Raw genomic sequence first — 288,358 nt, 5'->3', positions numbered from 1 at the left:
TCCCTATCATTTGTCCAGACAGTATGTGTTTCACTCAGACTTCTCCCCATCACTGTAGCCGTGTCTACATGTCCGCGTCTATCATGCCCACGTTGTTATTTTTTAATTGTGGAATAGGCTCTTGAGCTCTGTATTCTCCACTTCTGTTTAATTATGAAACAATCAGAAGCAGAAATCATGACAACTGAGACCAAAACTGTCCAAGTTTTCACTGGATAACCACGCAGTCTGTTGCCCTGTCCTGCTGGATGGGAAGCCCTCCCAATGATATGAGGTTTTCGGAGTCTGACTGCGCTGTGCACACAGGCTGAAAGGATGGGATGCACTGTGCTCACTCCAACGCCATTACCTGGGGCAACCACACCAGTAGGCCTCAACTATCTCTGTCGGGAAGGCTGAAATTTCTTCTTTTCCACTCAGTTCTGTTCTCTTTTCTTCTCTAAATTTCATAGCCCACTTTTTAATGCATCCAGCAATGACTAAATCAGAGTTCTTCCTACAGACCCTCAGAGGGCCAGCCTGGAAGCTAACCTTCTTTTCATCCCACTCAAAACCATTTCTCTCAGATGAGCCAAACCCCGTACAGAATCGCCTGCTCCCACTTTACCCTCTGACACACCAAAGCCCATCTCTCATGCATTTACAGCAGAGCACCACAGCATCTTTCCTATGCCATGATCTCCCACGGCATGCAAAGTCCTCGTCCTACCAACCAGCCACACAAGGGCTCACAGAGCAGGACTGGGGTGGCAGCACTGCTCTTGACACCAGTGGAAGACCATTAGCAGGACCTCATGTGGAGCCTGCTTCCACCTGCAGCCTATAGCACTACCCACAATACATTACTGTCTAAATTAGCTTAATGCCACCTTCCATGCTGAAATGAAGGAGAATCTTCTCTGCCAAAACCATGATATTTTGCTCCTGATTCCTTTAAAACCTGGTGTTACCGTGAGACATTTACAATAATTCATTGCTACAGATTGTATTGATAGAGGTGGTAGAATAACCGTGTTCTGTTTAGATTATATTTCACTGTGGATTTTGCACTGAAACCAGTGGCCAAATTTCTACACATTCTTTCATCATTCGTACTTTTCCATACCAACAGAGGGAAGGGCTGTGGAAAAGGAATGGAGAAGAGCCCGAAAGGCAGGTATCTTCTGGTGATGGCATTCCATCTTCGCAAAATATTCTACTACTTAGACAGGTTCTTGCAAGTCAAGTGGTGGAAAAGATCAGACATCAAGAACATTCAGCTCTTGTAAATCTTTCAGTTTTACAGTCTGGCTACATTCATACGAAATTCTCCTCAAGACAGTGCTGAAAGTGTGTTACACTCAGCCAGAATCCCCTGACTCTGCACCAACATTTATAAGGTCTGAAGACTTTCCTGGACTGATGAATTTGCTCGGGAAGAGTTGTATTTTAAAGCTGAAGAATATACGCTAAATTTGCCAGTTTGAAAAACAAACTGCGTTTTAACAGAACTAAATAAGACCAATGCCTGGCACGCCAATTTTACTGCTACCTTCTTCTCAGAGCAACTTTGCCTTAAATTGAAATTAGCAAATCCAGATACTAAATTCATTTTAATGATTAAGTTAAAAGGAATCACTCAGTTATATAACAGTTAGTCATCATTTCTAATCTCTTGACCACACTTCAAGAGATAAAAATGCCCTTTTCCTACCGTACCATCATGGATGAACTCTACTATTTGGTTTGAATGGGACTAGTTTAAAGCACCAAAATTAACTGGTTTGTAAGTTGTCTTCAAGACTCCTTTAGGACAACCTACTTTGTTTTTACAAAGGGGAAAGATGAAGATAGGCTTTCCAGCTAGGATAGCAGACTCCAGATCCAAGGAGTTGCATTACTCTGAGCACCAGCTCGGTCACGTCACTTTTATTAGAGCACACGAGATCATGTTATCATTGGAAAAAATGATAACATCCCTTTGGAGGACTGATAGCCACAAAAAAAACGAAGCCTCATAAAAAGTTCAGTTTCTTTTTCTGAAACTTCTTAACGAGCAAAAAAAAAAAAATCTGAGTTTCCAGAACATAGATTTTATATCTTTTTTCACCTAGGGGTTTTTTTTGGTTGTTTTTATTTCCTTTGGTTTGGTTTTTTTTGTTTTTTTGTTGTCATTTTGGGGTTTTTTTAAGACCATGATAGTTCACTTATTTTGTTTTGGACTCTTGCCAACTGACTCTTTCCAGTTTTTCCACCATTTGCTCTGCTAATTCAACAATACCCAGTAGGTGGCCTCAGTGTATAATGTATTTCTTTACTCTTTTTTTAGTAATTCTGCTTTGCTTTTTTCAGTGCAACAATTCTATTTGACTTGGAGTCTCCTGCTTTTGATCACTTATTTTCAATATTTCAGCATCAGCTATTTTTTAAGTACTAATTCTTTTAAATATTACTCTCTTGGTGAATAAAAAATCATGCAATTGCTAAAGTGCAACTAATGATTTGGAAAAAGAACAAACAAAATCCACACAGTTCTGCTCTGGTTTAGAGACATCACCCATATACTTCATGATTCTCCCTTTACCTGTCATTTTACTTTCCTCAGAGCTTAGAGAAACATTTTCTTTAGAGAATGTGACATATTATCCAGGTCCAGACAGATATACTCATATGGGCTGACAAACACAGATCCTTGGAGTCTTCAGCTCTGGATCTTTCAAAGAACTATTGCTAACGCTTGTGGTTCTCCCACATCTCCATCTTCAGAACTCAATTAACTTTTGGGATACAGCCAGTCCCTGCTTATAAACAAGGGTGTTACCTACATTCGTCATCCTGTGTGAATACCCTTTCAGATAGGGAGGTTCCTTTGATATGAAAAGTGTGAAATGCACTCTTGACTGATTGAAGATGTTAATTATCCTATTTCTTGTTCTTGTGGGAAACATTTCTTAGTTTCTGGGCAAGCAAGACTACCTATAGCTGGGATCACTGACACAACATATTGGCAGCTTTTTGTATTTTCAAAGACCAGAATGAATTAAATGCAAGCATCTGAGACATATTCAAAGTCATGTATCTACCCGTTATCACAAAATAGGGAATTCTGAGCTCTGCCAGTTAGTGGAGTCATTTCTATAATATTTTGCCTTGATAAGACTCCATATTCATTCTACCTTGTCAAACATCATGCAATAAATCCTGCAACGCAAGATCAGTTGTCATTTTCACTGTGACCTTCCACACTGAAAGAAGTGCCTGTGTATTTGTGAAACTTATTTGCCAATGAAGTATATTTATCTACCACGGATTTCCCCAAACTTCCTGGCCCTATTTTTTGTAGATAATTGATATGTAAACTCAGTCTTTGGCTATTACCAGTAAGCTAATAAGACAGACAGTCTTATAGTTTCCCTACCATAATGAGGCCTGAAACCAATTTGGCTGGGATCAAGGAAATATGAAGCCTCCAAATATTTCTGGAATTGCCTCACTATAAACTTTTTCAAAAAGGCAGATTGAAACGTTCTATAATAGATGTGACTGTTTGCATCAAGAAGCAGATATTTTTAGATTTGTGTTAACAAGGGCTTCCTAAAGAGAAGTCGGTGTCTGGTCCTATCGTACCCTAACACCACTCTCAGCTAAGCTTGGGATCTTCATTGCCCAACAGTGTGGCCCCAGTACTGTCTTCACTTCAGGCTTCGTTTTCATGTGGATGCTAAGGAAAATGTCTAGTCAAGACAAGTTAACTAGTCAATGTATATAAGTGAGGCTTTATTACATTTTTATTCAGAAGAAAGGCTGTTTTATTTCACAGTAGGCTAAGATATGGTGACCTAAGTTACAACAAATGAGAGCATCTGCATAGAGGTTTAGTGCAACTTAGCATATATGCATCAGTTTATTTCATTTCAACATTCCTGAGTGTCCCAGTGCAGGCAGGTCCTAAGAAAACAGCATTAGTCGAAATGAAAACTTGGGTTTGCATTTGTCCCCTCCATAGCCTGCTCTGCTACCATGGAGACAGACAGCTCTGTCAGAATCTAGTAATCTCATCTTCAAAGAAACAAAAACATTCTTGGTGAAAGAGCCAGCAAAGCTATATTTGCCTTAAATGTGATCTTGTGCCCTTCATTGAAATCCCACTTCATCACAAAAGGAAACAGAACTATTCTCTGTCACCCTTGTTTTCTTCTCACCTCTTTCTCTGAATGGTAATTAGAACTCCTAAATTATAAATTGCTCCGTGGACAGCACAAGTAATCAGCCCTGCACAATGCCCTACATCTCCCCAGCAGCAGCATCACAGCACCCCCATTCCCTCTCCTGCATCCCTTCTGCTCCTCAGTGCAACTCTTCCAGCTCTTGCCCACCAAGGGAGGACCCCACAATACCTTCAGTCCAGCCTTGCATGCCCAGCTCAGGCTACTTAGCTCACACCCTTGTTGTCTCCTCTCCATAGCTCCTGCCGGTTTGACAGCACCCTCTCCAGATAGCACGGGAGGACTGGCCAAGTGTTGGCTGCCTCTCGGAGCCGGCAGTGACTCAATTCTTCCTGCATTTCCCTCAGTTTGACTCTCTTGTCTCCTTCAACTCTTCCCCAAAAGTATGGAAAAGTAACTTCTATGTCTTTCTGCCAAATATTCCTGATTGGAATACCAGCAGGGCAGCCAAAAGACATCCTGGTTAGTAATGTGTCGTCATGATCAGAAGCCAGGCCTGTGAGATGAGCGCCCTGGGGTCCTAACCCAAACTGACAACCAGCTTTCCCTGTGCTCCCCACAAAGGGACTTCACCTCACTCCTTGTTTCTTCATCTACATAATAGAAACATGAAATAACATCAAAACTAATGCTCAGAAAGGTGTTGGGAGTTTAAGACACTGGTTGAATATTGGAAGACTGCTGTTCTTTAGCACTGAAGACAGAACAGAGTAGCTCTTCTAACCCAGAAGAAGATATCGAAATGAAAAAATTTAAACTATATGCAAGTACTTGGGGATATTTTTAAAGAGAAAAGAAGTGACACATGGAAGTTATTTTCATGTTAGCTGGAGAGACATCGAAGGAAATGCAGATTTAACCCTCAGACTGGGAAGAACAGAACTCCAGCACATTCCAGTTTCATGAGATTTAAATAAGCCTCCTCTTCACCACAGAGTAGACGGAGCTTTCACAAGCCATCACAGATCTCAGCTCTGTTTCTTCCAGAAGCTGCTGCCAGAAAATCTTGAGCTCTTATTTCTTTCCTGGAGCACTTTATACCCATATGGTTATACATGATTTGGGTGACTATAGTGATCACAAGCTCTTTGTTAACATACCTGTGCTGTGCATAAATTACTGAGGACTCACTGGCCTGCACTCATCTTCCAACCAACCCACTGATCTACTCCAATCAATGTAGTGATTTAACTACTGCAATTCATTCTCTGTTTTGATCAGATCTTGGTACAAATTCACTAGGCTGAACCCTTTCCTTTCCAAAGAAAAACAGTCAAGCTAATCACCCCATTATAAGAGGCTTCTCCAGATGAAGCACATCAGGTACCCCAGGTAACCCAGAACTACCGAATCCCAAATTAAACTGATGTCTATGGTATGTCCAGTAACAGAAAATGCGAGATGGAAAGCACCAGCTTTTTACACACTTACAACTTTGCCACTTGCAACAGTTCAATGGGAATTAAAGAGGGTGAGCTGGGAATGCTGCCAGGTGTAAGGATGAGGTATCTGGGGGAAAGGTGAGCAACTAAGTGGAAAGGACAGTGATGTCCCCAATACGCTGTCAGGATTTGGCAGAATTAGACCAAATATTTTGCTTCTCTCACTGGTCCTAACATATTTTAGCTACTTTAAAGTATGACCATTAGCCCCGTTCCACTACAGAGAGGTGTACAAGGAGAGGAAGGATCAGACTAGGATCACATACCAACCATGCACTGAGTTCAGTGTCACTCAGACTTCTGAATTTAGGCAATAACTAGTTAAGATACACACCAAAACCACCTAAGTTCTGCTCTCTTTGAGCAACTGTAGTTTATTTCACATAAATATATTTTTGCCTGTAAAGATTATAGATATTGTTCTAGAATTGAGGCTCTGACACTGTTTCTACCTCATTGATAAATCTAACCGTATGTTTACATAAAACATACTAAACCAAAACGTCCCACAAAACTGTGCACTCAAACTTTTAGTCCCGTACCCACAATTAACCCTGTTAAATTTTAAAACTGTTTTATTTTATTCTCAGCAACATAACTCTTACACAAAGTTATACTTTCACAGGTCCACACTGTGGACCCCCACAACCTCCTCTTCCCTGTTCATCAGCAGCCCTTACAAGACCATGGGAGTCCACCACTGACACATGGTATAAAACTTGGCTGTGGCCATTCTGGATTCCTTAGGGAATCTTTCTTGTCTTCTTTTGATCATATAAATGGGGTGAATCATCTCATGTCCCAATAACAGCTCTCTCAAAATGCTCCAGATAATCCCCTAATCCCTCAATTCAGCATCATCTAAAGATGAGGACACCAGCAGACAACAAGTGATTATTGTTCGTTCCGGGAGGCAGAGCTAAGGTTGCATTAGCATGTACCTTGATTCCTCGCTCTGGTTTTCAGAGAACAGAGTGTTATTGAACTGCACATCCTGAAAGAGCGTGAGACATTACAGAGCAATTTTGACAATGTGTTAACACATTTTTCTGCAGTGAAACCAGCAGGATTATTGAGCTAATGACCAAGCTTTTTAAATCACAAGTTCACTCACTTCCCCCTCACCCTTCTGCATGAAATCCTCTCTTCCCTTGTGCGACCATCCCATTCAGAAAAATTGAGACACTATCTCTCATGAGTCTATAACGCACTGCTGTCCCTGTGTTTTCTGGTTTAAGAGCTTATGCATGGTGTTCTTGTTTGCTGTAAATTTAGTCATAAGCCAAACAAGCTTGTATTTTACCTATGCAAACTATTCTGTAGAGTACAAAATATGTACTTTTTTTCCGTAAAGAGAAATATGATGGCATTTGAAACTGATGTGGAATATTGGAAAATAACATCCTGCAAAGACTGTAGCCACTTTGAGTTTTGACCTGCAACTGTGCTTCTAAGTGTTGGAAAATAGACAAAGTGAAACCTGAACAGACCGTAGAGAAATGGGAGAAGTTTTAATGGGAGAAGTTTTAATGGACACCTTTTTTATTCAGCTGGTGAAACTCTAATGTGCTGGTGTGCTTGTGCGCAGGACTTGCAAAAGAGTATCTAATTTTCACAAGAAACACCTAGTACTGTGCTCTTATTGGAAAAAGGAAAGCTCCTAAAAGTTGCATTTTCACATCAGTAAACAAAGAACAGGACTGTACAGAAAAGACATAAGAAGTTCAAGTATTACAATAATATGGAGTGTAGGACATGTAGAACCATGCGGATAACAAAGAAGGAAAATAAATGTAAAAGAAAAGAAACGTGTTTAAATTAAAAATAAACTTTTTACTTCAAGCACCAACAGAAAAATAACCCACGAGGGAAGAAAATCTTCCCTTCCTAGCACACCTAAGTCTCAGAGAAGGTGTGCAAAAAGGTGAACACAAGCTTAGGGCTAGAGGAACATTGCCTTGGAAAAGAACCCTTCTTTTCTCCCTTTGGCAATAGTATAAAGTTATTTTACAGGTGTATCTGTACAAGGTGATGGTATATATTTTATGACTAAACTATATTGACCTATATGAGGTAAATAAATCTAGCTACTGCTGATACAAAGTTATCTTAGCCTGTATGAGTCAACAAATATATATCGTTTCAAATCTAAGGCGGCATTTTGACTTCTGCCCGTGGTGAGCTCAGGTTCATATTATACTTCTGAGCCTTCTCATCTCTGATGTCTTCCATTCATCTCCAGTTCTGTCAGGCCTTGAGAGACAGTCACCAGGAACTGGAACGGTAGTGAGGTTAGGTAAGGCTGAACGCAGCATGATGACAACCTTGCCTGCTCCATTTCGCACACGTTTAATTACACAAATACGAAAGCCCGGAACTTCCTCGTTACATTTGTCCCGTTTGTCTTGGTAATAAATCAAATTAAGGTGTGATTTTATTATATGTTAAATATCTTGGTGTGTCTTTTACTGTGGTTGCTACAGGTCCTAAATAAATGAAGGAACGCATCCTTACATCTATGCAGGAGGTGTCAGAACACACAAAATGAAGTTCACAGGATTCATTCATAAAGAAGAAACAGGAGAAACCAAATGAAAGTAGAAATTTGGCACAGGGACTTTCTACAAAGGGACACCAGAGACAAGATGACGAAAACACGTAGACAAGTAAGAGCTCCACTGTAAGGACTGATTAGTCTGGGCATTAGATCTGAAAACCAGACAGCACTGGCTCAGCTGTTCAGGATAGACAACTGCTGGCTCAACTCCTCAAGGAATCACATGCCTGTCACTGTGTAGGTTTTTCACTTAAGATTTCAGTCATAGGAGATTTAGCCATAATAATAAAATTACACACTGAGGAAATTCCTCTATACTAGTACAAATGTGTCTTCTTTAAAATTACATTATTTTGTGAATCATATCAACCCATCAAATATGAAACCTGCATACTGCACTGATCTTCAAATATTCAACAGTGCCTAGATTTAGACATTTCATGCACAGTTAATGTAATGAGAATATGTCTAAATACATAAGAACGAGATGAAAACTACACTTTCCAACATAATTCTTCATTCGCTGACTAGACTAGACTAGACTAGAACAGAATAGATCAGTTGGAAAGGACCTACAATGATCATCTAGTCCAACTGCCTGACCAATTTGGGACTGAACAAAAGTTAAAGAAAATCATTAAGGACATTGTCCAAATGCCTCTTAAACAGTGACAGGCTTGGGGCATTGACCGCCTCTCTAGTTCCAGTGTTTGACCACCCTCTTGGTGCTGAAACGCTGCAATGTTGTTCTTTTGGATTAAAAGTGATTCATTTGTGGCTTTCTGTGGCTCCACCAAGTATATGCTGTTAAAGGATAGACATAGGTAATTTCCAGCAACACCTAATGACCATCACCTCATAAAGCAGCCACTGTATCTGAGTTATGGCACTCAGAAAGCTTTTAATTATTATTTTTTTTAATTATAGGACCATCAGGAAATAATGTTCAGTATTATAAACTTTGCTAGGGAATATGTTAAACGCTTCAGAGGAGAAGTTAAAAAGACATCCTAGTTTCAAAGTGGTTACAGATCAATTTTCCACATGGCAAAGGGAGTTTGCCAAACATGAAAGAGGTTTACAGGGAAGTACATGAAATAAAACCCAGTGGGTTTCCCTTCCTATTACACCTGAACACAGTGATAGCAGGATAAATATTTGGCAGATGAAGAAACACAGATCTTTTTCTCAAAAAAAACCCCAACCAAACAAAAAAAAAAACCAAAACCACACAACAAACAAAGCAAGCAAGCCAGCCTCTGGGCAAATTGTTCTTGAGTGCTTTGCCTCCTACACAAATTTCATTCACGTTTCATTACATGCAGAAACAGCCATATGGTAGTGAGATACAACAGAAACAGAACTGATGAAAAGGTGGACAACAAACATTAGCAAATTGTGGAGACAGACCTAAATATTCGAATGTTCAGCAAGATGTGGGAAGAGTAGATAAGTCAGACATTATCTGTATAGGTTTTGAAAGAATTCTGCCTGTCACCAAGGTATTCCAATAATTTCTTGTTCGAGGAGCTCCGCGCTTTACTGTAACCTTTTAGTATGTTATGGTAGGTAACTTAATGGCTGGCATAATTCAGGCCAGCAGCCTTCCAGTGCCAAGGAAAAGCAGTCAAGGAGGAATGGTGCCAGTAAAATGTTGCTGCTGCCCCTCTTCTCCTCCTCACTAGCTCCTGTTCAGGCCCATGCAGCAGAAGGCTCTCTCATACTGCAGTCCTAACCTGTGTAAGTCAGGCTGGCAAACCGCGATCCTATGTGCTTTATTATCCCAGCTTTGACTACTGTTGTTCCCCCTCCTCACACAGCCTCCTCTGAAGGGGCAGCAGGCATGTGTATCAGAGGTCCTCCTGTCCCTGTTTTCCAGACCTCAGAGAAGGAATGAAGAAAGAAGCAGATCCTGTGGGTCACTAACAATGCATTCTCCATGCTCATACCCCTCATGCTTAAGAGGTTCTCTGGCTTTGCTGTATGGGAACTGATCTGACACCAGCCTCTCATAATCTCCTATACATTTCATTGTCCTGGTACTCAAGCGTCTGGCCAACCTCCTCTGTGGAAAGTCTTTCCTTAGATTTCTGAGGTGAATGGGGAATGACTGAGACACGGATAACCATTTTAGTAATGGGACTGGCAAGTGAAGGATTGATGTCCTGGTTTGAGGTAAAACAAAACCAATTTTCTGATTTGTAATTTTACTTTTTAGCTGGGACTCTTCTAACTGACTAAAGTCTGAAATTAACAGCATATTGTTCAGAAACTGATCACTCTCGGAGTGATAAGACCTGATTATACCAAGGAATAGTATGCACAGAGGCTCTTGCTTATACTTATTGCTATAACAAACAAGGTCATCTAACTTCGTTATTTGCCCCATTGGAGGGTCGGAAGCGGAGAAGCATAGAGGGGTCCCACCTACAGGGAGGAGCGGACGGGACAGGTGACCCAAAACTGACCAACGGGGTATTCCACCCCATCTGCATCACGCTCAGTATAAAAGCTGAGGGATCAAAGGGGCAAGGCTGCTCTTGCTCGCTCTTTCTTCAATGGCTGACGTCTGAGGAGGACCCTGTCTGTTCGTCTGCCTTTGATCCCGATCTGAGCATTCCTGACTCTAGTTCCGGAATTCAGCTCCTGTCCATCGCTGACTCCAGTCTGGGACTTTCCCTGTGTCTGCTGGTGACGCGATCGTCATTTTGGGAGCTGGATACGGTTTTGTATATATTGTACACTTTTTTCTTTAATTTTTATTATTCTATTATTATTTACTATTTTCTAATTTATTATTATTTTCATTAAAGTAGTTTAGTTCTTTTTCTAAACTTGTAAATCTCCTTATCTCTTCCTCTCCTCTCTGGGAGGGGAGAGGGCATCTGTCGTTCTGATTGGCCAATCCGACCAAAACCACAACAATTGATTTATAAGATTTAAAGAGGTGAAATAAAATAAGTTGAAGAGGACAGTAAGGGGGGAAAGAATAAAACAGTGGTCAGCTTGCTGAACAGGAAGGACTGTTGAGTTTTGGGAGCGCTGAGGATAGTAATGCACAAAAAGGGAATGGTGAGAAGAGCTGAGAATCTGTCCTTAAAAAGGTGTGTAGGAGATAACAGCCAAATGACGAATACGTGATGCTTATGAGAATGCTAGAATTACAACATGTAGTAAATACGGATTAGCTAAGGATCTCCAAACTGTTTCACTGGAAGTAGAAAGGACTCCCCTAAAGGAGGAGGGACTGTGATCTGTTTCTCATACCAAGAGCTGAGGAAAGCATGACACCACCAAAGGCAAGGCCGCAGGGAACACAAGGCAAGCCAGGAATTGTGGATGATTTAAGCCTTAAACGTCACAGATGTGGAACGAGACATACCAGCCCTGGCAACATGGAGAAGCAGGTCTGGTTGTAATGTGGCCTGTAACACTGAACCCCGGCAGCGTGAAACATGTAGGGTGTAAACCTGCTTACATGTAAGCGCCCAGGTGCTCTTCCCACTCATGGAAATGCCACCACAGGGGCACACCTAAGCTCTAGGCTCAGGGAAAACATTTCGGGACCTGCGATACTCTATCAGATGCCAACTGCTTTTTCAGAGCCTGTTGCCCAACTGCCATCATTGACACATGGAGGCTCGTCCGCCCTCAGGGATGTGACTGAGCTTCGCGCCGGGACCGAACGCCCGGCACCTGAGCCTGCCCGCCTGCTCCGCCGCAGCCACCGGGTGCCATTTTGTGCCACAAGCGGCCCCAACACCTCACGCAGCCTCTGCAGCGGCGCCCCCGCCGCTGCCCAGCCTCCCGCCGCCCAGGCCGGCCGCCCCAGGCGGGGCTCCGGGCCGGGGGACGGCAGCGGCCGCCATGCCGATGCCCGCGCCCGCCCTCGGCCCAGAGACCCAACGGAACCAGCGGCGCCTCGTCCCCCTCCCGGGCCGTGCCCCCCTCCCCGCGGCCCCGCGTCGGCACTACATTTCCCAGCAGCCCCCGGGAGGGGGACGGGGCCGAACGGCGCCGTGTCTGCCGCGGGGGCTGCTGGGAGGAGCCGTTAGCGGGGCGTGGCCCACCGGCCGCCCCTGAGGGGAGCGGGGGGGGTGGCGCTGGCTGTCGTTAACTGGTACCGGTGGGCACCTGCAGCCGCCGGTAAAGCTCGGTGGTTGGCATATAACGTCATTGCTTATTGCGTAAGGGATGACGGCGGGGGCGTTGAGAGGGGCCGGCGGGGTTCGGCCCCCTTCCTCCGCCTCCTGTTTTTCCGGGGGCTCAGCGGCTTGGTGCACCGTAGGAAGGAAAGGTTGGGTTCGGTTTGGTTTGGGGCTTTTTTTTTTGTAGGTGCAAAGCTAAAAGGGAAGGTCCAACAGCCTAGGGAAAAACAAAAAAAGGGAACTCCGCTGACTCAGTCGCCATCGCTACTGGGACCAGTAACGGTAGTGCCAGTCGGTAGGAAGGAGGCGTTCAGCTGTCTCCCAGGTGGTTGTACACATGGGGGAAGCCGCTCCTTCCTCTTGAGGGCTGTGGCGCTTCAGGGACCACTTCTAAAAACCATTTATTAAATTTACAATCTCTATAATCGCTTCACAGGCATCCTGGGGAGGAACAGCTGTTCAAGAGCTGCCGTGCCTATGGGCTGGGACTTCATGTACGGGCTTTTTTTCCAGATACAAAGATTGGGCCCTGGGAGGCACACTTCTTACGTGACCTGAGATTAGCAGATACATCACACATCTTTTTGTTTCTTGTGGCTTTTTGGTCTTTTCTAGGAAAGACCAGGAACGTGAAGTTGGTGGCTGAGCGATCTCTTTGGCAATACCTTCCTGAACACTGTTTTCTCACCCAATGTTACAAATAGGCAATCTATCAAATAACCATAAACAAGTGAAACAACACTGTACCCTCAGGTATTTGGGAGTGCAAATTAAAAAATGCAGACAATGTGAAAATGAGAACAGAATCTTTAAAGCTAAGGTTTGGGTTTAGTTGCTTCTAACTGAAAACCTTCGGGACAATACTGCACAATCTGGCCTGTGGATTTTCTTTGCTCAGAAAGTTAGTAGATGACTGTTTTTCTCAAGAAGTTTTGCGTGGCCTGTCGTCTAAAAAAAAAAAAGACAAAAAAAGGATGGAGGTCTCTGTTGAACATGATGGGAAGCTGTTTTCCACCTTCCTTGCTGATCTTCCCTTCATATATTTTTCCATCTCATTTTGCAGATGCCTAGAATTTTTCTAATGGAGCTACAGGTGCACATATGGCAAATTTAAGCCCAGTGAGAAGAGGTTTACTTTTTTAGTTACTGTTGTTATTATGATCCGCAGATGACACAATCCATGAATCACAGTTTAAAATGCAGCAGATAGATAGGCTAATATACATTGTTTTCCAATTCAGTGGTGCCTTCAATAATTAATTGGTTCCCCTAATTGCACAGTATAAATATTATGCGCCTGTACTCTAATGCCTACAAAGGCAGATGATTAGATAAAACCCTGTGACTTTAATTGTACGTGGGTGACATACTAATATGGACAAACTGAAAACATGGACTTTACATACAAAAGGTCTTTCTTAGGGGAAATTCACACAGATTATCCAGAGATCAAAAGGCAGAAAAGTAACATTTCCATAGTTACTCAGAAGCTGTTGTAACGGGTAAGCACGTCAACTGCATTTGCTCCATTTATCCATCGGGACCATTAAACACAAAACTATTTTCTGTGGCTTCAGTCATCCCTGAACTGAATGTGTCTGTAGGCACTGAGGAAATACCACTTGTATGCTTTCCCTGTTCACTCTTTTCCTAAGTACGTGCTGCTGGTTACCCGAGAAGTAAAACACTAGATTAAATAGGTGTTTTGTCTAACACAGCACGGCTGTTCTTCTGTAGAGAACTATGTCACAGCCAGTACTGTATATAGGTACATGACTCAGTCATGCCGGATCAGCTATGTAATTTAGCTTTCTGAAATGAAATGCTTTTTTCTTCAAATTGCTGCTCTGATCAATAAGAACATTCTCCACAATCACTTTATATGAAGTATCTAATACATAACTTAGCTGACTGCTAATCACTGAAAAGGGGCTTCTGGTATACAATTACTAGAAACGCTGGTTAATAAGTACACTTTTATGGGTATGCATTTGTTTTATAAATAACCTGCATAAAAGGGTTAAAATTTGCAGCAGGCAAATCAGTCTGATTTCCAGTGCAAGGGCAATTACTTCTATTTATAACTTCAGGATGGTGTTGACTCGTTATCACCTACTTATTTATTGTCAGAAACTGAACAATCATTCACTTCACCCATGCCATTAGGAATTTTATATTCCTCTATCACACCCCTCCCCTTTCAACTCTCTTCCAAGCTGTTGAAACGTCTCTTTAAGCAAAAGCTATTGCATACTGTAACGAGCCTTATCACTCTTCTGCGTACCTTTCAAGTTCTACTAGATCCTACATGGGGGGAAGATGCAGGAGAATTAGTCTTCACTCAGGGTTGAAGATGCGAGTGTGCTATGGATTAAATCATGGCATGATCATTGCTTTCTATTTTATTACTCATTTCTTCCCTGAAAAACTATAACTTCATTTCACATGTTAACTCTCACATTCTTCCCAATGCTCCCACAGCTCTTTCCCTAATTCAGAGACAATTGTTTTGGATTTAGAAAGCAAGTGATTGCCAGTCTGACAGATTTTGAAACAAAGTCCACTCTAAAACCAGGTTCAGTAATCGTGTTTTGTCCAAGCGTAATTTTCAGGGAATGGGAAGGAGGCTGAGGAAATTAACGTTAGTGGAACTACCTTTCAGCTACAGGAAGTTCAATGGGCAACAGTGAAGCTTTTTAAAAATGGTTTTGTTTGGCTTTGAGCTATGGAATTAACACATTATAGATTTTGAGTCTAGAACAGAAAAATATTTCAGAAATTAAATGAGCACTGTGAAATACAGACATTTTAGAAAATATTAGGAACCTACTTCAGATAAATGAGAAATGCCACAGTGAGTGTTAAGATCATATCCTGCATTCAAAAGTAACCAAAAGAAAAAGGGAAAATAATTCTGCCTCTGTAATATTGAGCTGATTTCATAGGATTCTCTGTGGGTGAAGTTTCACACTTAGCTAGGTGATATCTGAAAAAAAAATACATCACAGAAGTCAAAATCTCCTGTAGCTATTCAAAGTCAGTTCTGAAAAAAAGTTTTAATTGAGCACTGTTTTTCTAGGTTTTCTAGTATAAAATACAATGAAAGATAAAGGGCTACCAAAGCAGCGATAAGCTTTTTCCTTAGAGTTAGCTGAGAGTAAAGATCTCCCGGACAGGTTTCCTTTCTTCACAAAATTCATTGGTGTTGATGTATTTTAGAAAGTGAGACTTTTTTTATCATACCACTTTGTGTTGCTGTGGTATCAAGTGCATCAGCCCTTTGTCACCTAACAACATGATGCTCAGTTTCACACCTCAAAGGCCAGGTATAGGAATTAAAATCAGAGCTGGAGTATGACAACAGTGACTTTTTAAAATACAAATACACAAAGATACAACAGTTTATTGTAGGAAAAATGTATTAAAAAATGCAGTGTATGCATTTCAAATAAATGTAGGCAAATTTATGTAAAAAATTAACAAAGTGTAAATATAGTAATTAATATACACCAAAATGTTGTACAACTTACAAAAGGGTTGGGAAATGTGTCTGAAAGAGGTAGACAGGATTTTTTTCCCCCGCTTTTATATTCAAAATGTCTTTTTCCTTATACTCTCTAACTCTCTAACCAATAGCCTCGTTAGTACTCAAGACCTCAAAGTCCTGAATACAAATAATCTCCCTGATTTAGATCAGAATTTTACATCATGAAAACAGTGGCTTGCACTGCGCATAGTATCATATGTACCATGCAGCATAAGCGCGTACCACCGAGGCACATCCAGAACCATCTGGTGGAAATCAGGCCTTATCTTCTTTTGGGCAGCTGTTCAACTCAAATAACTATTAAGTGGACCATAGAAATCCAAATCTGTTAATGGGGGAGAGTGATGTTTAAGTTTGAACCAAACCTGGCAAAGCAAAGGTGATTTAATCCCTGGTTCCTCAGATACCGGCTGGATTACTCAGAAAGTAGCAGGTTTGGGGCTCTTCTGAAGTAACCAGGACAAGGTAGTGAAACCTAGTACAAGCCAGTGCACTCCTGTAAATACTTCATGATCAACGTTCATGAACTTACATGTTGTCTGACAAAATGGTTTCACCAAGGTTTTTATCTGTGGATTTTCTGTGCAGCTGAAGACCCTAATAATTTAGAAATGATAGAGAAAAAGGCAAGTTAAAATCCAAAAGCACCAGCACTGGAATTCTGCAAATAGCAGAGACTCAAGGGTCAATGTCATTGCAGCTGGTAACTAAGTATGAGATCATGGACATAAAAGTTAATATAAAAGTATCAGCAGTTTTTCCCTTCATAGCATTTTTCTTCAATTTACAGATCAACAATAAATGCAGAGAAATGTTGCAGCCTTTACTGCTCTCACAGCCATTTGCAGCATTATCTCAACTTCTGAGAAATATACAAGCCAAAACTGACTATCACAAGACATGCAAGTACACTCTGGATTTCTTCAGAATAGCCAAAAAAACCCCTGATGCTTAATTATCACATCAGCAGATATCCAAGAGACCACAGTGCACAGAGCTAGAAACTCTCATCTCCTGTAAGACACCCAGTAATGAAAGATGGGGGGGAAAAGCATAAGTTTACTTTTTTATGGTAGTTTACAGTGATACAAGTATGGAACGAGGCTGAACACTCAAGAGAATTTGTGACCACGTGTTACAGAGTGCATTAGAGTACACTGAAAGTTTTGTACCTCACTGCCTCCAGACTATTTACCATCTAAAACAAGACAAAAAGCAACAGAGTTCAAAAAGAAGGAAAAGCAGAGAAACTAAGATTAGGTCTGGCACAGAATCATTATCTGTTTTCTTCTCCCCCTATCATTTATCTCCACATGCAGCCCCTGCCTACCTGCAAGGCTGCCCCAACTTTCCATCCAGGCACAGATCTGCAAGCCCAGATGAGGTATTCATCACGGCCTCACCTGGAGTCTTCCCTCCAGCACACAGAGGTTTAAATTAGTTCTCTGGTTTGTTATACCCTGCTGTTTCCATCCTGTTTTCCTCCAGTCCCTGCTTATTCCTGTATTAGAACACACTCTCCCACCCACTGCTTTCATGCACAATTAATTAAAACCTTGCTAACTTTTCTTTCTGTTAGCTGGCTATCAGCCTTGCTGCCTCATTTCCCAAACATCACTACAGACCTTGGATCTCTTTTGCTAGTTTTGCTTCCCTGCTGTGTCTCTAATTTTTCCATGTCAGAAACCTTGAATTACTCTTTATTAGGATGAAATTTTTCCAAGTCCCAAATGGTAGGAAGCTGCCTCACTCTGTTTACTATTTAGTGAGGACTATATTATTGTTTACTATTGTATAGCGTTTACTATTTATAGTCTGTTTACTATTTAGTGAGGATTATATTATTGTAAATGATGTTTTAGCCCAATCTCCCCAAGTAACCACTCACAAATACATTTTTTTTCATGGAGAAAGGACGTAACTCTCTTATTGGCCACTTCCTCCTGCAGTACAGGCAGGTTCTCTGAAAAGTAGAGATACTATGAGGTATACATACCACAGGCGCATAGGGGAGCATGCAAAAACAGTGAGCAGAGCTACACAGCAGCAATCTCTTTGCAGCCAACAATGGCAGGCTACTGATTATCTGTATTCATTGCGCCTCAGTTATACCTTGTGCATTTGCAAATAAAATCCTAGTGGAGGGATCAGAGAACATGACGCTGCTAGATGAGGTCCTGACTTGAGTACGTATCCAAGGCCACTTGTACACATACTCAATATTTGAGCATACGCTCTTAACGCTTCTGTATCACACTAGAATTACTTGCACGTTTTCTTTCTGAATTAAATGGGTCAGCTCTGGGGGCAGATGCCAGTTCAGCCAATGCTGCCTGCTTACGTGAGTGAGCCCTCAGCTGCCGCTCCCAGCCGGTTCATGCCAAAGCATGTTGGGATCCACAGCCTGAACACTTCTGCACCAGAGGGGATCAGAGTGTGCCAATTCCATCCCCATAGCAGGGAGTTCAATAAAGTTCAGCGCCGTTAGCAAATACAGCTTCAAAGTGGTGATGCTGCTGCTGCCATCCACTTTTACACTGCAGGTTGAGGGTAGTTATCAACAAGGCCAGATACCTATGTTTGTCCACCATGACGCAAAGCTCTGCAGATCTGATGAAGAAATTATAAACAGCTATTTTATTTAAATCCTTCACACCATCATCGTCATAACCCTACCATAACAGAGACTGGCGTAGGTTTCCATGACTGAGGGGCATACACTGCTTTTACCATCAGCAAACACCGGTTAATCCTAAGAGCTGATGTAGCCACCTACAAGGAATAATTGGACTTGAGCATTAGAGGACTAATGTAACAAGCGCTCCTGTCTGTGTAAAGAACGTAATATGAGACACACCCCTGTCTATAATGCTACCTATTGCCAAGGTTAGTGGCTTCTGCCTATGCCACACTTTCACGTCGCATGGGAACTCCAGGTTAGTCTTGTTTTGCACGCTCTTCCCACGCAATCCTCTGTGCTGTCTGGGCACATAGGAATTTGATCACAGAGCTGGCCCAGATGAAAAAGCAAACCCCAAATATTTTCTTGGCAGGGTTTTACTCACCAGTTCTGTTGAGGTTCACCATGCTGCAGTAAAATGCCCAGGGAACGAAAGACAAAGCGTCAGGTCCTGACACCAACCATCACACTGTAAACATAGTTGCTTAACAGGCTGTGAACTCTGGGATCTGGGCATCCAATGGATACATCATGATGGTAACTTAGTGCTGGCACGTTCCTCTTCCCATGAGGATTTGTTCCCTTCTTAATTTGATTTGCAAGGGGTAGAAGCACGCTATTCCATGCACTAAGCTGCTGGTTATATTTGCTGTGTATGTAGTAAATACCTTGAGCAGAAGATGTTAGTGCAGCACATCTCACCCCCTCACTCTCACTAAACTGGACTTGGCACTCTTCCCACATGTAGTGAATGGGGCACCAGTGGGTAATAGTTTGTCACTTCTACAATTCCTGTATTTTCAATCTGCTGATAGAAGGAACTAGAGTTCAATAAACTCCCGTTAGAGGATAAATATAAGGAAACTCATACGGTAAATGAAAATTCAGAATGTAACTCAGTATTCTGTGTTCAGGGTGATGATCCTTCCTTTTGACTGGAGTCTCCTTTGCCTCAGCTGTTTTTCTTCTGCTGGAATAAGTAGAAAAAAGTCAGTTTTGAAGAATTCTGGCTTAGTGGTGTTTGCCCTACTTCCTTCATAGGCAACATGGGAGACATTTGACTTCTATTAGCAAAGCACTAGTTTTCAAAGTAAGACCCACTCCTCTCTGGCCAGTTGCAAAAGGTGACTAAGGACAAGCTTGTGTAGGCTGCAATTGCAATAAGGTACCTCCAATTGCTAAAGCAGCTGACACTGCCATGGGAAAATTATTAGGATTTTACAAGTTTCACAGTAGACATACGGAATAAATCACAGTATATAGGCACCAGTGGTATCACCTGTACTGCCTTTCCTACTTCTTGCCACTTAAAAGAAAGCAGGAAGATCCTAGTAATTTTCCTAGCAGCTGGTACAGTGCTGTGTTTAGTCTTTTAGTATGGAAAAGATGTTGATGTCACAGTGTTTTGGTAGCATTTTTCCCAAGTCTGGGACTCTTCAGTTCCCCATGTTCTGCCAGAGAACGCAGGTGCACAAGGAGTGTAAACCACAAGATGAGGAAGCTTCAACCCTCAGCTGAAACTGCAAATCACCAAGGTAAAGAGCCTGCCTGCCTGGACACAGAAAAAGAATCCAATAAGATGTCAGAAGACCCCAGACAAAAAATCACCATTGGACTAAAAGACGCGTGGGCAGCGCATGGAGGGTGTGTGAGGGGCGGGTGTGTGGCTCACGAGGGTATAATTGCCCAGGGATTTCTTTGTCCAAGGTCCCTCTCTTTGGAGGTACCCAGCCTGGGCTGTCCTTGCTGCTGTACCTTTCAATTCAAGTAATTGTTTTATAAAATCTGTCTCCTGAGACTCTGCTGCAGGAAACCTAGGGTTGAGCCTGAAGAAGGAGGAAGCACCTGAGCGTAAGCGTGTGTGTGTACAACACCATGAATGGTGTGTGAATGCTTGGGCAGCGGCTTCTCCTTTAACATATTACGCTGTTCCGCTTCAGCGGCTGGGGTAGGTGAGGGGTAATTAATGCTTTAAACTATTTATCATATTTTGAGTGCTCTGCTAAAAAGAAAAAAAAAAAAGATGAGAGCGCTTTTAGGAGAATATAGCTCCAACAAGAAGCCAGGCTGTTGTTGTTTTTTATAGTTTTAAAGCACAGATGAGTATCCTAGTAACCATTGAGTTGCATATATCCAGCTTAGACCAACCCTTACTCTATTTGCTTTATCCTCATTTGTTGTGACACAACCATAATGAAGATTAAATGGAGATGAAGTCAGGTGAGTGTAATAAAGATACTACCACAGATTCACATGAAGCATAAATAGCAATTTAGCGTGCTCCTGGTTACACTGTTCCACTAGAGGTGCCAATATCTATCCAACAACAAGTGCCAAGAGCTCTCTGGAAATTAATGTAGGCCAAAATACAGTGCAGCCCTCGGTAAAAAACGTCTACAGCCCAGCAGCACACTTAGGTAGCACAAGTACTACAGGCAAGCAAAAGTGAGAGCACTTACAAAGCTCCTCAAACTTGTTCGTATGACTTGAACGTCCTTGGGTTCCTTTGAAAACATCCAACACGATGTTACACCAAAACGCACAAACGATGCCAGTCTCGGTTCTGCACTCCTGGGATTTTGCCAACACTCACAAATTGGTCCAAAAATAATGTGTGGCAAGAGGGAGACATCTTCATCTAATACAAAATAGGTAGTTCCATTTCTAGATTTGAATCGAGAGTAATGATTCCACTTGGGTCTTCTCTGACCCCAGATTCTGGAAGACCCTAACTTGGCAATCTTTAAAAGGATTTCTTTACCTTAAGGCTGATTTTAGCCTTTCGTCATATGGACTAGTAAACTCAAGGTATTTGATGAGTTCTATTTTGACAAGTATTGTTCAGTGAGTTTATTATTTGCAGGAAATCTTTCTACAAGCTGGGGAAAGGAGCCAGGTCTCCCACCATCTAGCCTCCAACTCTGATCACAAGGTCAGTCTGAATGTTAAACATTATTAATTTCCAAGTATTACTACAAAGCACATATTTTGTTCAAACTTTTTTGAAAATTAAATGAATGTGGGTTTTTTTTTTACACTTCCTTGTTTTAAGCAAGCCACTGTAAATAATACAATCCACAAAAAGAAAGCAGCAGCCAATCTCCAATTTCATCAGAAAGGTCTTCCTGTGCCTTTTTGATATTTCTTCCATTTCTTACTGGTGTTACTGCCTTTCATCTGTGCCAGAACCTCTGCACATATTTTGTCCCATTTCAAACATTCACCCTATGACTCCTTCAGAAAGAAGAACTTGTTTCCCTACCCACTATGTTTTTGACAAATGTTTTTCTGTTATCAGAATAGCTTTACCGTGTCCTAATGTTTCTCCCAGAAGACTTTCTGAAATAACTTGCTCTGTTCCAGCAGTGGCCTGTCCCTTTTCAGGACTGGCCGTGTCACCCGAGTACAAAACCTGAGACTCATGATAACACGTGTATGTCCACATGCGGAATTTCATGAACTTTGCTCAGAGTAGTAGAGATCTAAGTAACTTACCTCTCAGCAATTGTCAAACACAATTACCTATACACATAGATAGCAATGTTAACTAAGAGATGTGATCCAACTGGGCATGTAGTGCTAAAGGTTGACGTGTAAGCGCCAGCGTGCTCCACCTTTAGCTGAGAAGGAAGATATTAATCCTTCATATTGTAGTTAGTCAAAGATTAAAATCGTCTTTGACCAAGGGTGCATTTGTTGCATAGCATTTGTGTCCTGGGAATTAATTGCCGTTCTTTCAAGGACTTAAATGCCTGCTTGGTGTCAGCATTACTGTGGCGAGTACAGCAAGAGAAGTATTTATTTAAACAGCACAGGACCTTTCAAACCCCTGTTCTTCTCATGGGGAGCCTTTTGCTCAAAGACAAGCAAGCAAATAAAGCAACCTGCTCCCTCACCAGTATGTATCGCCAAGCGTGCTCTCCATCCTTTCTCCTGGAAAATGTTTGTGCACAAGGGGTTTTCAAAATTTCTTTGGAGATTACTGGATCAAACGGCAGATTTTTAAAGCTGCCTAAAGAAGATCAGATTATGAATTGCTGTTCCATATTCTTTATTGTGCAGTATATTAGAATCATAGAATCATGTAGGTTGGAAGGGACCTTTCAGATCATCTGGTCCAACTGTCAACCTAACTCTTGACAAAAATCATCACTAAACCATATCTCTAAGCACTATGTCTGCCCGTCTTTTAAATACCTCCAGGGATGGGGACTCAACCACTTCCCTGGGCAGCCTGTTCCAAAGCTTAATAACACTTTCAGTGTAAAAATTGTTCCTAATAACCAGGCTAAACCTCCCCTGGCGCAACTTGAGGCCGTTTCCTCTTGTCCGATTGCCTGTTACTTGGGAGAAGAGACCGATCCCAACCTCTCTACAACCTCCTTTCAGGTAGTTGTAGAGACCGATAAGGTCTCCCCTCAGCGTCCTTTTCAGTTAAATTAAATCTAGTCTTTCATGAGGAAGCATTTGTTTAATTGATCAGGTGAAAATAACATTCAGAAAGCTGTGTTCTTGAACTTCTACAGAAGTGTAACAGCAACACAAACATGCCAAGCTGGAAAGGAGGAATATTAATGATCTCAGTGCCACGAAAATACCTTCAGTCATATTTTTTTCTGGTGGTACTAAGCATCCTCTCCTCATACAACCTTTCCTTGAAGTTGTGAATACTCAGCACAACTGTATGCTGAATAAGCAGCATACAGTTCTGCTGCTTAAGGATGAGCAAGTTAAAAAAACCTTCCAAAACAATGCTGCTCTAAGAGATGAAGGTATCTATAGCAGTAAATATAGAGCACTTCACCAAATTAGCAAGCTCGTGACTCTGATTGCAGCTAGAACACGTTTTGCAAGCTTAAATGTGTTCTCCGGGGAATGAGAATTCCCTTAGTTCCCTTGAGAGGAAGGCCCCAGGAAGGGCCACATTTGCCAAGTTAAACCTTTTCCATGGAGCATGGCTTCATGCAGGGCTTGGCCTTACAGATCTCCTCACACCCAAGCGTACCCTCCAGTGCAGGTCTCTCTGCGTGGAGCCACAACCACCCCAAGCTCAGTGACTTCTTCACATGGGCTACCCTAAGTCCTGCACCTCCCGGAGCTCAACAGGTTTCTCCAAACTTCCTCCCAGGACAAAATGCGCACCCTCCTCTCCCTCAGCACCACCCCTCCTCCAGCTCCCCCTGAAGCCCACCTGCACCAGCCCCACGAAATCCACCTTCTCCCACCCCACCGCCTCTCCAACAGACGTTACTTCTCCCCTCACAAAAATCAAAAGGACGTGATAAATACTGCTATTTTTTAAAAGCAAAGTAGGCGGCAGGGGGTAAGGGGAGCTGCCCCGAGAGCCCCCGCCCCACAAGCTGCTCTGTCCTTAGGGCTCTTCTCCCTACTCCGGCCCCAGCGAGGCGCTGAGGCGGCCGAGCGCCTTCACCGGCCCCGGGCCTCGGCTCCCCGTCGCCTGCCCGGGCCGGGCGCGGAGGCTGACAACCCCCCTCCTCCACCGGGCCGGAGCTCATCCAGCTGCCGTCCCTGGCCCGGCCTCCCGCCCCCGCGGAGCCCTCCCGCTCCGCCCCCGGGCATCCGGTCGTCCCTGCGGCGGGGGCGGACTGCCGGCATAAAGGCCGGGCCGCCGCACCTCGCTGCGCTGTTTGCTTCCTTCGGCCTGCTCTCTCCTCCCGGTTGCCCCGGAGTCACCGGGCTACACTACGCCGGGCAGGCAGAGGTACCCACGGCCGCGGGGGTCCCTGGGCTGGGGGTCGGGGCAGGTTGCGCCCGGCGGGGGGAGCCGCGTTCCCGGCCTCCTGTCGCCCTTGCGAGGGCAGGTCCCGCTGGCGGGGCCGGGGCGGGCAGCGGCGCGTGTCCGGGAGGCGGCCCCGAGGGAGGGCGAGGAGCCGGTCGCCACAGCTGAAAACCGCCTCTAGGGTTGTTTTGGGCTTGTGTTTTTTTTTAATGACACTAATTGGGGTGGCAGATGAGGTGTACCAAGCGAGAGTAAGGCAGTCCAGCGTCTTCCAGGTGGCGAGGAGGGCACTGCTGCACCTCAGCCCTTGGACGCCCGTGGCTACAGGACTGCTGTAGGGTATTTTTGGGGGCGTCACACACTGTAGATGCAGTGAGCAGATTCATGCTGGCCAGCCTTCGCTCGGGTGGCTGCGTGATCAGCCGTTCATCCCCTTGGCTAGCTGGCATTTGGATGCTGGCCTCAGATCTGCCCTTGTGCCCGGGGAGTGTGGGCAGCCTGCGAGAGCTCACAGGGCTACCACCGTTGGCATGTTTGGCAGCCCCTCCATGCTGGCAAAGTCGTCTGCTCTCGGAAAGAAATCTGTCTGCTAAGCTGTTGTAACACCTCTGGTGCTTCACTGCAGTGTAGAAGCCCTCCACATTTATGTCTGTGCGGGTGTAGGCATGTTAAAAAAAAAAAATACGTGGTGTGAGAAGGGATCTGAGATCTTATGTGTGGCAAGGGTACCCCTGGCTAATTCACCTGTAAGTAGATCCCCGCTCGCTTTAGTTGAGGAGCCGAAATCAGACAAGTGTGTTGGCTGATTTTAATTATCTGTATGGATATGTTTGGTAAGAGTAGCTGGTGTAATTAGCAGCACTAATGCAGTGAACCAGTGAGAATGGTTCCAGTCAAAGCTGGGTTAGGTGAGAGATGTGTCAGTGGAAATTAAGGGTCTCACTAAAGGATGTGGGGTTGGTGTTATAACACAAAGTCTCCTGTGGTCTGTATGCCTAAACAGCTCTACTTCTCTAAAAGAAAGTCAGTACTTCTCTAAAATCTAATGTGCCTCTGTCCTAGATAAGCCTAATACATGATTATTTTACTTAATATATTACTGATGTAAGTTCTAAACTGGGTTTAGGTCAAACTGTGTACTATACTTTGAAGGCCATTGCCTCCCTTGTTTTTCCATAGGGACTAACTCTAACATCCTTATCTGTTCCGGAGGTACCCATCTCCTTCACATGGAGGATATTAAGTGCATTAAGTTAGTTTAATCAAGTTAAATTTAACAACTGCATTTATTTTAAAGATTTGTTACTTCTGGTTTAGACCCACCAAAGAACTTGTCTTGCAAAAAACTTGCTGGGTTTTTGATGTACATGAAATTTAATAACACTTTTCCTGTGTAACCCTAGTTCTGCTTATATATATAGTAGCTTTATAGCTATGAGAGCCTATTACAGGAGATGTCAATGTTGGCCCTAGAAAGATGTTCCCGTGCCTTTTTGATATTTCTTCCATTTCTTACTGGTGTTACTGCCTTTCATCTGTGCCAGAACCTCTGCACACATTTAGTCCCATTTCAAAGAGAATGAAGAACAGAAAACGTTACCCTGTGACTCCTCTTCTTCAGAAAGAAGAACTTATTTCCCTACCCACTATGTTTTTGACAAATATTTTTCTGTTATCAGAATAGCTTTACTGTGTCCTAATGTTTCTCCCAGAAAACTTTCTGAAATAACTTGCTCTGTTCCAGCAGTGGCCTGTCCCTTTTTTAGGACTGGCCTTGTCACCCGAGTACAAAACCTGAGACTCATGATAACACGTGTATGTCCACATGCGGAATTTCATGAACTTTGCTCAGAGTAGTAGAGACCTAAGTAACTTACCTCTCAGCAATTGTCAAACACAATTACCTATACACTATACACATAGATAGCAATGTTAACTAAGAGATGTGATCCAACTGAGCATGTAGTGCTAAATGCTGAAGTGTAAGCGCCAGTGTGCTCCACCTTTAGCTGAGAAGGAAGATATTAATCTTTCATATTGTAGTTAGTCAAAGATTAAAATCGTCTTTGACCAAGGGTGCATTTGTTGCATAGCATTTGTGTCCTGGGAATTAATTGCTGTTCTTTCAAGGACTTAAATGCCTGCTTGGTGTCAGCATTACTGTGGTGAGTACAGATGGTGAAGTTAAACGCATACCTGAGATGGCATGATTCAAGCCCATGACATTTGCTTAATGCAGGGAGGTGAAGGGAAGAAAGTCAACAGCTTTGCAATGCATCCCTAAACAAAACACTGCTCAAATGCAAAAGCAGGCTCTCACCAGTAATGGTACCCCTGGTAGTTGAAAAGCTAGTAGTAATATACAGTAACTTAACTGGTGTGTTTTGGAGATTTATAAGCATATTGTATTCTGAAGCTCCCTATGCTGGCAGTTCTCCAGCAGGGTGGAGACTATGAGTTGGTTTGCATATGATTTCTGAATGACAGGGAGTCCCTACAAAGCAAAAAAAGTCATGGTCCTAAAAGGAGAATTCTTCCTGACCTAAAATAGTAGCTTGTGAGTACTGAAGTTGTTTGATCAAGCCATAAGCTCTGATTTGTAATTGCCATGCATTTCTGCTTAAGATGCTCAAGAGACAACTATCACTCTTTTGATTCTAGTTTTTGAGTCCACATTCTGTCAGAGCAGAGATGGAAACCCATGACATGAGAGGTGGGGAATTTCTAAAGCAGATGAGGGGAGGTGTTTCCTGCCTCTGCCCAATGGTAAATCAGTTGTGTGTTGTGTTCTGGAGGGGATTAGGAGCAACCTGGAGATGATACAGAAACAGGACAAATGGGTCAGATGTGCAGATGTAAGCCTATGTATTTTTCTTGAAACAATACTCAGAAGCAGGTTAGAGGAAATATTTAGAATGGATCTGAAAGTGCTCTTCACTTTTGAAATACGCATGTTGGCATTTAATCTCTTTATGGTTTATTCTGTTTAGTAAACATTTTTATTTTATCAGGTATCTGAAGAAATAGCCTCAAGATGAATTTCTTCCTGGAAACACTCAAAGTCATCGGACTTTCTGTTTATTACATTCTGGAGTCACTAGTGTTCCTTATTGTGCCTAAACGGAAGAAGAGTGTTAGTGGTGAAATAGTATTAATAACAGGAGCGGGAAGTGGCATTGGAAGACTCTTATCTTTAAAGTTTGCCAGCCTTGGAGCCACGGTAGTTCTCTGGGACATTAATCAAGAGGGGCTCAAGGAGACAAGTAGACTGGTCAGAGAAAACGGAGCGGTGAGAGTACACAGTTACATCTGTGACTGTAGCAAAAGGCAGGACATCTACACAGTAGCTGATCAGGTAAAGTATCTTATTTGCATCTTTGACACTAATCTGAGTGCATGCATGTGTGTATGGTAAGTTTTAGTGACCTCAAGGTGAGATTAAAGTTAATTTATTCAGAATGTATTGTGCATGCTACCTATTTTAAGAAGACTGTTTTTTAGAGTTGAATTGTACCTCTGTTCCTTTTAAAAAAAAAAAAAAGCTGGTTCTCTTTTTCAGTAGCTAATTTCAACTGGATAGCTTCTCATTCATTCAATTACTGAGCAAGCACTTACTGGTAAAGTGCAGAAAATCAATTTATTGAAGCTAAAGCAGTATTTCAAGTTCTGGCATCCTTTTACCAAAAGTAAACCCTAAAGAGCATATGCTGTAAAAAGGATTAACTGCTTAGGCAATTTTCAAATAATTCCGTGGCTGTGAATAGACTCTTGCAGACTTGCTTTATCAGAATTAATAAATGTATCTTGAAGTCTTAAGTGTTTCTTACTTTCCTTTCCGAAGAGCATTGTGAATGTAGCATGTGGTTAGATATTTTGGGCAGAGTGGTAGAATTGCCAAAAGCTAAAATTGCTTAACGGTTTCCATTATAAAAACCTGTTCTCATTTGCTTAAAATGTTGCTAAACTTAACTGTTGGACTAGAAAGTTTCCACAGTGAGTGTTTGCCTGAGGATGAATTCTTAATAACAATAAAGTTCAGCTGTCTTCAGTAACATCTTTTGACTGAAATAATGTTGCTCTTTTGGTGCTTTTTAAGAAGCTCTAGCTTTCTGCCTTTTTTTTTTCTATCTGTGCAAAAACGACTAGAACAAACTTTCTGGTAAGTGAAGCTTGTGTATGACTTGCAGCTTGTGAGATGCTGGTACTATTGGGTTTGTATTCTGGTAATGCTGATCACCCTTGGTCCCCCTTGCAGCTCTGTTACACCAGCTGAGTTGCACATCTGCTGTACACGCAGAGCAGTTGCCTGTGTCTCGTTGCAGGCCTGTAACTGTGCTTCCCACTGAACTGGGAGGAGCGGAGGAGAAGGAAGATGAGGAGGGAGTATTGCAGTGTGAAGGACACTGGAATGAAGAAGATGGAAACTAACTGTCAGTTTTGAGGACTCAAGGGCTAGCACTTCAGTCCCATGGGGGAAAAGCAGTAGCAAAGCCTTTATGGCCAAACACAAAATGGAGAAGAGGGTGTAGATACATGTGTGATGCAGGTTAGGGATGTTAAAAACAAAGGTAGACAGGAGTAAAGAAATAAGAGGGTCTTGGTGCATGAGTCCTCACTTATAATCTTCTGTCAGCAGTTCACTAACAGCTGCTCTGCTGACAATCCTCCTGCTGATCCACACAGAAGAAAATACTCTACTACTGTTATTTCAGAAGTGTCATGTCCCGCTGACAACTGATGTAGGACCACGCTGACAACTTTCCCATCTTATTAGTGACAAGAAGGCTGGTATTAGTTAGTGCTTGGTGCCACTGTTTACTTAATGTGCTGTGGTAGACTTTGCAAGATGAGGCAGCGCGGTTCCAGGTTTTGGGTTTTTTTTCCCTGGTGATTCAGCTTCACACAGTGACTTGGAGTTTTGCAAGACTATAGCGAACTAAATTCATGCAGGCAGGGCAGGATATGGTTGAAAACTTTTGCCCAGTAAAACAATCTCAAAGCCAAAATAAAATGTATGTGAACCTTAAATACCTGCTTCTGGTACTTCATCAGCCACACAGAGAGACTGGGGAAAAGTCACTTCAGTAGGAAGAAAACCAAAAAGCCCTGCACATGTGGTGTCCTTGTTCCTTTCCTGTACTAACAGGATGAAGGACAGCTTTTTGCTATCAAGAGCCATAGCTTAAAATTTATTTCTAATGTTCCAGAAGTACCCAACCCCTAAAGGAATGTGGCCTTCTCTGATCTACCCCTCCCTCGAGTTCAGCTAAACTTTAAGAATCTGGGGCTTTGAAAGAGGGAAGTAACTCTCTGTTCTTTGATCCTCCTACTTGTGAGGAAACAGAAGCTTTTTTCTCATTGTGTTGGGGTTCACATGTACTTCCAGTATCTCTCTTGCACAGTACTTCTTGCCATATACACTGTTTCTTCTTGCTTGGTAGTCAAGATGACAATTTGCAGTCAGTTCTTCACTGAGAATAGCCTTTCCTGTGCAGAGGAGCAACAGTAGAAGCACACTTCCTGGTGGCATTTCATGCTGCCTATAAAACATACGAAATGCTTTCTTCTACCTCCTGTAGGCTGTTATGGAGGGATTTCTGGTTCTTAGAACGCAGATGCTTTGGGATGCTTTTTGTGAATCATGGGAATTACTTACTATTAAACTTCAATATAAAAACATAAATATAAATGCAGAAACAAAGAGGAAATAGTTTTTATACCTGAAAAAGATGTTTAACCAGATTAGCTGTCTGCATAATGCTTGCCCTACCTAGGCCTGAAATAAACACCTGGAACATGCTTTCCTGTACTGCACCCATGGAGACCTCTAGAGCTCTGGAAAGTTGACATTACACCCCACACATGCACGCACACACCCCCTTAATAGCTAGGGAAAAGGCTTGATAAAGGTCTTCTGTACTTGGCCTCAAAACAAAGTGTGGGAGCCTGGGCTGAGTGTCTTGGCTCTGTCATGCACAGGGGAGGGCTGAGAGGAGAAGGGAATTAAAACAGCCAACTTGCTGAAGAAAAGAGCTGTCGCAGCTAGTTAGTGGGGAAGCAGCATCAACAGAGGTGTTGTAAAGCTGGAATTATTTGTCCAGGTTGCAAGAAGGCCCTCAAATCTGGTTTGAATTCCATCCAAAGCGTGAATATATCTTGGAAGACTGAGTAGAGACAGATGGCAAAGGAAGAGATTGTTTAGGTTTTCACCACTAGTTAGAAATGGAATGATCAAGGTTCTGGTTTTATTTCCCTTCTCCCATCTAATCTGAATGCCCCAATCACCAAGTTATTAACTGCATGTACCACATCACCCCCACCTCTGTCCATCTTTTGTTCACACAAAAGAAGTGTGACCACCTATTAAGGTCTTTGTTATTTGCCTCAAAGGGTAGATTTGGGGTACTGGTCCAGTCTTCCAGAATTGCTAGATCATCTGGCATGAGGCAGTATTAAAGCAGCATTTGCTAATGATTGCATTTATATCTCTGAATGCATGCTATTCTTAATTTGTGATGAGGGGTACATACTCAGGTTGGTGACTAGAACAACTTGTCTAAGGCTACCTATGGAGATCATGTAGTGCTGCTTCAGAAATATTTAAATTGTTACATGACAACTTTTTGAGAGGTGAGCAGACAGACAAGAATGTGTGAGTAATGACTGAGGTGGAGAGGGGCTCTGGCTGATGAATTTATTATAAAAGCTGTTCTGTATAATCCTACAAAGGCTCCTTTCTGGTTTTTAAACCCTTACTTAATAAAAGTAGGTGAAATTGGAGCAAGTTTAAGGAAGATGAGTAAGTTAAGCAGGAATAGAGGATATGTAGTAAATTATCCTCTAATTCTTTACTAGCTATACGGGCTAGTCTATCTCGTCTGCCTGTTGATTCTTCAGTTGCTGTAAGCACCTTACAAAGGAAATGCCATTAAGAAATGAGGTTCTGTAATCTGCAACCACATGGCAAGACTGCATAAAACCAACATGGTTTCCCAAAGCTACTGATCAGCACATGTTTACCACTTGATCTGAAAATCATGAATTAAACAACATAAGGAGCACTGATTTCCTTTTTGCCAGATATCTCAGGTTAATAAACTGTACTTCAAATACTGCATTAAATATTTTCATTCTCCTTTTGAGAGCTGGCCCCAATATCTTGATATCAGATGGCCTACGGTTGTTCTCTCAAGTGAGTCTGTTCATGGAAGTCCTCAGTCTGGAGCTAAAATGAGAACTATACTTAGAATCATTGAATAGTTTGGGTTGGAAGGGACCTTTAAAGGTCATCTAGTCCACACACACCCCCCCGGCAATGAGCAGGGACATCTTCAACTAGATAGGTTGCTCAGAGCCCCCTCCAACCTGACCTTGAATGTTTCCAGGGGTGAGGCATCCACAACTTCTCTGGGTAACCTGTTCCAGTGTCTCACCACCCTCACCGTAAAGAATTTCTTCCTAATATCTAGTCTAAATCTGCCCTCTTCTAGTTTAAAACCATGACCCCTTGTTCTATCACTACATGCCTTTGTAAAAAGTCCCTCTCCAGCTTTCTTCTAGGTCCCCTTTAGGTACTGGAAGGCAGCAGTAAGGTGTCCCTGGAGCCTTCTCTTCTCCAGGCTGAACGACCGCAACTCTCTCAGCCTGTCCTCGCAGGAGAGGTGCTCTAGCCCTCAGATCATTTTTGTGGCCCTCCACTGGACCCGCTCCAACAGGTCCATGTCTTTCCTGTGCTGAGGGCTCCAGCGCTGGACACAGTACGTCAGGTGGGGTCTCACCAGAGTGAGGTTAGAATCCCCTCCCTTGACCTGCTGGCCATGCTTCTTTTGTTGCAGCCCAGGATATGGTTGGCTTTCTGGGCTGTGAGTGCACATTGCTGGCTCATGTCCAGCTTTTCATCCACCAGTACCTTCCAAGTCCTTCTTGGCAGGGCTGCTCTCAATCCCTTCATCCCTCAGCTTGTATTGATACTGGGGCTTGCCCCGACCCAAGTGCAGGACCTTGCACTTGGCCTTGTTGAACGTCATGAGGTCTGCACAGGCACGCTTCCTGAGCTTGCCCATGTCCCTCTGGATGGCATCCCGTCCCTCAGGCATGTTAGCTGCACCACTCATCTCAGTGTCATCCGCAAACTTGCTGAGGATGCACTCAATCCTGCTGTCTGTGTTATTGATGAAGATTAAACGGTACAAGTCCCAGTACAGACCCCTGAGAGACACCACTTGCCACCAGTCTCCATCTGGACATTGAGCCATTGACCACTGCCCTCTGGATGCCACTGTCCAACCAATTTTCATCCACTGAACAGTCTACCCATCAAATCCATACCTCTCCAATTTAGAGAAAAGGATGTTTTGGGGGACCATGTCTTCCTCTTACTGAACTAAATGTGTTGATATTATTCTTTAGCCAACTTACTTTCTGGGAACCATCTTACAAGGCTTCTTGAAGCAAATACGCTAGAAACAAGCTTCTGCACCGTGAGCCCCAGAAGCTTATAAGGCTTTTGCCTTCTGTGAATGGACGTGTTCTAAAATCTTCCTTTATTCAGAACCTTGCAGCTTTTGTTTAATTTTCATAACAAACTACTACTCTTCCCACAGGTTTTTTATTTCTTGTGCTGTCGTGAGGGCTAGCGTCAATGGAGACATGGTGTCCTTTCAGGCTGTCTTCATCAGAAATAAACTTGTAAAAAAACCTTTTTCGTTTAGTAAGATAAGCTCTTAAGTTTCTGTAAAGTTGCTTGAAGTAGTCAAGATACTTGAATAAATAAAAAGGTTGTAAGGAGGAAATTAATTTTGCAGGTGGTTTTTCTCACTGCCTGTGCAGAATACTGCTGATCGAATGTGACTGCCCATTCTAATTCCAACAGACTGAGGGCAGAAAACTCCACCTCCTCCCCCAGAAAGTCTGGTTTAACATGCGTGCTGCGTAACACAAGTTACTGCTGGTGAAAAACTACCACGTAATGCATGCCAGTGTTTAACAGTCACAATCAGAAGTGGAAAACAGCATGGACAATCTTGAAATAGCTGAAATATTAAGATTCTATTAAGTAGCTGCTGCTCTGTCCAATGGGAGAGATGAATCTGTGGACTGTTTGGACGCAGGCAATTAACAGTGCCAACAGGGAATCCAGTTTTCCCTCTGCTCGTCAAAAGACTCAAGTACTGTGCAAGCTGGCTTCAGCCTTCAAGTCATATGGCAGCACGGCTTCTGTGCTCAAGCTGCTCTGTGGAAAACGCAAGAGGATTTGAGTACAATGCAAGGAACGTCGCAAGTGAAAGTTTAGGTATTACAGCCCTCACGCAGATTTGATGTACCTCCTTCTGGTAAACACAAAAAGAATTGCTCATTGGTTTTTAGATGGGTTTACTGTAGGAAAATCCTTGTTGAATGAGTTAAGCTCTCTGCAATAGAGACTTAGCTGGAACAATTGCAGCAAGAACCAGAGGTGCTGAAAGCAGAAGCCTGCGTGGAGCTGTTGGGCTCCACACTTCCAAAGAAAGTCCAGCTGTAAGCTCAGCTCTAAAAAGGCATCAGGTGAGAATGTGCAAGAACCTGGATCTGTAACAAGCATAATAAGTTCAACTTAGTTGAAATGTGCGATATTTCTATTTCTCATGTTTTCATATATAAAATTTGGAAAGCGTGTATTTATTGCATAATATCTTGAGCCTTTTTGTTTTAGGTTAAAAAAGAAGTTGGTGACGTTACCATCCTAGTCAACAATGCTGGTATTGTAACTGGGAAGACGTTTATTGATTCTCCAGAATCACTTGTGGAAAAAAGCATGGAAGTGAACATAATGGCACACTTCTGGGTAATACCTGTACTTTGCATATACATACAGCATCATCATAAAACATCCTTTTAGCATGTTTTCATTGTTAATTTTGTCTTTTGGAATTGAGGAAAATATGCAAGGATATGTAAGGATGCTCCTTGTAAGTTCAGACAGAAATGATGCAAGAAATTACTTTCTATGCCTGGGAGCCTGTAAAATAAAAAAAAGGTGGAAGAATGGATCCTTTGGGAACTTCTGGGGTAGGTAGGTGGAAGCAAAATTGCTTCATATTTAGAAATGCTCTTAAGAGCTGAAATTTACCATCTGAAAATTCTGAAGCTAGTCATATGTTATAATCCCTCAATATTAATTGCCATGAAGCAGGTCCAGCCTAAAAGCTGCTGCTCTAGTAACAGAGAAGTGTTCAGTTCTGTTAGTGTTCTAATTGCTTTGTGGTTATGACAGTTTCAGTGAGAAAAAACACGCGTTCAGACAATGCTCTTAATAAGTGGGGCGTTTGTCCAAAATGAGTAACTTAATTTGCCTTTTCTTCCTTCCAGGGAAGGCAGGTCATCTATATGATATTCCTATCATAAAGAATTGGAAAGGGGATATTAAAACATGCTCCAGGTTTTTCGTAAATAAATTTAATCACAAAGATTAAACGAATTTAGTAGAAGGAAGACATGAAATTCAAATTTTTGCCATTTTACAAAATTTGCAGTGAACGCTTAGTTCTCATTTGAAACACTGCAGTGCTGAGCTTTAGGCTGTAAGAAACTTAACAACTAGCTGAAGCTGTATCTTCAGCTTTCAGCAAGTTACCATCTGTCTTTGGTGTTGAGGAGAAAGTGGTACTGGTGGGGCCTGGAACATCCCACCTTAGTAGTTAAAGATTACAGTTCAAACAACAAACTCCTGTTGCCCCTCCTCCCCCCTTTCCATAATGGAAGGGAGGGAAGCTGTAGGGATACTTTAAAAACAAGACTTTCAAAATATTATAGTATATAGTTTACTTAGTAAAATATTTCATTGCAACTCTCGTGTACATTGCAGACTTACAAAGCCTTCCTCCCAGCAATGGTGGCCGCTAACCATGGACACTTGGTTAGTATTGCAAGCGCAGCGGGAATTATTGGAGTCAATGGTCTTTCAGGTAGTGTATTAAATCTTACATTCATTTAAACAATTAATTTGATTTAAGCTGCAATCAATACTCATGAAAAAAGAAATCCTAATTTTGAGTTTCTGGGTCTTTGTGTATAGGTAAAGCAAATGGACATACTTTCAAACCAGCTGACCTTAAATAGACCATTTCTTTCAAAAGAGTTTTCCAGATGCTCAGTAGTGCTGTGAAACAGGTTTTTCTGTCAAGGCAGTTAGAGGATCTAGGAGCCATACAGAATTTTGGAATCTGAGAACTTCAATGTTGTTAAATTTAACCTGAAGATATTTGGTGGGGAATAGGCCCCTTTCTTTTTTCTTCTTTTCCCCCAAGGATGTTCTCAAGTGAAGCAGAGTCCTGCACAGGTTTCCCTAACTCAAAGAACTACTAAAATACAGATGTGATACAGAGGTAGAGGTGCGATACCTCTTTTTGCATTCTCTGTCTCTCAGCAATTCATTCAAGAGGACCCATACAGTTATTGAAAGAAAGTGTTGAGATTAGGGCAAACTCAGAAGGCATTTCTGGAAAACACATGCAAAGGGGGAGGAAAATGAAATAAAGCGACATAGCAGTAAAAGAAATCTAGCTTCAAGGCAGTGATAATGAAGACTAATTGAGTTTCAAGTTGAAACCACATTAGAGAGTCTTGAAAGCTTGAGTTTGATGCATGAGAAGCTAGTGCATGGATTCAAAGATAAGGTGTGGTATGAAAAGATAATTTCATTTGCTATTGTTCAGTAGAGGGTGGAAAGATGATAGCAGGGATGCAATGAGAAACCCTCTGGCTGCCAGTCTGGAACAACAGTTAAATTAGGAAAGGGAAATTAAAAGGAGTAAATTGCATCAAAGGCAAATTTTATTAGTAACCTCATGCTGAAAACAGTTCCTACTCTGTTGTAAAGTATTGTATTATCAGACAGTAATTTCCTGCAGATACTGCATATGTATCATACTATATCTATCTCATTTCTCTACTATTTCTATAGTACAGTGCTGCTGTTGTATACTGTAAAAAAGACCTGTGGCTACTTAGCTTATTTAGTAGAGCGTAGCTTTGTACCTGTTCCCTCTCAAAAGCTGTTACTGCTCCTGGGTACATGTTCAGTGGTAGGACTCACTGAACCTGTTTGGTAAAGTTTATTTGGTAAATTAAAATGTTTAACTGCAATTAATGTTCTATTTATTTTACAGATTACTGTGCAAGTAAATTTGCAGCAGTTGGTTTTGCAGAGTCAGTTGATTTCGAGATGAGAGTTCTGGAAAAGTCTGGTATTAAAACCACAATTGTGTGTCCTTACTTCATAAACACAGGAATGTTTGATGGCTGTAGAAGCAAGTGAGTAAACTCTTGTGAGGTTTTTATGCAAGGTGCATGTTTAGCATGTTACATACTCCTGTTTCCTTTATGAAAATCATGAGCTAGGCTTTTCTCTGCTTGTGTTATTTTTAGGGCCTCAGATGGGCGTTAACAAGTGCTGTGCAGTGACTGGGCAACCCAAATGGCAAAGCCCTCAGTACTTTACTATTCATTTAAGCTCAAATGTGAAACGTTAATTGGTGTCCTTTCCTCTGCAGAAGCCAAATGCTCTTGCTGTCCTCTTTGGCTTCTAAACCCCCATTCATCTCCTGAAATCAGTGGCATAGCTTTGCTCAGTATGCTTGTATAATGACAAATTTAGGAGCCGAATAAAAGCCTAGTGTGTCATAATGTGAGGACTATGTGGATTTGTCTTATGAGAGGTCATAGGGATCATAGAGATCAAGGGAAAATAACAATGGCCACTCACTCTCTAGCATAATGAAGCTTCTGTTGTTCATGGGATTTGTGGTATTTATTTCTTCTTTCAGTTGAATAACTGCAAAATGGAGACTTGAGTAAAATGTGAATCCAAAGCAATTTGTATTACAGTAAGAAATGTCTTCTCTTCCAGGTGGCCAAGGCTGCTTCCTGGTCTGGAGCCAGAGTTTGTGGCTGAGAAGATAATGACTGCTATTCGGCGGGACCAAGAAATATTGCTGCTACCACGCATTCTTTATTTTTTACTCGTTTTGAAACAGTAAGTATTTCCTTCTTTTCCTCTCTTCCTTTTCTGTCCAGAGATGTTTCAGTTATGTTTTTGACCAAAAGTGCAAACCAGGCTTCTACTTGGTGGTGATAATTTTCATTAAGTTCTGCACATTTCTGGAGTTTTCTTTTTTTTGTTTCTAGGGGTTCAGTCTACCCTTGGATCATAGAACAAAGACAGAAATGTCTGTCTGTGACTTGCTGACTCCGTTGGGGTGCAGTTTTACTGTGGGCTGTAGAGAAGGGGCCTGCTCCTCAGTAGCTGCGTACCTGGTGTCGTGCCCCAGCATTAGGGCAATTCTGACTCTGTTGCGAGCCAGGTTGGGAAACTGATCTGTCTAATAACTCAGGCTACCAAATGAGTGTAATGGATATTTTGAGAGGAGCGGTGGTCCTATATTGTAGAGAGTACACTGTCTTTGCCAATATTAGCCAGGTAAAACTAATTCTGTGGTAAAACTGCACAACTCTTCTGATGTCTGTTTTGTTTTGTTTTTTCCTCTTCTCCTTCAACTCCCCTACCTTACAGTGTCCTGCCAGTGAAACTGACTGTTCTCTTTTTGGACTATTTTGGAAACCTCCGTATCATGGATACCTTCAAAGGTCGAGCGAAGAAGGACTGAAAAAGCATAAAATTCAGAGACCAGCAACTCTAAAGTGGACCTTGTTAAAGGTGGTGGTGGGAGAGGCCTGCTTCTCTAGCAGCTGTGAACTTAAGGTGCCTCACTTCTCATTAGTAACAATTTTTAAGGAAATTGCTTTTTATTTTGCTCTTAATCACCAGCTTTCACTTAAACTATTTTTTTAATCCAGTGAACTGATTTCTTTTCACCTCATTATGGAAATGCATTAATTGAAGTTAGTTCCTTTGGTCATGTCTGTTATAATGCCTTAAATGATCCTGCATCACAAACTAATAATGGGCAACTTTGGGGAGAGGAGGGACCAAGAAACCACATGTATTTGGCAGGGAGACAGGAAAACCTCTACTGGACCTGACTTCTTACTGCTCTTCACTGGACCGTGAGGAGGGGCTGTGCTGCCAGTACCGTTACCACTCTCTGGGAAGCTGAGGAATTCAGGAGTTTCCTGAAACAACAGATTCGAATGTATACAAATGGAAGTTTTGTGAAATGAAAATATGTGCCGTGTTGGTGCAAAACCAATGAAACGTATTAATTTCTGGAGGTGGTGATCTTGGGACTCACAGATGGCTATGGATGTCAGGATGGGGAGGGGAAAGGATGTAAATTATGTATTTGTGTTGCTAATCTACTTTTTGTCTCATTTATTTTAAAAGCTAGAACTATGACTGCAACTTTGTAGCGAAAGATTTTCTATCTTCTAAGTGCAATACTTTAAGAACAATTTTAAATTTTCATCTCCTAAGCAGAATAAACTTGTAGTTATAAAGCGTAAGACTGCCAGTCTAAGTGGGCCGTCAGACGTCTTGCTAAGTAAGACACTGAGCTACTAAAAGCAAAGATAATACATTGCATAATCAGGGCTTCTCTTGGGTTTATTTCAGAAAGGAATGATGCTGATGGAACTGGAGTGAATGGGATTGTTACACCCATAGCCTGAGTAACAGCATTATGTTTTGCTTCTCTGAATTGGGTGGCAGGTTGCCTTGTGTCTACAGAGACATGTTTTACTTTGTCTTTACTCTTAGGACTATCCATTTATTTTGGACATAGGCTGAGAAGGTCTTGCCCTTTTTGACAATGGCTGCTTAGAAAACTGAAAGCCCCTTTGACTTTTGGTAAATCAAAAATGAGAAAAAGAAAGATTATGCTTTAAATGTATGCCATTTATGCACATGCTGGCTAAGCCCACCTCATGTCACGGTCCTCTTCTGGCAGTTGGTAACACCTGCAAACTAAGGCTAAAATGCATTAGCATGCAATTAATTGAAGGACAGTATGGAGAAAAGGGTGATTTCTTTAATGGGTTGGGGTTTTTTTCCACAGTGGCCTACAAACTACCTTTATTTCCCTTGTCTATACAATTAGTGAGGTTTACCAGCAAAGTTTACATCGACCTACTTTACTACTGATGAGCAAGAAACAGAGTAAAACAAATGTGTTAAAAATGGCCTTACCTTTATATGATGGATTAATGAGAGTCAGAATTCAGACTGAAGAAGAAAAGATTTGTCTTACTATCCTTTCAGATTTGCAGATTTTCTGCCGCAGAAATTCTGCTGATTTTACACTATACTTCAGGAAATGTAACTTACAAATTAGAAAACAGATCTTACCTAAATATGCTGTCCTTATCTACATTGCACTGTTCGCTGGTAATAAAGTCAATCGCTAATAACTGTGTGGTCTATCTGTGTCTTGCAGACTCTTCACCTTTTTATGCTAACAGAGCATATTTTTCCTCCTAACTATGAAACACTAGGTGTGCAGGGCTCTGGAGCAAAGGAGAAGAGAAATGGATTTTCCATATGAACAGTATGGATCAAACTCCAGCTCTTGTCAGAGCAAGTAGCTTTTCATTCTTAGCGTCTCCACGAATATGTTCTGCTGAGGGAAACTGAAAGCAGTGAGCCTGGCTGTGGGATTTGTGGATTCTCAGCAGTTCCAGGTTTGTGACACCACTAGAAGGATCTTACCTGATAATCTGTGCCAGAGAAGTACATGCCCAGAGGGATTTTGTACTTCACAGAATCATTGAGCTTGGACAGGACCTCTACTCAGAGCAAGGTCAATTAGAGCATGTTGCTTAATACTGTGTTGAGTCAAGTTTTGAATATTTCTAAGGCTGGAGGCAACTTGTTCCAGTGTTTGTTCACACTCAGTTTAAAAACAAGTAAATGAAAATCATGTTTAAATTGAATGTAGTTTTTTCTAATTTGTGCCTGTTGCCTCTTGTCCTTTCAGCGGATACCACTAAGAGTCTGGCTCTGTGTTTTACACCTTCCCATCAGGTACCTGTGCACATCGGGCCTGAGCCTTTTCTTCTCTAGACTGAGCAGTCCCAGCTCTCAACTACTCCTTGTGCAACAGGTGCTCCAGTACGTTAATTGTCTTTGCAGCCCTTCACTGGACTCACTCCAGTATGTTCATATCTGTAGAAGAGTAGGTGTGACTTTTAGAGACCGAGTTCTGTAATAGGTTGAGCATGAGGTTGAGGTTTTCAGTGGTGCCCAGGGACAGGAAAAGAGGTAATGGGCACAAACTTGAACATAGGAAGTTCCACCTAAACATGAGGAGGAACTTTACTTTGAGGGTGGCAGAGCACTGGAACAGGCTGCCCAGAGAGGTGGGCATTTTGTCTCGATTTCTGGAGACATTTAAAACCCGCCTGGATGCGTTCCTGTGCCACCTGCTGTAGGTGACCCTGCTCTGGCAGGGCGGTTGGACTGGACTAGATGATCTCCAGAGGTCCCTTCCAACTGCTATCATTCTGTGATTCTGTGCAAAATCTGTCATGCAGAGCTCCACTAGAAAATCTCTGTTAGCTAGATGTCCTGGTAGGAGTACACAAATACTGCTTTCGTGCAAGTGTGCTGCTACCACTTTGAATGTTATGGTCACCGTCAAATTACTTTGTGTGACCGGAGAACAATAGCCTATCCTCTTGGTGGTTTTGATCTCCCATATCTCCTGAGATGGCATGGCAGATAATGTAGAATTGTATCCTGGAGGTCAAGTAGCACAAATCCTTTTCCTGTGTTCAGGGGGTTGTATGGGTTGAGTGTTTGGGTCTTCAAGTGACATATGAACTTCTTGAGATAAAAGATGGCACGCTTCCAGCATAGCAGTGATCTTGATTGATTGCTTTCCTGCTGCCAAGAAGGACTCTTTCCTCCTGCTCTCTGCAAGAAAACTCCTCACAGAGGGATTGCTGTGAGAACCAAACAAGAATATAAACGTGAAATGGAAGGGCATCTCATTTGTTGACAGCAGCATGGCTGACAACAGCAGGGAACTGCTTTCTGAAGTACCTCAGGCAGCTCCCACAAAGGAATTCCTGGTTTCTTGACCATTACTTGAAATTCTAAATAGTCTCTAACAAAATGACTGGGTCCTAAATTTGACTGGGGTGGCTGTATTGGCTTGGTAATCTCTGATACAGTGATTCAAAGACAGGCCAGAACATGGTATTTTGTTGCCTGTTGTGTTTCTTTTCCATGTGAGTTCATATTCCTGTGGTAGCAGAAATCTTACTATCCTCTAGTGCTTCAAAGCACAGAGAATATGATTTTTTTTTGACACTAACTTGATCCTCTGAACAAGACCAAGGAAGAAAACAACAGCAGCGACAACAACTAAAAGCAGCTGAGGTACAGGCTCTATTATTATTTACAGGGTAGCACCCTGGCTGCTAAGAACCCACACTCAGGAGACAATGGCATGTTCACATCTTTTTTTTGTTCACCCAGCCACAAGGCTAGCCTTTTTGCCATGATTTTTTTAGAACATGACATGGAAATAATGGATTTTTCACATCCGAAGGAAGAGGTGTTGCATTATTTCCACTGCGGAGGCCTGTCTTGTGTTCTCTCGTATACATATCCTTTTTTTCTTAGCGTATTAAAGCCACAAAGATGTACCATGAACATCTATCCATGTTCTCCACCTGAATTATAGGTTAGTTTGTTGGGTTTTTGCTTTTTAATAGTGTTCTCTTCATATCCAAAAAGGAGCACTAAAAGTGCACATAGATCGAGGGAACAAGCTAGGAGAGATGTCTGGGGATCACACCATTCCTTGGCTGAAGATTTTGGAGGAGGTATAATAGAACTATCCTCCTTCTTCTTCTTCTTTCCCCACTGTATAAGCAAGCAAGAAGCTTTGACTTTTGTTGGGATGCACTGATAATAGCTGCTAATCAGGGGCAGAATGATCCTGCATCTAACTTTCATCAACCAAATATTCATGGCACTGCGTCAGTAACGACTTACTAGCACTTCAAAATCTCTGGAAATTCCTTGGCTCTCATACTATTACCACTCCCAATTTGAACTGTAAGGAGACTCGGATGGAAAATATTAAGAACCTTTGTATTTTGTCTGCGTAGAGAAAGGACTGCTATAAATTGACTGCTGTTATCTTAGAGCTTTTTAACGAAGACTAGCAAAACGGATTGATTGTAAATGGTGGATAATCCCTTAAGAAATAAGATCCCTCTTAACAAAAGCAATTCTCTTATGAGAAAAAAATAATACCTGTAAACTTACATACACATAAATTGTGCTTAACTTTAGAATAAAGTTAATAGAAGGGTAAACAGCTTCGCTAATCTGGAGACTTCCAACATTAAAATGGCTGATGGTTTGAAAATGAATTGAGGTAGAAAGACAAAAAAAGGCAAATCACGGTCAGTACGATGCAAACAGTACTTGTTTGGCTCCAAGATTTGTGTTTGCTGTCATGCGACTAAGCACACAGCTTAGCAGTGGCTTTCCACTGAGGTTGGAAGGGTATTGGAGTGCACAGCATCGCACGCCACTTAGAGATGTCTGTGTACCCTTACATTTGTTTTTCTGCAGATACTTGGATATCTGCATTCTACATGTGGTGAAGTTTTGGAACATTACGTCTCAACATTACGTCTCCATGTAAGAACGTCAAATAGCATCAAGTCCAATGTCTGCTACCCCAGACAATGGAATATTGTTTGATACTAAAGATGTGGGGTGTTCGTGGAAAAATATGTGAAAGAATGCCTTTGAGTAGATCTCATATCTGTTTCTCAAACAACATGCTTATCATAAGACTAATTTGAAGGTTTATTGAGAGACAATAAGCACGATTATATGAGCAAACCTGGCTCATATCGGGATTCTGCCACATCCTTGGACCTTCCTCCACAAAAATGTTAACAACAATCAGACTTGTTCCAAAAGTAAGAATTGATAGAATTACACTTGTTCATTTAGCTTGGTCCTGCCAGGTGATAAACCCTCTGGCTTTGCTACAGTGAGGAGTTACACAGATACATAACTTTGAATAATCCTTTTTGGCACTGTTTTCTCTACCCTACACGACGGAGAATTTAACCACCATTGTGCAACCATTGGTTTGCAGGAGGATTTTGGCTCAGAGGACCCTGACAAAGATGATAGGAAATATCTGTTGGGAAAGGGTGATCTGGCTAACCAGCTCCACAGGGGCCATGATACTGCTGCTCTCCATGGGGAGGGAGGGAGGGAGAGCTGAAGAAGTGCTTCTCTTGAGGATGGAGCCAATCCCCAAAATATATTAAGCCGTATAACAGAGAGTCCAAAGTAAACAACATCCAGCAAAATAATTGCCATTGTAGGTAAAGCTCTGGTTTTTCCTTTGCACTTACTGAATTCTATCCTCTTGATGGTGGGCAGCCAAAGTAACCAGCTGTGGCTCTACTTTCTTCAAACTTCAGCTGCTCAAGGAACTGTTGCTGGTTAGATTAAGCAGTACAACTCTGTACCACAGCAGGTAGAGAACAAAATGCATCCTGTTTCTTGCCAAGGTTCACAGCAAAGACTCGGAGATGATCTTCTCACAATATCTGCTTGCTTGTCAGCAGGGGTGGTTGGTGCTACTGTCGCTGACAACAGGCAGCCGGCTTGTACACTTCTTTGACTGTTAAGGGAAAGAACGTACCGACACTGAAATAGTCCAAAAGGCCCATTGACTGCATTAGTTAAAAATTATCGTAGTAAACTATGGTTTTGTATCTCTCAGAGCTTCTGTTTCTAAAGGACACTTAGACTGACCACATAGTGACAGGAGGTTCCCCATGTTTTTCTCCCTGGCAGCTGGTTGGACACATGCAGTCCCGTGGGCACGTAGAGCCTGGCAAGTTTTCTATATGTTTTTTAGTTTTTCTCCTGTCTTCCTCCACCATCACCAATCCAGAAAACAGTAATTTGAAACAGCAGGATTTCTGATGGCTTTTCTAGATCTTGTCTCTTTTGGGGAACAATCTCTCCGGTTAGAAATACTCCATTACTTTCCATGTCGCCAACTGGAAAACAGTGAGACATTCCCTGACCAGTATTTCTCCGGTTACATTGTACATGAGCTATTCACCGACTGGTTTTCTGCTAAAGGAAGCTTTAGCAATGCCTGTGAAAAGCCCTATCATGCACGAGCACTTGCACAAGGAAGCTTTTATTAAACAAGATCTCAACAGGGACTGTTGAAGGCACAGTAAAATCTGTGCAACGGCTTCTAATTGCAGCGAATCTAGAGGTACAAGCAGGAAAATCCTCCCAGCTGCAGAAGACAATTTTCTTGCTCGTCTGCCTTGACAGCTCACTCTTGCTTGAGGAAATGGAGCCAAGCCACCACTTTTAGCACTTCAGCAGGTGATTCACCAGCAGCTGAGTCATCCCCGTCCAAGGCTAGCACATCCAAAACCCAGGGAGGGGTGGATGGCTGGGAGAAGGTACATAACAAACCGTCCTCCACTAATTCGTGCCATCTGGGAGTGACAGTCCATAGGCCTGCAACTTAATTTGCAAAATATTGTTTACAAGTTTTATTACAAAGTCCATAGGGAAAAAGACTTAATTTTATTTAACAATTCATCATCATTACACAAACTGTTGTTCTGGATTCGGCTTCAGAAAACAGGAAGCGGTACTCATAAGACTGGTTTGTCAAACTTTTTTTTTTTTGCAGACTTTTGTTGTTAAGAAGTCAAACAATTAGATGGGAAAACTGGAATTGAACCCACTGTCATGTAGTTGGAGTCTTTTGGTGTTAGAAGTCTCTCTGGTGAGCCACAGAGGACATAAGCTGTTGCAGAGTCTTGACTCATCACTTTGGTTGGTGGTAACCCAGGCTTACACGGGAGGTCTCCTCACCTAAATGTTCATAACTGAACAGAAGGGCAGAGATCACGAATGGTTATCTGTGAGCAGATGCTGGGCGATGCTCACGTGTCCCAGTACTTGCACAATCCCTTTGCTTAAGTGTGAAATTACGTAAAACCAGTCATTAACCCCACAGAAGCTGTTCCCTTTAGCCTGCTGGGTTAGCAAGTTTGATCAGTGCAGTGAAGGATCCAGCAAGGAACTGGCAGAAGGTTGAAGACGAGACTGTCCCTAGGCAAGGGGATGGGGTAAAAGCAGCAGGGTGTCCCCATTTGAAAATGGTGAGCTGGTAGATAGCTCAGCCCTACAATTTAACTTACAACATTTTGTTTATTGATCTCAGATACCACTTTAAAAAAAAAACCCGAAGCAAATCAGTAATATTTAGTTGCTTTCTATCTGCTGCAACCAACAATTAAACACCAAACTTTGCAAGATAAGGCTAGACAGAGGATTATTCATTAACCCAGAGTGCAGAAAAAGCAAATTCACAGACTGTGTAATGCTTTAGAACACTTGGCTACAGTCAAAATACATCTCAAAAATCACTTTGATCTGTAGTTTCCACTAAAAAGGAGCATCCACCCCACTTCCACTCTGACCGTGCAGCCTGGGTTGTAAACAGTTTCTACCATCAAGGATGGGCATTAATGGAGTGGACACGCTTGCCTTCTCAAAGAAAAGGCAAACTTTGGCTTCACCTCAAGACAAGAAAATTGGACTAGAACTTAGGCTCCAGGTTCCCGAATCAGCTCAGTTTCTGTAAGGGAGCATAAGCGGAGGCAAAATTTTCCCTTGTCCTCTCTCCCTTTTTGCCCCCACTTCACCAGACACAAGGAAGAGACAGGAATTTAGCATGTGGTGCAGGTTCCTGAGGAACTTAAATGAAGGTTTAAAAACATCAGGAGTGTGATATGAGAAGTTAAAGGTCAGGATTTGAGACGTATCGAGTGGTTGGGCATTTCTGTACTACGAGTAGAGCCTGAGGCATACCCAGAGGGCCAACACTCATAGGGAAGAAGCACTGCCTAAAATCACAGCTTTCCATTGTGAAAACCTCATCGGAAACTCATAATGTTTGGGCCCGGGTCTGTGGATACAAGAGTCCTGTGAGGATGCCACAGGTCTACAACGAATAGGACACAGACCGCAGTGTTCCCCATCCATGTGCTCTAATGGAATCTATCAACCGTGATTGAGGCTCCAGACTTTGCCATTTACTGATGTGGGAACTTTGATACTACAGGAGCATATGAATTTCTAAAAGTTATTTGAAAAAGTGAAGTATCTGTGGCCTAGGTCTGCTTTATTTTTTTTTTTTAAATCCAGATTTTACGTTAGCATTAAAACCCCTATTCTAGAGGATTTTTTTTTAGATAAAAACATAGCTCTGTTAATAAATACCAAGACAAGTCTGCAAATACTCTCAAATATTTTTTTTTTCCATTCTGTTTCCTCTTGCTTGTATTATCCTCACAAATGATACTTCACTTAGTAACATCCAAATAGTTTAAACAGATCTCAAAGAAGGAAGGGGGGGGGAACACACTTACTTCTAGTTTTGAGAGCTAAAATGTGATCACTTCACCAGAGAGAAAACATGCACATGATCATACACGTGCAGTGAACACCGACATGTAAATGCCTACTTAGATGTGTGGTGGTTTCCCCTCTGGTTTTGCTCTGGTTTTTTTTGTTTGGTGTTTTGTTTTGGGTTTTTTTTTAGGGGAATGAAGCCTAGAGGTTTGAACAATGAATCCACTGGTACAGGTTTACCTGGGAAACTACCTGTCTTCTTAATAGGGTTAGAGATGGCCTCTGCAGAGGTGCCATTAGCTGCTGTTCCTTGCATCAATTTTTTTCAGCACAGCTGGTAGAACATGGTCTGTGTGAGGAATATGGAAGTCATTTTTCTGCTCTTGGTTAATAAAATCTTAGCTGTCCTTGATGGTGGGGCAAAATTCAGGGCAAACATAAGGAGCACAGAGCTACTGCCAGATGTCTTTTTTTTTTTTTTTTTTCCCCTCTCTCAAGAATTAGGTTTTCATAGTGCCCGAGGAAGAAAAGTACCAGTTACATGATCCGGCTTCTTAGGAATAGAAAAAATACTTTGGTTTCCTACTGTCTACTGAATCAAAATACAGTTTAACTCTGCTGGGTGGCCAGAGGTTGTGGATACTTTCTTTTCAATGTCTATAGGTGAAGTTCACGTTCAGTGATGCTGTTTGCTACAGCCCCAGATAAGTTGTTCGGAGCAGATGACGCACCTGCTAATAAGCAGGATGTCACACTTGCATCTCTCTCAAACGGCTTGGATTCTGTTTAGCAGAGAGAGAACATTTCAAAAGGCTCTTATCCTCATTTACGGAAACTTGTGACATTCTGAGGTTCATTTGGAGGAAGAATAACGTCTAAACTCCCTGACAAAAGCAATGCATTTTCTTACACGTAACTAGCATTTGATATTTAAGTGTTTCTCATCCATCTCACAGAAATGAACTTTAGGTCAGATATTGTGGATGTTTCTCAATAAATTAATACCATTTTATGGACCCAGTGACAGACATCTTGTTATTGGGTTATATTAGTGGATAATACTCTTAATAGAAGAGAAATTAAAATAAAATTAAAATAAAATAAAATGAGGTTATTAAATGAAACAACAACAACCAGTTGTCCTTCATTTTGAAGTGTCCAGATTTAAGAAATTGCTTTTAGAAGCTTTTTTCTGTTGTCAGAGTTGCTAAACTTTAAGAATAACCAAATTGAATCAAAATATGCTCCTAATTTTAAAAGAACCAAATCTAAACTCCTTTTTAACAAAAACAGGTGACTAGGAAGAAAACCAATATTGTTTCAGCTTCAGAAACCAGGAAATTATGGTACATTCTAAGGAATATGTATATTAAGAAACATAAAATTAACTCGGCAAACAGACACCCTCACAACCAAATGCTAATATTTCAAAACAACATTAATTTCTATCTCACTTTGCTAACAAACTCTTATTCCAGGGGCTGAAGTAGTGACATCTAACATGGGTTTGCCCGATTATTTCGCATAACATCAAGAAAGACTTATTAAGCCCTAACAAAACAGAGCAGCCAGCATATGCTGGGAGACGAAGGTGTAGAAGTGGTAGGTTAAAGTGGGATCATGGGCAGTGAAACAAAGGGCTTGTGGATGCCTTACTCTAAGAAAAGCCCGTGCTAAGGACCTGCCTGCACGATACAGTGTGACACTGTCATTCCGGCAGTCTAATCAGCTGTGTTGCACACCGGGAGAGTGCTACCTACCCAGAAACACCAGGACATATTAAACAATTGCTGTAAAGTAAATAAGGGGAATATAAACAGAGTCTTCTTCCTATATCTCTGAAAGAAATCTGATCTTTATGCAGCTCTTCGGGGGTTTGAGGTAAGGAAGGAAAGGCTGTAACCTTTTTTATTTTTTTTTTTTTTCTTTGACTGCATCATTTTAAGGTCATTTGGATAAATACCGCAGGAGTCAACATTATCTGTGAGCTGCCTGACAGGCTCTGTGTGTGTGTGTGACAAAATCCAAAGCACATGATCTGTAATGTCTCATCCAAGACCCAGTGTGACAATATGGCATATCCCGCATCCCACACGCATCTTTCAGTAGAGAAAGGGATATAGGGAGGCAGTTTCTGGAAAAAAAAATACAATTAAAAATATTCCTTTCTTACGGTACAATCATCTCTCTTTGGAGAAATCACACTTAATTATAAAAAGCACCCAACTTTTGTGGTTCTCAGCCTTTGGGGATACAGAGATGACTTGCTGTCTGTAAACGTTGAAAACTGTATTGAATATGGGCTTTTGAAAGAAGAACTCCGCGTACGCCAGAGCATTCACTCCCCACGGAAGGGTTTCTGCATGTGAATTTAACACGGTGAATGGTTCCCCGCGTTAGAAACCCCAGAAATTACTGTGAGATTGGAAGCAAGAGTCCTAGGACACTTTCTGGTGCGGTGACAACTTCCTACTCCAGCCCGCCTCGGGTTTTTATCCCCAGTGAGATGGAAAGCAGGGAGCTGGGCATATGAAATAGTTCACCTTTCTTTGGCTTTATTTCAAATTATGATATTATTATTTTTTAAGTTTCAGGGATGGGTTGTGTAGCACAGTATGGATCCCTGCTTTAAAACCCTGGAGAAGGAGCAGTTCTGCAGTAATTGCTGCCGCCGCGCTCCCATCGGAGCCGCCCTCTTTCGGCAGGAAACCTCCCAACGCCACTGGCTCCGCTCCTTCCCCTCCAAAAGACTGCGTGAACCGGAGAGCTCAGTAAGCACCAAATTATACTGCCCTAATAAAAATAAGTTTCTTGGCAAACTACTGGATTTGGCTCCATGCAGTTTGATGAAAAGCAGTTTATTAAATTAAGTCAATTTGCTTACCTAAGATTTGCTGATTATGTTCTTGCAACGCCACATGTCGAATGTCCTTTTAAAGGCTTGTGCAAGAACATCTGCGAGCCTCCTGTGTCAGAAACATCTCAAAAATACTAATCCCTCACTGAGCAGAAAACGTTGCTTCTCTTGGGTTAGCGCAGAATCCAGCAATGTGAAAGCTGAACTGAAATAAATCACGAGGAGAACCTTGCGCATAAAATCATTCTCTACAAGTCAGCAGCAATTCTAGACCCGATAGAGGATGCAAAGAAAAACATAAATTAATCTGCTAACATTTTAAATTAGCAAATTACTCAAATTTTAGAAACAGGGTCAGCCTCTTGCTGCTTTACAGAGCCCAATTGGTACCAATAATCAGCAATAAATGACCTCACCAGCACTTTCAAAAATGACCAGTCTGCATTTCCAGACCCGTACAAAGTCTGTACCTGTTTGGGTCCAACTGAGATTTCCCTGACACAGGGAGAGGCTGTTCGCAAACATCCAGCTTGACAGCAGCTTCTCCGGCAGGCCCATCTCCTGCAGCTGCCAACTGGAGACCGGGAGAGATACGGATGCTCTCTGCCAGCTCCCGACTGGCAATTTTTCTACACCGCAGAAAACCAAAGCGTTTCGTGAACTCTTCTTGTGTCCCACAGCAACCCTAAAAGAGCTGAGGTGTTAAAAGTATTTATTAACGTAATTGATTCTCAGGGTTTTGAACATTAAAATTTAAAGGGCAGAAACCTGAAAATTGCTTTTAATGCACATCCTTCCATCCTGTAAAACCTACCAGCGAGCCTTTTCAGTGCTTTTCTGCTCCTCATACACATGTTCTTGCAGCACTCAATTGCAATGTGCACCCAGGACTAAGACTGGTATGCCGTCAAGGAGCCTATTTAAACTGCCCAACTGGAGATGTGAGGAAATTGTGGCTCCTTCTGGGTTTTATCTGCTTTTAGCTGCCTGCCACCTGGAGAATGACAGCCCTCATGTAGTCACAGCTTTGAATACCTAAGCCCCTTTTTCAGGCACAGAAAGCCTTTGCTCCCCGTCTTTTGTTGCTCACGCAGACACCCTGGCATTGTCCCTTCCAGCCCAGGAGCACAAGTGGGGCTGCAGCTGCACAGCGAGGTGCCCAGGGGTCCAGCTGGGCTGAAAAGCAATGGTCCTCCCTTTCCCCCTCCATTTTCCCTTTGCTATTTTGCGGCTGGATACATTCCCCAGGCTGGAGCCCTGCACCACCACTGATGGTGGGGATCACAGAGAGGCACGAGTCGGAGGGCAGGAACAAGGGACTTGCAACGGCAGTTGCTGGAGGGAATCACTGAAAGCGTGACCAGCAAGTAACACCCTGCAGAAAAAATACACGTCTGCCTGCTCACCCACACCCTAGCAGAGTTCACAACTGCTCCCCAGGGCTGATGGAGTGAAATGTTTATTCCGTAAATCGCAGCAATGCCGAGGTGGGGACAGACACCCAGCACTGCCAGCACCAAAGGGCAAAGCAGAACACGAAGCACCAGGGACTTCTGATAGCCAAGTGTTTGGCACCCACAGGCTCTAGACGTCTGAGCACAGAGACAGCCAACGGGGACAGGCCTTCACAGGGCCTACAGGGACAGGCCTTCACAGGGATCTACATTTTAAATCTGAGAGTCAAAGTGGTTCTTCCATCCTGTATAGGACCAGACCAGGATATCTTAAACTGTCGTCTTTAACTTATTTAAGGAATTGCTTTTGATTATCTGTCAAGCAGAATACTAAAACACAGCATTTCTCAGACCATCGGTAACATCTGTTCAAATTCATTCACCACGAAGAAACCTAGAGCCAAAGGCGACTGATACTGGAAGATACAGCAAATTGATAGCGCACCACCCTACTTTAGGATCTGTCCCTTTATCTTCATTCCATCCTTTTGTTACCTACGCATTGAAGCAAGCGCTGTATGGCTAACATATTCCAGTGCAGCAACTTCCCCCAATTCCACTATTTAACAAAAATCAGGAGAAAATACCACAAAACTCCTGTCATCCTACTTCTCACGTGCAACCACATTCACTGACCACTTCAACAGTCGCACTCAACTTGAGAGCCACGGACTGCTCTGGAGTCCGCACATTTCAAGGTAGGAAAAGTTTTGAGACATGTGGCACAAGAATAATAATAAAAACCAATAATATTACCAGCAGGCTTTTTCTGTGAAAACACTGCAAAATCCTTTTTTGTCAAAACAGTTGCGATCTTTTATCATCAATGAAAAAGGTTTAGATTCTTCATAGGTTTTTGAGTGTTTGCAAGCTCGAGCTGATGCCCCCTATTTCTGCTGTTAGCCTAACTTTGTCTTACAGCTGTGAATTGCTTTTACTATGTTCAGTGAGTACCTCTTTTCTGTCTTGAGCATAATCTTTTTTTGTAGTACAGAGAAAAAGCTAAACCAGAAATCAATATCTGTGGTTATGTTTACCATAAAAGGGTAAAAACATTTTCCAGGTAAAATAAGAGTTTGGCAATAACAGAAAACATTTGTTACATAGCAGCTTCAAAAGGTGGCTCATAGCTTGTATCTACTGATGTGACCCAGAAGAAATATGAAATAGAAAGAGGCAGCAAGATGTTTTTGAAACTGCTTGAAAATGAAAACAATGTTAGAGAAAACAGCAAGGATTGAGCAACTTTCATTTTTGTTTCAGTCTGCGTTCTGCCAAAGTCGCTTAAATATCAGGAAGTGTTTGCAGCGCACAGCTGTTTATCAAAGTAAAATAGGTAAAGAGGTAGCCCAAGGGCTGTGGGACATTTAAGAGAGAGCAATGATTGGAAGAACAGTGCAACGCAAAACCTAATTCGCCAACAATTAATGTTTGGGTTTGAAATAAAAACAAAACCAACAACAATAGCAGGTTCTGGAATAGCTCCAGATAGATTTCTATAGGGTTGGGGCTCCAGACAGAATCTACTCAAACTGAATGTTGAAAAAAAAAAAAAAACACAACAAAAAAAACCCCCAAACAAACAAAAAAAACCCACCCTAAAACCAAACCATGCAGCCCCTGAAAGAGGGAGGCTGTGAATATAAGCAATCTTTTGGCATATAAAGGACCCAGACATTAATGCAAATATCACAATTTACTTAGCGACAGGGCAATAAGCCTACATGTAGAAAACAATTCTTAAAGTTTATTTTAAAATAACGTTCTTGGAGAAAAACAGATGTATGCCTAGCTTCATTGACAATGAAGACTTTATTAGCTGTAAAAAAAATACCACCAAAAGAAACTTCTTTTCTATTGATGGAAGAGCCCTGTCACCCAATGTGTCTGATTTTATTAGCTATTATGCAATAAATTAAGGAATTACTCCCACAGACAGCATTGGGAGAAAGCATTTCATATTAAACAGCCCTCACATCTCTCCTCAGAAGGGATTTTTTTAGGGAAGGAACAGCTAATAATAATTAGGCCATCTGCCACATTACTTCAGTAACAGAAAGACATGAAAATCTCCGTCTAAGCAACTTCAGTATTACTTTTACGGCTTCTCCGGTGCCACAGCTGTGTACAGCACTCTACAAACTAATAAGAAATGGCAGGTTGCTGCTCAAGGAGCTGACAGCCCAAATTAAACATGATGCACCACCATACAATAAACGAGACTAGAAAGCTTTTTTGAAAAAGGGCTACCAGAACTTTAAAAAAAAAAATATAAGGGGCTACCTAATTATCTTCTTATATAGATACACATGTAGTCTTAAGAGTTTGCTGCTAGAGAAGCCTTGGTTTTTTTTTTAAATAACAGGGAATTAGCTACAGGAGTGCATTTTTGGGTAGAAGGGGAAGATAGTGTTGTAGAAAACAGATATTTAGGAAAAAAATAATCTGTTATATAATGCATATATGAGCTGGGAAGATATTCCAGCCAGAGCTAATAGAAATTAGCTTGTGACAGAGATGACTAGGCAAAAGGCAATTAGAGAAGATAATGCCGTAGAATGGAACCTCCAAGATGAACTTTGAATCTCAGGCATGGATGGTGATCACAGCATAACAAGACAGGATGGGAAGCAGTGTAATTAATAAAAGAAAGAAGGTAATATAGAAATCAGGAGATGAAACAGTACTGCGCCCAAGGGGGAAAAAAAAAATAATAAAAATAACATAATAGGAGAACGGTGTCCACAGGGCAGAACGTAGCATCAGTGTGAGGAAGACAAGAGGTTCGACTTATTGAAAGGGACGCTGAAGGGAGAGACAGGCAAGTTGCAAAGGAATTTCAAATTAGCTGCCTTCAGTTTGGCAGCTCAATTGTCAAAAGGGAAGTAATCATGTGTGATTTGAGAATCATTATGTCAAAGGCTTTAAAACCTACTACAGTTTTATTTCAATGACTCACTGCATTTAATCAGTATAAATACAGTACTTCCCCTCTTACCTTTTTTTAATCAAATAGGCCGCAAAAATTAGAAGAAATCTGTAGTATGCTTGTTTTACTTTTTAGTACTTTAATACTTAACGGAAGTATTTCCTCCAGTTGCAGGCTTTCATTCTCTTGCAAACATTTGAGGCAATAGTGTACTATTTTTACAAACTTTTTTCCACACTCCGATTACTTTTTTTCATAGCTATTTTGGAAGACAGACTTTAAAGATGCAGATACTTTTAGCATGAGTTAAGGGCTGCCTCCAAAGGCATTAGAGTAGAGTAACATTGTATACTCCGAATTCCTCTTACCTGTTGTACAGAAGTTTTAAGGAAACCTCCCCTATATGTACGTCCTCAGTCACACAGGAGCGTGTACGTTTTATTAGGAGAAGACCATGAAAAAGACTCGGAGCTGCAGCACATGCGACTCCCTGCCTTTCAAAGCTTCGGCTATTAAACCCAAAGGAGTTTTCAGGACACTAGAGCTAGACGACTTTGTCCTAATGCCTTCAAGAGCACAGACTCATCCCAATTGTGGCAGCAGAAAACTTTCAGAGCCCAGCACACGAAGGCCTTACGCTGTAGAGTAACAGGAAGGTAAGATGGTAAATGTAGAGATGGGAGCCTGGACATTCACCTGGGCCTGGCAGAGAGCCTGTAGCTGCTGCTCAGTTGCGATCAAGTGACCACAGTGAAAAATACTCTTTCAAGGATCATATTCCAAAGCTCCTCAGGCTGCACAGAAACCTATTTTCCAGCAGTGATTTAGACTCGTCCTCCTCCTCTTTTTATAGCGTAGAGACAACACCAATCTTCCCTTTCTCCTTCATGGATTCTGCTATCTCTGTGGGAAGAGGCTAAAAAAAACTCAAAAGAGCCAGTAGTGGGTGGAGTGATTCTGTTTTCATACAGTCTGTTGTGCAACAGCACCATCCAGCTGTCAAGCAAAAAATAATGAAACAATAATGCCACTATCCAGATTTGATGCTTATACCACAAGCAAAAATGAAGAATTACAACTATTAAATGAAAGAAAACCCACGGGTCTTTTCCCTGCTTCTGAATTAATTACATTGTGTCCACTGTGTTATGTTTTCTGGGTTAGCACACAAGCAAAACTAAGAATTCAACCCAGTTTATTCCTGCCCAGTAAGACTGGCAAGCTATGGCTTACCTCTGTGTTTCAGTGAAGTGTGGAATATAAGCTCTCAGGTATGAGGAAGAGACCATTTTCTTTGGCTCACAACCAACAGTTAATCACACTACAAAAATTAATGGAAAAACCTCAACCATTTCATACATAAGAGCCTATGTTTTAGCTATCAACTAACCACTCTTAAGCTTCAGTGGTGAAAGGAAGAACAGCAGTGTCCAGTAAGGGAGGAAAAATGATGAGAACTCAGACTTAACTAATGGATTACTCGAGAGGCATTATAACATAAGGAAGAAAACTTGTGCTTTCCAAGATTTTCATAAGTTGTGTTCTTTAACAGTAACTATAAGGCATATGGAATTGAAACAAATGGCATTCCCCACAATAGATGACTGATTACCTGAATTAAATCCACGAGGTCACTGTTTAAATTGCCCTCAATTCTTCACTAAACCCATTTTTGTTGTAACACTCACAGGGAGCCTATCATGTGTGTCCACTGATGATGAGGAAGTCTAATATTAGAATATTGTTCTTGCATTACATGTGCCTTAGCCTGTCCTGTGACCCACGTTCTTTGACACTTGAAAGCAGGGAATGCATCTCCTTTTCTGACTTTCTGAAGTCCAGTCCTGGTTCTTTACAAACACTTTACAAAGCAGTACAAGGTATCTTGAAGTCTAAAGATACATCATTCATCCTTTAAAAGGAAACAAAAACAATAGCAACTTTCGAAGTAAATATTGGCAGGGAAAAAAATTGTGATTAATTAATTAACCTAGGAGAAAGGGCATTTCTACACTCAAAGAAAACTTGGAAGGAAAACCTAGGATAAGTGAGATGACTTTGAGGAACTTAAGCTTATGCAAGGAAGAATCAGCATAATCATATCAAGAGGAGATGCCGCTTTTCTTGCGTGGAACTAAAACATACAGTAGACTTTAATATAAGCCCAGAATATAAGCGCACAACAACAGGAAAACAACAAGCACTAGAATAGTAGCCAAAGCCATAGGAGCAAAGAACATGCCCAAAGATACAGCAGAGGTGCCAAATGACAAACCTGTGCCAAGTGGGAGAGAAGGTGCCCTTAGACAAGCAAGACAGCAAAACCAGAAGAGTCCAGAGAGAGACACAGCCCTAAGGAGAAGGGGACAATCAGCTCCCCAAAAACTGCAGATGAGCAAGATCAAACAGAGGCATGGACAATGAGGAAGTAGTTTGGCTAAGTTTGACTAGCAACAGCAAGTTCTCCTCTCACTAAGACAGGGAGAGCAGAGAACACAAGACCTTCAAGGGGAGCTGTATTAGAAAGTTATTGCAGGAGTTCATTAGATCAGACACAGAATAGAGTTATTAGGAAAAAAAAAAGCTAGAATGAGAATGGAAAAAATGCTCACATCAGTAAAAAAGAATTGGTGCCAAATGTGAAAAGAAAAAAAAGAGACTGGTATGTAGGAAGGTATTGGAAGAAGGTGGCAAGGAGGTGGTGGTCAAGAGAGAACCTTTGACTCTATAATGAAAATTTATTCTCTGTTCCACAAGAAAAAAAAAAGTCAGCAAAGTTTGAATTTTAAGCGCAGAGAAAGTAATTCAAAATAAAGAATGTGATGATCTTCATTGAAGAAAGCTTATTTCCCTTGCCAGGAACTGAGCAGAGAACTTGTGTCACGGCTTGGAGGCTGCACAGCTACGCTCAGAGAACTGCATACTCAAAAGGCAGAAAGTTACACACTCATTCCAATAACAGAAAGGGTAGAATCAATCCATTTCAAAATGCAGATGTATAAGCAGAACAGATAGAAAAAAGCAGAGGAGGAAAAGCAGATCTCCATTAGTTACCAGTCAGGTCAAATAACAAGGGGAAAGGTGGAAACAGCATAAAAATCCCACTCAGCATAGAAATAGGCCTCCAGTGGAAAGAAAGAAGACAAGCCAGACAGAAGGAGAAACAGGAAGCCATGAAGTCTTTCCAAAACAGTCTAAATAGAGACAACACTTTTACACCATCCTCCATGAGGTCAGCCAGAGTTCTGCCAACTTGATCGCAGTAAGTCCTAAAGGATTTCACATGGAACTTGAGCTCATGACAGTGTTTTTTCTGTTTCACCACAGGGTGCAAGCTTTTAAGCCAGGACATCTGAAGGTACTAAAGGTAAGAAAACGGTGTTTCCATCAGACAGCAACCTGTTCACGCTTACTAGTTTTTCAGTTTAGTTAAGGAATCTAACTTAAGGTTAGAGTACCAGTTTGACTGAGCTTTGTAGTCTTGTATGAGTAAGCATTTCCAAACCCAGGGCTTCAGCTGTCCCGAGAGCTAGATAGATGTACTATAGTTAAACCTGCCATGTCACTCAGAGTATATGTTTACATGTCTACAAGTCCCTCTGCCTCCCCGCCAGCAAAGTATCTATTTACTATCCACAGAAAGTACTATTCAGTTCAGACCTGAGGAGTTCAGTTCTATCTTCATCAACCTCTCTAACCTTGTAACAAGCAAAGCTTGCAGATCTGATTTATTGCAAGCTTCTGCTGTCACTGATGAGTGCAGCAGCAGACCTACTGACATAACTTGTTGGATTCGGGATTTTAGTTCATGATGTGTCTTATTTAAACCAGGGACACAAAATACAACTCATGTGAAAATAGTGATAGGATCACACCTGATAAACCCAGAATATTAGGCATAATAGCTGGATACAAGAAACATGTTGCACATATCAGCCTCTCAACCTGCTCCATCCTTAGATCAACACTGCAACACGCACCAACACTCCTCTTTTCAAACAGACTTTCTGAGAGTCCCATTAATTTTATATTTAGCATTTCACAGCAAATTAGTTTCTACTTCCAAAGTGTCTAGACATAAGCTGTGTTGATACCCATGTCTTCCAGTGACGGGCCAAGTTCCCATGACATGGAATATGAATAAAACAAAGAAGTTCTATTCTAGAAAGCTCACACATTTCAAAATTTAAGAGCTTATTTTAATCCAAGATATGGCAACTGTAAAGTCCAGTTCACAAAAAGGCCGTTAAGTCTTCATATGTACAGTGAAAACAGTCAATCAGTGCAAGTTTCTGGTCAGTAGGGCTTCCCCATTGATTCCAATATTTTCTTTCTCTCTTCTGCTGTGGGCATCTCCGGTTTCACACCATTTCTTTTCCTCTGCATCATAATGTCATGCTGAAAACAGAAGAAAGTGACCATGAGAACACAGATTTCTCAAAATTCTCTGCCTCTGAGCTCCAAATGAATAAGATTCTTTAACAGTAGTACTCTTTATATACCAGGAGCCAGATACTCTAAGTCTGATTAGCAGATAACTAAATGTACTAGTATTCAATTGATGACATCTGATAGTTTACCTTGCCGCTTCAGAAGATAGTGAAATTACAGTATTTCCATTACACCATATAAGACTGATGTGCAATTGTCTGTAAGCAGTTTTTTGGTAGTTTGCACAATTATTTAAAGATTTAGCTTAAAGTCTCTTCACTACTATGGCATAAAGCAAGAAAATAGCAGAGGACAGCTTAACTGCACATAGTTCCTCATGATACTTTTCTACCATAAGAGAGGAAATACGGACACCACCAAATAAGAATGAACTCTTCCTAATTTTTATCTTAGGTTAAAGTAAACATGACCCAAACCAATGGAAAAACAGATGAACTTAACTCAGTACTTTTTCATTATATCCACTGAAAACAGGACTTATTACTAGAAACATCTGACTCAAATTCAGAGGGAAACAACTCAGGTACTGCAAGAACAAAGAACACTGACTTGCAATTTAAGAAGGTAAACTCCAGGGAACCAAGTACTTTGATGTGCATCTGCTTAAGTCTTCCAGCAACACATATCGGGACTACCTAGGCCTGTAAGTCACCATAAAAACAGCTACAGTCAGCACTCGCTAGGTCTGAAGAGTTCAGAAATCGGTGTGTCAGAAATAATGTACTTAAAGCAAAGCATGGAGTAAAATTTAGAAAAATCTACTGCGCTTACCCAGAATTTCCTGCAGCTTTTGTACTTCAAAAAATAAGCAGTACACATATCCTTCTTATAGTTGTTGTCATCCATGCATTTTCTAGAGGCATCTGTTTCCTTTAATAGGGAAAACATACTTCAGAGCTGAGGGAAGTTACTGTGCTCAGTGTCTAAAAATTCTAACAAGTCCCAGAATATCTATGAAGATAGGAGGCAGCTTCTCAGATGAAAGAATGCTATCAAAGAGAGCAGAGGAACATCTATCACAAAGGATAATCTGTAATACCAAGCAATGACTTCATTTAGAGATAACAGACATGAGTACTCTTCAAATAGTAAGGATAGGGTCCACAGAATACTTGTTTACAAAGATGCTTGGTATAACCCACAAAAGACACTTAAAAATCAACAAAGCTTGTCTAACCAGGATTTCAGGCTCTGGTTTTACAGGCAGAAAAATGAAGAGATTCCTATCAGTTGTACTAGTCCTATTTATGAGGAATTACTGGTTGTTATTTCACATGTAGTGTAACAGATGTTTTTCAGCTTTTCCCACCTTCAGACTCTTCAAGAAACTTTTCATGCAAAATGCCAATACAAGAGTGCTATCCACAAAGAAATCCTCTAGAAATTGTATTATTTAACTTTGAAACATACAAAGAGAAATCCCAATTTGATCATCTTACCGCTACACATGGATTTATATCATGGTCTCTAAGCTGTTGTGCGTGCCTGGACATTCTAGACAGACACTCGTACCTCGGCTAGAAACAGAAAAGAAACAGGTTAAGTATCTACTTTTAACAGTAAATCAGGATTAAGTCTGAACTACAGCATGTAATAAAGGCCTTACAATAACGTACACAGTTTGGTTGCCTGTAAAAAAAAGAAAAACACACCATCACAAAACTTCTTTTACAAAATGTTATTTCAAAAGCACTAACAGCACGACAACTCAGGCAAATTCAGCCTGTCACCAAGACTGCTCACTCCCTGATAAATTCCTGGAGAGAATGGAGCCACTGTGGTGACTCTCATACCAGCCTGTCATAGCATTAAGGAAGTGAACGTGTCCAGGAGAAGCAGTTCTACAGAAGCTGTTCACAGCCAACACACTGTAGACACTTCAATTAGTAGCGTGGGGGAGCAACATGCAAGTAAACTTTTCCGGATTTGTGCCTACTCCTTAGCTGGATCACATCTCTATCTTCACTGAGCTTTCCCAGGTGTAACAAGTGCCCTACCACCTCCTGTGTTGCTGTACATTAACAGAAAAAGAAATGGCTTCACCACAAGGAGGGACCAGATCCACTTGCACTGTGTATGACAGCTTGAATCACATTTTTCACCAGTTTATTAGTTTGACACTGACTCTAGGAACTTTAAGCTTGAGAGACAGAGTTCAGCGCCAAGAACCTACACTGATCCAAGATGATGACATCAAGATGAACAGCAGACCCTCATTCCCTTTACTACTTCCCATACATTGCCTCTGGCACACATATGGCCATGCAGGTATTTTTCCAAACAAATACTAAATCTAACCAAAAATAAATTAATGTTGACCAGATGATTGTTTGAGCCAATGCAGGCAGAAACACAGGACTGAGGAAGAGTGCGCTCTTTCCAGCAAATTAAAGTACAGCTGATGAAGGAAACTGTGAAAGAACATCCTTGCTTGATCTTGTTGGGTGTTTTTTTCCTAAAGACATTGCTACTAATCGTAAACTTAAACCTCTTTCTGTTCATGTTAGAGATTGATAACTGCAAGTTTGCAGTAAATTGCCAGTTTTGCTTGATATCAGCCAAAAAAAAAAAAAAAATCAAATCCTGTTCTTAGTGGCTCACAGACAGAAAATATTTTAGAGGAAGGTTCTTCTTTGAGTAAGCTATTCCAGGTGAATGAGCCCTACATTTTACATCCCGTGCAAGTATACTCTCCTGGTGCTTGGAGTATTTTTTTGCATGCCACATGACCGCTTTCTGCAAATGGGCCTTTTGAAGAACAGCACCAGGAAACCCTTCCACTTACCTTTGAGAACTATCCAGTGTTTAAGTTAACTTTACAAGCTAGGCAAATGTTTGCTTTTTTGGGGGTGCAAGAGGATTTCTGATCAGGCACTTCCAACTCAAATGGAAACAAAAGCATGTAGAACAATAGCATCACTCAGACTTCAAGGAGGAGGGGGAAGAAGTAGAAGAAAACAAAAGCAGCATATCACTATGCCTCATCTAAGTCAGTACCACAGACACAACATTTTCAGAGGTTTGTTTGTGTCCGTGTTACAGCTCTGTTTCATTGACATTAGAGGCATAAGTATCACTTAAGCAGACATGCCTCAAGGTGTACGGTATCAGACTGACTTCAGCCTTACTCTCGAAAAGAGTATTCAGCCTTACTCTCTAAAAGAGTCCTAGGATGTGTCATCGATGTCCATTATACAAGCTACAATTAACATTTTCAGTTTGATTACACTAGAGACCGCAACCGTGCCCAGCTTAAAGGAACAATGCACACAATGCATTAAACACCTACTTAATGAACAGGCAGTTCGGGTTCTCCCGAACCTCCTTAGTTTAGAGTAGGCAAACGCTTAAACATACTTAGCACTACCAAAAAGGTCCGACAGCTCCTGCGGGCGTTTCCTCTCTCTCCCTCTCTCCGAAGCACTTCAGGATTTGAAACATTAGCGGCGCGAAGGGCAGGCAGGTCACACCGAAGCGCTGCTGCCCGCCTGAATGAGCAGTTGAGCAGGAAGGGAGCTTCCCCCCCTCCAGTTTCGCCCATGCACGGGCTGCCTGCCCTTCCTGCTTTCAAGATTACAGGTCTGAGCCCGACCACAACCCAAGGCTTGTCTATTCCACAGTCCTTAATTACGCTTTGACACATTAACAGTTGTAAACTGTACCACAGAGAAATACATTTGTTGCGCGCGCTCTTTAACCCTAGGGCTTTTCCAGTTCATAAACTATCAGGATATTTTTCTACAGGCTCCCTCCCATTGAAAAGCGCTTGTGCTTTTTTTTAAACGCGCATATACATACAGCATTACTAATTACGCTGCAATACAGACCAGCTTGTCAAACCTTAAACCCTGGAGCAAAGGCCGTATAGAAATCCGACTTTTTTTTTTTATCGCTATGACAGCGGGACGAGCGGGGGGCGGCAGCCGGCGGGTCGGGACGCTCGGCAGGGCCGAGCCGCCTCAGCCTCCGTAAGCGGGCTGGGGGGCAGGTCAGGTGCGGCGAGGCCGGGCGGGCGGGCCGCCACCGGGCCGGACAGCGCCGGGGCCACGCCGGCGCCCTCCCGTCACCCGGCCCCCACCTTCCCCCCACCGGCGGGGGAGCCCCGGCGTCCCTTTCTTCCCCCTTCCCCGCCTCACGCGGGTAACGGCCGCCGCCCCAACAGCCGCCGGTGCCCAGCAGCCGGCGCCCGCAGCCGCCTCCCCTCAGCACTACCTGCCGCCGGAGCGCGGTGCCCGGGTCCCGCCGGGGCCCCCGCGCCCTCCCGCCGGGCCAGGCAGGGCTCCCCCAGCCAGCCGGCGGATGAAGGGCGAGCGGAGTCTTCCCGCCCCCGGCGAGGAAAGGCGAAGCGGCGGCCGGCCGCAGGCAAGGCGGACGAGGGCAGCGCGGGTCGCCGGCGGCAGCACTCACCTCCGTCGCCGGCCGCGTCCGCGGGAGCCCAGAGCAGGAGGGGGGCAGCCCGTCTCCAATTCGAAAGACGTCAGCGGCTCGGGCAGCCCGCTTAAGTACGGGCGCAGCCTACCCCGCTCCCGGCCTCGCGGCTCCCCCCGGCCCAGCGCCGCCACCGCCCACGCCCCGGCGGCGCTGAGTGGCAAGGCCGGGCCGCCAATGGCGGCGGCGGCGGGCCCGCCCCGGCCTTGAGCGGCGCTGCCTTCCACCAACGGGGCGGGCGGCGCGGGCGGCAGGCGCCGGCGGCGGGGCGCGGCCGCGGCCCTGACTGACGGGGGGAGGCGTCCAACCCGCGGTGCGTGTGGGCGGCGGGCGGTGTGGGCGCGGCGTGTGCGGCAGGCTGGGCTGCACCGCAGCGCATACACTACAATGGCTGCTGGAAAGACGGGAAAGCAAACAATTTCCAGGCCCGCCGCGTCCAGCCCGAAATATGGGGAAAAAATTACAGAAAAATCGGAGAACACTGTAAAGGGTGGAAACGGGGCGCAGAGGGGATGCTGAGGCTCCCGCGGTGAGTCTGCTGCGGGTTTGGGGGGCAGGCGCCGGGGTTTAGCAGGGAAATATCAGGGTTATTTAAATTATGAAGGGGGAGGAGGAGAAGGAGGGGGGAGAGCAGAGAGGAGCAGCGAGCAGTGAGGAAAAGTTTGTGTTAACCATCCCTGCTTTCCATCCCTCTCCCCCCCATCTCCCGCAGCCCCCCGCCACCCCGCGTCGGACCCCCCCACCGGAGGCGAAAAAGCAGGGGAGGGGAGGCGAGCGGTGCCCCCCCCCCCCCCTCCACCCCCCACCCCTTCCCCTCCCTCGGAGGGAGAAAGAGATGATTTTCAGGAGGAAAAAAAAAAGAAAAAAAAAACCCTCTCTCAGGAGTTTTCTCCACTCCTCCCCTCCCTCCCCGCGGCGCTATGTTGGTTCGCGAGCGAGCGGGCGAGGCAGCGGTCTGCCCGGGGGACGGCAGGAGGGCGCGGGGTGCCCGCCGCCGACCCCCGCGGCGGGCCGAGGCCGGGGCCGCGGCGGCGGCGCGGGGCAGGGGCAAGGAGCCGGGAGCGGGAGCTGCGCGGCCGCCCCCTCCCCTCCTCGCCTCTCCGGAGCCTGTGCTGTGAATGCAGTGACAGCGGCGAGAGCGGGCGAGAGGGAGCGGAAGACATTAGAGACCGCGGTGCCGAAAAATGAGGGAAAAAATTAATATAAATTCGCCCCTCGCCTCAAACCGGCCGAATTTCGCACAGAAATTTCCCCCGTGGACCCGGCTACCCGTGGGGTGTCCCCTGGACCTGGCGGCTGCGTCTTTGGGGGGATCCGGAGTGACTTTGGGGCACTCGACCCCCCTTTTCCGTCGTTTTTTGGACAAAAGTTTTTTTTTTCGTAATAAAGAAACGAATTTGCCTGCTCTCCCACTCCGAGTGGCCCAGAAGCTTTTCCCTTCCCCATCGGTGTGTGTTTAGAGAAAAGTGTGAACCCAAGTAAGTGCCGAGTCGTGTTGCATTGGGGAGGGGGGTTTGCTAACTGAAAGCAGGAGAGATCCGGAGAGAGAGAGAGAGAGAGCAGGGACAGCTTGTTGTCAGTATCATAAACAACCAAAATGGAGGGAGAACTGAGGCATATAACAAAATAAAAATCAGAAAAAAATGCCAAAAAATACCTAAAAATCGGGGCTGCTCCCCCTTTTCTTCCTCAAGGTAATAGAATAAAACCCGTGTCTTCCCGAGACCGTTTTAAGGTTTCAGGGAGCAAGGAGTTAATATTTATTATTTTTTTTTTTGTTGATGAATTCTTTGGAAAGGCAAAAGCCTCTTATAACTCGCCACCGACAATGAGAAAACGTGAAAATCGCTTTCAGGAGAGAGAGAGGTAGGGGGAGATGATAGTGCAGAAAGTGCATAACTTGGGGGTAATGTGGAGTGATCCTAGATAAGATAAATGCTGTATGTGCTGCTTTATAACTTCCTTTTTTAATGCTTTTTTGTACGTTTGGGGGGGGGGGTTGGAGATGGGGGCTCCTTTCTTTTCCTCTTTTTTTTTTTTTTTCCTTTCCCTTTTTTTTTTTTTTTTTCGGACCGGAATGTAATGCCTTTGTAGTGTCACTTTCCTGATCTAATTAGGATGTGTGAGGCAAAGAGTAAACCTTTCCGGTTTATAAAGTGCGTTTTCGTTGCCTTTGAATTTCAAGTTTTCCTGGTGGCTCCCTCCTCTATTTAAACTGGATTCTTAAGAGTAGTATGGGGTTGAGGTAGTGCTCCATAGAGAAAGCAGAGAGGGCTCAGGGGCAGGGCACCTCTTCTGCGGGTGGTTGCTGATTTCCCTGGCACGTTCAGTTCACCTGTTTGTCTCCTACAAAGAATGTATTCTGCAGTCTCCTCGTTTTATTTATATAAAATAATGATGCCTCATCTCGCCTCACGTTGAAGTTAATGCGAAAGTGCTGCTGATGTTGGTTCCACGTGGGATCACGGACATAGCAGGGCATTTTAAAGAGACAGCTTCTCTTTTCCTAGGGTTATCATCACCTCTGCAGCACCTCTGCCTCTGGCAGAGGGATGGTTCGTTGTTGGTTTTTTTTAATGGAGAGGTATCAAATCGGCCCTGGGCTGATAAATAAAGGCAGAATAATGGGGGGAAACGTGCAGATTCGTTTGGATCAAAGCAATTCTTTTGTGTGTAGCAGGTCTTCAGGGGAGTTTTCTTGGTGTGTTAATGAGAATGCTGTGTTTTGGAGAGCGTTTTTTGGAATGGGTGTTGCAGAAATGAAATAGTCTCAGGTTGTTTAATATTAAAAACTAGTGCTGTTTGCTAGCTGTGAATTCCCTGGGAGGAGACCTATGTGCATAGGGCAGTTTCACAGACATTTTGTAAAAGTTGTGGAGTGTGTTATTTTTGCTTTTGTTGGGGACACCTCAGTTTGTTGACAAGTACTGTAGAGCTTCTTCTATACTTCTATCTTCTGAACAGTCCCAAAAGGTTTTGAAAGTAGTGAAAATAACTGTAGGTTTTAATTGGCCAAACCAGGGGCTTTTTACAAGTACACCTTAGCTGTGTAATTATAACATCACTTGGAAGAATTGCCTCTGGCTTTGTTTAAAAAAAGAAAAAACATCCTAACTGCGGTCTAGTTTCATGTATATGTGTGCATGTGTGTGTGCATGCATGCTTTTAGCATGGGTTCTGGCTGATACAGTTTTTTGCTTAATTTTTAGCTTGTAAATGTTTAACTGTAATGATGTGAAATGCTCTGCTTGTCCCTATTATCTCTTGTGTATTTTAATTTTCAGTGAAATATCCCATTAAAAAAAAACAACATTGCCTCTTAACATGGCAATTTGATATTTTTATGAGGAGTTAGGATGTTTCCTTTACACGTGCCTTGTTTTTGTAGTCTTTGTATTTAATTCTAGATTAAAAATTGCATACAGGTATATGGTTCTCAAGCGGGAATATGGAGTACTGAACTTGTAGGGAGGCTATTTCAGCAAATGTTTTCTTTGAACTTGTGGAAGTTGAGTATCAGTTGTGATAGCCCTCTGTGTTGAATAGCATGTGTTCACAAATGATCTGTACCTTTTCTGCAAGTGTGACCAAAGAAGCTGTTGCACAGTAGTTGTTGACTAGGCTGTTCTTGTGGTTAGAGATTTTGGAAGAAAGCTTGGAGTTTTTCAGCAACTCACAGTTGTGAAAATTAAATCACGTTAACTACTCTTAGGCTAGGCAAAAATGCTCATTAAGGAAGAAAGATTAATCAGTTTGTATAAAGGAATGAAATTGAACATTTTTCCAACACTGTCTTTTATGGTTTAGAGATATCTTTTATAGTTAGCAAGAATTCATACTTCAAAGCTCCTTTCCAAATATTTCTTACACTGATCTCTTCTTTTTATTGACTGAAATAACATTATCCTGAAATGCTTAGAAATTTGATAAATTAATAGCAGTACACCACGTGTTGGTGTTCTCAGTGTACCAGGGTAGACAGATAGTAGTAGATATACAGAACTAACTTTAATAAACTAGTTAATGGTACTGAGAACAGTATTTAAGAATTCTTCAAATACTGTGTCTGTGACCATCAGTATGAAGTGTTTAATGTGTTACTGCATTTTAACCTAATTAAGAGCTTCTAAATCATTAATATTGTAATGCTGAAAATAGGTATAGGCACTGACAATAACAACATGAAAGAAGCACATGTTGTGGAGTATATTTCTTTACTTACAGTTATGTATTACAAAGTAAATTCAGTGTATCCAACCATAGTACAAAATTCAGGACATAGGCAGGAGGAAGAGGAAAGGGTGTTCTCACAGAATTTGATACCCCTCTAAACTGGGTTTAGTTTTGAGGTATAATCCAGATGGGGGTAATAATAGCAGAAGATAAATGTTGTTTAGGATTGGTTTTTACAAACTTACTTACTCTCTTTTTGTAGAAAATTGAATTCTTCTTACAGGGATGATGTGGTGTTTAATAAAAATAGAAATAACTTTCAAAGCTTCCTTACTTCTAAGAGTTAAGATAATCTTCTCTATTATATGTTGTTCCCGTTCTGTACATGATTCAGTATGATTTTTTCAAGATTTTCTAAAATTAAAACACCTGAGGAAACAAATAGTATGGGCTGTTGTTGGTAAAGTTATCCTGCTTTTTGTAGGTAAACTGGGGAGCTGTAAATGTATTAAAATCCTTCTTAGATACTTATCAATCCTATTCAATAATGTTTAAAAGTTAATAACTACAGTATGCTACAACAGTACAGCAAATAACAGGAATATAAATTGACATGCATTCAGCTTCTTTTGAATGCTTAGTTCAAATGTGTCTGTTGGTGTGTACTTTTCATTTAGTAATCATCCTGAAAAATGAGTTTCCCAATGTAGAACTTTGAGATTTAAATTAAGAAACTTTTTAAAAGTTTGTGTAATTCCAAAAGGCGCTGCATACAAAGTGCAGCCACTTCTAATGGTCGTCCATCTCTGCAGCTAGTCAGTCAAAATGGTGCCCTTAAGTCTCCTCCTTTCAGGGTAGTGCATGTGTTTTAAAATTAATGGGTTAAAGAGGGCACTGCTGATATTCTAAATAAACCACTGTTTGTAACTGTTCAAGGTTGTTTTATTAAAAGTGATGTTTTATTTCAGAGTCTAAACCATAATTTTAAAAATTTTTTTATCTATAACTTCTTATATCTTTAAAACCAGTTTTTGTCAGCAGATGCCTTTTGGGAGGGTTCTTGAACAAGTTTGTCTGTTTACTAAGGGGAGATATTTTGGAAAATGTGAAATATGTTAGAGCAATTAGACCATTCTCAAATCAGTGTAGAGTTAAAAGGAGCTAGCAGCCACCACCACCAACGTGACAGAGCACTTGCTTTCAAGGAGATATTCTCCAAATATCTGCTACTAGTGAGGTTTTAGCTTGCATTGCTTCTGAAAGAAATGTACAGTATCTGTCCACTGAACTGTTAAAGCATCTTTAACCAATTACCAAATGTTTAGGTAGCCTTAAAAAAACTATTTAAAAATAATTCAAATATTAGAACAAAGTAACATTTTGTATTGAACAAATGTAAAATGTTTAAATTTCTGAAGTGTAGGGTTTTTTTTTTCATTTATCTGACCATTTTGGTAATATAGAGTTGTATATTTTTCCTGCTAATCGAAAAATCACATCTAGAATTTAATTAAATTTATATTGATTTTTAAACTGTGCGAACTTGTAGCTTGAATGTAAAACATTGATTAACTCTCAATATAATCACTTATACAGCTGCCTATATTTTATTTTTAATTTTTCAAGGCATATAGTGACCCTTTATCTCAAATTTAATAGATTGCAGTTACTAATGCATTTTAAATGAACAGTTGTACACCAAACATCAAATGCAAAAAATTCTAATTGTACGCAAGTTATGAAAACCTAATACTGAACAGAACTGGTCACCATTACTGCAAGTTCAGTTTTACTTTTATTTAGATTGGCTTGTTAAAGTATTTTTTGTCTCCTTCAGTGTCAGTGTTCACCTGTTATTGTCTCATCTTAGAAGGACAAATTATCAGAAATGAATAGAATTGGAGGGGTTTTAAAATTTTTGACAAGATATAACATGCTTTTAAAAATAGTTATGTGATAACCATTATAAAGGATGGGGCCTTCTCATAGGATATATTAAAAATGTTAATATTTAAATGGACCCTGCCTGTCTTGTAAACAGTTGCTCTAGGATCATGGCATTAAAATTAAACACCTTACACAGGGTTTTGAGATGACTGCATAAGTACATATTTGACACTGAAGAGTGAAAAAGCTTATATAGTTATTCTCAAGTCGAAGGGATAAATCAGTTTGTATTATAGCCTTCTTTGGAATAACTTCTGTCCCTGTCCTACTTCAGTGTCTGTCCAGAGTGTAGAGATACCTTGTCAAATACATTAAAATACATGGCCAGAATGATGGGCTATTTTACATGTAGCCAACCCTGGCGGTTTTGATAGACTTACAAGGGGGCATGAAGAGAGTAGAATGTGGCCCAATGTCCATAATTCTATTTTATTTGTTTAAAGGAAAGGAAAAAGAAAAAAAAACACAGGGCTGAACCTAGTATAAAACCAAAAAATGAGACAGATAAAACAAATCATTGTAGATAAGTGTGGCTATAATACACAGAACAGTAACTCAGAACTCCAAAGTAGAACAGCTCAAATCAGCTTTGAGAAGTCAAGTGGGAATCAGGAAAATAAAACCTAGAATTGCCATCAGATGCTATTAAGAAATAACTACGTAAAGGAACTTGGAAAAATGCAAAAAGTGTCTGTTACAGTAAACTGAATTGCTATAATCTTCTTTTGCACTTAATGTGCTAAATTCCTCTCTCAAAGGAGAATATCCCTAGAAATCAGATTAGAAAGTGTTTAAAGGGAATTATTTGTCAAAGTTGTTTTTTTTTACTGAAGGTAGGATAACTAATAATCTCTTCCATATTGCTGAAATAATAGTTTATTTGATATCATTTAACCATGCAGATTGCACAAAGACTTACATATTGTACAGGTAGTTTACCTGGTAGCCTGACACTGTATCACTAACTTCCATGCTAAAAGCTTTTCTTTATGGTTTTGGGTCACATTACACTTTGGAGACTGCCGAATCTGAAGTATTTCTCATGAAATAAGATGTAGATGGTTGATTTTGTCTTATGCACATTTACTGTCAATTGCCAAGTAATCAAAAAGCAAGGAGAATGTCAGAGAGCTGGTCTTCCCTCTTCATGTACTGAGTATGTATTTGTATGCCACAGGGTATCAGATTTACTAGTGCATGAGTTCTCTAAAAAGCCCTGCAAATCATCTGGTTCTGAATTAATGGTATCCCATTACACTAAATGTTTGAACAGCAGAAAGACCCTGTGTATGCAAATCAGATTTTCATGTCCCCAGTGCATGTCCCTTCTAATAAAACTGTTTATTGTGTGGTATATGTATTTATCATGAATGTTACATTTATATGTAATATAGATACACACACACGCACGCACATGTTAAGGAAACATCTGTCTGTTTAGGTAGAATGTCTTGTCTTTTGAATCAGTTGTGATATAGGATTTTTTTTTTTAGGAGACCTTTTTGAAGAAAAGGCAGGAAGAGAGATTCTGGTAGCTTACTATTAAATTTTAATCAAGCCTGTATAGTTAGTAATAAAACATTTACAAGTTTGTAAATGTTAAGTTTCTTCAAACTCTTACTGTCACGTGTGGAATTTTCATTTATACTAATTGTGCATTTACTACAGATGCCTACATGCAAGGCTTAATAATAATACTGTATTTATCACATGGAAGTATAGATACAATATAAATATGTAAAAGTAGAAATTGCCTACAGCTGGTTTTATGTTTTCGTAAGATGATGCACTACAAAGGCATAAATTTATGGTGTTAGCTACCTGTTATCAGTTACTGGTGCTCATCCCCTCACAAGTACTTTAGGAAGAGTGAGCATTAAACTACAATAAAACAAATGTAAAATCCTGTCAGGGGTTTGTGCGCTGTTTAAAAGCTAAAGATAGACATTGTTCAATCTTACTTTGTTCACTGGAAGTTATTGTGGTCAATGCGTGCATAATTTGTTTCATCTAAAACACTAGGAAACTGTGAAACCACGTAGCTTAGAGAAGAGCTTAGCCATAGCTGATCACAATAAATGCCAATTAGTTTGAATCTGTAGGCTTTTTTTGCTTTGGACTTGACAGTTTTCTTTAATTCTTGTGAATACTGGGATTGTGTTTAGTCTAAACCACTTCTAATTATGCTCCAGCACAAACATATAGCTTATGGCTATATTTTAATCAGTTTCAGAAAAAGTAATAAAAATATTATTGCATCTGTCAAAGGATGGTGTTGCTACATGCTATTTTAAATGGTGTTTAAGTACAGTTATAAGCATACCAGTACAATGAAATCAGCTGTATTCCTAAACAACAAAGTTACATTATTTGTTACTTAAAAAGTTAGCGAGAATCATAATATGTTAATTATCCTAATTATTCAGGCTGGGTTTAATATGTGCTTAAGTTGCTTTAAAAAGCATATATGAAATATTTATATCAAATTCATTTAATTTCTCAGTACTTGTAAAATATAATGTTTTCCCAGTTGTAATTTTAAAGGGTTTTTGTCTTAGCTGTACAAGCATACCCTTTTCTTTTGTATACAATCTTTTCTGAACCCAGCAGTTCTTTCACTTTTTTAAAACTCTTTAGTTCTCTCAAAATGAATTTGTGTCCCATTAAGTGTTGATATTGATCTTTTTTGTACTAGAGAAATTGTGCTGAGGAGTACTGTGGAATTAACTTGTGCTGATGATGCTACAAGTGTAAACATTTGGTGCAGAGTAACAAGGGAAACTTAATCATAGTGGTATTTGGATGGTGGGAATAGTCCCAAACTATGTTAAACTAGCCTACGAGGAAAAGATGTCAGCTTTTGCAGCCTTGTAGCCTTAATCAAGTATGTGGTATCGCTCTTTTTCCTAAGAAATACTCAAACACACTCCTAGCATCAATTGCTGTAGAAGGCAAACAGAAATCTAGATTACACTTTCAGAAATGATAAACTATTAAATAAGTTTATTGGAAAAAAAAATCTGGGTTTAGAGGTTTACGGTGTAGTATAATAGTATTTTACCTTTGAAAAGTTGACCACTTCAGAATATTTGAGAACAAGTTAAGTAAAGTCCATCTTGAGTAATACATTTTGGTTTCTAGTACATTTTTTATCTATGCATCATGTAAAACAAACTTCTTACTTTTCATTATACTTAAATATTTGTACTGAAAGGAGAGTGCATTTAAGCAGTTTTAAACTGTGTTGATTACTTGTGCAATTGATTGAAGTAGAAAAGTGCTTTAGTTTGGGGAAGGTTGAGCGTGTATTATTAATTTTTATTTTTCTGTAGTTTGCCTAATAAAAATACCGAACATCAAAGGAGACTGGATCTTTCTTCAAGCCTTGAGTGAAAAGGGAGGTGTGGTCAGGAAGGGGTTCTGATGACTTAAATCACTGCCCCTCAGTCTCTCAAAAATATTTAAATCCTATGAATTTGTGGTTTCAGTCACACAGTAATGTTGCAAACTCGAAACTGATAATATATTCAGTTATCTTGAGATGAACTCCACAATTCTTCGTTAGGCAGACTGAATTCCCTAAAGGTTTTGTCTGAATAAGTACTTGAGTATTGTACTGTTTGTTCCAGTTTTCATCAGGAATCAAGCCATAGGAAGTCTCTCAAATCTGAGCAAACCCTCAAAGACTTCACGGATGCCCTGAACCTCCCTTATTCCTGTCATAGTTTTAGTTGTTAAACTGTGGTTGAAGGTCAAATAAGCCTTTCTGCGAAGCGTCCGACTTTTATCATAAAGGAGGTGGTTTGATATTTGGTGGTAGCTTTAACATGAAAGTTTTATGTAGGAAGCTTAACAAAAAAGCTTAAAGGCAGGCAGAAATTTGCTGTCAGGTTGCAAGTGCTCTGTAACTGTTATGTGAAGTAGTGCTTAAATCGCATTTGTTTCCTTGAGATAGTAAGGTTCATAGTTTGAAGAAGACAGAGCTTAACTGATTTGTTAATTCTTCCTTCCCGAACAAACATAAAAATTTACCACCACTTTTGCTGCCAGCAATGTTCTGAAGATTATTCATCCATATCTATCTATATGGATGAATATATATAGATATTTATCTTCAGTATTTTTGTAACTTAGGCCGAGATCATGATGTATTTGTATCCCGCTTATGAATGAACTGTTACTTAGCAACTTTGTAAATTCATGATGTCATTTTTTGTTTGGGGATACATCTGAGAGAGTATGTAGTCACAAATACCTATATTCCCCTGCCTTGTGCATGGCAGAGCTCAGGCCTGAAGAGCAAGTATTCTACCTTGTTGGTTTGGGTATTTTTAGATGGGTTATGTGGAGATAAAAATTTATTCTTTTTTCTCCCCTCCACTTGTTGCATTCATCAATTGTTTAGCAAGTCTGTTTCTTGATATTTGTTGAGTATTTTGCAGTGGCTGGCAAAGTTATTAAATGACCTGAACTACAGAATTTGTAGATGGAACAGGGAGACTTTTTTCCTGTCTGATCTTGACCAGATTATTTGGAAGTTTCCTTGGCCTCTTCAACAGTGCTTTGCTATAAATCAAAACAAATTAAATTGAACAAACAGTCAATAAAAATGCATCTCCCAGGTTCCTCTGGCAAAGCTTACTAAAATCCAGTTGGATGCTGACAATTCTTTTCACTGTGACCTTCAAGATATTCAGCCTCTACTTCATGCTTTCCTAATATCATCATTTCCATCTATCAAATTCTAGGTAGTTCATTAGTAAACTACAGTGCTAACTGTAGAGTCTGTAATGCTGACATTTTAAGTCTGTCTCAGAATGAGAGATCTATGTTAAAGTTGAAATGCTTCTCAGGGAGCAAGGGGTATTTCCCCATCTGTTTTTTTTATTGCAAGATGCATTTGAGATTGTTTCAGGTGGCACTCATGAAAAGGGGTGATCTTTCAGGTTGTCAAGAATCAAGCTGTTCAGGGTTTTGGGGTTTTTTTGGGGTTTTTTGTTTTTTTTTTCTTATGGGTTAAAACCAGTATTTTTTTTTAGCATCATTCAGAAACTGGTGGTCATTGAGGGTGCATCATGGAACAGTAGAGTCATGTGCTTCTCAGCAGGGGATGCTGCTTAATGATGGAACTGCAATGTCCTGAATGTGGAAGGAGCAGAATTGCAGTGAAGGATTGGTGTCTTTCTACAGTGTGAAGAGGGAACCGCTTTACTCTGGCTTTTACAAATAAATTAATTAATTGTTTGAAATAAGATCCTTCCTTCACTCACTGAAATTTTTATTTTTTCCTGCAGTATCAAAAATGGACACTTCAGGACGATTTTTACAAGTCTGTCAACTTGAAAGGGCAATTAATGTAGTCACATATGAAGTTAGAGTGTTTGAAAAGGACAAAAATCCTTTTACTAAAGATCTTTAAAAAATATCATCAGATTAGTATAGTATTTTTCTTTGCTTTAAAGACAATTAAATTTTTTTTCATCGAGTAAATAATACTTAGATGTTGTAGGAGACGGATTTAACAATAACTTGGATCTCTCAGTAAGGAAATGTGTGTTATATATTTTTGAAAATAATGCATAATCTAAATTTAGAAGAATGTAGTTTTCTTTGACAAAACCATCTGAATTTGATGAAAGCAAAAAAAAAAAAAATATGTTGTGTCCGTGGACATCCATAACTTCTTTTTTTTTTTTGAGGTAAAAAGGTTAGGTACCTAGACATGCACAGCTAATGAGAACCCTGCCATGATTATTTCTGGGAGCTGTACAAACACAAAACTCTTCCACTGCATTCAGATAGTGCATGATAAAGTGCTTTCTAAGGTTAGTGAGTTTGTTGGTTTTGTGGGTTTGAATTCAGAATCAAAAGCAATACATAGAAAAGTGATACGGTACTGACTTGGTAGCACACAGTATTTTAGTCCAGTGTTGGAAGTGTATGTTATAAAACCTGAATGTAGATGTTACATGGCTGTGGAGTTGACTTTCTAGTAATATGGATTATACCTAGGAAAACAAGTGTTTTGTTTTGTCAGAATTACCATTTCCCTCTGGTGTATTTACTTTTAATTGAATTCTGCTCTGTGATTATTTTTTTTTTTGTTATTTGCACAAAATTGTGCTCATGCTTTTTCCTCCAAACAAATACAAATAGCATTATACTCCTGCTGTGATTATTATGCCTAACACCTCTGACTCAGCAGATCAAAAGTTATGTTTATTGGAAAACAGGATTAATGTTTTATACTTTTTTTTAGACTACGTAAAAATAGCTGTGTCAAAAAAAGATTATTGCTTTTAACATGCTAATCCACTAAACCATTATACATCATTCTGTAGGCAGTGTTTTTATTCCAGGCAGTGTCTTCTTACTAGAGTCCATCTGAAAGGTTTCAGGTTATCACAGAAATATATCCGTAAACTTAAATTCTTAAGGAGAGAGGCTTCTTTAATAGAATGCATAATATGTGCATTATCAAATTGCAGCCTTTTTTCCAAGATTTTTTTTATATGTCAGCATGGTTTGGCCTGCTTTAAGGCATTGTGGTTATTTGAGACAAATTGCTGATTAAAAATGGCATATGCAAAAATAGTTTCTCAGTGTGGAGGGGTACCAATTCGTAATTTTAATATAGAGTATTATATTGTAGTAGCCAAATACCTGAATGGAGTGCCCTACTGATTATGGGAAAGGTAGGGTAAAGGAGGATGAGAATTTATGCCATCTGGATTGGAGACTCTGAGATTCATCTGGATTAGTAGTTTCAATTGCTAATTTTGTCCCATGTTCCTCTGCCACTTTGTTTTCTGAAGTTGAATTTTCCTCATTCAATTTTTGCAATTGTATACTGTTGCTGTGTAAAGAGTCACGCAAACGTGGGGAGCGGCTATTCTGACTTGGCAGAAAATTCTGTAAAGTGCAAAAAATACAACCGAAAAATATAGTTCTGCCTTATCTCTTGACTTCAGAAATCTTAGATGTTACTCATAAGAGCAGTAGATATGTATGAGTCTGAAATTTGACTATAGGTTGACTGCCTCTGTGTACATCAGCGACTAGAATTTTTTAGACATTAAATACCAATACAAGGAACTTGCTTGTACTTAGTTGAATTACAGTGCAAAGTTGTCTGAAACAACTTAACAATAACCATTTTCATTTAGTTTTACAAATGCTAATTCAGAATGGTACAACATGAGTGTAAAGTTTAGATAGTTGTTACTACTCGATACCCTATTCTGTCTAGTTACGGAGCTCTATTTAATGTTATCTGACAGATTAGAGTATTTAACTTGAAAATGTGCTGCTGCTCAACTGGTGAGCGGCGACGTTGCCTACTGTGATTTCTTACTGGCAAGAAGTCTATAAAGACCATTTTAAGGCAAGCTTGGCTGTACTTGAAACTAATAAGGGTTAGGTAAGGTGTGACACGCTGCTTTCTTCCTCAGGCACACTAAAACCTTTTGCAATTCGGGCCAAGCTATTTTTGAACTGGAGAAGTACGTTTCATATAATCTAAAAGACTCCTTGGTTTTGGTGGCATTGGCCTTACACCTTGAAGTATGATTCTGTGGGGTTTTTGTTATGCTGGTAGTCTATAAACACGCATGACTAGAGCATCATACACTGTGTTGTCGGTCACTTCCATATACAACCATCTGCAAAGAACAGTGCCATCATGAGACACAGGGAGAATACGAGGAAGAATATGTGAGATAAAGTAAAATGAGACATCATAGGGCCTACATTGAGGATGCAGTGAGTCTAAAGATTATCCTCATAGTGTTTTGCTGTAAGGCTGTATACTGTTTGTATGTGATATTACTTCCTACGTAGTGCCTGTAGATTCTGTTAATAAATAAAATATTTTCAACAAGGAATTTTATCTGTCAGTAGAGAGAAGTGCTGTATGGAAGTAACTGTGCCAGTCTTTATGTAAATTGTTTTTAAATAGACTGTTGAATAAGGTGGTGTTCCAAACAGTCACAGTTTAAAATCCTGATAAGGAAGGAATTGTTGTAAAGTGTTTTGCTCCAAAGCTGTATACTGAATCGTCCTGGCAGATAAGAGTTCTTAGTTCTTCCAGGGCTGGATTTTCACTGAACTATTAGATAAAGTTACCTACATTTGAAGCGATTCCTGAAGTTAGCCTAACTGGAGTGAAAACAATAATCCTGAAAACCGGTACATAAATCACTTTATGGAGTTGGGTTGTTAACTGCATTAGTAAAAAATATGTTCTTTGGCTTACTGGTTTAAATTAAAAAAAAAAAAATTCAAGAAAAAATCAAACCAACAAACACCTAGAGTTTTGTGTGTGATTAGTATAGGGTATTACTCAAGTTATATGTATGGGCAGTGCAGAAACAGAGAATGTCTCTAAATTCAGCAAGTGGTGTGTGTTGCTCTAAAGGCAGCAAGTGACTCATGTGACTGTCTTAGCAGCTGGGCAGCAAGATTAGAGAGCTACTACGTACACATTCCCTTACTGAGGGGTCCAAGCTATTGCTAAATGAAGTTGTATCACTGCCAACTACTGAATAACGGGCATATGAAAATATAGTAAATAAGTGTGTCATCAGGTTAGTGCAGTAGTTATTTCAGACAGTTGTTAAAGTGAAGGAAAAACCCCAGCTTTTCCAAGATTCTTATTGAAAATATTTTTGTCGTTTTTCAAAGACTCTAACTTCGTATGAGATTACACGTTAATTGTCCCTTTCAATTTGCAGATTTGCAAAAGTCATCTTGAAATGGCTGTTTCTGACACTGCAGGAACAAAAATGAGAATGTTAGTGAGTGAAGAATCTTATTCCAAAGAACTCATTTATTTGTAAAAGTACTAAAAATATGCTTGTATCATGAAGTATTTTGATTTGAACTGAAATTGGCAAAGCGTATACTTCTTGGTCACTTGCTAATTTGAAGACTTATTCATGATGTTATTCCTCATGTATTTCCTAATTGTAAGAATTTGTGAAGTTTGTTCCAAATTGTCTTTAAGTTTTCCTGGCATGCCAGTATGGATTAGTGGAATATGTATTCTTTTTTTTTTTTTTTATGTTTCCCTAATCTAATTTTTTTTCTTCTACTCAGATACTTGCTGTTCTTAAGAGTTGCTAAACATTTGTGAATGCTTTGTCCTTTATATATATATATATATATATATAAAATTTACAATTACACATTGATATTTCAACTATTATTTATGGATTTAAACTCAAAAGTGTCACCCTGTCAAAGATCTCTTTAGGACTAACCTTCATAAGAACTCCTTTTGGTCTTGAGGACCAGAGGACATACGCTTTACTGTTGCAATCAAGTAAATTGATACAGAAATCAAGAAGACAGGGATATGAAGCTCCTTAGTCCTATTTTTAGTGTCAACTTTCAGACCATAATTATGTTTTAAAGATGAGAACATATTTACTGAAGAGGAGCTTTTATATTTAAAAAGCCAAGACATGTGAGATGTCAAGCCCATGATAAATTCCTTATAGCAGAAGAGGACCTGAAGAAAGTGTGTTCCTAGCCATCACTGTGTCCCACTGCCCTCAAAAAGATTAAACTGGTTGCTATTCTTCTTCAGGTTTTCTGGATTTCTGCTTTCTCTCTTCTCCTGTCTAGTAGTGACTTGTTTCCCATCTTGTTAGTCTCGCATGTTTATTCCAAGTTTGTGCAGTTTTCCTCAACAATGGTTTTCATTTATATCTCTTAAGAAAAAATGGAGAGCAGAAAATAAGGTTGTCCAGTCGCAAGTTGTCAGTGCATCTGAAAACTATCTTCTCAAGGTAGACTATTATTTTGATAATACTTCAAAACACCTTGTTGATCTGGCTGTTTTATTTTTGCATGTGTTTAGATTTCTTCATATCAAGCCTGTTATTGTTTAGTATTTTGAAATCTTTGATTTATAGGAAATGTTCAGTTTGTTTTTAGTTTTGATTCATCCTCCCCTGCATGTTTCATTACTACTATTTTTTTTTCAATGTACTATTTCCCCGTACGAGATTGCTTTTCTACTCTGCTTTCATTATTTTTCAGTCCCATATTACTCATCAGTTGCAAAAGAGAAATGTTTGTGTCTTTATTTCTACACCGCTTAGTCTGATGGTGCTCTGTGACATAGTAGCACTAGGAAATAGAAGGATACTTGTGTTATTGGTAAGTAGTTTATAGATAAAGCACTAGCAGCTTGTGGCTGAGGATATACCTGCAAAATACGTCAATCCTCTGACCACTTGAATGCTTCAGTGGATTCTTGTGTGCTGTTCTTAACACATTCCTTGAGATGAACCATCAGAAATGTCCCATCTGCCAACAGAGTTTCAGGTCCTGGGTCTTGCTGCCCTGTGTCGTGCCACAGCAGCTACTGGGGCTTGGGCTTCTCGCCCACCGGGGAAGAACTCTGCCGTACTGCAGGTTGTGTTGAGCTACTTCCCTTTCTTCTGTGGCATGCTCTGTTTGTTTAGAGCACCTTTTGCACAGCTGGAAGAATTATATAAATAAACAGCTGTCCTGAGAGGTTATTTGCGTGAACTTGGACTTTGGCTTGTTTGTTTGTTCCTTTCAGAATTACACCCAGAATTTCTTAGCCGCAAATTTGTGCTGCTTGACTGAACTGAAGAGGGAAGTGTCTTCTCATAGATTCTAAGAAGGAAAGCTCTTAAACTACCTCTATCCAAAAATACAATATCTTCTTTAATAAATTTCATTTCCAAATGGACAAGGAGAAAGATCAGCCAAAAAAAATCTCGTTTTTGTGCAGGATTGCCTCTTGTAAGCAGGCTTGGTTCAAGAAAGGAATAGGAAAGAGTCTTGCTTGATATAATTGTCCTCCTCCTGCTCCCTCATGACATTCTCTTCCTAGGATGGGGGATTATTGTGGTGTTTGCTTCTTAGGGCTGTTAGAAAATCATGGATATTTTGGAGGAAGTTGAGATGCTGTTTCTGATGCTATTTCTGTCCTTCTGTTGAGAGTTTTGCAGTGTTACTGTGGTGGTGTGTGCCACCTGCCCAATATCCTTTCCTTTGACAGGAAGACCGACGACTAAGAAGAAAAAATGTTTTGGGGGAAGTTGGTAGCTCTTTTATAAAAACGCTCCGCCTGTGCTCTCTGACAGCGTTTCTTACGGCTAGAGTTGCATACCTTTCACTGCTTTCCTTGCGCTGGCCAGTTGGCTCAAAGTTTTAAGTTGATCAGAAGTGACTCTTCAGCTCGTCAGTATCAGATGTGATCTCGGTATTTGGTTCTTTTAAGGAGTGACAAGCTTCCCGGTGTGATGAGAGAGAATTTCAGTAGCTGCCGTTGGAAAGAGAGAAATCTTGTTTCTGGTATCCTCTGAAAAGGAAGCCTTCTGGGGTAAGCTGAAAAGTAAAGCATGGGAAGGATCGGAGCCTAGATAACTGAAGCACTCTTCTCCAGTAACTATAGATACTGTGGTCTTTCACAGGAGAGCAGTGGACAGGAAGAATGTTTGTTTCTAAGCACTGATGACCGGGTAAGAATAAATAGAACTAAAGGAGGCTTTCGGAGTTGTATTGCTTTGTTCATGTCTAAAAAAAAAAAAAGAAAAAAAAGTAGCATCCATTTTTAGGATTCAGTGTACTAGAGGCTGAAAAGGAAAACACAGCAGGCATCTGTCCTTCCCCTGACAAGTTTACAGCGTTACTCGAAGTAGGAGAACTGAGACATGTGGAAAGGGAGGGGGAAAAAGCAGCTAAATTACTTGCGGTTGCAAATATGCACCCTGTTTAATTTTGTGTGTTAATTTAACAACAGTGTCTGACACTACTGTTTTTTAATAAAGTAGTTAATTCATCTGTCCCTCATGTACACATAGCCGAATTATGTTCCTCTCAGTCATTGCCATGGGCACTCCTGTGCTGTCCTTTTCAGGCCGTGGATCACTGAAGGCAAATACCTGGTGGGATGCTAGTTCACAGAGCTGTATGTATCCCGCAGATGGGAGTTCACAAGCCAGTTTGCTGGCTGGAAAAATTATACATGGATCTTGACAATGGAACATATTTATGCAGAGTTCTGGTATGCTCCCTAGCACGTTTGATGTTTTGCCTCAGGCTCTGGATACTTTGAGAAATCCTGCCCTACAGCCACAGTCCATACCCTCGTGAAATACCTTGCTGCATGTATGTTGTTTCTCACTCTTGTGATGGAGAGACACTACGTGTCCAACCTGCATCATGAAACTTGTACTCCAAGCACCTTGAAACCAAAGCAGGAGAGCCTGCAGTGCATGCACAGGATAAAATGCAGAGTGAGAATGAAGTAAATGGCTCCTGTGTTTTTTCTGAGGGTTGTTTTTTTTTAAGAATCAAGTTCCTGTGCTATTTTTTGGGAGAACTTGTTTTGAGATTACTAGGCCGAGTTTTTCAAAACCATTGTCTTCATAATCTGTTTAGAATGCAGGTTTCACTACCTTCCACTGCAGCTGCAGGCACTAAGTATTTCTGCAAATCACTCCTTATAGACCCATGCCAAGGACCTGGAAAGTTAATGACATCTCTGTAGCATTCAGTTTAAATGACACAGAGATCTCTAGTAGAATCTGAGTTCTCTAGGTCAGCGTTCAATTATCTGACTCAAAAGATTGGGTTCTGAATGACTAAAGGGCTTGTGGAATAAGTAATCAAGAATTTGGGTAGAGTTCACAGGAATGACAGCTCTACCTCTATCCCTGCTTTCACGTCTCCGTCCCAAAGGACAGGGGTTCAAAACTCTAAGAGAAGGAAAAGTAGAAAAGTCTGCCACGATCTTTTGACCCAGACAGAACTTTTTTTACATAAACCTTTATTTTTTTTTGAAATGACTGTACTGTTTTGAATGAATAAAACGTGAAGAAACAAAACACTGAAGCAGACACTAACTTGTGAAATTTCAGCCCAAACAATGGCACTTTGGCAAAGCTGTAAGTTGTCTTATGTAGAGGAGTTTGTCTTGTAATGGCAAATGTTTGGCAGCACAGTGAAATGTGATCCTCCTCATTCTGCCAATAGTAAAATATGCTGGATTTGAGTTAGCGTTTGTACCTACTGACAGCAGCGTCGGTTCTTGTGTAAATTAACAGAGGAATTGTCCTGCTTTCAAATCAAGAGTTGTTAGGGAACTGTTATCACGGGTTTTACCACTGACATGACAAATACCACTTTTAATCAACCTGATAAATGCTGATCAAATTCTATGTTTGTGTTTTATTTAGTAAGAATAATTACACTTGTATGCATATCAAAACCAGTTGTTCTGTTTCTGACGGTGGCAAAACGAAAGGTGTGGTGAAAGGCACAGGAGCAGGGCTAGCGTGTAGGGATGGCTTTCCCAGAGTATTCTCTGATCTTCAATAATTTGCTTGTCAAAGGCTTCCTGAGCCAGACACGGTATGTTTGTATTTACTAACACTTAACTGGACTCTTTCCATGAACTTTTTCCTGTGACCTTGTGAGCCTCTGTAAACTCTTAAGTGTCTAAACACCCTGTGGCAAGGCATTCCACAGCAGAAACGTGTGAAGAGCAGGTACATTTCCTTCTTGAGCCCGTGTCCTCGTCGTGTGATTTCACATCTTCAGCTTGGAAGAGGCAGGAACCACCAGTCTGTTCAGCTTTGTCTGTCAGTCTCTAGCTACTTGATATACCTGGTATACTTGGTATACCTGCATGCTGTTCGATTCTATCTCCCTTATCTACATGTTTGTTGATTCCTTCAGAGAACTCCACTTGCTTCATAGAGCTTGATTTCCTTTTCCAAAAGTTGTGTTCCCTCTTCAACAATGTGTTTGTTGATGAGTCCCTGACTGAGTCAAATGTGTCTGTCTCTGTGAAACTATATAGATACACTTGTGAACTAGTTACATTTTTTCCCTCTATTCGCATCCCTGTCTTCTGACATGTAAACTTAAAGCCAGTGTTTTGTTGTCTAGGAACCCTTTTATTTTCTGGCCTAAACTCAATTATGGTGAGCTTATACTTACTGTTTATGCCAGCCTTGCTGTTTGTCTCATTGGTGTACTTACTAAGACCTTTTGGGTTTGTTGTTTTTTTCTTTTGTCAGATGTTTTGTTTCGCTATCCCAAATAAATCTTTTGTGAATGTATAGTACCAGACTTATACATAGCGTTCCCAGCAAGATCTTGGTTGTCCACTATAATGGTATGTGTATGTCCCTTTCTGCACTGGAAATACAGCTGATTTTTGAAATCATTATGTTTTCTTTCTTCTGAACCAGGTCTCTTTAGTGACTTTTACCAGCTGCTTATAGGATGATTATACACAAACCTTTTGCTGCTACTTCCAACTAGTGATTTGTCACTTTTCAGCAGAAACCTCTAGTCTCTAAGTGCGGTGCTCTGTCCTTTGTTGATACTTTTCATTCCCTTTATGTCGTGGCTGTCCTTAAGATTTGTTACAGTGTTTCTTGTGCGTTGTTTCAGTATGCGCTGTACTTCTGGTACCTCCTACTTCTGTATTTTCTACACATTTTTCTAGTGCCCACTTAAAGGCACGAAGAAATTCTAAATGAAAATGTTCACTCAAAAAAGACAGAAGACCAATCTTGGCAGAAATCCATAAATAACATCCTTCAACCTTTCAGAAAGAAATCTGTTGTCATCTCCTCTTGATCTGCAGCTTTTCCTGCCATACTATTCTTGAACTAACCCCGCTCTTCTCAGCCTGCTCAGGTGGTAGTGTATCAGATTTCTTACTGAGTGAGACGAGAACTGTTGTGCTTCCTTTGTATAAAGGCTATTTTGTCATGTTGCAGAAAAGTTGGATGTTTGACATGGTTCAACTTTTAAAAATCATGTTACATTTTATTCGATTTTCTCTTTGCGTTCCTGTTTTCATTCTTTCTTTGAAAACATGCTCCAAGCAGGAGGCCGTGCTATCATCACGAATTGTATGTCCAGATAATTTTTCTCTACCTTTCCTCAATACTGAAATGTTGCAAAAAGTATTTATTTGGATTTGATGCTGTTCTGAGACTCTTCCAGCTTGTTACATGGCAGCCTTGCTTTCTGTTAAATCAGAAGATAGTATTTCAATATGAAAAGTAATGTTATATAAATATAGTAGATACTTTTTTTTTTTTTTTTTAAATTCACACTTCAGAAGCCCCTGTGTTGGTCTCTGTGGTTGGTAGCCATCTGTGGTGCAGAAGACTGTAAACTTCTACCTTATTTTCACTGTAGTGGGAATAGTGAGTTGAAGCAATTGCCCAGGGCTTCTCTCTGTTGTGAGTGTAGATGTTTGGCAGACTTAGTTCTGACCAAGTTTATTCAAGGAGATATATGCACTGCCAGTAATATGAACTTAGTCATTTAGTACCTCTCATCACCCTTGCTAAGGTGAGACCATCTTGTAGTGCTGTGATGCTCCGTTCATGCTCAATGCTCAATCTGTTCTGCCAGGTTGTTCCTCTCACCGCACTGTTGGACGCTGTGTCCGTGAGACAGAGGTGATGCTAAATCCCCTTGTTTATCAGGGTGCTGAAATTTCTGCTGCTTCTGACTCTGAACTGCTTCTCAATCGGGTTAGTGCCAATTGGTGATTTGCAGTTTGGGTTAGAGCTGCAGGAATTCTAACCAGTTCATCCCCGTACTTCAGATGGCTCATCCTGCCTCCTTCTGTGCTGACACTAAGCCACGACAAAGACTTAGACTGCAGAGAAACAGTCTGCATTTTTTCTGTAGGGTTAATTTGGCCATTTTAACTTTCTAGGGTTAATCTGACTATTTTAGCTCTCTGACCTGGGACGCTGTGTGACCAGACAAGCACCAGTGCAAGAAGGAAGGGGAGGAAGCCACATAACTGTAATTGTTTCAGTGTGGAGGAACCTTTAAAATAACTAAGCTCTGGACAGGCTGACAGAATGCTGTCCTGTGCTCTGTTCAACATGTCAGCTGGACAAATGTGTCCATCTCCAATCCTGAAACCTTGGCCAAAGTGCTGTGCCAGAGCTGTTAGCCCTCTGCCTCCAAGTTGCTCATGGTCACTTGAGCCTGGCACTGCTTTTGCCGCGCAGCCTGGCCTCCAGCAAGGAGGTGGCTTGTGTCCGGCCACCTTTGGTTGTTGGCTGGTCATGGTTGCCTCAGCCTATGGTCGACCCAGTAAACAAGGTGCTTGCTTAGGTGGAGTAACCTAATTCTGGAGATGGCTGCTTTGCTTTTGGGATTGGGTCCAGAGATGAGAAGGTAACTGCTGAAGCTACTTGCCAAGGCAGCTATCAAATCTGATGAGGGATCAGGCCTTGAGGTTAACTGGCAGCAATTATCTGTACCATAGCTATATCCACGCTGAGTGATTCCTCAGTGTTTTCTTTTGTGTTGTTCTTGGTTTGGGTTTGGGTTTTTTTGTGTTTTTTTTTTTTTTAAACAAAACAAAAAGGTGATGTCTCACAGTGCTGGTTTCTGTGGCCCTATAATTCAAGGGAAGTATCAGCCCTCTCCTTTGCACGTACAGCCTTTTGGGTACAAACCCTAGAGTTCTGGTGACAGCTGTGATAACAATGAGACTGAAATACAGATGTCTGAAAAGTTCTCACATTCTCCCCTGCTTTGGTAAAGAAACAATTGATTTCAGAAAGGGTCATACTGAAATCATCAGGCCGTTGTACCTGTTTTGGTAGTGTTGTGTCATTTTTCTTAGCCGTTCCTTTGCATAACCGTAACTCTTTTTGACCATTTTGTACCCGGCCCTTCAGCAGATGTTTCCCCCCAGTGCTAGTCGTGGTGGCAGCTTGTGCTAACTGGCAGGGCTGGGAGACAGCAGTGTGTTTGGCAGGGGTGGGGGGGGGAGGGATGTGGAAGACCATCATCACCAGGGGTCAGAAATAAGTGTATTGTGTGTGGTCGACAATATGTAACAAGTGTGGTTTAGCAAGATGAGCTTCCAGCTCTCACCGCAGGAGAAGGAGATGCATACCTGTCTTTACTCTAGCAGATTTTTGCGATATGATAGGAGGCAGGAAAGAAAGGTAATTTCTACAGCCAAGTTTTTATGTGTTACTTTCTCATGTGTTCTTAATGATGGAAAGCTTGGGTGGGTGCCGTGCTGTCAGACTGCATTACCCAGCGTTAGCTGGTCCTGAATCCACGCTTCGTGTTCACAAGTATTTATTTTTTCTTAAAGACTGCTCGTTTGTGCAGTTACGAACACTGATGGCACGGGCACAAGTCTCCACATCTCCCTTGAGTACCCTCTGGTACTCAGGTTTGGGTAAGCAGGGCAGTTGCAGTTCAAAATTTGTAGTTGTAACATTATCTGTTAGAAGTGGAAAAAAAAATCCTGCTAAAACAAGTAGCGTAGACCACACTAGATCTGCTTCAGATAAGTCTGCCCATTATTGTGTGCAATTAGACCAAGTGTTTTAAAAGATTAGTAGATATTATATTTTAAGAGATTGATTAGTGGTAGGAAGTAAGGCTACCAGTGAAATTTTTCTTCTAGAGTCCGCATGCAAAGATCTCTTATTAAAATTTATCCAGTTGTTTAGCTTTTCCTAACAGAAAGTTCAGAGGTCATGGAAACAAGTGCAGTATGAAATTTCAAACCCAATAGTCACCTGCTTTTACAGAAAAATAGTTGTGTTCCCTCATTTTGGAAGGCAACACAGTTATTTAAGTAATACTTTGTGCTGTCAAGATATGCCCGTTTGTTTGCATTCGTGTGTATTCCAAACTGTTTTGATTTTTGTTTTAGTAATTGTATTTCTAGCTGTAGAAGCCTGTACAGGCTCCCAAGGATTTCATTGACTTTCTTTCTGACGACTTTTTCCTAAGAAAAGGTGACCATACCAAGTCTGTGAATAATCCTCTCTGTATTCCAATCTGTTGGACAGTGAGCGTTGCCTTGCAGAACTGCTGCCTTGCCTCTAGTTTGCTTCACTTAGCTTTTTAGGCCCCCTTCTCCTCTTCACGGGATTCTCCATTTTGGGGATTTTTTCACCAACTTGTCACCTTTCAGCTAAAGGGAAGGCGAGGGGAGGCAATTGCTTTCTTATACCTGTTTCATGAAGAGAGCCTTGTTGTTCCTAATCCACCTATAATTTGTTTCTGTTTCCTCTTTCTTACTTTCCTTTTGCCTCCTTTCTCTGAACCTCCTCACCTTCATTCCCATCACTCCTCCATCCCCGATCTTTGGGTTTGGAAGAAGCCAGGAGGTGTGGTTAGATGGCAGAAGAGCTCAGTTATTACTTACACAGGGAAACTTCATCCTGTCCAACAAGTATGCTATTTGTAGCCTTGAGGGATATATCTAAAGGGCACAGAGTTTCCACTCAAAATGTAAGTAGATTAGATTATGTATACATATTTGTTGTGAGTTGGCAGGTATCCTAGTGCCCGAGGTCTTAAAACATACACTTTGCTATACTCAAGGCAAGCTCAACTGCATGTTTCCATAGATGCTCTGGAGAGATGGGAGGGTGCTGTTTGGAGTTCACAAAAGTGTTATCCTCTCTAGATCTGATACAACACAGGAATTCTGACTACTGTTCTGTCTAGTCCTGTATTTTGTCTTGATATTAGCTACTATCAGATGCTTCAAGGGGTGGTATAACCCTAAGATACAGAGGAGAAGATCGTCTCTTACTTAACTCTCTGCTGGTTTGGATTTTGTTCTGAAAAAAGAGGGTTGGTATTATTTTTTCTGAAGCCCTCTTGAAATCGTATTATAATTCTGGATGATCCAGTTATCTATATGAATCTTGTCTGTGTAACTGTATGCTACCTTCTCACAGTAAATCTCACAGGCTAATACTTTGCTGTTTAATAAACACCAGTACTTTAATTTTTGTTTAAAATCTGCTGTGCTGTGGTTTTATTGAATGTCTCTCGCTGTCATAAGAACAGATGAAACCATCTGAGCAAGTTACTCTACTGCTCATAATTTTAATAGTTTTATCTTGTTGTCTTGTTTAAAGAAAATACCAAAACAAAACATAAAAATGCAGGCCCAAAATGCAGGTGCTGCAGATATGCTGGAGGGAGCTGTGAATTTAAACCAGCTGTATTTTATGAAATTCTGTTTGGTATGGCACTTTTCCTTATAAGGTCCAATGACCAATTGTTTTGATTATTTAGAAGGAAAAAATTCCATGAGAACTGTTACTGAAAATGACTAACTTGGCATTAGTGATCTGTCGCTCTCTTACAGCATTTGATGCAATACTGAAGTTAATTAAGATAGCTGAAATATCCAGTTAGCCGCTCAGTGCTTCAGCTGTTCATATGTGACCTGTTTATTACATTTTCTTGTAAATTGCTAATGATATCTGTAAATAAATACTCCTTCTATTTGTAGTGGTCTCTTCTTAACATCCAGGCCTTTGTAAATAAAGAACAGCCTGTGTATCTAATAGAAAGCTCGAACACTTGATTCACGGCGCACAGTGACCGATGGGCTTTTGCAGTGCGGAGCTGAAGTGATTCTGCCAGTTTTGCCATACAAGCGGTGAAACCTTTGAAGGAGGAGCGCAGCGCTGCAATTGCTAATGCTCGGTGGAGGATCTGCAGGGGTGAAGCGGCTAGGGCTGCACGTTAGAAACCAGGGGTGGTCAGGTCAGGTTGCAAGAGAAGGGCATATTTGACAGAGAGGTAGGCTGGATTTATTTGAGTGGGCTTGTTTCTTTATTTAAGCAAGGATTGGAGAGTGATAAAAATGCAGCAGCTGATGCGCAGTAGTTACAAGCTGCTTTTGCTCAAAATTGCAGAGGGGCATGCGAGAGAGATGGGATCGGGACTTAGCAGATCTGAAATGTACGTCCACATGACCCATTCTTTTGGCATCTCAGTGACTTAGAGAAGATGTGCTTGAAAACAGTTACTACGGTCACTCAGACCCGTTTGTGTTATCTATTAGTCTCTTAAAGGCAGAGGATGAAGAATAACCTGTTGTGGGGATTTTTTTTACCTTCTGCATGATATTCTTCCTGTATGTTGAAAAAAAAGATTTACCCTAACTGTTTGTTTCCGTTTGAAACTGCATGCAAAATTTACTGCATTTTCTTTTTTTTACTTCTATTTTCCTTTTCTAAGTATGGAAACATAGGATTCACTCAAGCAGATAATAGGTAGAATTGTCCCTTTGTGAACCTTAAAATGGAGGTAGTGAGAAAGAATGTCTAGGCTGTTGAGCACTGGGAAATAATTAACAAAAACAATTTACTATGGCTTAGTCCACAGTAGGATGTTACCTTGAACACGCTTCAGTTCGTCTTACAGCATCATGTGTCCATGCTGAACTTAATTCTCAAAGTTATATCAAAAAGGACTGCTTGCTGTAGTAAATGCAGTAAATGCTTGTTGCGGTGAATTGGTGTCCGCTCTAAGGTTTCTTTGGGTTAATTGACTATGATGTGCTGGAGTTTGTGTTTCTTCCCACCTGGCTCACCACCCGTGTCCTCCTTTACTCCAGGATCATCCTGACTGGAGGTAAATGCTCCATACACGCTGGCAGGTAGCCAAGAGTGCTGCTCTTTGTGGTGGGGGTTGTGAGCAAGTTGCTTGTAACGATTGATTAGTTTTGAAGAGTCTGCCAAGGTTCTGGTGGCCTCCGGTTTGTGTATGTCTGACCCTGCTCGGATACGGATCATTACGGGATGGACAGGTACAGGTCACTGCCTGCATAAATGAAAGTGAGAGAGCACACCTGGACCTGGCCTCGGGGATGAATCAACTCAAAGGACCACAAAGGATGTAGCAGAAGACTAAGAAACGCAACGGATGCTTGATCAGTGCCCTCATATGTGCTCTGGGCTGTGGCTTTGCAAGTGACATTGCCACTGCATCCAGGAGTGATTTCCCCCCCCCCACACTCCCTCGTCCCCCCAAATGGTGCTGCACAGTGCCACAGCAGAGGCCTGAGGTAACCGGGTAAAAACCCAGCAAATAAAGGTCAGTAGCCTCACCTATACCATAGTGTCCAGCTGGGACTGGGCCTGCTGCAAGCACTGTGACTCATCAGACGTGAACAATACCCAAGAAACGGCTACAGGATCCTGCAGAGGCTGGAGGAGGAAACCGATCCAGTAAGTATTGCATGCCCAATTGCACAATAACTTCACAGGAGGGTTTGAACTACGTTTTCTGGAGCAGAGCTCTCTGGCTCAGGTAGCAGCCTTCCCCTTGCTGTTTAACTAAGCCGTTCTCAGAAGATCAGACTCTTGTTTTATTTATTTCTTGTGGGCTCCTCATCCACATAGATGCACTGTCACTCACTGACCACTGCAAACTTCTGCACTCTTGCTACTGTCCCTGCATCCCTTCATTTCTCTTACCTTCTTACCCAGAGTAACAACCTTTAATGTTGATATCCCCTACCCCAAATTTTTTGCATGTCAAATACAGCAAATTCTCTTCCATCTTCACTCAGCTACCCTTGCCTCGTTATCAGTCCTGCTGTACTGAAGGACTTTTCAGAAACTTTACTGTATCACTTCCATTGTACCTCCGTGTCTTCTCCTTCCTCTAAATCTCTGCACTTTCTATCCACTCTGTAAAAGATCCATCCCATGAGGAGCAGCATCAAGTTATCTTCACTCGCAAGTCTTTGCAACTCTGTCCCGTAGCTACCTTGCCCTATTTGGGAAACCTCGAGATCTCTAGAAAGAGAGGTGTCCCTGCTCTTGGTGTCATCTCAGAGCACACTGCCTACTCCCTGCCTGCCTTGGGCAGCCCTGGGGCTCTGAGGAAGGCAGGGAGCGGGCAGCTGAGATAGGCACAGCAAGGAACACCCCCATCCCAGCTGAGCCAGAGCCAGGCAGGGCTCACCTCCACGCTCCACGAAGCTCCGATCCTCATATGAGTGCAAGGGGAGAGAGTTTGAAGGCTGGAGTGAACCGCGTGTTCAGGGGGATGCACAGCCATAGAGAATGGGTGGCATTACATGGGACTCTGTGTTTCCTCCTGCTGCTGCCGACACCCCTGCCCATGCGACGTCCTTCAGTTTAACCAGTGTTGGTTTGCCTTCCTCCCAGTCAGGGTCATCTGTCACATCTGTGCTGCTGAATCAGGGCTTAGTTGTTTCTCCAGTACCTGACTCCACAAATACAAGAGCTCTTGATCGCTCTCTTTGATGCTTTTGCATTTTTCATATTGTGCTTTTTGTTGTTTGGTTTTTGTGGGTTTTGGGTTTTGTTTTGGTTTTTTTAACTCTTGCTCCCATCCCCCAAATGGCATCCTCTCATGAGTCTCACTTTAAAGCTTTAACGGTATATTTCTTTGCTGTGCCAAGTCCCAAACACGAGTTGCACTTTTCTGCCTCCTTTCTCAGCTGATTTGATCTCCTCTCATTTCCTCCTCACTAATGACAGCCTTCCCCAGCTTTGGTTATGCTGCCCCCCTGCTCCAGACTTTAGTCATGCTCAGAGTGTTTATAAATCTTAATGCAGTCTCAAATATAAAGCTGTGCTGTCACGGAGTTTCATTAGCGTGCTCAATCTTTGCTGAGGGTGAAGTACACAAGGAATTTTGAACTGCTTTGCTGTTCTGAAACTTATTTATTAGAGTGAGTTTGTGGATATATAACAACTGCTACAGAATTTTCTTGATTTTGCAGTGTACAGTAATGTGTAGGAGCCATAAAAAGATGTGTGGGAGGGAGGGTTTGACACAAACATTGCAGGTAAAGGATGCACTGGGGTTTTTCATTCTTTTTCTTTATTTTTTTCTTCTTTTTTTTCCCTTTTCTTTTCTTTTCTTTCCTTTGAGGCAAGGCTTCTCTTGCACTCCTGAATGAAGTTTGTTGATAGGTAGCCTTCCAGTGTATTATCACAGTTTGCCTGTTGCCTTTATAAATGAGGCCCTGAAAGTCTCCCAGGAATTTGCTAGGGAGTAATATTCCTCAGCATAAGGACAGCTAGTCGCACATGTGTGCAGTTACAAATGTAATGCCTACTGTTTTTTTTTTCTTTAAAAAAAAAAAACGACACAAAGGCAGAGCCCTTTATACTGAAATGCCTATCCAACAGTGTCTGACCATTTCAAGTTTTGAAACAATAGCAACCAACTTACCCCATTACGTATGTCCCAGAAAAACCTACAACAGCATATGTAGTATGTGGAAGTAATTTGGAAGGCATCTTGCAGTTTTGAAGGGAACACGGTGAAAAGAAAAGTTGGGGGAAAAGAATTTGGATGTGGTCATGAGGGAAGAAACTAGTTAGCAGTATTAAAATAGAGTTTGTAATGAGTGGGGTGACTAGTAACATCTTTTATTTTTTCTGATTTCTCTTAGCACATAAAAAAGCTGCAGCCCATATGAAGAGGGGAATTATTAGCTAAAAGATAGACATCAGATTTCAGAAGATAAATGAAAGGTGGATCTGAACCTTGACATTGTCAGCTCAGCTCAGCGGGAGGTTGCAAAGGCAAAGTGGTGAGAGGAGGGTTTCCTGGAGAACTCCCGGAAGACTGAAATGGATTATGCGATTCTGGAAGGGGACAAGAAACAGGCAATACAAAGGTGCTAAACATAAAACAGTTGTAATAAAATGCTGGTCAAGCACTTCACTTCCAACACTCTGCAACACATAGGAGATGTTCCATATTGAGACCACTATGTCAGTTGCGCTAATTAGAAATGTTGCCTGACAGTATTCGGCTCTTGTGTACATCATCTAGAGGAGCACTTCTTGCACGACCTACTTTGCTCTTAAGGTTGTTGTCTTTTCATTGAAAAAGCACCATCAGCTACATCAGTAAATAAATCCATTTTCTAAACACCTGTCTGAAAAATAATTGAACACATGACTATTGTAAAACTCATCTCTTCACAACTTTTTAAAAATAAAATTGAACTAAAACATACCTTTTGATTATAAATTTTTTTCTAGCCTACAGTTACTTTCCCACAGTGTGAAAGGAGCTGAGGTGTCTTATTGGAGAGCACTTAGAGGAATATGTTCTCCGGGACTCACAAAAGCATCTCCATTTCATGTTTCCATCTGCCCTCCAGGATTTTTTCCCATATCGTGCATGAAACATTGATGCATACCATACAGTCATAAGACTATTTTTATTCCATTTTTTTTGTCACCATCTTCCTTCCACCTTTCTGGAAGCCTGCCCCACTGGCAGTCTGCAGCTGTTCAAGGCAAAGTCTTGCATGTGCTTTTTCTCCCATTATTTCATGTAGGCTTGGAAATAAGGGAAGCAGAGTCTGCTAAATTGCTTTTATTTAAAAAAAAAAAAAAAAAAAAAAAAAAAAAGAGCTCTTAAATGCCCTGATGTCTTGGACTGTGGAGAACAAAAATTACCTTGCAGGACATAGTTCTTTCATTGTAGACCACCCGTTATTAGTATTGGTGAATGCTTACTGTGGTGATCTGTGTCCGGCAGGACTGTGAAGGAATATGCCAGTGTGTTGATAAAGTCTGAAGCCTGTGTGTTTGGGAGGTGGAGCCGGGGTAGAGTAGGGCAACAAGTACGTGTCTCACCACCTGCTTCTGTGCCAGTTGGGAACCCTATCCCTTCAAAGCTATCCGTGACCTCCTGTGAAATGACAGACATGGAGAAACCTCCTTGTGCTACTGTCAGCCTTCCTGACTTGGTTGCCCTGCCAATAACAAGCTGATTACCTTGTGATTTAATGGTAAAGTTGTTTGGTGACTGCATCGTTATGACATTTCATCAGGCTGGCAGGAGCTCCCAGGTTGGTTTTCTGTTGGTGCGGCTCCAGGGCATAATCTGTGTGGACTTCTGGCAAGTTCTGCTTCTGCTGCCTGAAACTAGTAGTTGCTGCCAGTCACCTGAATCCAAAAATTGTACTCCAGGTAACTGTTCTGGATACTAACTGCCTGGCTTCATCTCCCTCTGCTGTGTTCAATCATGTAGCTCTAAATTATGCATGAATGCTTTTAATTGTTCATTAACCTGGCATAAAATCTCAGAATTCTTAAGATGTGCATCTCAAAATGCATTGCATGACAAACTGAAGCAGAGCACTGTAAGTGCTCAACATGCCGAATGGGAGGTGGGAACAAATGCAGAGCTATGTACTTACCTCGTTAACAAGGATGTTCTCATAGCAAAATGGCACGCAAACACTCTGTGAAGTCACAGTAATCAGAGTAAGCTGATGAGGTGTATGCTAATGTCATTGCGTAGACAAAGCTGGTACGTATTGTCTGCACTGTGCAGGTTCTGGAAGGCTCACTCATGACAGCTTTGAAGAGGGATTTGCTTTGGTGTTACCCTAAGTATTCTGCATCTTTAGTTATCCTTTCTGAAGGCTTTTGTGGTTTTAATACAGTCATCCAGCATCACAGCTGTAGCAGTAGTAGCAAAGACCATAGTGACTAAATGTGACGCTTCTTATTTAATGTAATGTTACAATAATCTATGAAGTACTTTCAGGTAGAACAGCAGTTCCTTGACTGTAGGGTGTATTGGAAGATCAGTGGCTGCTTGGAAATTGGGCACTCTTTCTTATTTGTAGGTTTTCTCTGGGGGCTGGGATAAGAGGCAGAGGAGATGGGGCAACTGAGATCAGCATTTTAATTGGAATAGCTCCAATAAATCATATGAAAATCCAAGGTTACGAAAAAAAGCAACGCTAAACCCTGTCACAGTTTTTGCCCCCGGGCAATGTTGTTCAGGCAGTGTGATTCAGGGCAGGATTGGGCGTCCGCTATGTTCTTTGGAAGACTGTGTGGTTACCAGCTACACACAGGATTCGGTGTGTGTACTGGGGACTTTATTTCAGTCCTTCACGAGTTGTCATTTTGTCCCAGATGTGAGCTTCCCAACCATCTAACCCAACCTCATGAGGGAAACGTCAGTTCTGTGAAGGGTCTTGTCCTAGTACAGTCCTTGCAGCTTCTATGTGGTAGTACAATTTTTTTTTTCCAAAGAACACCACCTTCCCCATCTTAGTTAAGCTTAAGTTGGCCAGGTGGGTAAGTATTATCCTTTTCCTTTTCCTTTTCCTTTTCCTTTTCCTTTTCCTTTTCCTTTTCCTTTTCCTTTTCCTTTTCCTTTTCCTTTTCCTTTTCCTTTTCCTTGACAAAAAATGAGGTATGGTAGAGGATTTTTCCAAGCCCAAACAATGAATCACTGGTTGGATTACTGTAGTCCCATGTTTTCTGACTTCTAGTCCATCCTTATTTTACAGACTTTGCTATTTAAAACCTGTCCCTGCCTTCTGGCATCCTGTTAATTTCTCCAGCACAGCCAGTTCCTTTGTGCTGTCTGCCTAGCAGACCTTTAAGTGAAATTACTGAGCTCTTTGGTGAGGTTTACTTTTTCTTCTTCACTGAGGAGCACAGCACAAAGTGGAGTGACTGGTGGCTGCTTTTTTCTGTGTTGTTCCAGTTCAGACCGTCTTTCTCTGACCGATCACTACCTGCACAGGATTGTGTTGTGTGGTGATGTATGCAAGTGGAGTTCATCTTGAATTCCACCGATGTCATTGCGATTTCCACCTGGCAGACTGGAGCTCCAGAAACCCTTTTACTTGACCCATTACTGAAACTGTTAAAAACATCTTGCATTACGATTCAGGTTAGATGACTGTCTCAAAAAAGAAAAACTTGTAACTTCCTATCCTGTCTAGTTGTGCTCTGCAACCTGATTTTCTTGTTTAAATGGTACATCCTAAAGTATTCAGGTGTAGAAAAAATCATCTGAAATGTAAGTATGTAAAATCATGGTTTCAGGGGTGGTCTGGACCAGGCAGGCCTGCACCAGGCAAATCTGAAATCTGTCTGCGGCAATTTTGGTAGATGCTATAATAAAGCACAGACTTGGGCTCCAGCAGGGTAGGTATGAATGTTTGGGAAGAGTCAAAGCAGCATTTGTAAGAGTCCTGTCTTAGGGAGTTGGAGTTTTTTAGAGGCATCAGCAAGAACTGAAGATGTTTTGGTTCAAAAATCAAAGTGAACTTTATCAGGAGGGCGTTTTTAAGGAAACTAAGGAGCCATAATGTAAGAGGGAAGGTCTTTGCACAAGTAAATGACAGATTAAAAGGTAGGATCAAAGGGTAGAAGTAGAAGGTCAATTCTCAGTTTTGGGAGGGTCCCGGTTACGTTCCCCAGAGATCTGAGCTGTTCAACACAGTCAGAAATGGTATCAGTAAGGGGATGAGCAATTGTGTGAGCAAGTTTGCTATGAAGAAGAGAGCCAGGTGTGGAGAACAGTAGAAGGACATTAAAGTGCTGAGGACTGTGCAACAAAATGGGTCATGAAATTCAGTGTAGATAAATGAGGATAACAAAGGATTCTGGGTTTGAACTGAGTAAGAGTAATCTTACTCCATTGAGGAGTAAGATTTGGGGATTGTGACTGGTGATTCTGTGAGATCATGAGCTCATTGGTCACCAAACACAACCCAAATGTCAGAGGAAATAAATATAGAATAAAATTGAGAATGTCATTACAGGAGTGTATGGTTCGGTTGCCTCCTGAGTGCTGTGTGCACTTCTGGAGCCTTCATCTCAGAAAGGATTTATTAGAAGTGGAAGAGGCTTAGAAAAGGTCAGCAAGGATGATGAGCTACGTGGGGTGCCTTCCACGTTCTTCCTAGAACACTTCTATAACCTGGGACTGTGGTCTGGGAAAGGAATTAATTGAAGGCAATGTTACGGACATCTGCAGAGGAAGGAAGAGGCAGACTAACCACTGCCTTTCAAAACAAGAATATACACAGTTAGGAAGGAAGGCAGATTCAGAGCCCTCAAAAGGAAGAGGTTCTTCATAAAATCAGTAGTGGAAAGACCTGTGGGATGACTTTTTGAAGGTGTGCTGTAGATATTAGAAATTGATAAGGTTTTCAGGGGGAGTGTGGACTATTGCTTGGAAGGGTGATGTGCTGAAAGTTGCTAAAATAACAGAAACCACATATGGCTCAGGAAGTCCCTGACATCAATGAAGTTGGAGGTCAGAAGAGCATCAGTGAGAAATATCACATGTTCGTGACCTGTTCTGTACTTTTGGCTATTACTGGAGGCAGAATACTGGCCTAGATGTACCATTAATCTAGCCTGCCCACCTAGTCTCATTTTAAGATGTCTTGGGACAAAGGAAAACAAAGTTCCTTACAAACATCAATTACTTCTTGATCATATTGGTGTATGATCTTATGAGCACCTTTAGGATGTGTGTTTGTGTTTACTTGTACATATACAGGATTTGCTTTTGATTTTATTAAAAAAATGACATGGTCTTATATGCAGATTAAATAGTAACCAAAGTTTGCTTTCACAGAAGCATCATCACTTTAAAAATGGATGCAGATTATTCTTGGCAAGGGTGTGGTGGCGGTGGTGTGATTCCAAAATACATGAAAGCACTTTTGCAGGTTTTGAACGTTCTAACAGTAATTATAGTATCAACGTTATTTGTATCACAGCCTCTCCAAAGTTTTTAGAAAAACATCTATGCAGTGCCATAGAGATTCCTAAAAAGCCCATAAAACCACAATCATCAGATGGGTTAACTCTGGGCAGCTCTTGTTTCCTTTAATTTAGTATATAATCAGGAACCCTTTGGAACATTTAGTAACCAAAAGTGAGCCCTCAAGATTTGAAGTGGACCTAAGTAATTTGAAATAATAAGAGCCCACAAAGAGATGCTGGATAGTATTGTGATTTTTTTTTTCCTTTAAATTACAGACTATTAGGTCATGATAAAATAAATGTTGGTAAGCTCGTGTTCTACTTTTCCAGAACTTAAAAAGAAAAAAAAAGACTGGCATGATAGAGTTTTTCTTCTATATTCTGAAAAAGGTTATGTAATACTCTTTCTAGTGTAGCATATTATAAGAATGACTTATTTTCTAAAATTAAAAATCTGGTTGTCCAAATTTCAACACTGTAGTACAGCTTTCAAGAATTGCAAATAGTCTTATGATCATGAAAAAAAACCAACATGCTGTATTTAATAGTCAAATCTATATAGATGGCTACTGTCCCACAGCAACCTAGTTGTTTTTTCCTCCAAATGCTTGCTTTATTAATTTCTAAAAGGTATGTATATTTAATAGATGTTCACTAGTGGAATCTGTATATTTACTGCCCAGAAGAAAAGAAATGGGTTTAATAATTTTAGTGCATTTGTTCCCCTTGCTACCCATATTCACACTAGTTTGAAAGGACCAGGGGTTTTTCCTGCTCGACTCTATGCACTTTCAGTAAGTTTCTCTGTTTTGTGGATGTTTAAAAAAAAAAAAACCAAACAAACCACCAACCAAAAAAGCACAGAGACTTTGTTAAAATTTTGAATTGATGAAATATCTTAACTCTTATATTTTTCTACCTTCTGTATAATATTCTTTGCAGCATAATCATTATTCTGCGTACAGTAGATACTAGTAATGTGCTGTCACTAACTGTAGACTACAGTGGGTGCCTGGTTTTAGTTTTCAGTGCTTATGTTATTTCATTATGTTCTAGATGTTAGGCTGTTTCCCTGAGGGGTAAAATCTTATGTGTTATTATCTCTAAGTCATTCTTATGTTTATACCTCAGATCGCTGGATAGATATGTTCACTGTTTTGCCCACATCATTCTGTTTTCCTGCAGCAGCTTTCCCTGGCAGTTCTCCTGCTGCATGCTTGGATTTGGTTGTATCTTCCTCCAGCCTGTGGGTGCTCTCGCTGCTCTCCTACTGCATTCCCTTGGCCACCCCTCTGTACTTCTAGGCTAGAGCTTGAATCCGTGGAGAAGGATTTCTCTGAACTTAGCTGCCTGCTATAAGGAGAAGTCCTGAAGTTCAAGATAAATACAGCCTTGTATATATTAAAACAAAAACAAAAACAAAACCACAACCCAACCAAAAAACCAAAGTATCTGTTCTTTTGTGATTAGTTTGCATATGTGTGTGTGCTCCCCTTACGTGGAACACTACAGTAGGGCCAGTGCCTACATCTTTGAATGGTTGTTTACAATAACTGGTGTCCAAAACCGCGAAAGGCCAAGTGGCTTCACCTGCCTCTCAATGCCATCTCGTCTCCTCTGGGCCCTCGGTGTGGACCCCTTTGTCTTTTCACATCTCTCCATCAGCTTGTGAGAGAGCAGGAGCTGTAAAACCCCAGTCGATTCCCGGCTGTTGTCAGGTAAGTGTACCTGTTGGCTGTCATCTTCTCGCTGCCTGCCATAGGAAAGGCCACAGTGGCTGGAGGCAGAGCTCCAGGGGATTGAGATCTGTCCCTCCTGCCATTTGGCAGTGCCGTGTTTATAGACAGTCGTGCCAGGTGTCTTCTTTGCTTAGGGGAGAAACATGTGCATACATGTTTCTTGCTGATCAAATCTCTTTCAAATTACACAATAAAACAGGCAGAAAATTAAATGAAGGATCACTTCATGAAAGTGCAGGCACGAGCCGCTCCTGGCCTAGGCAGGCTCCCTGGTCAAACCCCCACCTTCTGGTTAACAGCCTCACCCCAGCAATGCCCATTCTTCCCCCTTCTTGTCCTCCAGCATCAAAGCTTCAGCCTGAGCTTCCAGATGTAGGAGAACTCAGGCCACAGAGAGACACCTTCCTTTGTTGTCCCCTTCCCCCTCCAGCCCTGTCCAGCCAAGAACAAATGTGAGAGAATCGGCATCTTCCTATCAAAGGCAGGATTTTCCTTCTAAACACAGGCATCAAAGGTGAACAGTCATCAATACTTCAACATCTTTGCCAGTTAAGCATGGATTTTTCTTACCTGCTTGATTATTTCCATTGGTGGGATCAATTTCTCCAGCCGAGATGCTCCCTTTCTGAAGGTTAATTCTCCATGAGAGGGTTGGCAGCTGGACCTTCTGCTACCTGCAGCTACTCTGAGGTGAGTCTTCTGCTGCAAAACGTCTGGCATTTTTCTACAAAGTCAGTCAGATGTACCGCTCACTCCGAGGTCAGTGCAAGTGTGCAGCTGGCACGTTGATCCTTAATGATCCAGGAAGGATGTCTGAGCCTTGCAGGGCTGCAGGTCCCAGTGTGCTGTCCTGGAGCAGTGCAGGCACTTTGCCACTTGCACCCTCAGGCCCTTCCAACAACCATCCCAGCAGAGGTGTCTGAGGGAAGGAGGGTTAAATCTACACCTCCACAAACTGAACTGCTGAGCGAGAGGCTGCTGCATAAGCCCACAGCACAAGGAAAGCAGGAGGAGGCGAAGTGATGCTCTTTCTTTGGTTGCCTTAGCCCAGGGATCTTCAGGAGCTCTGGCAACATCTGTGGAATTTTAACAGCCCCGGCTGAGCAGGCCAGGTGTGGTGAGATTTGTAGTTCGTTTCTCTGTAGTGGAGGTGCTGGCTGACTGTCACTTTGGCTCTTTGAGCCACAGTTAAGTGCCCGCGTTGACTGTCTCTTCCTGATGCTTCCTGCAGCGCAGCTCCCCCTGCTATCCCTGACTGCTCGGACACAGCAGGTTTCCTCTGTCAGTAGTTTTTTAGTCAGGTGACTAAAAAAGATACAGGAAAGAAGAAAAATGGTGACTTCATACTATAGTAATTGTGGCTCTTCCAGGCACCTTCTCCATCGAGGGACCACAAGAGATCTCTTGTCCTTCGCTCTGAAGGAGTCTTTACTGGTGACAGCCTGAGAGAGGTTAGACAGGGGCATCCTGAGCTTAGTTTGCTCCATTACCACCCTGAGCAGCAGCAGCGACTCCTGGCTTCCTTGGGCTGCACGTGTTCATCCTCCTCCCCAAACCAGGGTGCCAGCCTGTGTTTCACCTTTCCCATCCTCAGACTGCGCTCCCAGCTAGGACATCAGCTCTTGCCCACATATTTCTCTCCCATGGCCCTGCTCCCTTTCACCAGCCACAGCAAACCGTGCCAGCTCCTCCACATCAGCATCTCGAACCCCGAGACGGGAGCATGGGTTTGGGGGCGGCGGGGCTGCAGCGGCCACCGAAGAGGGAGGTTGCCGCTTCCCAAGGCAGCACGTTGATGGCAGTGGCACACGTAATGGCTTTTGCCCCACAGGGCGAGTGAGGAGCAGAGCTGGGAGCTGCCATTGCTGCAGGTGGCATTGGGTGGTGCGATGGTGTGTGTGGCACAGTTCGGGAGACCTCTGCCTTACACCGCTGCCGGTAGAGGTTAGGAGGGGTCACAGGCACAGCCAGGATGGACATTACTCTCTTCAGAGAACTTGATCCTGTTCATGTGAGTGCGTGCTCACCTGGAATCTGCTGTGTGGACAGCACTTCTTAAAGAATTGCACTTTCCATAAGGTAAGTAACCGCTTCTCATTTTGTTTCCTTAAACAAATATTTAAAACCCAGGGTGACTCTGTAATACTATTAAATCCTTAATTAATTCCTCTGTTACTATGATTCTAATGTTTCTAGTACCCTTCCTCTGGTTTAAACTGATCAATTTCAGGAACTGGAGTTAGATTCACTGTGCTGTATACAAGCTGCAATGACAGATACTGTGTTCTCAATGCTGTATTCTCATTACTGCTCTCTTGTTTTAAAAGAAAATAACCATGAAACTGGTGTTTTCCTTTACTGTGCTTGGACACTCTTAAGAAAAGTAAGAAATGCAAGTCAGGAGGAGGATTATTGGTTGTATTCGTGTAATGTCTTCATTATCCTTTTAGTTTAGATATCAAATAACGTTTTAAAACATTTTCAAGTGCAGCTATTTTTTCAGATTTTTAAAGATGAACTGTGAGTTTTGAAAAAAAGTATGTTACTCTTTTTTAATGGTAAAACCAGGAATAAATGATTTAACTTAGGGTCTGGGGGCTCTTTTTTTTTCTTTTTTTTTCCTTTGACTCCTTAGATGGTAGAAATTCAGATATTGTGTAACCTGGAATTATCAGGGTGTTTGGAGAGTTAGCAAAATTAGTGCCTCACAAATACTGGAAGATCTGAAAAATTCTAACAATCATAATCTGACAAATTACAGAAGTCGTATTTTGTTACTAGTTCCCAAGTGGGTTTGGGGCATGTGCATGTGACAATGCTTTTTGCAGTGTGATGCTTCTCAACTTCGTATGGAGAATAATTTGAGCTTTGTTGCTCATTAAAAATTGTTTCTAACTCATCTAGTTGAGAAGAAAACTTAACGACATTGTAACTATAAGCTGTTACGAGAAGAATGGTACATCTTTGTCCAGTATTCTGCCTCAGAGATTTTCTAGCACCAAAAACTCCTGAGAAAGGTCATCTAAAGATCAGCATTATCATGGACAACTTTTGTATTGTGTGCATAAGGAAAAGTCTTTTATCTAGTAGGTAACTTATTGTTGCAAAGCATAGAAATTTTTTTATTTTCTGTTTCACTTAATCCTGTCAAATGTAGCAGATGTTTTCATTATTCATACAGAGTTATCCCCTTTTGTGTGTATGTTGTTAAGCTCTTTGCTTAATAATGGTCTTGTAGAAATTAAGATCCCAGCTAAGTGTAGGTACAGCATTGCCCTCATCTGGATCCACTGCATTGTGATATTGCAATATTCATAAGGTAATGAATAAGAGTACCTGACCTTCCTCCTTCATTCCCTTCAGCATTTTAAGTACATCTGGTGTTTATCTTGCTTATTTACTTGTTGCAGTTGCTTCAGTTTCCCCTGATAAAATAGTCTTTCCATGCCTCTAATGACCCATCTCTGAAGGCACGTGCTTTTTGCTAGAGTGACTTTAGATGTGTAGTGAGAATTGAGTACCATAAGCATTTAAGAGAAAAAGTTGAATACTGTTGAGAGGGCATTATAATATTTTTGGGGTAGAATTTGGGGTTTTTTTTATTGGAACAGGAAATAGTCTGTAAATAGCAATGGTGGAGGGATGAAGTGCATGAGGACTTAGTCTGTTACCTTTATGTGGCTGGCTTAAATATTGTCTGCTTATTGTGAGCTACGTTAGTAGAAACATCTGGATAATGAAGCTCTTCCTTTCTGCTACAATAGCGGAAGATGCTGAGCTAAGCATTGCAGGATAGCTAATTTATAAGGGTCTTGCTGGGAGAGGGAGAGAAGAGTCGTCAGCATTTTATCCCCGAAACAAGGTGATTTGGGGACCTCCAAAAGAGGTGGTGAGGGTTGTGTCCCCTCTTTCCCTCATTAGTTGAAAGCAAAGCTTTCACTTTTTCTTTGGGTACCGGAGCTGTTTCTACCTCCTGCCTGTATGTACGAAACCACAAACAAATGTTTCTCAGCTGTCGGAGAGCTTCTGTCGGTTGCTCTGAAGCACTTTTGCCTTTAATAGGTGTTCAAGGACGCCGGTTTGCTAACGTTCGTGCTTACCAGCAGAGGAGGCTGGGGCTGTGCGAAGCTGAACTTGGTACCGAAAGGAAGAATATTTTACTGGAGTGAATGGGAAGTGAGAAGGGAAAATGGTTTGTGTGGGGGGAAATATTACATTACTCTGGGGCTTCCTGCCAAATATCTTCAGTCTGTTCTGCCACGTGGGGTATGTGCAATGTATAGGGCTTCGCCCTTACACATCCGGAAGAGTTGGAGGGGATAAACCTCCCCGTTACAATGAGGCATTGAACATGTTTTCCGTGTATACCTGTGTCATCCAGGAGGCCTTCTAGCAAGAAAAGGAAGACGTGCTGCAAATTTACAAAAGGATGGTGGCAAGGGAAAAGGGAGATAGAAGGGAAATTCCAGAAGGGCCCTCTGGATTTGCTCAGGCACACCTAGACTTGCCCTCTATTGGGACTTACCTGTAGCATGTACATCGTTAAGAGGTGCTATTATTTTTTTTAAATTAATTTTATTTTCCTTTGCAGGTGACCTTTTAAGCTGCTATTTCCTGTATAATTAAGCTGAATGAAGGCATTAGGTTCTAGTAAAGTTGGGCCTAATCCAGAAATCTTCTCTTATTCAGTCCTTTCTGAGTAAGAAACCCAAGTCTGGGCCCAGAATTTTACATGTTCGCTGTTATTTCTAAATTATTTGTGGTCTGTGGATTTTTTTGTTTTGTTTTTAACTTTATTGAAAACTCCTTTGCTTTTGTCTAATTTTATCTCTTTATATGTTACTGTCCAGCGTAGCGTTAGGTGAAACGATGTAAGTATACTGCAAATTGAAGTGTATAATTGCTACTGATAATGCAGGAACGATTGATTCCTACAGTTTATAATTAACAGTACATAATGTTCTGTGCATGGGTTGGATCTATCCCTTTTAACTTTGCCTTTCCGATTCTTTCCAACCCCTGGTCTTGCCGCATCCCAGCCTTTCTGAATATACTACTTTCGCTGGAGTCTAGTCCGTTCTTCCTTTTGTTTTTCAGACCAGTAAAAATGGGAAGTACTGGATTCTGGTTTCCTCCAAGAAGAGTCAGCGGAACTGGTTAAGACCAAAATCTGAGGACTTTAGTGGGCAAACATCAGGTGTGCATTGAACAGAGGCTGCTTTAATCCTACTTTAAGTATATGCTTCTTTTAAAATAGTAGTATATATGAGCTTTTGTGTAATGTGTTTGTTATGTTTGATACATATAATCATTCATCCTGCAGTTGTGAAAGCACCAGTAAGAATGAGGATTTTAAGTGATAATATGTTGAGACACAAACAGGCAGTATTACTCATAAAATTCTTTCAGCTGGTCTTTGGAAAGTGTAATATTTGAGGATCAGTGTTTTTTTAAGTTTTATCTCCATTGCTCAGTCTATATATCCACAAGAAAAAAAGAAAGTGGTTATATCTATTGAGATCAATACTGAAGTTCTTAATTGCCTCATCTGTTGAGAAATGGTACTGAGATAATAGTGCGTACATGTTTTTTAATAAAACTCTGTCATTGTCAAAGATTGGATCCACACTATATTTGTTCTGATGATGCATTTTTGAGGACACTTAAACACAGTTCAAAGTCAGCTTAATTAGTTTCATAGAAGAACAAAACCTGAATTCTTCATCCATGTGAATGTTCTGAGTCACTCTGGTACAGCAAGTAGGTTACCTGAAGTTTTGGAGAAGGTAACGGTGTTATATTGACCTGAATATAGGATGGCCTTCAGCCTGTTGCGTGATCTTTGCATCAAGAAAAGGAGTGAGAAGTTGTCAGAGTTGTTAATTTAACAGTTAAGCCTCATATGCTGTTCCATAACAAACACTGCTTTTGGCCTCACATCAGACCTTGCATATTACCCTTCTGCATGGCCTAATATCCTGCATCTCCCCAGCTTGATGCATGTTCAGTTCCTCCCCCCACCTGCCCCCAGAATTACCAGCTCACCCCTATCCTTGTGTCCTTAGATATTCCCAACCCCTATGCTGCGTTCCCTGGCCCCACAGCCCTATCCTGGTTCTGCCTGTTGTCCCTCCCTGCAGCAGCTCATCCTCTCTCCCTGTATCCTGCCAGCTGTGCCCGCTTCCCTTGTCACCGGCTGGCCACAGAGGCCACTTGCTGCTGAGCCCTGGACCCAGCATGACCAAATTAACCACACTCCCCTGCAGCGGACTGTGGAGGCAGTTCCCTTGCTCTTCACCACTAATGCTGCCTGCCCTGTCTCAGGCTAGGCGTGGATTTGGCAGGGAGGCAAAACGGGTCGTAGCCCTTTCTTACCCCATTGAGCCTGTAGGTGCAGTAGCCACGCAGCGAGGGCCACCACTGCTGCACTGTGGGCTCTGTGTGGCGGGTCTCATATAGGTGCCTGTGGGGTATAGATAATACCCTGTGTAAGTGTAGATCAGGTTGGATTATTCTTTCTCTCCCTCCAAACTTCATTTGTCAGGAGAGATTAAGCTAAAATGATATTTCATTCTATATTCAGGCCAATATGCATAGAAGACCAGTGTGTTAATTTACAGGAAAGGAAAATTAATTTTATTACCGGATTCTGATTAAGGCATATATTGAAAAAAATCTTTCAATCCACAAATATATCACAACTTTGATGTGAATCAGACCCACCTTTTGATTACATTGGTGGCTTCATTGAAGTCTTTGGAACTGGTCTTCATTTACTTTTATTGCAGAAAATTATTGCTCCCAAGTCTCCAAACAACTCTTTCATTTTTTTCACTTATGAAATAGATAGTTGATTATGAGAAAGAAGATAAAATTAAGCTGATACTTTGAAGACCTGTGCATGTTCACACTCATGGAACTGATGTCTCCAAGCTTCGTCCCATGAGTGGGAATGAGTCCAAGACAAATCTGAAATCATAAGAGTCCTTAGAGAAACACCTTTTCTGTCACTGGGTATCTTTAAGGAGGTTAGTGGTTCCATATAAAATTTGGGGGAGTAAAGGTGGTCTTACAAAACTTCTTGCTTAAAGAAAGTAGTCTAGTTTAACTTGCCATTCGAGAACTTTAGGGTTGAAAGGCAGCAGATTTCCATCTTGGTGTTCCAGTGCTTCTCTCCTTTTGTAAAGACAAGAGAAAAGTTATGGGGAGGAGGGAAGAAGAGGCATAGGAAAAGACATACTCTGTGTACACGTTTCAGTCTGAAGATTTCATAAAATGCAGATGTTAAAGAGGGGCATCCCCTTTTCCCCCTCCCTGCCGCTCCTGTCCTGCCATGCATTGAGAAAAAACACAAGCTCTCCTTTCTCCTCACTTTCTCCTGAGGCCACGCTGGGGCTCTTGCAAGGACCGTTGAGTTTTGCCGCCATCACACCTGAGCGCTGCTCTCTGCTCCCCTCTGGAGTGGTTGGCCCCCTCCCTCTCCGCTGAGCCTCGGTGGGGGATGAGGACAGCTGAGACCGGGCCCAGGCCACCTCCAAGCCATCCCGCCTCCCCTGAGCCAGTCCGTTTTGTTTATCAGGGAGGCGGCGTTAGGCTGGAGCAGCTGCGGCCTGGTGCTCCCTGCCCGGCTCCACCTGTTCCAGCAGCTGCTGCCTTCCCCTTGCCCTGCTGCTGGGGGCTGTGGGGGCGGCCGGCCGCCGAGCCCCCAGCCCGGCCGCTGCCTCCGTGACGCCTGGCCCAGCCGCCCCTCGTGCAGCTGCCCCAGACGAGGCCGTGGTGGACAGCAGCTGGCAGCCGTGACACCGGGGCCGGGGCGGAGGATCGCTGCTTTTGAGAGAAAAGCCAAATTCGGGGGCTTTCTGGCCCTGCCAAACGCTGGTGTTGAGTGCCGTCCTCCTGCCATCCTCCTCCTCGCCCCCGCTGCCGCAGACCTCCCGCTCGGCCCTTCCCATAACAGGCAGCACTGAATTTTGGTATCTGTACTAGCAATTGTGCACCAATGATGGGGGGGGGAAAAAAAAAAAAAAAAAAAAAAAAAGGCTGTCGGCTACTCCTTACAAAGGAGGGCTGTTGAGTGCCCCATAATGGCAGGCGCCCAGTTGCTACTATATGTTACCAGATGATGAATTCAAAGCTGTTCGCCCACGGGTCAGACACAAGCGTCACGCACCTCCTGTAGCTGAAAGCCTCCAGTTTAGTTCACGGTTTGCAATACTGAGAGCCTCCATCCTCAGCCAGCCTAAATCCGGACGCTTACAGCCCCCACGTCTTGGCAGGGTAGTGTGAGGAGGGGTGGGGGTCTCCAGGGCCAGGCGGATAAAAACCCTGATCTACCTGATCTGTCCCTAATTCGTGGGATTTCTGTTGTTAACATGTCAAGTCTCGGTTAGCAGAGGGTAAGTTTACAGGAGAATTTCACCTGGTGTTAGCAATCATCGGCAGGGCGTACATTTTACTAGAGCAGAGGCAGTAATGACGGTGAGGAGGTACACCCCAGAACATGAGCTTTGCCCCCTCAGACTGTCACTGTGAGTACCGCTCCTTTTCGCGCAGGTTTTCAAACATTTCAAGGCTTACAGATTTTCGCTTTGATGCCCGTGTGCCTGCCTGCCTGCGTGCGTGCGTGCGTGCGGATGTCTGTGCGAACACCACAGGCGCAGCTGTAATTCCTTCGAAATCGGAAGCTGCCAAAAGCTGCCGGGGTAGGTAGGCTCTTTGCCTGATGCCTCCCGTAACCCGACAGAAACTTTGCTGTTCTCCATACGGTGCCTGAGGGGAAGGTTGCGAGGTGTGATTTCAGGGCATATGTGGATCTGTTCATCCTGAGCAATGCATTTTAAGAGTTGCAGCAAATAGTGTAAAGAAACCTGCAGGTATTACATTAGACCAGCTGAACCTAATTTTATTTTTAAGTTTTATTCAGAAGCATCACATAGCAAGTAAACTTCAAAATCTAAGTTTAGTTACAAACTAGTTGTTTCTTATTTTTTTTTTCCAGTCCCCTTTTGCTTTCTTTTACGACCACATGAAACTTGAGAAGCCATCTAAAGCTAAATCATTTAGTGGAGTTGGGCAATTCCCAAGTGTCCAACAAGAAGGCCTGGTTTAGGCTGCGATGGCCACTGTCATTCCTGGTGATTTGTCAGAAGTAAGAGATACCCAGAAAGTCCCTTCAGGGAAACGTAAGCGTGGTGAAACCAAACCAAGAAAAAACTTTCCTTGCCAACTGTGTGACAAGGCCTTTAACAGTGTTGAGAAATTAAAGGTTCACTCATACTCTCACACAGGAGAGAGGCCCTACAAGTGCACACAACAAGACTGCACCAAGGCCTTTGTTTCTAAGTACAAATTACTAAGGTATTAAACTCTATTTATCTTTCAGATTATATTATCTATTTTATGTTGGCCGTGTTAAGCCGTGTAAAAGTATATATTTGTGTACGCCTTCAGCTGATTGCAGAGAGGATGTGTTAATTAAAGTAGCCATTGGATTGTTTCTAGAATTCTAAATTACCTAAGTTTGCAAGCTAATGTCTTTGATTTTGTTTCTTAATTTGTTTTCTGCTTTTGTTTTCTGTTTGTTTGTTTGTTGTTTTGTTTTGTTTTTTTAAATGAGCATAGAATTTTCATTTGTATAAGGAATTGTCACAAGAAAAAGAGTATGGACTGAAAATTTTTTGGCTATGGACTTTTACACAAGTACTTTCATACTTGCCCATATACCCCTGTTACAGTAGCTAAAACCCACCAAAACTAAAGTGTCGATTTAAGAGAAATGCCTCGCGTTTTGCTATATTTAAATTTGTCAAACTGTCTTTGTAGTGTCATGCTTTCAGTTAAAAGGTTCTGTTGCAAAGCAGCCCTTAGTGTAGTATTTAGCTGCCATTAAAAAATGAGCACATGTGTTTTTTGATCAAAATAATTACTTACAGAATATATCTGTGTTTAAAGGCATATGGCTACTCATTCTCCTGAGAAAACCCACAAGTGTAATTATTGTGAGAAAATGTTTCACCGAAAAGATCACCTAAAGAATCACCTACATACACACAATCCCAACAAAGAGGCCTTTAAGTGTGAAGAATGTGGAAAGAACTACAATACCAAGCTTGGGTTCAAACGTCACCTGGCTTTGCATGCTGCAACAAGCGGTGACCTCACCTGTAAGGTATGTTTGCAGACTTTTGAAAGCACAGGAGTGCTGCTGGAGCACCTAAAAACTCATGCAGGCAAGTCATCGGGTGGAGTGAAGGAGAAAAAACACCAGTGTGAACACTGTGATCGTCGGTTCTACACCCGAAAGGATGTCCGTAGACACATGGTAGTGCACACTGGAAGAAAGGACTTCCTCTGTCAGTACTGTGCACAGAGATTTGGGCGGAAGGATCACCTCACGCGCCACATGAAGAAAAGTCACAACCAAGAACTTTTGAAGGTCAAAACAGAGCCAATGGACCTTCTAGATCCCTTTACCTGCAATGTTTCTGTGCCTATTAAGGATGAGCTGCTTCCAGTGATGTCTTTACCTTCCAGTGAACTGACATCAAAGCCATTTACAAACACTTTGCAATTAAATCTCTACAACACTCAGATTCAGTCCATGCAGAGTTCTGCATCTGCACACCAAATGGTTGCCACATCGTTGCCATTGGGAATGCCTTGTCCAATAGATATGGAGTCTGTCCACCCTTCTCACCAGCTATCGTTGAAATATCCGCTCGGTACTACCTCATACGCAATTTCTATGCCTGAGAAAGAACAGCCATTGAAAGGGGAAATCGAAAGTTACTTAATGGAGTTGCAAAGTGGTATGCCTTCTTCATCCCAGGATTCTCAAGCATCTTCATCAAAACTAGGGCTGGATCCACAAGTAGGGACACTAGATGATGGGTCTGGGGAGGTTTCCCTTTCCAAGGGCTCCGTTCCTATTAGCGAACCTCTAAACACCCCGTCGTTGGACTTTTCTCAGCTGTTCAACTTCATACCTGTAAACGGCCCTCCTTACAATCCTTCTGTTTCAGTGGGAAACCTCGGAATGAGTTATACGCAAGAGGAGGCACATTCTTCTATGACTCAACTTCCACCGCACACCCAGGATCCACAAGATCCTAGCAATAGTATAGGTCTTGGGTCTCTGCACTCGTTGTCTGCAGCTTTCACAAGCAGTCTAAGCACAACCACCACCCTACCGCGATTTCATCAAGCTTTCCAATAGGATGTACAAAGCTGGCTTGTTACTGTCTATTTGTAGAAATGCCTTAGGTGACCATTTTTAACTTAGTGCCTACTATAAGACATTATAAATTCTCTGCTTTTGTACAGTACCAATCTCATGAAGCCAGTAAGAAATTTAAATTAACTTTTTAAAAATGTTTTGAAAGTGTTTATTCTCAGCTGTGTTTACTTCGTTGTTTTGTTGGTTTTTTTTTAAAAAAAACAGTCTCATTGTATTGTTTTCAGTTTCACTGCCAATTGACACATTTAAAATGTTCAGTAGAAAGTCATCCCAAGCAAACTCTCAACACTCATACCTTTTTAAAAACTTTTTCAGCCATACCAGCTATTCCGTTTTACTGATGTCAGTGGTAGAACTACCACTTTTACCTTTTAATATATTTTACTATTTGCAAAGAATCCAGTTTAAATATGTATCACAAAGATTTGGGAAAAAAATTATCCAGTCCATTTCCAAACAAAACCTCTTCCCAAATGGTGACACATCTGATCTGTTCTACAATGACAAATCTAAATTTTTTAAGTAAATATAGAATTCAGACTTTTCTGAAAACTCGTGTGTGTATATATAAAAGTCCATATATACACACGTACTTATATATAGCATTTTGACTTGTATTGAAGTCATTATAAAAGGTGTTAAGAATTTTGCCATTTTCTGGCTTAAAATTTTGTGGCCTGTTATGAATAATGGAAGAAAAATAATTTAGTTTAATTCTCTAAAATCATGGCTGAACAGAATTTCAACAGAGAATCTCTGCTTGCCTAAATGACAAATGTTTCAAGTTGAATTTGGAACTGTGTTGTTGTGCTTTCATGACTCTGGTAGAGGGGAAACAGGCGAATGGCTGATCTTGAAATATAAAAGTGTTGTAATGTAGTAATGCAGAATATTTTGTCGCAGTTTTTGTTTTAATTCTTAACTTGCTGTTTTTTCTCTTTAGTAGCATAGAAAGAGTACTGCATAGGAATCTTCCAATAGTGTATTCACATTTGTAGGCATCAGTCTTCTCCCAGCTGCCACCGCCAAAGGGTGGATCAAGTCCAGCCAGAAAGTGTGTATCTATTTTCAGTTCAAAACTAGTGTGCAGTCAGAGAGTGAATGTAAATTTGCAAATACCAGGTTTTTTTGGTTTTGTTTTTTTTTTTATTGGAATGATCTTTTCAGTTGTGTTACATGGTGTGTTATGTCCTCCTAAGCAACAAGTTAGATGTTAATCACATTTTCTACACCTGGGTACTTGGTTAGGGACTTTTTGCCCATTGCCAAGATTTAAAGACAGGACTCTTAGGAGTGAAGTAAAAGCATATTGCTTACACCACTTTTACCTAATGCAATATATTCTATTCCCCAATCCCTAATAACCAAAAGAGGAAAAAGAAAACAACAAAACTCAACCCTGCGATGCATGAAAGCAAACTAGATTTGTTGTATTTCAACAATAACATTCTTTTCCTTGTCATTTTTGTACAAGGAATTAAAAAATAGAAATCAAGTACAGTAGTATCTTTCAAACAATAATGAGGATTCATACAAGGTTTTAAGTGGTTAAACTAAATATACTTCACAGAAACAAAAGTTGCTCCCATTTAAGGAGCTCATGCTCCGGATGTTTTATCAGTAGCTCCTACGTTGTTTTTTTTTTAATTCTAGGAGCAATATGCAGGTGTAGTTTTACTATTTTATACATATGTGTATTTAAATTTTATTACTGAAAGATAACATTTTTATAAATGTGTTTGTGTTCCAAAGGCATTAAAATAAGGATGTATTAATAAGGAAAATACCTTTTGAAATTCTGCAAACTACTCCTACATTTTGGGTTTAGGAGCACGTTATCTCAAAGTGGGCTTTTAGCTCTGCTTCATGACTGCTTCCTCTGGTTTCTGTGAAACAGATTGCTCGCTTACTTACATCTTTAGTTGAATGATTTGTTCAATATTGCTTTTTTTCTCTTCACCTTTCTAAAGGAAAGAAAAACACAGATGAACAGAGCACAAGGTGAATGCAACCGAATGTAACTCTAGTTTAAATCAGCAACCGTAACGTATCTAGGAAGAACTCGGGTTTATTCTCAATCCTTTAACTCAATCTGAGATGAAGATAAATGGACTTAGTTCCTCCAGTGGGTTATGCCCCTCGTGGAGCCGAGCATCTGCAACTCCCCCTGCAGCAGAGGAAAATTGCGAGCGCTCGGCATCCCACAGCGTGGCCAGGCAGCGCTGCCCGTCCTGGGCAGCCTCCGGCACACGAATTCCCAATCCGTAGCGACTGTTTATCAGTCTCAGTTTCCGATTAGACTTCATTAAAAAAAAAAAAAAGGCAAAACAAAACCCAGCAGACGCTTTGCCAACACCCGTTTCTTAGTGCGTAGCCAGAATCCTTACTACTTTGTTCGTGCCTTAGCTTCCTGAAAAGGGATTGACATTTCACTTTGGAGTTAGATGTACATTTCACGTGAGAAATAGGGACCTCAGACAAGATATTGAACCTCATTCAAGTCAGGGTTTCGGCGGGTGGCTGCACCGAGCGTGTTTGCCACTGAACTAGGATGTGCGGTAAGGCGGAAGCAGCCCGACGCTGTAAGCAATACTACCACCACCAGCGTGCTTTTGGATATCACTTAGGCAGAGTCGATATTGGCCACTACTAAACCGTCAGTTTTTAAACCCTGGTTTCTCGATTTCAGGCGGATTCTTGGCGGGAGGGGGGAGGGCTGGCTGATCGTGCACCACACTTTGTGCAACTTCTAAATTTCTAGTAAGGTTTGTTTTTTTAAAAATATATATATTTTTGTGTACTTGTTGCTTGTGCTTTATTTAGTAGTAAATTGTGGAATAGAGTGATTTATTGTTAATTTGGCAGTAGCGGTTTTTAAAAACCATATACTGACTGAAACATGAGCCAGAGCTGATTGCTTTATTAAGCTAATAATGAATGTTAAGAGTACATATTTTCAGGATCATTTGCCTAGTGAGCTAAACATGTATTATAGGCCAATATTTTTTAAAATAAAGCTTGGTCAACCTCTATGTTACACATATTACAAGATATAGCACTTTCAAAAAGAAAACCTAAACCTTTTAAGAAAATTTCTTACAGGTTATGCTTTTTATTATAAAACCTTTTATTATAATTTGTTTCAAGTGCCATTAGATTACATATATGTAGGCCTTTGGTATAATGCTTTGTGTACAAAATGGTAGACATTGTAATTTTAAACAGGTACATTTTTACAGTGTTTTCTTATCAATTTGCTATATTGCACAGAACCAGTGTGTCTTTCTTAAGGGTTTTACAATGGTTTTTACTAGGTTTACATGTTTCAAACTACACTGTCTTCTACTGCCATTTTGAATACCAGTCAAAAAAAAAAATTAGGAGTTTGTCCTCGCCAATTGCAAACTGTGTCCTCTGGAGTTCTGGATGGTAAACTATGGCAAAAATGTTTAACATGCAGTATTTGATACAGATTATTTTTTTTTTATCATATCCTATCATCGCTATGCTGCTGTCTTAGTTAACTTAGGGCCTGATCCTGCATCCGTAAAGGTCGAGGGGAGCAGGATTGCATCCTTCGTTATGTCTGTCTCATACACTGGTTTAGCAGCTCATCCTGTATTCTTCTCAGTCTATAGACAAGCCTCTGAAGTAAGTGTACTTATCTGGTATGTAGTGAAGCGTATAGGCTTAGCTGCCCGTCCTGCATCCTCCCAGTGTGCAATTAAAACCACAGCCTCCTTAGCATCACGCGCAACGTACAGAGAACGCCACAGTAGTTCAAAATGTGTTTGGATAGTCCCAAAGCTTTTATGCAATAAGGGTGTCTTACTTTTGTTGGAAGGCAGTGTCTTTTGATAACAGTTATCTAGCCCTGGAAGTGACACAGAACTATTGCTAATCATATGTAAACACTTTTCAGTATAAGCTTCAGTGGTACAGTTGAACCAGAGTGAATGTTTATCTCCTCAGAAACACTCCTGCAATATTGTTATATTGGATCATGCTGCTAATGTAACTTGGGATACAACTCCTCTCATGGTGCTACAAACCTCCCTGTCTCATTCAGATGTATTTTTACCCATAGAAAAAAGGACTATACTAGACCTATAGTTGTATGATATATTTTTATACTGTGACTTAATTTGTCATTAATGAACTTTGTGCAACACCACAATGTATTCATATGCACTTGCAAAAGTAAAATTGTGGACATGCAAATTTAAAACGCTGACAAGCCCAGCTCTTGTTCATAAAAATAGGTGACTGCTAGTTAAAATTAAATGTGGGCTTTTTATATGGTGTGGAGTGAAGAACATACTATATGTTACTAAAAGCCTTTGAATTTAGACAAAAACTGGGAAAAGTTTATTGGGGAATGATGACACACCCAAACCTGACTTGGATTGCTGAAATTATATTTTTAGCTAGTGGAAAAATTGTTTGGACTTGTATGCTAAAATGTTTTTATGATAAAAGTTTTGAGTCAAAAATAGAGGAAAAAAAAAAAAACCAGAACACAGAAAACCCTGCATTCCAGACTGAATTTGTATATGTTTCTTGCATTTAAAATTTGCTATCCTGTGATATGGGAAATTGAGTTGCTTATCATGTATATGTACTTTAAAATGTATTCACAAACTACTGTTGTATTTGTATAAAATATAGACAAAAAGATTGCATATATATTTTTGTGTATAAGCTCTGTAAAATAGCAATCACATTATGAAGCTGCAGCAGAACTTCATTTTAAACATTCACATCCAAAGAAACAGACTATTTATTGTCCACATACCCTGATTATAAAATATACCTTGCTGCTATTAAACAATAGTGCTGCAGCTTCTTGTGGCCTACAGTGTTATGTTTGCTGTACAAAAATATGTGAACTCCACAAAATATATCAATAAAATTACAGAATGGTTTTAGTTAATGAATAACTTATGCCTGGCATTTCAATAGATAATCTCGATCTGCATGTTTGGGATTACAATAAGTAATTACAGAATACATCCAGTTTTACTGGGTGTACCTGTTCCGAGTTTGCGAAGGTACAACTGTCTAATTTATGACTGGTAAAATGTCAGTTTTTCAGAAAATCTTAAAGCATAAGTGTCTGTGTTTCATGATTTCACCGAGGAACAAATTGGATGATGCTACTGCAACTGTGTCTGTGACGAGACAGATCTGAGTTGAAGAAGCAATTGAGTTTGCCATCAAATTGCACTTTGAAATGCTGTGAGACACTGGAAGGTGAGTTTGGGGTTTCCGTAGTGGCACCGCTCATTTGGGAGAAGTAGGTGAGTGAACCTCCATCATTTCAGGTAAATGCAAGTAATTTACATCAATTGTTACGGTTTGCAGGGTTGCGGTGTGTGTTAGCCACAGGGTATGGATTGTCTCTGGAATATTTCCAGGAGGAATTCTGTTGCTTTGATCCCATAGACCTGCCGTCTGCCCGTGACACTGCGGAGGAAGTCTGACTGTAATGCGGGGGGGGAAGGTGCAGCACAGCCAGACAAGCAGCCTCTCTGCTCCTTCCACACCGTTGTTCCCTAGCGTAGGCTGTTTGCCAGCAAAGAAAAAGACTAGCATTTCACATTTCGTTGGTTTTTGGAGTATACTGTCTTAACATCCTCAGCATTGTCTGGGTTTTCCTCCTTTGGGGTTCCTCTCTTTTCCAAGTCTTGACTTTTCAGATTTCTTGCTGTAACCCAGCCTGAGATAAATGATTGTTACAGAGAGTTGTTGGCTTTCGCCTTCTCCGTACATGGACATTTTTCCTTTCTTGCAATCCCTACCCCTTTCCCCTGCACTGACATCACTTCTGTGTCACAGGTTTCTGACTGGCTTCAGAGGGTTGGCCTTGTTATATTGACAGTCAGAAGCTCTACAGATGCTCTACAACAAGAAATACTCTGCAAAACCATTTATTCCCTGCCCCGGGAGAAAACCACCCCATTGTGTCTCTATTACAGCTGATCTCATTGTTACTGAATTAACATGTCCTCCTTCCAAACGGACACTTTCTAGAAACTCTGTCAGCCTCTGGAATAAGTGGAATGTGATTGCATGGATGATGTCTGTGTTATATCCAGAGATCTCTTGAGAGGTGCAGTCCCTCCAGTGCTTTCGTTGTTAAATTCAGAGCCACAGGCATCGTCCCTTCTCTCTCTCCTGTAACCACCTCTTTCCAAAACTTGCATAAGAAAGTACAGAAACATGATCCTTCAGTACCCTCTATACCTGATCTCGCTGTCCTCCAGGAGTGCAAGAGGAAGACTATTCCATTTTTTCCCCTTTCACTCTCCTTTTCCTTCCCACGTATAAGCATGTCCTAGGATAAAGGATGGTTTTTTGACAGGGAAGTCCAGAACTGATCCAGAGCTGCTGCTGGACTAGCAAGAACTGAGCAGCTATGTGCTCTTGGCTTCCCCACTTTGCAAATCAAAACATTGTATTAAATCAGATAGAAATTAAGTTTCCCAGAGGAGCAGTTGCCGTAGTTGGCACAGCAAGGGTTTGCCATCACAAGCAGGCAGCAAGTAGGACAGCAAGATAAGCTGTATTACAAAATTTTGTCTGTGCTTAAAAGTTTGAGAAGTGTATTGGAGGATTAACTGCTGCTTATCATCATGAGCCGGGGCCTTTCGCAAATAAACAGCAACGCTGTATTGCTCTGTTTTGAACAACAGTGGAGATAGTGGTGATGGAAATGACAGACCCCAGCAGTAGCGTGGAGTTTCAAGTTCCTGCTCATGTGCTGTATCCCAGGTAATTCAGTATAAACTTCCTCTACTCCTAATAAAGGTGTAACGTCTTGCCCAGTGTTTTTATTTTTATATAATTGTATTTATTTGTTTTAATGGTCTGTGTGTCCTCAAGAAATGAACACTTTCAGAGAAATAAGTATTTAATTATATTTTTTTTAACAGTTGTGTTCTTCATTGTCGTCATCATCCCACAACCTTGTCTCCTTCAGGGATATTTGTGTCATAAAATCACCAGCTACAAAGCTAGTTTGCCTCAGAGGGGCCTGAAGAGACATCAGGTATCAGCTGAGCACTCTGAAAACAGGACTGTAGTAAAATGTGGCTGGGCTGGAAATCATTGGAACTTATCGTTGATAGTTTGCCCGTGGCGCTGATTTTCACTGTTGCGCTGAACTGCAACGTGCAAAGAAGAATGGTTTAGTCATTTCATATAAATCGGTCAGATCTCTGCGTGATGCGTGTAAAATAATGCAGAGACCTGCAATAGTCACAGTTTCTGAAAATCAGTACATTGCTTAAACCTTTGTGTATGCATGTGTGTGTGTGTATAGATGTACGTGTCTGCCTATGTGTACGTGTATGTATGCCATGGGAGGGCAGCAGTCAAACCTGGGAAGGCTGAGAACTTAGTTTTATTTGGTTTTGGTTTACTTCAGCAAGTTTTAAGTCTAAAGTGTTTATGTTTTACAAGTCCAAAATGAATCATGCAATTTGTAAAGGTTACCTCCTAGTTAACACAGTGTGTGGTTTACCAGGCAAGTGGGAAGTTTCTTCCAAATGCTCGATTAATCTATGAGAGACAGCAATTTATCTATGGGGTGCACAGACTGCTGCGAGGAAGGTGTTTGTCAGCTCTCCTTGTGTAGAATTAGATACAATTTCAGCAGAAGAGTTCTGTAGGCTGTGTCTCGTTAAGCTCAATTCTGGCTTACTGCCTTTGTGTTAAATTATTTCACGCATGGTCATAGATAAATCCTTAAATTTGCTCACAAGTACTTACCATTGACGATGAAAATACAGACTCTGTATGGCTAAGGGGGCATGCTGTAAATGAGCAACATCAGAGCTCTGACATAGAAATATCAACTATCAAACATTAATGACAAATAAACACAGACTAACCCCCCAAACTCACTGAAGTGTGTCCTCACCTAAAAATTGTCCCCTCTTAATTTGTCAGTGTCTGACTCCTTAACCAATAAAGCACAGAATTGCCCAATAGTTTACGCGCGCTCTTCAGCTTAGGCGTATTTTTCTTCAGCAGTATTTTTACAAGAATCTTCTTCTTACTCACTAATGCAATCCATGTAACAATGTATTTACACTGTATGACCCATTTTAATCAGGCGGGTTTCATACGCTATAACTTAGGGCAACTTCTGATAATTTGCAGTGGCCCACCAGAATCATAGAATCACAGAACGGTTCAAGTTGGAAGGGACCTTAAAGATCACCTAGTTCCAACCCCCGGCCATGGACAGGGACACCTCCCACTAGACCAGGCTGCTCAAAGCCCCATCCAGCCTGGCCTTGAACACTTCCAGGGATGGGGCATCCACAACTTCTCTGGGCAACCAGTTCCAGCATCTCAACACCCTCTGAGTGAAGAATTTCTTCCTGATGTCTAATCTAAATCTACCCTCTTCTAGTTTGAAGCCATTACCCCTTGTCCTATCACTACATGCCCTTATAAAAAGTCTCTCTCCAGCTTTCCTGTAGGCCCCCTGCAGATACTGGAAAACCACTTCTAAGGCCTCCTCAGAGCCTTCTTTTCTCCAGGCTGAACAACCCCAGCTCTCTCAGTCTGTCCTCATAGGAGAGGTGCTCCGGCCCTCTGATCATCTTTGTGGCCCTCCTCCATGGCCCTCCTCCACCGCTCCAACAGGTCCATGTCCTTCTTATTTTGGGGGCCCCAGAGCTGGACACAGTTTTATGTCCAGAAAGTATTGCTACGGGCATCTCACAATGTATTATCTTTATCCCTAAGTGTAGGGATGTTATTCTATAGCAGCAGGTCACAGATTGTTATCCCTGGTCCGTTTGTGGTCACTGAGGCCCCAGTAAATTAGCTGTGAAACCTCCCCTGCCTTGCCAGTGCCTCCAGTTAGAGCCTCAGTGCTTTCAGGTAAGGAGAGCCCTCGCTTCGTTCTCTTGGACACACGGAGTAACCTTACTGGGAAGGAAAAAATCATCAAGCAGCTGTTTGGCAAAGTGTGTTTGAAATTTGATCTTATTATTTATAAACTAGCGTTTAACCTTTTTAAATGTTTACTGTTATTATGTCTTAGTTCCAAAGATCAGCAGTAAAATGGCATCACAATTCTTGCAACGCAATTTATTCTTCGCATTTGGGTTTACCTCTGACTGCTTGAATGAAAAGCTGCTTGCATTTACTATTCCAAGGTGTCATTTGCCTCACCAAAACAACCAAACTCTGAAACATGAACTTGATTCTTTTCTGGCTTGTGCTTGTTGTTAAAAAAAATAAAATGGTTAATCAGTGCCTTGTCTTCAGAGCAAGCCTGTGTATGGACTGGCTTCAAATAATGGTATCGCTTACACCTGTGCGATTGATCATCTCAGAACTGCTTTCAGGCACCTCTGAATATCATTTGAGGTCTATGAGGTGTGACTGGAGGCAGCATTTGGACCATGAAACACTATATGCGTAAGGAAGAATGTACGTTCATCATCAAATCCTAACCTGAGATCACAGGGACTGACAGTAAATGGAGAAAAGAGAAAATTTTGATTTGAAACTGGGAAGAAAACGTCTCAGAAGTCACTAAGGCACAGGCTAAGGAACTGTGTTGTTTTGAGAGTAGGACTGTAATTTAAGTACTTAAGAGAGAAATTTGTCAAGAGATAAATCTTTAGCAAGATTATAAAATAATTTAGTAGAAATAAAATGCTACCTCCATATTGCAAAGCAGTTCTCAGAAGCCACTGGACAGCCAGGCCTTCAAGGGTTTGTTACATGGTGCACCAGCCAAATGTACAAAGAAATAAAGTAATGATTGTGAAGAGGAATATAACTACACTCTTCAGCTCTCTGAAATCAGTTCCAGTCCCCAGTTCTGTCCTTCTCCTGTTCTAGACAAAGCTTTGGCTGTTGAGAACCACAATTAATGATGCATCTTGATCAAAATGAAACTCTGATGTTTGGTTTGTGTCCTCTGTTGTGGTGGGTTACATCCATATCAGTCCTCTAAGGCCCTCGATATCAGGGCTGACTTCTTCTGACCAGCAACTCAAAGACCAGCAGTAGTAACTAACAGTAACAGCAAACAACGAGTTTCTATATTCCTGATATGTAAGTGAAATATAAACGGGTGAACTGAGCGAGACTGGTTCTGTGTTCCTGCTCAGCTGGAAGCACAGATTAGGCTGGGCAGCTGTTGCAGCATCAGACGCGTGGGCATGTTTCGTTTGTGGAAATACGACATACAAACTTGGAATAAAACCATCGCTGCCGCAGGTTACGGTAGCTGTGACGTATTGCATAGCTGTGACATATTGCAGCCCTGGGGATGCAGGCGCTGTGTTTCCCTCTTGTCACTTGTAGAAGTTCCTGTTGCATTCTCTGCTGATGACTTCTGGTTCATGCAGCTTCCATTTCGCTTGAGGAAATAGCAGGGAAATGGCAACAGTGTGGTTGGAGGCTGCCGTGGGTGCTGGTGCGATGCTGTGGGTTCCCCTGGGGAAGGGGCAGCTTGTCCCCAGCAGACCTGTTCCCCTCTGAAATGGGGGACACCCCGTGGCTTCCTCCTCCAGCAGTGCTGGAGCTAAGCGGGGCTGTGAAGTGTCGCAAGGACATCCCAGAGCAGTTGTGTCTCTGGGCCGAGTCATCAATGGATTACAGGAAAATAACATTTATTAAGATCAAACGACTGCTTGCTTTTACATCTGCTTTAGTTACATTCACATTGCAAGACACTGGATGTCCCCCTGCTCTGGTCCTCAGCACTCAGCTTGAGACAGGACAGTAAGTTACATTAAGACTGTTTAGATCCCAAAATACGCCCATCTTCCTGTTCAAAAACTCAGTGTATTCCCCAAGAACAATACAACATCCCTGCCATGACAGGGGCAAAATAGAAATTTTTTTAGCAGAAAAGGGTAACAGGAAAATTACTAAAACAGGGACAACTGGAACGGGACAGGAGGGGGGAGGCGGAGCAAGGAGTTTCAAAAAATTAGTATGGGAGGTCTGGTATATCCTTCGGGATGAGATTTCAACCAAATACATTTGGGAACAGTCCTAACTCTCTGTTTTACAAACATAGATCTCTGATTTACAAACAGAGATACAAACTATCTCCATAGAATCATAGAATAGTTTGGGTTGGAAGGGACCTTTAAATGTCATCTAGTCCAGCCCCCCCTGCAATGAGCAGGGACATCTTCAACTAGATCAGGTTGCTCAGAGCCGCCTCCAACCTGACCTTGAATGTTTCCAGGGATGTGGCATCTACTGCCTCTCTGGGCAACTTGTTCCAGTGTTTCACCACCCTTATTGTGAAATATTTCTTCTTTATATCTAGTCTAAATCTACCCTCTTTTAGCTTAAATCCATTACACACAGGCCCTGTCCTATCACAACAGGCCCTGCTAAAAACTTTATCCCCATCTTTCCTGTAGGCAGCCTTTACTACTGAAAGGCCGCAGTGTCTGCCCAGAGCCTTCTCTTCTCCAGGCTGAACAACCCCAGCTCTCTCAGCCTGTCCTCATAGGAGAGGTGCTCCAGCCCTCTGGTCATCTTCACGGCCCTCCTCTGGACCTGCTCCAAAAGGTCCATGTCGTTCTTATGTTGGGGGGCCCCAGAGCTGGACACAGTACTCCAGGTGGGGTCTCACCAGAGCGGAGTAGAGGGGCAGAATCCCCTCCATCGCCCTGCTGGCCATGCTTCTTTTGATGCAGCCGAGGATAAGGTTAGCTCTCTGGGCTGAGTACACATTGCCGGCTTGTGTTGAGCTTCTCACCCACCAGTACCCCCAACTCCTTCTGGGCAGGGCTGCTCTCAATCCCTTCAGCCCCCAGCCTGTATTGATATTGGGAGTTGCCCCAATCCACATGCAGGACCTTGCACTTGGCCTTGTTGAACCTCATGAGGTTCACACGGGCCCACTTTTTGAGACTGTCCAGGTCCCTCTGGATGTCCCATCCCTCAGGAATGTCAACCACACCACTCAGCTTGGGGTCATCTGCAATCTTGCTGAGGCACTTGATCCTGCTGTCTACATCATTGATGAAGACATTAAGCAGTACTGGTACCAATACAGACCACTGAGGGAGACCACTTGTCACCAGTCTCCATCTGGACATTGAGCTGTTGACCATTACCCTCTGGATGCAACCCTCCAACCAATTCCTCATCCACCAAACAGTCCACCCACCAAATCTGTATCTCCCCAATTTAGAGAGAAGGATGTTGTGGGAGATCATGTCAAAGGCCTTACAGAAGTCCAGATAGACAATGTCCGTAGCTTTTCCCTTATCTACTGATGTAGTCACTCCATCATAGAAGGCCACTAGGTTGGTCAGGCAGGACTTCACCATATCCAGACTTGTCCAGATATGTTCCTATAATTGTCAGCTTAACAGGTCCATTCTCAGGCCCTTCACCCACACATCCTTCTACCTACTCCCTCAACTAGCTTTCCCTTTGAACCTTCTCTGCCACCTTCACCCGGTGAGAACAGGTTGTAACAAGTGCACTTCTCCCATGAGAAGCCTGAAGTTCTCAGAGAATTCATAGCAGACATTGCTTCCCTGCTTTTGTATACTATATGGCACAGAAGTCCATGCAAGAACTGGAGCCCTAATAGTGCTCAGAAAATAGGCATAAAAAAATCCTTTCTCTCTCCAGTATAGCTTCATCTGCTTACTGCAGCTTTTCATTTCCATCACAACTCACCTGCCCAGGAAAAATTCTCTGCAATGATCAGAAAAGTGAAGACTTTTGCATACAAGCATATTACAGTGCTGCTCAAAAAAAGGAGTGTAAAATACCTGTTGCCTCCATGGCTTACTTTACTGCATATTTAAAACTACACTAAAACTCTTTTTGTCTCCCCCGCCAGCCCCAAAGCATCCCTGCATAACTGATGTTGAATCAGTGCCTCGGGCCAGAGAGCTGCCCCTAGGAGAGGACAGCAGCAGGGTATTACCTGTCTGGCTTGTGCTTTACAACAGAAAGCTTGTAGGGTGTGATAGCACCAGAGGAGTCCAGGCGTCTCCTGTACCATTAAGAGTCCACCCTGGGAGGGCAAGGAAAGAGGAACCTTGTGTTGTAAGGCAGTCCCATCTGCAGGGACCCTCCCACACAGGGCCACTGAGTGTCTAACTCCTGGCACTCTCACTTGTTAACAACTCCTGTAATGGGTATTAATGCCTATTTATCTAGTTCTTCCCCAGACTATCTGTTTCACACTGGCAGGTGATGACCCAAATTCCCCATTCTCATTCATCTCTGGTCTAGGTTTACTTCCCTGTGAATTGCAATGACAAATTTCTCCTGATAGTCCTAAGTCTCAGTACCGGGGAAGATCTCCATCGCTGATTTGCTACACTGATGCCTTTGAAACCCTCTGACTGAGCTGATACAGAGTTCCAGTAGGGTCAAAAGATGTCTTTGGGACATTAGGTTTGGCTGTTGAGGTGAACAACCGAACCCATCTCAGGGTGGAGAACACTCCAGTTCTGCTTGCACATGTTCTGAGCACTCTTGAAACCTCCCTCAGCATGTCTGTGCGGCACCTTCCTCATCCAGAGAAACAAAAAGTGAACAGAAAACACCAGGAAAACTGCAGGAACTGCCTGCGGAGCCAGTGCTGCCCAGAGGTAAACTCTGGAGAAACAGGCACCGCCAATCTTTGAAGTCCCTTGGCAGCATCTGTATTGGCAAAGCCAACATCCAGAGGGAAGTTCTGCAGGGCAAGGAGATGGGAAATGGCAAGCAAGCTTTCTAAGATATTTGTCAGCGCGTACATAAACATACTTACTGGAATATTCAAAAGCACTTAGCTGTATAGTTCTCATGAGTGTGCTCTGATGCACGGGCAGTACAGCAGGTACCAAACACTGAGGCAGTTAGCCTGAGCACTGTGAATATGTGAAAGCAGGGTCAAAAGAGCAAAAGCCCCTCTGAAAAGACACTGGGACCAGCAAGGCAAAATTGTGCTTGTTTGATTTCTGCCAGAACAGCTCTGTAAATTTAGCAACAAGTTTACTAAGGAAGATCCAATAAAATACACACCTGTAATAACTGTGGGGGGGTGTGTGATGGGATGATGACCAAATATTTATGTATAATTCTAGTTACTGTATCCAATGGGTGATACAGAGCAATCATTTGACTTTATGGTGCTATTGAGGCTGCTGTCCTGCATGGGCAGAGTTGAGCAGCCAAACCAGTCCCCTTGTCCCAGTCATGTTTAACCGGTAAGTTTCTACAAACACACTTTTGTATTTGGTTATGCCTGCCATAGCCTCCTCAAATGCTAGCACTCGCCATTTCAGCTGCTTCCTCTGACAATGACTTTGAGCTGTTTAGTGCATCTGACGATGATCGCTCCTACCTGGAGCCATGGTGAAAGGCATTCACCAATCACTGCTTCATTTACTCCCAGGGCATTTTGCTAGAGGTATTCAATGGTCAGAATGCCTGTCTTTTCTCTTGAGATTAGAAATCGTGTGAAATACATATGACTTAATATCTTTTTAGCTTTAAATCCATTTGCCTTGAGTTTCTAGAGATTTACTTCAGGGTTGGAGAAGAATGTTTCCAGGTGAGCCTGATTGGGTTCAGCGAGTTGTGACAGATGCAGTTCATTTTGGGGTGGGAGGGAGAATGGCAAGAGAGGATAAAAGGCTTTGGAAGCTGCTGTAGAGCCCTTTCTGTCAGGGAAACTTTCCAGTCTTCTGTCTTAGTAACTGAGTAACTAACTGCCTGTTGTTTTCTCTATCTTATTATGCCATCACCTATTCCTCTTAACTGTTTTCTTCCTTTGGAGTTTTCCCCATCTGTGGATTTGCGACCCTGCAGCAGCCCCTTAGTTATCCCTGGCAAAGACAGCAAAAACTTCCTGGGGGGAATTCCTGCAGCCAGGACTCGCCGCTTGCCTCCCCGCCTGGCCTGGTGCTCCATCGACTGGGATCAGCTCTGCCTCCTGCAGCCCTTAGGCTCTGGAGGCTTCGGTTCTGTCTACAAAGCCACCTACCACGGTGCAACTGTGGCTGTGAAGCAGGTGAAGAAGAGCAGCAAAAACCGGCTGGCATCACGACAGAGCTTTTGGGCTGAGCTGAACGTAGCCCGGCTGCAGCACAATAATGTGGTACGTGTGGTGGCTGCCAGCACGTGTGCCCCGGCCAGCCAGAACAGCCTGGGCACCATCATTATGGAGTATGTGGGCAACATCACCCTGCACCATGTAATTTATGGCACCGGTGACGTGTGGAGACGGGGTGAGGACGACGAAGGAGGATGTGGAAGGAAGGCCCTGAGCATGGAAGAGGCTGTGTGCTATGCTTGTGACATTATGACCGGCTTAGCCTTTCTTCACTCGCTGGGCATCGTGCACTTGGACCTGAAGCCTGCGAACATCTTCATCACTGAGCAGGGAGTGTGCAAGATTGGAGACTTCGGGTGCTCCCAGAAACTGGAGGAGGGCTTGTCCCAGAGCCCCCATGTTTGCCAGCAAGGGGGCACGTACACGCACCGTGCCCCCGAGCTCCTCAAGGGGGAGAGGGTCACTGCCAAAGCAGACATCTACTCATTTGCTATCACCCTCTGGCAAATTGTCATGCGAGAGCAGCCCTACCAGGGTGAGCGGCAGTACGTGCTCTACGCTGTGGTAGCTTATAACTTACGCCCTTCGCTGGCTGCTGCTGTTTTCCACGAGTCACCCGTGGGCCAGAGACTCCGGGGCATCATTAGCTGCTGCTGGAATGCTAAGGTCGAGGAACGCCTGAGCGCAGCCCAGCTTCTCCCCAGCCTCAGGGCCCTCAAGGCCAGCCTCTAGGAAAACTCAGAACTCTTAACGTTTCTTTTATTGTCGACTTTTCTTTCCTTCCGCCTTTCCTCCAAGTGTTTAGACCCTGCGTGATCTAAAGGCTTTATTGCTGGTTTTTATACTTAAAAAAAAAAAGAAACTGCTTTGTTCTAAGAAGATTATAAATAAAGAGATTTAACAAAACTGTGGGGTTTTTACCGTGGGGGGGGGCAAGGAGCAAGGATCAAGATGTTGGCAAATAGGACTTTTTCTGGTTGATCTGTTGTGTGCTGCCTTGCTCAGGGAGAAAGTGGGGAATGTGATGTGCAGAAAGTAAGTTGTTTTCAAATAAGTGAAGTACAAAAAAGGGCTGCTTTTAGAAGGTTCTTTGTACATAATACCTTTCGGTATTTCCAAAATGTCAGATAGGAGTAGCTCTTTACACTAGCTAGGTTTGTGCATTGGAGCTTTTCCTCTTCATTTACCAAGGAATGAGTACGCATCACAAATCAACGAATGCAGAAAAAATAAGTGGAGTGTCAGTGGCTTTCTTTTCTTGTTCTTAAATGTACTAAATTTCAATAACTATGCTGTTTTCTGAAACACGAAGTGTGAACTACCCAATCTCCCCATTGAAGTAAGGAACCTTTCTCACAGTCTAAGGCTGTTAAGAGTAAGAAGATACATTAACAATCTGTGCTTTTATAAGGCCTCCATGCTACCAGGCGTGTTAGATGCGAGTTGCTAGTTGGTGTATTGTAAATTTTGGTATCTGAAGTACTGTAAGAGCATCTTGTGTGGAATAGAAACTTCCCAGGTTTTGGAGGTACAGAGGGAGTTTAAAAAAAAAAAAATAAATTGGAAAAACATGAAGGGAGATGTATAGGTACAAAACCCTCATATATCGGGGGAAGGGGAGGATTACTTGCCCTTCATGATGCATGGGTCGGTATTAGACAAGATACTGGACGTACTGAAAAGGAAGATTGCTTAAAGCAGTAATAATGATACTCCACAGGTGCTCAAAGCATACACTATTGAACTATCCTCTGTGCTGCTTATGCCTGATCTACTATCTTTCCTAATCTGGTTGTAACATGTCTGGGAAAGGAAGTGCTGTAGGCAATGCTGAAGAAAAAGAGCTCTGATCCCTGATTTATCAGAACTGATAATTATCGATCCGAGATCTCAGCCCTTATCTGGAGCTATGAAGATCCAACTGCTGTAGCTAATACTGCCGTCCTGCTCAAAGACTTGCTTCTTTTTAAGACAGGACAAAGAGTGATGTTTCAGTCAAATTGTTTTTCTTCTTTCCCTTTCCTCCCCCTTGCTTCCATTCTGGAAAAAAATCCCAAAGGAATTGAGCCAGTTTCCTGATTTCTGACACACATCTGTTCTTAGCCCCGTGAAATCCTGGAAATGAGCAACTATGTGAATTTGAGAGGATTCTGTAGGTCTTTATGGTATTTGGGTTGGTCATTAAAATTAATGGTTTATAAAGCATATCTAAGCTTAACTATTTCCTGCTCTTCTGTCCCCCTTAAGTAGAACTGTAAAATGCCGGGTGGAATCAAAAACCCTAAGGTAAATTCTGGAATAAGTTTCCTGTGTTTTCTCTGTCAAAATAATTACGCTGTAGAGCCAGAACTTATGGGGTTTTTGTGTTATGTAACTTTTTTTAATAAACTATAAATAGCTTATAAAAGTTATCATAATAAGACACTTACCTCTTAAAATTATTAGCTGAGGGCATGTAAGATAAAATTTTGGATAAAGCCACTGGCATGCCTTACCTTAACATGTTTCCCCACTCTTCAAAAGAATATAATAAAAAATTGCAATTAAAGTTTTTTTAGTAGTTCCTAGGTGCCTATGTGTTGTATTTATTTTGCCAACCTAGGTAGCTTGTTGCTTAAACTGTTAGAAACTTAATGGTACTTTGGAACCAGTAAGTGCTACTCGAGTCTCTGTGAAAAATCAAGCACCCTTCAAATTCGCTGTCATACTTCACAGAAGAATACTGAATGGCCAAGCCCTAGTCTTGAAGCATAATCAGCTCTGCAGATGTCTCCGTCGATTTTACTGGATTCTCTCTTTTGAGAGCTAGTAAGAACTTTGCACAGCCCTCAAGATGTAGGCACATCATTATCTGCTGTCATCATGATGTGTTTTATTTTTTAGTAGCTTCTAAGATTTGATTTGCTTCTTTTTGATTGCTAATGAGCTTTGAGCTAATACTAATCAAGAAACATCTCAGGCCTGGTAGCTCAGAATCCATGGTTCTATGTGATGAGGATTATTTTGCCTGTGTGCCTCACTTTACATCAACCTACCTTGGATCTCCTTCTGCCAGTTTGTAGCTGGCCCTCGCACTCACTGCCCTAACTAACTCCAGCATCAGCAAATTTGTTTATCTTACGGGTCACTTTCTTGCACTTCATTTATGGGTGTGCTGAGCAGTACAGGACCCCGTGAAACACCCGTGGACGCTTTCTCTAGTTGAGAAAACTGACACTTTACCCTCCGCTCCTATCTTTTGACTTATCCAGCCCAGGATTTTCTCTCCTAAACATGTCTACTTAGTACCTTTAAAATGTTTGCGGTGAAGGGTTTTTCAAATACCTTTGGGAACCCAAAGGGAATGTATTAACCATCTCCTGCTCTGCACACTGTTGGTGCTCCTCAAGAATTCTAATATAATTCAACACAGTTGTGAAGCACAACTCCTTCCAACCAAAGCAATATTGGTTCCTCCTAAACAAATAATATCTATGTGTCTGTTAATTCCTTTAATATAGTATATGCTAATGTATCTTGTACAGATGTCAGTCATGTAATTAGAAAAGTTATTTCTTAAAGACTTCCATGGGATATGGTCCTGGAGAGAAGAGAGGGCACCTAGTTGATTTTCAAGGATTGTCTTCTCCAAGCTCAAGACTGGTCCATCCCAATGAGCAGGAAATCAAGCAAAGGTGGCAGGATGCCTCTGGGGATAAACAAGGAGTTCCTGATTAAACTCAAAAATAAAAAAAAAACCAAACATGCAAGAGCTGAGAGACCAATGGGAAATTGGGAGCAAAGAAGACTTACTGTTGGCAAAGAAGGATGCACTCACAAATGCTGATGGAACTCACTGATATCACTGTGAGGGCACTCATGATTATCTTTGGAAGGTTGTGGTGGTCAGGAGAGATTCCTGAGGACTGGAAGAAAGCAAATCTCACTCCTACCTGCAAGATGACCAAAACAGAGGATCTGGAAAACTACAAGCCAGTCAACCTCACCTAAATCCCTGGAGAAAGCGGTGGAACAAAAAATTCTGGAAACCATTGCCAAAAGTATGAAGGACAGCAAGTGATTGGGAGTAGTTGTCATGGATTTATGAAGACCAACCTGGTAGCCTTCTGCAATGAGATTACTGGCTGCTGGATGAGGGGAGAGCAGTGGCTGTTGCTTATCTTGACCTTAGTCTGGGTTTTGGCATTGTTTCCCATTACATCCTTATAGAGAAACTGATGAAGTACAGGCTAGGTAGTGAAAACTGAAAACTATCTGAGCTGGTGGGCTCAAAGGGTTGTGATCAGTGGCATGAAGTCCAGCAGGAGACCAGTCACTAGCCACATATCCCAGAGATCGATACTGGGCCCAGTACAGGTTAATATCTCCATTCATGGCCTGGATGATGGGACAGAGTGCACCCTCAGCAAGTTTGCAAGATGATCATAACAACACGTGTATTGCTGAGACACCCTATGTAGGGGAAAACACTTGTGAAGTTTGCTTTCAGCCTCCCGAGAGGGAAACAAACAAGTTCGCTCACTGTTCTGTTTAGCTTTTCCAGCACACAAAGTTTCTATAGTCTTAAGACTGCACTGCTGTGCATCTCCTATGGTATATGTATGTCTGTTTTCTCTGGTACTGAATTCTGCCACCGGTCACAAGATTTGCTGAGGTTTCATCAGGGAAAGCTCGGAGAAAGGTTTCCCTGTACATGCGTTCAAAGCAAGGAGTAATAAAAGTGCACCTGACATGCAGAGGAACAGAGAGGCAGAATTGAACCGTGTTTCATGGCCAAAGAGATGTATTCAGGTGTCTCCAGAGCAGTGAGATGCTTTCCAAGAACACAGACTTCCATCTTTCTCTCTCACATAGTGTTGGTAAGGCCTTTTATGAAGCTTTAATCTGAAAAGTAGAAGACTCAAGCTCACAGCCTTATTCTATCTGATGGGAAAAGAAAAATCCATATTAATTAAAAATTATGCAGGTTCTCAGAAGACCAGCTGGATCAAGTCACATAAGTTCTAGGTGAGTCCAATGTGGAGATCTGGTCAGAAACAGAAGAATTAGTCGATGAGACATACTCTCCAGTAGCACATGGCTGATCCTACATTAAGATTTGAGATGCCCTGAACATGTCAAATAAATTCACATCTATGCCTTTGTGTTCTCACTAGCGATGAATGAGAGCAAACAGAATATCTGTTACCCACACACTCAGCATCGCTCAGGGAGGCCTTATCGCTCTCTACAACTACCTGAAAGGAGGTTGTAGCGAGGTGGGGGTTGGTCTCTTCTCCTGAGTAACAGGCGATAGGACAAGAGCAAATGGCATCAAGTTGCACCAGGGGAGGTTTAAATTGGATATTAGGAAAAAATTCTACACCGAAAGGATTATTAAGCATTCGAAGAGGCTGCCCAGGGAAGTGGTTGAGTCCCCATCCCTGGAGGTATTTAAAAGACGGGCAGACATAGCGCTTAGAGGTATGGTTTAGTGATAGTTTTTGTCAGAGTTAGGTTGATGATTGGACTCGATGATCTGAAAGGTCCCTTCCAACCTAGGCAATTCTATGATTCTATTCTATGATACAGAATTGGATGGAGTGGTCAACACCTCAGATGGTTGTGCTGGTATTCAGAGGGATCTTACCAAGCTGGATGGGAATAAATGCAGCAAACTGCAAAGTCGGGCACCTGGTGGAGGATAACCCCATGCAGGAGTACAGGCTGGGGGCCGACTGGCTGGCTGGAAAGCAGCTTTGCCGGAATGGACCTGGAGCTCCTGGAGAACCAAGCTGAACATGAGCCAGTGATGCACCCTTGTGGCAAAGGCGACCAACAGCGTCTGGGGGTGCTCTACCAAGGGTGCTGCCAGCTCTCCCAGAGCATTGCCAGAAGAGATTATGCACCTCTGCTCACTCAGCCCTGGCAAGACACATCTGCAGCTCTGTGACCAACTCTGCCAGAAAAAGAAAGTCATGGATGTACTGGACCAGGAGTGCAGCAAAGGGCCATTAAGCCGATTAGGGGATTGGAATCTTTGCATGTGAGGAGAGGCTGAGGGATGGGACCGTTCAGCGTGGGAAGAGAAGGCTCAGGGGAATCTTACCAATTTGTATAAATACTGATGGGAGGCAGCAAAGATGGAGCCAGTCTCAGTGGTATCCAGTGACGGGACAAGATGCAATGGACAGAAACTGAAGCACAGGAAACTCCATTTAAATGCAGGAGGAAAAATTTTTACTGTGGGGGTGGTCAAACACTGAAACAGGTTGCCCAGAGAGGCTGGGGAGTCTTCATCCTTGGAAATGTTCAGAACCCAACTGGACGCGGTACTGAGCAAGCTGTTCTAGTTGACCCTGCTCTGAACAGGGGGCTGGACTAGAAAATCTCCAGAGGTCCCTTCCAACCACAAAAGTTCTGCAATTATAATAACATTTATAGATGCTTGAATTTCAGACAGCTCCTGAGTTCTCCTACAAAAATGTTTCTACTATGAGCCTATTTTGTGTTTCCTCCAGGGACAACACACATGCAAGGAACACACCTTGATTCTTTGCAATAGCTTTGTTGTCTTGGTGGGGATCAAGTTTCAATGATGAGGGGATTTTTGGTTTGGTTTGTTTTTTCTTTTAAAAACCTAACTTCAGTAGATCTATCAGAAAGGCTTGACAAATTTCTTGTTCTTGATATTCCGAAAATTAAAAATTATGGGGTTATGTTAGTTCCTTGAAGTTTTTTTTCCATCTATTTTTATATTTAGTTCACCACAGTTTCAGCCTTTCCATTTTCTTCATCTGGACATGGCTTCAGGTTTTTAAAAGATGCCTTCTTGCTTCTAGAGCTGGCATAAAAGCTAATGAGTGTAACTGCAGATTGCTCTTTAACTTTGTCACACTTGCACGCCTCCATACAAAATTTTAGCAGAAGCCACATGATGCTAGCAGAGCAGTTGCAGACAATTGTGTTACAACTGTTATGGGCTTCTGTTCATCCGAATTTTCCCCCAAGTCTTTCTAGAAGCTGGTTTTTTTCTTTATCTCTCCTTCCCCATACACATGTACGCAGCCCAGTTCCAGATGGTTAGCAAGACATGGTTATAAGTCAAGATAAACCTTAAGGGCTATTCGTACCTACTTAATTTATTCTCCTCTTTCCTGAAACTGATCACCAGCAGCTTGATCAGCCTAAACAGAAGATTTATTGACGGCCTGGAGAAAGTGCTGCAACCAGGTAACTGCAGTTTATCAACATCTTGCTGTGCTTTCTGACCATGAAACACTTGTGAAGCCAGTGGTGAAGCCAATGATCCCATTTCTGGGACGCTGGGATGCCCTGACACAGTGGCCATTTTCCCAAGGTGAGCTGTTCTTTTGGTTTTGTTTTATGTTCTCTGTTCATAAGTAGCACACGCTGCCTTTCAGACTTCCAGCCCTGCAGCACTGAGAGCTAACTATTCGAAACCAGGTGCATTAGCTCCTGCCTCATAGCAGTCTGGGGTAACCACAGCCTGCACGGAAACTTCAGCTAGTTCTCATCAATCTCCCAGTACCGAACTACCAAATCTGGCTGCATTTACTGATTTCAGAAAGTACATATGAAGAAGATACTGTAGAGTGCTTCCACTCTCATGTCTAATCACCAACGGCAGTAGCTCTGGACATCTTAACCATATGAGAGTGTTACATTTTGTGCTTTCTTGGTTATACAGATATCACCATCTACTAAGGGAAAGCATGAACTAAAAATCCTAATTCTGTCCTTTTTTCTTTTTTTTTTATAACCCATGTCATCCACCACCCCCAACCTCCCCCACGTGTCTCCTCTTTTCCCTCAAATCGGCACATGTGCAAAACTTGACAGGATGCAGTTAAGAAAGAGATTTTATGTCATTTTATCTAATTCAAACTGAATCCCCAGGTAAGAGCCAATACCAGTTAGTGCTGAAATGGTTTAGGTCAAAATTAAGCTTTTTCATGCTTTTCTTCACAATGAAAAGCAATTTCCACGTGCTCTCTTGAATTCTGTGAAATGCAACAATTACTTTAGCAGTCAAGTGATTATAAGACAAGAAATGACAGCTAGAAGCATGGGAAGTATGCCATTGTAATAAACAGTTTCTAGGAAGAGTGAGAAAGGAGGAAGAGGAAAAGCATGGAAGTGTAATTTCATCGTTCTGCATTACTCTTCACTTACTATAGCTATTACTGAAGGTTTAGGGTCTTTGGTTGCCAAATAGAAATGTCGACAGATATTTCATCAACAGGTTTTTTTTAAAAAAAGTAAGCGTAAGCTACAATTCTGGTGCTATTCTCTTTATTTGGGTGTGGGGTGGGTGGGAGTATTACAGTTAAGCATATTTGATAATTAAGTGGGGAACAGTTATCTGTTTCTCTTTGATGTAGCCTCTGGCTTCCCATCAACGAGGAGCCTCTGTAACCCTGCTCCTGGCTTGTTCTGATGTTTGCTTCACTTTCCTTGGAGGCTTCCTCAGTGCTCACTTACTTCATATTCTTTTTTTTTTTTCCTTTTTTTTTTTTTTGGTGTCATGCTTTATCTCAACCCAGAAAGAAAGAGATAGCAACACTATCTTCAAATGATAAAAATACTGTATCACTTGGAGGTGGGCACATCCTTAATACAGCAGGTGGAATGGGAAGCATGAAGATGTAAGTGTGAAGATGTGTGAGTTGTGTCTGTATTCTGTGGTAAGATATGTCTGCAGCAAAGAAAACAAAACAAAACAAAACAATGTTTTATAGAATATACTACAAATATTTGTAAATTCAATGCGACTTAAGTGGATGCTTAGTATTTGACTTGTATATCAAATTTTGCAGCATTAGCATCTGTGTTTATAAATTCATCCACTAGAACAAAGATGAAAATAGGGGTAGAAAACGAACAGTTATTTTTAAAATTAACTGTACTTTGAACATGTTGCTTATACTTTATTTTAGCCTTTTATCTGCTGCAAATACCTTAATGCAGTGCTCAAAGAGCCTCTTTCTATGCTTCAGTTAACCCAGCTGCCAAATATTTGTCTGCCTGTCAAACGAAAAGCCTTAAAAACCAGTTAAAGAAGGAAAATGGAACAACAAAAAAAGTCTACTGGCATCTATCCCAGTCTGCCATCAGCTAAGGATGCCATGGGACGATCTGATAGTAGAGGCACCATCTGCCCCTGGACTTCTCGGAGCACGAGGCTGAGTTTCTCTCTTTACCCAGCCTGAAGTTCAATAGCCTGAGTGTTCGGCAGAGCAGGGAGGTGATCGCATTTGCCTTTGCAGGGCACCTGGGATAATAGGGTAATTCATAACTTAATAAATATTCTACTGCACATGTGCCAGGCTACAAAGAGTAAAGTAGGCTGCAAATTGGAAAGGTAAATGTCCAACTCTTTTTAAGTTACTCCCCCCAAAAAGGGCGGAAGGAAAACCAGTTTTATTTTCAAGCCATGTCTTTTTCTCCACCACTTGCTTAAAAAATGGTGAAAGGGTTTTGACTCAGATATGGCCCAAGTGAAGCTGGCCCCAGAGACAAGTACAGAAAGTTGCACCTGAACAGAGCTAGTAAAAAAGCTGAGTGTAAATACGGGAACTGATAGGCTGGAGAGGCTGGATTTTTTCTTTAATAGTAGTTACTAGCATAGATTATGTAATACAGTAAGTTTAGAGAGGTATCATATACTTCGTCCACATCCTTGTTACTCTCGTATCTAACAGTTCCATTCAAATGGTTTGCAGATAATGCAAAAGCCACACACAAAGCTTTTGAAGGAACATATTGTTGGACTGGCATGACAGTAGACGAATGTCAACCAGATTTCTCTTTGTAGTGACAAAGTGAAGTGACAGAACTTCTCCAGACCTCTCCTAAAGTTGTCAATCCTTATATAGCTTTTGGGAGTGAAATTATTGCTATTATATGTTTTCTAATTTAAAGGGGAGAAAAAGGATATTCTTAAAATTTAATTAATCATTCCTGTCAACAGCTGACTTTCAGAGGAAATAAATTTCTTTAAATTTTTTAAAATGTTTTTACGCTTGCATAGTTCATTTAAAAAGTTGTGTATTGAATTGCAAATAGCATTTGAAAAAGCACCCTAACCACAAAAATTAGCACTACCCGACCAGTCATAGCAAGGGTGGTACGAAAGAGCCATTCGCACAGGGAGACACGGGAGGTGGCTGCGGGAGGCAGGGAGACAAGCCAGAAACAGGCAGAGGGGAGACGCCCCCCAAAATGAACCTATTTTCTACAAGCCGTTAAATCAGTGAAGCTCTCATTGAAAAATAAGTTTATGGTGGCACGTGAACTCCCGCTAGAGCTACTTGCCCACTGGTCCACTGTCAGGACCCCGAGTGACTTAAACTAAGGGTCTTGAACTAGTGCTTAAAATGAGACAAAGCCACTGACCCAGTTCAGAGCCATCACCCATTACCACCAGGTCGTAGCAGTCTCTTGTTTAGTAAAAAGAAGCGTAGCCTTCCCCCTCGCTCCCAGCCCCCCCCCAAACCCAACTGTCCTGGCCCATCAAAATGAAAAACTGGCTCATTTTAAATGCTCTGTAAACCATCACCAGCCCCCAAACTGCCTGCGAGTTTTTTTCTTTCTTTTCTTGATGATTGCACTGTGTGCTAATTATGATGATGATTAGTTAGATTAGTTAGAAATCATTTAGCAATGTATGCTAGTACACAAGTAATGGGGGATTCATCGTTGGAATAGCGATTTCTTTCACATAGAGAAGATTTTAAGAGCAAAAAGCTCAGTTTTCTATATCAAAGATGTGTTGGGGGTTTTTTTCAGGAGGGAGGAGAATCAATCTCTAGGTATTAGCATAAGCATTTGTGCCTGCCAGAACAAAGTGGTTGGCTCCACCTCCCACCAGGAACATTTCAGAGGAGCGTATGAGAAGCATTTCTTCCTCTGAACATGTAAGGGAGGACAAAAAGGAAATATACCTGCTGCAAGGGTGCGGGAAGGGGGCCGTTGATAGAACAAAGTACCTGCTGGGTGCTCTCAGAAACATCTTCTAGCAGTCATAATTATTGAAAAATTATTTTGTAATATACATATTGTGTACTTAAAATAAAAACATGAGATCATAATGCTGAAAAAATTAAAAGTATTAATATTTCTTGTCATTTTTTTCAGGGGACGTGGCTACCATACTCAAAACCACCTTCTGTGTATACCACAATAATTAATTTTATGTGCCTAAAAATTGAATCCTTGACCACAACGCTCTTAAGAGCTAATTCTATCTTTTCCTCAGTTTTAGACCAGCAGACAATACTGCTCCCCTTGATCTGCATCTGGAAAACCTGTTGCTAGAGTTTTCCCTGTGCACGGAGGTAGGAATGTCGGAAGTGCGATCGCGTGCATCTGCATATAGTTGCTCTTACAACATTTAAGTCATTATTGCAGGGGAGAAAGACTTTTCTAGTTTATATTATTTCCTGGGAGACTAACCAAACCATATTCCATATTTGTAACAATGATGTTTTACAGACTGGTGTGAAAGCTCATTTACAAGCCCTATTTTTCTTACAAGTGAAGTAGGGACTTCTGCTGTATATTTAGGTGAAAGACAAATTTAATAGAGTTGCTGTACTCTCCTGTAAGCTGTTCTCTGAAACAGAACTGCTGGGTCTTCTATGAAATGATATTACAGCCTCCACGGTTGTTGTTCCTGCCCCCCTACCGCAACCTCATAATTTCTACGTAGTAAACTGCAGCTGCCACTTTGCCACATTAGCTTTTTTGAGAAGTTAGCAAGCCCTTTGAAACCAAAACTTCTTAATATTTGATGCTTCTTGGATCACTTTCATGTTACATTGTGGATCTGACCAGCTGTTCCGAACAATCACAGTGTAATGATTTCCTCGGTGGCTAATAATTCCTTTTTCTAAACACATCTTTAACACCACGGTATCTCCTTTAGTTCCAGGTCCTAAGTTTTATGTTATTGTTCCTGTTTCTGTCAGGTTTTGAGTAATTTAACTTGGCTAGTTCACAGAGGGTCAGGTCACAACAGGAGAAGCATTACTGAATTGGCTTCAGTCTTTCTTTACAGGTGCCAGGGTTGGGAAGGGCATCTCTTCGCAAGTCCCACAGAAGTCAATCTGACACCTGGATGTAATCTAGATAAAACTGCGAGATGCAACTAATATCCTGGTCTAATAGTCCTGTACCATCAAGATGGTGATTCCCCCTTGCTTTAAATCTCATCACCATCTGCAGCAAGCATTTGCTAAATTTTGTGCTTGTTCATCATCTGAAAACCAGTTGGATGAAGGATATAACAAAGAAGAAACTAATCTTAAAGGGATGAGGAAAAACTTCTCAAGTTAAAAAAAACACATGATGCAGTGATGCATTCTATATGAAGAGAAGTTTTTCCTCTAGTTGTAAGGCAGTGTGAGGTCAGGATCATTCCTGGAATTATCCCTGCTCCATGATAGAGAGGCAGCACAAGCACCGTGAAACAATCCCCTCCTCCTCTGTCTCGCCAAAGAATTAGTTTAGATTAAACTGCTCTTTGGAAGAAAAAAATGTCATCAGTGACTTCATAACTGGGCTCTAAAACAGTAGACAAAAATATACGTGAACTACATATATTGGTAAACATAATTGCTGAAAAATTAATCAATGTTTTCTTCCTCAAGACAGACAGCCAACCATGCAGACGCCCTGCTGCTGGTAGCTTCCTACAAAGTCTGTGCCGGAGGCAGACATAAGGAGAGAAGACAACTCCGAAATCTTTATTAGCACAGTGTTGCAAGAGTTCGTACGTACAAGCATGTACCGCTAGTTCCTAAACACTCCGAGTACAAAGCGTCCATAGAGAAGCCAGTGAGTGAATGTAGCAAACCAGCCTGCGTCCTGCAAGCTATTTCCAATTCAGTTGTTAGAAGAGCTCGCTATGTTCAAAGAGTCCCATGGATATTATTTGAGCAGATGCCACTTTTCAGCATGTGCTACAAACTATTGCAGTCTTCTTGAACTGTCTGTTATTTCAAAATAAAACAGATCGTGACCAACAGTGCTGAGCGGTGCTGCCTCAAGTGGCCAAATCTGGATTGGAGAGATTTGCGTAGTTTGGGATACATCTTTTAAACTTCATTAACCTTTCCACACATGAAGTCTTCCAAGGTGATTTCCAAAATGAAAACTGGATGCAAAAATACCAGTTTTGTTTGTGTGCCCACTAGTTCTGCTTTCACTGCACTGATGCTGGGGATTTTTTGCACAGGAGTTGCATGTCGTCCCCCCCCCCGGCCTTGGTAACATGGTTTGGATAACAACAGATGATACGGTAGGAATGTGAGTGTAAATAGTGTGTGAGAATAGAATACCCAAATCGGCATGTTCTGAGAGGATGTTTGCCCAAAACTTGATAACGCTAAGAGGAAATTAACAGTAACAAAGCTTGCTTAAAACAATGACCACCCAGATTAAACAGTAACCAGGGGATTAGATACCCTGAGAAAAGAAGTTAGCTTGAGAAGCAGCATGAGAATTTGTGATTGTTGGCAGAAACCTTGGGGTGGGAAAGCAGTACCAGAGGAGCGGGCATCATCGCTTCTAAGGCCGGACTGCATCCTCCATGTCTCACACGGTAAGTAGCTGCCACCCCACTCCCAGCATAGGCTGGGGGACTGACAGGACGCAGCGCAGCAGCAGGAACAGCCCTCTCAGGATTGCGTGTGGGAGCTCACGGGGTACGCTTTCACTGGCACATGGATTAGCTGCACGGGTACGCCTGCCCACATCTCCAACAAAAGGGATTAAGAGACAGGGGAATCTACGTTCCCAAAAGCGTGAGTCTGCATTTGTCGTCACGCTTCTTGCAAGAGAGGGGATGCGCATATAGAACTGCGTGAATACATAAGTGGGCTCAGTTGTAGAAAGGTACATAAGAAATTTGTAGGTGCTTAAGAACACTGTAAGCATCTAGTGTTGTGATTTCTGTTGTATTGCTGACATGGATCCACAATATATAGCTCACTGATTGCTGGCAAATTACACGTGGCTAATCAATAAACCGCCTTGGTGCTGTCAAGACGATGCAAGTTGCACAGTTATTCTCTGCAAAAAGTCATTTCACTATTACAAATTTTACAGAAGCATCACATCCACAGAGCAAGGAGTGGAGAGGCAACAAACATTCTTCTGGACAAGCAGAGAAGACATAATTAATCCATTTGAAAAAAATCCTAAGATTGAACTAGAGGAGGACAAATTCAAACAATATCCTCCTGAAAGCAGCCCAGATGTACAATCCCTGTTTCAGTCCTGAGTGTTCAAAGACATACTGCAGTGATCTATCACAGATTCAGTGTCACTCTAACGTATTGGCAACTATAGATTTTTTTGTCACTGTGATTTGTGTCAGAAGATCAGAAGAACAAGGCAAAACAGGCTGACACAGGAGAAGTTTTGCTCTGTCCAGGTCACTGATATCAGAAGCCAAGTGTATTATCTCTCAGGCGTAAAGTACACATTTAGAAGGAAAGAGCTCATAGTGATAAGTATGAAGTTCATGCTGCCCACTTGAAAAAGTCTCTTAACAATCAATATTTGCAGCAACATTTGTCAACAGTAAAGGTCTCCATCAAAGCACAATTGCTCCAAGTCATGGATCTAGTTCATGTTTTCCATGCTTGCATGAGGAACTTTTAAGGTAAAGAGAGCCTAGTATTTTGAGGGGGGGCGTGTTGCATTTTTATATGAAAGTTTAGAAAATTTAAAATGGACAGGCCAGGTGCAATCTGAGAACTCCAGCTGCAGACTGGTGCTGATGCACTGTCCGTTCTGTCTGTCTGCTACCTGCAGAGAACATTAGTTGCCAGTTAGCAACTGCCCACCTACCCAAACCCATCTTTAAGAAGGGGATATCTTCAGTTCCAGTGGGCTTGCTGGAAGTTTCAATAGCCAAGGCACCTGGAGACATAATAAATACAGATGTTCGAAACCTAGAGAAAACAAAGGGATTTTAACAGGTAACAGCTAACTGCTGAGCAAAGAAGTTGGAGAAGCGTTCTGAGACATGATACCACTGAGCAACTTCAAGTTAACACAAGAGGACCAGCAGATACCTAGAATTAAGACCAAGCAGATGCTGAAGTCTTTCTTAAAAGGCTTGAAAATAGCTTTTATTGGATTGCTGCTGACTGGTTTAGATACTCCAGCACCTACTGATGATTTCCTGAGAGGCCACAAGTATGATCCTGCTTCATGGGTATTTTATGACCAGAAGTTCAAACAAAATCTTTAGAACCGTGTTCAGATCTCAAAGCCCTTGGAGAAGGAAGTGATTTGCAAGTAAATAGGAATATATTTTGGCAATGTTAATCACCATCGAAAGCAAAGACCAGAGGCATCAGGCTGGCATAACCCAGGTAGCTTCCAGGGAGCTGCCCATGTCAAATAATCACTATGAAAAATGACAAAGCAGATTTAAGGAAGCTACTGCGAGCCCTGCCAAAACCATCCACAGGCCACCTGTGTGAAATACATAGAATAAATCTACTCAAATGAATAAATGGTGTTCACAAGCCAATTTGCAAAGCCTGGGGAGTATGTCTGTCCTTTCAACCACCCAAAGGTGCATCACCAGAAGACAGAAGAAGCCTTCATTTTGAGAAGTTATTACAATATTTTAGAAGATGCTGAGTGACAGCAGGCACACGCTCATTCGGTTAACTCTTCAGTCACATAGGCAGACTCATACCAGGATCTACTCTTGAATTATGACCGCTGTGATCCTACAAGAACATTTAAGAGATCTCCTCAAAGATCCTTTTTGTCACATGAAAAAATGAAGACAGACGGTTAATTGACATCTAGACTAAATGGATTTAGATTTATAGAACATTGGGACATCTTTTCTGGATAAAAAAAAAACCCTGTATGATTTAGCTTGTCACAGATGAGAAAAAAAAACAACAAACCTTCCCAGGCAAAACTTAACAAGATTAAATGCAATGGCATTAAGTAGCTAAAGAATTGGGTGACCATGCATTTAGCACAAAGTAAAGATGATCACGCTAAAATTAAACGAACGACCACAAACCTGATGAGAATCTAACTCCCTAGACATACATATTTAATTAATAGGAACCGAATTACTAATTTGGAAGCATAAATTGAATCTAACTGGTTTCACTGTAAGCTAATGGAAAAATATATGGAAGCAAAATATTCAGTTAGTTACTCAGGACTGTTTCTGAAGGACAAACTGATCAAAGAGAGGGAGGAAAAAAACCCTAGTAATCTACAAAAAACAAAATAAAGTCAGAAAGTGTCATGAATGCACATGGAACAATATTCTGTGTGATAAATAAGGAAATTAGGTATTAAGTTGTTTCTCCTACAGGCTACTACTAAGTCATGTTAAAAGCATGTCTTGCTTCTTAATCATTTATCTTTCAATTACGTGACATGAGGAAAACACTCCTGGAAACTTCATCTAAAAAGCATATGCCAACAGTGTATTAAAAGTCTGAACTCACAATCTCATAACTAAAGTTAGTAGTAGCTGGGGAGAAAAACCTACATTAAAACCAATATGTAACCACAGAAAAAGCAGGCATTGTGCAAAATACAAATCAGAAGCTAAGAATGGTAAAATATTCAGAAGGTAAGCAAAAAGTTGTATTTACAATGGATGTGAAGAACACTCATGTGAATAACACGAAAGAGTTTGTTGGGGGTTTTTTACAGCGTATTTCACAGAAAGCAGGAAGTTCAGATAAATTTCTGTTCTACATTTGTGGAGAAAACCAACATATATCAGAAAATTCTAACAATAGCTAAGGAAAGCCTTAAACATAGGAACAGAAGTAAGGCGGTTTTTAAAGCAGCAGCTCCAGATAGCCTGCATCCAAGAATTTTAAGAGCTGGCAAAGGAGACTTGTGTGCTATTAATGTGGATTTTCCATAAGCTTTGAGAAATCTGGGGAAGCTCAGGAAAAAAAAAAACCTCAAAGAAAGCTGAGGTGGTGCCAATACTAGAAAAAAAAAAGTAAGAAAGGAACAAATTCAGGAACTTAGTGTCAACCTTGCATTAATCCCAGGGGAAAAAATAACTGTATTCTTGATATAGGAACAAGAAATAAATGAGGAAATTCTACTTAAATTGCACAGCTTAAATGTAGGGAAAACGTATCTCTTCAAGATTGACCTTTTTTCCTCACACATTCACAGCATATATTTGGTAGACAACAGGAACAGTATTGATAGAACACATTTATACATTGACTTGTTCAGTAGGACACAGATAAACTGGCATAACTGTGCACATATAGTTCATAATAAGTAAATTAAAACTAAGGTTACAGGTCTGAGTCATCAAGGAGGAGTCAGTCAGACATATTTCTAATTGAATCCCACCGGAATTAGTTCTTGGCAGCAATCTACTCAATATTTTATCTGGAAATAAAGTTCACTAAGGACATTCATAAGAGCTCTAAGTAAATAACGTAGCAAGATTGCTGATTGGGAACAATCATGATCAATGGGAGGTCATATATTTAAGGGTGATAAATATAAACCACTTATAGATGGAAAGTTTCCTCAGTAAGTAGCTGGAATAGCTGATAACAGAGTAAACATGGGTTCCTTATGCATAAGTGAGTTCAAAATTGTTAATGTAATTGTTAAATGGCTCAGAAAACAAACCACCAGAACTAAATGCTGCTTTCATTGCAGGGAGAGAGAGGCCAGAGAAACAGGACTATCATCAAAACAGATTTTTCTGTTCATCAAAACTGATCTCCACTGGCAAAAGACATTGCTGCATTTCAGGAAGCAGGAACAGGATGGTAACTTCTGTATCCATGTTTGTTGGAACTGCTTTATCAGAATATAGCATCTAGTCCAAAAAAGTTATTAGTAAACCAGAGATTTCAAAGAGCAAGTGCAAAACACATCTAAAATTGATGGAATAACAGAATAATTGGCATAGAAAAGTTTAAGTCCATTACATGAGGTTTAAGGACTATATGAAGACCTATAAAGCCTTTGGTAGGGGAAAAGTGCAGTGTGATAGCTGAAAGTAAGTTCATATTGAAACACCAAGCGGGCTTTTTTGAATAACTGTAGTAATTACTAAGCTTTCAAAGGTGACTGTAGCTTTGCTAACATTATACGTATCTACAATTACTGTACGAAACTCCAAACTAGAATTAAAATATCTTTTTAAAAAGATAATCGCAGTGACCTTACTATAGGCCATCATTTCATAACATCATCTTCTCCAGTTCCATAAATCTGTCAAGTAGTGATGAAACTAGAGACAAGCACACTCTCAGCAAAATGCTTGTTTTGGGACTGGCAGTTATCAGCGTCCCAGGCGAATCAATGACTGTTCTCCTTAAAAAGACAACCCTCCAATGCCCAATCTCAATAAGTAAAGGGACTTCAATAAGCAAAATGAGTTTAGGTTCTTAAATTTAAAAAATGAACTAAACCAGCATTTTTACTTCAAGTTTCTGCTCTTGCACCTCCACTTTCAGCAATGACGAAAAAGGGAAAAAAAAGGGGGGGGGGGGGCGGGGAATAAAGGAAAAAAGGCTTAGAAGGGAATGGGCTCGCTATCCCTGATAGCCACAAGGGCTCGTTCGTACGCCAAACCCCGGCACTGCCCCCAGCAGAAAGCCGCAGCCGCCGGTGAAGGCACCGAGAGCCGAAGCGCGCTGTCCCACTGCCGGGACGGCAGCCCCACCGACCACCCTCACCACGGAGACCGGCCCGCTCGCCACAAACCGCGGCAGACCCCGGAGCTCAGCCCTGCCGCCCCTACCCCTACCCCTACCCCTACCCCTACCCCTACCCCTACCCCTACCCCTACCCCTACCCCTACCCCTACCCCTACCCCTCACTGCCCGGCCCGGGCCACTCCCGGCCCCTTTCTCCCCGCTGTCGGGGCCACCACCGCCCGCCGCGCGGGAGGCCCGACCGACCCGGCTTCCCCACCCCGGCGCTTCCGGGCCCCGCCTCGGCGGGTGAAAGGTCCCGCAGCGCCCGGATGGAGGCGGTGCCGCCGCTCGCCGTATATAAGAGCCCCGCCGCCACGCTGCCCTCCTCTACGCCGCCGCCGCCGCCTCCTGGCTCACCGCTGTTCGCTGGGCCCCGCGCCGCCCCTCGCCCGGGAATAAGTCGGTCAGGAAGGCTCCGCTGCCGCCATGGTGAGGCGGGAGGCGCCGGGGAGGGAAGGCGGGGGGGAGAGGGGCCGCTGCCGCCTCAGTGTTGGCAGGGTGGCATGGCTGCAGGCTTGGGCGGCGTGGCTGCAGGCCCGGGCGGCCGCGTGTGCCCCGCCGGTGCCGGCCGTCGCCTGGGCCTCGGCGCCGGGGGAGGGAGGTTCCTGAAGGATCCCCTACTGCCGGGGCTGCTCCCGGAGCCCCTGACAGCTGGGGTGCCGCAGACCGGGGCCTTGCGTCGGCTTCTCCCCGCTCCCTAGCCGGCCGGCCCGCGGCAGGCCGCGGCGGTTCCTGCGCGTAGGGCGCCCCGTGGGGAGCGGAGCCTGCGGGGGGGGAGGCGAGCCCAGCCCGGCGTGAGGGGTGGCGGCGGGGCCCCCTGCCTCGTTTGCCCTAAAAATCGGCTTTTATGAGAGGAACGTGCGGCCCTTCGTACGGCAGGTGGTACCTCGTCAGTGTGAGAAACGCCGTATTTCATCCACGGCCTTTCTTTAAGGTTTTTCTGCCTCCGTATTTTCGCTTTTATCTTCTTTCGTCAGTTCACTTGGTCCATATTAATGCCCAATTTTTTGCCAGCGTTTAATTGCAAAAGCTCTTCTAATCAGTCTCCTGAGTGGCCGAATTACTCTTTCTGGCCAGATGCCTCTTGTTCTCCCCGTTTAGGTTGTTGCTGTTTTGTCGATATCTTTGTAATTTGATTCATTAAGCTGTAAGATATGTGAAATCTGAAATGTGTTTAATTTTGAGGACGAGGAGTGTTTGTGGCTGGACAGCCTGCTCTGTATAAGCAAACCAGGGAGGGATGTTCTTGCAGCTTCCCACCGTGAGATGCAGCTAGACACTAAAAAATTGCTTTTCCGTAGAGCAGTTAGGGCCTTTTGCCCTTCCTTTCTGTGCCCACCATTTCTTCGATGCCACTGTACCCTTTGGATATGTCATCCGGTCAGTAAAATAAAACAGTCCCATAGCTAACTCGTTCTTTACTCTCTGGAAGTCTGTTTTTAAGAGGCTGCAGATTGCGTTAGTTGGTGTGGACTTGTAGTGTCTGATATTTGCAACTTCAACGTTTTTTAGGCGTTTAAAGATACTGGCAAAGCACCTGTGGAACAAGAGGTAGCAATTCATCGCATTAGAATTACTTTGACAAGTCGCAATGTAAAATCACTTGAGAAGGGTGAGTGATGCTTTTTTTCTTTTTTAACTGGGGTAGCTTATTAAGTAATGAATGATATATATGATATAATGTATTGCAAAACCAAATGTATTGAAACCAGTTGTAATTAAAGATGTTAGCGTTTGCCGGTTTGTGACTTGGCTAACAAAGTCAACCTAAAGTGCTTCGTACACTGATGACTACATTCTAATTTATTTTTTAATTGGAAGCTAGTGTTTGGGGTTTTTCATCATACTGAAAACTTCATGTTGTAGTGACTAACTTAAGAGAATGCAGCCTCATCCCTTTAGTTCTTGGGGGCGTTTTAGTTGTCACTATTTGAGTGTACAAGAACTGAAAGGCACCGGTTTCTTGATTGCTATTTTGTAACTCTTTTTTTCAAGAGTTTAGTTTAGACAGTTAATATTCTCTAAGAAACTATTTAATCTTGTTTAGGAACTGGCTTTGCCAGTGTTTTAATCATATAATGTAAATGTTGTGGGATCACTGTTGGATGCAGGATCTTCAGGCTGATAACAGCTTAAATACAGCTTAAACTTGGAATAATGGATTTTGCCTACTGTTGTTACATGATTTTGCTCACCATGGCGTAACGCTTCCGCTTGTATATGGTTGGCTATGAGGATAACCCATAAAATGAATGGCAATGATCACTTCATACGCTATTCTGAGCCAACATCTTGTTTCACTTGAGAAAACAAGTAAAAAAAAAAAATACTCACAAACCTGAGCTGTTTTATATTATTTTTTTTCAGTCTGTGCTGACTTGATCAGAGGTGCTAAGGAAAAAAACCTAAAGGTGAAAGGACCTGTTCGCATGCCCACCAAGGTACTTAGTGCTGTTTTCCTGTCTTAAAAATTTGTTTTTCTGCAGGTGTGCAAGTAAAACATCTCTTTAAAAAAAAAAAGTTGAGATGAAAAGCACTACTACTAAATTGAGGATGACCCAGTGTAAACAGATAATGACTTCACAAATTGCTTTGACAGTTGAGGCAACTGTTCAGTGCAAAACACGTTGGACACAGAAGGGGGGGTTTGTCCTTCAATTTATTTTAATCATAATTTTTTTTCAAATTAAATATAGGGAAGAGATACTAACATCTCAAGATGTAATACATCATAATAATAAAACAAGATGAGAATACATCTCAAGAAGTAACTTTCCAATGACATAGATGCCATACAGTATTTGTAGGTGGACTGATTTGATTGTAGATTAGTCTTCTGTGGGCATCAACTAAATACCCCGTGTTGATTTTTCTTCAGACTCTGCGAATCACGACCAGGAAGACGCCTTGTGGGGAAGGTTCCAAGACCTGGGATCGTTTCCAAATGCGTATCCATAAGCGGCTCATTGACTTACACAGCCCTTCTGAGATCGTGAAGCAGATCACTTCTATCAGCATTGAACCAGGTGTAGAAGTTGAAGTTACTATTGCCGATGCCTAAATGATGGTCATCGTTGAATAAAGTTGATTTACAAATTTTCATCACTGCTTGTTTTTATATGCGTGTCAAGAGTCTTGAGTAGCCCTGTGATGCTTTTCATGAAGAAGGACAACAGAGATCATAATAAAAAAGCTGTGCGAGAGGATTGTATGATATTTAAGGAAGAATATGCCAGTTGTAAACGTCAGGAAGATGAAACTTGGGCTTCATGGTTTCATTGGAGGTTGGTGACTGTATGGGTGTGCGGCACTTAAATTATTAAAAATACATTTTCTGAAAAGGATTTAACTTTCGCTGAAATCTTAGTCTATACCCAGACAAGCAGTAGCATTAAAATGGATGTTTAGGTAAATTACCAAGTTTTCAACTCTGGCTGTGCAAGGCTGAGCTAACACTTAGTTTATTTGGCTTCCCCCACCCATGCTTTTCACAAAGGATACTGAGGATGTTAGTTACATAATTCATAATTTGTGGTGAATATGTTGAATTTGGCAAGTTCGTTCTTTAGACTTGCATGTAGAGTCACAAAACTAAGCTGTGGAACTCTCTAGTTGTCTTTCTAGGTTTAGATTTTCATAGATTTGAATATGAAAGGCAATATTTAAGGTAAGCTTCATAGATAAAGCAATAAAACAGCCATTTTCATTGCTGCTACTTAGGCCTCTCAAGTTCGGTGGTGGCTTTTTTTTTCTTCTGCAAACTCATGCTTAAAGGAACTATGATCAATTCTTAAACCTACAAGACATAAAGTCCTGAGTTAAATGAAAGAATACTGTTTTGTTGCATAGAATCATAGAATAGTTTGGGTTGGAAGGGACCTTTAAAGGTCATCTGCAATTCATCCATTTAAGACTGGGTTGCTGCTTCTGCTTCAAGCATAGGAGAGAACTTTAATTAAACAGAAGTTAGGAAAAATGTGGTTGTGTGGACCTTGAGGTCCCATTTGTATTTGCTAAGACCTTAAAACGGTGGCCAAAGCTTGAGCTTACTCAGGGGATTCAAGAGTTCCTCATCTGCCCACTTCTCTCAATGTCATTCAATGTAAAGCCTTAGAGGGATTCTGTCCCTCTAGTTAGCAGGCTCGAGAGCTTTGGTTGAAGGGAGAGATTGCAGAATCACAGAACTGTAGGAGTTGTGAGGGACCTTTGGAGATCATCTAGTCCAGTCCCCCTGCCAGAGCAGGTTCACCAAGAGCAGGCTGGACAGGAAAGCATCCAGGTGGGTTTTGAATATCTCCAGAGAAGGGAGACTCCACAACCAAGATGAGAAACGTTACTTGCATTTACACACATGGATTGCAACAAGCCCACTTCCTTGAGAAACATTTCAAACTATGAGAAGGGAAAAAAAAACACCCTATGTCTTCCTAAAGGTCAGCTTCTGCTACTACATTATAAGTAGGAGCTGCCTGACAAATACTTCTAGCCTTAGTTCTAAAATTATTTGCATCCTATGGGGTGCTCTGAAAAGCTTGGTAAGAACTTGGCTGCGTGATGTGAGTTGGATTAAAAGGGGGTCAATGGGGGAACACGTAACAGACTGGAAGTGTTACCAGCTGAGGACGACTGACCTTTGTATGCCATCAGCTATGAACTTTCACCCAAGGAGTCTTCCCTATGCTTAATCCAACAGCCCTCTGACCGAAAGCACTCGGGGGGACCGAGGGCAGGCTGGTGGGCTTTAGCATCACTTCTGCCTTTGGTCTTCCCTCTTGGTCAAAACCCATCGCTATGAAACAGCCTTTTACCAGCTCACAGCTGGTGGCACCCCTGGCTTAGCACCCTTAAATGTACCTAAATGACCTGAAGGCCCATCTATGTTCTCTGGGCAGATGTGTCTCTTTGAAAACAAGTTTTCATTGGTCTCTTGAGCGTGTTTCTCTTTTCTGTGAGCTTTTGAGCGCGCTTCTCCCTTGTCACCTGCCTCCGACTTCAGCTCCTCGGGACAAAGGCAACTTTGCCTCCGCGCCTGGGTCTTGTCCCATGCGGACACGAAGCCGCCTCCCTGCTCTGTTAAGAGACGGTTTTTCCCACCCGGAGAGCGGATCGTTTCCTCGGCGGGGGTGTCGGACCGCAGGCTCCCGGCGCCCCGTTCCGCCACCGCCCGCCCTCCCGCCAACCCCCGGGGCACGGCGCCCGCTCCGCCCGCGTGTAACCCGCACGCTTCGTGTTGCGTTTGTTTACCACAACCCCGCCTGCTCTCGCGGCGGTTACGTAACACCCATAATAACTTTATATAACTGCTTCGATGGAAAATATTTAGGTATCCGCGTCTCCCCTTCTCTCCCCCCCTCGCCCCAGTCAGGCAAGACACCCCTCCTCTGGCCGCTAAGCCGCCGCTGTCGGCGCCGCCGTACTTCGCCGCTCAAGCCCCTTCCTTATTAGTATTGCCTAATTAAAAACGATAAATAAATCTGCGTCACGAGCACGCGCTGCAGGCGGCCCCCCCACCAACCCCGGCCCGCTCCCCCCGTTCCCGGCCCCCCCCCCTCCCCGGTCCCGCCGGCGGCGGCGCCGCTGCCTTGCGCTGTGTGACGGCGCCCCCTGCCGGCCGGCGGGAGATACGCCACCCCACCCCCGCTCCCTCCCCTTCGGCCAATCAGCGCCCGCCTCCCCTCGCCCAAATGCCCGCGGCGGGCGGGGGGATGTTTGGCGGGCTCCCGCGCGCGGCAAGGTAGCGGCCCTTGGCGCGCGGCTGGCGGCCGCCGTTGCGCTGAGGCGGCCTTGCCCGCCCGGTTCCCCCTGCGCCGTCCCTGCCCTGTGTGCGAACGGGGCCTTGCCTGGCCGGCGGTTCGTCGAGGCAGGGCACGCTGGCCTAGGGGGCTGAGGGCGGGGAGTGCGGGCCTGGGCTTGGTGGCCGAGGCCCTGGCGCCTGGGGAGTGTTGAGCCCTTCGTGGTGGGGGCGAGGGAGGTGTTACAGGCAGTGGCCCAGTGCTTGCAGGTGGAGAGTAATGCCCAAAAGAGGCAGTTAGCATGCTTTCACTGGCACGTTTCTTAATATAACCCAACTGTCAGTGGTTTATTTCAGGTCCTTTCATACTCCCAAGCTTCTTTAGAAGCCTGTATTTTCTTCAGAACTGCATGTTTATATACAAGCTACCCCAATCTCTATTTTGCTTTTGTCTGTTCTGTGAGAAAATGATGGATTTTTCTTTTTTTTTCTTTCCTCCTTACAAGTTCCTTTGCACACAACAATGGATGATGAGGGGAAAAGCTATGTTTCTGCAGAAGTATCTGATACGTTGGAATCAGTTTCTTTTCTGAATGTAGTGGGTAAACCCTCACCTATGGAGTCAACAGTATTGGCTAATACAGAGGAACAGGAGGTGTGAATTGGTTTTGTAATATGTTTTCTGATTATACTTTTTTTTAAGCTTTAATTCTAGCAGATATTTCTTTGGTAAGAACTGCTGTATTCCCGTGTCCCCAAAATGCATTTGATTCTTCTGCTTACTTCTCATTGCTTACAAATACATCATAGCCAGTAGCAAATGCAGATGGTCAGCGCTACATGATGCATTGTGCTAAATTTCTGAGACGTTTGGGACTTCTTTACTTTTGAGAAGTAGAGGACTTCACTAATTGCACTTTGAATGTAATCTGACTCTAGCCTTCTTTAGTAAGCTAAAAAAGGGTATAGATCCTTATGGAAAGCTTGGTAGGTGCTTGGAAGTAAAAATCTATAATCCTGTGCTGCAGTATGCTTTTGAAGATAGTGTAGCCATCTCTGCTTTTTTAGAATGCTAGGTCTCCTTACTGACTTCCCTCAGGTGACTTGATTTTGTATGATTAGTGGAGTGCTGGTCATGGGAGGGCTGTGGAAACCTAGTAAATCCATCTGCTGGATGAACAAGTTGTCAAAACAGGGACTTTGAAGCTCTGTGAGAAAGGAAGGAATGCTGGGATCCCTCTAAAAATCTCCCTGCTACTATTGCTTCACCTGGATGGGGAGACCTTTGTGTAATGGTATGGGCTGGAAAAGCCTACCGTAGCAACTGAGAACTGTTTCATGGTTGTTGCTGTGAGGAAGATGAGGGGCTGGTGCTTGGATGGTGGTAATGAAGCGGTCTCTTGAGGGCAAGGATGTGTCAATCTATTAACTGACCATGCTCTGTACAAAATGGAAGTGCAGTACTGCAGAGCAGCTGTTAAAAAATACAGCTTAAATTCAATACAGAGGGAGACCAGAAGGTGGAAGCAGTGCAGTTTATGCCTCCGATAGTGTGCTCTTTTAAAATCAAAATCTTGGCTTTGTCATAAAAGAACAGTAAGGGGGGGGGGGCGGAACGGGACAAAAAAGGGGTTACTTAAGGACATTAGGAGGTAAAGAAGCAAATTAAACCTTAGGATCTGAACTTCACAAGGAAGGAGAAAGTGAGGCAGTAAGATAAAATAGGGAATATTGCATCAGGGATGTATGTTGATATGATTTGGGGGTGTTCTGTTTAAAAAGTATCCATTGTAATGCTGTATATTTTTTTTTAATGAATAGGCATATCAACCTTTGAAAGTCTTCTTGAGAGTGAGGCCCTTTTCTGTAACAGATCTTGAAAACCGTGAATCTCAGGTTAGTTATAAAATTAAGAAATAAATTTTTCTTCTCCCCCAAAGGACACTAGTTTTGTAAGCTGGAACTTTATTTTTATAAAAGCCATGTGCTGCCTTCAAATAGAATTAGTGTATACCTGGATAAAGGTGATTTATTTTTTTTTCATGACAATAGTTACTGATTTGCGTAGTACACCGGTAGCTCTGCAAAATTCCATGGGGTATGTTATTTAAGAGTTGGTGTTACTCTGGACCCTACAGTGTTCAAGAAACAAAGGAGGTTCATGGCAGAGATTATACCAGCTCTAGGAGGAATTCAGGTGTCTGACCCTTGAGTTTCTTTGGAATGCCTGAATAGTCTGCCACCTGTCTTGGTGACTTGCTGCTCATCCTGTCAAACTTTTTTATAACCTTTACAGTTTATACTGTCAGATTCAGAATGCTTCACTGTTTTACACACATGTACACATGCAAAAGCACAGAAATATTCATCCTCACCCCTGCCCCCATATATTGCGAATACTGATGCAAAGAATTCATTTAGCTGTCCTTGGAGGACAAGGTCTCTGCAGTGTATCGCTCAGCCCTCGCGTTTGTGGAGTCTCAAAGGCGGTCTGATAGACCTCTTGTTCCCGACCTGTTTGAAGAAGAATTCAGTATTGGTTTTGGTTTGCTTCTTGCAATTTGCTTTTTTAAAACATATCCTTGCATTTAATCTTCCAGAGTTGGAACCTTTTGTATTTTTTTCACTTGGGTTATTTTTTTTTCCCCTCAACTTACATTCATCTTTCCCTAGGCAGTTCTTGTTGAGTAGTATGCACTGCCATAGTTCTAGTTTGGTATTATTCATCAATCTGAGCTGGCTGTAAGGGTAAATGGATTTACAAAATCAATTTGTTTTACAAGTTGGTTATGTTATTTCTCTTTGGAATGGGAAATTTCTGACTACCTGACCATTAGTGAAACTACTTATTTTTAAAAGCAGGGAAGGAGGAAAAAAGTTAGTGTTGAAGTTCGTAATAGATTTTTTAAAGTTCTTGTCTTTATGTAGTTCATGATGAAATAGTTGATCTTCCAACTGTTAGCTGTATAACCTGTTTTACATGATATGAAGGCTTTTTCCTCAGCTTCCAACGACTATGAATGCTTGAAAGATCTTCAACTTCGATGATTTCTCTTAACTATCACCTCAATCTGTGAGGAAGATGCTTGGTAAAAAAATGAAAAAAAACCCACAAACCCAAAAAGCAGGCAACAAAAAACCCCCTTACTATCTCTGTAATCAATGAGAGATCAATTTAATTTTTAGGTCCTTTTTCCTCCCTGCCATGCATAATTTTCAGGAAAGCATCTTTGTTCCAAATATGCAACAGGAAAAGAAAAAAAAAGTGGAACCCAAGCCCTATTTCCTGTAGCTGCAAACTGATGCTTTAAACATAGACAGTCAACAGCTTAACTGATCTGTTGTTGCTTATAGAGATAATGATTTTCGCAAGTAAAGCATAAGAGCTTTGGATGAAATTCTGTACTTCTCATACAACTGCCAGTGGTTCTCAAGAGTCACCCGTGAGAGAACAGGAAGTTGTGTTCTTTGGATATAAACAATGCGTACAGAGCCAGAAATGGTCCAACGCCTGCCAGCTTACCTGCGGGGTTAGTTGAGGGGAGACAAGAGTGATGTGTTACTAGCTGGATTCCAGCTCTGCAGATCTGACTACTTGAAGGCCTTCACTCATGAGCATCTATGGGGCTGCAGATGTTGTATTCTTCTGTAGCTCTCTAGGATTTAGTATGTCTGACTTGCATTTCTGTTCCTGGCAGTGTGGGAGGAATGTTAAAGAGTATATGGGTTGAAAGCCTGGCACACTGAGCAAGTGATTGGTCTAAATTCAGTACCCAGCTTCTTAGAGCCTCTATACCAGTTGATAAACACTTGTTAATTGAGACTCCTAGAAAGAGCAGTACTTCCTATGTACATATTACACATGGATTATTAGTCTTACTGGCTCTGGCCAGTCTCTGAACACAAATGTCAGATTTATTTACAATCAATCCCTGTGGCTGATGCTTCAAGACACTGTTAAGCTATACTGGTAGTTCAGTTTGTATTTTTGGTAGCGTGTCTGGTGTAAAACAAATTTTCCTGAAACTGCATTCTACATTTATCTAGTTAGTGAGGGCTAGGTAACTGCATCTCACATCTACTTAAATGAGAAGTGGCAGTTAAAGCTAATTCCCTTTTCTTCGTTACCAGTAACACCATCTATTAATCAAAGGATAGTGCTTCAAGCTTATTTTACTTGACTTACGGTGGTCATAGTTTTTTTCACACTGAAAATAATTGAAGTGGAAAATCAGTAGATAGCTTTGTTGTCATAGCTGGGATTGTGCAAGCCACAATCACAAAATACCAGGGTTTAGAAAGCGTTAAGAAAAAAAACAATGTTGCTGAAAGGAATCCTAGAAAAATTTTTTACCTCTTAAAAAGCTCCAGATAATTGCCTTAACTTTGTCTACACTCTGTCTTTCTTGTGAAGTGGATATCTCTGTAGCTGTTACATGTGTCAAGAGTGATTGTTTGTAAACTTTGCAACTCTCTAACTCTGGTAAATAGATGAAAACACTAGGGGTTTTGGTGGTGGTGTTTGGGTTTGGGTTTTTTTTTCAGATAGTTTTCTTCCGAAATTTTATGTGGTGTTTTGATTTACCTTGTCTTCTTTTTTTTTTTAAGAGTTGTGTAACTATTGAAGATCCCCAGACAGTAATTCTTAATGCACCCAAAGAATCTTCTACAATGAAAAACAGTGAAAGAGGGATTGGTCATTCTGCGCACAGGTTCACATTTTCTCAGGTAGGCAAGCTTTTTTCCTAATTTTTAGTTATAGTTTGTTGTTTTCCACTGTAATGGTAAAATTGAATTTTCTACTATATCATGCAATGTGATTTCTCTTCTTTGAAATACATGTGGTGGTAGTTGCCTTAAAAATGACAGACTGCTTATTATTTACTGTTAGGCTGTCAAGAAAGCTGTATTACAAGGGAGGTCCCTATTAGGTGAGACTAGGTGAAGCTTCCTTGGTAGCTCTTTTTTATTTGCTTATATGCTACAGAAGCTTCTCATAGGCGCAGACTTACAGTGGTTTGGCTGCTCCTGCAGATGCCCTCATCTGGGAAGCGTTATGGGAAATCACCTGTTTAAAGGGACTTATGTAAGCCTGTGTTTAGGGACTTAATTTTGAAAGAGTAGCAGCTTAACTGCTTAAACCTTCTATACTGGAAGTAAGTTTCTTAACTCTATTACCTACTGCAAGAACTTCCATTCTTACAGTATCAAAACATAAACAGCTCCATGCATTGAGTCACTTACTTAAACTGTTGTAATGCTGATCTTCTCATCTGTTATGGATGACCAGTACAGAGTGAGGAGGGAGTCACCAGCAGAGCTCTTGAAAGTGTCCACTAAGTAGTATGTTCTCAGTGGCATTCTGAGTAGTTTATTTTAAGAATAGGAAAATATTCAAAACCAAGTGCAAGCCTGAGTGCCTCTCAGAATTAAGCAGGCATCCTGTGAGAACCCAAAGGAAAACATTGACTTAGAAGGGGTTCAGTCAAGACAGAAAACTAAGCTCCCTCTGAAAAACTAGTCGCTCTTAATCAGTGCTTAATATTTTGATATATTAAACTTCTTTGTGCTGCTTATCATTCTTCTTTTTTTCTTTCCTTTCTCTTCTTCCAACCCCCACCCCTTCTCCAAGGTCTTTGGACCAGAAACTACTCAGAGTGAATTTTTTGAAGGCTCAATGAAAGACATAGTAAGAGCATACATTAATGGAGTGAATGGACTGGTGTTTACTTACGGGGTTACAAATGCAGGCAAGACATTCACTATCCAAGGTATAAAATGTTTGCCAAAAATCATATATAACAACCAAGTCAAAATCCAATGAGAAGTTAGTATGAATGTCTACAATTATGTTTTGTTATTTTTAAGGGACTTCAAAAGATTTTGGTATTTTACCTCGCTCACTTGATGTGATTTTTAACCACATAAGGGGAAGACATTACCTGAAGATGAACTTCAAACCATATTTGAGCAATGATATTAAGAAACTAGAAGATGCACAAGTTAAGCAAGAAGAAGCCATAAAAACTGCTATTCTTGCATCACTGAAAGAGGTCAGTGACCAAATACTTCCTTGTTACTGAATGAAGCTTCTTAAAAACTTCCTAACAGACTATCTTTAATAAAATCTCTGTTTCACTATTGATTCTTTAGATTTATCTAAATTTACAGTATGGATACTTGGTGAACCTTGGAATAATAAGGCAACTGGCTGTTTTTGGAGCTCAGGGTAAACTGGAAGAACTTTCTGCATCAGGCAGCACACAGTTCAAACCAAAAACCATTGCAAAGCCTGTATTTCCATAGAGGAGCAATTCTGATACTGTGGTGACACTAGCCCTTGAAAAGTCGCTGAGAGCTGACCTATCTAAAACTCGCTTCTTGTTAAGTGACTCTTCTTTTGGGTCAGGTTTCCAGGCTGGATCTCTGGGCAGTTGCTCAAATTTCAGTACTAGCTCAGGAGAGTTGATGGCAATGTCTTAGCAGGGGCATCAAAGAAGGCAGAAGAGTCCCTTTTGGTGGAAGACAGTCTTGAAGCAGATTATAAAGTTGGTAAACCTGTGATTCGTGTAACTTCATAAAAAAACTTTTCTGATACAGCAAGTGAAGTGAGATGCCACAAAATGAGTTTCCTAAAAGGATTACAGCCTGCTTTAGAGGATTGTATGTATCTTTTACTTTGGTCTCTGAAGATTGTAGTTAGAATAGAGGAGTGTTTACGGTGGCAGCCTCCTGTTCTCATTGTCTAGTCTTTTCTGTTTCCATTGCAAGAAATGGATCTTGCCAGAAAATGGGCACCCTTGTGTGTGTGTGACTGTTTTATACTTCTAAGCCCAGTTGCAAATTGTCACAAGATGTCTGGCTGTTTTTCCTGATGTTCAGAACACCTTTAAACTGAACTGTGAGTGTACTGCATTTTGGGATTATCATACAAAGCAGCACTGAACGAATTCTGGGAGGTATAGAAGCAATGATTAACTGGGTTTTCTTTTTTCCGTGGTCTTTAATACCAATGTTGTTGAAGCTGAAATGTTGGAGTACTGAAAGAATATCCTTCTGTGAATCATATTCATATATAAAGTTCCACTCTAAATTCTATTGCTTAATTTAAACTCTGCAAATGGAACTTTGTTTAGTCTGAGTCTGGTTAACTTTTGAGGAAAGACCTCGGGTGAAAAATCTAAAAGATGCTAAAGATCGCATATTTATTTTGAGAGTGTCTTAAAAAGGTCATTTGCACTGTGTGTGTGTATGCATAGGGGGTGAGGGTCTTAAAGGAAAAAGACAGGTAGATAGTAGGTAAATATTTTTAAAAACTTTATGGAACTTACAAGCTTGCAAGAGGGAACAAGCAGGAGCTCAAGGTCTAGAAAAGGAGGTCAATATCTTGTTTTGAAGATAACTCTATACTTTACAAGTATTCCTTTCTGTTATATCAGTCTGACTTTATTAATAGTTTAGTTACTGAATGTTGCAGTAGGTGATCTAGATGCTGCTGCTGCACTCCACTGAAGGGCAAGCAAGACTCCACCATCAGGAAAGAAAGGCAAAAACGTATCTAGAAAATAATACATGGCAAAACCTTGCTTATGTGTTATGGTGCTTCCATAGTGATAGCTCAGCTATCGCCAGTACTAGAGCTGTGCTTCGTGATAGCTTGTGAATAGCCTCACTGTTTGGATGTTCACTCAAGCTTGTAATCTGAGAGCAGATATGTTTTGGTGGGCTTGGTTTTGGTTTACACGGATTTCTGTAGGCACTTTTCCCAGGCTCAGTTTACATGTCATGCAGAAAGAGCCTGCTGTTCCTTTCATTCTGTCAGTTTAAACTGCTCTGAGTTACTGCAGTACTCTAGCGTTTAATGTTCTACTGTTTGTTTTCTATACAGTACTGCTGCAAAAACTCTTGCTTGGCATGGTTCACACCCTCTCTTTCCTTCCCTTTATTTGTTCTATTCACTGGATGAAATACTGGGTTTTACTGGATTAAAAGTAAATACTGCTTTACTTGCATTCCTATTCCCACCTGTCCTCATATTTCCTACTAAATGTCAGCTTCTGTCGCTGGCAAACAATGTCAGTTCCTGTTCCCACTTGTTTTCAGGCAGTCGTCTTCATGTTCTTTACTGTATTTGGTCTTATGATTTGAAGAACAGCATAGCAACATAGCTAATTAACTCAGTTTTGTTGAAATACCTTTACAAAAACTTACCATGTGCAAAAGTAGTGGTACTGGGTTTTTTACATTCTTTTACATTTTTGACATGCGTAGATATGCCATGCACATCAGTCCCTTATTCTTCTTTGTATGTTACAAACAGAATGAACAGAAGCCATACTTGTGGTTATACTTGTAACTTCTCAAGCAACATAAATGTGTAGACAGGGCAGTCTTTGCAAAATAGTAATTTATAAAATAAATGACAACAAAATCATATGCTATTTGTCTTTAAAATGGAAGATTGGAAAGTATGGCTTCATACTTTTCTGTTAGTAAAAAATACGGTTTGGATATATCAAGTGAGTAACATAAACATCAGTAGACAATCCATGACAAACTTAGCCCTGCATTCTAATAGTTAGCATTAAGGTTTACTTCTTTGAATCTGGTTCCCTCTTCTGCTCTAGGATAACCCTTCATCAGGATTGTGTTTTGGGAAATCAGAGTGAATGTTCTAATGTATAAAATATGGAGAGGGAGGTAGTATGTGGAGGTGTTGGAGTCTCTGAATAATGGGTGTTGCTACTTGATTACAACAGTTTTCCTAGCAGTAATTTGAAGCCTATGTTTTGACAAGTCTTGTCAGGTTTATAAATAATTTTGTTGATGCAAAGAAATTCAGCAAGTGTGTGTACTTAAAGAAACTGAGCTGTTATCTATACAGGATTTTTAATGGCCTTTTAATTCAGTCTGAACTAAACCAAGACAGACTGTTGGTTTATCAGATCTTTAAGTCCTTTATGAAGCTATTATTTCGCTCTGCCTGAAGTCTTAAAGTAAGTTTGACTCAAACTCTCACAGACCTGGTGCTTTGCAAAAGTGATCAGCAACAAGCAAGCAAATTAGGAATCTCTGATGCTTTAGTGTCTCTGCTGCCCATCACCCTGCCATCTGACCCTGAAAGAAACTTACTTCTCCAGTTCTTTTGGTTGACTGAAATACCATTCAGTGGTTCATAAAAACATTTTGAGCTGTCGCAATCTGACATTGTCAGTCTGATCTTGGTTCTCCCAGAACTGTAAAGTCAGTCTACTTTGTTAGCAGCAGCTGGCCTCTAAAACAGATTGGTGGGAGTAGCAGAGAGCAATAATTCTTGTGAGGGAAGACCTTTATTAATTCTAGCTTTGTATTGTTAAAAACATTTCATTTGCAGCCAGGCTTAACACTTAATACTACTGTAATATTTAAATCTTAAATAGTGGAATTACTGCCATTTTTTTTACTTCCGCTATTCTCATAGTCTGATCATGTGGATGTAACGGTCTCTTATTTTCTCAAGGAGACAGAAAGCATCTCAAATACTATTACAAATATGTGTGATGTGGAGTCGGCTGCTTCCAACTGTACTTCAAAAAGTGTTCCTTCTGATTCACTAGGTAAAATAAAGTGGAAAAATTCTGTGGGGGAAAAAAATAACAGAAATTTTGGAACATAAGTGGGTAATTATTGGTGGATTAAAAAGTATCTGTACTACAAAGTAAAGGTACATAGTTTGTAACCAAATTTTAATGGTTCACCTTGGGAGACAGAGTAACAATGTAAACATATTTTGACAGCTTTTCTCCTTTTGTGGGAAGAGGGAGGGTTAGTTCTGCAAAGTTAACACAGAAGCGGCTGGAAACTTGCGGTAGACGGGGCAATACCTTAGAACTTGGGCATGTTCTGGTTACATGTGACTGCTGAGAGGTTTGAATGTTCTTGGGTAAACTCAGAGTACTGTCTATCTCATTGTACAACACAGATATCTACAAGCCTTCTCCTTTTAGTAGGTTCTATATACTGCAATTAAAATTTATCAATGAGTTGTTTGGTCATTGAACTCTCTCTGTTTTGGGTTAGCAGAGAGCAACTTTGTTCCGCTTGATGTATATAGGACTAATATACACCAAAGAACACAAGCGTCTGTGTGGATTTCTTTTTGTGAAATTTATAATGAATATGTGTATGACCTATTAAATGTATTATCTACATCAAAAACTCAGAAGCGCAGAGTCTTAAGAATTTGTGAGGATCAAGGAGGAAATTCCTATATTAAAGGTAATAATACTGTTTTATGACCTTGGCAGTTTCACAGAATTTCTTTGATGATCAGATGTGTATGTAAAAGTTTCTTTTCACAGACTTAAAGTGGATTAACATTCAGAGCACTGAAGAAGCCTGCAAAATACTAAAAATAGGAAACAAGAACCGAAGCTTTGCTTGTACTAGAATGAATGAGCAATCAAGTAGGAGGTTTGTTCCTCTAATTATAAGCATACGCTGTCTCTTTCCTTTTAAGGGGAGGGGGGAGGGGAAGGGAGAAGAAGACTTTAGAATATGTTTGAAATGAGCCACTCTTTTAATAATGGCTTAAGACTTTCCTTGATTATTCTGGTTTTATTATAAAATTCTTTCTGGAAGAAAGCTAGGAGAGGGTCTATGACTTTAATAGTAGCTGGACTTGGGTTGCTATTCATGGCTTTGGACAACTAAAAAGCTCAAATCCCATTAATTTTTGAGTGCCAACAGGGCACTTGACAAATGCTAATGGTGCTGAGTGGGAATGGCTGTGTGAGGATGTTGAAGGAAAAGCTGGACAGTTCTTCATCACTAGCAGTATAATTCTTGGAAACCTGGAGTCTGTCAGTAGGGGATGTAGGAAGGAGCAAGTTGTGCAGTACCTTTCAGTGCTGCTTGATTATCTAGATGCTTTTAGATTGCTGTGTTCTACCTGAGCTTACTTGGTATCTTAAGAATTAAGCCCCCATGTCTGGGAGACAGAACAGGGAGAATCTGTTGGGAGGAAATAAAGAGAAGGTGGTATACTTTCTGTTGAAAATGCCTTCTTACTCGATTTTAATGCTATCAGTAACTTGTCCTTTAAGTGTGGAAGGGCCATGTTGTATATTTAGCTAGTATAATCATAGTGTTGCTAAGCCTGCTTTTTCCTCTAAAAAGCAAGAGTTACACTGTTCTGTGTTGGCGCTAAAGACAGATGCTATTAAATTTCACACTATGATTCCACCTGAATTTCACTCAAACCTAAAGAAGTGCAGAAAAGAACTGTGTTTTTCTGGTGGAGTTTTATGCCTAGAATGTTGTCTTTTTGCTCCAGAGAACATGCTAACTTCCACTTAGCTTGTTTCTAAATTGTGTTTTTGATTTGTTTTTCTCTTTAGAAACTTCATTCTTAACTTACGCTTCCTCATTTACTGGATAAACTGGGGACAGGGCACTCCTGGTTCTGGGATTTTCTGTTTTGTTTCAGACAGCTTATGTCCACTGCCTTTGTAGCTTGATGCTACAGTAACTGGATTTTTAAGTGTTACAAATTCAGCCTTTCTAGAAAACAGAGTAATTTGAAAACTAAACAAATAACTGTGTATGTTGAGGTAGGCAATATTACAGGACCGTCAAACCTTAACTTACTCTCCTCCTCCATCGCCTCTAAGAAGTTAATTCCTCAGATTTACAGAGTTCAAATACTGTCCAAAGTTTGTATACTATGAGTACTCATCTTTTGATCAGTAGACTTAAGTGAACTGGCTTGTTCATTCTCCAAAACAGCTTGTAGGCTTCATGTGATATTTTTCCTTCTCCTGTATTGAAATAAATGGAAAGTCACAACATGCAACTTTTATTGCTGCTTTTTGTTGCTGAATGCAAAGGTAACTAATGTAAATTAGTGAATGAATTCTTGTTCTTTCTTCAGCACTGCACTTTCTGTAGCATACAAATTTTAATTTGTTTCAGTGACTGCTTAATTTTCATAGCTGTGGTTATTAAAAAGGACTTCTTTCTATTCCAGTCACAGTATATTTTCGATAAGGCTGCTAAGGCTAACTGATGAGCATCAGCCGTGTGTTCTTGGAGTTTCAGAGTAAGTGAATGCTTCATCTCATTACCATAATGTAAATATTTTAGAAAAGTTGATAAAGTGTAAGCATGCTAAACTGGTGAACTTTCTTTTAATAAACAAATCCTCTGAGAACTGAGGAGGAAATCAAAACTTCACTGGCTGCATAAAACTGACTGGAAACCTGATCGGGACAGGCATCGAAGCGTTTCCTTATATCTTTTATTCTGTTAAGGTTTCACTGAAGGAACCTGTTACAACTCTGTCAGTCGTATGTAAATTGAGGGAAATATATGTATATTGTCTTAAATAAAGGGGAGGTGGGGCCAGAATAGTACTAGGTAATACCACACTGTATATTCTGGTAAGCAGAATTCAAATGGCTGGCTGATAGAAGCCAGTGTCTAAAGTTGGAGTGCTGTAGTTAGTGCTGAAGACCCAAGGTGCAAGCTATGCCAAGTGTATCTTTCTGCTTTGGGACCAGACTAGAGTTTATGGGTTGAACGTTTGTGGTACTATGTTTGATGTGCTTCTGGAATAGAAGTTTTAGTCTGTCATCAAAAAACAATGCAGGTGACATGCTCTGGGACTGCTCCATAGTACAATCTACAGTAAGAGAGGATCATCAGGTGATATGCTTAAAAACTCTTCTTGTGATCTAAAATGCTAATGTAGGTGTACCCAGTGAAAGCAGTGCTAAGTCCTTACACCTCTCTGTTCTTTTGTGATTTAGAGGAAGTGGCTTAATCTTTTGTCTTCAAGCCATTTAGATAGCTTTTTTAGTTTGTTTTTTTTTTTTCCCCTGATTAATTGCCTGTTTAGTTTGATATGGAAAAATTAGGACAGTCCTGTAACAGTGTTTTAATTCAGTCCTAGCTCCTACTGATTTGTCTCTTGTCTCTGCTAAGCAGAGATGGTAATAACTATACCTCATTGAGATAACACCTTTTAATATCAGATGTTATGGTGATAAATACTCTAAGGAGAGATAACTTGAGGAAATGACTGCATCTGTATTCCTTACTGTTCCCTGTCTTGGTGTATTCCCTGAGCAAAGCTTGCAGCAGCTGTTAGATGAATGAGAGAGTTTGTATGTTGCTTAAGGAAGAAAAAAAGCTCTTTGTCTTGTACTGAAAAGGATGAAGATCATAAGATCATAGCCTTTCACACAGTTGAAATATGTGCCTTTTTAATATGTATAGTGTTAATATGTACTTATTTCAGCTGTGTGAAAGGCTATAATCTTACAGAGGTGTTATTTTATGTAAATAAATGTATGTATAAGTGAGTAATAGTTGGGTTACATAAATTATATAACTTCTAGAGCTTCCTGTACTTCAAGGGTTTTCTTAATAAAAAGTCAAAGTGATTAAATTCCTTGATTATTGAGGATAGTTGTCTCTGATTGTGACCTATTGTACTACGAGGGGCAACTCGGTGACCTGAGTTTAGTAGTACATAATTGCTGTAGCCAAAGAAAGAGCTCTAAGGTGATCTGTGAAGGACTTCTGGCCTCTTATTTGCCATAGTGAACAAATGGTTCTGCATTCAAAAGGGGCAGACTGCAGTGTATTAAGCGTACTACTATCCTGCAATCCTCTGTGCTGGAACTGGTGAAGGTGACAGTCAAACTGCTTCTGTAGCAAAGCCCCACTTATGCAAAACTGTTTCAGAAATTCCTTGTACCTTGTCTGGAAGTACTTACTTTAGGATTGCAACAAAATTTGGGTTCCTAAGCTGAATTCTTTATGTAAGAATACCTGCAAAGCTTAAATGAATGCTACAAGCAGACTTCTTTGAATGTGCTGAATAGACTATCTTAGGAGCAGCAATCTTACTCAAGTATCTTTATATACAATGGGAAGATAGAGAGGTTAGTGCTGGTATCCTAAATACCTTGTGTAGTGCCTTTGGGACAAAACATCGATATTAAAGTAGAACTTATTCTGTGATCTAGGTAGGCTGAAATGAGTCACTCGTTTACACTTTGGACACGTAAAGAAATAAAAAGACATGCAGTTCTATTTTCATACTGTTTAGAAACAAGTTTATATGTGTGCTCTGGATAATTCTTTCCTGCAGGTTGTCTTTCTGTGACTTGGCTGGATCGGAGAGGTGTAATAAAACACAAGCCTTTGGAGACAGACTAAAAGAAGCAGGAAATATTAATAATTCTCTTCATATCCTTGGAAAATGCATTGCAGCACTGAAGCAAAATCAAAATCCAAAGTAAGTGACAACTTGTAAAAAACATGCTGAGTTTTGGGTTGAAAACCTAAGTATCCCTTTATGTTTCTGCAAGGGACTTGTGTGGTCAGAGGAAAATGGAAACCAACAAAATCTTGTAAGCCTTCTTTATTACAGATGTCACTGGAATACTCGAAATGAACATTCTTTCTCTAAAACTGTCGTTTGTGCAGAATAAAAAGGGACAATTTGCCTGAAACTACCAAGCATTTTTATTGTGTGTGTGAGCAATACTCTATGTGTACAAAGCTCCTGTTTTGTCCTCTTCCCTTCCACCTCCAAGTTATACTACTACCTCCAAGGTAGAGTCATCAGACAGGACAGGACAGATGTCCTGTACTTTAGCTTTTGGCTTGTTCCAGTATCTGCTTTGTAACCCTAGGGAACTGTGAAGCAGACACTATACTACTTTTACTTTAATTACTTCAGTTTCTTGGAGAGTGTATGAGATCCAGGAAAGACCTTACTCTTTAATGTGAAATAGTTTAGGCTTAAATATGAGCATCCTACTGCATCTGTTTCCTGAAAGACAGAAACATAATTAAGCTGAGTTACAGTATCACACAATCTTACAATTTTTTTATTTCACAATTTTATTATTTTTTTCTCAATAAGGATGAAGCCAAGCTACATTCCATTCAGAGAGAGCAAATTGACTCGTCTGTTTCAGCCATTCTTTTGTGGAAAAGGCAAAGCTTGTATGATTGTAAACATTAATCAGCATGCTTCCACATATGATGAAACACTACATGTAATGAAATTTTCAGCTATAGCCAAACAGGTAAGAGTGCATCTACTTTCTCTGCTATTCTGCATTCTTTTTTACTATTGACTTGTGAAATGATTGGGTTGTATTGACTTGAGTGTGACTAGGACTTTTGATGCATCATATTAATTCTTCTGCATGTGGCTTCCTCTAAAAGGCTTACAGTAGTCTTGCCCATCCTCAAATCTGTCTTCTGTGGTAAGAAGTTAGGACAGCTGCATTTGTCTGTGGCTTGTTCAGTTTTACGCTATGGACATTCTGCATGGTAAAAAAAAAAAAAAACAAACCAAAAAAACCCAAAGTAGTCAGGGCACTTCCAGATATGACTGGTTATACCATCTGAGCAAATGCAAGATTTCGATTCAAGATTTTGAGGAATTGTTTAACCTCTGTGCAGTTAAGCATCTGTTGCACAAAATGACAATTGTTTAAAACTTCTTGGACAGCTAATGGTGATAGACAAAGTAGCAGCCTCTTACTTTGTAGTCTGAATGAGATCTCTTGTGCCTGCATTAGTCCTATTTGGCTAAGTGCAAGTAATTAATAACAGACAAAAAGGGAAGACTTTTTTTGTATGTTAATGCTTGACAGGAGTGTATTCCTCTCCTTTGAAAGCAAAATCCCTCTGCTAAATCTACCTGCTTTCATGTTTCCTGCTAGCTCTGCTTGTCAGACTCCCTTTACATTGAGGACTTGGGGCTGATGGTACTGTGTTTCATGGCAGAAATGAAGTTCATTTCTAGTCTGGAACCATGGATTAGTTCTGACGTGTTCCAAGTCTGTAATGGCATGTCTAATATGATCTTAGAGAAAGACTCTTCTAATTCTGTTCAGATGCAACTTTCATCAGAAGATAAGAGTGTGCACTGAGGAGATAGGCTTCTATGATATGTTGTCCTATGACATACATACTTAAAAACTTTAAATAGCATGAATTGCTGAATCCTGGTCACAGTATTTCAGGAAGGAGCAAATGTTTTAGGGATTTTCTGCTTTTCATTAACTTTCCAGGAAATTACACCAAAACCCTATATTTGAGGGGGACAGAAAGCACCTTTCTAGACAAGTATACTAAGTTTGTTAGTAGATAATTTTTCCCATTTTAACTTTGTTAGAGTACTGAAGTCTTATATTTGTATTGATAGATGTTTTTGTCTATTAAGACAAGTAAAATTTTGTTAATGTTCTTGTAATCATTAAATATACTGTAAATACAACAATGCATTCATGCCACTTCTTCCTAATATTCTGATACCTGCAATATTGACAGCATTGATAAATCAGTGTGTTTAACTCTGGATTTTCCAGGTAATCCAGACAATCCTACCCAAAAGTTTTGGTTATTTTCCACCCAAGCTAGTTGGAGGTGATGGCAAACCTATCGTGTGCTTTGATGCTAACACATCTGTAGATGACTTTTCTGACAGTACTGAAACCTCCATGGAAGAGGAAGTGGACATCACCATTCTGAGTCATGAGGTAGATACACATCTACTCAAGTGGTCTAGTTCTGAGGGAACAAGTGTAGTTGTGGAAGTCTGCCTGTGGCTTTCTGGGTAGGTCAAGTGCTAAATTTGGAGTTCAACCAATTGCTCAACAAGTAGAGTAAGGAAGCAGTATGTGTGTTTAAAACAATATTATTTAGTCATTTGTGTGTGCTTTTGAGACTGGCAGGAACAAGTCAAGATGCAGCATTTTAAAAACAATGCTATACAATCTAATAGCAATAAGCTGTAAAAATCAAGTAGGCTTTATGCCAGACAGTTGTACAAATTAATATTTAAATGCTAAAACATTAGTACAATTTTTGATAGCAGAAACCATCAAGATGAAGAAAGGCTGTCTTTGCTGTAGAAATTCATGTTTGAAAGTGCTTAACCCTTGGTGCAGCCCTCCCTGAAAATATAGGCTTGTAGAAATACCCCCTGTGGATGGCTGCCTGTATCCGTATGTCATTTGACATGCATTATCAATGTGTGTTTCTAGCTTGTTTTCTGAACCGAAATATGTTAAATTTAGGATCTCTTGAAAACTGCTGAGAACTTAAAGGAGAAACTTGTTGCAGAAAGGCAAAGTAAACTGCTCCTGGAGGCGAAGATACGTAAAGAGATGGCAGAAGCAATGTTCCGACAGCTGTTGGAAACAGAGGAAGCCTGGAGGCAAGTCCTCTTCGAGACTGAAAGGATTCCACACATATAAATGCATACATATATACACACATATATGCAAGACGTGTATTCATATTATTTAAAGAAGTGAGGGCTGGACAGTTTCTGATGAAAAGGGAAGAAAAAAAACATTAAAATAAACTTGTACAGATCAGCTTCTTCCTGTGTACAATGAAAAAGTAATGCTGCTTTCTTGTTGAACTTCTCTCTATTTAATTTATAAATACTGGAGGTTGTCCTGACTCGTTATTAGTATTTAGCAAAGGTAGAAGACACTTACAGGTGCCCCACTGAGGCTTGTGATTGTTCCAAAACTTGAACTTGCTCATGTTAACATGCATGCATGTGCTTAAGATAGTTTGAGTTGTATCTCTGAGCTCTCCCTCTGGATTCTTGCTTCTGGATGACTTCTGAACCTTTGTCAGTTCACTGTCTTATAAATGACTATGTATGCCTGCACCGATGTTACTAACTTGGGGATTTTTTTTCAAGCTGAAGCTGAATTTACTTCCTCTTAATTCTTCTCTTCTTGAAATTAGTTTCCTGATGTTTGAATTGCTAGCAGAGACTAACTCCAAGTTAAGTTGCCGGCTGAACATGCTATAGTTTAACACCTGCACTGATGTTTAAAATTGTTTGGGTACCTTTGACCAAACACATGAAACAGCAGTGATTGATACTTTTTATCTTTTGAGGTGATGTTCTGTGTCGCTGCTGGGTCATTTTTTTTTAAATTGTGACAAGAGTAATGTGTAATGTATTGAAATAATAAGGCAAATTTGGCATATATCTTTAATGGAAAAAAAAAAACCCAACAATATGAAAGACACCCCTCAGAAACATGCTTCAAATATCAGGTCTAATTTGCTGTAGTAATATCTGTCACTACATGTTGGTGGATTTTTTTTAATAAAGCTTTTGTTTGCAAATCTTAAGTATGCGTTCTTCTGAAGCACCTTTCTTGGTATATGCCAAATAGAAGTTATGCCGTGTTGCAAGTCTGTAGGATCATTGAGAATAAAAAGGAGAAAAGGGAGAAAAGTAATTCTTGGTCTCTCAACTTCACAATTTATGATTAGATGAATAATTTTGATACTGCCACTTGAACACATGTAGTCAAATTGTAACAGCTGGAATGATAATATACTAAACACTAACGTGTTCTCCTCAGCAACCGCTTGGAAGATATGAAAGACAGTTACGAAGAAAAACTGGAGAGCAAATTTGACATGTATAAAGAGGCCCTCAAGAAACATGCATATGTGTGTGCAATGGAACAGATTGAAGACCATTATGTTCCCATAGAAGAATTTCTAGCTGAACAACAGAAAGTTGAGGTATGACTTGACTGCTGTTAAAAAAAAATGTGTGCTAGTCTTTTAACTGTAAATTTTGCTTTTCCTTAACAGAACCATTCAGGAATCTTAAATGTAACACTGAACAGTCAAAATAACTAGGAATTCAGCCTAGCTTTTCTGGTTTTCCAGTGCTAACCTTAAGAATAGAGATGTCTTCTGTCTAACACTACCTGTATTGTATACCTGAACTTTCTGATCTTTGAGGGGACAGTTCAGTTAAATCCAAGTCATCTTTATCTCTGTAGTGCAATGATTGGAACACCTAGAGGAATGTTGTAGACAGCAGTCTGGCTTTGTGGAGATCCTTGGGATTGTAGAGTGTCTAGTAAAAATTTAGTCTGAAAGGGCTGGTGGGGAATTCAGTACAGGGTAGCTATTTTAATTATAATGGATCTGTGCTCTGAAGGTCTAGAGGGAGGACTGTGGGATAAGAAACTGTGATGAGAAATCAAACTTTATATAGGAGATAACTTAATCTCTTGAATGTACTTATACCTACAACTGCTCAGAGTTGGCATCAGTAAGTTGCTATTCCTTTTGAAACTGAGCCATGTTAGCCATGTGCAACTCTGTCTTTACTTGTAGCTTCTACTTAGATAGCTAAGTGTATCCAGGCAACAAATGAGACCTGTGAGTCTGTATTTTCAGAAGGTCTTTAGTGGAAGAGTAAAACAACTGTGGTGTACACCAGAGGTGCTTTCTCACCACACTGTCCTGTCCAGGAACTGATAAGACATCTCACTCCACTGGTAGGCAGGTTCCTATCAAGACATGAGGGAAGTGGGGTTTCTGTTGTAAATTGTGATATGTAAACATTTCTGCTTTTAGAGCTCTCCATTCAGGTGCTGACAAGCAACACCGTATCGTGTCACGGCCTCTGTTTTTACAGCTCCTTTGCGCTTGTCTCTTTTCTCCCCTTAGACACTGGTTTTATGTTCGCTTAACCCCTAGCTGTAGACTATGTTGGCATAGAGGAAAAGTTTTAATAGTGCTCTCTGTATTTATAGCTGCCTCTTACACTGGCCACAAAGCTGCATAAGGGAAAATTCAAAGAACAAGATAGTCTTGGTAGCAAGTCAGGTAAGAAACTGATGAAATACCTAAGGTGTAAAATTCTTAATTGACAAATGAAAGCACAACATGAAATTGAAGCGAGCAGCTTGAGAGAACCAGAATTAGATTAATAACTTTTCTTAATGGTGACATGCGTTTGCTTTCTCACTCTGAAACACCATCCTAGCAGTCTGACAGGTACTGAAAAAGAGATTGAGATTAAAATTTAGGTCTATGAAATATATTCTTCCTTATTTATCAGGCTAACTGGCAACAGTGTTTAACAGATGCACTAAAGTTTCCTTTCTGCCCTATGGTTACTTTTAATACAGTTTGGAAATTCGGAAGATTGGAAGAGTTGACTCCTGTGTAAAGGAACTTCTTCCTACAAGGTCTCATGATCTGAGTGTTGCTCCTTACTGTGGTTTCTCAACCATAACCATCACAACTTCCATCTGGAATTATTTTAAAACTGCATATCTATATGTAGTATAATTGAAGGACGTGCAGTAGTGCATCAGGTTAAGCAGAAATTTAGACAAATTATACCATGTGCCCTTCTTTTTTTCAGGATAGGGAGAGTAAAATACTGCAATTGGAAAGGCAACTTGATGAACAGTCAAGGAGGCTGTTGGCTCTGGGAAGTCCAAATTCAGATATACTGACTACTGACAATAACATGGAACTAGGTAGGAATCTAATCTGGATATTCAAAGTTCATTTTACCTTTGGTAATGTGTATAATCCCAAGCAAACCTTTCTTTTGCCTGTAGATCTTATGAACAAGACGATGAAGAGAGCCAATGAAGGACTGCAGAAACAATGCAAGGAGAAAGAAGAGGTAGCTCTTGCTTAATATTTAACAAATCTGGAGATAACGGTCCTAAACTCTGTTATGGTTCAAAGCTTAAAGATTGGCACTGTAGACAAAAGCATGAAGATTCCTGCAAATTGGCATCAAGTTTACAAAAAAGCCCTTGCCCAATTGTGGATGACTTTTGCTAGAGATTAGTTGTGTTCTGGCTTTATTCTTTACTGAAAGAGTGGTCAGGCACTGGAACAGCCTGCCCAGGGAGGTGGTTGAGTCACCATCCCTAGAGGTATTTGAGAAACCTCTAGATTTGGCACTTCAGGGCATGTTCTAGTGGCAGAGATTGCAGGGGTTTTTTTATGTGTGTGTATGGTTGGACTCAATGATCTCAAAGGTCCTTTCCAACCATGAAGATTCAATGATTCTAGTTTGTAAAGGCATCTACTACTATAACAAGTCACATGGTGAACATGACGTGAGTTGGGAGAAGGGAAGTATAAAGCCTTGTATTGGAATTTGCTGTAAACATTGCTGTCACGGCCTCAGTGCTTTCCTTCCTGAAATGCTGCCTGCTCATGCAGAGGGGAACAGTTACAGAATCTGGTAACAGTTTCGATCTAGAGCCAAAATAGTGCCTTAAACCACTCCTTTCTGTAAGGACTGAACTCCACTATCCCCTTTAAACTTAAGTAAAGGGTAATGTCTCTGTTCTTCAAACCAGCAAGATCCCTGTGCTCTGAATAGCGTGTAGAGGTGGAAATTACGAGTTTCATGCTCTGTTATGGAAAACAAATACTAATTGTTTTTAGGTATGCACGTTAGCCTATACCTTGAATTAACTTCTTGTAAGGCTGCTGTTTGTCTCTCACGTTTTAAGAGGATGGGGAGGAGGAAAGAGACAAGCCTTGCTCCTTTCGCTAATAACAAATAGGAGTAGGGGTTGGAGAAATACTTCCAGATGGTTCTAATACACCATGTAAATGGAAAGTGAACTTAAATCCTTTCTATTGAGAAAATGTAGTCCAAAAATAACTGTTTTGTTACCAAGTCTAAAGTCTCATGTTATGGCCCCTGGCGTTTGTTTTCCACTCCTGTTGTTGAGAGGTCTACATAATTTTTCATTTCCTATGTAAATTTTGATTTTTTGATGCTAGAAATTTTGGGGTTTATACTTGATATGGGGATACAGTATTGATTGTTTTGTGTGGCTAGAAAGTGTTAGAATGATGGGACTGCTGCCTGGCAATAACTGAAGTGAGCGAAGTTTAACTCAGTTGGTTCCATCAGTGCCTTTCTGTGGCTTTGCCTCGCATATCTGTACGTGTGTGATGAGTAATTCAATACTTCTTGGTTTTCCTCCCATTCAGCCATTACATATGGGCAAAGGGGTTTTTTGGCAAACTAGATATTTTCCCTCCAACCTCATATCATTAGGTTACTTCTACAACACTAATTTTGCTGGTTCAGAGTTTCTTTTCCCTGTTAGGACTCGATCCATCAATATTCCCATCAGAAAGGTGAGGTTTTCTGTTGTAACTGTGCTCCAGTTCAGTATATAAATACTGTTAATGAGATGACAGCATTCTTTTAACTACACTTAACTTTAAAGGAGCAGACCGTTCCGCTTAGTCTGTGCTGCAGTTCTTTGACTGACTGGTCTGTGTAAATCTATTAGCTTCAGCACAATGGTACATTACTACTCCAGCTGTATCTTATGACCAGAAATGATGGGTTGGGACACAAGGGGTTGAGAGAAGCAGGGTTTATCTTCATTGCTTTGATCTGGGGAGTTTGCACTGTTCAATATTAATCAGAAATGCTTATAGTTTCTCTGTGAGTTCTGTTCATAAACAAAATTCATGTAAAATATGCTGTCTGGAGCTCCAGTGTCTATGGGTTTTATTTTCAGCTTATAAAATCTCTGAAGTTTAAAATACAGAAATTAAATGAGACCCTGCTAGAAGCTAATGAAGGCTACAGAAAAATGGCAGAAGAGAACAGTCAACTGAAGCATACAATTGTGCTCAAGGTTTGTCAACAATTTAAAAGCAAATTTAATATGGCTTGTATCTATAGTTGTATTGGAAGTTTCTGTGTCATTGTACATGTAAAAACACCATTCAGTCTTATTAATTTATTTTGAAGTTAGCATAATGTTTTTACTTAAGTTGGTTTTTTTGCATTCTTTTTTTCTGTCCCTAACTTCCTGAATTATGAGCTCAGAGCCCCTGTGTTTCACTCCTTCACTTTGTGTCTTGTAAGACAAGACTCATTTTTCAATTTAAATGATAGACTTGGTCAATAGAGTAACTTTGTGCTGACAATTCTTGCTAATCTAAAGATGCCACAAATTACTGTCAAGCAAAGAAAACACTACTCAGAACACTAGTCATGAAGTGTTTTGCGGAGGGCAAGCAGTCAGTACACAAATGTTACTGCAACAAGACCTAAGGATCTATGGCTTTAAAGCTATGCTGACAGTCCTGCAGAGGTGGCCATGCTGGATAAGAGATACAGGCAGGTAAACTACTTAATACTGAAACAGAAGGAAATCTTCCTTCAAAAGCAGGGACTTCATAAAGATGATAGCATCTGACCTCAGGCATCAACTAGGATCCTACATAAAAAAAAAAAGGGAATTTTGAACACTTGACACTTTGCATCTATGTCTCATTTGTGACCTGCAAATGAAGCAAGGCAGATATAAGACTGCTTAGTGATGTTTTCTTTGGGTAATTTAATTACCTTCTGCATGCTTTTTAGTCTAAGGCTGAGAATGAAAATTATTAATCTTGAATTTTGTTTCTTAATTGGTTCTGAGACATAGGAAGGTGACTTTTTGTTAACCACAGGGATTAGAGAGCATCTTTATGACACTGTATTCTGCCCACTCAAAGCATTTTTTCAGTCCTGGTTAGCAGACTTCAGACTATGGTAAGAGTTTAGATTTGACCAGTTTTGCTTTCAGTAATCGCAGCTTAAGACAGGGAAGCCTTCCTTATTTGGTTCCTAGAACACCAGCAATTCTTTGCAAAGTATGGCTAAGTGTTTTAGCATCAACTTCTTCTGTCAGACTTGGTCTCTAACTAGATCTGATAGCCCCATAGCTTGCTGTTCTCTAAATTACATAGCAGTAATTCAGAAGAAATGGGTACTAAATAGCCATTTGGCATAGTAATAACAGGGGTGTTTACTGGTATAGTAAAATAAACTGAAACAGAAAATGAACTACATGAAAAAGGCTTTGGAGTGTTCACATTCCTTATCCTCATAGGAACAAGAAATGAATAGTCTTCAGAACTGGGCTAAACGTGTTCTTGAGCTTGAAGAAACAGTCTCTTCCCTGCAAAAAGAACTTGACGAAAAGAAAAAGCATTTCTCTATAGAGGAGGCAAAACAGCCAAAACCTAAGAGAGGTTTGTTGTCTAACCTGAAATCCACAGTAGCAGCTACTGCTAGTACACCTCTTGGTAAAGGCTGGGGGAAGTATGAAGATGCTTCATCCTCTTCAAGAAAACAAGTACTGTTTGCTCATAAAGCAAAAGAATAATATTTGATGAATGAAAGTATGCAATTACTGGAGTTCTTTACCAATCTCAAACTGTTGGTATCTTTTTCTCAGTCTAGATGCCATCTTGACTGTCATGTTAACTAACAAAAATGATTAATACAGAACTCTTAATTGAATCAGGGTTGAATATAGAACTAAACCTGTGCTTTTACTGTTGGTATAGGGATGTGATGTGATAAAAACACTTTTAATTCTTGAGTAACTGCTATCATGGTCTTCTATACTGATAAATGTGTGATTCATGCGGGATGGCATGCTCGTCATTTGCTGCTCTTGTTACCTTTTTAAATTAAGTATTTTCGTTGCTGGTTCCTGGAAATCAGATGGCTTTTAGGATTAATCTCAAGTAGTTAAAATAGCTTGGTTCTTCAGTTAATATTCTGGCTTTGATCTGGAAAGTGCTATATTGGTACCAAACTGAGCAAATTGCTAAACATAAGGTCTCACAAAAGAGGCAATAAAATGAGGTCTTATCTGCCTCCTTGCTATTTTTCAGCTAACTTGGCTTTGTAAAGGAACTTGTTTTGATATCATTTGAATTTCCACTAAGATTGTGCATTAAACTTTAAAAAATCTATTTATAATAAAATTTTCCATTGCTAAATTAAGCTCTGACTGCTCATTTTATAAAGGTGAGAAAATCAGTGAAATCAAGATAAGGAAAGATCATAAACCTAGAGGCCAAATGATCATAGTGATTGACACATGACGGTCTCGAGTTGAATCTAGTAACTCAATGAAGGAAGACTGGAGCATGATAAAATTTGAAATAGCTTTCTTAGAGCCATTTCAGTCAATGAGGGTGAGAGTTTATTCTAACTACTGTGGAAGTACCATGCCTGTAAGTGCTGGAGGATTGCTTTAGAACAAGGCAGAATCCGTAAGTAAATTGGATTGTTCAGTCCCTGTAATGCTGTTTCTGGTAGTGGAAGGGGACCCAGTTCAGAGCAAGAACCTCACCCTCCCTGTGGAGACACTAGGTGGTGCAGCATTCCTGTGCGCCACCAAGAGCAGACCTTCTCTGGTGTGAATGTTCTTGCCAGGTCTCTTGAGTTTTGGCTTGGTGCGTGCAAATGCAGTGATAAATAATCAATCTGACATGTCTTTAACCAGGCTGGAGATGTAGCACCTGAGCCAGTGCTGGTCTCACGTTGTTTCTGTTAAATATAGGTTATCTGACTGCAGTAGTTCTACAGGCCTATAATCCCTGCAGTGCAGAACTTCTAAAATTTTATTCTACTCCCACACAAATTATTCCAGCTATTAAGAACACTTTGGGGTGTAGTGATACAATACACTGAGTGTTGATTCCTTGAATAAGAAAGCTGTTACATACAAATTGCTCTAAGAACAGCAATGCTTAAACAGAAGTTAAAAAAAATAATCTCAACAGGCTAATGCTGGAAACTTTCTATAATACCATTTCAAATGATCTAGCGCTACACCTTGACAGTCTGTCACGTGTCTGAGCGTGTATGTTAGCAATTTTATGTAACTAACTATAACCTTTTATTCTGTGAGCAACTGCTCTTTCCATGTTCCCTCCTACTTCCCAGAGCTCTGTGATTGGCTACAGAAAATGGTTTGAAAGACAAGTTTATGTTATCTTAAGCTATTTTTTTTTAACTTAAAATAAAATGAAGCCTGTAGTGAAGTACTGACCATTCTTAACTGTAATGTTTTCCAAAGAGTGGCAATGGACTGTGTTGCTATTACACTAAAGACTTCTGAGAAGCTGTTTTAAAGGACAGCTGAGGGCTGACTTCCTTTCCTCCTGCCCTCCAGACCACAAAGAAATGCTAACAAGGATGCAGAAAGGGCTAGTTTGGTCCTTTTCAGCTTCCTAAAGCTGAATGGATGTAGGGAAAGCAGAACCATTAATATTTACCATTGCAAAATAATCTTGTTACTGGTGATGAACAGATGTTCCCCTGTTCCACTTGAAGCTATCGTTCTGCATAGAACATCAGCCATTTGTTTTATCTCAAATTACTACCATACGACTTGCTTCAGATTAAGTGTTTATTAAAATTAAAAATCACATTACAATAGAAACTATTTACATATTTAACTGATAGTCTGCTTAAACTGCACAGTTTGACTGAAGGAAGCCAATCGAGAAGACAAGCAATTAATATTTATGCTGCTGAACTTCAACTGCAGGCACACTGAAGCTTTATCAAAAGGGTTTTAAGCTTCTGCAAAGTACCATTTGCCTAAATAACTGGTCTGAGGGGTGGCAAAGATTTACTGGTTTTCAGTTGTAAGAACCAGTGTCACCTTGGAAAAAAAAAAAAGTAATCTATGCTGTAGTTACATTGCAAATGCACTAGCCCAGCTGTTTTGTTAAGTAATTTGATAGAACAATTCAATATGTAGATCTGAGCAAACTGCATTCACTTTTATGAATTAGATTTATATACTGAGCAACAAACCTATAGTGTCACTGCAATGTAACTTGATATCTTATTGCGTATTTCCACAAATTGTTTTTGATAGTGCTAGAGCTAGTTTTAGCTTTAAAACAGATTTGAGGTTAGTTGATTAAAGCAGCAAAAATTTAAGGAGTATTCTTGAATAATCACAGAGGATTAAAAATTAAGATTAAAATATTTTCACTGGTAACAGTCTCAGGGACGGCAATGAAAGTATTAACTTCCTTCAACATCCTGTGCTTTCCCGTGGTCTTCAGATGATGACTTTGGCCTTGTGGGAAACTGAAGGTTGAATAGAGCTAGGTGTGCTGCCGCTTCTGTCATTGTGTGTGCTCATATTGCACTCTGGCATCTGTGATGGCTGTGTGATGCTTGGAAAATGATTTTAAATTCAATATGAGTAATACAGCGGTAGAACAGAATCGTCTTCAGTGTAAAGAATTACATACATAACCCTTCCTTAAAGGAAACCATGGCACCATTTAGAAAGCCTTACAAGAGGTGACAGTACTCCAGCTGCTACTGTGAAATAACAAGGATATAAAAATAATTTTCACAATGTGCTGTATTTGAAAAAAGATGATTTAAGAACACCACCATGTCTTAAATCTTTAAGTTCTCCTTCATGACTTTTTCTTTTGGAAACAGCTGTTCACGCATCTTCTCGCCCCTTTTGTAAAGGTCTCCTTGTAATGTATTCCGTGACTTAGGTCCTAAGAAGGCTTTGTCAGGCTGTACCAGTGCATGATCCCTTTCCTTCCTTTTTTCCTCCCCACCCCAAAAAGCCTGTTTGGTTTGGGATGTTTCTGCAGATGCAAAACGGAACACGTAAGGAGAACTTCAATCTTTAGAGGAACTGTTTTAACCAAATAAAAACATTATTATTTCTTTGCAGAATTACTCTTTCCTTTAGCATTTCAGCTTCCACACTCGGTTAAGACATCCAAACTCGTGAAGGAATTGGTTTGAGCAGTCTGTCCAAATAATAGTCTGTGCCAATGATGCATGTCAATAGAAAAAATCGTTCTTTGTTCTATGGCTGTTGTTGATACTGCCCTTCTGTTGCTGTGTAGAAATCATCAAGCACACTCTGTAGATAATCAAATGTTGGCCTCTCTTCTGCTTTGTCTTTCCAGCATGTTTTCATGATATCGTAAAGCTCGGCTGGACAAGTTTCCATGCGTGGCATTCGGTACCCACGCTGAAGAGCAACCATCACATCTGAATTGCTCATACCTTCAATAGAAAAAGAAAGTTTTGATGAAATTATTTCAATTCCTGAAGAAACGATTCTTTCTTTTTTATTTACTTCAATCTAAAGCTCTTCACCCAATAATACAAGGCTATTACGACTTATTAAAGGGAGCTACTAATATGAGTTTGATAAACAAGGCTGAGGTGTGCACTGGCACCAAGGGACTTGCTTTGAAAATCCTGGAGGAAGATTTCTGTTTCCTAAGTTGAGTGTAGCAACCTCTTTAGTGCCAAATCTAATGAGACTGTGGAAGAGATCATAATTCTTGTCTCCAGAACCAGCTTCGTCCTGTTCCACTGACCAGTCCTGCCACTGTTTATTCTGCTTCCAGCTGGGGTGAGATTCACAGCAAAAACCCACCCTGGCATCTGCCTTTGTCTCCAGCTGCAGAGCTTTTAGCCTGCTCACTGTAGACCCTATCCATAGTGAGACAAAGGGCAGCCTACCTGTTTGACCCTGCTCTCAATCACCCTGCACAATGTAGTAACGCACTTTCAGATTTTCTTCTACATCAGCTTTTCTGTAAGTGCTGCTGATTGCGAGATACTGGACATGGTCACTCGTGATGTCATTACTTGTAACAGGCAATTTCCCCTCCTTTCTTCCTCATCCTATTCCTATTGCGCAAACCCATCTTGCCAGCTGTGCTGAGCGTTACTTTGTTTCCCCATTCCAGTTTTCTTTCAGAGGATAAGAACTCTTAACTACCAGCAGAGCATCCTGAGCCTCGTGTGCCAACTAATGTCATGTGAGACAGGCCTGCCCTGGACTCCATCCTCCGCCTCTCTTTTTTTTCCCCCCACCCTTACCCTCCATTTTTACATCCTTGAGAGATTGGTTCACAGATCTATTTCAACACCTGCTCTCAGAAGGTCAGCTACAGCAGGGCCAACAAAAAGGCTCAACACTTTCTACGCAGAAAGCTGCCTTCCAGCTTGTCCCATCCTCTGCAAATCTTATGCAACCCAGTGGAGTAATTGTGCCAGGATTACCTTCTCCAGGACACAGATGCTAAGCTTTCTGTACTCCAGTGAATGCTATTTCTTCTGATGACTGAGCATGCAGGAAGCACCTGTGCTTCAGCCTAGATATTTGCTACCACCAGTGAAGCCTTTCCCTGTATCGAGAAGGGTATTCCAGACCCTGCAGCCGCTGGCCGCTCCTCAGGCCAAATGTTCCACATGGTGCAGTTCTGCCTAAGACTACAGTTTCTCATGGTTTTTCTCAGGGAACTCGGCCTCCGGTGGGGTGCGTGCATGGCATTCACTGCTCCCGCTTGCACCAGTTCCCTATAGGTGCAGGGAGAGCAGCTACACTCTGCCAAGAGGAGGCAGGACGGGTCCTGCCTGAAGAAAAGTCAGCAGCACAGATGCAGATGTGCATCCAAGTACTGGGTGACCATACAGCTCTGTTGCTGCAGACGGTGCGGACCTTTGTACGTGTTACCTGACTACTAAAGCTATGACTTAAGCCACTTGGCAGGTAAGGACACCTTTGAATTACAGCCAAATGACAACTTTATCCAATATAACTACTTTGATTATCCAAGATGACTAAAGTTCATATAGTTGACTTCAGTTCAAGCCTTTTGGCTTTAACCTATTCTGGAAATATTGTCAGCCATGAAATCTGTGTCTGGCTCAGAGTGCTTACTTTGAGTACATCTTTTGTATTTTCAGTTCCGCTTTGGAAGGAGGAGTGACATTTTCCTGAGCTAATACTGCACACGTGTGTAGAAAAACAGTATTTTGAAGGTAGCAGTGGAATGGCGTGTTGTCACAGAATAAGGAATTACTGCTATATAAAGACAAACTAAACAGAGGAAGAAAGGCAATAAAGCTTTTTATAGGGAAGAGCAATCTGACTCCTTGAGCTTAAGGAAACGGATTGTATATAACGTATGCAGTAAAATAGTTATTCACATTATGCAAAGTCTTAGCTGACTGCGTGCTGCTACATGAGAACTGCTGCTACTGGAATTTTGTGCAGAACAGGACCGATTCTGTGGGTTTAAGTACTTTATAGGATTGTGCTTAGATCTAGCGTCTGCAGGACTGATTGATTGTCACATTCTGAATGCCAAGGACAAAGCCTGTGTTTCAGCTAGCCTGCAGGAAAAACTGTTAAATAATCATTTAAGTTCACAGGGCAAAAATAAAGAGACTTTTCTCAGGATTTCATAGTAAATACGTCATGAACATACTTGCATATGTTTGGGGGTTTATTTAAAACAAAAAGGCTTACCTGTCTACCCTACAGTCCAGGTAGTATTCTCAAAATAGCTACTTGTTTAACTTTTTTTTTGGTTATCACTTTTTTTCTTTTTTTCTGTCTAGGGAATTACCTGTCTCATCAAAACTACGTCCTAATCAGTAAAAGAAATGTATCCCACGTGCAGATTTGTGACACTTACACCCTCTTAAATGCTAGCAAAGGACATTGGCTCTAAAGGGTTGGTACATGTCTCTTAATTTACATTGTGGTACCTCTTAAGCTTCACAGATAAAGACATATTTCCTTATGTTAGAGGCCGGGAAATGATGTGACCACAATGGTATGGAGGAAGAATCCCACTGCACAGAAAATGGCATATCTTGTGAAGAGCAGCGGACGTAATTGGAATGCAAGTATAGATGTTGCCCGTATTTGACATACTATATAATGACCTGGAAATTAGTTTTAACAGCCAATTCAACTTATTTTCCCAGAGATTCAGATACTTGTTTCATATTTCTGAGGTAGTTCCTTAAACTATAGTCCCACTAATTGCTTTGAGTTTCTCAGGAAGAGAAACAGCTGTTGTAATTTAAGAACAAAGATCACAAAAGACCCAAGTTTCTTGGCTGGAAATGCTTCCTACCAAGTTGCCTGCCTAGATTTTCTTTACGGGTATTAACTACTTGCCAGTTTCAACTCAAACTGTTTCATATGCAGCTTTATGTTGAATACTGGCTAGTTGCTGGTTAATAATTGAGAACAATTATTTAATTTAAACAAGCATTCCTGTTAGAATTGAATAATCAATTTACTGCTTCTCTCCAGTGGCTGTTGGTTACAACCTACCACTAAGTTACTCTTGCCATGCTGGGGTAATTTGCCCAAACCTGTCACATCTCTTCGTGTAAAGTAAATTGGGCACTTATTTATTTTGCTGTCCTTCTGATTCCTCAGTATCAACTTTCAGTCTAATAGGCTATTTCAATGTAAACTTCTATTTAAAATAGACATATATCCCTCTTCCAGTTTAATCCAAGCAATGCCTGCAAACTATTAAAACCTTCCAGTATGCAATCAAGAGGCTTCCGTTTCTAATTGCTGGTTGACAAATGAATCCATAGTGTATGGCCTATTTATGGTGCTCATAAAAATGCTCCCACGCTTAAAAAAAATATTGCCCAGACTTCCACTAGAAGGGACATTTTCCCACAGTCTGCTCTACAGATTGGTTTTGTTTTTAAAATAAAAATATGATATGCTTTATGGAGGTGAAGAGAGAGCAGACTTAGCTGCAGAATTAAGTATTGGATTGGGGTTTGTATTTTTGTACTGCTGGTTTCCAGGTGAGCTCGTAGGTTTGCTCAGTGAAGGACAATTTTCAAGGCATCCAGAAATAACTTGGTGAGCCCAGCTCAACGTAGGCAACTGTCTGGATACATAGACATGTACTAACAGGAAAAAAAAAAGATATCCCAACTGTGGGAAGAGCCATGCATTACTCGGCAGCGTAGAACTCCCATCTGATCCTTCCTGGGAACATGAGCAGTGTTCAGAATAGCTTTGGGAGGACCTGCTACTCAGTCACATATTTTATAGCCCTTACCTAAAAACCAACCCGGAGCACATGTTTAAACACTTAGCTGTGCAAGCAGCCCTATCACCTCTTGAAGTTTAAGGGGGTTACCCTTGAGCTTAAGTGCTTTCTTGGACTGGAACCTTACCGAGCAATGAGAGTGTCTGGTTTTGCTCTACCTCTTTTACGGGAAGTTGATATGTTCTTCCATAACGTAGCGTAAAGTTGGCTGCCCTCACCCCTTCCCTGCTACCTGTCTCCCTGTGCCCAGAGGTGTTGAGCCTACTGTCATTTCAGGTCCTGGGACTCGGCTCTCGCAGGTCTGCCCCTGTGAACATCTCCAGCAGTTCAGGATGCAGAGCTGAACCTGAATTCCAGCAGCTCAGGAAGTGGTGGTGAGAATGTTTTCACTGTTTAAATAGCAAGAGCTGCTGCACTGGATGCGTTGGGAAAGCTTTGCTGGGATGAAATATCTGTCTCCCTTTACTGCCTGTAAACTGCAGGATCCTACGGGTTCTTCTCATGAGTCACTCCGTCTACGAGGTGTGCAGTACAGGTGAATACAGCTGTACTTTCCCCATTTGCCCACAAGATAAGAGAATTTAGGTTAATTTTCCATAAGCTCAGTAAGCTTAAATGAATGCCGTCTGCTGCCCCGAGTTAATCAGCTATGCCTGAGATGTGACAATTTTGCGTGCGAAAATACCCTTCATACAAGTTGTTTCTGTGCGCTGGAAACATTAGTATGTATTTTGTTTAACAGAAAGTAAAATGAAACATAAAGCACGTAACCCTTTCACAGCTACTTAATGCAGCTGTGATTGATGTACTCCTATGTGGTCGTGTACCTGAGCTGTATGGAACAATGAAGAGTAAATATTCCTAGTGGTACATCAACACTGGTTTAGGGTCTGCTTTCGTATTTGTTTAGATTAGCCAACGCTGACAAATTATTACAGCCTATTTGCTCGTGAAGACACACTTAGTACTTTCACATATTACGATACTAAAAAACCCCAGCAGCTTACACAGCACCATTAGAGACTGTGCTGCTGACTGTAAAGCTGGGATCTGTGACAGTTCAGCATTTGAATTCACCTTTTGAATATATAGAAATGACTACATGTTTATGGTGCTTTTAGTCTGTCTGCTAAAATTCACCCCAGAGAGGTTTCAAAGCAATAACATTCCTGTAAGATGTTTTCCAAATCACTGCTGTCACTACTGTCAGATGGTATTGTCTTTGCTTTTTAACACCAAAGTATAAATACAGACCAACAGCATAAACGCACACCCGTACCTGGATAAGGAATCTTTCCATATGTAACGATTTCATACAGGAGAATCCCAAATGACCACACATCAGATTTAATAGTGAAAGATCCATAGTTTATTGCCTCCGGTGCTGTCCATTTAATAGGGAATTTTGCACCTACAAAAAAGTACAGTCTCAATCAGTCAAAGGCAAATTTAAACACTCGATACCAAGTCACTAAAAGGTCTCAAACGACTTGGCTACGATACCCCAAAATTAGCAAAGTTACCAGGAACTCCTTCTGTCAGAGTGTTACCAGCAGAGATGTGCTGCAAGACGCACGTTGCCACACTGCATGTCCTGTGTCAGAGGTGCAGATAAGGTGCCGAAAGTTACGTAGCCCCTTTTGACTCTTACGTATAGTTAATTTTTGCTAAAATTACAGTCACCATTTTCCCTTCTGCCCAGTGTTCGGGCAACAATCTTACAATTCCCATCAGCTGGAACTTCGCACAACTTAAGCTTTTCCTATCTCAAAGAAAGTCAGTCCAGCTGCAACACACACTTTAACTCATTTCACATTCAGCCATAGATACAAAAGCAGTAGCAAGTCATATCTTAAAAAGTCATATCTTCAAATACTGTCTTTCATGTCTAATTAACTGACTCCAGAAAATCCCAGTTAAATAAGAAAAGTTCAAGTAGCCCTTGTTGGGGAATATTACATTAGCTCTTCAGACAACGAAGCGAAACACAAGCATGTATTTCTCTCTATGCCCTTTTTAGCCTGCTCTATCATTCTGGCACAAAACACCTGGGAAGCTAGGAAACTTTTCTGAATGGCAGAAAACACATCAAAGAAACTCGGCATAAAGAATTTATAACCTGAAATGTTCGTTTAATCAACATACAATGTCCAGAGCTAGCTAAGAAACACAGATATGGGTTCTGCACCTCTGAAAACAGCTTAAGCAGGCCCTTCCCTCTGATCTATTGAATTACTGTTACCCAGTGGCTTCTGAATAGCTCATCTTCCTTTCATCTCAGCCGTAGTGCATTGTTCTCTTTCTTCTTCACACCTTAGTTCTTCCCCTCTCGTCCTACATTACCCCAGTTTCCACCCAGACTGTGTGAAAATGTGAGGTAGCGTCTTTTAAAACGAGAGGGGGAAACCCAGCCAACAAACCTGCTCCAAAAAGTCACCCTAATGCCATCTGTGCGTGGAAGCAGAACCGAAAAAAACTTTCCACTACAACGAATTGACTAGGCGCTGCCTGAAAGGAGCCTTGACAACATTAGCAAAACTCAAACAAATAGCTTCAATAGTGTCATGTCCCCTCTTGCCAGTCCTGACCCTGCTGCGACGTTACCTGCCATCCGTGTGCGGAGCCCGCCAGCGTCCCCACACCTAGCAGCAACGCTGCTGAACGCGCAAATCAATGCTGCAGCTCCTAAAGCAGCTTCAAAAGACAGCGAGTTCTTCTAAAGGTTTCCTTGTTATCAGCAACTACACCTGCTAGGGCCCCTTCCTTTCCCTAAGTGAAAGGAGGTGGATGAGGCACTTAAGGACGTGAAGGGAAAATGAGATCATATTTTCCTGGCGTTTAATTCAGTGGGATGGAAGCTGTCGGTGTGCAATTAATTTGTCCAATTTAGAAAAATTCGTGTGCAGTTCAGCACTTTCAATTTTCTTTGTTTTTCAAATTTATTTAAAATAAATATATTTATTTAAATAAATACATTTATTTAAAATAAATAAAAAGCCTGGGGAGCACAGAAATTTTTTTTATTTTTTATTTATAATAAATAAAATTTATTTATATTTTTTATATTTATATTTATATTTTATATTTAAATATAAATTAAAAAATAATAATAAAAATAATTTTATTATTATTTCCCTTATTTATTTTAAAAGTTGTTGACATCGGAACGCTGCCTCTAGGAAGTTGTTACGGCATTTTCTGTCCTTGGTGACCATGTTATTGTTAGGTACAGCCTCGCTGCCTCCCAGAAGCTGAAGTTTTAAGGACAAAAATAAAAATACATACCTTCCCTTGCTGTATATTCGTTGTCTTCGATGACTCTCGCTAGTCCAAAATCAGCGATTTTGCACATCAGTAAGTCCGAAACCAGAACATTCGCTGCTCTCAAATCTCGATGGATATAATTTTTTCTTTCTATGTATGCCATCCCTTCTGCGATCTGTAACCGAAGAAACAACTGCTTTGATATTTCAACACCTCACACCACCATCTTCCAAGGTATCAGCAAAGCCGCATCCATTTATTCATTACCAGTATCTTTGGAGCACTTTTATAGATGGAAGCAAGGAAAGAGTGACTGCCGTGAAAAACCTATACGTAGATCCAGTCCTGCCAAGCAATACTTACAGTAGCCGCTTCAAAAGAATTGTTTGGGTGAATAACAGCTGGCAGGATTAGAGAGACGTGTATTAGAGACATTTCCTGTACCAAAATCAAAACCTTCCTCAGATTTCTACTAAAATAGTCTCTTCCCCAAATTACTAACCAGTTTATTTTCCAAATACTAAGGAAATGGAAGGAATTAATAACTTAAACAAGATATGGATGTTCTTTAAAAGGCTGATAAAGCAACAGTGCAGAGAGAGTTAAAAAAAAACCCAACAATTTTCTGTTTACTCAGTATGGGCCTGGACAATCAGGAAACAATTACTAAGATACGGCAAACAATTTTATCTTTATTTTCTTCTACAGCACCGTGTACCTGTTCACACACGAGGAGTGTTTGGCAACAGCCAGCTCTCAGATACTATCATAAGTAAACTTAATTTGTATTTCAGCAGCCCAAATTAATTTCCAAGCCAAATTAAAGATGATTAATGTCCTCAAAATATGCACTGGGAATGATTTTTTCAGTATTTGCCCAGACTAAAGGTTTCTTTTTTCCCCCCCCTGTAGAAAAACATTTTGCTTTTCAGTAAAAAAGAAACTGAAATAATAGTTTCTAAACTCAGAGCAATAAAACTGATGTTGAAAAGATTGAGAGGATCTAGGAAAAAAAGAGAAATAAAGCCAGTGCTGGTGAGCTGGCAGTTTTTCTCTCTGTTGTAAGACTCTGGGTCATTCCCGGGCCAGGCCCATGGTCCGACCTGTGCCGCAGGTACCTCTCCCGGCTGCCTGTGGGTGGGTGACAGGCAGCTCGCTCTCGGCCGCGCACTTTGGGGAACGCACCGGCTCCCAGATTGGCTGGTGAAGCAGCAGTAAAGCAGTAGGTCTCCAGTGCCAGTCCCCAGCACACCCATAGCCGGGATCTTCCCCCTCCACCTCGGGAGAAGACAAGCGCACGCACCCCTTCTCGGCGCCAGAGGTGCTCGTTTCAGCCGTGCAGCAAAGCGGGCAGGAGCACCTGACCCAATTTTAAGACAACTTTAACATAACTTCTGCTTATCCATTTTTAAAAAGTCCCCGAGGGGTACCGCGAAGGCACACACTGCCACCGCTTACAACACAAAACCACACGGTCTTCGTTCCTCTTTTTCGGTTTAGGCAATGGAAAAATAGAGCCACTTGCCCTCCCACCTCCTCCCACTGCAAACCTCTTCTTACAAACCCATATAGTCTGCAGATGGGGCGTTACATTGCCCTTGTGTGATGCAGGGGGGTTCTCACACTAGCCCAGAAAGAAACTCGGATGATGAAGAGAATGAAGAACACCTGCATTTCACATTTTCTAGAAATAAGTAAGATGTTTCATAATGAAGGAAGCAGCTACTAGTGAATGATTGCCACAGAGAGTCTTACTAGAGACTGACAGACAAAACAGAGGAGTATTTGATTAGATCCTGCTCTGCCTCTCTCTTCAGAGAGAGAGAGAGGTTACTTCGGGGAGGACCGAGAGATGAAAGGGAAGGTTTTGCTGTAAGATCAATGCTGAGATTGGACTGGCCAGCTTGGCAGATAGGACCAAAATGCAGACAGGTCCACTAACGTCACCAAAAATACATCAACCATCACAAAGGAATCGATCTTCCTCCTAATTCCCTGCACGGATCTAACATTTGGGCAAACTGCTGGCTGAGGAATGAAGAACGACTTCATGAAAGAGACATTCGTTTACAAGCCCATCCAAGCAAAGCCATAGGAAAGACCATTTTATTTCCTTGTGTTTGTGCCAGATTCAGTGAAGTCATCATCTGAGTAGTCACAAACGAAGAATGTGACCTCAAACGATCCATTAAGTTTTCAGCAAATACAAACTGCATTTCCGTGAAATTCCACAACAATAGTTTTAACTGCAGTAAACCAGAGAAATTGAAAGAAGCCAGGTATGTGCAAGCATTTGGGCACGCGAAAAATTCCCAAGTAGGAAAAGAATAATGGGCAAGGAATTTTGAATGGGAGAAGGAGGGGAAACACAGCGACTGGACAACTGAACTCACACATCTGGTCACTTTAAGCCTTTGCTTTGGAAAAGAAAAAGAAAAAAAAAAGGATTTTTTAAATCAAGGGAATGGGTGCCAAAGCCCATGTAATAATTCTTTATGATAATTGTTGGGTTTCATTGCCAAATGATATGTTAAAAGTAGAGAAATTCACAGGAACAAAAGAAGATTAAAGCCCTCTTCCCCTTCTTTTAATGATCGTTGGTACCTGCCAAGACTGTTCGGCTAGACATAACTACTACTCGGGAGCAGGACGGGAAAGCTAATTTGGGCTTCTGGAATATGTTTTGTGGCCTTTAAGAGAGGATTCTGCCTACACTGCATAAGTGTTAGTACCAAGGAGGCATCAAGCTTCCCCTTTGCCTTTAATGAACTACTGACATGCTTCTTGAATCCTTTTACAATCAACCAACAAATCTCTAAATACTAGGAACTAGGCACCCAGGGTCAGAATGGAAGAAAAGTTTTCTGGAAGGAATAAGCCACTCCACAAGACGGCCTCCGTACTGTAAAGCTTCAGCTGAAAGCCACGCCATAACTGAATGACTGGGAGCCGCGGTTCTGCAGACAGCTCTGTCACCCATTTGGGGCGTGATTTCAACTGGCGCTGCTCTTTGCTCTCTCTTTCTGCTCTTTCTACCTGTAAAGCAGGGTAATTACTTAACTTTCCAGAACACTCGTGGGTCATTTCACAGATAGGTATAAAACCCTTTCAAAATCCTGATAGAAAATGGTAGCAAAACCACGGCGCATAGGAGGACGCTTTGAAAACATTGCATTCCCTACTTTCTGACCCATTCTTTTAGCTTCTGAAGGTGTTCCGGGAAAGAGGCAAAAGCAGCAGAGGACTTTGAAGTAGGGAGGGGAGAACCTCCTGTCACAGAAGAGCTACACCACCTGAAAAGCAGTCTTCCCTGGTGCAACATCACAGCTGACATTAAACGGCACAGAGAGGGATGGGCAGTTCTGTGCTTTTTTTTTTTTCCTCTAAAGGTGAAACTCCGTATTATAATTTATTATTTTTTTTTCTGCAAAACCAGAGAACTTCTGGATTCCTTTTTTCAACTCAAAGACACGCTTGATTTCAACTTCCATTCCGAAGCTGTGTGACCCTCTTTTGCAAGACTAATTTCAAACCGGGCGTGTTTTACACAGAGGTTGCGATGCTGTTTCTTCATGCAGAGAGCGGGTTACGGCAACGCGCGTAAGGGATTCCGCTTGCACATTTCTAGGCCATATGTAAAAATGTGGAATACTGAAGAGGCCAGATGGGTTTGTTTAGGGCCAGCCCGATAGGATGTTTCCACATCGTGCTGAGAATGCATTATATCATGCTGAGGAGGAAAACTAAGTGACAGGGGTCGAGAAATAGAGTGGAATAAAAATGAATGGGAACGAAAGAATGGCCAAAGATTTATATTTTTTTCAGGAAAGCAAATTTTAAAACAACTGGAGGGCTGACAGGTACAGCCTCATGGGAAAAAAGTCTCAGGAGCAACTACACCATGAAAAAAACCCAGCAATTACAAGTGCAAGGGCAAATCACGCTTATTGTAAAGACAGCGCCTGATGAGAAAAATTTGGCCAAATCTTGTGTGGTCAGAAACACACAAAAATTATAAAGTCAAATTACAAAATATAAAAAAATTCCCCAATACAATAAAAATCAGAAGAGACCACCCACACAAACTGGTACAAACAGTAAGTATAAGCAAGGAAACTACAGGTGCATTACTAATAGAACAAGACCAAGGAAAACACTCACATTAAATGAATGATTAAATTAAATGATGCAGAAGACTACACGCAAATGGTACAGAGAACTTTTTACATGCCCGCCTTTGCCCCATTCTCCACTGAAAGGGCCAAGGGTGCGCACATGGTTAACATGAATGACAAAGGGGTAAATAAGAAGACAGGATGGAAAAGGGAAAGAACCGGGTTAGGACAGTTTTCATGGATACATGTGGTTTATGAGACACCTGAAAACTGTCAGTAAATCCAAACTCACACATCGTCACTCAGAGAAAAAAATATAAGTGATGGATCAGTATATCAGTGATGGCTCAGCTTGTATTTGTTAGAAATTAAGTCAACTCCGGGAAAAAAGAAAAGCTGTGACCTACAGTTTCCAAAATATTGAGAACACTAGGCTAAGAACCTCCCCAATCCTCTCCAGCCCTATTTTAAACCAAACTTATGTAGAAATGATTACTTAGAGATGGTTTAGGTGTACTTTTAACAGATTTTGTGTTGGCAGATGTGGCTTCTTACTCTTTTCAGGATCTGAACTATAAAACTACATATGAAACCGCAGGCAGTAGAAGGCAGGGATTTGTGAATAAAGGCAGCTTCGAAATTCCCTCTGTATCGCTGCTGCCTGTGAGACAAGCGGGGCTGAACTGCTGCGCTCGCTCCCCGGGGCTGGGATGCTGCCCCTGAGGGCCCAGCCGCGAACAGGACATCCCGGCAGCATCCCTCCTCCTTTGCTCGGCGGGTGAGGGATGGTGGCCTCAGAGCTGCTCTTGGCTGCCCACCAGCTCAGGTGCAGGGATGCAGGATGCTCCTGCCAAAGCAGGTAAAACAGCCCGAAAACCAGGTTGGAAATGAGTCCAAAGCCCTTAGGGTGGGAGGGGGCATCCTGCTGGTGATGTTTAAGCAGAGGAAATAACGGAGCATATCCTGAGGTTCACACTGCCTTAAATTTGGTAATTCTCAGCTCCTGGGGAAAGAGCCTCACTAAAAACAGTCTGCAGTTTTGAAAGGTTTGAAGCAAACAGGTGTTATTGATCTGGACAAGATTGTCTTTGGGATTAACCAAACCCAGGTTCCTTTCATAGAATAGAATCACAGAATTGCCTAGTTTGGAAGGGACCTTTCAGATCATCTAGTCCAACCATCAACCTAACTCTGACAAAAACCATCACTAAACCATATCTCCAAGCACTATGCCTTTCAATAATGTCCAGACACATAAAAAAATAAAATGTACTTCTTGATCGCAGAGTTTTCAAAGAGAGTTCACCTTCACGTGACTCTGTCTATGAAGGGGTGTAGACCCTTTGTATGTGGCAGTGCTAACCTAGCACCTAGTTTGGACTTGATGATCTTAAAGGTCTCTTCCAACCAAAACGATTCTATGATTCTATCCGGCAACTGAAAACTGTTGCAAAATAGTCACATTTTAATCTTCAAGTGACATATCAGTGTAACACCAATTTTCAGTTTGCAGCAGTGCTTATGCTAAAGGTGAATTCAGGAAAGGCTGCAAAAATGTATTTCACTTGCTCCATCCAGTCAAGAGCTATGCAGTCAAAGCAGACTCAGGGAAACAAAGGATTACTAAAGTAACATATATAATTATACACTGGTACATTAGAGGATATCATTAAAAATGACAGAAACCTGAAAAGGAATATAGCAAGACTGCAGCAGAAATCTCCCAATGCCAAATAAGAGTTAAATTCATTCTGATCTAGGACTTCCCCTTTTCCCCTTAAAAAAGAAAGCAGAGAGAGAGAGATTAAAGCACTGCATCAAAAATCTCTATTAATTTTATTCTAAGTGTATCATAATTTTAATTTGTAGCCTTAGAAAGCAGAAAGAAAAGGATAAGAGTTGCCAATGAAGTTGTAGATCATCGAAGAATTAATGGAAATATCAGCACTGCATGGGAAAGAGGACGGACTGTTTTTACAACAAAGCTTTGACCAGTTTGAAAGTGATGATGCGAGTATGTTCAGTAACAACTGATATCATTTTCCTGACCACAGCCACCATACATGTGTGTGCTACACGGTAGATAACGGATTTGCGTAAGAAGCAGGAAGAGCCTACACATGCAAAAGGTTCACTGAATTTGCATCGTACGTTTTTGGCAGCTCTCATCAAACAGAAGCACGTACGATGTCAAGAACCGTGAAACAAAGAATCGGGAGCTTTTTGGGTTAATTACCTCTAGGGCACGATGAAAACCAACTAGTAAAATCTAGAGTTTGCCAGTCGCTTTAGCGCTGAAGGAGCTAGGCGGTTGCCTGTAGTCAACCAAAAGGAATATGGGCAATGTCCACTCGGATTGTCTTGGCCTGCTGCATTAGCAAGATGTGGCCGTATAGCTTGTGGACAAAGCGATGAAATTCGCTTACCCTCCAACTCGTAACTGGGAGCCACCAGCACCTTTGGGTTCCCTGAGCCCGCCGGCTGAGCTGATGGGCAGGAAGGGGAACGAAAGGAACCGCTTGCCAACCGCCTTGCCAAACGTACGGCAGTTGCGAGACCAGCCGGTGAGGTTGCCGTGCTGCTGACCCAGGCACCAGCAGTGGTCACGCAGGAAGGGAAACAGGCTCAGATTTTGCCTTCTCCGTATTCCTGGCTGTTTCTGGCATGTCTGACATATGGACAATTCTGCCAGCTTCTACGGGAGATGCCGAAGCTCTGCTCGGTACTAAAGCAGGCAGTATGTGCTTGAAGATATGTTTGCAAAACTCAGCTTCCTGTAAAACACACTCCTTTCAGAGACTTCTAGCATTCATCTCAAGTGGCCAAAATCATCCTTGCCAGGGATAGTTAAGACTAGGTCTCTCCAGCCCCTACTCATATGCACTAATTAAAACACAAAAGAGAAACTTCAGCTCTTTCAGAGGGCAGACTGCTTTTAGAAACTGAGCTGGACCACCTGCCTAGCAAGCATTTTCTTGCCACGTTTTCCACAAGCCTAATTTCACAAATTGTGATTGTGTAAAAATAAGCCAATCCTCAGCTACCATTTGTTGCGTTTTCAGTCTTTCTGAGAAGCTACGACAATCTGGTAAAGTGCCTTGCCAGAATGCTGTGGTTAGACAGTCATGAAGGGCTCAAGTGTGGGTCCACCAAGGCAAAAAAATATGCCTGATCTTATTTAAGTAGTTCACCATCAGGTTCCTACCATGCTTTTTTTTTTTTTAACCTCTTCTGAGACATGGCTCTCCAAATTTCTTTCCCCTTAGGCTGTACAGAGAGGTTTACACCACTGTTGTAAGAATAAATTAGTGTTCCATTTGTACAAACCAGAGCCATACCAAAAATACTAGGCACACTTTATGTTCTCCTTCATATACCGCCTACATTCTGGAAAAGCGTGATCCACGGGTCTGCAGTAAAATTGCCATTACCTTATCAGTAGGCCAACAGAATTTGAAAATATTTTTGTCTCTCTTTTGCCCTAAAGACCATCAATTAATGTTCAGACTGTCAGAGTTGGAGAAGACCAGTGGAACATCTGCGTTGGTCAGAGGGAAATCTCCGGTCTGAGAACTACACGCAGCCTGCAAGTCTATTCCACACAGTCCTGTTATTACCCAGTGGCATTAAGGACTTTTTACAAATGTGCTCAAAAACCCTATGCATTCTTTCCATAAGAAAAATCCCGGTATCTCCGTTCCAAAGTTTTGTTTGGGCTCTGGCTAGACACCCTCAGAGAAGCCTTCCTGAACATCCCTTTAAGATCGCTCTGCAACCCAATGCATGGCTCGCGCACAGGAATTTCTGTTGATAGTCTACGTCTCACGTGAAGAGAGGGACTTCTCATATCACCCGTGCTGCACAAGGTCCTGACCTCTGAGGCCAAGTGCAAGAACCAGCTCTGAAAGGTTGTTGTCAGGTCAGGGTGACAAGCGATCCCCATTTCAAGTGACCCGACCTTCAAAGCTTTGTAAACGACAATCACTGAGCCCTGTCATCTTGGAAGTGATTTACCCAAGTTGTACACAGAGTTGCTTTCTAGTTCATTAAGCTTTTTCAGCCTTAAATTTCTGAAAACACAATATCCCTAACTCCAATAAAAGGGTCTGCTATAAAACCACATGTGCTTTCCTCTCCGCATCCTAGGTCTCTTTTCATGCCACTGGTCATAGATGTTCTTCTCTCCCTTGAGTTTTAAACACTATTTTCAAAGCTATGTTTTGGGTTTTTTTCCCTGCCCACTGTTATTCATCTCTCCAGACGACGACCTGGGATCCAGCAGGTTTTCCACATCTACAAAGCTTCTGCCCCACTAAATTCTCAAGGACAAGTTACCCAAAGAGTTCAGAAAACTTAGAAAGCCTATAGCTACACTGGACCGATAACTATAGCAAAATTGGCTCCTGTGTTGAATCTATGTTACATAAAAATTTATATTTGATATATTGAACATCTGTTTTATGTGATATATAATACACCATAGAATAGAATAGTTCCAGTTGGAAAAGACCTCCAGTGATCATGTAGTCCAATTGCTTGACCACTTCAGGCCACTTAAATCAAAAGTTAAAGCATGTTGTCAAGGGCATTGTCCAAATGCCTCTCAAACACTGACAGGCTTGGGGCATCACCCACCTCTCTAGGAAGCCTGTACTGGTGTTTGACCACCCTCTCAGTAAAGAAATGATTCCTAATATCTAAACTTATATTTATTTATATAGTGATAGCTATATGAAACAGTTATATAATTACCTTATAGGGAATTTTTGATATAAATCACTAATGTTTTATTACATCTTTTTAAAGCTTTCTTGCCTTTCCTTCTGAATTGTAACAAATTAGTTTAACAGAGTAAAACAGTCTGCAAACTCTAATGTATCTTGAAAAGCCTGAAAGGCTGGTGAAACAATAACCTATTAGAAATGCCTTCATTGCCTATTAGTAACATCAGTTACAACTTGTGAAAGCACAATCTTTACTAATTTTCTATATGCCTCCCTGGACATCGAACGCTGGCAACTGTCCGAGGCGAAACAGTGGGCCCCAGTCACCTTTGGTTCAGGCTTTGACACACAAATCACTCTGGGGTCTCTCTCAACAAATTTCGTTTATGACATGGGATAACTTGTATATTTTGAAACACTCATCTCAGTTCATCAATCAGATACTAGTACCCGAAACATCATTTGAATAGATTTCATTTATTTCTCAGTAATTTACGTAAGAATTTGAAACCAGCAATAGTCCCTTGAGGTTAAGAGAAGTCTGACCAACTGACCTAACTTGACAAGTAAAAATGACACATTTAACGCTGAAGGAATCTCGCAAGCACAAAATCACAAACCTGTAGTTATGCTTTCAACTCACAGCCGCCCGAACTGAAAGCCGCCTTTCCACAAAGGAAAGCGGCTGCGTACCGCTGCCATCTAAGCAGGCCACCAGCAGTATCGAAGAGGTAAGCCTAACTTCACATACTCCCTTTGAAACCTCTTTTATCTATTCCCTCCTTTCAAGTAACCTTATTTACTCAGACCAAAACTTATTTGAAAATTAATTTTTTTTTTTTTTTTTTCAAAAACACCACCTTAGGATAAAGCTGCCCGGCATGAGTTTCAGACCACAAATGCCATTAATTTTCAGCATATTTCTTAAAATTTACCTGAGCAGAGAAGTCAATTAGCTTTGGAAGCAACAATTTACTTCCTTCATCGCTCTTCAGAAAATCCAGCAAGCTTCCTGTGACAACAGAGAAAACATTAAGTCAGTGCAGTTTATTACCAAAATAAAGGTCGCGCCAGATCCCCACTTTTCTGGACCACAAAATTTTTGCAGTGAAGTGTTTTGATGTATTTTCAAGTTGACTAAAGTAAGGCAGTCTCTTTACATGATTTAACAGTAACATCCAAATCAGCATGTTGGGCATCCGAGTTTTGACGTTTTCCTGGGCGTAGAAAACTCCCATCAGACCATACCTTAGGTCAGTGGTGGTGAGTTTGGTAAACACCCTAATCTACAGAATATCAGGAAAGCTGCCTTAGGAGAACCACACATATCAATCCTTTCCAAGTCATAAAGAATAAGTGGCTCAACACTTGTTTACGAAGTCATCAGCAGAATTGCTTGAAAAGAGAACAAACCAAGAAAAAATACCACCCAAGACAACCTGAGAAGGAAACCTCACCTATTTTGTGTAGTAACGCTCTAATAAAGGTTGTCCTTTTCTAGGAGGGCAGCCATCCTTGCAGGACCACTCATCGCTCACCTTATTACGCACATATTCATCAATTCAAGGGCCACATAAGGCCATTTCTAAGGTTTGTTTTAATTGCCTTGCTATTACACCAGACACAAAAGTTAGGTAGGGACCCCAAAGGAACCAAAGCTATTTGGGGGGTTATGCTCTGCATCTTTAACAATTAAAAATGCTGCATTTAAGACAACTGTAAAAATAGCTTATTTCCCAAATGCAGCAATGAATCATAAAATTAAAGCTTCAGCCCTCCTCTAGGATAGGGGCTCCTTCACTTTATATCAGAGCATTCAAAAGAAGAACACCAAAATCCCAAGTTTGCCTTTTTTTATTCCTTCCTTTATAAAGAAAGGGGACTGATTTATGAGAAGCAGAAAAGTTCACTAAAACGTTGCTTGCAGATCCAATGTTATTCTCACCTTTAGCCATGAATTCTGTTATAATATAAATAGGCTCTTCTTTGGTCACTACAGCATAAAGCCTAACGAGCTTATCATGCTGAAGTGTTTTCATGAGGTTGGCTTCCTCCAGGAAGGCTTGCACAGACATCGTTCCAGGCTTCAGAGTCTTCACAGCCACTTTCGTACTATTATGATAGTAACCTAAAAGGAGGGAACACGATCAGTGCCCTTGAAGTCACCGTGCCACACAGTGCCCCGACTAGTAGGCATTTGTAAAGCAGGTGAGGGTGGATTCCAGTAATAGCTGAGAGTCTGAGAGCAAGTGCCAGATGTAGCGCAAATATTTACACTAAAATTCCTTTTTGTTTTGCAACTGATACAACACTGCGGCGAACAACAATCCATTCCCTATTTTCAGAAATCAGATATCTGAAAAGAAATATAAAGCAAGCAAACTATCTTCCTTCATACCGAGTTTTCATTTACAAGTAGTGCATAAAACATTCAAACAGTCAGAAGATGTTTTAATGAATGTCCACATAAATTGTCGCAGAATCTAATGGATTGCTTTCAAGATTCTGGAGCCTCTTTAAATACGATGGTTATAACCATTTTATGCATGCCAGTCTCGTGCTTATAATCCTTTCTGTAACCTTCAGTACTCAGAGCATTACGGGAAAGCGCAGTCGAATGAGCGCTCCCATGACCAACAAACATACGCCGCCAGGACTGCAGTCCTGCAGTCTTCAGAGCAAGACTTAAAATGTGATAACTCCTTATGGCATAGCCCATGCCCAGAGTGGAAGAGACTGTAGCTGTTTCACTTCTCTGTTTATCAAACCTTCTAAAGGTAATATTCTCATTCTATAAAAAGCAACCATCAGTGAAGAGAAAAGCAGTGAATTATTACCTGCTTTAATGGTTTGCAAACATTAAATAAATGTTAAAATAGCATTAAAAAACCAATAGAGTAGCAAGCACTGTTCCTAAAGTTTATCTTGTGAAGTCATTTAATTTGAAAAAGAAAGGAGGGAGGGAGAGAGAGAGAGAAAGAAGGATATAAGCACACCTTCTTCATAACATTTCAGGTTTACAGAATGCGTCAGTAATATCAATCCCCAGCCTTTTGTCCCCAACCGTACCCATGTCAACATTGCAAAAATATTTCTCGGAAGAGGTAAGACTTCAATGACTCAAGGAAATAGCCTCACTTCCTTATTCAGCAACAATCCAGACAGTATTACCACGACGGCTACACCGTTAAATTGGAGTCCACAATTTCCTTGTACCTAAGATTTATCATCTAAACTTAAGAAATCAGTGGCAAAGCAAGAAACTAATTTCCAGATCGTAAGTGATTGCTCTAACCGCTGCGTCTTCCACCACCTGTCTTAAAGAAGGATCATTGCCTGAGAAAAGCCACTGTATCTATCACAAATTATTCACCTCCATGATTATTAAATATATTTTTCCAACGACAGTCAGGTCAAAGCATAACAACGATATGCTTCTGGATGATCTAATAATAAGAAATGACAACTACGGGTCAAATTCTGCTGTTATAGCTCAGGTATACAATTTATATCCACCAGAAAAGATGTTAAATACATGTCTTTCTGCTTAAGAAGAAGACAGCTTATTTGCACCGTTTCTACTATTCCATCACATACCATAAAGCAGGGCACTAGTACCACTAACAATTTGTTGAATATTCTACTGAACATACTAATTAATATCACTATTTCTGTGAAGCAATCGTGACCAACACGCTTAACATGAACTATGTAACAGCACTTCACATTCACTGAAGTGATCCATCAAACTAGGGTTCTACTTGCAGAAAGTTTATGTTACTACGACACCTGAGCGATACTGATATTTTCTGCCAAAAGAGTCTCCCCTGACCTTCTGGTGGTAACACACAAAGCAAATTAGCCGATGAGAGCAGTGGAGAGATTTGATCCTGATCTCTCTCAAGTTCACTTATTTCATCAGGTATTGGGAAGGATGGGACACCAAAACAGTGAGGAAAGGTTGTTGTGAACTCCATGAGCACACACAATGGTGCCTGTAAGAAATGGACAGTCTGGCAAAACTGGAATTTGTTACCTCACTCCCTCACCCATTACAAGAAAAACCAGTGTTAGCTTGATATGGGCTGAGGACCACACCAGACCTGAACCCTCACAGAACACAAGTCCCTGTCTTGCAGCTAAGCAGGTGCCACCTTGCCATTTGGGAGAAAGCTCCTGTCATCTGTGAGTCCAAAGTAGCAGAGTAAGAACATGGGGGAGGATTATATTAGGATAGGAGGCTAGACAGACCTGGAGGAGGCAGCAACTTTTTAGTATGCGTCTGTACCATCCCATCTTAACAAAGTCTCAGTCCTCATGGCAGGGCACTTATCATTACCATGAGAACCTCCATGCTAGTTTCCGTAAAGATTGTCTGCTTTTGCAGGCGCACTCTTACTGTACAGGTAAGAAACCGCAGCCCTTGTGCAGGCGGAGGGAAAACTGGTGACGTCCAAGTGTTTCAGCGAGTGACAGCAAATTTAATGTTCAATCTGCATCACAGAAGTATTCCAGTGACATGCAGGGAGCTGTGGGAAGGGGTGGCTACAGCACTGCATCGCCCCTGCTTCGAACAGTGCCTGGGGCTCCGAACCCTTCACTAACGTCTGCCTTGGCTGAACTGAACCTGGCTCCAGGTGTAAACCCACCACTTGCTGTGTCATGGTGTTCCTTGCCATGTGATATGAATGGACTTATGGTCAGTTTGCTGCCTAAACATTAATTAAAAAAGATAGGTAAGCAATGGAGTTCTTGCCTACATCTAGAACACCTGACATAACGTTCAGAGTCTTTGCAACTGACATTCAGCTCATGGATGTGCTGTAAAAAAGTATTTGCCATACCGATGAGATGAGTTTTCTTGGTTCATTTTAGATGTCTCTGATTTTTCTAACAGCTGCATAAGAAAATACACCTCCAAAACGGGCATTATGTATATTCTAGTTTGGGAGTTACCGAATGAGAGAGTCTTTTACACCTGAGATGCAAGCAAAATGTGCCTCATTAATAAAATACACCATAATGGCTCCATTTGGCTTGTTAACTTTTCTCTTAGCCCTGCTTGAGAATTCCTTTCATGGATTATTAATACCCCAGAGCATTATGGTTCACATTGTATCAGTGCACACTAGAAACAAAAATGCATAAAACATAGACCCTGCTCTGGCAGTGCTACGCTGGTTCATCACATCACTAAAGAAGCTGCCCAGATGCACTGAACTCCACGGTCAAGAACCCTTTCGTACCACCACAGGAAGCAAATCTCTCTGCAGTTTAAGCTTCTGTTAAAATTTGAACATGCTGCAAGCAATAATATATGCAAGTCTGAGGAATGTCGTGATGTCTTACACAGAGAGATGTCTTACACAGTTCTTCCCTATATCACAGAATCACACAATGGTAGGGGTTGGAAGGGACCTCTGGAGATCATCTGGTCCAACCCCCCTGCCAGAGCAGGGTCACCTACAGCAGGTTGCACAGGAACGCGTCCAGGTGGGTTTTGAATGTCTCCAGAGTTGGAGACTCCACCACCTCTCTGGGCAGCCTGTTCCAGTGCCCTGCCACCCTCAGGGTAAAGAAGTTCCTCCTCATGTTTAGGTGGAACTTCCTATGTTCAAGTTTGTGCCCGTTAGAATCCTCAAAAAATTGTTGGTGTTTCAGGTATTTATTTTGGAGTTGATTGTGATTATTTTGACAGAGTAGTAACCTGGACAGCCAGGTTGCCACTAAACTCGCATTGGCTTAATCAGGCCAAGCTGTGACATGAATTTATAACAGACAATAATGAGGATGAGCATACCATTCCAAGTCCTATGAGGAGAGGCTGAGGGAGCTGGGCATGTTTAGCTTGGAGAAGAGGAGGCTGAGGGGAGACCTCATTGCCCTCTGCAACTACCTGAAAGGAGGTTGTAGAGAGGTGGGTGTTGGCCTCTTCTCCCAGGTGAATAATGACAGGACCAGAGGAAATGGTCTGAGGTTGCGGCAGGGGAGGTTTAGATTAGATATTAGGAAGCATTACTTTACTGAAAGAGTGGTCAGGCACTGGAACAGCCTGCCCAGGGGGGTGCTTGAGTCACCATCCCTAGAGGTGTTAAAGAAACGTCTAGATTTGGCACTTCAGGGCATGCTCTAGTGGCAGAGATTGTAGGGGTTTGGGTTTTTGTGTGTGTGTATGGTTGGACTCGATGATCTCAAAAGGTCCTTTCCAACCATGAAGATTCTATGATTTCTGACCACAACTCCAGGCCTGAAGATGAAACAACTTTGTGAACAAGCCTACAAGAGGCAGCTTTCTACTTCCTCTGCTTTCACAGTATTTCCCTGCAAGGTTATACTGGGAACAACCTGTTTGAGCTACAGAGGTATGGCACTGTTAGAAGCCAGATAATGTCTCAGGCTGTTACGACTGCAGGAGGTACAGTATTTCCGAGATGCTCACTGGGGAAGAGACTGAGGAACAGCAGCTTCTCCGCATCCTATTGTATGTCAGCACATCACTCCTCCTTCACCAACTACAGCTGTCACTCAGCTGAAGAGCAGAGGAATGCAACAGTAGCTCCACCTCTAGCTCATCTCCATACAGCCCATTAAATGTGAAGGCAAAAAAGCACAGGCCGCAGCTTTCTAACTGCTTCCGTGGTGCAGGGCATAAAATGTGAACACCACTCTGCCATGCTGGTTTTTTTTCATCTATCATGTCAGCACAGCTGATGCCCAAAACACACACATAAACACTGACTTGGTATACTAAAACCAGAAAGTCTTTATAAAATGTATAAAATTACACATTGCTGTAATGAAGAGAGAAATGAAATGCACTTGGAAGTGATACACAAAACACACAAAACTGAGAAATCGATGATCCTTCATAGCAAGTTTTCTCTCTGTAGAAGAAACTCTTCACAGAGCTGGAGGAGAGTCACCTGCCCACTTTGTAAGTGACACAGATTCTCTGCACAGGTCACACAGCAGCGCAGCCGAGAGCTTGGGGGACATGGGGGTCTGCTTTTTGTTCCTTAGTCCTCCCATAATATAAGCTGACTCCCTCCAAAATGTGCAAGAGGAAGATGTCAACTTGGAAACCCAAAGGGTACTTATGGACAAACCGGAAAGAAAAGACTATAAAAGATATGCTGGCATATCTTCACGATGCAGTAACAGTATTCTCTCTGTCTTCCCATATATCACAGAATCACAGAAGGGCTGAGGTTGAAAGGGGCCTCTGCAGGGCATCTGGTCCAACCCCCCTGATCAAGCAGGGCCACCTAGAGCTGGTTGTCCAGGACTGTGTCCAGTTGGCTTTTGAATATCTCCAAGGATGTTCCAAGGATATCCAAGACTCCACAACCTCTCTGGGCAATCTCTGCCAGCACTTGGTCACTCACACAGTGAAAATGGTTTTCCTGATCTTCAGAGGGAACCTCATGTGCTTCAGTTTGTGCCCATTGCCTCTGGTCCCGTCACTGGGCACCACTAAAAAGAGCCGGGCTCCATCCTCTTTGCACCCTCCCTTCAGGTATTTACATACATTGATAAGACCCCCCTGAGCCTTCTCTCCAGGCTGAACAGTCCCAGGTCTCTCGGCCTTTCTTCACAGGAGAGGTGCTCCTCCCTTCATCGTCTTTGTGGCCCTTCACTGGACTCTCTCCAGTAGCTCTGTTTCTCTACTGGGGAGCCCAGTTCCTCCAAATGGGACAATGTTCCCTCTGAAACCACAATTCCAAGTACCCTTTATCAAGAAGAAACGTAGGTAGTAATTAAACCATGGAACGCTATTTCTCTCTAATTCACACTATGGCTGAAAAATCATTTTGCTCTGTATGAGGAGAGACGTTAACAACCCGCTCTCTAATCAGGAGAGAAACGACGAGGTTATTTCTCCGTACCCCTACACAGCTCCTGATGCCCCTGGTTGATCATTACAACACACAGTGTTTGCTGACGCCCGCCGCTGCACAGCTGACCTAATACGTCTTTTCCAGCTTCAGCTTCCTTGGTTCTAAGATTAACCAGGCTCCTGATTCGAGAGGGCCTGCGCCATGCAAATCAGCCTCTCTCGCTTCAGAAAGAAAGCGGAGAAGAGGAAACACAGCCATCGCTTTCACAGTACATTAATTTTTCTCACAGTGCGGCAATTCAGATGCAGGGGTTAGGCCCAATTTAGATGTTAAAAGAATGACACAAACAAGAGGAAACATCTTGAACCAGAAACACCCTTTTAAAGTTTTACGCCTCTGTGTGGGCATGTGCAGAAGTAGTCACTTCCCAAAATGATTTACATTTTTCAAGCAGGCAATAAACTTCTGCCACTAAGTCTTTCATAGTGTTTCAGTGTCAGTTAAACATTTCTTGGCCTGTTTTATTAGACAGAAAAAACCTGCACAGTGGCTGACGCTTGTCTTAACTAGTATGTAAATTGTCACTCGTGTATCATAGCTAGAAGGTTTCTTAAACCTTTTCTTGTGAAGGCAGATAAAAGGTTGCATTTGGCTATATTATATTACAGAGATGCGTTGCTTGCATTTTTAACATGATTTATGTCAAAAGATTGCACCTATGACTGGATTAGAGCTTTCTGATTGACGCTATAGCTGTGTGTGGAATTTGCTACTCAAACAACACTCCTCTGTGCTCTGCTTTTCTAAAGGAGAGCGTCTCTCCAACGCAATGACATTCCTGTTAGCCTGCTGCACTCCCGAGCATCATCAGAGACCCCTTCATAATTTTACATCTTCTAGTAAGTTTTGGGATATGCTATTAAGTTGCTCAGAAATGTCTTGCCTATAGCATCTTGTTTAAAAAATAAAGCAAAACAAAACAAAAAAAGCAACTAAAAAACCCCATTCCATTAATAATTTTATAACTATTTTAATATAACCTCCAAAAAGGAGTTCAGGGAAGGGTTGAGACAACCATCTAGCCTGAAAAAAACACCATAATGAAGACTTTGGGAGAAAGGTATAGTTTACCTCAAATAAGATGGTAACCATTAACAAGCGTGTAAGTAATGAATAGCACACAAAACCTGCAATATGGAACCCAAAAGAATACTCAGATCCCTGAACAGACAGCATTTCAAAAGCAAGAGGATTAAATATCTTTGCAGACATGTGATTAGAAAGCGGTCATAGCCCCTTGCCGCAGGAGCTCACTGAGGCTGAGAAAATAAGATTGTTTATAAGCAAAGCTAATTATGGTTATAATAATCAGTGCTATCGTTGTTTGCTGGGTATATATCAACATTTTCAACTTGTAAGTCTTACAACACTTTCATTACTGGGGACCTGCATGATAGTTCAAGGCAGAGGGTGATCAATTTCTAATCTTCTTACTACATAAGTCACCTACTTTCTCAGCAGCATTCTGGCGGGTAATAATCTTGGATTAAGTGTCCCCGTTTTTCACCCAGTGTGGCAGTCCCATGCATTATATTGCAGCCTCTTCTTTACCAAGAGACAACGAAAACTCTATACATAATTCACCAAAAGACATGATTTCTTTCTATTTCCAGTTCTTTTCCACTTTCTGATTTGAAACAAAGTTCTGAGATGCCCACTGATTTTGAGAGTCAGGAGTCACATCTTAATATAACCTTCTACTTCCCCCACAAAACACAACCAAAAAAAACCCTGTTGTCTTCAACCCTCTAAATTACAGTGCTTACTCAGTCATTATTTTTTCCTTTAAAAGACACCAAAGGATTTCTTCCATGACGTCAGATATCTTCCCCCTCCCAAACCCCCTCTCCTCACAAGAAGGTATATTCTGGCCTTGACTTTGCGGATTTACAAGGTTATCGGACCAAGTTCACATCCACTCCTATTGTGAATGACTCCGAAATGACACTTCTTTCAGCAGATTTAAATGCTCTTTCCAAAGGAACGAACTTACCCATCCAGACTTCTCCAAACTGACCAGCTCCCAGTTTCTTCACTAATTTAATTGATTCCCGTGGAATTTCCCATGCGTCTTTATCCCATGGTTTTTGAGGCTTGGGACTAATACAAGCTTTCTCCAACTTTCTGCATAAGCCATCTGATTGCTCTGTTTTTCAAAGGAAAAACAAAATAGGAAGTCTGTTACACTTCTGTTCCTCGTGACTTGAGACAAACATTACTTAATTGCAGGTGTGCACTGCACAAAATAATTTTCAAAATAATCAGGTGTTTTGATGAAAATGTAACCTTTCTGGTGCTCTCACTTAACTTTAAGCACCTCTGAACTGAAATTTGGTATTCCGATACAAATTTAATAAAGAAGTGTCACGTGCATCTGGTTACCATCAGATTATTAAGGGTTTTTTAGTACAATTCGTACCAACTAAATAAAATATAAGATACGTTTACTGTCAGTATGTTGATGATGATGTACACTGGAGTCAGGCTTGGAACCTGTATTCTGAATTTGTCATTAAATTTTCGTACAGCATTGTTTCAGACGCATGTGCATGCAAGCATAAGTAGGTCACAATTAGTTTTTCTCTCCAGACACAGAGCAGCTACAACTTTAATACAAATGTAGAATAATTCTCAGGTTTTCCAGCTGTGCCAAAGAATTACCACACACGTCTGACAATTCAGAGAAATCTCATAGCCAAGTCTCAATGCGGCTTTGAAAAATCACTACGTGATTTTCTGTCCTACATTTTTCATCTCTGTCTTCCCAGTTACAAGACTAAAACCACATATTTTGGAGCTACCCAACAGGAGGTTTTGCAGAATGAAAAGTCACTTTCGTAGCTAAAACATAGGTAGAAACTTGTCCCTTCCTCCCCCGGGCCTTTTATTTTTTTTTTTTTTTTTTTTTTAAATAATGAATGTATACATTCTATGTGGGTACAATTTTCTTTCTTTGAAGTCAATGGACTTTTACTTCCTTCAAAATGCCATTCACAATAAATAAACAAACAAACAAATAAAAAAAATACAGGAAAAATAAAAACAATTCCACATCCAACACCGCAAGAAGATACTCACAAGTCTATACGTATTTCTGCTAATTGTGAATGCTAATTTACTTTCAAATACAGAATTTATTTATTTACAATGCAGTCAATTCTTACTGTAGTTTCACATCATCATAACTTTGATGAAGTGTTTTATAAAGCTATTCTTTACTTCACAATGGTATGCTGCAGAGCAAGCAGTGTTAGGTCTGATTATGATAACAACGTTACTTGGGTTCCAACCAGTTTTACTTTATCTTTGATAATATGCATGCCTGGGTTATTTAGGAAAAAAAAAAAAAAAAAAGATGAAAAGCTTTGAAACAAAACAAGAAAGCATTTCTTTTCCTTTACAGGAAATAATGGCTGTATTCTATTAAGTAATCCACAAACCCATTCAACTTACTTTGATAATGTTTGATCATATCGTTGATGTTGGGAAAAGTTATTCTGGGAGAGATGTAAAATCCTCCATTGTCTAGACTCCTAATTTTGTAGTGCTTAATAACGTCGCCGTGCTGTGGGTCATAGTCTCTTATGGAGAGAGAATAGCTGCCTGTGGAGAAAGAAAGAACGATCATTAGGAGATAGCAAAAGTCTACAGCGTCCACACATATACAGTTGAGCCTAACAAAATCACCTTTTTGTCTGTTTTTCTTTTTACTCCCTTATTTCCTGAAAAAGCGTTTTGCAATCAACAGGAGGAAGTTGGCCAATAGCTGGTCGTGAACTGGTCACCAAAATGCTTACAGTCACACTTTTCAATCTTATTCAACAAAGCTAGGAGTTCCATAAGCCCAACAGCTCCACGTCCAAAGCCCACTTCTGCAGCAGGTCCCCCCAGCTAGAGTGGGAAAACAAGGCCAGGGCTGTCACACTCCTCAGGCAGAAGCTGGAATTCAGAGACCAGCATTTCGGAAAAGGAAGACGCTGGATGTCACAGACCAAACAAAAGGGTACCTTGGAGGTGGCTTGAGGCACAGAGGCGGGAGGGCAGATCTCTTAGTCCTAGGGAGCCTAACCTCCGCTGACATTTAAGATGTGGCAGCAGAGCATCTACCCTCAACTACAGAGCTCTTCGTTTCTTCTACTTGTACAATTCTTGTCCATTTCCAACTGACAAGAAACCACCTCAGCACCTTCCCTCTCCCCACACACAGATCCAGTGACAGAAGGGTATAGGAAGAAATGTTTTGGGGGTACTTTGTCTTACTTTCAGCAGCCAATGTTGAATTTAGGAGTCTTCCATTGAGAACTTCATTTAGGAGTCTTCATGTGAGAGCACAGAAACAACTATATGGGCCCATTACAGAGAGGTACCTAATCAATGTTAGGGCCAGAAAACCAATGCCTGTGGAGGCGATAGACATTCAATTTGATGAAGGGATTCATGCATCTTTCTCTGGAGGACACAGTGTTAGAGTACCCAGCTGGAGAATCCAGTCAGGCTGTTGTCAGAGTCCAGACACAGAACCTCCTATTCTTTTCTGAAAATCTCAGCCAAAGAGTCTGGAGACTTCACTAAGCTTTACAGTACAAAGAGCTCTGTCTATAGCAGAAACCTTTACCAAAAAGCTTTTGGAAAAAAAAAATCACACTAATCACATGACAGTGCAGAAGTATAAACCCCTTATTATGCACCAAGTACATTTTAAAACTTGTAGCAATGGATACAGACCCAATAATGGAAGACTACAAAATGCAGCATCTGCTGTTTACAATGAAAACTGTCCTTCAGTAAAGGAATCACAAATGTTAGGAAGGGAAAAGATCTCTGAATTCATTCCTGCTACTTGTCAGTGTAACCACACATGCAGACATACACACACACACACTTTTTTTTTTTCCCTAACTCAACTTTGTGTGTGAACCTGAAGCTCTCTCTCTTGTCTCTTTTCCTGGTGATTTTCTTATCCTTCTCACTCCTACAGAACTGGAGAAAAGTCACGCAATAGGACACATGAGGACTACGCCACACCCAGTGCCACTTCATGCCAATTTTTGTGAAGACTGACTGTATGTTTTTAATTCAATTCCAAAGTAACCCACCCCAAAGCCTACCTTTTAATGTTTCACTTTCCCTGATAAGGAAAGCTCCAGGACCATTTCCAGGAGCCAGGAGTAGTCTTTCGGCATCTTTTCGGGTTATGTCTTTGAAGAACCATCTGAAAAAAATTTCAGAGAGTTAGAACCATTTCTTTCCCCCACAAAGGATACACCACCAGGGTGAAGAAGTAATTTGCCAGGATTTAGTGCTTGGGAGAACTCACTCTTCTGTTTCCAAGGTGTTTACTTTTGCTACGTAGTTGCTGGGAATGAAGCCTTCTTTCCTTGTTGTGAGTGATTTTGCTCTCCACCATTCTCCCAGCCTGAAAAACAAACAACACTAGTATTCACAGGAAAGGAAAATTATAAAGTGTTATTTGGCTTCTACTGTGCTGAGAGCTTCACCCGCGCTGCAGAGAGAAGCAGCATCTTTTCTCTGAACTCAAGCCCCCTTCGAAGCCATTGGCTCCACCACATCAATGTTTGGTCGCTGTTGCCAAGGGCAGATGCCAAGTCCTACCAACAGCTCCACATGCATTTGTGTTTACACATAAGGGAGCTCCCTTACCATTAATACACTCATGTTTTGACTAGGATACCAAAAAATTATAAAGGTAATTAGATGAGTCCAAAGAAAAACTACAATACAATCAGTACAGTCATACTTACTCCTCAATAACTTTCAATTTTTCTCCTTTTTTGAAGGACAAGTCATCTTCATGAATGCCATCATAGGGATACAAAGCTACCACAATGACTCCATGCTCCTCTGTTTCTACAAAGGCAGAAAGCCAAAGGCACGTTTGCATTATTTCGCAGGCTGACATGGGCACAGCACACAGCAGTTAAGAGTCCTACGAAAACATACCTTCGGTGATGAACCGCTGTCCTGGTAAGAGCTGTGCTTCTTGATTTGCCTACAATAAAATATGTCTTTAATTAAGCAGTTTTAGATCTTTGCGACAATCTTACATTACAATTACAATTACATATTATTCAGTTGCTTTGGTATCATCTTACACGCCTTAAATTAAAAGGAAATGCTCCAATCTCTTCCCACCATTCTTCCAAAGATAAAAATACAGTAAGTCCCCACTAGATTTTGAATTGAGCAGCTCAGACCTCGGGAAGGTGTGACACAAGATGTGGGGAGGAAGTTCGCAGCTTTGTGTCATCTGCTGATGAGGATTTATGCAGGGCGCTTTAACAGGACAGTTACTAACACGTAGCTGTCATGCTAAAGAATTAAAAGCACAGTTATGCTGCTAAGATCGTGCAAGACAAAAGAAGTAATTAAAAAGAAAAAAAAGTAAATGGTAGTTTGTGATGTGTGTACGTTGACTGAGAGCACGGTGAGAGCACGGTGAGCCCACCGCGTCAGCTGGTGAGAGGGGAGAGAAGGGCGGCCCTCACTCGCGGAGGCACAGAACAAAAGGTACCACTCAATCCGCAAAATACCAAACCCACTTGGTAGCCGCTGGGATTCCCCTTCCTTTCTAATGCCAGGCAGCACACACGGAACCACCATGAGGCTGTTCCTCCTGCAGCAGAGTGCTGCTCCCTGTGCCCTCCGCTCCCCTCCCGTCCTTACCTATGTCCCTCGTGCCACGTCGAGTAGTGGCCTTCAGGGAATAAAAGGAAAGTTGACCAGAGCTGGTGAAGAACCGCCCGTGATTATCTCAGCCTTTTTAAACAGAACAATTAACACCTGGATCCCACAGCTATTAGAAACGCAACAGCGATGCTTTTAAAAATGGTTCTAAACTACTTCAGGTTTTCTAAAGTCACCTAGCATTCTTCTACAGACGTAGCTATATCTAGACCAAGCATCTCCAAGGATTACGGTTTTCATGCAGTAAACTATCACAAACATAACAAAGTAATTAAGCAACAAACCGCTGATTTTTATTTTTTATTTCTTTAAGTACTTATTCATTGAGGGTGAACTGCGCAACACTAAGAGCCCAATTGTGTACTAATGATCGTTTGAATTTCCTCATGCATGTGCTTTGGATTGAAATTTAAGTTATGCCAGTCATGCTTTGATCTTGCTACTGGAATTCTCCCCTGAGACTATCTACTTACTGGCCTTTGCTGTTTATTGGACGTTGGATCCCTCACATAAATAGTTCGTTCAGTTTTACGTACTGGTTGATTCTTCAAATCTAGCCCATCTCCATGCTGATTCTCTTTCCTTTTTGATTTTATACATCCCATATTTCCTGTTGGAATAAAAAAGGTGTTAAACAAAAAACATTATGCCATAAACCAAAGCCGTTTGCCATGCAATCATCTGGGCTATGCAGCAAAAACCTGCTTCCTTTTAATACACAATAGTCCACGGGGAGAACAACTGAAGGTTAGGAACACACACTGAAAGCTCTTTTCTGCTGCAAAGGGAAGAAATGACTTCTTGTCTCGATCCACAGATGAAGTAAATATTTCAAAATAGTTATTTACCATTTCGGTATTTTCAGATTTATCATCTTTTCTCCCCAATGGCCCCTCTCACCCCCCCGAAACCCCTTACATCTTTCTGATACTTCTGTGAGCTTCAGAATAGATATAAGAAAAATGGAATTACTGTAGCGACAACTTATTTCTGTACGTTTTAGAGAAAAGGCTGCTTTGGAAGACGTAGAAAAAAACTCCAGTCCGAATGATGAGAAGTGCAGCTGGATTTAGCGACACATGTATCTCCCCACTTCATTTTGCCTATGCCAGGCTAGCAGGGAGCTCCCGGTGATTCAAATCCCCATCTCGCATGAGGCTGATGACTTGTGCAGTCCCAGCTCCATGGCAGATACGCTGCTACTGTGACCTTCGGTAATGAATCTCTTTGTTCAAACAGGCCTGTTACGGCAGCCTAAAACAGCCGATGTGTGTATCAGTGACGGCAAATCACCACGCAAGTATTTCTTCTTCAATACAATTTAGAAGGATAATCCTTCTCAGGGTGTGCATCCGTGCTAAATCAGATGAGATACAGCTGTTAGCATCTACATGACTGGAACCTGACTGCTAATCCCCTGATGTAATTACATAGCACTTCAGCAAGCACATATACAACATTATCTCCATATTCCTCCCTCAGAGGACAGTAATCATACTTACTCTTCAAAGAATCCACCATGAATGCTTTTCAAACCTCCCCTTCCTTCCTCTCTCCCTCCTTTCAGGTCAGTGCTCTAATGCTAGGTTCACAGCCACACTTTCCCTTGCAGGCACACACTCTCACTCCCCCCCCTGCCCTAATTAATCTTTAAAGCCAGTTCTTTGAAGAACAATGTAAAACCTAGAATGAGAGCTCAGTGAATGTCCGGGCTCAAGTAAACCAGCACTGACTAAAACACAGCTGGAAAAGATAAAGCAGATCCTACCACCCTGTACTGCACCCCACCTATACCTTCATCTCTGGGTTAGAAAAGGTCATCATGGTAAACAGTTAAAGTTGTAGAGGTGTCTACCCACAGACACAACTGTTTCAATGGGACGGTGCCTTACACACCTGTAGGTAGGAAAATTAGCCGGATCGCTCTGGGTTCATATTAAGACTTATACTTTTGTAACAACACTGATAATAATCATAATCCTAACTAAGTATAACAATAAGCCAAGGCCACAAACACTCCCTTGTGGCAGGTCTCAACTTCCCACATCACCTTCATTTAATTTCCCATCCTGCCCTCGAGGAAGCACCACGTAACGACAGACGCACTGTCCTATCCATGGGCTGAACGCTGCCTTCTAAAAATGAGAGGAGGGTACCTCCTCACCTACCATTTCTGCAAATTATTTCTCACCCATTGCTAACAAATCTGGGCTGTCTGTGAGATTTCAGCAGCGATGCAGCGAACTGTGATACGAGCTTAAAAGCAGCATGAGAACTCACTGCTCCCCTTGTTGTCTTCTCTTGAAATAAAAATAAAAGGAATCATACAGAAAATCAATAGGCACTGACCAGGCATCATCATCCCACAGAGGCAGAGAATACAGTTTCCTCTTCTTGTGTGTCAACATTTCAGCATTCCCATACTCGTTTGAAGGCACTGGGGGGCACCTTCAACCAGGATCTTCCCTTAGAAGCAAACACCTTTAATGCTTAATTTCAGCTTGTGAAAACACCCACTGGAAGATTTTTTTCCAAATTCTCCACTCTACATGGGTTACATACTAGGTGTTTTGAAATACCGAGAAGGATTTTATTTATTCATTTATTTACAATTGCGGATATATAGAAGAGTCTTGTCCTGCAGTTAATGGTTCACAGGGAATTTCTGCACACTCACAGCCACACTGGTGTTTGCACGCCCACCCTAGACATCAGGAAGCCCAGTGTTTAATTACCTGCTGCATCTGCAAGATCAGGTATTGAGCCACCTCATTGCTAACCTTTTTGCTCTTGAATAGTTCTGCTTCTACAGGACAAACGGCTAAAGTGGAGGACATAAGGTAATTTGATCTAAGTTGTCAGCCAAAAATCCCTTTCCCTATCGCTGTAAGAAAGCTGAAGATATCTTTAGAGACTGCAGCTTGCCCAGTGCTGGTGTAAACTCAGGGAAAAGCATTTTTACTCAGATTTTTTTTTTTTTCCCTGCAGCTTAAAGCACATGAACAGCTGTAACATAAGCCCACTGTGAGGTTGTGCCGGTAAGCTCAAGGTTAGCATTTGTTGGTGACAGTATCAACAAGGGATCAGTAATACCACTGTGCAGGTGCCCTGTAGCCCCACAGAAGCCCACTCGGTGCCACGTGAAATCACACAAATGCAGCATGCGAGATAACACATGTGGTGGCACCAAACACAGAGAAGATTCTGCGTCTCATCGTGAAGCACAGGTTTTTGGTTTTTTCCTCATGGAGACGACAGCCCGGGATCCTCACAGGACTTACCTTGGTCTAGATTAGCAAAAAGCCCCAACAGTTGGTGCTGAAGCCCATAGCTGCTTCAAGGGGGGGGTTATTGCCCTGTTCACTCCAGTATAGCCCCAAGGACTGAATGCTCAGTAGGAGCAAGACCACAGTAAGGGTTTATTTAACGGTAATCCTCACACTGAGACAAGGTCTCAGTCTTGCACTCCAAGTCTGCTCCACAACATGAACAGCCTAGCAAGTGGGGACAACTGCTTCAGGAGTAGGATCCTGGTCTAACTAAAATGCTGATGTAGACACATCCTGAGAGTATCAGCTTCTTTATGAAACAAGCTTCTTAAATCTTGCAAAAGAAACATATGAAAAATATGCAGTAACGTAAAACGAATGTTTAGCACTTTATACATATCAATATAGTTAAGTTTATGACATGTAATTTAACATTTAATTTTCTGACCTTATGTATTTCTAAACAAGTATAGGCAGACAACGGAGACACAGCATAAACAAAGTTGAAAAATAGTTTTTAAGCAGTAGAAACTGGATCAATGAGCACATGTTCTTTTGATACTGTGAAACGGAAGATTTTTGAACTCTTCAAAGAGGCCACAGGATCTTAAATTTGTACATGCTAGCTCTCTGTAAAGCTGTGTGCACTGCATTCCGGATGGCACATTTAAAATTCCATAAGATCAGTCCTATGCCCAAGGCAAACGTAACTGTCTTGGTTTCAAAAGCTTCTGCTCGGTGATTGCTCAGTTCATCTGCAATGCCAGATTTATTAGTTTCCAGCGCAGCATTATACATTTTTACTGCAGTCTAATCTGGGTCTTTCCCACGGTTTTGAACACGGTATCAACGTAAAGATTCATAGGGCCAGTATAAACAGCAAGTACCGATGGGAGAGTTTCAATGGATTTCAAAATACCAAATGCCATATGATTACCAAAGTTAACTTCACAAACATTCAACCATACAAAAAAGAAACTCTGAAGTATAAAAGGTGTATGCAGTGCACACCTTTCTGAGTTTATAGAGTAGTCATAAGGAAAATTTGAAGGGGGGAAGTTCATTCAGGCATAAATAAAATATTTCACTTGGTGTAAAATGTTTATTTGCATAGTTCTCTGTTGCCGTATCACAATGAGCATCACGGACGCGTATTGTGCAGGTATACAGAGAAAAAGAATATGGTAAGCAAAGAGCAATCCAGAGAGGGCAGCAGTGTTAGAAAAGAAGCTATGTTATTGTTTGGCAGAGATAAAAATAATTTAGATATCAGAAGAAATGCTGCCAGTCCCTACTCAGCCTTTTCCCGTTCCAACAGCTTCGCAACACAGGAGCTATTTCTTTTCATCCATGCTTCTCATTGACTGTCCTGTCCGCACCTCCAGACATGAAAGATAAATATTCAATTAAAAGAAACTCTGTATAACACAGCTGCTAACTTTTATAAACAGATAACTAAAAAAGTATCAGCTCCTCTTTTAACAAAGAGCATATTGTATTTCATGGCTAAAAGGCAAGGACAGGTACTTGAGTTGACGTTTCCAGCATGGTGATAAGAATCTGAGCTCAGGCAGCCTTTGAAAAGCCAGAGGAGTATCCTAAGAACCATCACACGGAGCCTCTGGAGCAGGTTGTTCCACAGACACCGATTTTGATGCCTACAGAGGCATTTGCCTTGAATTTTCCCCATGAATCCCCCATTTCATCTTGGGTCTTAATTTCAAAGCAGATTACGGGGGGGGGCTTGTGCAACATTTTTCCAGGGTTAAAAGCTGCTGTCTATCCCCAAAACACTGTTGCTTTTTCTGCCTTTTGCTGTTATTACCAGCCAAGCAATGTGTCTAAAGCCACAACACTTCCCACTGCGAGCAGTCAAGTTTCGTGTGACCGTCGCCCATCCATCCACCACCAGCAGCGTGCGAGGTTTCATTTCCTCCCAGCGCTTATCTTCTGCATCATCTACAAAGCCAATCTCGTTTTTCTTTTTGCTCATGGTCACGACTGTTCTCCTCCCTCTGATTCTCTTACATACAATATTTACCGCGCACATTAGTTAACCATTTTCTAAAAATCCACCTGACGTGTCCGGGATTTTCTTCATCTAAGTTATGTCTTCATGACAATGACTCTGAAATCCTCGCAGATTTTTCAACAGTTTAGCGTGGCTTCATTCTAATCTTTGCAGAAAATGCAAACTTTTAAAAAAACAACTAACATAGATTATACTTTGCCTTTTCCAATAATAAAGTAACTTTAAAAAGAATTAGAACAACAACACTGAGTACACAAGCAACTCTATTTTATCAAATAAATATCTGTTGTTCAAAAGGTCAGTAATTGGGTACAGAAACACCAATTCTGTGGGTGGCTTAGACTTTTAACAGATATAGACATATATATTTTAACAGATACATAAAAAAATAATTTGTATTCAATTGCAATGTTTATAAGCAGTAAACTCTTCATTTAAGCCACAACACTTCTTACGCATACATATATAAAAGTTTTTCCTTAGCAGTACAAATAAGAGAGAGAATGCACTTTAAGATGTACAAAGAAAAAAAAAATTTAAAAAAAATCAAGACCCCCCAAATCATTCTGAGTCTTGAACATCGTTCTGTATTTAAGCTTCTGAATCAAAGAACAGGAAGCAATTGTTTACACCTACATATAAAAAAACCAACTGGTTTTAAACCTGGAGCTTTAAAGCAGCTTAGAGAGCAGTGCAGTAAATAATTTTATTTTTTAACACCTCTTTCAAAAATTCAAAAGAATACCTTTTCCCTCCTCCGTTTTAGACTTTTCATTCTGGACTTTAATGTCAGCTGGTATGCTGCTACTTCACAAGTTACAAAGCCAGAGGTAACAGAGTGATGCCTTCACCAGATCTCCTGAATAATTGAGAATGTGAGACTTCTCCGCATCACCCTCAAGGTCAAGGCAGAAGTGTCTCAAAACCCAAACAAACTCAGATGATCAACTTAGATCTAAAACTGCTGGGGAGGAAGAATCGTAAGCCCACTCTGCCCAAGGACACAAGGCTTTTTCAGTACCTTCACTCAACTTTCTACATCACTTCAATCAACAGCTCGAGATTCCCATTCCATGAAAAAAAATGGGAAAAATATGAAATTTAAGGAATTCATTTATCTTAACCTTTACTGCTGACTCTCTCTCTATGTTGACCTGCTTCCACATCATCTGCAAAACCTGAGTGTTGCACTGATCTTCTATACCTCTGTTACTGGGACTGTGAGGAGGGGCATCTCCGAGGGGCCTCGGAAACCTGGGTTCATTTCTGACCCATCATCACACGGTGCAGAACGGCAAAGCAACCTCCACGGAACCCGGAGGAGAAGTTTAATTTGAGGTGGCAGAGCTCAGCAAAGCCTCATCAGCACCGTTCTATACGTATTTGTGCCAGTGAAGATGTGGTTACCAGACCAGAGTGCGAATAAGAGTGACAAAAATAAATTTTCTGTGGTTGGGACTAATGTGAAAGAATTAAACTGGAGAGCAACTGAACAGAAGTGGATTCCTGATCCTTGGTTGTCTCACAAATGACCACTTTTTATGTTGTTCAGCCTTGTACCTGCAATTCATCACATATATATACAATATGTATTTATATATTTAATAATATAATATACTATATATATACACCGTGAGTCCTGACTTCCTGGTAACTTTCATCGAATTAGATTCTTGCAAACACAGAAATCCTGGGTCAGCTTTCATCTTGGGCTTGTTTCACTTCCTACATCTTGTTTTTGCACTGGAGACCAACTAGGGGAACTTAAGCAGTTTGTCCTTCCCTCGCCTTTCTGCTGAAAATGCTATGGATGTCTCGGTCACTCCCTGTCTCATGTACTTTAATCTATGTTTTTTAAATTTAACTTATTTCTATAGGTCCAGATTACATCATCCATATGCCTCCCAAACTGAATTTATCCCTCATGATACGCATATACATGGGCGTATAAAATTCCTGCCACGTGAGAAGCAGTAGTCCTTCTGACAGCATTTTTTAAAAAGGAGAAAAATTGAGGAATTCTTTAGCTGCTTTGATCTTTTGGGGGGAAAAGGTAAGACAAAGCTGAAACAATATTTTGACATACGTATAAACAGGCAAAGAAGAGAAACAAGTTAATCCCTAGTGTAACCATCAAAACCCAAATAGTAGTGTTGTGGAAAAGTTTGCAACAAGAACGTTACTGTGAGATTTCCTCAAACCTACTCTAAGTCAAACCCTCAAATTTTCCAAGGGTGCACTTCTATCAGAGCAAGGTAACAGTGATATCTTGTTTATCACAATCGCATCGTACAAGCTCAGAAACGAGTTTGCCAAGCTCCATTTTTACAGAGGTTAATGGGTGGTGGTAAGAACAAAATATTATTGCTCACTCCACTTGGCTTAGAAGCTGCGTCCTAATTCCCAGTCTTAAGCACGTTTTGGGGACAATAATGGCATTTAGCCCTTCATCCTCTTAGGCGATTAGGAAGAAGTCACATCTCTTTCAGTCTCTTTTCTAGGCTTTAAAGACCAAACCCTCTCAGTCTTTTCCATTTCCACTGGTTATCCTCAGAGCCCTTCTCCACATCTGTCTCAGTTTGAACTCACCCCTCTAAAGGGCAGGAGGCTGGAGTTGGTCGGGTGTTCCGAGATGACATTCAACAATGCTTTGCAAGAAATAATATTTCTATTTCTTCCATCTACAGAAATACATCACCCAATACATTTCAGCAATTAATTTATTATTTTCACACTTCCATCAATCATGCTAGCCTTTATAATCCCCTCGTGATCAGTTAAGGCACTCAAGTTTGTTTCATTTTTCATAATGACAAACTGTTGTCACAGCAGATTTTCCTCTCCTGTCTCCAGTAGCATGACCTGGCACCCTGATATTAAATTTCTCCCCATTATTTTGCCAGACCGTTCTTTCTGCATGATGCTTTCAGATGCCCGTGTGTTTGTAATACTTCCTAATATCACAAGGGGACTCCTTACTTTTTCACTGCAAATGACGGTGTTAAAAGAAAAAAAAAAAGGTCTTAATGTAATGCTAATGCAACATTAGGCAACAGAGAGTGGTATTGCCAAGAGTTTGGGGAAGTGCAGCAGACAGGCACCGCCACCCTGTTCAGCTTCTTTCACGGTTCCTTCCTCAGCAATTGTGACCAAGACAAATTCTATTTTGTCCATGCTACCTCAGATTATTTTTTAGGGTCTTCCTGTATCAGTTACAGAAGGTACCACGCTGTCACCTTCATGCTCTCCAACACTTACATCCTACTGCAGTTATAAATCAGTCATGTTTCTATTTTCTCCGCAACACTGGGTTTTAAGCCCTGCACCAGTATTTCTATTCCTTCTCTTTAGAGCCCAGATTTCCAACGTTAGCACACAAATATCTCAGTCTGACCAAACCAATCTGGGTTGGTAGAAACCTTTCTTGAACTCATTACCTAGCTGACTGCTGTTCTCGATGATGTTCCTGACACTCATTCTTCCACCCTTTGGCGTCCTGTTTTCCTTTCTCGCATTGGCCTGCATATTGAAATCAGGGGTAGACCTATGCAACATTAATAATTCAACTCCATTTCCTAATTTAAAGATTTTTTCAATCAAAATTCGAGTTAGAACAGGGGAAAAAAGGTGTGCTGCCATCTGACTACAGTGGAAGTGGTCCGTGTATTACATCATACAGCAAAGATCCCCCAACAGCTGACACTAGACCAGGAAACTTCTGGCGAGATAAAATACCTGGTGTTGTCGTATTAATGATGTATCGATGTGTTTCATTGCACACATGGGAGAAACCCGTTATCCTGTACCCCCTCCTTTTTTTTTTACTTATTAGTCCAGGCCTTTTAGCTGTGTAATAACCAACATTAACTAATGCATTGCTATACTAAATAGAAAATAAGTGACTCAAGTTATCACACCTCAAACTCCCAAGCATGAACTGATCCGATACAGTTATACGGAAACCAGGTGTGGTCAGGTGGGGTTTGAGGATTATGTACTTTCCTCCGCAGCCTTTGAAATAGGAGTGCTTTGGTAAGACGAACTGTATCGGTTCAGGTAAACAGTTTTGTATATTCAAATGATACTAATCCACAGTCCAGCCTTTGTGTGTCTGTCCTTTAAGTCTTGGAGGCGAGAATAAGTCTATTCCATGCTCAGGTAAATGATACATGATCTTTGTTGGAACTCATAAATTATAGCATAACATGTATTTACTTTACTGTGGGGGTGGTGAGGCACTGGAGCAGGTTGCCCAGAGAAGCTGTGGATGCCCCATCCCTGGAAGTGTTCAAGGCCAGGCTGGATGGGGCTTTGAGCAGCTCGGTTTAGTGGGAGGTGTCCCTGCCCATGGCAGGGGGGTTGGAACTAGGTGATCTTTAAGGTCCCGTCCAACCCGAACCATTCTATGATATATAATAAATAACACCATCGCTGATGACATGAAAGGTAGCTCTAGCAGGCGTGGGGGGCCTTGACCAAGAAAGAAGCATCTTATATTTTCCTATAAATCCACCACAGTTTTTGCCTAGATTTCTTAAAAGCTTCATTTCATGCAGGAACTTTGGCAACAGTAAAAAAAAAAATAGAATAAAAAAAATAAAGAAGAAATACTGAAAATAACTAATGTAATCATGATAGTATAATAACCTTATAATATCTGTAAAAGGATGGAAATAAAATTCTGAAACAAAACAGTACATTGACATGAAGCAGGTCATAATTTATACAAACTACTGATGCTTTTCCTTGTTTATGCAATTGAAGAAAAATACCAAAAGATAAGAAAGTTAATCCACACAAGATTGTGATTTTGTTAACATTGCATAAAAGACTTTATATATTATGCCAATGTTCCAGATTCACGTAGTCAGTGGTTTTGGCACTGATTTTAAACCGAGTCTTACATTAAGGTAACATCTGTTTTATGACCTTATAGCACTCGCGTCATTTTATTACAATCATTTGCCTGAACTGCATCCTCTAGAATTTTGAATCAATATCAACAGTGAATTAATTCACTTTGCCAGCCCTCAGGCAACTGCATCTTCCATTTCCTCAACTTTTTTCCACCGTACTGTATGTTTTGAGGATAGGGAAAAAGGTCAAATAACACCTGAATTTGTCAAAACAGAATAAACTTCTATCAAGTTCTTCAAAAGGATCATATGAAATGGAACAGAGAAAAACTGTACCAACACGTTAACCAACTTAAAGGGAAGGTTCCCAAAATACTTTACAGACCTAAAAGTGTTACGCAAACTATTAGTAAAAATATCATTTTCTTTACAAGTAAAAAACTTCACTCTGTGAACTTCAGTAATGACAAAGAGTCATATAACCAAATCTCCATTTCCAGATGAAAATTTGGCCAACTACATTGAAGAGGAAAGTAATTTTTCCTAAGGATTAGGAAGTGTCCCACTCCAGCTAGCAAACCCCAAGGACTACGTCTACATTCCAAGATGAGCGTATCTATGACTTGCATACAATTTTTTCAGCTTTAAATTGATGACTTTGGCCAACAATGGCAGTATGCTAAAGGTTCAGTAGTCTAATGTTTGCCCTGAGCTTTATAGATGTCCATGTCTACCAGTAGTACAAAGATCCTTCTCCTGTCCCTTTTTAATGACTAGAGCAATGACTGTGGCATAGCAAAATGAGAAACTACCTACAAAACCAGCAAGGTTTTGGACCGAGGTCCAGGAGTAGCCCAAATTACATCATCCTTATAAAAAGTGACATGACAGAAGGGCAGAAGGACAAGCTTCACACTGTTCCTTTGGAGAACACAGGTCTGGGACCTATCCTTCTTCACTCCCAACAGGACTTACCTAGCTCCTCTCTCTCCTCCTCTTCTTCACAGACACGCAGTTAGCCTCCCAAAATAAGGTGTAGTTGAGAGGCATGGAACAAGGGTTCCTTCATCAGTAGAACAGTCCAAAATGCCTACTTTATACACATGGTGGTTTTACTCAGGTGTTGAGTTCAACCTACCCATCAATGTACTTGAAGCCAAAGGCACAGCCACGCAAACAAATTACACTGAGTAACAAGCGGCCCTGCATGAGCTACTTTGCAGTACCTAATGTCTACATTTACTACGTGATACATGAAAGAGAAATCAGAGTTAGCTTGTCCTGGTTTCATTAAGCCTCAGAAAACGGAGTGAGCAGCTTGCTAACGTTTAATGAGTTTGGGGAAAATTAAGGTTTCTCTTTAATATCGCCATCAGGCTGCACCCCAGCTAGCTCTTCAACTGAAATTTGTTGCTCTGTCCACCCCCTCCAGAAGACACATAGGAAGGTATATTTGCAGGTAGCAGCTCATACTTGAAACCTTCGTCTCATTCAAGAAAGGCAGCCTCATGCTTAACCTCCACATGCCTGGACAGAGGTATTGACAGCATGTTTGTTAGGGAAAATCATTAATAGCTACTATGACTAAGGGGAGAAGATGGTTACTTATGAACATGGCCTTCAACTAGTTAAAGTTGTTGTTGGCAATAAAGAGTCTTTTGCAGATGTGATCTCTTGCTTTGAGATGTGCCTGTAATTCAAACCCATTGCTATACTGAGTAAACAGCACTCAAAAATTATGAAATTATCACAACGTGTCAAGGAAAACATGATGGAGGACAGCAAATTCACAGCCAACAAATCCTGATGAAGGTTTCGAGGGTGGCCTCATAGAAAGTATACCACTTCTCCTTTGGGTTTATCTTCTGTTTTCAGTGCGTTTAATAAAAGGGGGAAAGAGGGAGCAGATCATTAGTGCATATTAGCTTTTGCTCACTCAAATTCAGGTAACCATATCCCCATGGAATAAATCGGCTTACCTGGTTTTACGCACTCTACAATCTACTTTCAACATGGGTTAAGATAGTTATGACTGAATTAATGCAGAATGACTTCTGCGTCCATGGATCCTAACTCGGTGCTAGCCTGGTTACACTGTCACTCACATTACCTTGCACCACGCTGCATTTACCATCCTGCTCCATTGCTCAGAGGGCTTCTTCATCTGCTGTCACCTCCACGTTTAAATGCTGACACATCCTCACGACCAAACTTGCAACTTAAACATAGGATTCTTGTTATAATCACATCGTATTGTGCCTTGGGCACTTGTCTAAAGCACTGAATTTCCCAAATAACTCACAAAAGAAAAACAGATTTTTCTTTCACCCTCTTCAAACGCCAGTATATAGCTGGGTTGCAAAAAAAGGTTACTTCTCCAGCAGACTGTTTTGTGTTTCATTAGCTGTACAGCACTAGATGTACACAGAGGACCTCTCCTGAAACACAGGGCGTTGTACTGGGGTACCTAATATGGTTTTAAGAATGAACTCTAGGCTCAGATGAAAATTTAGGGTTAAATCATTCATGCTGATGTGGGCTAACACTCTTAGTCAGAGTCCAGTTCCTCCTGGAAGTTTGCAAACCTTGGACAAGTTTTCTTAAGTCGCAAGAGGAAGTTGCAAGAGTTCTCAAAAAAAACCAACCAGACACTGTCAAATCCGGTGCCAGTAAATTACACTAGCAAAAAATGAAATTTTGTGCTATTTAATCTTTACAGGGATAACAGAAGAACATTCAGCACTAATTGTGTAAGTATTCCTGTGAGGAACCACTTTGTCATGTTCTCACTGGCGTTAAGCAGCAGAACCTCCCTTAACTTCAAGGGTGTACTCCAGGTTCCGGCACTTCAAAGAGATGTATTTATAAATCATTTATTTTACTTAATTTTAAACTCTGTGTTAATTATATTCATTTGACAGGCATGTTCCAGTTGATTTCTCACCCAGCTTAGTAAACCGTTCTAAGCAACTGTTGCAAAATACATGCAGGGGCACCAAAGGATATTGTCTGACCCAACAGTTTGCTGCAAACATGATAAATAGAACTTAAAGAGCTATACCATGACAATTTTTGGAGCTTTTCAGATTAAGTCCTTGAGAACAGTTTGGTTTTTTTCGATAACTTTTTTTTTTTTTTAAAACACTCTGCATAAGCCTACTAAAGATATCCCGAAGGACTGCAAATTTCCACCAATTCAAGTCTGAAAGCCTGACATATAAACAAAAAAGCACACTTTAACTCAAGTCTCGTGAAACTACATGCTTAAGCTGGAGGGACAGTAAGAGTGTAAAAGGAAAAACGTCACTGAACGAACATGGAGTAGGACTTCACATCCAAGTTTCTAAGCTTGCTTTTCACGTTTGTTGCACACAACGAGCATGAATATGAAGTTTCTCTAAAGTTAATAAGAATTAAAAATATTTTACATACTTTCTATTTTCAGAGAGGAGTGAGAGTGGGAATGTGGAAACTTGCTTTTGAGGAAGGGTTGTGAATGGCTGGTGTGACGGTTCACTTCATTGTTCCTGCTTCAAACGTTTAAAGGAAGAACTGGAGACCTTGGGTTTTAAATGCATGTATGTCTTTGCAGATGATCTTTCTCAAGGGCAAGAATGAACACAGAGCTCCCCACATCAGCGGGACAGCAGCTATGCGAGAATATCATGTTGATTAAAGTTCTTTTAAATTTGAGAGAAGCTATTCTACTCCAAATAGAAGTTCTGAGTGGAGGACTGACTTGAAGAAGCATTCTGCATTTGCTCAATATGTTAATTTATTTCATTTTCAGAAACTGATGAATACTTTGACTGCTGCTACTATTTTGACTTTGCCTTCATGTTTCTTGTTTTCTCTCTCTAAAAACAATCAACATGGTTGTATTCACAACGTATCGTTACTGGATTGCACAGCATTTAGTATTGTGTGTTGTTTCTAGCCCTGCTTAACGGTCAAGAGCCTTGCAATTGGTAGCAGACGAAGACCTAGCAGTAACAACCACAGTAAGTTCCACTCAACCAGGTTCTGAGCCTGTAAGTGACGGCACACAACTTGCAGGAGCTCTGCAGACTTTGAGAGACTCAGGCCAGGGCTTTCTAAACAAAGTGCAGAACACGGACCCTAGTGAGTATAATGCACGATAATTACGTCAGATTTTGACTCACTGGAGGTCCCTGACACACATTCATGACGCAGACTGCAAGAATTTCACGGTACTATTATTACGACCATACTGGCTGCTCATTTAAGTTTATAACCTTTGTAACTTAAAATATCAAATATATAGCTCATAGGCAGGCCACGTGATTGCACTGTACCTAATAAAAACATCTTAAGGCTGTGCACAAGCCCCATGGTTTATACGCGACTTTAGCACTCGTAGACCATGCAGCTCCCTTTCCAAGGAAGAACAAAGAATAAATCAGTGTTCACAATGTCTGTTTCAAGAGAACTGTAATGAGTCCACAAGGAAATTACGTTTGAATTACAGAGAATTAAATGTTGTGCAAAAAAGTCACTTTAAAAACAAGTAAGACTGCTTGATTGTTGGGCACATGTGGGAAGTTCTCAGGACAACACAAACTATATGAGAAAAGGTGTAGGAGAGGAGGCTGAAATCCCTGAGAGGTCAGAACTGGGGTCGATGCTGAGAAATAAATAGAGAGAAGACTGTAGAAGCAGAGAGATAAAAGGAGAAAAAACAACTACGTAAGAATGCAAAGGATGATAACTAATGGGGTAGAGACTAGTCCAGTCCCTAGGAACGCACATAATCTCAATCAGCATGACAAGATACAAAACATGTAATAACAAAATATAGTCACGTCACTGAAACTGTTCTGTGCTCAAAAGAGAAATGACTTTTCTGTGTCATACCACACCAAGCATCTTGCTTTCATTGCGGGAGCAAGGAAAAGGACTTTTCACCCACCTAAACCTAGCAGAAGACTGCCATTGTACATAGTCAAATATATTACGGAAGATAATACTGTTCTGATCTCTGATTTAAATAAGCTATTCAAATGCTGAATTTTGCATTTTATGACACTTGTATCTAATGCCCTCAGACTTGCTCAAATGTTCCATCAAAAGCAGAAACGTCTCACCTGAAGCACCTTTTTCCCCACTTGTTCACTCCATCAGCCAAATCTCCTTTCTGCTGGTGCTGGCTCTGCTGAAGTTGGTTCTTCAAAACTTGCAATGCCTTCCCAAAGCTAAATTTCTTAAGTTTCATTTTCTGTGTGGACAGAGCATATGGGGCATGTCGACACCGAGGAGCACAGCACGGAAATCCTGGAACACGAGCTGTTGCCTTAGCACCACACCCACACAATACCAAACTTTGGTTTCTTCTTCACAAGCCAGCACGCATGCCGATAAGACCACGCTCTGCTTCACCCAACCAGGTGGATTTACAAGGAGGGCCAATGCTGGCTCAAAAACCTTTCACATGTGCCACTAGACGGCACAGATAAACCTCCTGCATAAAACAGAAATAAAACTTGACCAGAAAAGGTCACAGAACAGCAGACAAAGGGGTAGAAGACAATCCACACTGACCATTTTCAAGATAGAAAATAACCTGTTCCAAGAAAGGTTGAGGTCACCATTTTAAATCAGATGTGGCAAACAGTGGTAGTTGGCTCTAAAGTTAGATCACATCTATATATAATACATGCTCTAGACAGAAAAGTCATCTTGGCGATCTGTAGAAGTACAAAGCTGCCCTGTAAGGAGGCACAGGCTTCTTAAAACACCGTGAAGACCATGCTGGTACTGTCAGGTTGGTACTCCATTGGACTTCACACCTCTTCGAGAGGCTGGGGGGACGTATTTCTGGCCACATATTCCCTGATAGGGTAGCACAAGTAGATTACAAATTATAATTAGATTATGAAAGGTACTGGGACTTATTTTTCTGGAAGGGGAAGAAGTTGCTGCACAGAGATCTAAATCAAGAGATGAACTAAACGGCTTATACCAGTGACAGTCCTGAAGACAAAGCTGGAGAGAAAGAAACGACAGAATGGTGTTGGGGAAATTAACGACTGGAGAAGAGAAAAGGAAACAGCGGTAGGAAGGGAGTACTGCTAAGGCAGGATAAAGACTAAAACATGTTGTTTTCCAGGAAACTGGGGAGAAAAACCCCCAAACACAGCACATTATTAGTAATGAAGACACTTGAAGCAGTGTGGCTCTGAGACTTTTTCAGACACACCGGTAAGTGTCATGGCAGACGGATGGGAACTGCCTACAAGGAAATTTAGTGGAAACTTTTCAGAAGAGGCAAGCTCTCCTGGTCAGGCCTAGTGGCAATACTGCTCTCCACCACCTGCCTAGCAGAAACCATCAATGAGGCTGTCTACATCCCTAGAGAAACTGGCTTAGCATTCACCTCGATATGGCCCGGTGCTTCTCCGCCGGCGCCTGGAGAGCTGCTGCAATCTCTCTCACAACCAGTGCAAGTGCAGCTGGAAACCAGCGACAGACCAAAGGCCTCGCAAGACAGAAAAAGGAAGACAAAGTGCCATGCCAGCAACACAGCCAGAGAGCTGCTTCAAAGGCAAGTTTTCCTACACCCCTCACAGGCTGCGACGCTTCCCTCGAGCCTTTGCATAGCTTAGCACATCTTTTGCAACGGTAGGTCTGTAGTTACAAAAATGTACTTTGACTCCCATTTGCATGCTCTGCTACGCCGTAACGGCGCATTCAAATGACTCTTGCAATGTATTCTGAACAAGTAGAACCCAGAACATCCAACGGAGGATTTCCTCTTTCTCCTGCCCAGCCCCTTCCTGTGTGTTTACCCAAAGCTTTCAGTTCCTCAGTGGCGCTGACACCAGCTCTGGCGATCCCTTAACCCTGTTCTCCAGCTCTCGCCCGCTCACACCTGAATCCCAGCCACCCCAGGGCATTCAGCACTCAAGGAAGGTTTTAGAAATCCCGTAGGGGACACATGGTAAGGCTGGGGTTGCCCTGAAGAAAAACATGTTCTGTCCACTGGATCTAATGAATGTAAGCCTCATCATGCCAGCAAAGGCATACTCACGCGGGCAATTTCGATAAATGCAATAGAGGCACTACTACCCAGGTCTTATCCGACTCCATTGATACTACTGGGAAATAATTTCTTTTTCTGAATAGAGTAAAACTTAGTCATAGGTCAGACCTACCCATTTATAAATACGTTATCATTATGTAGGAATTCACTCAAACATACTCTTTACCTTTCAATATTAATTTTGTTCTAAGCCCCAAGTCTTACACGGAAAAAACGAACCCTCTTAGCAGCCAAATATACTTCTGCGCTAACTCCTGTAGTAGCATATTGTTTCAGTTTCTGCCCAAGAAAAAGCCTGAACAAGACTTCATCAAAAAATTGATCAAACAGGTTTGTGTACACCGATCTGTACAAACTAATGAAGGAAACATGAAAAGCACAGCAATATCTTACAGAAGCCACATCAGAAAGCCCACTTGACAGACATATGTTTTTGTCGACAAGCTTCCTGAAACGGCTTTCTGTTAAACCAACAAAGGAGTAGTTAAGAACACGTCCCAGAAGGAGCCCGCTCCCTCCAAACTTTTATCACGTCCTGACTTCTAGTAGCCCTCTAAAATAGAGAAAACTGCAGTGAAGATCATTCCAGAAGAGGAGCTGCATCCCGTACATCAACCCCTGTGGTGAGCTATCGCATTGTGCAGTTTAAGATCACACAATGTGCTATCACAGGCACTTTCCAAGAAATGGCTTGGTCACAAGAACGCGCATAGTAAAGAGCAGGCCTTTGCAAGTTAAAGCAGCAAATTCTACAACATATCAGCCACAACTTAGACAGGAAAAAGTAGCCTCACGCTATACACAGCAGAGACCGTAGAGGAAGAAGGACACACTGTTCAGACTGTTTATCATTTGATCCCTTTGAACTGACGAAGTAAGATAGTATGCTGCGCAAACACAGGAACCAATGGTAGATACTTAAGATGCCAGCAGTTTGAAAAGGATAGATGATGCTGACCTAAAGGACGGCAAATACTGGCCTGCATGGTGCCAGCCTCCCCTTTTCCCCCCAGAGAAATGAGGTTTACCCATTCTCCCCTTCACCCTTCCCTGGTCTCCTCCTCCTTCTGTCCCCAGCAAAGTGCTGTCAAAATACCATCTCTCTTCTGACGTTCAGCTGACAAAAATAACTAAACTATTTACCTCTGTGAGTACTTCTTCAGGGCACACAACAAATACAAGTATCTCATAAATATTTGGAGGAAATGTTTCCAACGCAAGATGAATCCTGCCTTTACATTTTGTTCCATGAATTCACATTTTCAGGAAAGATGCCGAACACGACTGCCAATGATTCAACCTCGGAAATTACAGCATTTAATGACAATGTCAACAGGAAACGTATTTGAATCAGGCAAAAATAAATATGAAAGCACAGACCTCTCCATCCTTCCCTGAAGGACAATTAAGTTTAAACGAGGAAGAGTCACACTAAGGACAATTACATTGTATTTATTTGCCTTTTATTAGTAGAAGCTGATTTCTTTGCGACGCTACCATTGCTGTTTACAGTATGGCAGTCTCCTTCTCCTTGTATGCCTCACTAAAGACTGTTTTCATACGAATGTAATTTTACATTTTTTATCAACATAGGTTCCTGTGGCATGGCTTGGCAAGTCTGGAAGCCATTCTCCCTATACATACTTGCATAGATATAGATATAGATGATATAGATACGGATATATCGGGGGGACACAAATAAATGGCAGAAATAGGAAGCAGGGATATGAGCAGCAGGAGAAAAATCCTAATTCTCAGCTGGGCAACTGGTTCTTCTCCAAAATTAAGCTGTTCTTCTCAGAGACAGAAATCCCGTAGGGGTAAGATAACAATAAATACTACTTAACAGAGTCACGTGGTTTGGTGGAATTCTTTACACACCCAGCTTCATAGCTTCAGAAGGAAGTATCACCTACTGCACACAAAGCTCACACAACCCTCAGGATTCCCAGCCAGCAGATTCTCCTCCCATCCCTTGCATTAGCACGTGACAGCTCACATCCTTCAGGGATCACTGGTGCTACAGAAACACATCTCTGCGTGCAGCCGTGCTAGCAGAGCAGAGGGCTAGGAGTCCTAGCCTACACCTAATGCCCAACCCATGCCTTTTTAAAATTTATTTATTAAATATTTAATTATTTATTCCGCATCTGGTTGTTTTCTGTGTTCATTCAGTTTTGCAAAGGGGTCCCTGAACCCTGAAAGTAAAACTGGCTCTACAGTTCCCCGAACACAAGAAATAAAGTTGCTCAGTCATTACGAATATGCACGTATGGAAAGAAGGAAAGACCTCGCCCCCTCCCCAGATCATCTAGCCCTTTGAGAAAAATAAAAATTGGTTCATGGTCAACATCTTTCCACCCAAAAACCTTGAAGATGCCCATTAAGATTCCAAGTAACATGTGAAGTACAGATAGGAAAACATCTCCTTTTTGTGACAGAAATGGAATCACATCTGAGATCAAATACCTCAGTTCTTCAACTTTCCTGAACAGCTACAGAGAGGACAAACGCTGCTCTCTGATGTGCAGCACAAGAACGGCCAGAGGTAGCGTCTCTGGTCTTCTGAGCCGCCGCGCTAACTCTCAGCTGAGAGTTGAGAGAGCTGAGCCAGGAGGACCTGGGACCTTTTTCATTGCCCATTTTATGAATTGCTTCCCGCAACACCTGACCTTCCGTGATGCCATTTATCTTACAAGACCCAACAAGGCCATAGAAAGATGGCTCACTTCAATTACGTCGATAAAATGGGGGGGGGGGGAAGTATTGTGAAAGAGTTGCTTATGCATTCATAAAGACACGCAGGAAAGAATTTCGCAGTTATGGAAATACTCTTGAAAGGGTAGCATTAAAAACCGGAATATTAAACGTCTTAAAGGCAATGGGGTTTAACTTCGTATGCGAAAGTTTCATAATTCGTTGCATTGTCAGAAAAAATCATTGCACAACTCCACTGGTCAAGGAACTTACAAAGAAAGGCCTAAGCCTTACCTTGTCCTCTGTATAATTATATACTCAAAAAAAACCTCCAGGAGAAAAGCAGAACAACTTCAAGCCAGCTACTGTACAAAGATGATCGTTCTACACCACTACAGTTAAATATAGATAGATCTCAACAGCACACAATTAAAATAGACCTTTTTGTTATTTAATCAAGAATTCTTTTCTAACTAGTCTGCAGCTCACGAAGCTGAAATGGATAAAGAAAAAGAGCTATAAATCTCAGAAGAGATCTATAGAATGAGACATCTGTTGATCTCAGAGTTCATTAATTTTAACCCTCACACAAGATTTCATAAATCTAACTGATTTCTAGCCTGTTGCTACGTTCTTAGAGAAAATGATTTGATTTTTTCTCATCCATGCTTTCCGCCTTGCTGATGGTACCTATTATAAAGATACAAAGTCACAACACATAAAAGATAAGTAACACCTACTCTGCATTCAGTACTGGGTTGGAAACAATTCACACAAACACAATTTGACTATCCTTTCGGTAAAACTGAGCTACACTTTCCCAACATAGCTTTGCAATTTCCCAACAAAAATCTTCCTTTTTTTTTTTTTTTTTTTAATAACCCTTTAGCAATACTACGATAAGCGCAGACTTATCTACCTGGAACTCACACTTTACAGATACTTGCAACTAACATCAAGATACCTAAATTACATAAGTATTACAGGTACTCTATGGGATCAAGCTAAAAAAATGTAATTTCCCATTTGTATTAGAATGTGCTAAAATACGTTAAGATTGGTCAGACTGTTTCTTTTTTTGTTTCAAAGGTGGAAATGAAAGGCAAGAGATGAGATATTGATTTGGGGTTTCAGATGTTTCGGATGAAATAACAGAATGAGAGCTCACCCTTTGTGCTCCCTATGTATACCCACAATACAGATCTGGCTAAACAAGTTCTAAGTGTTAATCTCTTAGGTCAGGTCTTCGGTGCCAACAGAGGTCAACGAGGCAGCCAGATGAGTTCCTGCAAACCCATTCACTGCAAACACATAAAAGATACCATTTCAACAGAAACTCTAACTGCTTTACTGAAGGTACAGCATCAACTAGGGAGATCTAGCTTGACTTTCAGATCCTAAATTAAAATTGGAAGGAGAAAACCCCTCAAGACCATTCCTTAGGCATACAGTACCGTTACAGGCATAGTCAGCAAGAAACACCATGCAGCAAACATCACAATACCATTTTCTCGTCTTTCTTTTAAGCTAAGGCACATTTGAACATACAGTTAAGAGGAAGCAGCTGTAACTTGGAAGACGCTCCCGGAATGACCCTCCTAGAGAAAAAGCGGTGTAAGAAGGAATATCCAGAGGCCAGATTGTCTCCACTAAGTCAAAGCTCTCGCCTTGGCTTGAGACACGGGCTGCAGGCTTTGATCAGATAATTTCACACGCTTGCCGGCACGAAACAGCCAGCAGGCACCCGAGCACTCAGAAGCAAGCGGCAAGAAGTAAATCGCCCTTTTGAAATTTGTTTTGTTTTGTTTTGTTTTGTTTTTTTTCTTCCTTACAAATGCCGTATTTCCTTCAAGACCCCATCCGCTCCTCCCGGGAAGGTGAGGCGGCAGCGGCACCTCCTCCGGCGGGCAGAAGGGAAGGCAAACCGCCCCGCAAAGCGCCGTCTACCCGCCGTGCCGCGCCGGGGACACGGAGGCAGCCCGGCCACCCCCCCGCCCGCTGCGCCCCCGCGGGAGAAGCCGGGGCTGCCTCCCCCCGCCCCTTCACGCCAGCACTTACTTTCCCGGGTGCGAAAGTTGCGCGGCAGCCAGTGAACTCCACGGTGACGGGCGGCAGAGCGGGGTGTCCCGGGGCCGGTGTGGGAGCGGAGCGGAGCGGAGCCGGGGCGCGGTGCTGCTCCCCGCCGGCCGGGAGAGGGGCGGGGGGGGGCGGGAGGGGGGGGTGTTCGGCCGGCGGAGGAACCGCGCAGGGCGGCCGGCGGTTGGCTCGCATCCTCTGCGGGCTTGAACTTCCTGCTGCCGGCTTCGATTTGCATGCGGGGCTGCCAGGGGAGAGCGGGGCGGGGGGGGGGCAAAGGCGGGCGACGGGGAGGCGCAGCTCCGCCGGCTGGGGCGCGGAGCGGAGGCAGTGATGGGAGAGAGGGGGGACAGGAGATGTGGACGGGAGAGAGGGAGGGAGGGAGCGAGGCAGTGATGGGGGAGAGTGGGGGGGACAAGAGATGTGGAAGGGGGGTCGTGCCGGGGGTAGGATTCTGCCGGGCTGCGTCGAGGTTGGAGCCCCCCTCTGCCCCACAGCAAACTTCATGCGGTGGGTTAGGGTTAGCCTCCGGGAAAAGCTACAACTGCGTAAACCGGCGTTAGTCCGAGAGGCAAAACAGAAAAAAAAAAAAAAAAAAGGCTGTCTTGTTCTACCAACAGCCTAAAAAAAACCCATCGTGAACATCTCCAAAACTCAACTATAGCAACTTCTAAGGTTCGTTGGAAGCTGGGTTGGAAGAAAACAAAGAACAAGTAAAGTTGTCTTTTAATTTTTCTTTTCTTTCTTTTTTTTTTTTTTTTTAAAGAATGATTTCCTAGCCCGTTGAAAAGTGAAAGAGAATCTCATAGGTCAGCAAAACAGGAAATATGAATGTGTGGACATAACACCCAGAGGATGCAGCTGAAAAGCTCTACGAGAAGTGGAGTCACAGTGTCGTATGTGTACTGCCAGACCACCTGGACGAGGTCGAGTCGTGGAGATTTCAAAGGCAGAATTTCAAAAGAAAAGCATTTAAGCTTTCCATATAAAGTGTTGAAGACAGTGGAACAAGTTTGGGGGACAATCAAAGTGGTACTAGGTACAAGATCATAGAATCATAGAATTGTCTAGGTTGGAAGGGACCTTTAAGATCACTGAGTCCAACCATCAACCTAACACTGCCAAAAACACCACTAAACCATGTCTCTCAGCACCACGTCTACCCAACTTTTAAATACCTCCAGGGATGGTGATTCCACCACTTCCTGGGCAGCCTGTTCCAATCTCTCTACCCTTTCTTGAAGTCCACCAATAGGGCCTAACTATGAGTTTCAGCAGACTGGGGAGCTGGTGAGGACTTCCAGCAGGGCAACCAAATAGCTGAAAATGGCTCAATGCAGCTCACACCCAGGGGTTTAAGAGCCTGAATCATGTCCAGGAAAGCAAACTCTGATATCAGGACTTACAGGTCTTTGGCACTGATGTAAAGGGCTGCCGCACACGGCCATGTGCAACTGGCACAATCACTGTAGTATGTCTGCAGTCCCATCTCGAGGCTGTGACTCCAGCACACACGCCACTGCCTTGATCCACTCGAAGACTCAGTCCGTAGAAGCAGTCAGAATATCATCTGTCATATTTCTAAATGAGTCCCAGATGTCCCTGAGCTCTGAAAAGTGGAGGGCAATAGGTGCTTGTCTTCATTGAATTAGATCATCAATGGTTAAAATAATGCCATGTAGATACTCATACTAAGACCAGCCTCTAAAAATATTGTAGGGTAAGACAGTACGGAATTCCTTCAAGTTCTATTAAAAAGTTGGTGAATGTTTTCTCCCTTCCCCCATCTTATTTAAAGGTGTTTTAAAAAGAAAAAAGAAAAGAAAAAAAACAAACCACAAAACAACATTTTTCCCCATGAAAAGTTTATACAAAAATGAAAGATCTGATTTAATTTATGTTGTCTTGGGTTTGGGGATTTTTATTTTTTTTTTTTGTTGGGAATTTGGATTACAAAATGTTATGCAAAATGAGCTATTTCTATTTGGAAGTGCTATCACAGAGGCTCAAGAAAATTTTCTGTTAGTGCCTCATCTAAGTACCTTGATCTTCAATCTTTCTTCTTCAAGAGGAGAAATGGTGCACAGAACCCACATCTGTCTTGGCCTCCCTCTTTTCCTCCTTATTTCTTCTTTTCATTATCAAGCACTCTGATGGGCTTAAAATTCATCTTCTCCTCTCAAAGCATTAGTGTAAATAAAACAAAATTTAATTTTATAAATGTGTAATAGAGTCCATCAGTCTAATAAATACAATCTTACTTATAACATGAATCATTCGGAAAAATAAAAAAAGTGCTGAATTACCCTCAATAGGCTGCTGTGCAATATGAGATTCAGGAGGCATAGCACAAACTCATCAGTCCTGCCCCAAAAGAACTAAGATGAAGAAGGGATGGGGTATAGTAAATATACTGTGCTTTATAAGAAGAAAAAAACAAAGACAGGTTGTTAGTATCATTTGAAAGAAGTCACGGCTTTATGTATCCTCGTTCCTGAAGGTAAGAGTAATATGTACAAAATGCACCTTGGAAAGCGTAAGCAGGAAAGAAAGTCTCTCTCTTATTATATATTTGCCAAGGGATTAAAAAAAAGCTGGTTCCAGCCTCACTACGTTTGTAGGTCTGCTGTTAGTCACATGTTTTAAAACGTCTTTGTGTATAGATCAAGTAAGTTGGTGGGTGGTGTAAAATGGGGCAAGAAAGAAACTTCAACCCTGCCACTGAAGTGGAAGTCCTTGTATGGGAGTCACGTTAGCCAGCTAGCCTTCATGCTCAGCAATTGATTTTCCGCTTTGGGCCAGCTTGACTCCCAGACTTTGTCCCTGCTGCTGAATTAAGCACGGCTGCAAGACGTTGCTCCAGTACAGCGGCCAGCTGGCGCTGTAAGAGTCCATGTCCCTGCTCTTGGCATTCAGAACACAAGGACTACACCAAACTGGTGTCTGAACATTCCCTGGCCCAGGTTAACTTCCAGATGAGCTCTGGACATTTTTTGAGTGTGGTAAGTGGCCAGGGATCAATCCAGCAATTTGGCAGTAGACTCAGGAATGTCCAGGCAAGTTTCCTTGGGCATCGTTAATTCCTGGCCTATAGGTAGTCCTATAGACTCCAGACCAACCCAGCTACTCACCCATGTAGGTAGCTGCTGGTCGTTGTTTGGGTTGCGTCCGTGAGCATGTAGTGGCACAAACTGGAGGGGATAGTGGCTCTGGGCAGTAAATTAAACCTTGTCACGGACAATGAAAACAGACAGCAGACTTCGCTCCGTGTTTTCAAATGTTCCTTAAACTCATCGTTGCACACTTTCTACAGTCTGCTTGAATGCAAGAGCAGAGCAGTAATAGAAGAATACTAGTTAGTTATGCAAGCATAGGTGGCCCGGCCAGAGCGGTAATTTGAGAGAGATCCCAAGGAACACCTGGGTTCATTCAATTAAAAAAAAGCAGGGAAAAGATCACTTTGTTCAAAAATAGATTTACAAGGATTTAAATTCTTCTCAGAAGAACAGGGAAAGAGAGAGCAAAGACACACATAAAACCAAAACATTGAGACATCTGGCCTTTTTGAATGAGCTAGAGTTTTGGAAACTCGTTCCCAATTGGTTGACACAGTAAAATGTCTTTTCTTGAGAAATTCCAGCATTTACATGGTCACCGCCTGCATTGTTTTTCTGTATTTTATTTCTTCCTCAAGGGATTATCATTAAGTAGTTAAAGTCCAAATTGTTAACCTGCTTTGTAAAAACTGTAGCAATTTTTAAACAAGTAGTGAAGAGTGGATTATAAAAAATGAGATCCAAGTCACATGCTTGTTCTTCACACAATGTTGTTGGAGAAAAAAAAAAAAAAACTAACAAAAAAAATCCAGAAAACAAAAGCAGTATGTTTTGGCATTCCTTTTGCATTGCTTCCTTTCTTCTTGTAACCTAAAATTTTAGAGAAAGCCATATTGACCTAGGTATGAAGAATATTTACAAATTTTATTCTAAGAAATGCGCTTGTCTTGTGATAAAAGTGGTTTGCTTCTGTTTGTTTGTTCAAAGAAAAAGAATATAGGAAATAAATGTTACTTTCAAGTATGAAGCAACCAGTTAATGCACCCTTATGTGTGGATATTCATCAGTTCCTGTTCTTGTTTCCAGTTTGGAGCATGGGAAAATAAGTTTTGTGACATTAAAGAGAAATGAAAACAGACAAACAAAAAAAATCTTAGTTTTTAAGGGTAGTTCCATTGTGATTCTTTGAAATTCATCACACACTAATTTACGATCTTGACTAATTTTATGGCTAAAAGTTTTGACATAATTTAAAAAGGCTTTGGGGAATAACACACAGATCCCTATACCGACTGAGCCTGCATTTGGCCTGTTGTTCAGACTAACGCTACACATACTCAGTAGGTTAAGGTAGGGAAAGCTGCCATCTTTCGTGTAGACAGTGGTCTGCCTAATGCACAGTCACTTACATTTCATTACACTGGCATTTTCTGGCCATAAATCCTCAATTCACTTTTTTTTTTTATTTCACCTTATTAATTCCCATGAATGAGCCATAATAATACAGCATATAGAAGCATTTGCCTTGAGATACTCTAATTCTGAAAGTTAAGAAAAAGCTGTTTCTTCTGTGTCTTTGCTAATTTTAAATATTTTTTTTTCACCTGCCATTACCCTTTTTTATACACAGGAATCTTTCCCATTTTGCTTCCACTCGTTTCGTGGCTGCGAGCAGAAAAATTGCTCATTTGCGAATCAAAACATGTCCAACACTGGAAGCCAGTTTGAGACCCGGCTGCAACGAGCTAGGTTGTGCTGGACTGGTGCCTATCCTGATGGAGACTGAAAATGGCCTACGTGCGCTCTACAGAACATCCCAATTGCCTTTTCTGTAGAAATGACAGCTCAAATAAAAGGTCGTCTTGGTTCTCAAGAATATCATCTTACTCACAGAGCCAAGAAAAGCAGCTGAACCAATGAGTTCTTCGCAGCTCATTCAGGTAGGCAATAGTAAGGGTGAGCTGACAAACAAGTGGTTCCAGGAGCCCTTTGCTTTCAAAGATTGGGGGGCATTTGCAGAAATTCTTCTTGGTCTGAAGATGCTGCCCACAGCATTAAAGAATGTGTTGAATTTATTCTTAATCTAGTACACAGATCTGTGATATTTATTTACCCGGAAGAACAGATTTGAGCTAATTCAGGAGCAGGTGTATGATCATTTCAAATTAGCAGGATTACACAGTGGTGATATATTTGTTTGGTTTTTTTGTTGGCTGCCTTGTACTCCAAGTGTTACGCCTGGTATCACCAGCCTGGACGGGTGTCTAGCCTGCATCTGGCCTGTCCTGTACCACATGAATTCATAGAATCATAGAATGGTTTAGGTTGGAAGGGACCTTAAAGATCATCCAGTTCCAACCCCCCTGCCATGGGCAGGGACACCTCCCACTAGACCAGGCTGCTCAAAGCCCCATCCAGCCTGGCCTTGAACACTTCCAGGGATGGGGCATTGACGGCTTCCCTGGGCAACCTGTTCCAGTGTCTCACCACCCTCAGAGTGAAAAATTTCTTCCTAATAGCTAATCTAAGTCTACCCTCTTCCAGTTTAAAACTGTTACTCTTCATCCTTTTGCTCCACTCCCTGGTAAGTCCCTCCCCATCTCTCCCTTAGGCCCCCTTTAGGTACTGGAAGGCTGCTATAAGGTCTCCCTGGGGCCTTCTCTTCTGCAGGCTGAACAACCCCAACTCTCAGCCTGTCTTTATAGGAGAGATGCTCCAGCCCTCTGATCATCTTTGTGGCCCTAATTGACTTGTTAGTTCACAAGCAACATGGTGTTTCTGGAGGCAGCTTCCAGAGTGGGATGCTGTCAACGTGTAGCTTTCCCTTTCCAACATTAGCCAGTTGCTATGGAAAATTGCCTTACAGAGAGACAGCGGACCATCGTTAGCATCTCTGCTGTGCAAGAGTAACGCAGTGTTCAAGCTGCTCCTGAACAGCTGCAGTAGCAGTAGGAAGACAGTCCTGTTCCTGGTCACAGCCACGACAGCAGTATGAGGCATCCCTGCACCAAGCACAGCTTTCATTTTCCTCCAGGACAGTGCAGAGCATCAGGCAACACTTGTGCACATTGACTTAATGAAGTCAGAGCTGGTAGCATTGATGAAAACATTTGGTACCAATCAGAGTTACCAACCCCCTCCCCTTGTTGCACAGGGTTTGTGAGAAATAGCTCTTACCTGGGATAAGATAGTTATCAGTGGAGTGCCGCTGAGCATCAAGAAGAAGGTTGCCATGGTTATAGGAAACCTGGGAGCACATAACTTTTGCTGGGGCGTTACCCATCAGCCTGGGCTTGGGAAGTTGACAACTACCTGTGTGAGTTAGGAGGTAACACCTGCCACCCATAAAGTTCTCAGCATGCACCCTTTGATGGACATGAGGACGTGTTGGAAGGCTGTGCTACCTCTAACAGCAAAATGGTAGGGTGATCTCTTTATTCCCTGTCTCCTTATCTAGCACAATTTTCGATCAGCAGGAATCCCAAGAGGAGCCATCACGGACCATTACAGATACGTTACTGCTGTCAAGCTCAGGCTGGCTGGTCTGGCAATGCATATGGCACTCATATCTTTCCTGTCTCCTGCCCGTCCTGTGTTGTGCAGCCATGCAAAGTGCAAACGGGCTGCTGAGCCCATTTGGAGTGATGGAGTTACTGAATCACTCTAATACTGGATGAGCTTGCTTACCTCATCTTGCATTTAGCAGCAACCTACCTGTTGCTAGAACCTCTTGCGTCGCCACCTCAGGTAAGGCTTCAGAACGGCTGTGCAACATGTCTAAAAGGATTCTGGAGGTCTACTAAACTGTCTTCTGGACCAATCTCCTGTTTGCATGCTGTGTCCCTCACAAAAACCCAGGGAGCCAAAAGAGCAGATGGTGGCAGGGTAGGAGTACGAGTGGAACTACAGCCAGTCCCTCCACCAGCTGCAGCTCACTCGTTTCCCGTGAAAACTGGGAGGGTCACATTGTCAGGGACAACCTGACTAATTGTTTTCTGCTGAGTGGTTGACAGCTGTTTGCTGTAACTTGAAATCACGCATATGTCGGACATGAGCAGTAAATCAGCTTTTCTCTGACTTTCCTGTTCCCAGTTGCCGTTTCCCCCTGAAGCTCTTTGTATCCCGTTCTTGGAGCCAGGCCTGACTGGCTTTGAAATCCCAGCTGTGCCGGCCCATCCATTGCAGCTCTGCAGCTCTTTGCCCCAGGCTTTGAAATGCTTGAAATTTCAGCCCTTAACATCTCTGCTGCCATCCAGCCCTGCCGTGTGAGACCCCAAATAATACTCTCAGCTGGAAGCAAATGAAAAGTAGAAAGTAATTGAAAAACAAAGGCAAAAAAGAAAACCAAATTTTGAATAAAATGACACAGCAGCTATTTCCAGACATACTTGAAGTGTGGCAGACGGGCACTGCCCAAGTTCTTGTCTGGGATGAGGTTGTAGCAAGAATCTCATGCAGTGTCTCCTGCAGGTAATGCCTGCTCTATTAGCAGTTGTTCGTTAGCAGCCGCTGAGCCTTGGGTAAGTCATTTGGTGTGGAGGTGTTTAGGATGGGATATGAAGTGCTGAGGAAGGCTACGTCTGAGGTGCTAGGAGCTTCTGAGGGAACAGGAATTACTGGCGCTCATTATGGCCGATACCAACCTCCTCTGAGTCTATAGTAGCACTTGTGATCTCAACAGCACCTGTGTTTGTCACCTGGCTCCACTTTTTGGATGTCCTAGGATACTTTATTTAGTCTGTTCTTTCTTATCATCACAACTACCTCTTTCCTGTAGCCACACATTTGCTGTCAGAGAACTGCCCAACCTCTTGATTGTCATGCACACCCTGTACTTCTGTTCTGTGTTCTGCCACAGTCAGCAGAGTTCGTTTAGTAAGAGAATAAAAGTAATCCTTGTTCTTTCCTTAGCTAGACAGGTTTTTAACATTTCCAAAGGTTATTTGAAGGTCTACACCAGCAGCTTGTGCCCTGACTGGATCAGCTCAACCACTGGCAGCTTCCATGTGCATATTTTTCGGATAGGTTGCTCCTAAGCCATGAAGGGCTGTGGATTGGAGTCAGTGAGGGATTGCAAACCTCTGTTAGTGTTAGACCTGGGGGGAAGGAGACCTCCTAGGATGAGTGGAAGCGTATACATTTCTGAAGGATGCATGGCATGATCTACTGCCTTTGAGACAGAAAATACATGGACTTGCAACAAGGTAGAGGGCAACGAAGGTAGATTTCTCCACTGATGAAACCTCTTCTTCTTTATAGATAAGCCTATCTCTTGATAATGTGGCAAGTGGCTGTTTCCAAGGGAGCGGACTACTGGGGATGAGAGAACAATACTGGGACATACTGGGCTCACAGACCTGGAAGGCTTGCAAGAGTATGACATGCAATTCAACCTGACACAAAGTATGGTGGTGAGGGATCAGAGGGACACTCGAGTTGGTAATGGGGAGGTACAATATGGCGCAAGCCTGGGACAAACCAAGGCAGAAGCCTCTGGCACAAACTTAGGTGCATGCAAGGGTTAGGGAGCAGCATTCCTCAGGTACTAGTTAGTTTGTTAGTAAAGCACTTGAGACCACAATGAATGCCTAAAAAATGCTGAGATAACCCAGGGGAAACAAAACAAAAAAGCCTCCTTGGAGCATTTGGGATAGATGGTGCTTTTGGCTACCAAGAGCATTTAATTTCTCCTTGGCTGTCTTTTCCATGTGGCCAGGTTTGGTTTTGTGCTCAAACTTATCCTCTACCTTAAAAGGAGTGACCTCATGTACAACAGAGGGAAATCCTAGATTCTTTGCCGTGGAGTTTCTTTTCTTCTCTGAAAGTACGTGTGTGCTCCCTCTCAGAATATGGTCCACCACCGTAATGACAGTAAACCTGTCAGCACCTGTCCTTTGCTTTCCACTGCTGCACCTAACCACCTTGCAGAACTTCTCAGACACATGTCTTTTGCCCTCAACTTTCCCAAGTCCCTTTGATGTCCATCCCCACTGAAGCATCTGTGGAAAATGGCAAACTGTATCTTGATGTGTGTTGCCCACAAAGGCCTACAGCGTGGTGCAGTGTAAGGGGTGGTTCCAGAGGAACATCAGCTATATTTATGGCTTGCATGGATTTATGGCTTGACTTCAGTTAGGATGGCTGTGAGTCAGTGACAGTGCTGTATTGGCAAACTGGTTGTGTGAACGCCGAGGCCAAGGCAAGGGTTGAGGAAAAGATCTGATGAAGAGATCTGATGCAAGGCAGGAATCTAGGGTAAGATCTATGACAAAGAAGCCAACTGGTGAGTGTCCATTAGAGGTGGCCAACACATGTAAGATTGCAAGCTTGCAGGTGACATTCAAGGATCATTATCTTTGAACAGAATGAGCTGGGCAGAGGCAAGAGGCCATCAGGGCAGACTTTTGGGATGGCACTAGCTGGGAGAGCACCACTGAATTTATACTACAGCAAAGCCAGTTTAAAATTCGTTGATACGAGTTTAATCCATCAAAGCTTTCTCCTATGTGTATCAGGGCAGTGCTTTGCATTAGATGACCACCGCAATTTTGGTCCAGTAATATTTAAAATAAGGTTTACCGTTGTAATAGACCACAGCCTTAGAGGCAAGGGTGGCACTATAAATACAACTCAAATGTCAAAAGCAATTTTAGACTGAGCTCTGGGGAGATTAGGCTAATCTTGTAGATGGCATGCATGCTAAGAGGTGTTTGATTAACTAAATTAATTGTCATCCTGATGAAGTAAAATGGCAAGCATATGGACATTTTTTTTTTGTGGTCTGTACTGTAACATGAACCTTTATTAAACGGCTGCCATGAACAAGTCAAACAGTTCACGCTACTAAGACGAGGTTATTAGCGCAAACTGCAACTAGGCTCCGCACATGTGCACACAGTGCTGTCACTAAGGCAGCCCTCTTGTTCATAAAGTGAAATTTAAGTGAGCTGGGACTCAGAAATAAATCATTTGCCCACAAAAAGAAAGACAGAGGTGCACTGTATAGTCCCCCAATATGTACAAACGCATACATTACATTAGGTATGCAAATTCCCTAATGATAAGTGTGCCTAATTTGCTATTTGTGTGTATATGTCAACATTTCTTCAGGTGCAGCTGTGAGGGTGCTTGTGAAATGTGCGAGCCCAGAGATAAACTGAACGAACCCAATCTTTAACGTTCTTAACTAAAACATGTGATATGCAGTAGATTCTAATCTACTATCTATATTACTGTAGAAACAGTTTTTCCAACCTTATGATTTGTGCTAAATAAAGCTGGTGAAATTAGATAGATAGAAAAAAAATTGGGTCCTGAGAAATCAAAAGGATGATACATCTCTTCCAAGTCTTTCACCTCCCAGGAAGGCCACCAAATAGGGTGCTACAGGGAGAGCAGAGGGTATCAGAACCATGCAGAAGAAGTGTAGATGCTAAGGGACTCCCAGCACCTTGGATATTGTCACCAAAAGAGCTCAACTTGATTGCATCTCTTTCAGGATCTTAAAGGGGCTCAAATGGGTTACAGCCGACCATATCTGACTCTGCACGAGTCTGACGCCTACTTCTATGAGTCTCTACTTCTCTAACTTCTGATTTCCTCTTCAGTTGGCATTTAGACTTAATAAGATTATACAGAGCTATGAAGATTTTAGCTCTTCCTGTACATTTTCTAATGCTTTTTATTGATAACATTATTATCTCAGTATAGATAACAGTTTTGGATAATTGTTGACATTTATTTAGATGATTAAGCAGATCAATTAGCCATAAAAAGATTTAAAAAGTGGAAAAAAACACACTCACAGAAGAGATAGGTATATGATTCATAATTTGCAGGTATAGCTGAAAACGTAAAATATCTACTTGACCAAGTAATACGCTAAATGAGAAAAAAAACCCAAACTATCAGACAGTCCCTAATGCTATACACCAGATTAGATTTGTAGATAAATACACCAATATTTTCTCTTTAAAAAGGCAAATGTGCTTTTTTTTCAAATGAATAATATGCACATATTCTAAAACACGGTAGCTGTTGTCCCATTGCTCGGTGACATTACTCAAGATGCGGCTCTGCTTTGCCATCATCTCTGCACGAACGTAGCGCCTTGTCAGGGACTGACATTACCAGGCCTCCAAAGGAGCTGCCCGGCCCGATGTGTCAAATCAATGTCTGCCAACTATGGTGATGGGGTCATTGAGCAACAGCCGGTGGATCTGTCAAGCTCATGATCAGAGGAATGGTTCACAGCAGTCCCAAAGCAGTAGAAGACATTTCTACTGGTGACAGCTACAGCCCTGACGACCATTTTGAGCAAAAACTGCCAAGCGACTTTTATGCCACTAAACTTGAAAGCGGTTTCCAGAAGATGAGGATGCTTCAAAACAAATGGGAATGGGACTGCACAGCAAGCTCATGGCCATGACTGCTACAATAAAGAAAATCAAAGAATGAGAGCCTGAGCATCACTGTCAGCCACCCGTGCGTCTCTGTCTCAGAGTTGTCTTACTTAGACATCTGTGTTCATGGGAGACTAAGTCTAATGCAAAACCTAGTATCACTCACTTTTCTTGGTAACTATCTCATGTGAATAACGTCCTGTTTCGTCATCTCCATAATTTATGCACACTACTGCAAAATTAATTTGATTTTCAGTAAGACATTTTGGAAAAAATCCATGTCAACACTAACCTTTAAAATGAATCAGAGGAACAACAGCTCTCAGATAAAAGCTTTTTGGGCCAACTTCTTGAGGTGTTCTAGTGACAACTACTACAGGGCACAGCTGGAACTGTGTGGCCACTTTCTTTGTGCTATTCTTTTGCCTTCCCACCTTCCATTTTCTTTTGGATACAGTGTCCTAATTGCTCTTGCCTTTGCTTTTTTGAAGGTTTTCCTCCACTTTCTCCTTTGCCTCCTACCTTTTCTCCTATCATATTATCTTTTACCTGTTCCCCATCAGCGATCAATTTGCATATTGGAGCGGGTTCAGCAAAGAGCCACAAAGATGATTGGAAAAATGGATCACATGATGTATAAGGAGAAGCTGAGACCTGTGTTTGTCATGGAGAAGAGGTGGGTTGGTGAAGGTCTAATCATACTCTTCAGCTACTTGAAGATGTGTAATAGAGAAGATGACAGATTCTTGGAGGTGCAGAGTGAAATTACAAGAGGCAACGCTCAAAGTTACAGCAATAAAAATTCCAGATGGATCTAAGGAAAAGTATTTTCTCCATGAGAGTGGTTAAACCTGCAACAGGTGCCTAGAGAGCCTGTAGGATCTCCATGCTTGGAGATACTCAAAACTACTAGTCAGGGCCCTCAGCAACCTGACCTAACTTTGAAGCTAGCCCTGACTTGAGTGGGAAGTTGAATTCCAACGAAAACTATTCTGTGATTCTGTCTTCAAATCTCTTCAGTCTGCTAATCTCCATTTTCTTAAGGCCTTCTTCTCAAGTAAGCTTCCCTTTAATCCATGCCGCTCAAGCCTCCTGTCCTACCTGGTCAGCCATCAGCAACACTGACCCAAAAGTGCGTTTGATTCATGTGCACACTTTCCTCTCTGCAATTTTTCATCATGCTCTCCCATATCCGGTTGTCTTTGGACTGGAAGAAGTTACTTTAGCTCTGAGCCGCTCTGCAGGTAACGGCTGGAAGAAATCTGTTGAACAATAAGAAAACTGAGAGTCACATTCAGTTTGTTGCATACAAGGTTGAGCCCACCCATCCCAGTTGCATCCAGATGCTGTATCCAGTGTTTGCTTAGGACAGCGCTGTCTTACACTGTGTGCAGCTATTTCACTGCTTGATATTTGAAAGCCAGATTTAGAAAAGTGACCCTTAACGTCCAATTTAGTGTAATGAATAGAACAGCAAAAACATGATGAAAAAACATAAAACCGCAACAAAGATATTAAGACACATTTGTTCTCATCCACATATATCACCAAGGCAAAGTGTATGAAAGAAAAAAGACTATTAATTGCATTGGCTTAACCTCGCCTGCCAAAGCAAAACTTCCATACTCACTTAAAGACTGAATGGCATTTAAAAATCAAAGTAGTAAATATCTGAGAACTGCATGGTAGCTGTACTCAGTAGAATGTTGTTTCTTGAAAGGCAAATTATGAATAGCAGTTTTGGCAAGAGTCTGGGTTTGACTACCAACAACAATATTAACTTGCTATTATGGCATGCAGGGCAAAGTTTAGGCTACTTGCTAATTATAAGTACAGACAGAGACCCAACAAGATGATGCTTCCTGAAAGAACTAGCCCAGAATAGAGACTGCCTAGGATTATAAAAATATTAAATTATAGCACTTAGAAACGTTGTTGGCCAGACAGATCCCTCAGGCATGGCAGTTAAAGTCTTCAAGGACTAAGTAGTCCATGTGCTTTTGATCTCGTGGCTTCCCCATCATCTATGCAGTGGAGAATATGAACAAAGATAAACAGGAACCAGTGTGGGCTACTTCTTTAAAAAGAGAAAGACTGAAAATCTCTGTGAAGGAGTCCCACGAGATTCCCACTGCTCAAAGAAACCGCCAGGTTGAATGAGACAGCCAGAAGAAAGAGGGACTCAGAAGGGTGTTGAGGACTTCTCCACTGAGCAGCCACACTTTGGTGGTATGTGCCAGGAGGGAGCAGACAACGATCTCCCAAGACTTTGTGGACCCTCAGATGAGGAGCATGTGAATGTGATGAGGTTTGGAGGGATGCCAGAGCCCCCGGTCATGGGGGGAAGCTTCAGCCAGATTCCCAGGACCACTTTCCTGGGTGTCATACTTGTGAGGGGGAGTATGTCTGCCACACTGTACTGTGGCAGGACGTGAATGCAAAGAAAGGCAGAGGCAGATGTTCGCAAGGCACAAAGAGGTCTGTAGGACAGTCTGATGATTATCATTCAGCCAGCTGCTGCGGGGAACGGAAGGTGATGCAGAGTAGGGGTGTTCAACCCAGCCTTGGCTCCAAGGCGGTGAGGAAGCACCTGCACGGGACAGCCACAGTGTGCACCTACCTCTGCCAACAGCTGCCTACAGCCTTCTGAGGCTGAGCGCATCAGCCAGGATCAAACTCCTGTGCAGAGGAGTCCTTCAGTGGCTGCCGGAGCCTTGTGCAGGCACAGGCCATGGCTGCTGGGAGGCAACACCATGTCACCTCCTTAAATGCTGCTGCTCTGCAGCTCCAGGTTCCCTCACTGGGACTGTCCAGCCCCAGGAGACCGGGGAGAAGCCGAACCATGAAAGACCAGTCTCCTTTGTTTCCTTATCATTCTCCTGCACTGCCTGTAAACGACGATGTGAACCCTGAGGATGGTTTGCATTGTATTTAAGGATGGGGACAGTGGTGAGCTCCATATAAGTCATCCATGAGTTCTTGGATGGTGATGCATTTTGGCTAGACTGAAGGAAGATAGATATGGACAGTAGGTGGAGAATTACGCACTCTCGATAAATGTAAAAACTAACAGCAGCATAACACAAACTCTGTTTCCCTTCCCAGCGTCACTATTTATTTTCTGTGCCAATTTAAAAAAAAAAACAAAACTTTTCAATTGACGACTCAGAAAATGCTCAGTATTTGTGTTAATTGGCTCAACTGTGTCAGTCGTCAAAGGTAAAGGAAACAGGTACAACCCTATCCTGGTGTATTAGTTGTGCCTGAAGGACAAAGAGAAGTAGAGGATTACAGTGATTACACCAGACTGGGTGACGGGAAAGTAACAGAAAATTGATACCACAGTCACCACCAACAAACACTTGAAAGCAGGTTAGTAGGTAAACTAAAGAGAGTTCCCAGCTATTACAGAAACACAAATACCATCTGGAACAAAGCAACACTTTCCTGTGGCATTTTTCATAGCATATTTTACTAAGCCGGCTAAATCAAAGGTTTTGGAGAACAATTGCGTGAGAACAATTAGGACACAGAGATAAGGTTCAGGTAATATTCAAAGGAAAGCAAGGAAAACCCAAGTTATTCTGGAAGGCTATCGCAATTTACAGGGAGAAAAAGGAAAGGCTGTATGCTACTAGTCTCAAACAGCCTCAAGAGAGGCTGCAGAGCCTGAAGCTGGATGAAAGAAGAGCTCAAGGGTTAGAAGGGCCATGAAGAAATTGATAGTAACCTTTATCTTTTGGCCAAGGCTAGAAAGTAGCGTTTCAACTGGTTCCTGGAATTAATAGGTTAAAGCTTTTTCACCCACACCAGCATTAACTAACTGTAATAGGACTTTGAGGTTTGGAGCTGGGGCTTTTTGAGGATAAGTAAACATACATACGTGTCAATCCGGAGACAGTCCTTGCCCCAGAGACTTCCTAGTCTAGACGTCTATGCCGATGTGGAAAGTAGATAGGGAGCAGAAGATGTGCTGTTGACAAAAACAGTTGTGAAACAGATGGCACTGGGAGAGAGCAGGAGAACGGGTGATTGAAAAGTGGGGAAAAAAAGTTGGCCAATATAAAGAGAAACAAGATGCCTGCTGCCAATATACCTGTGACCAGATCAGGAAAAGACTCAAAGAATGAGGGAGTGGGAGAAGTGTGCATGAGAGGTATGTAAAAGAACTACAGGAAACTTCTCACCCTGGAGAGAACGTTGGTGTAAATAGCGAACGAAACCACAGAGCCTCATCTTTATTGTTCTGCCTGCTGAGGCTGTATCTGTATGGCAGAGAGAGGAAGAACAGTGCCAGAATTAAACACGCATGATAGCAGTTAGACACTGACTTTTCCTCGTTTCACTGTCAGATCAGATCATGAAGTTATGAGACTTATTTATTGACAGATTTGGTTCCTGGTAATTATTAATGGGGTTTATTGAAACCACCACAACTGAAGTGCTACGTACTGTGTAAACACAGAAAGGCATTTCCTGACACTAAGTAAAGGACAAAAATAATAATAATAAATATGCTAAGTGGCAATGAAAAATGAAATAAAATCCTCTGTAACCCAGTAACACATCACTATTCAATTTTCATCAGCCAACTGCTTCTGAGTGTCACAGTAGGGAAAAGTCTTGAAAAGGGATTTTGAGGAAGAAAATGAATTTCAGGAGATTCCAGTTATTTAATGTGAAGTCGTGCCTCTGAAATTCTGTAAGGAATTATTACTGAAAGTTAGGCTTTATTCATTTGTTATCTCTCCACTAATTCACTTTCACTTGGTCTGTCATCACAAATCTGTCTGTTTAATTTTGGGTGATTCTATATGTATCCACACAGACACGCAAACTGTCTCTCAGGCTTACTCTAAGACTAGATGTTTATCTGTCTGATATCACACTTTTTTTCCCCAAGGCCTTTGGGTAAGATCAGATTGACTTTTGATAGATCTAAGGTTCAAAGCTCTGTTTGTACTTGCAGATAGAGTAGAAAGAGGAAGGCAATTTTTTTTTGGCCAGTTTTTCAACTTTTCCTTCTTTCTCTGTTACCTTTAAATATGCCAACTCTATGACCAGAATTATTACGTTCTGGTTTATCGTTTGCTTTTGTTGGGAGCAGGATTTGTTTGGTTTCTGTTATGCCACTCTTACTGGTGTTCTGGTCAGCTATACCCCTTTATCCAGAAGAAAGAAGATACATCTCAGAAATCCTTCTGCTGGCATTCAAGAGATACAAAAAATGGTTGGGGGACATTAGTTTGGAAACTGTGGGTGAGAGAAAGGACTGCTGGCACAGAAGCACCCCCTTCCAGGTCTTTTCCAGGAAAGCTCCGGTGAAGACTCATAGCCACGCTCTCCCTCTGATGCTATTAACTCCTGAAACTCCTCCATGAAGCCAGAGGCTCCAGAAAATAATATCAGCTTCTCTAACTTCCCTCAGGAGGCTTTGCCTTTGAATTCCCTGCTGCTGGCCAGGAGGAGACCACAATCTATCTGCCTGTCTTGGTACTGAGGTTGGTAGTCGCCCCAAGAGGTGACTTGTGACTTCCCTCTCCTGATGCAGGAGAGGATCCAGGCATAGAGGAGTGCCCGGACAGGACTCCACTGCCACTTTCTTCCCTATTTCACTATTTCTGTTATAGGAACAAAAAAAAGCAGAAGTTAAAGAAACTGCACAACGGTTACAGGATGTCCTGTTGCATTTATCTAGCAATGCAGGCGAATGACTCACCCAAAATATTTGATGATCGGAAACTATTATGTTTTTCTTTCTTTCTCACATTTCTTCCTGAAAATATAAAGCATTCAAACTCTGAAACACAGTTACAGGCGACATCTTAAAGCTTTATGAATTCAAGGAAAGAATAGGGAAACTAAGTCTGTCTTTGAAAGCTTATTGTAGTCCAGAAAAAAAATCACGTGACAAAAACGTGCCTGCCCATCTCTGAAAGCGGTGTTACATGAAAGCGAATCGTGTCATCCAGATCACTGGAAAAAAGACCTGACCAGAGCATATTCTTCGACATGGATTATATATGGAATTTATTATCCTGATCCTTTTTATTTAATAAAGAGTTGTCTACCCACAATTCACACCACCATTAACAATCTTAAACTGTTCCTAGTTTGTGTTTTACGGAACCCAGCGCAAGGTTACTCACCTATGAGTGTCCAGGATGTATTTTACTGGCATGTGGCCCACGCACAGCTGTGGGGACGCTCGGTGTTTGCTTCCTACCTTTGTCACATCTCCTCTGCATCAGCCTGGGAGGGGGGAATCCTGAATCCAAGCCCCTGCTCCAAGGGACGTATAAAGTAGATGGAGATCGGTTACAAAGCCTGGTTGTGCATGGCCCTGTACGGACCTGTCTGAAAGAGTTGTCAGTCCAACACAGACAAGGAGAGGAAATACAATTATCATCATTTCATACAGAAAAAAATGGAGGAACTGTTACCGTCACTTTCCCAAGGCCATGCGGGAAGTCTGTGAGAATAGAGCCTATTTCCACGGAGTACCAGTGTAATAGCCTGAGCAATCAGCATTTAAGGAAGAAGAGCCTATGAGCCCTCTATTAAAAGTACAGAGACAACAAGCCGTGTGTCAACTGTGAGCATATCCAGCACACATTGCATTAGGCTCACTATTAGCACACACTTTCAGACTTGTAAAGGAAAAAAAATAATCATAAACATGGCTGATTGGGGATGAGAGCAAAGACTGCTAGAGAATCTTTCACTAGGAATCAATTTTTTGTGTGGTTGTGTCTAAGAAGCAGCCAAGAAATGTTAGACATGGTAACCCAAGAGGAGTGAATAGAAGGTCACAATGACCATCAGATGATTTTATTTATCTTCAGGATTTAAGACTGTCTTGCTTCACATTTTCTCAGCGACCACAAAGCTAGAAATTTACATCTGATTTTTTTCATTGTGTTAATGAAGTCAAGATTATCATGTGGTTCCTCGATTACCATCAGCAGGAGAATTAAGAAAACATCAGATCCCATGACATTCACGAGATTGTGAGAGTTGATAGGACTGGCTCTAAGCACACAGAATTATCTCTACATGCTAAGCTTATTTTTGGTACAGAGCAGTCAGCTATTTCTGGGTAAACTTTCTACCTCTGTCTCTTGCTTAGAAGAAGGAATTTTTCAGTGCTATGCAATAGAGCGATAGGAAATGGCAGTTCCTGTCCCAGGGACAAGGCAGAAAAAAAGGTGGGAGGCAGAAGAAGAACAATTTAAGCAGCTCAACAGCTTGGCCAGACACTGAGCTCAGTTCTGATTTTCAATTCAGAGCTTTGGACCCCAGCACCATTTACTTCGAAGATATTGTTTTATAAAAGTCCACCAGGTTATGCAAAGCAAGGCATAACTAAAGGCAGTCTAAGAATATCGTACTTAAAACTCACAAAGTCTGTGTCTTAAAAAGTCCTTTTATGGGCCTTTTCCAAAATAATAGCTCCCTCAGGCTCAAATGCCTCATACCCAAGTAAAGATTTTGTTTAATTCATAACAAGTTGATTTGTCTGCTAGATTGTTTCCCATGGATCAGCCTGTTTGCAAACACAAAACATACCGGCATCCAGCTGGGTGTTACTGCTGCCAATTTCAAGACAATAAATGGTTCAGTACAGAGCAAAATTCAAAACTTTTATTCCACAGAGCAATAAAAGCAGTAGACATTGCCTACTGACACACTGCCAGAGTAAATATTACCTACTGTATAAGTTTCCATCCAGAGCTTTCATCAGGTCAAAGTACAACGACAGGCATTATCAAGCTTTACACTGCATTAGAAGAGTTTTCATGAATGATTGAAAAAACATTTTAATTACATTTTCAAACATGTTACTCATGGCATCTTAACGAGCTATAATCTCCCTCAGCTGCAGTGTATAATGAGTTGGCACTGCTCTCTTGAAGACAGGGAGTTTTGGTGGGGATCAAGCCTTCAGGAAAGGGTTAAATGGCTTCTGTGGCATTTCTGGCACCCCAAGACAGGTATCCCCAGCACATAAAAAACAAGGGGAAATATCTGAGTTCAGCACATCTGCAACGTGTCCCCTGCCAGCAGCCAAGCCAGGAGAAGGGTTTTGAGCTCACCATTATTATTTGGTTGTTGTTTGCTTTATTAATACATCCAACTGCAAGAGAAAGGAGGCACATTGGTTGTATGGAGCAAGTGGACCACTGGTAAGTTAGGTTTGGGAGCTGTCTCCTAGTGCTGGTGGAAACACTACAAATAGACCTGCTAGAAATCAAATAAGCGTGCTAGAAATAGGAGAATTTGTACATGTTTTCCTTAAAAATAAACCCAGTATGTTCTAGCCTTGTCCATTTAATAAAAAGTAAGTTTTGCTCTTTCTGCACCTTCAGTAAAGTCACATACCAGTTTGCAGCTCCATCTCACAGTCAGAGCAAGATGTCCCATGTGCAAATACACCCAGGCAGGGATCAACAGGCATGGTTCTGTCCTGAGCTCCAGTATGGCCACTGCACCTCTCCCCACTCTGGGTGTTAAATGGAGGATGCATTTGCTGTTTGAGCCATTTCAGCTGTTGCACAGATAGAAAACCCCGTATCAGCTGTGGGAAAAACCCCAGGCTTTGCAGTAAGCCTGGAAGGGGAAGAGACTTGGTTGGTGGCAAACCCAAGGTGTGAAGTGAGTGTCAAACCTGATGACTTGTCGTAAGGAATATCTGCCAGCAGCTCCTTTACTTTCATAGAGTAAGAAAACCATCTGAGATGCTTCATCTGGCAATAGGAGAGCAGCAAAATGCTGGGTAGTTCACAAGGTAAACAGGCTGTAGCTTCTGAATGATATGCATGTGTAGTCTGGTGAGGGGGCAACAGTTTTACCTAATGAACTACAGTTGAGTGTGCCACAGTTTGAGGGCTCTAAGCATCTCCCAGTCATTACAAAGGCAGATTTTGATTCTCTCTGAGAAAATTATATTCCCTAGCCGGGAGATGGACCATAAAATGCATATGGAGCCTCCTAACGAGGCTTTAAAAGAAATTAATTTGGTCACTTCTATTAGATAATCCAATCTCTTTTCCTCGGTTCAATGCAAGTCTTTGTGGCCCATCTTCCAAGGTTTCAGCTGGTCTGGATTTTTTGTTTTCTTTCTTTGGTTTCTTCTTCCTTTGAAACATCCCTCTAGAGCTTTCTCCAGTGAAATACCATGAATTTTTCAGGAAAACATTTGTCTGGTTTAATAACATACTTTAAGCTGTTGTTGCATCCAGCAGTGCCACACTGTCGAATCCTCCCTTCTCTTTGCTTTTATTGACTTGCACTGTTACTTTCCTTCTTTTTAGGTCAGACTCAGACTTATTATTTTTTTTTTAAAGGTAGTTTTTAAAAGCAAGAGTTTTCCCTGCTCTCCCCACTGCTCACCAGCTTTGTTTTCGGCTAGATGGGCGCGCACGGCATTTTCAGGCTGCTCCATGCTGTAGCCTGGCAATGATCCGAAGTGTCCTCTCCCAGGGCTGGGGAATGCGTGCACAATTGGTAGGAAACGTAAGAGCGGCCCAGGAGGGGCTCATACTGAAGCTGTTCATTAGGGACGCTTCCAGTAAATGCGCTCCACAGCAACATGCCAAGTGATGGGAATTGCTTAGGGACCGCGTTTTTTATTTCAGTCAAAAAAAGGCACTCCTTTGCAAGACGGATCATTTGGTGGGAGAGAAACTCTGAAGAAACAACAGGAACAAGCCACAGAAGAGACAGCAGCCGGAAGGATGGTCTTTGGGACATCAGGAGTTAAAACCAGGAGGTTGTAATCTATTTATGGAAAAGAGCTAGGAGCTTTGTGTATGTGGTAACCAGCCCCAGCTCTCGGAGCCATCGAGGTGGCAGAATCCAACTCGGAATGCTAATTACTGTAACTGAAGAATGTGTATACTTATTATCTGATATAAAGCAGTTTTAGAAACACCCACAGTTTTAAAATAATAGTAATAACAGTAATTGAAAACATGAACTGACAAGTCACTAACAACCCATTATATCACAGCAGCGTGGAAGAGCCTCATACCTTTACACAGCACCCTTCTGCCAATCCCTGACGAATATACACACCCCAACGTGGTCTAAAGAGCTGCTGCCCAGAAGATGTTACAATATGTCACAGCCCAACACCCAAATCGTGGTGTTTCTGCTAGGTCTTTTTGTTACTGGAGTAAGGTGGGACTCAAAAAAACCCCTATTAGTAGCTGGCTTCAAAAAGACATACAGGTTTGTCCCTTGGTGTAAATCAAATCCACTTTTCTGAGCTACCTGTTTTCAGTTGGACCCAGATGGAGGTCTCAGACTTCCCGTATTTGGGCTCAGATGGGATAAGGATAAAACTTAAGGACGCCAGGAGCTAAAAGACTGGCCGTATTTATCACACAGAGGAGTGATTCAGAAAGCGCGTTCCACAGACACTCATGGCTTGAGCCAGAAGTCTCAGGGAAGCACCTTCTCCCCAGGGAGCTGCAGCTCGTCCTTGCCTGCGTGTCTCCTGAGCCAAGGAAGGTGAGGTGAGGGAGGAGGACGTGAGTCCCACGTTGCGCTCTGTTTCCTCAGCCTGCCTTGAAAGGCAAAAAAGGCAAAAAGTTTTGCAAAGAAGCAAGAAACTTAGTTAAATTCAGACTGGACATGGTAGGAGAATAAAAAATTTAAAAAAAAAGGCAAAAAAAAAGCTTTCTTTTCTTCCAGCTATTCTTGTCTTCATTTCATGGAATTCAATTTTTGGAAGTAGTAGCATAACACAACTGAGAAAACAGCCACATAAAAGTTCCCCCTCCCTATTCCACATTGGCATTTGGCAGCTCGAGGATACCTTATCCTGTGGCTGCCCATGGAGCAAAGGAAGTGGGAGGAGGAAGCGGGAACATGTTTGCATTCCTTGTACTTTCTGATTTCGGAATTTGAATCTGATATAATCTAGAGGATGATCCCAGTCTCTAATTAGCCCCAGAGCTAATGAGCACTGTAAGTCGGCTTGTCTTCCTACAGCCCTTCTGCGTGCCCTACGCCAAGAGCGGCTCAGCCCCATCCAGGCTCGCCGTTTCCTCCAGATTTGTGCAACCTTGGAAGATGAGATCGATCCAGACCGTCGTCCTGATCATTCAGTTGCGCAGAGGTGGCTGGGGAATCGGGGCCCGACATCGTCAGCGTTTTCCCCTGAGCTCGCACCAGGGATGTGGTTTGCAAGTTTCCATCTGCGGACGGGCCCAGCCTGCTTGCTGCCATGCACGATGCGGTTACGCTTTGCTCTCTCCTTGCGTCTTTCCGGATGCCTGCCATCTGGCAGGCCCCGCTCACGTTTACGGGGCTCTGCGAAGAGGGTGACGGATTTGCTTTGCCACCGGCCGCACAAACGCGCACATTGTACGGGGCTGGCGGCGTGCCTGGCTTCTCCCAGCGATAGCGTAGCCCACCCATTCTGTTCATCTCAACCCGGATGCATAATCGGCTTAGCGTGCAATAATAATTCATTCGTATTTCAAAACAATCTTGCCCTACTTGCTACCACTTCATTAATTCCTTAGACTGAGTTGCATCATTTCTTTTCGGAGTTACACCCAGCAGCTCCACTCCTGCATCGCGGATCCAGAGCTGCCCCGTCCTGAGCACGGAGAGCATCCGTGCGCGCTGGGTGCCTCACAAGACTGAGACGGATGGGAAGGAGGTGGAGGTAGGGTGTGAGATAACCTATCTAGATAACTGTGGTGTTTACATAGCAGCATCTGATATTTTAGGAAAACCCACAGTAGATACATAATTAACAGAATAGTGTTTATTGTTAAACTAATCTCTGAGCCAACACCTCTAAGGGTGCAGCTCTCACATGAGGTGATGGTCTGAAAGGTCCCTTCCAACCTAGACAATTCTATGATTCTGTGATTCTACGGCATATTGTTTTAGTCCATAGAAAATGCCATGGAAAGGAAAGAATGATAATTTTGGAGAGGCAGCCAGGATTTGGGTGTTCCCTGTCCTGTGCCGTGCCAGGGAACGCTCCAGTTCCCCACTGCCTTTTGCTGCTTGAAACCAGCCCTGCCGGCGGGGTGGGGGAGCAGCCCTGTACCCCCCACATTCGCAGGGCGCCTGCCTGCAGCTGGCGGGCGCTGCTTGCACGGTCCCGGCTGGGACGGCTGTGCCCTACAGAATGAGATGCTGGTAGCTTGCCAGCCAGCCTGAAATCACTCCGCTCAAACCGAAATGAATTTTAAAGTGAAGGCAAAGCGAAATTATGTTGACATGCAAAGTAGAAGCGTTCAGTTGCTGTCTGTAGAGACAGGCAGACATAGAAATGAAGAGAAGAATCACAGATGTCTAGCAGTGATTTTTTTTTTTTTGATTTATTTTTTTTAAGCTCCAGTTAGCCCTCCAGTTCTTCCAGCCAGAGAGCGCTGGGGTGCTGAGCTGGAGTTCCGTCACTGAGTAAGGCACCCGTTATCTCCAGGTATCTCTAGACCAATAGTTTATTTTAATTTTGTGGTTGCCCCCCTTACCGTGGCTCACACGGCAGCGTAGTTTTGGAGCATACAAGCTGCATTCTTGTCAGGGAAAACGTAGCCAGAAGATCACCTTGACCACCAGTGCGCACTCGGCCCACAGGACCGGTTTAGAGCTGCTCTGTGATAAAACCCCAGCGCCGTGTGCCGCACGGGGCCTCTGTGCTGGCTGTTTTCCTCTCTAGCCCCCTTCCTAGGGTGCTGCGTTGCCCGTGGGCACCTCGCTGTAGTAACCTCCCCCTGCATGGCAGGGCACTGATTTTGGGATTGGAATCTGGGTTGCGCCTGGTAGGAAGGCGACATCTCAAAAAGAAACCTGGGAATCTCTCCTTGGCTACAAGGAAAGGATCTGGGGCTCGTGGCATCCGTGGTACGAAGTAAGCGTTCAGCGAGAATAACCAGGCATCAGCAAGAAGTCATGACTTCAAAACTTCTCCTGTATACTCTTACATACATTGTCTGTTCAGTGCTCTTTGTGTTAACCCCCAATGGTCTTAGCAAATACATTTTATAGTGCAAGCAGCAAACTGCAGCATTGCTATTTTCTCTTATGACCAGAAAGCTAACAGTTATCACACCTCAGCAGCTGTGTCACCGCCTCAGGCCACTGACTCATTTTGACCCGTTTTTAATGAAAAACTAACCAGGAAAGGGCAGCACAGGTGCTAGCCTGCACAGATGGGGGCTGGCCGCCGGCTGTGCTACCTCCTTCCCCTGTCTGTCTTCAGAGACCCATGGGGAGCTTGAAGTGTTTCAGATGCTGTGAAGAGGGTACCCGGTACCGCCCTGCTGCCTATTCGGGTCACATTGGCCAGTTACTCTTTACCCCCAACACAGGACAGCTGGCTCCCAGGCCTACCAGCTGAAGCATCTGTCGTGTTTTTCCCAAAAGTGCAGTTTGCCTGGTGTGCTACCGTGCTTGGGAGTCCTGCTGTGGCCAGCACGGAGCAGCTTGGGTATTTGCTTCCTCTGCAATAAACCGTGGAAAATGATACCGCTGGTGAGGATCCTAGCATTGCCGCTCGGCGTGCAGTCTCAAAATCATGACCTGACACCTGTCACCAAGGTCTTCTGATCACTCTTCTTGCGTAAACGAAAAATAAAAAGTTCCCTGCGCGGCCCGAAAGGCAATACAAAACTCACATTGCAGATGGGGAGAGGAAAGGAAGAGGCAGTGTTTGCCTAATACAGCCTGGACTCCAGCAGGAATCTGAGCTTTTCTTAATATTCCTTTATCTAAGTTATTGTGAATTGCCATGGATTATGCCATTCATCTTTGCTCACGATGGTCCTGCTGTGCAAGGCGGCAGCACCTTTAGCATCAGCAAACCTGAGCAGTAATCCAGGTCCGCTCCCAGGCATTCCCTCAAACACCTGCACTAGCCTGGGCGCGATGATCTGCTTTTTCTTTCTCTCTTAAAACTCATGAACTTTCTGCAAGATCGAATACCTATAAACCATGATCTGTAAATTCTGGCTCTTTCTTTTTTTCTCACCCAAGCAGTTGACTTCTGGGCGGGGACGCACCGCTCCTTGCAATTTCTTCTCCTGGCAGTTTCCCCAGGTCGCTAATCCCCACTGCTTGTCATGTCTGCCCACGTGCTCTGAGCTGGGCAAATACTTGGGTTCACTTCTCTCATGGTTCAGAGCTGCCGAACAGCTGCTCATCGCTGGTTCCTCCTCTGGGCTGAGTTGAGCTCATGAATCTTCTAGGGTTTTCTGAGTCTTCTGTGCTGGCATAGCTCATTTTTCTTTCAGCTAACCATACCGTGTTAATTTTGCCAAATCGGCCAAATTGGATTTCTTCTTGGCAGACCTTGATTCTGCGGCCACCGCTTCCATTTGCGAACTGGTTTTCTACTTGCCAAGAGACGGAATGATTTCTCCGCTTTGAATTTTTATAACAAGTGACAATACTTTTGGGTTAGGTCATTTTTCTCATTAACAGAGAAAATAAACGCGCAAGAAGTCAGACTGTTTCCTGCTTTAATTTATCTATAATAATTGCCCCCCGTTCTTCAAGCAAAGCTGATAAACCAGAGCAGCAGCAGAGACAAGCAGCGTGGTCAATCCCAAATGCTGAAAAATCACGTCAGCCTTTCTTCATCTCTGCGCCTCAGGCCAAAACATGAGGCGGACCTGCCTACCAAGCAATTGCGAAATAGTTACATTTTGGACATTCTTATCTGATTTCTGAACTATTATAATGCATCCAGGTCTTGTTTCTGTGTCAGCTGTTTTTGTTTGGTTTTGTGTTGTGTTTTTTTTTTTTTAACTGCAAAGACTACAGATTTATTTTTAGATGAAAGCTCCTCTTTTTTTTTTTTTTCAGACAATGCTCTTTACAAGCTGCATAAAAGAGTCAAAAGACTGCCATTAACGTCACACAACTTGGCAGCAAGAGCCAAAGTGGACACAAAGAGTGTCTCTCGCAGAAGCTGCAATCCAGGCACCACGGCGCTCAGCTCTGCAGCCTGAACGCGGCCCCGTTGGCCCCGTGCTCTGTCCTGCTCCCACTACTCGGCTCCTTCCTCAGCCATCAGGAGAACTTGCTTGGAGGAGATGTCCCATGACCAGAGAGGTGCTTCTCAAACCTGACTCTTAACAGCCCCTCTTCCAGGCAGGGTTGATGAACACCCTAGCTGGTCGTTTCTGTATTAGGTGAACCACCACCACGAGACTTGCTTTTCTGGGGAGAACTGGGCTTCTCGGCCTCAAAACCCAGGACCGAAAGCACTTCCCAGGGTGCAGTTTCTCCTGCAGCAGGAGCCGCAGCCCCGGGGTTCCCCGCGGAGACGCAGCCCGGGGAACTCCAGCTTCCCGTTTAGGGGCGGTCGCTTTTCAGAAGCACAGGTCTGAGCCCGGGCTGCAGATAACACTGCATCTGCTGCCAGCATCCAAAGGCTCTGAGGTCCAAGGGAACCCACAGAAATCATCCCCGTACCGGCATGGATGTTTGGCATGGGCAGTCCCCCTCCGGAGCGACCCTCCGGGGTGATGGGCTTAAGAGTTTGGAGCTCTCCTGAGTGAAGCTGCCCGTGTTTCACCTTCCTAGGCAGACTTTCAGATTAAGTTCGCGTACACCAGAAAGCAAAGCGTACAATTTGCTCCTCTGTTTGACATAATCACAGGCTGTCCCGGTGCCTGGAACAGTTTAATGAATACCTTAGGACGGGTTTTGCTGTCAGATCATAATACTGCCTCTCGCAAAAGCTCTTGCCACTGTCACCATCGCTGTGTCTGACACTGTGACAGTGTGAAGAGCCCCCAGAGCTCTAGGTAGCGTCGCACCAATATGATAAATGTATTTATTCAACCTGTTTCAACCTGCAATAACTATGCAGAGGAATATCCTCTCTGACGGCCCGCCCTTTGGCGACGTTTTTGGGATAAAAGATTGGGGAAAGGTAATTTCATTACTCCTCACACAGCGAAGGCACGCTCTCAGCCTCTTCACTCATGCTTATGCAATGCTAAAGCTCTGGCGGTGCCATTGCACTCCTCTAGTAAACCACAGGGGTTTCACAAGAAGGTTGCAGCGCAGCCTTGAGAAAAAGGAAGAAAAAGTGCCAGAGAGAGAGCTGGGAAGGATCGCGCTGTCATCAAACCCAGACTGCGTCCAACAGTACTTTGTTTTTTTCCCCTCAGCAGTCTGAGAACCCAGAAACCCAGAGCGACGTTTTGGGTTTTCAGTGAAGCCCGAGCTGCTGGGAAGCTCTTTGAAACTCGCTACACTTCTGGAACTTCTTGAGGTGACAGGCCAAGACCTCAGAGATGTGCCGAAAGGAAGAGCTCAGAAAACGCATTTGCATGAGACTTGAAGAAGGGTACACACGGGGCTGATGGCAAAACCACGGACCCTGACAGCTAGAGATGCCCCTGTTGTGACATGTGCTAGAAAGACATCGATCCTCGGGTCTTTATATGGAGAAACCTGGGACTGACTCTAAGGTTGCTTGAAGGAGAAGGTAAATGGTGAGACCCTGCTGTAGGTGCCAGGGGTTGTTTGGCAGAGCTGTGTGCGCAGCCCGGCTGGGGAATTCCCCGGCACGGGGAAACCCTCGAGCAGGGCCTGTTTTGTCTCCGATGATGGGCTGCTGCCCTCCCTGCCTCTGCCCCTAGCAACAGCCCCGCTCACAGCATCGCTCAGGCACGACCTTTAGGAGACACCACAGGGACACGTAGAGATGGACACCAAGCCCTGAGGTGGACAAGCGCCCTGTTTGCAGGCTCAGCCTTTTCTCCTGCCTCCTCCCTCCACACAGCCAGGGTTTTCACTGCTTGGGTAACTCTCCAGCCTCACCAAATTCAGTCACTCCAGCTGGATTTAGCCATTCCTGTTGCTTCCTTTCAGCTAATGATGACTTCTGCAGCCTCCCAAGTAACAAGATTCTGGAGATTGTACAGAATTGGGGGTCAATTTATTCTCCCAAGTAACAAGTGATAGGACAAGAGGAAATGGCCTCAAGTTGCGCCACAGGAGGTTTAAACTGGATATTAGGAAAAATTTCTACACCCAAAGGGTTATCAAACATTGGAAGAGGCTGCCCAGGGAAGTGGTTGAGTCCCCACCCCTGGAGGTATTTAAAAGATGGGTAGACATGGTGCTGAGGGACATGGTTTAGTGGTGGTTTTGTCAATGTTAGGCTGATGTTTGGACTTGATGATCTGAAAGGTCCCTTCCAACCTAGGCCATTCTATGATTCTTTTTTGTTTTTTTTCCTTTGATATGAATTATTTTGGACATTTGGGGGACTTCACTTAACCGAATCAATACAGCATCACTCTTACCAGTGCCTCGCCGGCGTGTGTATACGGGCAATACCCTGCCCTGACGGAGCAGGCCGGAGCGCTTGGCAGCTTCACTGCCTGACAGCTGAAACAGGAGAGGGTCTGAATCCCTTTCAAGCCTGGTTTTAGAGCATTTATTCCTTCCCCACTGCACCACATGCTTGCAAAACCATCTCTGTTCTGTTTTCACATAGAAATTTAAAACTTCCTCGCCACTGAAAATCAGGGTTCTTTTTTTAAATACTGTGGACTGCACCATGGTATTCCAGTGGCAGGAATACTGAGATTTTTGTGTTGAAAAGGCTAAACTAGCAATGCTAAATTACTTCATGCTACCTGTTAGGACTACCCTCTTCCTTGGTATTTGGAGGTGGAAAGCTTCACGTGTGAGGGGAAGACATTTAAAGCACACTGAGTATGAGGCACAGGAAAGCAGAGAGAGTAAATCAAGTGAAAATGACCCAATTTTCTACTGATTTGTTCAATGAGTTACTGCAAGTAATTTTTTCCTTGTGCTATTTATGGAGTTTCCCTCTTTTAAATGTTACCACGGTCACTGTGGTGTAACATTAATTTGTTTATATAACCCCCGAGTTGCCCATGTAGACCCAGATGTTATTTCAGAACCACTACACTTGGGGGAAGATTTTCTAAAACCTGCACATTAAAACTTTATGGAACAGTGATTTTTTACCATAACACTAATGGGGCCTCCATCAGAGAAGGGCACAACGCTGACCGTCCTACCATGAAGAGAGGGTTGCTCAGCTCCGCTGATGCTCTGGTCCCCTTGAGCCTGCAATTAGGCTTCAGCCTTGTAACATGCTTGTTTTTAACTGCACGTTCCACCGCTCCCCTCCATACGGTGCACCAGAAACCGATGGGCTCGGTTTAATGCTGGATTTAATTAAGATAAACCTAAGAGATCAGAATCTCGAGAGCACAGTGGAAAGTAGAAACCAGTATATATTCACTGCATTTAGCCCAAATATCAACTTAAAAAAAAATCTGCATTTTTCCTATAGCTTATTTTGTGGCTTAAAATCAGGAAAAGATGAAACCTCTACGAGTATCTACTTTACAGTAGCAACATAAATTCTTTGTAGCCTAATATATTATATGCAAAATGCTACCTGAGTCTCAACAAGGTAGTAAAACTCTGAGCATAAGATATCCGGAAATTTAACCGCATCTCAGCCCACGTTAACTTTTTTATTTTTCTAGAATATAAAGCAGTTACGCTTTACAGAAACTCATGCCATGAATGAAGCTGTCCTCCATTAAGTGTTTGTTGGTTGAAATTATCAACAACAAAGTAAAACTACTTGTACGTATTTTAGGCTTAACAGATGGACTGATTCACAGCCCTGAGGAACTTCACCTGTTTCATGTGAGTGGGAAGCTGAGGGCAAACACTTATCGAAACTGAGCAGAGTGTATTCTTACTTCAAGTTGTACTTTAAAAAAAAATAATTGGAAAAAAAAAAGAGCTTTTGTACTTTGTTACAGAGAGAAACAGCCATGAGCAAGGATATTCTTCTACTTTTGGTGCTTCGTGTGCTTGCAAAGCTCAGCAGAGACGTTTGAGAAATCGTTCCGTCTCACCAGTAAGTGCATGATATTGGAAGTAAACATTACAACAGTAAATGTTGGACCTTTTATGTCATATTTCAGCTTCCACATTTTACATATTTGGCACTGAACAAAACCTGACTATTCTCCTGAAGATAGAAGTGAATTCACTGTTATTTCCCCCATAGAAGTTCCTTTCACAGAAGCCACATCAGCAAGATCTCAAAATGCTTCTACAGCTAGTCCTCTTAACTTTAGGGAGGAAGAGAGGACCAAAGAGGACGACACAGTGTTCCTGTAAGCAGTAATGAGCCCAATATAGTCAAATTTTAGTGTACAGAGTACTGTGACATACACAGTATAAAGTAATTTATTCCTCATTTGTCCTTATGACTCTTTCTTGGATTTTTTTCTTTTTGTAGCTTGTAGTGAATATTTAACAGCATCATTAGATTCATGCGCCACTGCTGCAGCAGGTTTGGACCTCCTGTAATACTAGCACCCTTGCCAACCTCCCCTGCCTCCAAGTAGCAAACTTCTAAGGAATACTGAAGCGCAGATTATTTCTTTCCTTTACTATTCCCTTTAAATACTGACAGAGTCTGGCATGATTACAGCACTTCTTCCTTGCCACAGTACAGCGGCAAAATGCAGTGATACAAATCAGTCAAATTATCTAAAATACCTTACATGAAGCATGGATGTAAGGGTCATTAACAGTTTAGCACTTGTCTGGTACTGGATGGACAGTAAAGTTAGAAAAAAACCCAACGATGTCCCAAGTGCTATTTTACTGCGCAAACTTGCACTGAGACAGGTTGTACATGTGTTTTTTAACATCCCGTACACACACAAACGCTTCAGTCCAACCGATTTGAAGAGCTGGAATTCATTCCTTACAGGGGAAAAAAAAAAAAATCCTCTTATTTGGTTATTCTACACAGTTATTCTAGAGAGTTTTGTTTTTCAGCACTAATGCATGGTTTAGTGCTTAGTCTCTGCCGCATTCAGCATCCTGCTGCACTCCAAGCAAAGGAGAAGCAGCACTAATTTATTATCTTAGGAACTATACACCTACACTCTTACCTCAAAAACATGTTCAAAATTGGTCTTGGGTACTTACTGTAAGTGCATGTCAGTGAGAGCTCCATATCCATGCCCTAGACGCATCTCACCTGCCTCCTCTCCTGCTTGGAGACGTGCCCAAAAGCCACTCTTGCCCCCCAAAGCCCAAGTGGGAGCACAGAGCCCTCACCAGAGAGATCCAGGCTGCCTCTGCCCTCCCTGAAGCCCGGGGCCAGGATCCAAAAGGCCTCAAAAAGAGGGGGACACACATGCCCCTCTGGTTACTGAGACAAGCCTCCTGTCCGAAGGTTCCTTCAAAATATCTTTGTAATGAAGAGGGCTGGCAAGGAGGAAAAAAAAAAATTAAATAAATAAAGCCAGAGGGTAAAGCTCTGCTGCCAGCCACAAACATGTCCCGCTTCTCTCCCTGTGCTGGAACAAGCCGGAACACTCACTGATAAGAAGTATGTGGACCTTTGTCCTACAAAGACAAGCTGAAAGGGTTTCCCAGGGAGCCAGAGAGGTGAAACTGGGTTAACCTCTGGTGGTGCAGCTGACCGTCCAGTTCCACCTGATGTTCAGATGCTTTTGTTTCTCAAGCACTGGGAGCAGTTCTTGACACACAGCGGCGTCCAGGCTATTCTTTTTGACCCTGTGAATGCTCCAAACTGGAGCAAGTACAGAAGTAGCACATGCGAGAGTTGCAAAAAAAAATCCTGAACTTCCCTTCAACTGATTGGACTTGAACCTCGCAAGACTGCATTTTATAAAGGTCTCTTTTCCTATCTTCACAGCTCCTCTACGTTTACAATTTTGTGAAAATTATTATAAAACATTTATTGACAGGAGCAATAAACAGAACAAATTTCTGTAAACAGAAATTAAAAGCGGAAAATGGCTTGAAGTCATTTTTGACCAGCCAGCTGTACAAAAGCTTAAGCAAAGCAGTAGTCAGGGAGGCTGGGTTTAGAAGAACCCACACTGAGTTCAAGAGGTGTCATGCCTTATTAGATCACCAAAATAAGCTGTTATCGTCTTCAGTTTGTTGTTGAGAAAATTTTGTTCTATTTCAACTTTCCCTCCCGGCCCTGCTAAGGAAGCCACCTGAAAAACAAAGAGCAAACAACAAATCAATCAATGCACAGGAAAAGAGGCAAACCCCCGAACTTTTTATTCCCGTGAAATACCACGTAAGCCACATCTTTGCTCTGTGACTGGTGACAATGCTCCTTGGCACCTAATGTCTCTGCTCCTCTTTCCATGTCTCCTCTTACTCACAGAAGTGGCTTGTGGCTTTCTTGTGACTGAAAAATCCCCCTCACCCCAAGCCATGAAAATAAGAGGACTTCAGAACTAAAGATAAATACTCATCGTTTCACATGCCATGCTGAGGCAAGGGATGCTAGACTCTGGTTTGCAGGCTACTTTGAGGGCATTTGAGACACCCCCCCATTGGGGCAAAAAGCAAGCTGTAAACTGTGCTTTGAAGGCGTCAAAAATCCAACATTTTGGCAGAAGAGTAAAACCAAATCCCGGAATTAGGAAGCATAAAGATTGCACTGAAGGAGGCGGGGGGGAGAACAACCCAAACAAAACAACCCCAAAACCCCAAACAGGCAGAGGACCTCACAAACCCCATTTTTTTTGTTGTTGCTGTTGCAAGCTGTTGTGTGCACCGGAGTGTCGGGCAGTGCTGAGGGCAAGGCTGCGGGCAGCTGAGGAACTGCAGGCAGGGAGAGCCCGTCGGGCAGCACTGGTCCCAGCTCTTGTGTTTACGATCACTGGAGTGAGAATTTCACCGTTCATGCTCTGTTGCCCGAGCCCGGTGCACACCTTTAATGCTCAACAATTACAAACAGACAACGTTTCACAGCAGACTTTGCATTTTGGACTGGAGCGTGCAATACCTTCTCCTCCTCCGGTCCTACTCATGACCCCTTTGAGGGACCGACAGCCGCACAAGGCTGCCTGTTTCTCACCAGGACAGACCGCACAGACAGAAGGAAAAGAACGCCACCAAAATTCAGTGTTGACTGCTTTTCTCCCCACATCGCAGACCCCCAGGACCTGTGCTGTAGTAGTGTCCCTGCTCCACAGCCAGTTCTGCTCCATGCTGCCGTTTTCCCTGCCGGCTGCAGGAAAACTATTTCTACAGTTCCCTGTGCAGGGGAACTCCCCAGGCAGGCAAAGTGATCAAGGTCTACAAGCCTGCAGTAGATTTTAACTGATCTTTGAACCAAGAAGTCCGTGACGTTAGCAACTGAAACTTAAAGTTCAGGTTGCGTTATTAACACTTCTAAACTCCTTGGAGACTTGACTCTGTAACGCAGGTTTATATTTAAACATGCTGAACTTCCTCTATTTTACTGTAAGTAAAAAACCAGCCTGCTATCAAAAGGAAATAACAGATTAATCTAAATTATACTTTGAACTTTTATTGACTTGTCCAGAAAATTACCACACTTATTTAAATCAAGCATTTACTTTTCTGTTTTGGTTTTTTTTTCCCCCCTCTCCCTTTCCATTTTTTTTCATTTCTGCAGACAAAAACAAAAGCATGAGTGGTTTCTTCATCCTTCAATTTAATGGTAATGGGAAAAAAATCTCCACCTTCTTGTCAAAAAGGAACCTGCCACTTAAGTAAAAAAGCAGAAGCTGGATGACTTATAAATAGCACAAGAATCTGAAATTGGCAAGTGATCAGGAATGTTAATTTCCCAACTTATCTTTTCTTACTTGAAATCCTAAAAGCAGTTACCATTGTGGGGCAATCCATACTTTTTTCTAGGAAGACATTAAGTTTGTACTTTTAATTTATTACGAACTAAAGCTGGAACGTCCCTTCCAAAACGCGTTAGAGGCTTTGCACTTTATAGCTAATGTTGTTTAACTATTCTAAAATATTAACTGGATTAGTCAACTTAATATAAGAATACTGAAATTACTGTCTCGAGGTTACATACTCCCGCTTTCAGGGCACAATTTGTGTCACTAACATATACACATATGACTAATGCATTGATATTAAACACAAGCGTTCAGTAAATATTTCTCTTCGAAGACCAATAAAGCAAAATGTTTCGTTGGTAACACAGGCAAATGCTGAGGGGTGGCATCCACCAAAGGGCACCCGAGAAGTGACATATGCTGTGTCTAGTCTCTAAGTGTTAAATCCAGAATAACTAAGACTAATTTCAAATGACTGCTAAAAGTATTTGATAAACCCAACGGTGACAAAAATCTAATGAGCACAGGGGCTTGGCAGGGACGGATCCAGCACCGCGTACTCTCTCAACCCCGCCCTCATATTCAGAGGAAACGCAGATCCTCTGCAACGATGCTTATTTGTAAATTGCTGGAGGTTGCAAATTTAATTACATAGGAGTTGCCAAGTTTTCCTCAGAAGGGCCCAGTCAACCCTGACAGCTTAACAAGGGAAAGCTGCCACACACCAAGCTCCAGAAAGGTGCCAGCTTGGCGGAGGGATGCCCTCTAAAAACTGGAGAGGATTAAGGAACAATGCTTTGACAAAAAGCAAAGGTGCTTACCTATATTTAGAAATACGGACACACATCTGTTTCTGAAGTGAACTACAGTGGTGAGTACAGAAAGGCTTAGTTTCTTTAAAACACCAGACGAGTCCAAAATTTGTTTACTTTTCCTGTGCAAACACAACAATTCCCTGCTGGCAATTCTCCTCATCCTGGCTTATTCTTTAGCCCAAACCCATGTAACTCAGGGGGGCAGAGGCAAAGGATGCAGCTTCAGTGGACACCTCCCTACATCCCTCTCACCTGGATACTTCGTCCTTCCTTTCAGTGACTGCTGATGGAAATAGTCCACACCTACGGACACAGAGCATTCAAAATGCAGCCAGCAGGTTTGGTCTCAAGTTTAAAATAGGAGACATCAGAAAAAGAAATACGAAAAGGGAAATGAACATGGAAGATTACTTCAGGAGCACAAGTTGCTTAAGGTACAAACTTTTTTTATATTATTCAGGTGTATTTTTGAACTCAAAGGTTTTCCTGATGGCCTTGCAGTTTGTTTTTTTTTTTTTTAAATCATCCTTTAGTAAAGCCACTTCCTATCTGTTCCAGCCACCAGCAAAGGTTACCGTGCATAAAAAGCTCTATCATCATTTTTTCCCTCCTCCAAGAAAGGAGGGAAATTTCTCTCATACCTTTTCTGTGGTATGAGAAATATAAGCTTTTTGGCTTAATAGGCAGTCACACAAGGACACTGTGATTCATTTCATTTTACAGAATGCTAGTAAAAAGAAGAAACCCCTCCCCCCTCAACCAACCTAAAGGCTAGGGGAAAATAAAAACCCAACGCACTTGGAAAAAAAAAAGGCAATGGTATTCTTTACACTGAACATAATAAAACAAAATGCACTCAGGCAGCATTTTTCAAGATGCACATCTTTAGGTCAATTACACCACTGCCACACTGGTGCTGCCACCTTTTGACAGGCTGGAGATATCATTATTTTATTTTTTTTTAAATTGAGGTGGGCAAACTACAATTCAGGATTTAAGTGCTAAGAGCTTTAGAAATATTGAAGTCCAGAAGTGCCACTCCGGCTTGGTGTATGCTGGGGGTATCTTCTGACTTTATCTTTTATCAAGGAGAGAGAAAAGATGTGAGTTTAAAGTGGGCTGCTTAAAAGCTGCCGTTATTAACATGATAGTCACAGCTGAAGTGTACACAATTACGTTCACCTAGAAATTATCAGTCTGCAAAACACATCAACCCACAGTCTTTTACCTGCCAACTCCCCTAATACCCAAGCATCTTAAAAATACAATCCATCTGAGTTCAGCTCCCGGCCTCCCACTCCCTGCTTTACTCATTGTTGTATTTACTCCTAAATAAACACAACGTTGCTTGGCAGGTCCCATTTGGCTAGGTCTCCAGTCTAAAAATGACAGCTAAATCAAAGCGGCCAGTGGTAGTTTTACTAGTCAGCCTCCCATCAGATATCTTACATCACAGAGGCTAGCATATATTCTTTAATTAAACTGATGTCTCTGGTATGATTTTTTGTTCTCCGGCTGACACCAGGTAGAATTAAAATAATAAAATAAATTAGTTAGTTTTACCCATCTTTCCACTCGCTTCATTGACCAGTCATTTGTAACAACTGGACTTTCAAGAACATCTTCCCACCCAAACACTAGACTTGCAGATAGAACAGGGCTTTGGTGTCTAACTCTAGATTATCTCAAACTGAGCGACAAAGATGAGGTGGCAACAAAGGCAAGAAAAAAGGTACAGTACCTACATGATGCGTATTCTTTGTATGACTATCAGGGTCAAGAGCACTTTGCTTAATTCTGGGCTCAGGGAATCACTCTACACACTAGACAATCAACAAAAGGTAATTTGTCTCTTCTGGCAGTATTTGGAATAAAAACCAGGTCTCAGACACCAACATTTAGGACAGCAAAAGTTCCAACAACAGGGAAATTTCACTAAATTAGGTAGATCTATCACACAGCAAAAAAAACCAAACACCTGTCTCCAAAACCCAAGAAACTCCAAACCCAGGGATTATGGTTTTGCAGCAGTCATCAAACCTTCAAATAGTAAAGACGCACACAAGATTTTCCATACAAACACAGGAAAATGTCTGAAAAATGACTGGTAAAAAAAAAAAAAAAGAATTAACAACAGTGCGTAAAGACTAATGTAAACCTTTCCCTGCCTCCTACCCTGCTTCAGTTTTTAAAAACACAGCATCTTGAGTGAACAAATGCAGCCTGTAAGATCTTCCTAGTGGGGACCGACTGTGTTACAAAACCATACAAGACCAAGCAGACTGCCAAAAGGTCAGCTCATGATGGACAGAACTACAACTGGCTGGTAACAAATAAATCACTAGCTAGTTTAAGTGGAGAGAGGCTGCCAATTTGCATTATGATCCCAGTTTATATAGTTCCAGTCAACCAGCAGGCATCGCATGGGAAAATACCATAAATAATATAGCTAGAAGAGCATATGACCATGAACACCTTGCTAGTGCACAGAATTTATCACCTCCCACCGGATCTCTCACACATCTGTGAAGTGTCGCACCACGTCAACCACAGAGCTGCTCTCATGCAGTGCACCCTCCCAGTGCCACCACTGTTGCATCCCCAAGCGGTACATTCACTGCTTTTCAAAAACACCACCGGCAGACAAATACCAGTGTAGCCCCTCAGAACTGAAGCAGTATTAATATACTCCTGACTGGTAGTATCCACACCATCCCCCCTTTCACAAAAGGTTGTGAAAAAAAAACAACCTTAAAGAAAAGACTTGGATGTTAAGATGCTGCAAAGAGATGGGTATCAACAAGGGTGTCACATGAACTACTTAACAGGCACTATTAATTAAACAATGTATTTTTTTAAACTATGTGCACATACATATATACAATAATTCCTGATTATTCCTCAACTAAAAATAGTATTTTGAAAGATTGATTCGACGTAATTATGGACCTGTATGCATTACAAATTTTGTAACAAGTACATGCTTGTAAACCAGGAGATTTGGTGCAATTAAATGAGATGTTTCACATTTCTGCTAAATGCACCAACCATATTCCACTGGTTCGCTGCTCCCTCTCGAGGCAGAAGTACAGAAGTTCGTTTCTCCTCTTCCACTTAGTGACTTTTGTAAGGGAATTCAAAGAACCCCATCTCTCTCTCTCTCTCTGAGACTAACTCTACACAGAAAAGGCTGTGCCTGCAGACATAATAAGCACTGGTTTTGCAATAAAATCCCGTGGAACATGGCTGGATGTCTTGTTTACCAATAAGGCAATGAACATCAAGTCCTCCGACGCAGCTAGGGCAAGGTCAGCGACCACCCCCTTTCACACCAGCAGCAGGATCCCTATTCTACGTCAAGTCTATAACTGTAAAAAGCAGCACAGATTTTCTGTTAAATTTGCACCACCTTAACTAAAGGTTAAACACTTTTTATCGTAACGTTGCTTCAACTGCTGGGCATTTTTTTCTATTTGTGCTTGAGATCTACTGTTAGACAAGCAAACTTGCACTGATACACTGGCTTACAGTCAGTATAAACATCTTTGTGGAAGTTTGCAATTGCACTTAAGTCAGCTTCTAAATCAATTTTAATTGACAAAGCACACAAGCACACCTCAGTTGTAGACTCAAGCCAGTCAACAAGAGACAAGAGGCAGAGTGCTTAAGTTTTAACAACTGCCACCTTACACGTTCAGCGTGTTTGACCACCTCCCCGGGGAGCTAAGCGATCTCTGAAAGCCTTACATGTGTATGAGCACAAAGAGTTAATTTCTGAGGACACAGAAGACGCAAATCTTACATGCCTGAGCAATGTTATCACAAATCAAACTTAGGTTTTTAAGTTTCTGCTCAAAACTAAGGCACCAGATAATCTGTTCAGCAAATATTGCTTTATCCAAGTTACTCAGTTTTCAGGTATCAACCTCCTGCACAAAATATTTAAGATCATCAAGCTTTTATAGGCCCCTAGAGTTTATGGATTACATTAATCAGCCAAGCTACATCACTACACCTTAGAACTGGTGTCCACAGGCCCTTGTCAAGGCAGCTGTTGCAGCAGAAGCTGCCCTATCTGGTCCATGAGAAAAGTAACGTACATGAGAACTGTGGGCAAAACCATGAGCAAACTGAGAATACAACCGTCTACACTAACCATGTAGGAACTTCAATGATAAGTCTGTTTTTCTGGAGATTCACACCCCTGGAAGTGTAGTGGCAGTAAATTCAGAATCTTCTTCATTTTTAAGTGTCAAGAGTGATGGCAGCCAAACCCATAACCGGTCTCCTTTGGGCTAGAGTGCCCACTAAGGTCACATTTGGGATGGTCATGTTTGACACGCCTCTGTCCACACAGGATTAAGACTAATTTTCCCTAAACAGTGGGCTAGATCCACGTTCTCAGATCATCAACCTTTAGTTGGTTTTTTTTGTTTTTTTTCCTTATACTGGCACAATCTCTAGAGAAAGGCATGAGGAGCTGACTTCTTTTCTTAAGAGTGGCCCATAGCCTGGACGACTGAAATGAACCCAGGCCTACAGCCACGTGCTTTTAACAACTCAGCCATGACCACAAAGCCATGTTTTTGAGCAACAGCAGTTATTCCTCAGCCATTTAAGCAAAGGCAAACCCATGGAGGTACATCAAGGGTCACTTAAGAGCACATCAAAAACATCCAGAGCCAACTGGAGCAAGATGTAGAGGTGGCAAGACACACCTTACCCAACCACGCAGAGGTGCTGAGCTTTACTGCAGGAACAGGCACAGGCCTGCGGATAGTACTCTTAGATGCTTTTGTGGGAACATAAGTGAACCATAGATGCCTTTTCCCATTTATAAATCCAGTAAAAAGTGCTCATGAGCAGAGCAGAAACCTGGTACGGTAATTTTTCATCATAGGAATGAAGCATTTGATAAAATGCAGTGGTTAGAAGTTGAAACTAGAGAAACGCTTCCTAAAGTTAAGGTCCCTAATCACATATTCATAAGCAGAGAAACTGCCTGAAGTTAAGCTCCCTGATCACATATTCATAAGCCACTTTGACATTTCACTGGCCTGAAATGCAAAAAGCAACGGAATCATCACCTGCTGTATAAATGGTGCTGTGCATAGCACAGGCTCATAGTGTGCTAATACTCAGGCCATGTGAATTTCAGCCTGTTTCTCAAGCCAGCTGTTTGCCACCAACAGTTCTGCGAGCCACCATGTGGATTGAGACTTTGCCTGCTCTAAGTAAGACACAGCTTTTGGAAAAACAGGAAATAAACCTGGGAAGTTCTGTGGCATGTTGCAGGTGAGGAGAACATCTGACGGCTCTCTTCTTTGCAAAAAGCTACAAGACGTAATTAACATAGAAAATACACAGAGGAAACTAAACCAGACACTCAGGGGAATTGTTACAGTCATCTAATTACTTTTAAAAAATTCTAACGAAATTCTCTAACACAAAAAAAAAACCCCACACCAGTGAAACAAATGGTGTGTTTATCAAGTCAGCGACAAATTTAACCATCTAATCACTGCAATGTGAGCAGCCTATGCGGAACCACACACTTGTGTGGACAGCATCAGTACCACCTCTGGGGGCACGACATTTGTCTCTGCTCTGCTAATCAGTGATAGTAGTGATTGCAGGCTGTACAATGATTTCCTGCAACTCCTTCATAAACTGAAAGCCACGAAAGTTTAGGACTCAGCAACTTACCGGACAGTTGGTTAAAATATTTTTTCTTTTGTAATGATGTATCTGTCTGGCACTCAAGAAATGTACTAGCTTTGGATCTTCTCTAAGAACCTCCAATCTGTTGCTTTATGAAGGAACAGTATCAAAATCATGGAAATAATCTACTATTCCTATTTCTAAATATATCAAGAGTACTGCAAACACAGAAATCGCCTAACATAAGGTTCCAACTTAAAACAAAAGACCCCTCCCATATTCAGCTGAACTGACTTAAAAGTTTGAAGTTTGTGCTTATAATACTTCTGTTTTAAGCCAGCTGAGCTTTCTATAGTTACCAAGCCCTTATTGAGTAACACACCTGGTCAATGTCGGCGTTCCGAGGTAGAAAATACACAATATTGTTCGTGATCTTCTTGGAGAGCCTGAAGATTTCAAATGTAGAAGCCAGTAAAGGAAAAAACAAGAATGGGGAAAGAGAAGTTGCTCTATATTCATTAATTTTGAAAATATGTCCCAAATTCAGTTATTATGCAATTAAATTATAGTTAGTCTTCTGGGTGTACGAGTTAGATACTCTTCTAAAATGCAGAAATTAGTATTGTCTAAATGCCGAAATTCTATTTTACCATTATTGCCCTAGAAAGTAGAAAAAAACCCCATAGCAGGTGCTATGATTGAGTGTAGTTTGAGTAAGATATTCTAAGATATACCTTTTATAAATCAATTAAAAAGTGGAATTAATGACAAAGTCTAGCTCATGTAACTAATTATTACCTATATATACACACCACATGGCTATTTGATTACTTCAGGATATTTTAATAAAATAATATAAAGGACTTAAAACTGCTGAATTAACGCTTTAAGTTAAGAAGCTACTACAATTCTCTAAGGAATTTTTTGCTTTTAAAAATAACTTTAAGACTTTTTTTTAAAAAAATTATAATAATACTTAATTTTAGGTGGTCAAAGTCATATAGCTGAGGCTGGGGGGAAGCGGACTAAACAAATGTGGCACATGTGGGACTTCAGCTGCTGGTCATATCATCCACAATCAGCCAATTGGACATGCAAAGCCCATGTCAAGAGAGGGAGGAGAAGAGAGAAAGAAAACCACTCATAAATGACTGAAAATCACAACAATGGGTAACTTTGAAAGGATATCCGTCTGGGCAAATCATGGTTTGGATATCGAAGATTTCGGCAGTGGCATAGTCAGGGCCCCCCCAGGGTGGGCTGAGGAACACAACATCTGCTTGCAGGTCGGCAGCCAGCACCATGAAGTCTCCGCACACGAATTCTATCTGATCCGCCACACCGTAGACCTCAGCATTGTTCCGTGCAAGACTGAGCTTCTCGGGATCAATATCAATAGCGATCACTGCAAATGAAAGAGAGAGCAAATGCACAGGTTGATGTGAACTGCGAATGCCACCTGACCACCAAAAGGCTGTTTCAGAAGGAAGGTGTTCTTCTGCAGCCACCAGATACAAGTCACATCTATAATCTACTGTTGTGCGGTGAGTGACTACTTCAGTTTTGTAGGTCATGGTAGACATGAAGCTACGGTTCCTCAGAGAGGAAGAACCTGCCCCTGCGTGGCAGAAGCAGAGGTTTCACCAAGAGCAGAACCACTGCATTGACAAACCAGCAAGGGAAGCCACACAGCCAAGACTGGGAAGGCTCAGCTGGTGTTGCAAAGCTAGAGAGCTTTAGCTTTTGGCAGTCATACATCTACTACTGTGACAATCCTCCATCTCAGCTCAAGTAATGGACAGGTAAGGCTGTCCACCTAAGAGAGGAAGTCCTCCTTAGGAGGAAACCTTAGCTGTCAGGAGCCTGACAACTTAAATGATGTCAATTAGAAACTTACTCTTCTCCATTTTAAAGATAAAACATGTATCTGTGGTTGATCACATTGTACTGAAAATTGAGTTTAAAAAACCCACCCAACAATGCAGGACAAGAGAGATGAGACAAGGGCAGTACATAATCACAGAAATAAAAATTTGTCCAGGAAATACAAAAAGCTAAGTGAAATTTAGAAAATATTTATAGAATGGATCATAGCCTACCAAACTTCATGCAGTAGAAACTGCCATTTGTCTTGCTCAGAAATTACTCAGAAGCATTAGATGAGCTGGTATTGATGAGTAGAGGAACACGAGGTAGTCAATGTCTTTACGGAAAACACTCTCAATGTTTCACTGCAATTTCATTAGCTGGCAACAGGAACTTAGACTAATACTAAGTTATCATCACTTTTCTGTATTTGGTTCTGCTGCACCTGCAGGTGATCCCATTTTAAGTACTATTCACACATAACCTGCTTTTGAGTACACAGACTTAGCGTAACAATTGGGAAAAGCATCAGTTTTGTGGCATCTCCGCAGGTCAGCGCTGCAAACAAAACTCAACCTTTACCAGCAATCTTCAGTTTATCTGACAGACTAGTTACTATGCCACATAAAAATAACTGACTAGTACAACACAAATCCAACTCTGACTGAAAATAGAAAAGTAGTTTTATAGGTCCTTTTTAAAAACACAGAACTCATATTGTGAGTCTGATGAAGCAAAAAAGCTCGTTGCTTTAGAAGCACTGAAAAAATTATAAAAAAAAAAATAATCAGCAAACAGAGTTGTGGAATAATTACTAAATTGGCCAAGAATACAAAAATACAGCATTGTTCACACATTAAGGAAAGTCATAAAATCAAGAGGCTTCTGAGGTAGAATACAGCCGCAGCTGGCACGCGAAGAATGCAACATCTGTGATTCCCTGTACTAAGTTGTTTGCGAAACTACACGAGGGATGGAACGGAACGCACTTGTTCCGTGGCCTTCCCTTGTGACAAATAGCAGATATGGGGACGAGATGGTACTACGGAACAGATAAGCAGCCTACACGCTACCTGAGCCAACATTTCGTCAAATGTTGACGAAATGCTGTCCTTTGTGCGAACTTTGCTCACTACGATGTACCAAAACACACCTCCATCCTGGAGACTATCCGCCCCCAAGGTGCGAACACTCCTCCTTGAGTACATTAATCATAATAAAAGTACGTATGACTGAAGTCACTCAAACTCCACTTCGAAAATAGAAAAATAGTATAAAAATAGCCCAAGAGAGAGGGGATGCCAGGGAAGACACCATCGCGAAGAATTCCATTGCTGATTTCCGGTATCAGTCAACGGGCTGAGCCTTTCTTCCCCCCCATAGGGACGCCTTTGGGTAAGACTTCGACTACACCGAGTGCTTTCTCGGGGACTTAGAAATTTCTCTAGAGAATCTTTACCCTACATTTATAGCCAGGCTGTATCGTTTATAATTTTGTCGCGCTTTTTGTATACTTAACAATATCTTTATTTGCACGTGCTTTGTAGACAGTGTATTTATCACCGGCAATCCTAAAGAACCTGTATATCTGTTGTTTAAATAAACTGCTCTGTTTAAGTAACTGGTCGTTTCGCTTTCTCACTGAACGCAACCAAAGACTCGAGAGTGGCCGTGCTAGTTCAGGAGCACAACTAGACTGAAGGTGCAGTCCACTATTACTGTATCCAAATCGTTAATAGTTCAATACATATTAAAAGCGATTGGACTGATAGTGCTGAATTGGGCATCACTCAGAATTTAAACCTAGCTGCACCTAGCCTCCCACCTCGGTGAGGAGTGTTAGAACGCAAGGGGGTTTATCTTCTGCCAAAACCGCTTGGCCCCTTTTCACGCAACAAGAGTGCATACCCAAATTTTTAGGGAGAAACAAAATAATACAATACAATATATACAACACCTGCTTACCTCTTTTTGAGGTCAGTGCAAACTGAATAGCGTTTCCTCCAACCCCACAGAATGCATCCACTATGATATCGCAGTTGAATGACTGGCTAACGCGGACGGCAATATGCTCAGCTATTTTCTCAGGAGTAACAGAAAACCAGCCCTCTGCAAAGGAAAGGGAAGAAGTGTATTTTCGCCTCTTATTTCAAGGTCACCTGAATTAAAAACAGCCAACCAACCTCCCCAACAACTGAAGGTTTAGCATTAATCTCAACAATTTTGGCTTAGCGCATTCAACCAGGAAATGGAGGCTTTGAAGATGATAAACTCTGGTCAGTCTGGCAATCTGCTAAGCAAACAAAGTCTCGCTGAAGCAAACAGATAGGCCTGAATCTCGGTAAATGCTTTGTTGAACTTCGTGCTGAGGACTCCAGCTTATCAAGGACAAGCCCACTGAGACAGCCATGAAAAACTTTATACACCAGAATTATGCTCTGTAACAAACAGAACCAGAAATATATTCTCTCCTATCTGACTTGTTGTTTTCTTTACAGCGATGTCTGGTCTGCCAAATAATCTACATGTTTATGTGAGAGAGCATTAGAAGTGAAAGGCTTACAAACCCAAGACACAAAAACGCAGTAATCCTAATTCCTCCTTTACCTATAAATTTATGGTCTGGAAGCGGTTTTCCTGCAAACATGGGAAAAAAAAACCCCAAACTTTGAAATTGACTGCTGAAAGTCAGAACAAAACTAAATCCATCAGCATTTTTGGAAGTCTCACAAAATTATTTTAGAAAATATAGAAATCAAGCTTCTGAAAAAGTCCTGACCAAGCATAATTTGGGTACAATATGATCTTCAGCAAACACTAGGACTAATGCAAACAAGGGTGTCCCATGCCAGAAGGTCTACTGAAGTCCAAGACTTCTGTTCGCCTGCACGCTGGGGGATGGAATTTATCCAGAGGTGCTAACGCATGCTCAGTAATGCTCCTCTTATACGGAAATCAGTAATAAACTGCGAGAAGGGCCATGGGTTTGGATACATCTTACACCACCAATTCAGTGCACTCTGCACTAAACACACCTCTGTCTAGTTTAATTCCCTCATCAAACCGCGAGAACAGCCGGTAGCGTTGTGCCCAGTACTTGGCCAGCTCCGGATCAGCAGCAATCTCAGCAGGTATAGCTCCCAGCGCAATTTTATTCCTTCTCCTCCTTTTTTTCTCCTTCTTCTTTGTGGTAATTTTTTCATCTACAGCTGGAAGACACTGCAAAAGTTAACAATCACCGTTCTTGCAGGCTAGCAATGTAATTGGTAGGTAGGTGACAGTTAAGACATAAGAGAGTTAAGACAAACTGTTCATGTTTTAACAACACTGCTAAATGTCCTTAATTACTGTTTGCCAGATTATGCAAATTAGTGGTTTAAGTTAAAAAAGAGCATCCTATATTTCCAGGGTATAGTGTTACCTGACAGGTAAACAGTCACAGTCCTAAAAATCGTAACACTTCACCCATTATTTAAGAGCCTTAAAAGGCTAGCCATCATCTTCAACTGATGGTAATGAACTCTACATAGTAAGCAAACAAGTGGATCAGAGACCAATTTAATGCCCTTATTTACATAAGGAACAAGAATCAATCTGGACAGGAGTTTTACAGTAGAAATCTAACATAACTGAATTACTGCAGGAAGAATTAAACTATATGTAGAAACCTGAATAATCCCGTTTTCCTTTGTTTAGAGTGTTAAATAGAAAAGTTCTAATATAATTATTTTTTTCCCTAGAAAATAATTTCAACAACACATGCTCCCCAAAGCTCAGCACTGTGCATCTGAGAACCCCAAACGTGATGGTCTGTGCATCTACTTGAAGTTAATCACCCTCATCCTTACAGGGGAAAAAGGGTATGAATTTGAGACCCGTTAGATCACATCTAGGATCAACAATGACTGTTTATCTATAAAGAAATACTGCCAATGTTAGAAACAAGATCTGGGATTCTGGCGCTCCAGGAATAACCTACTGCTGCTAGCACAGCTCTCAATTTGCCTTATTACCCCTTGGACCTAACGAGTCTCTCTGGATAAAGAGAATAAGTAAATTCCACACAATACTGCCTTCCCAAATTGCAGCGTTAAGTCCACTGCCAATTAATTTCCAGTTTGTGGGAAACTGATGTACCTTCACTGACATCCTCTGTCTCTGCTCGGAGATAATCGGGAATATCCAAGGGGACTAGCTGCCGCCCGCAGCCATGCTCCTGCTTGCTGGCAGCCTGGCCACTGGAGCCACTTGCTGCTGCATCCTGTGCTTCCTCTTCAAGGTTACTCCCTCCAGGTTCTGTGAAGACCACGCTGGAGGATGGTGGCTCTTGGTTTTCAGCATTCAGTGTCACAGTTTGTGTGGCAGTAACACCTTCCTGATCCTCCGAGTCGCTGCTCGAGGATGATGCTTCCGCTTTACGCTGAGGGCAGGTTGTCTGGGATGTGGCTTCCTCCCCAGGCTTATTAACCCGCTTTAAGAACTTCTCCACCTGAGATTGTCAAATCACATGGACGATTAGACTGTTACCAGCTTACTTTTGAACTCTAAGGCTAGTTTAAAAGCATTAGAGTTCAAAAGCACCTGCCATGCATACACTCTCAACCACATGTATTTTGAAAAAAATAGAATAGGCACAGTCAAAAAATTCAGGATACGCAAGTCCTTAATTCTGCTCCCTTTTTACAACATTTCGAAAACAAGTTGTCGTTGTGAACTAGATACCAACTGCCTGCAAAAGAGGAAATCCACAGAAATCAACTGACAAATACAGTTACATTCTCAAGTAATATCTGAAACATAGTCAGATGGACGAGGACTACTACTTTTTAATTAACTATCTTGTCTCTGATCCGCATTCAAAGAAGCAATCAGGCAGAGAATTCTGCCTTCCAGGTTTGGATAAACAGGTAAAATTAACTTCATACATTAGCTGCATCAGCTCTAAGATGTACCAAATGGTGCATGTGCTAAAGGGTTCTGCCGAAAGGGTTCCTCAAAGTCTGAGGAAATTTATGAATTTTTTTTTTCTTCACATAACTAAAATTGCTCTTGAACTACACTGGCCTCAGGTGATCAAGCCTTTGATAAAAAATTATATAGCAATGGGACTGGAGTTCAATGCAGTATGTGCTGTCACCACCAGAAAAGAGTGTTTTGCACTTGGTGTTAAGGCCAAGCATCCCAGGAGGCAAATTAACATTGAAAATCTGAGGTAACAGATTTTAAAGAGACTCAACTAAGAAAAAGAGTGACCAAGTTTTTCTACTAATTTCTAATTTCTGAGTTAAAAAAAAAACGCATAAAGTTATAGGTGAAAATAAATGCAGGTAGAGGTGTAAGCAAAAGCATTGATACACATTACTAAGAACACCAGTTACATGAAATACACTAACCTATACAAACATTTTTCTCTAACTGCTGAAGTGCCAGCACTAAAACAAATGCCCTCACATGCCTTTTAAAATCAGAGACACTTTTAGTAACTACAGAAACCTACACACACCTCTAAAAGAACGATGCACCCAGATGTTAAGAATGCCTTTCACATAACTTCGCCATTAAGCTTGCATTCCTCTTGATAGATTGCCAAGAGTCCACCAAGGGCCTTCCATATCCACCCTAAACTATCTACTCTTCACCTAAGCATGGAAATTAAAAAAAAAAAAGAAAGAAAAAAGAACAACAAGCAGTGGACTGACACTCAAAAAATGCCACCTACTCTGGACAATTAATATTTTCATTTTGTAATTCAACAACAGCTAAGGGAGCAGATAAATCTATGAATTACAGCAACACTAACAATTAAACCTACCTTTTTCAAAGTTTTACTTTTTTTGCAAGATGTTTCAGATTCCTCTGTAAAGAAGATGTGTGTGGTTTTGCTCTTCCTTGGTTTACGCATATCCAAGAATCGGGACGTGAGTTTTGCCTTTTTCTCCAAGTACTGCACACTTCGGTGGGTGAAATCTGGAATTCCACCATACCTGAAATTTAAAAAAAAAAAAAAATTAAAAAAAAGGACTTGGTTAATTTCTAATCTGGAAGCCTTTATATGAATGCTGATGTCTACAGAAAATTATTTAGACTAAATTATTTCTTTGAGACATTTGCTCCACTCTTAAAATATACGTCACTGGATGTAGCTGCAAAACAATGCACCCTCATGAAAACTTTTAAATATTTTTATTTGAAAATGTTTACCCGAATTGGTTTTAGATTTTTTTTTTTTTCCTCATAGGTGTATAACGTTAGGTGGAAGCAATTTCCCAGACCAGCCTGAAGAATAGCAATGAAAAAATATCTTGATTAATAGAATGAAATGTCTTTTGAAGATTCTTTACAGCCACCAAAACCAGCTACTTTGGTCTCCTGGCAAATGCAATAACAAAAAAAAAAAAGGGAAATCTGAATCTGGGCAATTCACTTTAATAATTTTTATAAAATAGAATAGAGATTGTCAACTACAAAACATACTCCTCTTTGAAACATATATATATATATATATATGTACTAAACAACTTGCACCTTGCAGAAGCACTAAACCTAAGCTACAGTCCACCTGTGCCCTATGAAATTTCACTGGTCAATACCCTGGCAACACTTTATCAGTAGAGCAATATTTTATTAGCATAAAGAAGCATCATTCCAATATGAAACAGCTAATAATTATGATCTAAGCTCACAGGACTCCAAACTGAGAGGACCATTCATTGTCAGAGCCTCTGAGCTCTAATTTAAGTAGCCGACCAGCCATTTAACACTTACACAACTGCAACTACCTTATGAGTTAAGCTTCTGTTTCAAAGCACTTTTCTTCTTCTTTAATTAGTGTCTGAAACTTTGCATCTCTCTCTCTAGCCAAAGGATGAAAATTTTATTAGAAGCAGAGACTAACTTTGGGAATCATCTTCAAAATTTTAACGGCATAGGAATGGAAACAAATGGTTTATTTGAATAATAACAAGAGAGGTGACTTATGAATAAATCCCAAGCTCCTCATAAGCATTTACTTTTGTCCTGTGCCACACTTGAAACCCAAAACAGAGCAGGTCTCCTCAGGATCTTCTACTGGGTTCTCATCCACGTCCAGTTCATGGCTAGGAAAAAATGCAGATGACAGAGTTACTTACTGTAAAAAACACAATTTTTACAGATAAACCATACGTGCATAAGCACATACTTTTTCCTTTTTTTTTTTTACCCAATTCTAGGGATGTATATCCTTCTATCAGGGTTATAATATTCCAACTGTTACAAATGACCTCTTAAAATGTTTACTATCAAGACCTACATGGAACTGATGAAGACAGTGTTTGTTCACTCTATTTCCAAATTACCTTCATCACCTATTATGTTATCTATATTATTATCTATTATTAATGCTATGGCAACTGCAAAATATTAGAACAAAACCAAAGCTACATGATTAGCAGAGAGTAATTCCATCCATCCCTTCACCTTTGACCTTGTAAATTTATTAGAGAGGGAGACCTATCTTGCCATCTTTGAGGCTATACATTTTTAGAGAAGAAAGAAAAAGATTGTGACAAGGCAGAGATTACCTATTTTATGATTGCCAGAGCACTGAGCAGTTTACTGGCAGCATACAATTCAGTTAAACAACACCAATTATTTACTATAGTTCTTGTATTATCTACACTAATTAGACCTACATAAGCAAGTTGTCCTATCCGATTTAACAATCTTGTATACTTCACTGGCACAAGAATAGTACTGTCACCTTGCACAATCATTAAGGCCATATATTGTTTTCATAAAGCAGCAGAAGAGAAGAAATATCTCCCCGCTTGTTGCCAGGTAAAGTGATAAGCAGTGATGGAAGACGGGTTTTGTACTGAAGTTTTAACTCACAATCTCAAGCAAACAAACAGTTTCTATAAATCAGGAGGCTTCTGGACCCGGGCTTCTTGAGAAAAAAGCTCATCTAATTTTCATGACTTGCCTTCTCTTGATTTTGGCATGTCTGTATTCAGGGGGCTCTTCATCCTCATCTTCATCTTGGTCACGAAGCAGCAACTGTTCTTTGTCATTTGAATTCGAGCTACATGACCCCTGTGAACCTAAAAAAGATAGATGAGATCACATTTTCCTTCTGCATAAATAAATTCCTTATTTTTCCTGTCCCCAAAGTATGTCTGCGGGTTGTCCTGAATCTGACAAATAAGGCTCAAGTGCCAAACGTGCATAGCTTTACCTGTCTTTGTTTGAGGGACAACATACCAATGCAGGCTTCCAGCATTAGTTACGCTGCAGAGCTAATAATCTTAAGCAGGACCAACTTCAAATTATCTCAGCTCTCCAAGAAAAGTAAAATGCCTACAAGGCACAAATTCAAAACACTTTCTTCCTTGTGCGTAGATTTTGTTTCTATTTCATTAGCTATGCAAAGATATTCACATACATTTAACAAGAGAGGATTCCAACACTCCTCTCATTTCTTGTTGGAAAGGAGATTTTCCTTTCACCTCTCCCATTCCAACTATGCTGTAGGATCAAGATGGGACCACACCTGCTTCTTCCTTCCTTAGGAAGTCACTAGCAGCAGACTCAAGAGGTTTCTGACCAAACTGAAGCCCCAGGCTGCTGACACTTGACTCACATGCTTCATCCCTCCTTCTGAGTGGGAGAAACCATAGAACAACCAGGAAAGACGTTAGGCTGCTGCTTACAGCAAACGCTGTCAGGAAGAACTGGCAGGCAACCGAGATGTCTCTCTCCTTTCTCTGCACGCTGAACTAGCTGACAAAAACGTCTCCAGCCCAGTCTTGTACCTCCCTCACAGAAGCTCTTCCAGTAACGTAAGGAAAAGCCACTGTCTTCTACCATACTACTACGTTACCTGGCACTTTCACTTGTTAGCACTAGCTGTGAACGTATGAATTTGGGGTTGTAAGGATGACTGCAGCTCACTGACTAATTGATAACTTAATGCTGGAAAGGACCTCTGGAAGACATCTGGTCCACTACAACAAAACAAGAGTTTATTTTCATGTATGTCATTTTTAGACAGAAGGCAAAAAAAACCAAAACACCAACCCCAGAACTGCAGAACTTTTTTTCCCCCCTCAAAAAGATGATCTTAAAATTTGTCAGATTCATGAGAACATCAAACCTGAGTTTTCATTCATTTTAGACAATCAGTGATAAGAGACATCAGCTGAATGACACAGCTGCAATATCAATACTAACATAAATAAATACACACTAACAATGCTCTCTCACCACCTTCTGTAGTACCTCTAAACATTTACAAAGAACATGAAAACAGCATAAGACAGACATGCCCTTGTTTCTTATATATGACCACCTAGAGAAATTCTAGAAGAATCAATTTTAGCCGATCTTGTATTACCTGACTGGTTAACGCTTTTATTTTCACAAGATGCACTCCTTTTCCTGTTTGCTCCATCACAGGGCTCCTTCCGGCTTTCACTGTCAGATGAACTACGCTCTTGAGGACCTTGGTGGGCTACTGTTAGAGTGGCACTGCTCTGCTCCACTTCCTCCAAATTCAGATTTAAATTACAAATCCCAGAGATTATTTCACTGTGGGGTTCAGCGCTTGAAGGGAGTGTTTCTTCGCTTCTGGTGACAGAGGGAGACAGCTCCAAGCTCAGCGCTTCACTGCGTTCAGCCCCTTGGTTAACCAAGTCCATTTTTTCTGAAAAACGTGTCTCCTGGGTAACCCCATTAGCTTCCACGACATCACCGTGTGAGCTCTCAATAGTCCATCCTTGACTTGTCCAGTACTGAAACTGCTCCCAGTAATACCAGTACAGTTCACTGTAATGCTGCTCCCACTCCTCCATGGTGTCCGGACTATTCCAAGGCTCAGAAGCTGTGGTGGTCTCAGACGATGAGACCTCCTGATGCTTCTCCAGCCAACTTTGCCAAAGAAGGCCCTCTCCATACTCGCTCCAGTACTTCTCCCATTTTTCTTTAAGTTCACTGGGTAAAGCCTTACTTGCAAGACTTTCTGAACTTTCACAGTTCCCTTCACTTACATCCTGAGGTTTGCTGCTCTTCTCACACTGCTCTGTAGCTAGGGCCAGCTCACCAGGAATGGACTGGATACGACCATCACACGCTTGATCCTGGCATTCCTGTCCCATTTTATCCTCATGTTTTTTCTGTAACTCTTTTTTCTTCTTCTTTTTCTTTTTCATAATCTTCATGTTACTCCTCTTTCTATAATTTTCTGTTGCCTGAATATAATGGAAAAACAGACTTAGAAGTCCACAGTGTATATGCAGTCTTTTGTCCTCTCTCCAAGCACGTTTCTGTTTCTGTTGTAACCCTCCCTCTTACTGCAACCCTGCCGTTAGCGTTCTCCCCACAAAAGGTTGTAGGGTTTATGGGTCTGATAGGGCTCCGCTGCATAACCTTGGCTGAGGTTTCTGAGGAAGCTGTGAGAAAGTCTATAGAAAGACACACACACAAAAAGGCAGAATTACAGACCGAAGTGGGGCTGCTGAGAGGGAAGCCATTAGTAGCTCAAGGATTCAGAAGGAAAGACATCAACATGAAACATCATCAAGTCCTAAAGGGAGGTTGGTCAGGAATTGAGGGGTCACTGGGCTGAGCTCAACAGTAAAACACTATCTCCGTAACATCAAGGACCTGTTTCGAGGGGCCATGGAGGCTCAGTCGCCTGGTATCTGCCTGGCCAGCAAACAGTGTTGAGGTGTCTTAGTAGGGTAGTGCTGAGCCTAACAGATTGTTAAATCCTTGCCTATCTTTGAGTGCTTTAAACAAAAAGACATTGCTTTATACTCATAAGCTCTGTAAATCCTGCAGCTGAATTTCTGCATGCCTGAAGATATTGACCCAAAAGAGGGGTGTAATATTCTTCCCATCTGAAGATCTCCAAGTTGGCTGACAAACACAAGGAAACAGCCTCCTCTCCAAACAGGTGGGCCTTTCATTTGTGCAATACAACCATTTCACTTGTTACAACAAACTCAGACTCCTACAGTTGTCTAGTGGAACAGAAGACAGAAACCTGTTATCAAAAGGAAACACTAAGGTAACTTGTTGGTTTCATCAAATACAACTTCACTTGTTTTAGTGGGACTTCCTGTGCTTACAGATGTATAACAACACAAAAACATCCAAGAAAAATAACTTGTTCTATCAAATAAATCTGCCCATTTTTTTCATAAACTGCCCAATTAAGTTTGGCAGGTAAAAAGGCGGTGGTGATGAGGGATGACAACACACGTGGGCAAAAGACCACAAACGTACATACATTACTCCGAGGGTTCATCAGCTACAATCCCTAGATTTGTTGCATTGATAAATGCATAAGGTAGACTACAGAGAAGTTAGGTTCAGTGATCTGGCATTAATCTTTCATCCACATCCCTCTTAATGTCACGTGAATAAATGCAGTGCAAAGCACAATGCTTAGTAGTAATCTAGTAAAAACAGACATTATTTTCTCATTAAACTTATTTGCAGTATTACTACATAGCAACAGAAATCATGCATATACCTTAGCCTTGAAGCTGGACGCCTGTAAGTCTATTTACATGCCATCAACTAAAATCATGTACAGGCTTCTCCTATTTATTTACAAATTAATCAGGTCAGAACCAGAGTGCTCTGCACAAAAGCAATCTCTCACTGCCAGGGAGGTCTGTATTCTACAGAATGGACAAAGTGGATATCCCTCTGTCTTTTTCTCATCTGTGCACAACTTCGGTCTTTACGTAAAGCTCAACCACTACCTACAGGAAGTGGAGCAACCAAGCCTCCCTCCTGCCCTTTGGAACAGACCGGCTTTATCACGGCAAGGGGGATCTAAGGAACTAGCTTTTCATATTAGTATCTAAAGCTAAATGGTTAAAGCAGACAGTGTGAATACGGGTGCTCAGGTTCAAGTGTACTAGTTGTTCTGAAGCAGAGCATCAACATTACCATGACTGTTTTAAACTAAATCTCTCTAGTAACAAGAGCAGTACAGATATGGAAGCATAAAGCACAGCCTGACCTTGTTTAGTCAAACTGGCAGGTGCATTTTACAAATGGCACAGATCACGGTGCTGCATGTTGTTACAAGTATGCGAGGCAGGCAGCTTAAAGCCCGCTCGGATACATTTCCATGAACTGCAGTCTCAAAAACAACTGAGGAGCAGACATGCACCTATGTCTGGAAACACAAAGTAAACACAACAAATAAAGCAAATAAATATTTACCACAATATCCCTGTGGGCTGACTGCCCACCAAACTGAAGAGGCAATCCCATACTCTTCATGAGCTCGGCCTCCGAGTCTAGTTCAACTTCTTCCAGGTCAAGAGCATGATTAATATTCACCTTTAATGTAGCATTGGGACAACGGTTCTCCTCTTCAGATGCTTGTTCCTCCCCTATTAACAAATTATATTAAGTGAATATGAGCTAGTTCCAATACCTCAGTGCAACAGCACGGCCCACAAAAATTAGCAGAACTACCCCTTAAGCTTCCTTTCCCACTTAAAATTTTCATCATAAGTATTTAATTTCTGCATAACTATCAGTAGGAATCAAAATCTAACTTCAACAGCCAAAACACTGCACTGGGTCTGGCTGGAATGGAGTTACCTTTCCTCATAGCAGCCCAGACAGCACGATGTTTTGGATCTGTGACTAAAACAATGTGGATAACACATGGAGGTTTTGGCTATCGCTGAGCGGTGCTTGCACAGCATCGTAATGTTCTCTTCTCCCCACTCTGCCCCCTCCCAGCAAGTGGGCTGCGGTGGGCAAGAGACAGAGGGAACACAGCTGGGACTGCTGACCCAAAGTGGCTGAAGGGATAGTGAATACTGTGTAATGTGATGCTGGACAATAAAAACTGGGGTAGAGGGTGTGGGTGCTTGGGGTCAACCCACCACAAACATTCACATCAATAACTTGCAGAGCAAACTACAGTAACGCCCAACGAACAACTGAAAAAACAGTATTAGGAAAAGAAAATGCTTTACAGGAGTTCTTTTGGCATGTATCAGAGCAAGCTTAAAATACAAAAAACTGCTGGTTTCAAAAAAAATCTTTCAAAAAACACACTAAGAAAGATAATACGCTTTTACAACAATAATACATGTGAACTACAGAACATAATTATCTCAGAAATCACAATCAACTATTGAAATACTGCTTGAAATACACATCTATCAAATAACATAATTATCTCAGAAATAACAATCAACTATTGAAATACTGCTTGAAATACACATCTATCAAATTTTTAAGCAACATCATATATATATATAAAATGACATATACCACTCAAAAAGTAGGAACTCTATATTGATGAAACTTAAGAAATACAACATCTCTTAACACATTTGATTAAAAAAAACCACTTAAGTTTTTCAGTTTTGTCAGGATATATTTACTGCCAAATTATCACACAGCACAAGACTCTTCTGTTTTTAACTGGTAACTCTCCCACAATTCAGTCATATATGCACAAAACCATGGTTTATTTTCTCCTTCTTCACTTCACTCACATTGCCTCCATCTAACCTGTGCTATTCACTCTCAGCTTCTACGGACATTCTTTTCTGTTCAGACTCCCTCCTTTCAAATCAAACCATTATATGACGCTGTGGCTAGGAAGACAGCAATGGAAAAATCAGATACCATAGGAATTATGTTCAGATAGGCATGCGTGAGGAATTCGGGAGGACAGAGCAAGGGACTGGTGTTGAATCTGCCAGGGCATACACCATGATTATCCCTAAAATACAAGCAAGCAGGAAGAGGCTTACTCCTCCAGTCCTCCTCATATGATTCCTAATGTACATGCAAATCATAATTTTCCCCATCAGGGGTACTGCTTCTTCTCTGCTTCTAGCCCAGCAGATGAATCAGTGACAGCCAATGTCCTAGACTGGGGTAGTAGCAGCAGGACAGCATTACTCCCAGGCAAACATCTAGGATTTGCAGACCCTCTGTTACATAATTAATTTTGAGCTAGGGAAGTTGAAATTATGATTTCAGAGCAGGTCAGGCACTTGTGAGATAATCTGCTCTGTGCACCAAGCAGAGACTACGTGAGCTGCTGAATCTGTGCAAACAGGAATAAGCATCGCACCTGGTTTGACACAGACTTCCACATCAAGATTATAGTAACTTGAAAGTTATGCCAGTGCTAAGTTATTGTTCACATCCATCCCCATAACAAAAGTACAGAAAAGCCAGAAATAAGAACGAAACTATGGGTTAGCAGTTATACAGTCCTACTGTACCTTAAGTAAACACACATAACTCATTTTAACTGCACATCATTTTGCACAGTACGTTTTATTACCTTACCTGTACTGTCATTGTCATCTTTGACATAAAATCCTTTTAATCCCAGTTTATATAATCTTCGATCTCTGTAAAAATGAAGAGTGACATTGATGCAGAAGGTCATTATTAAAAGATATATATATATTTTTTTTTTTTTTTTACAGTAAAAACAATCCTTCCGTAGAATGACCTCCCCAGGGATGTGGCAAAGTCCCCATCACTGGAGGGATGCAATCAGACAGGGTGCGAGAAAACCTCATCTGAGCTTCCTTTCCCATTAAATGTTAGCCCAGATGATCTTTTGAGGTCCCTTCCCACCTGGGCTGCTCTGTGATTCTGAACACATGAAGCTAAGAAAAATATGAAAAAGGCAGCATTTTAAAGCCTGATGCAAAAAGCCCACGTGGGAGATGTTCAGCAAACGTTGCTGCTACACAGAATACCCGGGAATCAAATTTTTGGCCCACAAAACGTTCTGCTGAAGTGGGTGGAATTTAGTGCCTGCAGTCCCAAACTGCAAGTATTTCAGCCCCCACACAACGCTGAGGGCACCGCATCTCCGCCAAGCGTCTCAGCTAAACACCGAGCGTACTTTAACACCAAAAAATCTCCGGTAACGGCCACGGCATCTCCCATCCGCAGAGGAAGGGACCAAAAGTTCCGCTATCCCAAATCACCCATCTCCTGCGACAGACCGCCCCTCAGTAACATCGCCCCCCCCTCGCCCTCCCTGGCAAACCCCCTCCCCCTCTCCGGCTCGGGGAGGCCCGGGGCAGCAGGAGCGGACGGGGAGGGAGCGGACACCGGGAGGTGAGGGGGCCCCGACCGGCGGGGCCGCGGCTGCCCGCCGGGCCGGGCCCGCTCCGGTAAGGCCCCCCCCGCGGGAACCGGCGTACGGTTGGGTGGGCTTTCCTTCGCGTCCTGCCCCGCCATCGCCAGTATCGCTTGGTCAGCACAACCTATACGAAGCGCGGCCCTTCCCCGAGCCCCCCCTCCGCCCCCAGCGGAAACCTCCCCGGGCCACGGGGTACGCGGACACGCAGGGCCGGCGAGGCCGCTACTCACTCGACGAAGGCGCGGGAGCAGAGGCAGAGGATGCTGTGGGCCGGCCCCGCCCGCAGCAGCAGCTCCGCCACAAGCCGCCCCCGCGGGTCCTGCACCATCCCTACGGGAAGACCCACGCCGCCGCACCGGCCCGCCGCCGCCGCCTTCCGCCGGATCTGCCCTCAGCGCCGGCACCGCCCCGCCACCGCCCGGGGGCGGCCGAGGGGGCGGGCGGAGCCGAGCCGAGCCGAGTGGAGCCGAGCGGAGCCGAATGGAGCCGAGCGGAGCCGAGTCCAGCCGAGCCGAGCGGAGCCGAGTCCAGCCGAGTCGAGCGGAGCCGCGCCGCCCGGGGTAGGGGGGCGCCAGCCGCGGCGGTGGCGGTGTCTCCGCACCAGGCGCATCTGTGGCGGATGGAGCGGTGCACCTCACTCGTAGAGAGAAGCAGCGATGCATGTATTGATCTTTAACAAAGTTTGATGGTAAATGCGACAGTGTTTTTAACAAGATTCGAGGTGGCGAGGCACACTGGG

General features: G+C 41.9%; 8 protein-coding genes, 1 long non-coding RNA gene and 1 other non-coding gene across 19 annotated transcripts; 6 read left to right on the top strand and 4 right to left on the bottom strand.

Annotated features, from left to right (window-relative positions):
• The first annotated feature begins 24,163 nt into the window (after nucleotides 1-24,163).
• Nucleotides 24,164-39,661, top strand: SDR16C5 (short chain dehydrogenase/reductase family 16C member 5). The gene is made up of 7 exons (XM_063326897.1): nucleotides 24,164-24,301; nucleotides 27,331-27,674; nucleotides 34,011-34,142; nucleotides 35,163-35,262; nucleotides 36,466-36,610; nucleotides 37,206-37,331; nucleotides 37,869-39,661. The coding sequence occupies exons 2-7, from the start codon at nucleotides 27,354-27,356 to the stop codon at nucleotides 37,960-37,962; spliced, it is 918 nt and encodes a 305-aa protein (XP_063182967.1). The 5' UTR covers nucleotides 24,164-24,301; nucleotides 27,331-27,353; the 3' UTR covers nucleotides 37,963-39,661.
• An 18,447-nt stretch (nucleotides 39,662-58,108) lies between these two features.
• On the bottom strand, nucleotides 58,109-62,967 carry CHCHD7 (coiled-coil-helix-coiled-coil-helix domain containing 7). The gene is made up of 4 exons (XM_063326896.1): nucleotides 62,791-62,967; nucleotides 59,823-59,900; nucleotides 59,155-59,253; nucleotides 58,109-58,329 (listed from the first exon to the last, which is right to left on the bottom strand). The coding sequence occupies exons 2-4, from the start codon at nucleotides 59,874-59,876 to the stop codon at nucleotides 58,228-58,230; spliced, it is 255 nt and encodes an 84-aa protein (XP_063182966.1). The 5' UTR covers nucleotides 59,877-59,900; nucleotides 62,791-62,967; the 3' UTR covers nucleotides 58,109-58,227.
• A 175-nt stretch (nucleotides 62,968-63,142) lies between these two features.
• On the top strand, nucleotides 63,143-115,173 carry PLAG1 (PLAG1 zinc finger). 5 transcript variants are annotated; one of them, XM_063326893.1, is made up of 5 exons: nucleotides 63,143-63,340; nucleotides 92,180-92,407; nucleotides 104,114-104,213; nucleotides 108,015-108,373; nucleotides 108,968-115,173. In XM_063326893.1, the coding sequence occupies exons 4-5, from the start codon at nucleotides 108,132-108,134 to the stop codon at nucleotides 110,229-110,231; spliced, it is 1,506 nt and encodes a 501-aa protein (XP_063182963.1). In that variant the 5' UTR covers nucleotides 63,143-63,340; nucleotides 92,180-92,407; nucleotides 104,114-104,213; nucleotides 108,015-108,131; the 3' UTR covers nucleotides 110,232-115,173. The 5 variants fall into 5 exon arrangements, with proteins under 5 accessions (XP_063182963.1, XP_063182961.1, XP_063182964.1 ...); XM_063326892.1 differs by lacking the exon at nucleotides 63,143-63,340 and adding an exon at nucleotides 89,123-89,972; XM_063326891.1 differs by lacking the exon at nucleotides 92,180-92,407.
• A 9,825-nt stretch (nucleotides 115,174-124,998) lies between these two features.
• MOS (MOS proto-oncogene, serine/threonine kinase) lies at nucleotides 124,999-126,048 on the top strand. The gene has a single exon (XM_063324007.1). The coding sequence runs from the start codon at nucleotides 124,999-125,001 to the stop codon at nucleotides 126,046-126,048; it is 1,050 nt and encodes a 349-aa protein (XP_063180077.1).
• Nucleotides 126,049-144,338: 18,290 nt separating this feature from the next.
• Nucleotides 144,339-147,167, top strand: RPS20 (ribosomal protein S20). Its single transcript, XM_063326890.1, has 4 exons — nucleotides 144,339-144,494; nucleotides 145,578-145,677; nucleotides 146,433-146,506; nucleotides 146,944-147,167. Exons 1-4 carry the CDS (start codon nucleotides 144,492-144,494, stop codon nucleotides 147,124-147,126), a joined length of 360 nt encoding a protein of 119 aa, XP_063182960.1. The 5' UTR covers nucleotides 144,339-144,491; the 3' UTR covers nucleotides 147,127-147,167.
• On the top strand, nucleotides 146,291-146,355 carry LOC134512375 (small nucleolar RNA U54). Its single transcript, XR_010070110.1, has one exon. It is a non-coding gene; the product is annotated as a small nucleolar RNA U54 (small nucleolar RNA).
• A 3,152-nt stretch (nucleotides 147,168-150,319) lies between the features above and the next one.
• On the top strand, nucleotides 150,320-173,804 carry LOC134510871 (uncharacterized). Its single transcript, XM_063324086.1, has 13 exons — nucleotides 150,320-150,451; nucleotides 151,618-151,692; nucleotides 154,405-154,524; nucleotides 155,429-155,567; nucleotides 155,665-155,849; nucleotides 155,950-156,090; nucleotides 166,173-166,343; nucleotides 166,884-167,023; nucleotides 168,204-168,369; nucleotides 170,015-170,132; nucleotides 170,217-170,284; nucleotides 172,164-172,283; nucleotides 173,529-173,804. The coding sequence occupies exons 1-13, from the start codon at nucleotides 150,320-150,322 to the stop codon at nucleotides 173,802-173,804; spliced, it is 1,851 nt and encodes a 616-aa protein (XP_063180156.1).
• Nucleotides 173,805-175,833: 2,029 nt separating this feature from the next.
• On the bottom strand, nucleotides 175,834-262,256 carry LYN (LYN proto-oncogene, Src family tyrosine kinase). Of its 6 annotated transcripts, none has more exons than XM_063326882.1 (13): nucleotides 261,470-262,256; nucleotides 208,506-208,642; nucleotides 207,289-207,337; nucleotides 207,090-207,195; nucleotides 206,645-206,743; nucleotides 206,436-206,539; nucleotides 204,781-204,930; nucleotides 203,321-203,473; nucleotides 195,375-195,557; nucleotides 194,365-194,441; nucleotides 184,612-184,765; nucleotides 182,606-182,737; nucleotides 175,834-177,496 (listed from the first exon to the last, which is right to left on the bottom strand). In XM_063326882.1, exons 1-13 carry the CDS (start codon nucleotides 261,501-261,503, stop codon nucleotides 177,294-177,296), a joined length of 1,581 nt encoding a protein of 526 aa, XP_063182952.1. In that variant the 5' UTR covers nucleotides 261,504-262,256; the 3' UTR covers nucleotides 175,834-177,293. The 6 variants fall into 6 exon arrangements, with proteins under 6 accessions (XP_063182952.1, XP_063182955.1, XP_063182953.1 ...); XM_063326885.1 differs by having other exon boundaries at nucleotides 208,569-208,642; XM_063326883.1 differs by lacking the exon at nucleotides 261,470-262,256 and adding an exon at nucleotides 230,005-230,139.
• LOC134511994 (uncharacterized) lies at nucleotides 240,894-247,681 on the bottom strand. Its single transcript, XR_010070019.1, has 3 exons — nucleotides 247,630-247,681; nucleotides 242,582-242,742; nucleotides 240,894-241,509 (listed from the first exon to the last, which is right to left on the bottom strand). It is a non-coding gene; the product is annotated as an uncharacterized LOC134511994 (long non-coding RNA).
• Nucleotides 260,422-288,026, bottom strand: TGS1 (trimethylguanosine synthase 1). Its single transcript, XM_063326889.1, has 13 exons — nucleotides 287,850-288,026; nucleotides 286,806-286,870; nucleotides 284,700-284,872; nucleotides 281,854-282,706; nucleotides 280,444-280,561; nucleotides 279,491-279,577; nucleotides 278,293-278,464; nucleotides 276,618-276,969; nucleotides 275,516-275,689; nucleotides 274,446-274,589; nucleotides 271,803-272,019; nucleotides 270,997-271,075; nucleotides 260,422-262,515 (listed from the first exon to the last, which is right to left on the bottom strand). Exons 1-13 carry the CDS (start codon nucleotides 287,945-287,947, stop codon nucleotides 262,399-262,401), a joined length of 2,649 nt encoding a protein of 882 aa, XP_063182959.1. The 5' UTR covers nucleotides 287,948-288,026; the 3' UTR covers nucleotides 260,422-262,398.
• Between the last annotated feature and the right edge of the window lie 332 nt (nucleotides 288,027-288,358).

Source organism: Chroicocephalus ridibundus, chromosome 2 (genome assembly GCF_963924245.1).
Source record: "Chroicocephalus ridibundus chromosome 2, bChrRid1.1, whole genome shotgun sequence".
NCBI classification, from domain to species: domain Eukaryota; kingdom Metazoa; phylum Chordata; class Aves; order Charadriiformes; family Laridae; genus Chroicocephalus; species Chroicocephalus ridibundus.
This window is presented reverse-complemented; position numbering and strand designations above follow the sequence as displayed.

Bases quoted from the DNA above. Each gene is read 5' to 3' on its own strand.
- SDR16C5 (XM_063326897.1), top strand. From the start codon at position 27,354: ATGAATTTCTTCCTGGAAACACTCAAAGTCATCGGACTTTCTGTTTAT. The intron at 27,675-34,010 runs GTAAAGTATCTT...TTTTTGTTTTAG, and splicing joins TCTACACAGTAGCTGATCAG to GTTAAAAAAGAAGTTGGTGA. The intron at 35,263-36,465 runs GTAGTGTATTAA...TTTATTTTACAG, and splicing joins TGGAGTCAATGGTCTTTCAG to ATTACTGTGCAAGTAAATTT.
- CHCHD7 (XM_063326896.1), bottom strand. From the start codon at position 59,876: ATGTCCAGGCACGCACAACAGCTTAGAGACCATGATATAAATCCATGT. The intron at 59,254-59,822 runs GTAAGATGATCA...TCCCTATTAAAG, and splicing joins ATATAAATCCATGTGTAGCG to GAAACAGATGCCTCTAGAAA. The intron at 58,330-59,154 runs GTAAGCGCAGTA...TTCTGTTTTCAG, and splicing joins AAAGCTGCAGGAAATTCTGG to CATGACATTATGATGCAGAG.
- PLAG1 (XM_063326891.1), top strand. From the start codon at position 108,132: ATGGCCACTGTCATTCCTGGTGATTTGTCAGAAGTAAGAGATACCCAG. The intron at 108,374-108,967 runs GTATTAAACTCT...CTGTGTTTAAAG, and splicing joins TCTAAGTACAAATTACTAAG to GCATATGGCTACTCATTCTC.
- MOS (XM_063324007.1), top strand. From the start codon at position 124,999: ATGCCATCACCTATTCCTCTTAACTGTTTTCTTCCTTTGGAGTTTTCC.
- RPS20 (XM_063326890.1), top strand. The intron at 145,678-146,432 runs GTGAGTGATGCT...ATTTTTTTTCAG, and splicing joins TGTAAAATCACTTGAGAAGG to TCTGTGCTGACTTGATCAGA. The intron at 146,507-146,943 runs GTACTTAGTGCT...ATTTTTCTTCAG, and splicing joins CTGTTCGCATGCCCACCAAG to ACTCTGCGAATCACGACCAG.
- LOC134510871 (XM_063324086.1), top strand. From the start codon at position 150,320: ATGGATGATGAGGGGAAAAGCTATGTTTCTGCAGAAGTATCTGATACG. The intron at 151,693-154,404 runs GTTAGTTATAAA...TTTTTTTTTAAG, and splicing joins TTGAAAACCGTGAATCTCAG to AGTTGTGTAACTATTGAAGA. The intron at 156,091-166,172 runs GTATTTCCATAG...TGGATTTTCCAG, and splicing joins CAAAAACCATTGCAAAGCCT to GTAATCCAGACAATCCTACC.
- LYN (XM_063326882.1), bottom strand. From the start codon at position 261,503: ATGGATATGGAGCTCTCACTGACATGCACTTACA. The intron at 207,196-207,288 runs GTATGTTTTCGT...CTGCCTTTGTAG, and splicing joins ACAGCGGTTCATCACCGAAG to AAACAGAGGAGCATGGAGTC. The intron at 206,744-207,089 runs GTAAGTATGACT...TTTGTTTTTCAG, and splicing joins AAATTGAAAGTTATTGAGGA to GCTGGGAGAATGGTGGAGAG.
- TGS1 (XM_063326889.1), bottom strand. From the start codon at position 287,947: ATGGTGCAGGACCCGCGGGGGCGGCTTGTGGCGGAGCTGCTGCTGCGG. The intron at 280,562-281,853 runs GTAATACAAGAT...TATCTTTTTTAG, and splicing joins TAAAAGCGTTAACCAGTCAG to GTTCACAGGGGTCATGTAGC. The intron at 262,516-270,996 runs GTGTGTTACTCA...TTTGTTTTTCAG, and splicing joins GGAACGCCGACATTGACCAG to GTGGCTTCCTTAGCAGGGCC.